General features: G+C 43.5%; 1 protein-coding gene across 3 annotated transcripts; it reads left to right on the forward strand.

The window, feature by feature from the left end:
- Positions 1-31,359: 31,359 nt before the first annotated feature.
- Positions 31,360-192,326, forward strand: LPIN2 (lipin 2). Of its 3 annotated transcripts, none has more exons than XM_040354028.1 (20): positions 31,360-31,547; positions 88,427-88,627; positions 97,758-97,853; positions 101,502-101,788; positions 126,872-126,979; positions 131,635-131,758; positions 134,563-134,881; positions 135,646-135,745; positions 139,826-140,013; positions 141,275-141,368; positions 147,041-147,110; positions 147,206-147,295; positions 147,641-147,720; positions 158,017-158,161; positions 177,447-177,595; positions 179,279-179,365; positions 181,759-181,911; positions 183,366-183,480; positions 188,525-188,628; positions 189,973-192,326. In XM_040354028.1, exons 2-20 carry the CDS (start codon positions 88,436-88,438, stop codon positions 190,115-190,117), a joined length of 2,646 nt encoding a protein of 881 aa, XP_040209962.1. In that variant the 5' UTR covers positions 31,360-31,547; positions 88,427-88,435; the 3' UTR covers positions 190,118-192,326. The 3 variants fall into 3 exon arrangements, with proteins under 3 accessions (XP_040209962.1, XP_040209961.1, XP_040209963.1); XM_040354027.1 differs by lacking the exon at positions 31,360-31,547 and adding an exon at positions 61,761-61,851; XM_040354029.1 differs by lacking the exon at positions 31,360-31,547 and adding an exon at positions 63,599-64,330.
- Positions 192,327-280,249: the final 87,923 nt, after the last annotated feature.

Consider the following 280,249-nt stretch of genomic DNA (forward strand, 5'->3'; position numbering starts at 1 on the left):
GGGAAATTTCATCAGGGAGGTCTGAAAAACCGTGAAAACACACTCCCCTTAATCAAAGAGGAGTGATAGATAAGGTGCAAGTATATAAAGTGACAATCACACATAAATAAATAAGTCCCATATAAGAATGAAAATGTCTCTAAATCACTAGTATGTGATTTCCCAAGTGCAATGGTGCAAACGAAGAAAGAGGACATCCATCATGGTATCACATGGGTGAAAACATCAGATACGAAAGTAGTGATCCCGCCACCATAAAGTAAGGGTCGGTACTCTTACCGTGATTGGTGGACTCACACACTGGTGGGTGGCGAGTCAAAATCGCAAAACGGCAAGAGTATCAGGATCTTCTCTTCCCCAAACGCTGATCAGAGTAGAAAACCAGTGACTGTTGAATCAAACATGCACCCTGCGTGAAAAATTGGAAAGGATCCCACTTCCAGCAACAATCCGCTCCGCAGGGAAAGGGAGATGGTAAATGGATACCTCAGATGAGCAAAAAAAAGGAAGTCTCCACATGGCATAGATCAAAAATGACCAAAGAATTTAATGGTTTAAAAAAGGATAAAATACAAACATCTGGCAAATGAATGTAGCATAAGTGATCACAAAAATGGTTAAAGGCGCAGTAAATAGCAACAGATGTAAAAGCACCCTATGCATTTCGTCCCATAGGACTTCTACAGGTGTGTGTGCTAACCTGTGGCCACTGCGCTTAAAGCGGAGGTTCACCCTAAAACAATTATGAACCATTCCATCCAGCATACTGCCGACATGTACAGTATGCTGTTTTTTTTTTTCCCCACTGTACATATATACGTCGCCTGCAAAGTCAGCTCCTAGTCTGTGCGCAGGCACCGTATAGCGCCGTATAGAGCCGAGTCCCAGTGCGGCTATTTTCGGAAAGCGTGACACGCCTTAGCCGCACGTCTATCATCTACCTCTCTTCATAGGAACGCCTATTCCCCGCGGGAGTCTGAAAAGAAAAAGAACGATTAAACGGTATGTACAGCGAAAAAATATTAAAAAAAACACAGCATACTGTACATGTCGGCAGTATGCTGGATGGAATGGTATATAATTGTTTTAGGGTGAACCTCCGCTTTAAATAATAAAAAGACACGGATGGGTCATTTGTAAAGGAAATTCCTTCCGGGTCAAAGGTCTGGGTATACTCCAAGCCTCACAGTCGCAGGCCAATCACCAGATGGACCTGCACTTCTGGCTTCAGGAGTATTAGCCAATCCGAACGCTGCAACGTAAGGTATACACCCCATCAGTGGAAATAAAACTAAGGACAGAGCCATACGTCTCAGTGAGGCGGAAGAATCAAAAGACTGCGGCCAATCACCGCTCCGGATTGTAAAGCCTGAGGAGGCCAATGATGACGCTGTATACACAGCGTCATCACATGTGACTAAAGGGGCGGGTAAGACAACAGCCAAGCCTCAGCTTAGAATGGAACGCATGCTATGCGTCCCTCTACGTTCAAAATACAAAAGACAGCCAAGCGGAACCGCCGCAGCACCAAAAGGGGCGAAAACACGCTATCGGGAATTGTTATCTTATATAAAATAGGACGCATAACCTACGTTGCGGCGTCGCTATGGAAACTTGGCTGTAGTAAATTAATCTATTTGGTCATCTTAGTCAATACAAGGAGAGATGACAATGCAACATACAGACAGGGAGAGCACAAAGGATACTCCTCCTGTCCAAAGTGCATCATTCTCCTAACTTTTAACAACCAGATTATTGAACAACAAAATCACATGTCATCAATTATGAGCCATAATAATGGAATAAATAAATATAAAAAAATATGTAAAATAGTAACATGTTAAAAAGGGTGATGGGGAGAGAGTATATAGTATATAGAGAGACATCATAAAAAGTTAATAAAGGCATTCACGTCCCATTCGACGTTCATTCCGTGAGGAGTGTATGTTTTTAATTGATAGATCCAAAAAGTTTCAAGCTTAGAGACCCCTCTAATTTTAGACTCACCCCTCCAATGAGGGGTGAATCGATCTATAACCTGAAGCTTTGAGCCAAGCGGATTTTTTTTGTGACATTCTAAATAGTGCCTGGGCACACTGGTTGGTTTTTCCTTTTTTTTTATGGCTGAAATGTGTTAATTTACCCTCACAGAAAAAGTATGAATCGTGAGCCCAATATACTGCCTCTTACATGGACAAGTGATCAAGTAGACAATATATTGTGTGGCGCACGTGGCAAAACATTTCATTTGATATTGTCGTAACGTACTTGTAGATTCAAAGGTCTCCGATTTCCGTCTTCCACAAATATTGTAAACACATACAATACATTTTTTGCAAGGGTAATATCCTTTCAGATGTTCAAAAAATAAGGGTCTAACAGGAGGATCAACCACATTAGGGGCTATAAATCCACCAAGTGGCTGGGCCCCACTGTAGATTACACCTGCTCTTTCAGGGAGTGCGGGGCCCAATACCTTATCATTTTTGAGGACTTTCCAATGTCGGTTGACAATATCTTTAATTTGTTTATGTTGTCTAGAAAATGACGTGATAAAGGACCACTTGAATTTATCGTTCTTAATCCGATGATTCCGAGTCGACAATAGTGAACTTCTATCCAATAATGATACTTTGTTGATTTCTTCATCTACAATCTGTATATCCCAGCTATCAACTGGGATATATCCATTCCTATCGGTAGCATTAAAGAAAGTTTCTGTGACAAGTTGGCAATCCTGAACTATAATTTCTAGGTCTAGGAAATGTATGGAGGTGGCAGGCCCGTCGGAACAAGACAGGCAAAGCAAGCAACTGCTTGGGGCTCCCGAGCTGGCCAGGGGCCCCAGCAGGATGGACCCTTGCCGCGCAGCCGCTTCCTATAAGTGCTGCAGGCTGCTGTAGCGTGGCTGAGCTCCTCCTGTAGTCTGGCCGGGTACCGTAACCGCGTAGTACAGGAGATTCAGTATCCTGTTTCCGTCCGGACTGACAGGAAGTGCACTTCCTTTTAGTCCGGCCGGGAACAACAAACTGAATCTCCTGGCGTGCGGAACGGTAGGGAGGGGGGGTAAAAAAGAACATGGGGGAGGGACGCTTATCAGAAGTAGTACTACCCGACATTCGGCGGCAGCAGCAGCACCCCCCCCCCCCCGCCTATCAAAAGAAGTACTACCTGGTTTATATACACTTATCAAATTCATAATAAAAATGCTTGCACAGCGCCCCTAGGCCCCCCCGCTTATCAACTTGCTTGCAAGCAATGACAGAAGTACATCTCGGTGTTCGGTTGCAGCTGTCCCCCCCCCCGCGCGATCCCCTACTTAAAACTCAGCAACACCCCGTCCCCCACTTCTTGCTTGGGGCCCCCAAATTCCTTCAAACGGCCCTGGGAGGTGGAACTAGCTTCATAGCTCAATTCAATACCTCTATTGTTCTGATTGAGAATAGTCATAAAATCACACAAAGATGCATGATCCCCCTGCCATAGGAGGAGGATGTCGTCTATATTGTGCCCACAGAACCAATTCTGATCTGTTAAGGGCATAGACGACATCCTCCTCCCATTGGGCCATGAAGAGGTTGGCCAAACTGGGGGCAAATTTAGTCCCCACGGCCACACCCTTTGTTGCAAGTAGAAGGTTCCTTTTAAACCAACAATAATTCTGCTTAGTAGCAAAATGTAGTAAATCAATAATAAAATCCTGTTGGATTTTTGGAATCACATGGCTCTCATTAAGATAATTTTTAACAGCAGCTAGTCCCAAATCATGTGGTATACATGTGTATAGGGATGTTACATCCGCTGTTACTAGAAGAAGATTGTCAGTATACTTCACCTGCTGTAAAAGATTTAATGTAGCCTTAGTATCTTTGAGATATGATGGTATAGTCCTAACTAACAGTTGCAGGTGAAAGTCAATGTATTTCCCTATGCGGGATGTAATTGAATTAATCCTGCTAATGATGGGACGGCCTGGAGAATGGGCAGCATCCTTATGTACTTTGGGGAGATAGTACATGATTGAGATGCGGGGAACCGTGGGTATAAGATAGTCACTTTTCACGGTTTTTCAGACCTCCCTGATGCAATTTCCCTTGTAACTTAGATATACATGTTTCAGGGTAATTGATTTACACCACTTTATTTGTTTAATATTATGTTGTCTGGTTTAAAATATAAAGAGGAAATTACCTTTGGAAGCTGGCATAGGACAAAGGACTAATCACAGTATTTCCTGAAGCAGATCTTTGGAAGCTGTAGAATCGCCCTGTTCTAGTTACACAATCCCATTGTTGGTGTTGGGAAGTCTGCATATGTGTTAATCCTTTGAGTCACATGGTTACATTTGTGAATTGTTGTTAAATTGCTGGGTTAGAGGTGTTAAGACATTATATGTGGAGGACAAATGGCGTTGAAGGCCCCTACCTCTGTTAAGGCGTGGTTGTTTCATTTTGACAAAGATTACTTCTTTTAGGCCTCTTGCCAACTAGTTTTCCCTCTTTGTCAAAAATGCAACTAGAACAGGATTGTTCTACAACTTTTATACCTCCCATTCTACTCTTGAACAATCATTATCTACACATTCCATGGTGATTGGATTGAGATGTCTTAAGCCTCATACACACGATAGGACTTCCATCGGACAAATCCGTGGATTTTTGTCTGAAGGGCATTGGCCGTGAACTTGTTCTGCATACAGACGGCAGAACTTTTTCAGTCAACATTCATGAAACAACGTGGGTTTTCTGTTCTTTAGTGCCACCCTTCGGGCAACTTCTGCTAATGTTGTCTTATGGTTAGCATTGGTTCGGAGCATGTGTGTTTCTACTTTGGATTTTAGTCAGACGGATTTGTGTATACACGATCGGATAATCCAACGGAACACATGTGTTGTTGGACAATTTGAGAGCATGACCATCCAACATTTGTTGTCGGAAATTCCGACAACAATTGGCCGATGGAGCATACAGATGGCCGGATTTTCCTTGACAAAACACATGCATCGGACAATTGTTGTCGGAATATCCGATCGTTTGTACAGGCCTTGAAAGCGGAGGTTCACCCTAAAATACAACTTTCTACCATGCCATTCAGCATACTAGCGTGAGCTACAGTATGCCTTTATTTTTATTTTTTTAGCTGTACAGTTTAATCCGTTAGTTTAGTTTCAGACTCCCCGCGGGGAGTAGGCGTTCCTATGAAGAGGGGAACATGATTGACGGCCGGCTATGGCGCGTCACACTTCCCGAAAATAGCCGGAGTAGGACTCGGCTCTTAACGGCGCCTGTGCACAGACTAGGAGCTGACTGCGCAGGCGCCGTGAAGAGCCAAGTCCTATTTCGGCTATTTTCGGGAAGCGTGACGCGCCATTGCCGGCCGTCAATCATGTTCCCCTCTTCATAGGAACGCCTACTCCCCGCGGGAGTCTGAAACTTAACTAACGGATTAAACTGTGAGTACAGCTAAAAAATAAAAAATAAAGGCATACTGTAGCTCACGCTAGTATGCTGGATGGCATGGTAGACAAAAAAAATTTTTTTTTTTAGGGTGAACCCCCGCTTTAAGGTGTGGATATAAGTGGTGTGGATATAAGTGCTGAAACCTTTTCTTGACACTCATTGGAACGGAAGAAGTGACTTGCAAGCCTATTAAAAGGTACATATTACAACTGAATGTGACTAACTACTAATAGCTATACCATGACCTGGAAAAGGAGAACCTACACAGCAGAGCAAAGCAATCTTATGCCAAAACTGTGCATTTTGCTAGCAGATCAATACGTACAATTACAGTACACATATGGTGAATAATGAGATCTGTATCTTCTTCATCCATTTCTGAAGCTATTTACTATAGCAGAGAAGACCGTAAATAAACAGGTACAACTTATGTAGGAGGATTTGTTTAATTTCTGTGTATTCCTATTCGTTAGGAACAGCAAGATTTCTCCTCCTCTAGTCAGTCCCATGAACTCACAGTTAGAACCCACACTGAGGGAACATTTTTAACCCCTTGATCGACCCCTGGTGTTAACCCCTTCCCTGCCAGTGACATTTATACAGTAATCAGTGGCTATTTTTAGCTCTGATTGCCGTATAAATGTCAATGCGCCCAAAAAAGTGTCCTATCTGTCCATCGCAATGTTGTAATCCCTATAAAAATAAAAAAAAACGCTGATCGCCGCCATTACAAGTAAAAATAGATAAATCTTGTGAAGAAGAAAAAATAAAAATAGATAAATAGATAAAAATGCCATACATCTATCCCCTATATTGTAGACGCTATAACTTTTGTGCAAACCAATCAATATACGCTTATTGCAATTTTTTTACCAAAATTGTAGAATATATATCGGCCTAAACTGATGAAGACATTTTTTATTTTTTTTTATTTGGAGAAACTAAAAAATATTGTTTTTGTAGCACTATCCCCGGATGAGCTGCTGGTTTGTTTTGGGTATCTGTACTCTGGCTATCAACCCCTTAAACTGGCTCGAACCCTCCCTTGGCACAACTGGTATCTCTGGGAATTGTGAACCCCAATAGATGGAGGGCACAATGTCCTGTCACACCACAGTAAATTGTGTAAACAAATGGTTACCTTGGGCTGTATTGATCCTGCAGTATGACCGCACACAAATTCAGCTTAACCAATGTAACTCTTTACTAGTCCAAATAAAAGCAAAGAAACAAAAAAGGTAAAACAACAACAGTGGACTTCTTGCAGGGCCCTACAAGAGTCAGAATCAGAAATAACAAATAAGTACACTTTAATTTATAAGGACTATGCAGACCTGTATAAGCACACAGCAAGGGGATTCTGTCATGTACCTGCCCGACCACTAGGTGGCACTAATCGCGCATCAGCGCGCAATCGCGGCAATAGCGCATCAGCGCGCACGGGAGCGCGCGCTCGCGGCACGCACGGGTGCGCGCAATAGCGGCAACGGCGCGCACGGGCAATAGCGGCAGCGGCGCGCGGGCACGTGATGACGCCATTTTGGCGCCAGTTGGGCTATTTAATGGGGCTCATCCCATAGCCTCTTGCTGCTCAGTCAACAGCGTTCCTGTTACCTTACCCGACTTCTGTTACTTGATTGTCTCCTGCACCTGTGAACCCGGCTTACCTTTGGACCCTTCTGATCTCCGCCTGCCCTGACCTCCGGCCTGTCTGACTCCGCTCCTGCCTCCTCCTTCCAACGGTCTGCTGCCCGCCTGTTACCAACCCGGCTTGAATCACGACCCTGCCTCTGCCTCCTCTCTGTACCTGATCCGCCAGCCTGTGTTTGACTCGGCCTGCCTGACTCCGCCAGCACCTGTACTACAGTACACCTCCCACCTGCTGCCTGCTTCCAGCCATCTGCACCAAGCTCCTGTCGTCTGCTGTCTGATCTTCCCAGCATCTCCGCAGTTCCTGCACAGCATCTTCGGGGTCTTCAGGAAACCACCGCAGACCTGCACAGCACCATACCAGGCGCTTGTGCGACTCTGAACTCTTGCGCTCCCTGTCTGCTCTATCAGGGGTTCCGGAGTCAGAGGAGCAAGAGTTGCCACTCCCTGCACGTCAGGCTCTGCTCTGTACCAGGTACGTGACAGATTCCCTCAATAAGGCACCCACACTGAAGTACCTCCTTGCCCAGCCTCACCCAGCTCTCACTACTAGCAATACTCACAGTGTAATAGAACCAATTACTCGATTGAGTATGAAAATTAATATAAACAGTATGCAACAACTAAATAGGTAGTCTTTGAGTAATATAGCTAACTAACGTGTTTTGGTGGGACAGGCCAAACCTCAATATAAATTATCTTAACAGTTCGTGCACGTATGCGTTGGCGCGCAAAGAAAAAAAAACTATTTTTAATCCAAGGAGGAAATAGTAACTGGTGAAAATTTCCTGAACAGTCAAATCACAGTGATGAATATCAACAATCCACCCTCCTGCCATACAGTCAGTAGGTTTGGGCAGGGGCCCGTCTCACCCAACCAGAGCAGGCCTTGTCCTTCCGGAACACTCCGTCTGCGAACTCCCTCCTTCACAGTCCTTCAGGGTGACACTCTCCGGTTCTCTCACAAGTCACCGTTGTGGTGCTGGAACACCGTCTGATCACTCCGTCAGGGATGCTCCCTCTGTCGCTGGATGGTGATCCACTCGGGTATGGGTAGGCCTCAGGCTCCGGCCTACACTCCAGGAGACAAGCCTCACACAGGCCTCCTCCTTGCTTGGAGAGGCGGTCCAGAGGGAGAGAGCCAAGGACGTTCTTTTCCTTAAATTACCTCCCCCAGAAGGCTGTGCGAGGAGTAAAGCCTTCTGGGATTGTACAGTTGCTCTCTGGATAATGTAGTCTGTTTCTCTCTGTTCTCAATGCAAAAGTAAAAAACAGGTGGCTATAACACAACATGACCACTGGAGGGAGCCGAGATCCTTCTTTATCTACAATGATAGCAGTCTTCTATCCATATCAAAGTGGCGCCCCGCTATCTTTTATTGTTTATAGCGCAAACAATAAAAACCGCAGGGGTGATCAAATACCACCAAAACAAAGCTCGATTTGTGGGAAAAAATTAAGTCAATTTTGTTTAGGTACAATTATCAAGGAAAAAATCACACAAATAAAAGTGCAAAAATAAGTGCAGATAAGTCCTTAATAAATACACATATGCAACATCAAAGTCCAAAAACGGTGAAATCCAGGACAAACAACACCCAGTGTGTAGATAATAACGTAAACGTGATCCGCCACCACATGGACTGAGGCTTACCAAAAAGTAACCCAATAACAGCGTTATTTAAGGTCACAACAGGAAACTCCAGAGTATGGGGAACAGCTTTGATATGGACCAGGAATGTAAACAGACCACACTTCATAGGAAATCCTCGGCGGGAAATCCTCGGCGGGATACAAATTGACGTTTTCAATTGAAACCGTCAATTTGTGACGAAACGCGTCTGGGACGGCGTGCAGTGACGTCACCGCGTTCAGGAAGGGCTTCTGCTATATGCCGGCCGGCATCTGTTTTTATGCTCATACTTGCTCAACGCTTGTAAGTAGTTTTTTAATACTTTTAATAAAATTGTTGGTACCTACTACCCTATGTGCGGTCTCCTTCCCTGCATGTCTAATATCGACTGGGCTGTATGAGACGATTCGAGGAGGAGTACTTCACATTAGATTTTGCTGTATCCCGCCGAGGATTTCCTATGAAGTGTGGTCTATTTACATTCCTGGTCCATATCAAAGCTGTTCCCCATACTCTGGAGTTTCCTGTTGTGACCTTAAATAACGCTGTTATTGGGTTACTTTTTGGTAAGCCTCAGTCCATGTGGTGGCGGATCACGTTTACGTTATTATCTACACACTGGGTGTTGTTTGTCCTGGATTTCACCGTTTTTGGACTTTGATGTTGCATATGTGTATTTATTAAGGACTTATCTGCACTTATTTTTGCACTTTTATTTGTGCGATTTTTTCCTTGATAATTTTATTATTTATATGTGGTTACACAAAGGACTTTATTGCACATTACTTGGTTGGCGCAATTTTCTCCCTTTTTCTTTAGTATTTTGTGTTAAGTCACGCTATTGCTGCCTTCATATTTATTCACTTAATTGATTTACCATTTTGTTAGCACAATTTTTTTCTTTTCCATTGTTTAGGTACAATGTTGTACGACTACGCAATTGTCAGTTAAAGTGATGCAGTGCCGTATCGCAAAAAACGGCCTGGTAAGGAAGGGGGCAAATGCTTCTGGGTGTTAAGTGGTTTAAGATCTATTATGGTGGTCAAAAATGGATCAAAATTTGGCCTGCTCAGCAGGAACCAGTCAAATTTTGGTCATTCCTAATTGACAGAAGTCAATCTAACAATCAACTTCTGTGGAATGGAAATGCTGGAAAAAATATTCTCGATCAGCAGGCTGCAGCCAATGTATTCTGACAGCGGAGGGATAGGGTTAACTGTTAGGGTAAAGATGAGAAGTTCCTATTGAAAAATTCAAGTGATATTAAATCCAAAAGGTAAACAAAAATATATGTATTGTAGATGTGGTGGCTGCATTCGTTTTAATCTTTTCAAAAATGTAAGTAGGTTTCAAGAGAATCCTCGCCTTATGGTCTCAGAAACCGGTTTAGTAAAGATTGTGGGCTAAATCAAACTATTGAGAGAAGAAAAATGAAAGTCTTATGTGACTGTGCAAGCCTGGTCAGCTTGGATGGTGGTTAAGGGACAGGAGTCCCCCGCCTGACAGTGAGAGAAAACCCCTTACATAGCACACGCCAGGTGACACGGGTTCCGTGTGACATGGGTCCTGAGGGTTCGGATGGATTGCCCTAACCGGGACCATGGAAAACAAGGGTCTATATGTAGAGGTATTACTGGCAGTAAAGGGTTAACAGGAGTATAGACCTATGTTTTTTTTTTCTTATCGTTTGTTGAATATGTGCAACTTGAAAAATTGCTGACTTGTATACACGCAAAAACAAAGATAAAATATTGTTTCCTAGAGCAGAAAGCTGTATCTGTTTCTGTATCTTAAGGCTGCATTCATAGGGCACATCAGCACTTGTGTGACACGTACATCAGTTCTAAGCGTAATATTAGCTACATGCAGAAGGACGCGTTCCTGAACTCCTGGGGCTAAAACAAGCATATGACTTGGATGCTATTAAATATTCTTCTTCCTGTTACTCTGGCAGGAATCATTACATTCGAGCATAGAAATACAGCATGTCCCCATTATTTACCTGAAAAAAAATTACAAGCTCTTGGGATCCAAAACCTAATGCCGCGCACACACGACCGTTTTTCATGATGTGAAAAATTACATTTTTTTATGTCATTAAAAACGATCGTGTGTGGGCTCCAGAGCATTTTTCATGATGTGAAAAATGGGCATTAAAAATTTAGAACATGCTCTATTTTTGGTCGTGTGTAGGCTTTAACGACGTGAAAAAAACGTGCATGCTCAGAAGTCGTACATGTTGTACGTCACCGCGCTTTGCTAACAATAATCGGGTTGAAAAAAATGTTTTTTTCTAGACCATTAAAAAATGGTCGTGTGTACGCGGCATTAGAGTTAATTTGGGTTCATGTTCAGAAGAGTCATCTCATAGCGACTGTTTAAACCAGGGATGGCCAACTTGAAAATACACAGACCAACACTTCCAGACAGCCACACACTAGCAGCATGTTTTTGTGTTTGGTAGCCCATTGCAAAAATCTTAGTCCTGTCTTTTGCAAGATACAGCAATGAAAACTGAAGAAAAAGTTGGAGTGACCATTGACTAATGGGGACACCAGTGTCCCCATCAGGGCTGTCCCCATCATTGGCGTCCCCATCAGCAATGATGGGGACACCGCTGAAGGGGACGCCATTGATGGGGTTGCTGCTGATGGGGACACCATCATGATGTCCCCATCATTGGTGTGCCCATCAGCGGTGTCCCCATCGGCAATGATGGGGACACTGCTGATGGGGACGCCGGGTCACTTCTGATGGGGACACCACTGATGGGGACATGGGGTCACTGCTGATGGGGACATCGGTGTCCCCATCATGATGTCCCTATCAGCGGCGTCCTCATCAGCGATGATGGGAACACTACCGTTGGGGATTTCGGTGTCCCCATCAGCGGCGTCCCCATCTTTGATGTGCCCATAAGCAATGATGGGGACACTGCTGATGGGAACATGGGGTCACCTCTGATGGGAAACCGCTGATGGGGACACTGCTGATGGGGACACTGCTGATGGGGACACTGCTGATATTTTATACATAACTGGGGTTTTTTCGGCCCCCGAATACTTGTAAAATCTACAATGTGGCCCTCGTGTTGAAACGTTTGGAGACCCCTGCTTTAGATAATAATGATCAGCATTTTCTAACAACTTTCTTGTATGCTTCAGAATTATTGTTCTTTATTTTGTTTTTCATAGATGTCCTTGTGACATTAATATTATGTTATGTACTGTCATGTGACTGTATAATTCCTATACCTCAATAAAAATCGTTGGTAAACAAAAAAATAACCCACAGCATTGGTGTCAGTGACCGCAAAATTTGTTGTACTGCCAGGCAGAGATTACTCCACCTGTCAGTGTCAGTACTGCATATTTCAGTGCCAAGTGCTGAAATGCAGAGAGCCAGGCACCCAACTGCCTCTCTGCAAAATACACGTGTGACCAACAGGTGGTGGACCCGTGCCAGGACATGGTCACGGGATGTGCTGTGTGAAGTAAATCTCAGTTATACAGCAGAACAAGGAAATTAAGTTATATTGCACTTGTGAGACTTTATTTGTCTTTCAAACAAATGTTAAAACCTACAATACATTAAGCACATTACAACCCACCATCATAAAATAATGACAGATTTGTCTAAAATCAATGTATTTTGGTACCCCCACATTCAAACTGTAACACATCAGCGTAGCAAGACAATTCAGAGAGGTTTTATGTATGACTTGTAGTACAGGAATAGAATTATGCCTTTTTGGTCTTAGACATTTGGGGTGCCTAAAAAAGTGTATAACATGCATTTTTTAAGCATTTTTCAGGTGCTCCCATTAAGATCTAGGGGCCAAAAATACTTAAATCTGCTCTATAGAAGCTTGCAGACTTTGAGTTTCACGTCACAGGCGACAAGTGACACAAAACTCTGAAGGGGCCTATTTAGAATAATTTGGGTTCTTCATCTTCAGCGTTGTCGTGCTTTGGGAGTTGTGAGACAAAACGTTCAGGTGTGATTTGGGGCTCGGAGAAGTGGTAGTTCATGAGTGTCACACATGATATAAGTACTGTCTACAAGAAATTATTGAGTCACAAAGACATGATGTGGATATCCCATTGTAGAAATCTTGGGAGGCTACAATAGCAGGGCACATACGTCTCACCCTGTCAACCCAATTAGATTAGCTTATTTGCATTGACAGATTCAGAGTTCAATATTGTTGTGTAAACTGTCGAGTCAGCCATTGTTATCTATGAAATCTAAAGCTGGGCAATGCTCTGGTTCAGCAGGGATTGGATAAATTGCAAACCACCTATAGCCTGGTACACACCAGCTCAGGTTGGAGCCACTGCACTAATGATCCACCATTAGTACAGCAATTTCCCTTTGATGTTCTTTTGTGGTCTGACAGAGGGACGGCTCCCCACCAGGACATGCCTTTGCCTGAGATCGCTGATTGGGAGCCAATCAACTGCTGGTTTTCCAGCATGCTCGTCCAACAGGAAGTTGGCCAAATAGCCAGCTTTTGTCTTACTTGCTGTCATACACATGGGCCGAATGTCGCCCAGTATTGAACCAGCTGATGCAGCACGATTTTCGGTCCTTGTGTACTAGGCTTTAGGCTGTTTCTCTTTTGAAAGGAGTTGACTTAATGATGGGCTTCTCTTGAATGCAGCATCAATCACTGTATTCTGGCAAAGGAGTCATCACTGCTGTCAGAATACAATGACACAGTGGGGAGGATTCCTCTATCCACCTTGAATGTATAGAGGGGGAGAAACTCGTCTATGGCCAGCTCGAGGAGTACATTGCAGCATAGCTCTGTTGCTTGTAATTTGTCTTACCTAAAAATCTACTTTGAGTTTAACTGCCATGTATTTAAATGTATACATACATTATATATACTTCAGACATGTAACTAATTTAGCCTTTCGCTTTCTTGTCGCTTCCAATGGCTTGCAATAAACAGACTTTGATGTGTATTGTAATCAGTGATTTGCCACGTAATTTAACTCCAGAGTATGAGGGGCCCACCAAAACGTAAACTTCCCTCGGTCCTCTGAGGTCTAAATCCAGCCTTGACCAGTGCAGCCAGCAAGAATTCCTATACAGTGGAAATAATGAGGTACATTCCGTTCTGATATGAGCTTCTTTATGAAGAATATACATAAAGTTTATTCCTGTTGTTAACTTCTTGAAGAGTTCCTGCATTCTAGACATGGCCAACTTTGCTGAGTCAGTGTCCCATCCCAGGAAATGCAATGACTTTTAGAGGACCAATAAAAAATAATTAACAGATGATCATGCATGAATCAGACTGGCTTACCTGGCCTGGCCTGCACTGTATACAAATGCATCCTGTAAGTGTTGCTGTTATACAGTATTCATTATTACAATGTCCGATCTAAGTAATAGATGATGAAGAGCTTTGTACCTGGTGAAGCTTTTAACTTGCAATATCACTGATGGAAATATATTTTTATATGGCTTTTAGATACACATTAGAACAGTATTAGGAGTCAACTCCTAAAATTCTTCTGTTTTTCTCATGGGCCCAAGACGTATCCATACAGTACCTCTCAATTTTCTGAGATGGGAATAAAGACACCTATTAGCGAAAGTATATAGGCATAGGACACGCCCCCCTTAATGGAAAGTTGTACAAAAAAAAAAAAAAAGATGGATTAAACCCTCAAGTGCTTTTTTTACCACTACTATTGCTTTATATTTTCTTTTGGATTTTACAAAATGCAGCAATTTTGAATTTTTTCGAAAGATAAATAGTGCATTTTATACAAACTATATAGATCAGACCAAAATGAGGGACAAATAAGGAGGATCAGGCACGGTCCGTCTAAATCAGGGACAATTGGGAGCTATGCGTATCCGCAAACAAGGCGATGGCTACACCCCACTGATAAACCGCAAATGTCTCTGTGGCCTTCTGTTGAAGTGGTGAGCTTGTATTAGCTCTGATTGCCAAAGTATAACTAAATGCAAAACTGGCCGGCTCACGTACATATATGTCATCACTTTAAAGATGAATATTTCGGTAATGGCAGCGGCTGCTGCCACAACCGAGATATCCATCTTTTCCGTGGCCGGTCCTGTAAACGATAATGGTGGTCTCCGCGGTGGATTCGCCGCGAGATCATCGTTATCGACCGTCGGCAGCGGCGGAGGTGATCGGGTCCTTCTCGCTGCTTGCCATGGATACAAGTGAGGGCAAGATGGCCCCCACCTGTCTCCATAGCAGGGCGGAAGCGACGTCAAAACGTCACTTCTGCCCATGCGTCTAATGCCGCATACACACCATCACTTTATGTGATGAAAAAAAACGACATTTTCTGTGAAGTAAAAAATGACGTTTTTGAAACTTCAATTTTCAAAGACGAAGTTGCCTACACACCATCATTTTTTCACAATGTTCTAGCAAAGCGAGGTTACGTTCCACCACGTTTTACCATTGAAGCTCGCTTCATAACTAGCTTCTGGGCATGCGCAGGTGTAAAAACGTTGTTTTAAACGTCGTTTTTTGCTACACACGGTCAATTTCTGTGAAGTAAAATACAACGTTTTGAAAAACGACACATAAAAATTTTTTTCTCGTTTTTCACAAGACATAAAACAAAGTTTTCCCCCACACACGGTCATTTAAAGTGACGTTTTTAAAAACGTCGTTTTTTTTCCCATCACATAAAGTGATGGTGTGTACGCGGCATTAAAGGCACATTTTTTGTTGTAATTTTTTCAAATGACAATTTTTTTTTTATTGCAATTTAGTCTAAATATGAGATGTGAGGTCTTTTTTACCCCAGATCTCATATTTAAGAGGACCTGTCATGCTTTTTTCTATTACAAGAGATGTTTACATTCCTTGTAATAGGAATAAAAGTGACCCATTTTTTTTTTTTAAAACAGTGTAAAAATAAATAAAATCAAGTAAAATAAAAAAGAAAACAAAAAAAAATGTTTTTAAAGCGCCCAGTCCCGACAAAATTGGCGCGCAGAAGCGAACGCATACGTGAGTAGCGCCCGCATATGAAAACAATGTTCAAACCGCACAATCGTTCGAGCAAGAGCAATAATTCTAGCCATAGACCTCCTCTGTAACTCAAAACATGCAACCTATAGAATTTTTTAAACGTAGCCTATGGAGATTTTTAAGGGTAAATGTTTGACACCATTCCACGAGCAGGCGCAATTTTGAAGCGTGACATGTCGGGTATCATTTTACTTGGCGTAACATTATCTTTCACAATATAAAAAAAAAAATGGGCTAACTTTACTGTTGTCTTATTATTTTGATTAAAAAAATTATATTTTTTCCAAAAAAAGTGCGCTTGTAAGACCGCTGCGCAAATACAGTGTAAGCAAAAAGTATTGCAATGACTGCCATTTTATTCTCTAGGGTGTTAGAAAAAAATATATATATAATGTTTGGGGGTTCTAAGTAATTTTCTAGCAAAAAAACCTGTTTTAAACTTGTAAACACTGACCCTGAAAAACAGGCTCGCTCCTTAAAGTGGAGGTTCACCCTAAAACAATTATCTAACATTACATCCAGCCGGCGCCCGCCGTGTAGAGCGGACTGCGCAGGCGCCATATAGAGCCGACTCGCAGGTCGGCTATTTACGGAAAACTGGTGACGCGCCTTGTGCGCCATGGGAAGTTTTTCACCAGACGTCAATCATCTAACCCAGGGGTAGGAACGCCCAGTCCGGCGGGAATCATAACCCGGAAGCCGGGGGGAAAATAACAATATGACGGTATGTACGGCGAAAAAAAATGAAATAACTGCATACTGTACATGTCGTTAGTATGCTGGATGTAATGTTAGATAATTGTTTTAGGGTGAACCTCCACTTTAAGGACCATTTTTTGCAATATGGCACTGCGTCACTTCAACTGACAATTGCGTGGTCGCGCAACATTGTACCCAAACAAAATTTATGTCCTTTTTTTCCCCCACAAATAGAGCTTTCTTTTGGTGGTATTTGATCACCTCTGCGGTTTTTATTTTTTGCGCTATAAACAAAAAAAGAAAGACAATTTTGAAAAAAAAATAAATACATTTTTACTTTTTGCTATAAGTAAAATAAACTAAATTTCTTCATCATTTTAGGACAATTTGTATTCTTCTACATACTTTTGGTAAAAAAAAAAAAAAGAGATAAAAATCGCAATAAGCGTATATTGATTGGTTTGCCAAAAGTTATAGGGCCAGATTCTCAGTGGAGATACGACGGCGTATCTCCAGATACGCCGTCGTATCTCTGAGTTGCGCCGTCGTATCTATGCTCCTGATTCATAGAATCAGTTACGCATAGATTTCCCTTAGATCCAACAGGCGCAAGTCTCTTACGCCGTCGGATCGTAACTGCATATTTACGCTGGCCGCTAGGGGCGTGTACGCTGATTTACGCGTCAAAATATGTAAATGAGCTAAATACCCGAATTCACGAACGTACGCCCGGCCGACGCAGTACAGTTACGCCGTTTACGTTAGGCTTTTCCCGGCGTATAGTTACCCCTGCTATATGGTGGCGTAAATGCGGCGTACCAATGTTAAATATGGCCGTCGTTCCCGCGTCAAAATTTGAAAAAGTTACGTCGTTTGCATAAGTTGTCCGTGAATGGGGCTGGACGTCATTTACGCTCACATCGAAACCAATGATATCCTTGCGGCGTATTAGGAGCAATGCACACTGGGAAATTTCCACGGACGGCGCATGCGCCGTTCGGGAAAAACGTCAATCACGTCGGGTCACAGAACATTAACATAAAACACGCCCCCCTGTCCCACATTTGAATTAGGCGGGCTTACGCCGGCCGATTTACGCTACGCCGCAACTTACGGAGCAAGTGCTTTGAGAATACAGCACTTGCCCGTCTAAGTTGCGGAGGCGTAGCGTAAATCGGATAAGTTACGCCGTCGCAAAGATACGTGGATCTACGTGAATCTACCCCATAGCGTCTACAAAATAGGGGATAGATTTATGTCATTTTTATTACAAGTAATCAGAGGCGTCCCTAGGGGGGGCCAGAGGGGGCCCTGACCCCCCCAACATCATGCTGTCCCCCACAATTTTTGTATTTTGCTCCCCGAGAGGGAGAGCGTCCCCAGTCAGCTCTGCGGGGGATTCCTCCCCCTCCCTGTGCTCGCCGACACTGCATAATGCGAGCGCTCACACAACCAGATATTCTAGCCTGGGCCGTGTTTAAGTGTGTGCACTGCAGACTGCAGTACACTGTAATCACTGAACTACATTATCTCCATCCCTTCTCTCCCCCCCATCTGTCTCCCTCCCCCTCTCCTGTTCTTTCAAAACATTCACAATTTACTTTCACTTTCAGTTAGGCAGGTAATATATGGTGCAAATTTCTTTCCTGCATCCACAGATTGCAGGAAAGAAACTTGCATGATTCCCCCATCAACACAGACACTGCTGACGGGAATATCCCTCCTGCCCAGCAATTATATTCTCCCGACAAACAGTGATTATCACCAGTGACTATACAGCAACCACTAGTGATAATTATAAGAGAATCTGCTCATTAATGGTTCAAATCTCAGCCAGTTTCTGCTGAACCAGCTGAGATTTAAACTGTCTATGGCTGGTCTTAGCTCTTAGGCAGCCCATACATTGATTAGCACTGTGGAGTGTCGGCTTCCTGGCGTGATCGGGCATGTGGGATTTCAAACACACTCAAGCCCATCTCTATTGGTTGTAGACAGTTGAGCTCCCTGCAGGTTGCTTAGCAGCAGTGGACCCTTCTCTGACAAGCTGATCGGGATGCAATCCAGGTGATGCTCTTAGTCAAATCCTAGTCATAAATATCAGTGATTTTATTGATCAAAGCCCACACTTTACAGGCATAGAGCCCACATGGCTGCTGATCATACGGTTGATTATATTTATGTGGTTGTACTCTTGATGCTAATAAATACTGTGTTTATTAGATCTGACTGGGAGCATCACCTGGATCACATGCCGATCAGCATGTCAACAGAGAAGGTTATACAGCATTACTGCTGCTAGGTGACCAGCTGGGGGCTCGGCTCTCTATAACAACCAATAGTGCCAGCCTTCCCCTGCATGCACCCATAATGTCACCAGCACTAGGTCCTAATAGACTGCCGCCGCTGCCAAGGAGACAGACGCCAGACCAGCGCTGTAAATAGCAGGGACAGGACAACTGGGGATCCCCACTGTGGCAGAACACCAGGGCCCGGTGGCAAGACAACCTTTGCAACCCTGATAGTTCGCCAACTGCTTTGGACCCTTATATTTTCTTGGTGTGCTGGTGACATATATCTCTTGTTTTCTGCCACCCTGGGGGGCCCCAGTATAGTAGGAAGGGAGCTCACTGCAGAACATGTGAAAGGGCCCATATATATATATAATTGCATTTTATAGTTGGCCCCCCTACTTTTGTCCCTGTCCCCCCATGTGCCCCCCCTAAATATGAAAGCTGGAGACGCCACTGCAAGTAATGAAGGTGATCAACGATTTCTAGCGGGACTTCCACATTTCGGCAGACAGATCGGACACTTTTGACCCCTTTTTTGGGACCAGTGACATTTCTACAGCGATCAGTGCTATAAAAATGCACGGATTATGGTAAAAAATGGCATTGGCAGGGAAGAGGTTAACACTAGAGGGTGAACAAGGGATTAAATGTGTGTTCCCTGGGAGGTGTTTCTAACTGTGGGGGGAGTGGACTGTTTGTTTACATTGACAGATCCCGTTCTGGCTCTCTGTGCAGCTATTGGGGATGGCTCCGCGGATGCACGCACGCCCACTGTATCTACTGCACGAAGCGTTGTACACCTACGTCGATTTGCGCAACAGAGCCAACCTGCCGCACTATAACTGCGGCGGCTGGTCAGCAAGTGGTTAAAGGGTCGTGATAGGGGGGGGGGGGGTGTCCTAAATCTAGATACGTTTGCTAATAGGTGTCCCTTGTTCACATCTCAAAATGCTGGGAGGTATGCAAAATACTGTTCGCTGATTGTTACGATTTTTAATGTGAGTGTATACTATTTTTATTAAATCGTTTTGATACATACTACACTATGAGGATTCCACCTTTCTTTTACTGAGTGCCATCCATCCTGGGAGCGATCTAGCTGGGACTTGAGAGACCTGCAGCTGGGAGACTGGAACAGGCTGATCTGGAGACACAGATCTGCAGTGGAATCTGCTGGGCTTGCCCTACTAACAGTATTATAGGCATATTTTAGCCTTTCCTAAGGTGAGGGGCTTGTATTAACATACACTGGTGTGTTTTTTCTGCACAGTTACACTGAGTGATCGTGCGGTGGATTGCAGTTATTTATAAAGCACCTTTTGCACTTTGGGAACATTAATTCAAGCACTTCAGTATTGGACTGTTTTTGGAGCACTATACACTTAAAATAATTTGTTGAAGCACCTTTATGCTGATTGAACACTGTCATTCTACATATATTATTTCAGCACGAGTCTGTGCACCGAGACTTTATATTAATATTTATATATTATTTGTTATTTTTACGTATTTATTATTTATACATTTTTATTCACATCTTGCATATCTTTCACTGGACGTTTGGTTCTACCCTTTAAGGGATTTTTTTCATCTCACCGATTTATTTGGATGTTTATTCACCTATTTTTTGGAAGTCATTGATGATTGATATTATTATTAGTCAATCATTTATCGGAATTCATTATTATCACGTTACTCATCTCCCTCATCACTGCTATTGATGTTTGGTGGGGTATAGGAATTAGGAGTGAAACACGGTTTACAACTGGATTCATTGGTCATTTATTCACGATAATGGGGTAGATTCACGTAGCTGCGCTTCCTCTTACGACGGTGCAGCGTATTGTCTTTACGCTACGCCGGCGTAACTTACAGGAGCAAGTGCAGTATTCACAAAGCACTTGCACCGTAAGTTGCGGCGGCGTAGCGTAAATGGGGCCGGCGTAAGCCTGCGTAATTCAAATGTGGAAGGGGGGGGGCGTGTTTTATGTTAATGTGTGATGACCTTACGTGATTGACCTTTTTTTTACGAACGGCGCATGCGCCGTCCGTGTACATTTCCCAGTGTGCATTGCTCCCGAGTACGCCGCAACGACGTATTGGTTTCGACGTGAACGTAAATTACGTCCAGCCCTATCGAAGCGGGAACGACGTCCATACTTAACATTGCGTGCGCCTCATAGAAGCAGGAGCAACGTTATGCTGTAAAAAGCCTTACGCAAACGACGTAAAAAACTACCGCCGGGCGCACGTACGTTTGTGAATCGGCATATCTAGGTAATTTGCATACTCTACGCCGAAAACAACGGGAGCGCTATCTAGCGGCCAGCGTGAGAATGCACCCTAAGATACGACGGCGTAAGAGAATTATGCCAGTCGTATCTTAGGCTAATGTCGGCGTATCTTGCTTTCTAAATTACAGAAAGAAGATAAGCCGGCGCAGATTTGAATTTACGCAGCGTATCTATAGATACGCCGGCGTAAATTCTTTCTGAATCTACCCCATTGTGTGTTTAAATAGAGAACTGGTTAGTTATTGTTTAATTGGCAAGCGCCATTACACCCCCTCTTTTTACTATTATCTTCGGTGTGTGAGCACCATTTAGTTGTGGCTGCTGCCTATTTTAGATTACATTTTAACCCTTATTTTAATGGTTATGATTATTAGTTTTTAGTGCCCTTGGTCAAAGTGGTTTTGCGCATTAGTTCCCCCCGTATACATATATGCAAAAGGGACACTAGTTCTGGTGACCCTGGTGACAACAAGGGATTCCCTCACTTCCTGTTTTGGCTTTGGGACAGCAAGTGAACGGTCACAGATGATAAAAAAATCTGACAGAAGTTATACCCTTGCTTACTCTATCCAAAATGAAAAATAAAAGTTTTGCCTTTAGTTCTAATTTAACATGTTACGCACATCACTGGTCACCTAAAATAGGGTATAGCTATACAAACAGGGATGGACTGGCCATTGGGACTACAGGGAGTTTCCTGGTGGGCCAATGGCTCAGTGGGCCGGCTTCAGTGAAAGCAGGCCGCCGCCGCCCCCTCCGCTCCTGTCTCTCCCTTCCCGCAGCACTCACCTCCTCTCCCTTCCCGCAGCGCTCACCTGGGGGGAACAAAGAAGCAGGGGGAGGACCAGAGGAGCAGGGACAACGACAGAGGAGCATGGGGGAGGGGACAGACAGCTGACTCAACAGCTATGGCCTGAGAGTTTCTCACTTCTGCCTAATCTTGTCCCATAAGGGGGTGCACCGAACTGATTCTTTGCCCCAGGTAAAATGGCTAGCTTCCCTACTGGTACTGCCTATAACAGTACCAGCCGTTCTACTCTAATAAAGTAGAACGGCTAGTGAAGGGGGAGAGGGGGCTTGGTTGGCCGGGCGGGGAGGGGGAAGGAGTTGTACGGCAGCCATGGGAGAGACCTGTCAAAGTGGGCCAGTCTGGATGAAGTCCCAGTCCAGCCCTGTATACAAATGGATGTAATGGGTCCTTTACGGTGAAAAAGTTAAAACAGACCTAAAGTCTAGAGCAGGGATAAGAAATTAGCGGACCTCCAGCTGTTGCCAAACTACAAGTCCCATCATGCCTCTGCCTCTGGGTGTCATGCTTGATGCTGTCAGAGTCTCGCTATGCCTCATGGGACTTGTAGTTTGGCAACATCTGGAGGTCCGCTAATTGCTTATCCCTGGTCTAGAGGTTAAAGTGGTTGTGAAAGGCAGAATTTTTTTTATCTTAATGCATTTTATGCATTAAGATAAGAAGCCTTCTGTGTGCAGCGGAGATGGGGGGCTGACAGAGAGGGGTGCGTTGAAGGAGAGGGGTGGGCTGACGGAGAGGGGTTGGTTTGACGGAGAGGGGTTGGTTTGACGGAGAGGGGTTGGTTTGACGGAGAGGGGTCGGGCTGACGGAGAGGGGTGCGTTGAAGGAGAGGGGTGGGCTGACGGAGAGGGGTTGGTTTGACGGAGAGGGGTCGGGTTGACGGAGAGGGGTCGGGTTGACGGAGAGGGGTCGGGTTGACGGAGAGGGGTTGGGCTGACGGAGAGGGGTTGGGCTGACGGAGAGGGGTTGGGCTGACGGAGAGGGGTTGGGCTGACGGAGAGGGGTGGGATGACGGAGAGGGGGTTGGGTTGACGGAGAGTATTGCATAAAGGACGGAGGGGGGTTGGGTTGACGGAGAGTATTGCATAAAGGACGGAGGGGGGTTGGGTTGACGGAGGGGGGATGGGCTGACGGAGGGGGGATGGGCTGACGGAGGGGGGATGGGCTGACGGAGGGGAGGATGGGCTGACGGAGAAGGGTTGGGTTGACAGAGAGTATTGCATAAAGGATTGTAACTTCACTCACACCTTACTTCAGGCTGGGTGTCTCAGTGCAGAGCCAGGTCCTTGCACCTCTTCGATGATTCGAGAGCCAGGTCCTTGCACCTCTTCAGGGGGGGGGGATGCTGTCTGTCATGTCTTCTCTTCTCCTGAAGCCAGCGCCTGCCCCAACTCAAGAGCTCAGCAAGTCACATGTGACTTTCGTGATGCCGCTCGTCCCCTCCCCTGACGTGCCACATGACCTGCCTCAGTCTGAGACTCCTGGGAGGTGGGAGTTGTAGTTTGCTGCGCTGATAAGCTCCTTATCTTTAGCATGGCTGAACTGCAACTCCCACAATGCAGCTCAGCCTGCACAGGAGCAGCCAATCCAGCTAACCAATCGGCGGCCGCCGCGGTCGACTTCTAGCAGTGTGAAACAATTTTTTTTTTTTACAGACAGCTAGCCCAGCAGCCGTTAAAGATAATGTAGATGCCGGCCTGGGGGGAAATCTACGCCCGTCCCCCCGGCCCAGCCCATGCCTGCCTGAGGTCCTTCTTTGTCCAGCAATGTCCATGAGTGTCTAGGCTGTCCGATATTCTCCTTCCTGATCGGCTGAGGCACAGCAGCAGTGCAATTGACTGCCAATCAGGGGAGAGAAGGGGCGGGCCGGGTCAGGTTCCGTGTCTGAATGGACACAGGGAGCTGTGACTCAGCTCGGTTGCCCCCATAGCAAGCTGCTAGCTTTGAGGGTACTGAACAGGAGGGAGAGGCCAGGATCATCACAGAAGAGGGACCCAAGAAGGAGGATTTGGGCTGCTCTGTGCAAATTCACTGCAACAGAGCAGGTAAGTATAACATGTTTATTATTTTTATAGGAAACAAAAAAAACAAGCCTTTGCAATCACTTTAATGTATGTGTGTCAATGTACATTATGTCCTGTGTTGACGTTTTGACATGCATTAAGACATCAATTGGGTTCCAAATCACCAAAATGTCCTAAAAATCGGACTTGTCACAACATTTTTGCTGCAATGCAACATTATATTGCCTTGTGCAACAGTGCATGTTGGTTGCCTTGGTGTGTTGGGATGCTATTCAAAGTGAAAGGCAATGCAATGCATCAACACATTTTAGATGCGAGTTGCAGTAACACATGAGGTCCCTGCAACGTATAGATCATTAAAGGATAGGCTCACCTTTGGTAACATGTCTAATAACTAACATGTTACCAAGTTGAACCAGCCTGCACCCCCCCCATCCCTCATTGTGACGGGTGGAGGATCTTCTCCCCGCACAAGGTTTCACGATTCAAAAACAGTGCAGCTGTGCGGGGCTCATTCATTCACAGTTTGTTGTGAATGAATGAACTACAAGTACCGTCATCCATTGCGGCTGGTGAGTGTCTTATAGTCCATCGATTCTTCCTGGGCTTCAGCAACTGTCTGCCCATATGGTACAGACAGACAGCTGACAGAGTGTGCAAGATCCTGTAATGCCCCCTCAATCTGCTGATCACAAGTGCAATGCTTTACACGTTGCAGAGTAAAAAAATAATACAGGCACATTTATTTTTACATGCAAAAAGATGTGCCTTTATTTAATTTTTTTTTTTACAAAAGGTGAATCAAGGCTAGCATACATAGGTCGAATTCCGAATGAATTTTCTTTCAAAAATTATAATTTAGAATTTTTGTTGAACTTTGTACTATTAGTGGGTCGCAGCAATGGGAAGTTTTCTTGCGCCCATTGAATTTGAGTGATTGGTCATGTTGGAAATTTTTTAAAAGATGAATGAAGTTCTAATCAATGATGGGAGAATTCTGCGAGAAATACAATTTAAAAAATAAACGCTCATGAGCTGTGATCTGAAAAGAAAAGAAGATTCTCGGCCACAACATTTCTTTTCTGTAGCAACCCGAGGAGAAATTGGAGGCTTGGTTGGTCAAATTTCAAAAACAATGGAGGCATCATCTGGTCACAAAATGCACAAAAGTTCAGGTTTTCCAATGAGAATTAGTTTATAATTCGACCTAAATAATAAATAAAAAAACACAACATGGTGGTTCAAACGTGCTTATGTTATAAATGTTGCACTGATGTTAATCATCTCAACTAATATGACACAAGTGTTCTTGATCTACCAGGGGAATGGAGGTCCATTACTTCTGGTTATTGTTTTTTTTTTTTTAATTAAGGGTGGCGGCATGTGGAGAATCTCTGCAGTCTGCACCTATGGGGGGTCAATTCACTAAGGCCTCGTACACACGATCGGAATTTCCGATGGAAAAAGTCAGACAGACATTTTCCATCGGAAATTCCGACTGTGTGTATGCCCCATCGGAGAAATTCCATCGGAAATTCCGACCGTGTATATGCCCCATCGGAGAAATTCCATCGGAAATTCCGATGAATTCCATTGGAGATTACATAGAGAACATGTTCTCTTTTCCTCTGATAGAATTCCGTCTGAATTTCATTGGACAAAGGTCCGATCAGGGCATCAGAGATAAATACCGCATGAAATTTATAGTTACAAAAACTCACACGCTAGTCATCTAAAAAGTAGTCAATGCATTAAAAACATGCGTTATTTAACAAATGAGCTAAATATTTATGTTTTGCGATATTTAGCACAAAAATTTTGCATTAGTTTTATAGAATGGTGCTTTTAGCTGCGGATTTTCTAGTTTTCTACCGCAGCTAAAAGCACATAATGCTCTCCTATGGTCCCATTCACACACAGCGTTTAGCTGCGATTTCATTACATGCGGTTTGGTGCGAATAGAAAAAATAGAATTGAATGCGTCCAGGTGAGACGTAGCGCAGCTATATGCACATAACCGCAGGTAATCGCAGTCTTTTTTGTCAACTGCGGATAGCAGCGTGAGAAAAAAAAAAAAGCAACAGGAAGCACATTATAATAAAAAAAATAAAAAAGGGTTGCTATGGGAATGACTACCGCAGCTAAACCCGGCCGCATGTAATCGCAATGTACAGATGCAGCTAATCGCAGTGCCTGGAGCCTTGAATTTCACAAAACATTTTACATGCTTTTAACTGCAGCAAAACAGCCACCTGTGTGAAAGGGGCCTAACACTGCACCAGAGGAAGATAGTTCTGTAAAAAAAGAATGCACACAGAAATATTGTGAAACTGAAAACATTCTAGTGTGCTTTCGTTTACAGAACAGTCTCCCTTTGGTGAAATGTTACAATGTATTTTCATTCCTGAGCTCTGGGTAGAACATTTTCACACCGATTGTTTACTTTTAACTTACAGGCCAGTGCAGAGTTCCTCTTATTGTTATTTTGTGCATTACTAAAATACTGGCTGCATACGCCAGATGAGAAATAACAAATTTGTGTTTTTTTGTGTGTATTTACCTCACATTTTTAACAAGTGTGTGATATTTACCTCAGTAGCCTCTAGAGCACAATCCTAACACAGATAGATCAGGCTTCGGGCCTAGGGAGATTTAGATACATGTCTAAATCTACTGTAACAGTTTAATTTGCATTTGTTCACATAGTATTACACATAGAGTTTTGTTGTTTTAGATACAGCACTGTTAAATACACAATCAACAGGAGGGCATTGCACTGTGTATTTAGGTTCTGTATTTTGCATTTTTAGTTCTAAATGGAAAGGCATTTTTAGTTTTCAGTGGTGCGTGGTGACTTCCCGTTCTGCCCCGTCCAGCCGCTTCCTGCAGTGGGTCTGGACACTTGTTCCTCTTGGGTGCACTAAAGCACTGAGAAAGACGCACTGCAACTGAATGGCCCAATGTGTAAGGGGTCCTATAAGAGTGTTTTGTACAGAATATTTGGCTTTCATTAAAGCAGGGTTTTTTTTTTGTTAAAGTCAGCAGCTACAAAAACTGTAGCTGCTGACTTAATAAGGACACTTACCTGTCCTAGGTGCCCGCGATGTCGGCCCCCCTAGGCCAATCCCTCGATTGTTGCAGGTCCCGGTGAACACTCAGGCCTGGTACACACGATAGGATTGATCCGCGGATACGGTCCGCCGGACCGTATCCGCGGATAAATCCTCTGAGGATTTTGATCCGATGGAGTGTACACACCATCGGATCGAAATCCGCGCCGAATTCCCATTGCGGTGACGTGTCGCGCCGTCGCCGCAATGCTGTCATATAAGGATATCCACGCATGCGTCGAATCATTACGATGCATGCGAGAGATGGGTTCGGACGGATCGATCCGGTGAGTCTGTACAGACCACCGGATCGATCCGCTGGAGCCGATTCCAGCAGATAGATTTGTTAGCATGTCTACAAATTTTTATCTGCTGGAAAACGGAAATATCCACGGATTAATATCCGCTGGAACGTACACACCAGGGGATCTATCCGCTGAAACCGATCCGCTGAGATTTTTCAGCGGATGGATCCTCTCGTGTGTACGGGGCCTAAGGGTAACAGGCAGTGGAGCCTTGCGGCTTGAAGCTTCACTGCCCGTTTCCTACTGTGCATGCGCGAGTCTCGCTGCACTGTATGAATTACAGTCTCTGGGTTACACACAGTTCCCAGAAGGCAGCGCGCACCATTCCCAAGAAGACGAGGCAAGGATGAAGACCAGCCACGGACTAGGAAGATCCGCATAGCAACCGCAATTTCTGGTAATTTTTTAGGGTTTACCTCCATACCAATAGCTGCAGTAATTTTGCATTTATTAGATATAGGTGAAACATTACTTTAGATTTTTGGTGGGGCTCTGAGTTTTTAACATTTCTTTTCCAGCCTCATAATATGGCTGAAAAATCGAAGATTAGGAATATCACAGGTGACTGTCTTACAAAGTAAATATACTTACTGAATAAACAGACAGTTTCATGTGGCCTTTCACCCTTTTCTTGCTGAAGAAAAACAACCAACTCGTGACACGAATGCGTTCTCCTGCATTGTGCTGTATACACGGATTACAAGAATGTGCTGTACCAAAAATGACTAATATGGTGGGATTTTGCTAATATGTTCCTCTGATATAATGTATACGAGCCAATTCAAATACAATAGTTACTAGTACTATAACAAAAAGTTAGGGGCCATTTAAAACAGAAAACTGATACCTTGATAGGATGAGAAACTGATCACATCTAACTGATCCTCCTCCAAAAATTATTTTTCCCCTTTTTATGAAATGAAATCCTAGCATCACTTGTTTGGAGTAGAGATGAGCTCAGGTGTCCTCCAAACTCTTCTTTAGGGCCCCTTTCACACTGGGGTGGGAGCAGTGTCGGCGGTAAAGCCCCGCTATTTTTAACATCGCTTTACCGACAATTTTGCTGCGCTATTCTGCCCTTAAGGGGAGGGGGGCGAGAAAGGGTTAAAACGGACGCAATTCATGCGCATGGAGGAGATGATCGCCTTAGACAATGATACCTTCGATAAATTTAAGCTCCTCTGGCTTCTCTGGATAGACTACTCTACTTCTGATTCCCTGAAAACGAGGTTAGAATCTTACAGTCAGCTTTGATGCGTTTCATGAATCCGCTATGTGGGAATATTACATCTCGGTCTGCCCAGCATCCCCCACCTCCCGCCCTCTCCCCTGCAGCTAAATCGGAATACCCTCTTCCACCCTCTCCCCTCTTCTTCCTCCTCCTCTACCTTCCTCTGTACTTTCCTCTGCTCCTGTCTCTCCCTTATTTCTATTTTAAACCCGGATATATTTTTTCCAGGTTCTGATATTTAATGGTGTGAATTGTTCTAACTTCATTGTATACCTTAAGTCAGGGGTGTCAAACTGGCGGCCCTCCAGCTGTTCCGAAACTACAAGTCCCATCATGCCTCTGCCTGTGAGAGTCATGCTTGTAACTGTTAGCCTTGCAATGCCTCATGGGACTTGTAGTTTTGAAACAGCTGGAGGGCCACCAGTTTGACACCCCTGCCTTAAGTGATGATTACCTGCACCCTCCTTGGGATATGGCACTGTTACTTGCGCACCATGTAATCCCTGTTGTTTATTCTATGTAATTGTCCTCCGTGCCTCGTTCATGTCATGGTATTATGTTTTTTCAATATGCTAATAAAAATATATTCGACTCTAAAACGGCCGCAATGCCCCCCCCCCCCCGCAGAGGCGCATTGCTGGCGCGATAGCCACTGCGTCCCATCAGTGTCACAGCTTTGCGGGGCCCTAAGCGGCTTGCATAGTGAGCCTATAGGGCGGATCGGCCCTGCGGGCATGACTAACATATGCGTTTGCTTCTGCGCACGAGGAAAGCGGAAAGAGGCGCTTTAAAAAAAAAAAAAAAAAAATATATATATTTTTTGCACTGTCCCTTAAAAAAACAAAAAAAAATATGTTGGCTCACTTTTATTTATAATTACAAGAAATGCAAAAAAAAACCCCAACAACATGACAGGACCTCATTAATGTGAGATGTGGGGTCAAAAAGACCTCAGATCTCACATTTACACTTAAATGCAATAAAAAAAAAAAAGTAAAGTACCATTGACCCAAGATGTTAAATAAAATGCTGCAGTGGAGGCACGCCTCTCAAAGCAGTGTCATAGAAGGGGGCATGTGACTAAGACCGCTTTCACACTGAGCCGCGTCGGTAAAATGCCGCTATTTTTACCGTCGAAGCTATGGGCGGATTTGCGGCGCATTTCGCCCGGTAGCGGGGCGCATTTAACCCCCGCTAGCGGCCGAGAAAGGATTAAAACCGCCCGCAATGCGCTACTGAAGCACGCTGCGGGCGGTATAGCTGCGCTGTCCCATTGATTTCAATGGGTAGCACTGGTGGAGAAGCGGTATACACACCGCTAAGATGCGGCTAGCAGGACTTTTTTTATCGTCCTACTAGCGCAATGCTCCAGTGTGAAAGCCCCTCGGGCTTTCACACTGGAGACAATAGCGCAGCACTTTTAGGGCGGATTGCAGGCGCTATTTTTAACGCTATAGTGCCTGCAATACGCCCTCAGTGTGAAAGGGGTCTAAAAGACAAATACTTCCTTCCAGCCTAGCTGTCTTACCTGCAAGTAAGGATGAGCTCGGGCGTGTTCGCATAGAACACGTGCAAGGCACGCCAGGAAGTGTGCACGGCGCTGCGCTAATAACAGCCAGGGAGACATTTCACGATCCCTGCAGCCGAGCATCAGGACAATGTCTCCCTGGCTGTGATTATCACAGCGCCGTGCACACTTCCTGGCGGGCTCTGCACGTGTTCTATGCGAACACGCCAGAGCTCATCCTTACCTACAAGGAAAAAGCATGGGTTTATGGGTAGAAGACTTACCCACAATCCCATGTTTTTCTGACACAGGTAAAAGGGAGAATGAGAATTTGCTCAAGCTAAAGCATAATTATTTTATTATTATTATTATTATTATTCTATATGTTCTAAGATAATAATTTATTATTGATCTATTGATCTTACTGTGAAATTACTAGTTTGAAGTTATAACTTTAAACTTCAGCAATGTGTCTGATTGAGTACAGTTTATGAAAATATAGTAAATTACCTTAAAAAATAATATAATAATTATTTGTATATTTCTTATGGTAATTAACCCCTTGCTACCCAGGCCAATTCTGACACTTCTCTCCTTCATGTAAAAATATTTTTTTTTTCTAGAAAATTACTCAGAACCTCCAAACATTATATATATTGTTTTAACAGACACCCTATGGAATAAAACGGCGGCCGTTGCAACTTTTTATGTTACACGGTATTTGTGCAGCAATTTTTCAAACACAGTTTTTTGGAAAGAAATGGTTTCATGAATAAAAAACACACTAAAGTTAGGCCGTTTTTTTGTATACTATGAAAAATGATGTTACACCGAGTAAATAGATACCTAACACGTCACACTTTACCATTGCGCACACTGGTGGAATAGCGTAAAACTTCAGTACTTAAAACCTCCATAGGCAACGCTTTATATTTTTTTACAGGTTACATGTATAGAGTTACAGAGGAGGTCTAGTGTGTAACCTGTGTGTAACCTGTGTGTATCACCAGCCACTGACCTCACCGCACGTCCCAAAGTAGCACCAGTGTTCATTGAACTCCATGAGTAGCAGGTAAAGCACATGGACATTTGTGGTCTCTGCTAGAAGGTACAAATGAAGAACTCCCCCTCATACAGACCATGCCATACGACTCCAATTACACACTGGTTACCCTCAGAATGGTGAACTGTCTGTGACACCTGCTGGGTGACGTCACCCGACACCTTCCCTCCCACTCCGCTCTGCAGTGATGCGGGTGAAGGAGAGAAGGGGCGGGACTGTGTAGTCAGCACTAGTGGGCGGGGACGGTGTGACGCCTGCCGGTAGTCGGGCCCGCCTCCTGTAGCCCTGGGACACGGCTGCTCGGCTCTTCCAGCGGCGAGTTGGCGGCTCGCAGTGAGAAGGAGGAAGGGGGAGAGCCTGGAGAGCCTGCAGCACCTTCCATTCATTCCCTGGCCGTCCGGCAGCCGGCTTCATCTACATCATCGTCTACTGGATAGAAGGTGAGAGGTCACCGCCTCCCTCCGGACTGTGTGTGTGGGCACCGGCACGTCTCTTGCTATGGCAGCTTCTGTGCCCGTGTACTGGATGGTGGAGAGCATGAGTAGTTGGGGGTGGTAACAGCGCCTATTTATAGCGTCATTTTCAGCTTCTGTCTGACCTGTACATAGTGTTTACAGGCTCTAATGTGGGGAGACAGCTTCCAGCAGTGCCAGCAGCTTCATCTATGGGTGTCGTGGGTTCTGATAGCTCATATGTAGGTGCTGTGGGTTCACATAGCCGATCCATGGGTGCCAGGGGTTCTGATGGCTGATCCGTGGGTGCTGATGGCTGATCCGTTGGTGCTGATGGCTGATCCGTGGGTGCTGATGGCTGATCCGTGGGTTCTGATGGCTGATCCGTGGGTGCTGATGGCTGATCCGTGGGTGCTGATGGCTGATCCGTGGGTGCTGATGGCTGATCCGTGGGTGCTGATGGCTGATCCGTGGGTGCTGATGGCTGATCCGTGGGTGCTGATGGCTGATCCGTGGGTGCTGATGGCTGATCCGTGGGTGCTGATGGCTGACCTGTAGGTGCTGTGGGTTCACATAGCTGTTCCATGGGTCCTGGGGGGTGCTGATGGCTGATCCGGGGGTGCCGGTGATGCTAATGGCTGACCTGTAGGTGCTGTGGGTTCACATAGCTGATCCATGGGTGCTGATGGCTGATCCATGGGTGCAGGGGGTGCTGATGGCTGATCTATGGGTGCTGATGGCTGATCCATGGGTGCTGTGGGTCCCCATAGCTGATGTTCTGATGGCTGATCCGTGGGTTCTGATGGCTGATCCGTGGGTTCTGATGGCTGATCCGTGGGTTCTGATGGCTGATCCGTGGGTTCTGATGGCTGATCCGTGGGTTCTGATGGCTGATCCGTGGGTTCTGATGGCTGATCCGTGGGTTCTGATGGCTGATCCGTGGGTTCTGATGGCTGATCCGTGGGTTCTGATGGCTGATCCGTGGGTGCTGATGGCTGATCCGTGGGTGCGGGGGTTGCTGATGGCTGATCCATGGGTGCTGATGGCTGACCTGTAGGTGCTGTGGGTTCACATAGCTGTTCCATGGGTCCTGGGGGGTGCTGATGGCTGATCCGGGGATGCTAATGGCTGACCTGTAGGTGCTGTGGGTTCACATAGCTGATCCATGGGTGCAGGGGGTTCTGATGGCTGATCTATGGGTGCTGATGGCTGATCTATGGGTGCTGATGGCTGATCTATGGGTGCTGATGGCTGATCTATGGGTGCTGATGGCTGATCCATAGCTGATGTTCTGATAGCAGATGTGTGGGTTCTGTTGGCTGATTTATTGGTGGTGTGGGTTCTCATAGCTCTGCCGTCCATGCCTTTCCATAGCTGATCTATGGGTGCCATGCGTTTCCATAGCTGATCTATGGGTGCCATACGTTTCCATAGCTGATCTATGGGTGCCGTGCGTTTCCATAGCTGATCTATGGGTGCCGTGCGTTTCCATAGCTGATCCATGGGTGCCGTGCGTTTCCATAGCTGATCTATGGGTGCCATGCGTTTCCATAGCTGATCTGTAAATTGCTAGGGGTTGTCCTGCTGATCTGTGGGTTGCTAGGGGTTGTCACAGCCAATCTGTGGGTTGCTAGGGGTTGTCGCTGCCGATCTGTGGGTTGCTAGGGGATGTCGCTGCCGATCTGTGGGTTGCTAGGGGATGTCGCTGCCGATCTGTGGGTTGCTAATGGTTCTATCTCTGTTGGTAAATAAGGCCGATACTTGTCTTTGCCTACAGACAATAGAAACCATTGCCAACTTATTTATTTACTACTTGAAAGATTTGTCTTTAGAGGTGTTTGTCCTACTGATGTCTGTTATTCATAAAACATATCGTGTAACTAAAAGCCATCCGTGTCCCATTGGGGAGACTTCCCTTCACTTCTGTCCAGTCAACAGGATGTTCAGGGAAATCTCTCCAAAGTTCCAGCTGTGGTGACAACCTCGGAATGTGGAATTTTCCCCACATTGATCCGGTAATAATTCTTACCATAATGAATAGGATGAATCTTTATAACTGCACAGTGTTTGTCTCTACACAATGCGATTCTTCTTGTATTTGCGGCTCTTTATATTTATACTAATGTAATGATAAAAATACCTAGGATTGGAACCTTGGTTAACAAGTGTTTTGAAAGACGAGCAACTTAAAAAAAATAAAAAATCCTGACTCGATTTGCGAGTGCTGAACAGGGGGCGCCGGTGATACTCAGAACGGTATGGAGCCTTTCGGAAATGCTCGGTTCCCAAGTGTTTCCGAGTTAAGCCGAGCGATCCCCAACTATTTCCAAGGCTCTCCGGCACCCCCCACCTCTTGCCACATGTGGTAGTCAATGCGGAACTAATTATCTTTGTTTCCATTGACTTCTATGGGGAAATTTGCTTTGATATGCAAGTGCTTTGGATTACAAGCATTCTCCTGGAACGGATTATGCTCGGAATCCAAGGTTCCACTGTATTGGCAGGCAACGCATTGCATTTAATCCACTTGTAGTAGTTTAAAGGGTATAAAATAGTACAAAGTAGGGATCGACCGATATCGTTTTTTTCAGTACTGATATTTTGGCCACCTCCCGGGCCGATATTCTGTACATTTTAATTTATTTTTTATTTTTACACTATACTTTTTAACTTTTTTTTTTTTTATCAGTGTTCTTGCTGTCACAAGGAATGTAAACATCCCTAGTGACAGTAATATGCCGTTACAGGTATTTTTATGGGCGGATCGGGGGTCTATAAGACCCCAAACCCCATCTCTGCACTTCAAGGTATTCAAAATGTCATGACATCGCGGGTTACTAGATCCGAGACCAGAACGAAGCATGTCCGCCGGCGGGCTGCCCGGGCCTCCCGGTGGGACAGGGGTGCCCAGGCGAGCGGTGGACGGTGGCAGGAGGAGGGAGGAGACGTCCCCTCCCGTTGCTTGTAATAGCCAATCGGCTGCAAAGCCGCATCATTTGTTATTACAATAAAGCTCTAAAGAACGGTACTGGGGTCATGCATGCACCGCTAAAACCCTTTAAAGCAGTGGTCTCCAAACCGCGGCCTGGGGGCCCTTTGCTTGTTTTTATCTGGCCCTTGGGGCACTATCTCATCCACTGATACCAACAATGGGGTACAATTCCTCCCAATAACACCGACGGGAGTCACTTTGGATGGGGGATTTGTGCAACTCAGCTTAACAATGGGGCACAATTTAGGCCAATGACACAGACGATGGGCACACTTATGCCCACTGAAACAAATGATGGGGCGTTATTTTTCCCACCAACGTCAGGACCTTTTCTATTGCCAATAGGCACAGTCCGGCCCCCCTAAAGTCTGAAGGACAGTAAACTGGCCCTTTGTTTAGAAGGTTTGGAGACCCCTGCTTTAAAGCAATATTGGTAATATCGGGTAAATTTGTGACCGATACTACAAAAAAAGCCAATATTGGCCGCCGATAATCATTCGATCTCTAGTACAAAAGTACTATAAGCTTCTGTGACTTGTAGTCCTACAGCAACAGTGGAGGCACAGGTCTCCTGTGACAACTGTCAAGGTGCCAGTCAGTCATAGGTCTCCTGTGACAACTGTCAAGGTGCCAGTCAGTCATAGGTGTCATGTGACAGCTGACCCAGGAACAAAGTGTTCCTGAAAAACAATCCAAATGTTGGCAGGGAGTGAGTGAGGAATTCTTGGAATAAAGGACAAAGTCCTCCCTGGGCATTTCATCCAGCCACCCTCTCTACTTGGACGCAGCTTGCGCTCTGACAAGGTAATTACAGATCTGACAAGCTTCCATTGGCATGTTACTTTGTTGTAACGTTGGACTTTTCAGCCCATGATTAGGCTTCCCCGTACTCGTCATTGTTTTGGAGCGATCTGTGCATGTGACTAATGTGCGGCTGTACATTTTTGTCCAGTGACTGCCAAGTTTTTGAACTCGCTGTACTGGTTGTTTGGGATAAGTATAGTATCGTTGGCACGTCTGCTGCTATTCTCTGAACAGATACACAGCGCCACTTTTCCATCAGAGGTTTAATACACAACTGTTGAAATATGAAATCCTATTCTTCAGGGGCCCGATTTCTTGTGACTGCCATTATCATTTCTGTGCCAACTTCCATAGTAGGGCCAACCTCTTAACTATCAATTGTTGTGCCCGGGAATGGGATTGCATTCTTGTAGCAATCTTGGCTAATTCATGAGCCTCTTAGAAGAAGGATTAATACATTGTTTTCTGCTAGTAACTCTTTACGTTCTTCTTTTACACGGTGAGGACAGCATTGTGATTTGTTTAGAACAGTGTGGCTGATTGTGGGGTGGACTGGGAAGTGAGTGTTGGATTGTGCCAGTCTACAACAGACACTTTGGGGGAGACGTACTCCGAAACTGGAGCAGCCGTGTATGGTAGCCAATCGGCTTCAGCTTGTTCAATTAAAGAGGAACTGCAGTCTTCTCACATAATTTGTAATAAAAACATCTTTGCCATTCTGAAGCTTCCCTCCAGCCACTTTGCATATTATTTTATATATACTGTGATTCTGTACCTGCCAAATATGCTGCCGAAATCTCCCTCCACTGAGTCTGGCTGCAACCATTTTAATTGTGGGCAGCTGAAGCTACTTCCTGGATTTACACACACACACACACCACCAGCTCTGCAGCTCTCATTGCCCCTCTTATAGGACTCACCCCCCTCCCTTCCTGGCAAACTCTCAGGAGAGAGAGAGAGCTGTGCATGATGTCATAAGCCTAGGCTTTTTACTAGACAAGAAACAGGAAGTGGGCTGTATAAGGTATTTACTGGCCGAATTATAATTTTCTTTTACTATCCAAAGTTAAAACAACAAGGGCAGAAGATTTAATAAATGGAAAGTTGAAAAAAATAACTGAAATTCTACTTTAAGCTTTGGCAATAAAACCTGGAAGCTGATTGGTTCCTTTGCAGAGCTGCACTCTCCAGTTTCAGTAAATAACCCCCTTTGTGTGTCCAGTTTTCATCCTTTTGTATCTGAATTGCTCTTTCATTTGCACTTTTGTATCAAATGCACTTGACCCAGTTTTAATATTGTATACCCAGCCCAGTACAACGCATGGCAGTGTGTTACAGTGCACAGCAACTCGGGAACCTTGTGGAAGTACATTGGAGTACCATTAAAAAAATGTCATTGCACCTAATGTGTGTTGCAGTAATACCACCCTTGGCTTCAATCTACTGAGTGACGCCAATCTTACAGTGAGCCTCTCTAGCTCCTCCATTCAGAAAACTGTCTTGTATTCTTAAAGCAGAACACAAGACTTTTTCTGAATTGATAAGGTGAGGGAGAGGAGGAGACGAATATCCAGATCTCCACCACTCCATCCAGAAGAAGCCTTGCTTTGATAAGAATAACTCTAGGTTCACACCTTTAGCATTTTTGCGGGGTGGCCCACATTTGCGCGGGCACGGCAGCATTTTCATTTCATTAGGCTTCCGTATCTGTTTCCCGCAGGTTTTTAAATTGTGGCCTGCAGGGAAATCAGGTGGTTAATTTGGCCATGCAATTGTCCTTGCAGTTCATGCACACACTGCGCTTTTACATGTGTGGGGGGTGCCATTCAAAAGGATTGGCAGGCCTGTCCGTTTTCTGACAGCAGCGCATTTTCATTGCGTGTGTGGGAATCGCTCTCTCTTTTTTTTTTCTCTCTCTCTCTCTCTCTCTCTCTCTCTCTCTCTCTCTCTCTCTCTCTCTCTCTCTCTCTCTCTCTCTCTCTCTCTCTCTCTCTCTCTCTCTCTCTCTCTCTCTCTCTCTCTCTCTCTCTCTCTCTCTCTCTCTCTCTCTCTCTCTCTCTTTCTTTTTTCTCTCTTTTTTCCTTCTCTCTCTCTCTCTCTCTCTCTTTTTTCTCTCTTTTTTCCTTCTCTCTCTCTCTCTCTCTCTCTCTCTCTCTCTCTCTCTCTCTCTCTCTCTCTTTTTTTTCTCTCTTTTTTCCTTCTCTCTCTCTTTTTTTTTTTTTTCTCTTTTTTTTCTCTCTTCTATATTTATATATATATATATAATTTCTCGTATACACATTTTTTTTTTCTGGCGTTATTTCTCCAAAATACATGTCATAAGAGAAACCTAGGGCTACCATTGCTAGTCTTCTGGAAAAACCTGGCTGCCTTGCTTTGTCTGGTGGTTGACTTTACTTCACAACCCTTTAGGCTGTCCATCACTTAGTAACCACATAGGAGAAGCAGATTATTTTATTCAAATCTCTGCTGTTGTATACAGTGTGCGTTTACGACTGTCTCCCAGACTCATGCCTGCAGTAGTTTGAATGTGCTTTACATGCAAGTCAATGAGAGGCTTCCTCATTCAGATACCTTCATCATACTTGGGAAGCCACATTCCCCAAGGCTTTTACACCTACTCATTTCTAAAATGGCCACTTGCAGATTGAGACCCAAATTACAGCCCTAGTAAAAACGTGTCCCTACAGGTAAGCTTATAATAAGCCTTACCTATAAGTACCGTGAATATCTTGTAAAACCAATCTTCAGCCTCTAATTCATGATCCCTCCTCCGGTCCTCTGTATAAATAGGGCTGTTTTTTTTTCCCCTCTTATTTAAGTTTTTTTATTAAAATGTCCGTCCGCACTAACCTCTGCATTTAGGCGAATGATCTGCTTTATCCTCCCTTTGCCCCCATGGGATATGCAAGTCGCACATGCCAGGAGGCAAAGCCTTTCATTCACTAAAAGATGAGGGTGGGCCTAGCGCCATGTCATCAGGAGGCATGCCAGCCGATCCTGGAACAGCCGACAGCCTGTTAATGACGCCATAGGAAAACATGGTGGTACGGGACAGAGCACTGCCAGGAGAGAGGAGGATCTCGGCTGGATACACTGGGTTTGTATCTGAAATGTGAAGAACTCCCCACCAGGTAGGTAGGGGTTTAAAAAAAGACAGTGAGTGGAGGGGGAATATCCGCTTAAAGGGGTTGTAAACCTGTGTGTTTTTTTTCACCTTAATGCATCCTATGCATTAAGGTGAAAACACACCTTGCTGTGCCTGCCCCCCCCCCCCAGCCCCCATTTTTACTTACCTGAGCCCTGAATTTCCATGGGCAAGATCCGGTTTCGCCTTCCCCTTGTCTTGTCGGCTCTTCATTGGATAGATTGATAGCAGCGCAGCCATTGGCTCCCACTGCTGTCAATCAAATCCAATGACGCGGCCGCTGGGGATGGGGCCGAGTCATACACTCGGCGGTTATGTAAACCGAGTGTATGACACGGGAGCGTGCCTGCAAGGTAACCCCCTTGGGATAGAGCTTCCCAGAGGGTGTTATCTATTGCGGGGAAGAGCCGAGAGAGCTGCCGTGGGACCCCAGTGGAGGTAAGTAGGACATGTTTGTTATTTAAAAAAAAAAATAACTGAACCTTTAGTACAACTTTAGACCTAAAACTGTTTGGCAGATATTCACATCAGTTCCAGCTGAAGACATTGTTGGTGCATGAGCAGTACACTCTACATTCAGGGCATTCATTGCAAAGGGCACCATGCCGCAAAGGTGATTCCTGTGGGCATGGGGGGGGGGGAGTGATGCCATCGTGGCCTGGTCAATGAAATGGGTGGAGAACATGAACTTGAAAGGATAATTAGGCCACCGCACGTCCTGCCCCAGTGTGAAAGGGGCATAAAAGTGATTATATCCTCCTCTCTAAAATTGCTAGATATCTAAGGTGCTGGGCCTGCTGGTGAAAGGTGATCTTAATAAGGGTCTGTTTTAAAAAAAAAAACAAAAAAAACATTTTTTGGGGTCTATAAGGATAAAAATATAACTGATTTTAAACAATTCTACGTTTCAACAGTGAAAACACAGGAAGTACATAATATTGTGGCATAAAAGAGGAACTTCCTGTCCCGTGCTTTTAAAATATTTCCTTTTTCTTGGTCGACATTAAACATACGCTAGTGAATTTGTTGTTGATCTGCTGTGATCCACTGGTCTGAGCATTAGGGCTGCAATTAACGATTCTTTTCATAATCGATTAGTTGGCCGATTATTGTTTAGATTAATCAGTTAATAACGCTAAAAAAATAATAATTTTGCGGTGATTTTCATTTATTTTTTTGGCCAATTTGTTGTTGGGCAGATTAAAAAATACAAATTGCTGCAAAAACACATTACATGCATTTCTGTAGATTCTCCATTGAAGTATATTGTACCAAAAAAACAAAATAGCACCATTTTGCGTTAAAAAAAAGTCCTTGCCCTATTCAAATACGCAGCAGCTGAAAAAAAAATCATGGATGTGAACGTGTCCCATAGGAAACCATGTAAATGAACTGTAGTGTGTTTCTGCAAAAAGCACCAAAAAAAAGAGGTGTGACCTAGGCCTGAGATGTTAAGTAACATAATGGGGTTAAAAAAACTAAAATAAGTACAAAAAGAGCAACTAATTGCTATTGTAAGGGGTTATTTTTTACTGTTGGATAGTGAAAGTAATATTTACAGTAGCGATTTGCTCTTTTTGTACTATTTTTTTTTATTTTTTTAACCCCTATTTTTTTTAACCCCATTATGTTACTGGCTGATCGATTATGAAAATGGTAATCGATTAATTTCATTAGTTGTCGATTAATCGATTAGTTGTTTCGGCCCTACTGAGCATGCATGTCAGGTCCCATGTGCCATCTTCCTCGCTGATGCCAGTTGTCCCTTTGTGGGTCCAGCCAGCCTGCTAATGACATACCGAAAGTCCGTTTTCCTCCAGCTTTGGATCCACCCTCCTCCAGATGCTCTTTGGAAGCTAAAGCCTCCTGGAATATCCCAGGAGGTGCCAGCAACGGGACCACATTATTCTCACCTAGGTGAGAATGAAAGCATGGGGGTGAGCTGCAGTGGAAAGAAAAAAGGGGAGCTTTTTAGATTGCAGAAGGAAAGCTATAATAGTCCAAAAAGTAAAAACTTGCTATGTATGGTATTTAGAGGTGTTCATTGTGCCTTAGCTGTGCCCTGAAAAATAACAGTACACTTCCTGGTATGTAAATGTTCCTAGGCACTGTGCCTACAGCTTTATAGCTGTATATCTTCAGTGCGAAACCTAAGGCACCGTTACCTCTGACTACTAGTCTCAGCAGATTTGGAGTGAGATCTTGTCAAAGTGAGCGTCCATGATCTAAAAAAAAAAGGTACCTGCACACTACTTGCAGTACTCGCCCTTACAGCGGATGCATGCAATGCTAATAAGGCGAATGGTGCTGTCATAGTAGAGGCCAAAACAATGCAAGATCACCAGCATACCATCTTCACAAATGCAGACAGGACATTTATTCATCATCCTCAGAAAATTACATTTTTTGAAGATGCTGAGGCTACGAGGTATGGGCAGACGGCTACACTGACACTCTGCAGAAGCCTGAGATTGCCCCCACGATCTGCTGCTTTACAGGCTTCTAATAAAAAGGATATAATAAATACTTTATTTTTTTTACCTGCAAAAAAATGTGCGTTTTATTTATTTAGAAAGGTGAACTTTTCCTTTTTTAAAGGAGGCATTCTGACCAACACTGTAGGGGTTTCATTCTTCCCTCTTAGCACCAATGTAAGGGGTATTTTCCCCATTGGCCCCCTATGAAATGGACTTTATAGGGGCTTCCCCAGCCGATTTGCTGGCCGCCTACTACGTATGAGTGAAGCGCGCAAAGGAGAAGGAAAAAGTCACCTGGAAGTGGGAGCGGGTACCTGTCAAAACCAGCAAACGAGTGGATTTTACCCTTTTGGGTGGAGCTCCAATTTAAGCTACTGAAAGATCGTTCTTGCTAAGGGCTCATGCAAAGTCTGCATTCGGGATGTACGCGAGTACTGCTTGGTTGTGCATACGTCCATTGCGTATTTCAGCCTGGACAGGCTGCTGGCAGCTGTATGCACCACCTATGACTCCTGGACGCTGATGATGCCTTTTCTTTACATCCTAAATATCTTAAGCCTAGGTTCACATTTGTCATGCGATTTGAAAGATCAAATCGCATGACAAGTCGCAGCCTATTGGAGGCAATGGCACTGTTCCAATCGGTGCGACACCAATTTTGCCGCACCGCAAAAGTAGTTTCTGCACTACTTTGCTGATTTCAGGTGCGACTTCAATAGACATCTGTGCATGAAGCCACACAGATGTCTTTCAAGTAGCACCTGAAATCGCGCTGACCTTGCTACTTTGAAATCGCGCTACTTCAAGTGAAGTAGCGTGATTTCAAAGTAGCAACAATGTGAACACAAGTACAATTGTTTTTTGTGGAACATACCTGTTTTTGTGCTGAGCGGACACCTCTGGCACCAACCTGATCCTGTGGAAACCGTAACACTCATCTGGAAAATCCAGTTTGGACAATTTCAACTCCTCCATCCTGAGACAGGTTTGGGGTATCTGAAGGAACAATCATGCATGTTTTAGGGAAATAATAAATATTTGTTGGATTTTCTGACCATCATCTTTGATCGTGGATGGTTTTATTTGGATGTTCCAGAATATACATTAAAACATTCAATCAAGTAACTGAAACTACAGATCCCGTTGTAGTGAATGTCAATTCTTGTGTTGTGGCAATGCTACCTCTGTGTGTAGGCCTGTGAGTTCGAACTTTCTCTGGTTGTGACAATTGACCTTTTGCCACTGTGGAGACCCTCTTCTGTAGAACTTTCTTACATTGCTAACAAAGGGCTGCTTGTTTTCCTCTGTACAACCAATGTGTACGTTCAGTGTTCAGCAGCTGCTAGCAATGTAAACTGAGAACTTCTACCATAATGACGTCGTGTCTGTACGGAAATTCACTTCATTTGTCCGTGTTAAATGCCACTGGTTCTTTGGAAGCTGGTCTAAACCTTTACTAGTAGAAAATATGGTTTATTGTTTTGTATATGCAAAGTATTTTACCCAGTGCTGCAAAATGCTGGCCGGCAAACATCTTCCGGAGTATCCAAGGTGTGGAGACATCTATGACCCCCCCTGGCAGTAGGAACTGTTACCATTTCTGGGGAAACATGCTTGGCAGACAGAAGTGGTAACCATATGTTTAGGTAGAATTTTGTGAGGCCTGGTACCCGATCACCTGATTGTTGTGATAGCCTCTGACTTCATCAGCTCGCCCATCCCACTCAGCGAATCGGAGAATGCCGCTCAGCCTGACTATTCCATGTGTGAGATGGGAAGTCTGTGTCTTGCAGCCGGTGACTTGTCGTTAAGGTTCCCCTATCGAGATGATTCCTGTAAGGACTGCGCAGGCGCAAGCCTTGCCGACGGAAATCTCCGAACCTAGGCCGGCATCCAGGCTCATTCCTTAACATCCTTGTGGATTGGAGGATGTTAAAAAAAGAGCCAGGAGGCCGACTGGCCACTTTCCTCAAATTCCACGTCGCCCTGGATGCCGGCCGAGGTTCGGAGATTTTCGTCTGCAAGGATTGCGCCTGCGCAGTCTTTACAGGAACCATCTCGATAGCCGGAACCATGTCGTCAGATCACCGGAACCAAGACCTGTGTACTGTATGTAGCTGAAGTTTCATGCAGTACATACCCTGTAGCACGTAGTGAAGGAAATCGTTTGTTTGTACCACCTTGGTCCAAACAAACTATTTAAAGTGACATGAAACATGGACATCAGCTTTAAGTTAGCCAATAAAGGGTATCACTTCTACTCTAGAGCAGGGGTCACCAAACTGTGGCCCATTGGCCAGATGTGGGCCTTTGCTTGCCTTTATTCGGCCCTCTGGGTATTATTTCTTCCACTGATACAATGCACTGTTCCTTCCACTGACACCAAAGACGGGGCATTATGCCTCCCACTGACACGAGCAATGGGGTAATCTTCCTCCCACTGACACCTATGATGTAATTGTTTTACTCTGACTGACCACCAAGCCTATGGCAGTGTTTTACTCCAGATGCCAGGGCATTTTCTACTCCCAAAAGTTTAAAGGGCAGGGGTCTCTACATTTTCAAAAGAAAGGGCCAGTGAACTGTCGTTCAGGCTTTAGGGGGGCCGGACTGTGCCCAGTGGGAGTAAACCATGCTTGATCTTTGGGAGAAATAGTTGGTGTCAGTGGGAGGAATAATGCCCTATTTTTTTGTCAATGGAAGGATTAATGCCCGATTGTTGGTGTCAGTGGAAGGAATAGTACCCATTTGTTGGTGTCAGTGGCAGGAATTCTGCCTGATTGTTGGTGTCGGTGGTAGGTATAGTACCCATTTGTTGGTGTCAGTGGCAGGAATTCTGCCTGATTGTTGGTGTCAGTGGTAGGAATAGTACCCATTTGTTGGTGTCAGTGGCAGGAATTCTGCCTGATTGTTGGTGTCGGTGGTAGGTATAGTACCCATTTGTTGGTGTCAGTGGCAGGAATTCTGCCTGATTGTTGGTGTCAGTGGTAGGAATAGTACCCATTTGTTGGTGTCAGTGGCAGGAATTCTGCCTGATTGTTGGTGTCGGTGGTAGGTATAGTACCCATTTGTTGGTGTCAGTGGCAGGAATTCTGCCTGATTGTTGGTGTCGGTGGAAGGAATAGTACCCATTTGTTGGTGTCAGTGGCAGGAATTCTGCCTGTTTGTTGGTGTCGGTGGAAGAAATAGTACCCATTTGTTGGTGTCAGTGGCAGGAATTCTGCCTGATTGTTGGTGTCGGTGGAAGGAATAGTACCCATTTGTTGGTGTCAATGGCAGGAATTCTGCCTGATTGTTGGTGTCGGTGGAAGGAATAGTACCCATTTGTTGGTGTCAGTGGCAGGAATTCTGCCTGATTGTTGGTGTCGGTGGTAGGAATAGTACCCATTTGTTGGTGTCAGTGGCAGGAATTCTGCCTGATTGTTGGTGTCGGTGGTAGGTATAGTACCCATTTGTTGGTGTCAGTGGCAGGAATTCTGCCTGATTGTTGGTGTCAGTGGTAGGAGAATGCTTCAAGGGCCGCATAAAGGAAACAAAAGGCTGCAGTCTGGAGACCTCTGCTCTAGAGTGTTTCTGCATTGATTAATGGTTATCAATATATTTTCACTCGGCTCTCTTGTCAAAGCAATCCTAGCAGCGAACTAGCCACGCCCCCCCCTCCTGCTGCCGCCATGCGTGACTTTCTCTGGCTCTTCCCACCCAAGACCACCACACAGCGACAACTGACTGGCTTTCGGCTATGGCAACCCAGAAGCAATGACCTGACATCCCTTCCGGTTTACCTGGATGTCAATGGCGCCATTCTCAAAAATCAAAAGAATTCAAAAACGCTGTTCTTGGTGTAAAAGGTAAAAAATCTATTGCGCTATTGCGAGTATTAAATGTGAACCCAGTGTAAATTAATACATACAAAATAATATATATATTAGTACTAAATCTGCTATATCTATAGGTGCACAAAACCGCTGATAAGTAAATGGTGAAAGATGATAAGCGCTAAAGTAAAGGTGAAGTAAATATGTATAATGGCTGAAAGTTCTTGGTGTGATTTTTGAGGGCAGAGGAGGGATTTGGGGTCTTATAAACACCATATCTCTCCATAAAGAGGACATGTCGCATGCCTATTGCTGTCACAAGGATGTTTACATTCCTTGTGACAGCAATAAAAGTGCTAAATAAATGTAAAGCATTATTATACAAATAAGAAAAGATAATGATGGAAAAAAAAAGTACCATTGCGCCCCACCCCCAACCTCCGCACGCATACAGCGATCGTCCCACACGTGTGAGGTATCACCGCACAACGTCAGAACATATGCAGCAATTCTAGCATTAGACCTCCGTCTAAAGTGGTAACCTGTAAAGGCTTTTAAAGCGTCACCGATGGATTGTAAAATTTACGTTGTTTGCCGCTAGTGCACGGGCGAGTGCAATTATAAAGCGTGACATGTTTGGCATCTGTTTACTCCACATTTTTTTGCGTTAGGTATTGTGTGTTTTTTTTTTCTTTGCATTAAAAATAAAAAATTTTTTTCAAAAAAAATTGCATTTGAAAAAACGCTACACAAATACAGTGTGATATAATTTTTTTTAAAACCAACCAATTTATTCTCTACGACCTATGCTTAAAAAAAATATATAATGTTTGGGGGTTTTAATTGATTTTCTAGCAAAAAATAAGTATTGTAACATGTAAACAAAGTGCCAGAACAACTTGGTCTGCGAGTGGTTATTTTGTAGCCTTCTACAGATCCAACAACTATATTCGTCATTTACGGGAAACGTACTCAGTTACTGGAAGTGTGCTGGCCACGACTGATTACTTCTGTGGTAGCACTGCATACATGTTTTGGTCTTAGACATTTTATTTTCAGTTTTGCTTTCCTATGTGCAGATGAGTACAGGAAAGAGGTTGGGTTTCATGTTACAATCCTACAACACAAAATACAAGTGATGACAGCTTCAGATAGAAACAATTTTTGAATTTATGCCTGCTAAACGCACCAGCAACATTACTTGCAGCTTTATTGCAAAGTTCAGTAGCTGGAAGCAGGATGCATCATAGAAGTCTATATGTGAGTACTTTGGTGGATTCTAGAAGCTGAACACTCCAGATCTAAAAGGCCAGGAGGCTTTACTACTTCTACTATACGCTTGCAGCTGTCGAACCCTGCAGGAATCGATAGATTAGATTTCTGCCGCTGGGATTCACTCCTCTATGGGCAGGCGAAAGTCAGTGGAGACGTGCCCGCCTGTCACCTGATCCAAGATCTGCTCAAAACAGACGAATGGCGGTACGTTCGCCACCCGTCCAGCGGATCGGATAAAAACGGACAGGCGGATACATTTTCATCCGATCTTACATAGAGAACAGCGAGTCTCCGATAGGTCCATCCATGCAACGCGAGCAGAGACAGACCTGTCATCCGCTCAGAAGGGATCATCCCGCTGAGCTTGGGGAGTCCATGCAACGGATCCGCCTCGTGTTTAAGGGGCCTATGGCTAATTTCACTTGGAGGTGCTTTACAGACACTATAGTGCTAAAAATAGCACCTGTAAAGTGCCTCTCCTGTCACTCCAGGGCCGAACAGTTCACTGGCAGGATGCAAAAAAATAATTTCTGCAAGCAGCATCTTTGAGGCGCTTTAGGAGAGGTGTATGCACTGCTTCTAAAGTGCCCCTGCCCATTGAGCGGGCACTTTTAACCCTTTTTCAAGTGCTAGTGGGGATTAAAAGTGCCCCGCTAGCGGTCGAAAAGCACTGCAAAAACTACGGTAAAGCGCAGCTAAAAATAGCAGCGCTTTACCTCCATGCCCCAGTGTGAAAGTGCCCTTAGGGTTCTGCGTAGGGAAGATCAGCATCTGAACCCAAAAAAGCTGAAGGGTAATAGACTCGAGGTAAATAAAGGCATTACAATTCAATTTAAAGTATACCAGTAATGTGCAAGATATTAAAGTCTACTGCTTTTAATAGAAAAATATTTATACCCACTTTTTTTTTAAATCATGCTCTCAACGTTTTGATCCTCTTTGAGACCTGTGATCTATTGTGAGACCCGTGATCTATTTTTTTTTTTAAGACCCATGAGACTCGTGATCTATTTTTAGGTCTAGAAATAGATCACAGGTCTAAAAATAGATCGCAGGTCTCAAGGGTCTAAAAATAGATCGCAGGTCTAAAAATAGATCGCAGGTCTAAAAAAAGATCGCAGGTCTAAAAAAAGATCGCAGGTCTAAAAAAAGATCGCAGGTCTAAAAAAAGATCATGGGTCTCACGAGTCTAAAAATAGATCACGGGTCTAAAAATAGATCACGGGTCTCGAGGGTCTAAAAATAGATCACGGGTCTAAAAATAGATCATGGGTCTCGAGGGTCTAAAAATAGATCATGGGTCTCGAGGGTCTAAAAATAGATCACGGGTCTAAAAATAGATCATGGGTCTCGAGGGTCTAAAAATAGATCACGGGTCTAAAAATAGATCACGGGTCTCGAGGGTCTAAAAATAGATCACGGGTCTAAAAATAGATCACGGGTCTCGAGGGTCAAAAAATAGATCACGGGTCTAAAAATAGATCATGGGTCTCGAGGGTCTAAAAATAGATCACGGGTCTCGAGGGTCTAAAAATAGATCACGGGTCTAAAAATAGATCACAGGTCTGTGATCTTTTTTTTAGACCTGTGGTCTATTTTTAGACCTGTGAGACCCTTGGTCTATTTTTAGACCTTCGTCTAAACAATTCAATCTATTTTTAGACTCTTGATTTATTTTAAGATCCAGGTCTAAACCGTTTAATCTATTTTTAGATTCTTGTCTATAAATAGATCACGGGTCTATAAATAGATCACGGGTCTACAAATAGATCACGGGTCTACAAATAGATCACGGGTCTACAAATAGATCACGGGTCTACAAATAGATCACGGGTCTCAAGGGTCTAAAAATGGATCACGGGTCTCAAGGGTCTAAAAATGGATCACTGGTCTAAAAATGGATCACTGGTCTAAAAATGGATCACTGGTCTAAAAATGGATCACTGGTCTAAAAATGGATCACTGGTCTAAAAATGGATCACTGGTCTAAAAATGAATCACTGGCCTAAAAATGAATCACTGGCCTAAAAATGAATCACGGGTCTAAAAATGAATCACGGGTCTAAAAATGAATCACGGGTCTAAAAATGAATCACGGGTCTAAAAATGAATCACGGGTCTAAAAATGAATCACGGGTCTAAAAATGAATCACGGGTCTAAAAATGAATCACGGGTCTAAAAAAAGATCACGGGTCTCAGGGGTCTAAAAATAGATCACAGGTCTAAAAATAGATCACAGGTCTGTGATCTATTTTTAGACCTGTGAGACCCTTGGTCTATTTTTAGACCCTGGTCTAAACAATACGATCTATTTTTAGACCCTTAATTTATTTTAAGATCCTGGTCTAAACAGTTTGATCTATTTTTAGATTATTGTCTCAACTAACTGAATACAACTAATCGGCATAATTGAGAATAAAAATAGTTGTCAGCAACTTTCATTGTTGATTAATTAGCCAGCCGATTTTAGATAGCCTTCATACAGAATGCATTAGTTACTGTATGAACCGAACAGTGTGCTGAGCTGTGTATGTGCTGCACTGTGTATACATGTCAGTATACACAGTGCAGCACACATACAGCTCAACGCATCGTTTACACATGTCAGTATACACAGTGCAGCACACATACAGCTCAACGCATCGTTCACACATGTCAGTATACAGAGTGTAACACACATACAGCTCAGTACACCGTCTGTGCATGTCAGTAAGTGACTGAGAACTCGTAAACATGTGAGAAGCAATGTCTCATGGGACATGCAGTCCTGGGCAGGAGAAGGAAATTATTTAAAGTGATTCTAAAGGCAGAAGGTTTTTTGACTTAAGGCCCTTTTCACACTTGTGGGACTTGTCCTGCGACTTGAGACTGCAACGTTGTAACCCATGATTTCCAATGAGTACAAATCATATCTGTATGACCTAAAGTCGCACCGACTTTAAAGTAGTCTCTGTACTACTTTGGTCCGACTTTGATGCGAGTTGAGGTCTGCAGACCTCAAGTTTACACAGACATTCACTTTCAAGTCACGGCAGTGTGAAAGGGGCCTAAGGGGGTTGTAAAGTCATAAGAAGGCTTTTTATCTATATGCATAGAATGCATAAAGATAAAAAACCTGTGTGCAGCCCCCCCCCCCCCTAACACTTACCTGAGGTCCCTCTCTGTCCAGCGATGTCCACGAGTGTTTCAAACGTCCAAGATTCTCCCTCCTGATTGGCTGAGTCACAGCAGTGGTGCCATTGGCTCCCGCTGCTGTCAATCAAAGTCAGTTAGCCAATCAGGGTAAAGAGGGGCCAGGTTGGGGCTCCATGGACACAGGGAGCTGTGACCCTGCTCGGGTGCCCCCATAGCTGCTTGCACTGACACTTTTTTGGGAACCAGTGACACTAATACAGTGATCATTGCTAAAAATAATATGAACTGTCACTGTATAAATGACACTAGCTGGGAAAGGGTTGACATCAGGGGAAAGGGTTAACTTCCTTGTTTACATTTAGCCAGATTCAGAAAGACTGGCATAACTTTGAGGCGGCGTAGCGTATTGCATATACGCTACGCTGCCATAAGTCAGAGGCAAGTGCTGTATTCACAAAGCACTTGCCTCCTAATTTACGGCGGTGTAGCGTTAATGGGCTGGCCTAAGCGTGCCTAATTCAAATGTGGAACAGGGGGCGTGTTTTATGTTAATGACTGGTGACGTGATTGACGTTTTTAACGAACGGCGCATGCGCCGTCCGTGGACATATCCCAGTGTGCATTGCTCCAAAGTACGCCGCAAGGATGTATTGGTTTCGACGTGGACGTAAATTACGTCCAGCCCCATTCACGGACGACTTGCGCAAACAAAGTAAAATTTTCAAGTTTCGATGCAGGAATGACGGCCATACTTAACATTGGCTAGGCCAGCTATTTGTTCGACTAACTTTACGCCGGAAAAAGCCTTACGTAAACGACGTAAAAAAATGCGCCTGGCGCGCATATGTTTCTGAATCGGCGTATCTAGCTCATTTGCATATTCTACAACGAAATCAACGGAAGCGCCACCTAGCGGCCACTGTAAATATACACCCTAAGATACGACGGTGTAGGAGACTTACGCTGCTCGTATCTTAGCCTAATTTTAGCGTATCTGGTTTCCAGAATATGCTTAAATTTACGACAGCGTAGATTCAGAGTTACGACGGCATATCTACTGATACGCCGGCGTAAACGTCTCTGAATCTAGCTAATTTTGTTTACAGACTGCAGGCCTGTGTGTTCTGTGTGTCTGCCTGACAATCGGTGGGTGCTGGAGTACCCACTGATCAGCTTCTGCTGTGTGTAATCGCAGTGGGAGCGAGCAGGCGGCGCACTATTGTGCCACCTACACGGAAGTGCGGTATCGTGTGTGTGGTGATAATAATAATAAAAATGTATGTTTATTTTTGTGTATGTGATCTAGTGCACAGCTGTCACCCTGTAGCAGTAAAACTACTATAGGGCGGTCGGCAAGTAGTTAATCTTGCAGTTTAGAGCTCCTGTCTGTCGCTGATCTTCAGATGGATTACATGTCCACAGTTATTGACTTTTAAAGCAGAGATCCAGCTAGAAGCCGATGATCAATATAATAAAATGTGTCTAGTTAGATGGAGTGTATGAGAACAAGATGGTTGTCTGTTATCTTCTGTAATCTGATGAGTCAGATAATAATCAGTTTAGTGTCTCCTCAGGTAAGAGGCTCTCAGTCAGAGCAGGTGCATGACCTAAATGGCCCCTAATTACCTCACATAGTCACTAGGAATGCCTATTATCCCTTGATTCATACGGCTCCGTGTATGTTCCAGCTCTGAGGCATATTTTTGAAGTTGGGAAACAATGTAAAGTCATGTGAGATTAAAGTAATTGGTGTGTCACAGCACAGGTCTGCCCTAATTATAATACCATGGTGCTATTAAATAATGTTTCCGGTTCTCTCATCCCAGAACTCTGTTAGTTCCAATAGGAGATTTCAGTGGCTTTGGAAGGCCGTCATCTCCATACCTGCCCTTATACTCCAGTAGCCACCTCCTGCATTTTATGGCATCACATGTCACCGATCGTGTATCTTGTTGCTATGCAGTGACGTTAATGAAGTGACACTGCATATAAAGGTAAGGGGGGGACGACGACGACAGTGTGATGTGCTAAAAGGCGTGATTTTATTTTTTGTTTATTAAACCCTCTATACCAGGGATATGCAATTAGCAGACCTCCAGCTGTTGCAAAACTACAAGTCCCATTATGCCTCTGGGTGTCATGCTTGTGGCTGTCAGAGTCTTGCTATGCCTCATGGGATTTGTAGTTCTGCAACAGCTGGAGGTCCGCTAATTGCATATCCCTGCTCTATACATACCCTTTTTTCAGCAGTCTTCTAGCCAGTTTGTTGACATAACGGGTTCTTTCATGTGGTGGTTTTGGGGTGGCCTTCTGGGTTCACGTAAGCGTCATTCAGTCCTTATATTGGAGGTTCACCCAAAACTTAATTTGTAACCTTAGATTGATGCTCATTTTGTCAAGGGGAATCGGGTGTTTTTTTAAAAAATCAAAGCAGTACTTACCGTTTTAGAGAGCGATCTTCTCCGCCGCTTCCGGGTATGGGCTGCGGGACTGGGCGTTCCTATTTGATTGACAGGCTTCCGACGGTCGCATACAGCGCGTCACGATTTTCCGAAAGTAGCCGAACGTCGGTGCGCAGGCACCGTATAGAGCCGCACCGACGTTCGGCTTTTTTCGGCTACTCGTGACACGATGTATGCCACCGTCGGAAGCCTGTCAATCAAATAGGAACGCCCAGTCCCGAAGACCATACCCGGAAGCGGCGGAGAAGATCTATCTCTAAACCGGTAAGTACTGCTTCCATTTAAAAAAAAACACCCGATTCCCCTTGACAAAAATGAGCATCAATCTAATGTTTAAAATTGTTTTCTGGGTGAACTCCCGCTTTAAGTACTGTGATCCCAGACTGTGTTGACTGGCTGCGCTCAGAGGAAATGGGTAGGATGACGCGTCAGCTTAAAGGGGGTTGTGAAGGTTCGTTTTTTATTTTCTAAATGGGTTACTTTAAGCTAGTGCATTGTTGGTTCACTTACCTTTTCCTTCCACTTTCCTTCTAAATGTTTTTTTACTTTATTTTCTTGGTATGAATTTCTCACTTCCTGTTCCTCCTCAGTAAGGTGTTCAGTAAGCTGTTCTGACTGACTTTCCACCGCTCGGATGATGGTGGAAAGCTTACTGAGGAGAAACAGGAAGTGAGAATTTGAAACAAAGAAAAAAAACATTTAAAAGGGAAATTGAAGGAAAAGGTAAGTGAACCAACAATGCACTAGCTTAAAGGAACCTATTTAGAAAATAAAAGATGAACCTTTACAACCCCTTTAAAGTGGACTAAGGCCTCGTACACACCATCGGATTTGTCTGATGAAAACGGTCCGCGGACCGTTTTCATCAAACATGTCCACTCGGAGATTTCGGTCTGATGGCTGTACACACCATCAAACCGAAATCCCCGCGGACAGACAGCGCGGTGACGTTGACGCCGCCACGTCACCAAACCAGGAAGTAAAATACTTCCACGCATGCGTCTAATCCATTCGACGCATGCGGGAGATATCTGTCCACTGGTTAGGTGTACTAACCAGCGGACATGTCCGCCGGACAGCTTTCCAGCGGACATGTTTCTTAGCATGCTAAGAAACATTTGTCCGCTGGAAATCTGTCCGCTAGCCTGTACACACGATCGGATCTGTCTGCGGACCAGTTTCAGCGGACATGTCCGGTCGTGTGTACGAGGCCTAATGGGGCTGGGACCGCACCAGAGTATTGAGAAGATATGTAGAGCGTGGCTTTTTTTTGTTTTAAATACAGGAGAGGGAGCCAAAAAATAATCGGCTTCCTGCGTCCCTTTTACAGCAGAGCTCAGAGTAGAAGAGGACCATGCAGTGGTCGTTTCTATTATTTTTGGCTGAAATTTTGCTTTTGAAATGTATACAAACCAAACCTTTTTTTTATTTTTGGATAGCGTGGGTAATTAGGTCTTGGATCCCTGTGGGGGGTTTCTATTTTGTTTTCTGTGTCCTCAAGAATTGACAATCTTACCAAACGATAACAATGTTGTTTCATCCACACAGGAATCCTTTGACAATGTGAAGGCACACACGCAATCATTTTATTTTTTGATGCACATTTTAACAAAAAATTATCAACTATTAGGCCCCATGCACACGAGAAGCAAATGCAAACTCATCTAAACACAAGTTTTCAAACGCAAAAACCGGCGTTTAAAACTCCCGTTTTTGCCGCGAATTTCGCGGCGTTTTACCGCGTTTGCGTTTATAAGCATTTGGTTAAGAAACATCATAAGACCCTCCCTAAGCTCAAAAAACAATATTATTTAACCATTTCAGCTATTTTGTGAGACCAGAGCAGCTGAGAGAGCAGCAGTGTACGTGTATTTAGCGTGTCACTTGCTACGTCACCTGGCCACGTCACCTGCCATGTCACCTGGCCACGTCACCTGGCCACGTCACCTGCCACAAGTTGTGGATTGTCCACTGGCCACGTCACCTGGCCACGTCACCTGCCGCAAGTTGTGGATTGTCCACTTGCCATGTCACCTGGCCACGTCACCTGCCACAAGTTGTGGATTGTCCACTTGCCACGTCACCTGCCACATCAACTGGCCACGTCACCTGCCACAAGTTGTGGATTGTCCACTGGCCACGTCACCAAGCCACGTCACCTACCATGTCACCTGGCCACGTTACCTGCCACAAGTTGTGGATTGTCCACTTGCCATGTCACCTGGCTACGTCACCTGCCACGTCACCTGGCCACATCACCTGCCACGTCACCTGGCCACGTCACATACCACAAGTTGTGGGTTGTCCACTTGCCACGTCACCTGGCCATGTCACCTGCCACAAGTTGTGGATTGTCCACTGGCCACGTCACCTGCCACAAGTTGTGGATTGTCCACAATGCAATGCAAGCAATTAAATTTTTTATGTTTTTTTATGGTTTTTCATCATTTGCCATCATTTTTGAGATTTCTAATGTAAAAAAATAGGTCACCTTTAAAAACGCCTATAAACGAAATCGCGGCAAAACGCCGGTACCGCGATTTGCCGCGATTTGCCGCGATTTGCGTCTAAAACGCAAAAGCTGAAAGCTTCTGAACCCAAAATTTTGGGTTTGGAAAAACGGCCCTAAATCCAACTGCTTTGAAACGCCAAAAAACGTGATTGTGTGCATGGACACATAGGATAACATTAAATGTGTTCAGGGGCAGTTGAAAAAAATGCCCAAATGCCTCTGAACTCGAGTTTAGCAGCGTCTCGTGTGCATGGGGCCTTAAAATTCCTTCAGTGGAATGAATTGGTATTGGGGTTACAGTGGTGCCAAAAACAAGATTTAAAGGAGTTGTAAAGGAAAAATATAATTTTTTGCTGAAATGACTGTTTACAGGGTATAGAGACATAATAGTTGACCGATTCCTTTTAAAAATAGATAAAAATCAATCATATAATGTACCTGCAGTTTCGTTTTTGCATGTTGTTTCCTGCTTCTGTGATGTACAGAGCCACAGAGCCAATACAGGACAGTTATGGTTTGGAAAAACGAAACTGATTGGTGCTGTGGGGTTTTAGACACACAGTAATCACACCTCCTTGATTAGTGACCACAGAGAGAAAGCTCCCAGGACTGTGGTTATCAGGAAACAGACAACCAGGAAGTGTCGAGATCAGAGAAGAATTACAGCAACTTGAGAGCAAAAACGAACAATGAGGACATGAAAACAGCACTGCATTAAGGTAAAGGAAGCTATTAAGATAAAAAAAAAATCCTTTACAAACCCTTTGATAATAAATTTAACAAATTTAACAAACTTTATTTGATGCATGGTAAAAACTTGATCATTTTATAAAATGCACATGTCCGAAATATGGTCAACTTGTATATGTTAGACAGAAGTTGGTACTGTAGTGTCTGCTGCCGACATGTTTTGCCAGTGATGACTTCTTCAGGGGACTTTGTACGACACTAATAATTTATTATAACAGAGAAAAAAAAAATGCATAATAATCACTTGAAATTGGCATAATATACTTGAATACAATAATTCATAAATTTTCATTAAAACAATATTTATGCTGTCACAACCATCCCCCCGCTTACCCAGACAATCACCGACATATTCCCACCTGGCCGCCAGCATCAAGGAATGGAGAAGGATTGCCGAAAGACCACAGAAGGCGTATAAAAACCAAGCTAAAGTGAATGAAGTATACAATTAAAATACTCAATAATACATGGGCATAAATAAGTCCATCATAGGGCTTTCACAAGCTCAATATAGTTACTTACTCAATGTGCGCAGAATAGTGGATAAAACGGTTTTATACACTTTTCTGTGCACATTGTAAATTCATTCCACTTTTGCCAATCGGGACGAGGTGCATTTCTATATTCTAGCCCAGGGTTCGACAAAATCCGGGTGCCCGGTCGCAATTGCGAAAATAAATAGCGACCTGCCGCCCGGGGAAGCTTAGGCCTGCAGAAGGCTGCAAAGCCGCGGCCTCAATTACCGTCCGGCGTGGCCCGACGCGATTGCGCGGCGGGGGAGGTTTTGGGGCACATGGAGACGCAGGATACCCTATCCTGTGTCTTCATGCGCCCCCAACTCCCCCTGCCCCGTGATCGCGGCGGGCCTTCTGCAGGCCTAAGCTTCCTTCTGGGATCTGGCGCCATCTTGTGGTGTCTGTTGGCATGACAAGTAAACCAGCAATTCTAATGTGTTTTTTCACTGTGTTTTTTTTCCACTGCCATCCCCTTCCCACTAATTAGAGCCCCCAAACATTATATATATTTTTTATTCTAACACCCTAGAGAATAAAATGGCGGTTGTTGCAATACTTTGTCACACCGAATTTGCACAGCCGGCTTAAAAGCGCACTTTTTGGGGGAAAAAAATAAGACAACAGTAAAGTTAGCCCATTTTTTTATATTGTGAAAGATAATGTTGCGCCGAGTAAATTGATACCCAACGTGTCACACTTTAAAATTGCGTCCGCTCGTGGAATGGCGACAAACTATTACCTTTTAAAATCTCCATAGGCAACGTTTAAAAAATTCTACAGGCTGCATGTTTTGACTTAGAGGAGGTCTAGAGCTAGAATTATTGCTCTTTCTCTACCAATCGCGGTGATAACTCACATGTGTGGTTTGAATACCGTTTACATATGCGGGCGCTACTCACGTATGCGTTCACTTCTGCGCGCAAGCTTGGCGGGACGGGGTGCGTTTTCTGGCTCCTTTTTTAGCTGGCTCCTAGATTCCAAGCAAATTTGTCAAACCCTGTTCTAGCCTTACCGTGGTTTTAAGAAATATTAAAATTCTATTTTTTTTTCTTAACGTATTTAACCTAAAAAAAAAACACAGATCCTGTTCCCTTTAAAGCAGGGGTGTCCAAACTTTTTTCAAAGAGGGCCAGATTTGATTAAGTGAACATGCGTGAGGGCCGACTATTTTGCCTGACATTCTTTGAACCATTAAAATTCTGCCTAAGTGTGTTCGTCTGAGCTCTAATACACGGCCCAACAAGAATTCTCTTGCCTTTGTGGCTGTGTGTGGTGAAGGGATGAGCCCGGGCGTGTTATTTGTATATATTTTATTTGTGGCCCCAACGAATCCCAGAGCGCTGCTTAGGACTAAGGATGAGCTTGGGTGTGTTATTTGGATATACCGTATTTATCGGCGTATAACACGCACAGGCTTACCATTCCCATGAATGCAGCCTCACCATTGCCATGAATGCAGCCTTACCATTGCAACCAATGCAGCCTTACCATTGCAACCTCACCATTGCAGCCTCACATGTGCCATAAATGCAGCCTCACATGTGCCATAAATGCAGCCTTACCATTGCCATCAGTGCAGCCTGAACGATTCCCATCTGCAGCCTCGGAGGGCACAGGGAGGGGGCGGGACGAGTGCCAACAGATTACAAACAGGAGAATGTCTTGTTTACTCTGTGGCCTCTTTAATACAAAGTCCTACCTCCTATGATAGACAGAACAGTCGTCCAATGGCATCCCAGGAGACGGGACTTTCAATAGAGACGCTGCGGAGTAAACAGGAGATTTTCTTCATGTAATCTGAAGGCGCTCGTCCTGCCCCCTCCCTGTCCCCTCCAAGGCAGCGCCAATAAATACAGTATATATCTTTTGTGGCTCTGGGGGCCACTGAAAATAAATATATATATATATATATATCTAAATCCCCAGGGGGCCATATTAAATCAACAGGGGGGCCATATTTGGCCCCCGGGCCTGACTTTGGACATGCCTGCTTTAAAGCATGTTATACAGCACAGTGCTTGTAATGTGTAATTTGGCCAGTATAATAGATTTGCCAATCCATTTGAACAAGTAGACACATGAATAGAATTCTAAACCAGAAATGAACTGGTGGTTGGATAAAGGCTCTGCAAATGTTGTGGAACTTCACAATCCAATAATACTGCCTAGGCTGAGACAGCAGTGAACATTGAAACTGGTCAGCGTTTGTGTTGTGTCTCGAGAGCCGTCACGTCTTCATAAAGTTCTTCCTCTTTCTGTATTGCCCACTACCTCTTTCATAATGTTTCATCCCATTATATATGTGCACAGTATCTCACAAGTGAGTACACCCCTCACATTTTATTTTATTATATCTTTTTATGTGACAACCCTAAAACCCTAGTCCCCCCCCCCCCCCTTTTAAATAACATTAATGCACAATGTAAAGTAGTGAGTGTACAGCTGGTATAACAGTGTACATTTTCTGTCCCCTCAAAATAACTCAACACACAGCCATTAATGTCTAAACCGCTGGCAACAAAAGTGAGTACACTCCTAAGTGAAAATGTCCAAATTGGGCCCAAAGTTTCAATATTTTGTGTGGCCACCATTATTTTCCAGCACTGCCTTAACCCTCTTGGGCATGGTGTCGCCCCCCCCCCCAAGCTTCACAGGTTGCCACTGGAGTTCTCTTCCACTCCTCAAAACAAGATCATGGAGCTGGTTGATGTTAGAGACCTTGCACTCCTCCACCTTCCGTTTGAGGATGCCCCCCAGATGCTCAATAGGGTTTAGGTCTGGAGACATGCTTGTCCAGTCCATCACCTTTACCCTCAGCTTCTTTAGCAAGTCAGTGGTTGTCTTGGAAGTGTGTTTGGAGTCGTTCTCATGTTGGAATACTGCCTTGCAGCCCACTTTCCGAAGGGAGGGGATCATGTTTCAGTATGTCACAGTACATGTTGGCATTCATGGTCCCCTCAATGAACTGTAGCTCCCCAGTTCTGGCAGCACTCATGCTATGACACTCCCACTACCATGCTTGACTGTAGGCAAGACATACTTGTCTTTGTACTCCTCACCTGGTTGAGGCCACACACTTGACACCATCTGAACCAAATAAGTTTATCTTGGTCTCATCAGATCACAGGACATGGTCCCAGTAATCCAATCCCTTTCTCTGCTTGTCTTCAGCAAACTGTTTGCAGGCTTTCTTGTGCATCATCTTTAGAAGAAACTTACTTCTGGGATGACGGCCACGCAGACCAATTTTGGGCAGTGTGTGGCGTATGGTCCTAGCACTGACAGGCTGACCCTCCTACCCCTTCAACCTCTGCAGCAATGCTGGCAGCACTCGTATGTCTATTTTCCCAAAGACAAATTCTGGATGGAGGCACAAGCATACACTTGCCATTCACCCTCCTTTTTTTTTCTCTGGATATGACGTTGAGCATGTGCACTCAACTTCTTTGGTTGATCATGGTGTGGCCTTTTCTGAATGGAACCTCTCCTGTTTAACCGCAGTGCCGACTTCCTGGCGGGCTCTGAATGTGGGCTTTACGAACACGCCGGAGCTCATCCTTACTTGTGATCATCTCTGTCCACTGTGGTGATCGATGTTGGGTGGAGGCATCCTTGAGTGGCTTCATTTTAATTTCCCAATATTAAAGCATCCATTTCATTAACCCCCTGAAGAAGATGAATAAAGCTGCAGCGTGTTGGGATAGAATTCACTTATTAGGGGCTTTGTAGGCCCCTCAAGTGGATTGATGAGTTTGATAATAATCATATGTTTTATTTATTTTTTGTGTATTTTGATGCAATGGGACCTTTTTTTTTTTAGTCTTTTTATTTTTTTTATTTTTTTTTTCATTCTATCATATATATATTTGTGGGGCCTTACAAATCCGACCCATCATTTGGCCTTCATTATACTTTATTTAGGGATGTGCCACCTAAAACAACTAAGTTGCATGGGCTGACTTACTGATGTGGACAATTGTCTGTCCATTAGTAATGCCGCGTACACACCATCACTTTATGTGATGGGGAAAAAAACGACATTTTCTGTGAAGTAAAAAACGACGTTTTTGAAACTTCAATTTTCAAAAACAACGTTGCCTGCACACCATCGTTTTTTCACAATGCTCTAGCAAAGCGAGGTTACGTTCACCACTTGTTTCCAGTGAAGCTTGCTTCATAACTAGCTTCTGGGCATGCGCGGGTTTAAAAACGTTGTTTTAAACGTAGTTTTTTGCTACACACGGTCAATTTTTGTGAAACAAAAAATGACGTTTTGAAAAACGACACATAAAATTGAAGCATGCTTCAATTTTTTTTTTGTCGTTTTTCACAAGACATAAAACAACGTTTTCCCCCACACACGGTCATTTAACTACTTAACCCCCGGACCATATTGCTGCCCAAAGACCAGAGGACTTTTTGCGATTCGGGACTGCGCCGCTTTAACTGACAATTGCGCGGTCGTGCGACGTGGCTCCCAAACAAAATTGGCGTCCTTTTTTTCCCACAAATAGAGCTTTCTTTTGGTGGTATTTGATCACCTCTGCGGTTTTTATTTTTTGCGCTATAAACAAAAATAGAGCGACAATTTAAAAAAAAATTAATATTTTTTACTTTTTGCTGTAATAAATATCCCCCAAAAATATATAAAAAAACATTTTTTTTCCTCAGTTTAGGCCGATACGTATTCGTCTACATATTTTTCGTAAAAAAAAACCGCAATAAGCGTTTATTGATTGGTTTGCGCAAAAGTTATAGCGTTTACAAAATAGGGGGTATTTTTATGATATTTTTATTAATATATTTTTTTTACTAGTAATGGCGGCGATCAGCGATTTTTTTTCGGTACTGTGACATTATGGCGGACACTTCGGACACTTTTGACATATTTTTGGGACCATTGGCATTTTTATAGCGATCCGTGCTATAAAAATGCATTGGATTACTATAAAAATGCCACTGGCAGTGAAGGGGTTAACACTAGGGGGCGGGGAAGGGGTTAAGTATGCCTGGGTGTGTTCTTACTGTGGGGGGGGGTGGCCTCACTGGGGGAAACACTGATCTTCTGTTCATACATTGTATGAACAGAAAATCAGCATTTCCCCCGCTGACAGGAACGAGAGCTGTGTGTTTACACACACAGCTCCCGTTCCCCGCTCTGTAACGAGCGATCGCGTGTGCCCGGCGGCGATCGCGCCCGCCCGGCACACGCACGGGAGTCGGGGGCGAGCGGGGGCGCGCGCGCGCCTCCGGCGGCACGCCCCCTGGTGGCGGCTCAAAGAGAGGACGTATAGCTACGGGCTCTCGCCCAGGAGAGCCGACCTGCCGCCGTATAATGACGGTGCGCGGTCGGCTAGTGGTTAAAGTGACGTTTTTAAAAATGTTTTTTTTTTTTCATCACATAAAGTGATGGTGTGTACGCGGCATTAGGTTTTCGTTGTTCCGAAAGGTCTTGTTGCATCATGATGTGTGATGTCTGCAAGCCTGGGGAGGTGAGAAAGAAAGTTATTTTTCTCATTTGACTGCAAGGACGTATCCTACACATCATGATAAATATTTGTATTTTAAATTCCATTCTCTGCCTCTGGGTTTTCATGTGGAGGTGTCTGGGGCGGTTGTAATGCCAATGTTATGTACAAACCACAAAAACAACATACAGCCCAAGCACATATGGAGAGCAAAGAAAACAAAGAAAAAAAAACCACACCCCTGGCCCAATGCTAATGTTTGATAATAATGCTATGATATCAATGAGAAGCTGCGCCAAGGATTATGGAAAAAATGATTAACTTTACTCTGGTTTTCCTAGAAGTACAAGTACACCGCATGTGACTTGAGTACAAGGCCATGCCCTTTACCTAAGAGTGTGTACAGGTTATTGTCTCCACATAGATAGATGGAGGAGGCTGGCTCTTCAGCACAAGCTATTATCTTCAGCCTCCAGATAATAATGTGCCTTAATAAGAAAGTCATTTCCTTTTACACAAAACCACTGTGAGAACAGAGCTGTGACAGAGTACACAGCAAGTTTATGGTAGACCGAAGGGTGGTGCTTCCCTTTCTATCAATAAGAGAACACTTATACCTGTCACGGACAGTACTGGGGCTCCCGGAGTAATGTGCAATGTTCCATCTAGATAGTGATCACGATTCTGAGGGTTCCGTGGATTCTGAGGGTTCCGTGGATTCTGAGGGTTCCGTGGATTCTGAGGGTTCCGTGGATTCTGAGGGTTCCGTGGATTCTGAGGGTTCCGTGGATTCTGAGGGTTCCGTGGATTCTGAGGGTTCCGAGGATTCTGAGGGTTCCGAGGATTCTGAGGGTTCTGAGGGTTCCGAGGACTCTGACGGTTCCGAGGATTCTGATGATTTGGTGGTTCAGGGCCAGAAGATCACGTCTGGTCTTCTGGTAAGTTCTGTTGTTTTAAGGCATACAGCAAATGCCATCCATCTGTGTCTATACTGTATTTATGTACTACTCTTTTCCCTGTTTGTTTGTTTGTTTTTTGCTTTACAAAGTGAGTAGGATATAGTAATAACTTTCAACACTTCGAAAAGCTGAGGCTAATAATTGCAATGTATTTTAATTTAAAACATTTTTTTTTTTAAGATCTGTTGAATGGTATAGTTTTATGAACACAGTTTTTCTTTGGCTTCGGGCATTTCTTCTCTCGTTATCAATATATTGTGCCTTTAACCACTTTCAGTCCAGGGCAATGCTGACATTTCTCTCATGCATGTAAAAATCGGCATTTGGTTTTTTGAAAATGAATTGGAAAAGTGTGTGTGCAATAAAAAATAATAATAATAATAAAATAAATAAATAAAAAAAATAAAAAAAAATATATGTATTGTTTGTTATATATATATATAATATATTATTTTTTGTATGTGTATATTTTAAGCAGAGGCCCTGGAGATTAAAATTACTGTTGCAATTTTTTAGGTCACATGATATCAAAGCACACATTTTCAGGAAAGAATACACTTTAATGAATTATAGTGTACACAATATAACACAATTTTTGGAAAAAATAGAAAAGATGTTGCGCCAAGTAAATGGATACCCAACGTGTGCCGTTTCAAGAAACCATTAGATAAGCACCTGAACGACCACAACATACAGGGATAGACAATGTAATACTGACATGATCACACGCATGGGTTGGACTTGTGTCTTTTATTTTTATTTTCAACCTCACCTATGATGTAACTATAAAACTGTACACCTGTGCAACGGTGACAAACTACGGTACCTAAAGAATCTCTATAGTTGACACTTTAAAAGCCTTTACAGCAGTGGTCTCAAAGTACCAGCCCGCGGGCCATTTGCGGCCCGCGGACCAGTGGTGAGCCGTTGGTATTACAAGTTATTACCACCAGATGTGAGCTGGCGCCATCTGGTGGTGGCCGTTGGTATTACAAGTTAAGCATTACAAGTTAAACAGCAATTCTAATGTCATTTTACACTATTTTCACTGCCATATTCTTCCCTCTAATTAGAACCCCCAAACATTATATATATATATATATATATTTTTTATCCTAACACCCTAGAGAATAAAATAGCGATCGTTGCAATACTTTCTGTTACGCCGTATTTGCGCAGCGGTCTTACAAGCGCACTTTTTTTGGGAAAAAATTACACTTTTTTTTATTAAAAAATAAGACAACAGTAAAGTTATCCCCATTTTTTTTAATATTATGAAAGATAATGTTACGCCGAGTAAATTCATACCCAACATGTCACGCTTCAAAATTGTGTCCGCTTGTGGAATGCGACAAACTTTTTTACCCTTTAAAATCTTCATAGGCGACGTTTAAAAAAATCTACAGGTTGCATGTTTTAAGTTACAGAGGAGCTAGAATATTTGCTCTCACTCTACCAATCGCGGCGATACCTCACATGTGTGGTTTGAACACCGTTTACATATGCGGGCGCTGCTCATGTATGTGTTCGCTTCTGCGCGCAAGCTCGTCGGGACGGGGTGCGTTTTCTGGCTCCTAACTTTTTTAGCTGGCTCCTAGATTCCAAGCAAATTTGTCAAACCCTGGCTTACACCAGTGCTGGTGGTAATAATGCGCTCGCTGACACCAGTGCTGGGGGTTAATAATGTGTTCGCTGACACCAGTACTGTTGTTATTGAAGTTTGAAAGTTTGCATGCGGCCCCCCATGGCATATGAAAACTTGTCTTGTGGCCCTCAGCTAATTTGAGTTTGTGACCCCTGCTTTACAGGATACCAGTATAGAGTTGCACAGGTCTGTGGCTAGAATTATTGCTCTTACTCTGACATTCGCGATGATGCCTCATGTGTGGTGTGATCACCTTTCACACATGAGTGCGAGACCTTCCATTCCCATTTGCGTGAGTGGTTGGGGGTACTTTAAAATTTTAATTGAACTTTATTGCTAATACAAAGGGTTGCACAATATCTTGTGATGGCATGGACCGCGACAGATACTCTTTATGGTGAGATCTGGGGGTCTATAAGACTCCGTATCTATTCTCTGCCCTCCAAAGCATCCGATCAAACCAAGATTGGTTTGATCGGATGCCTTTACAAGCTGCTAAAGAAACCGAAAGTGACAAAATCCTTGTTGCTTCCGCTTTCTGACATCACAAAGGGGAAGAAACAACATCTGTTTCCTTTACACTGCGTCAAATGCGGCCGGTTGCACATGTTACCAGGCTCCTCAATGGGGTGGGAGAGCCTGGAAAAGCCAGGGGGAGGTTTGCTGGTGTAAAAAAATCTTTCATTGCTGTAGCGATGACCGAGCTATCGCCCTCTCCATCCAAGGACGTAAATATATTTACGGCAGACAGGAAGGACTGATTAACTGTCTTTTGGCATGGCGGGTATCGGGGTGAATTTGATTTAAATTACGGTAAGTCTATTTTAAATCGTGATTTTAACCACTAGTAAAATAGCTTAATTTAAATCATAAGTTTTACAGAGCAACTGTCATCTCTGTCCTCCAGAGGCTCCTCCTCTGACCCGCTGTTGACTCACCGACAGTCCCATTCACTTTAATGGGATGCGGCAGTGACACAACAATGTGAGGGACCTGGCGGCAGCAGGTGAGTGGATCTGAAATGACAGGTGCTCTCTAAATGTAAGGTCTTTTTCTTGCTGGTAGTTAGAATCGTTAATATTTGCAAACAAAATGAAGGTTTCCCATTTAGAATAATAAGCTGTCAGGTTAGTAAAACAGCGATATCGGAACCGATTCAATCGTACAGTTGGCAGTGTACATGGATTTGCAAAACGATGGGATAAAGGAATATTCCTGAACTTTGTTTTATCTCATGACTACTGTGAAATTGTGTGAATGCATCAATGCAGCGCATGTTATCTCAGCTTGCAGAGCTTGGATTCAATAAGAGCCGGTTCACACAGGGGCGGCACGACTTTGGGGGCGACTCGGCCAGGCGACTTGAAGACGACTTCTAAGGCGATTTGCAAAATGACTTCTGTATAGAAGTCAATGCAAATCGCGCCGAGTCGCCCCCGAAGTCGTACAGGAACCTTTTTCTAAGTCGGAGTGACTTGCGTCGCTCCTATTAGAACGGTTCCATTGACTACAATGGGACGCGACTTGTCAGGCGGCTGTGTCGCCTGACGAGTCGCCCCAGTGTGAACCGGCTCTAAATGAGTTGACAAAAATGTAAATATTGCATAATATACAGCCTGATGCTACATAACGAAGCTCCATTTCATGCTGAATAATTTCAATTATTAATGTATCTTACATAGAAAACTATCTTTTAGATCGATTTTACTCCAAAAGCATTTTTATTAATATAAATTTGATAAAAATCGAAAAATACGATTTTAAATCAAAATCAGAATTTTTATTTTTTAAATCTCTATCGCCTCCTGCCTACTTAGTATTGGTCACATTCAACTGGACTTGTTCTGTAATGTTGAAGATGATTCATAGTGTTTGCAAACCACCTCAATTCTAAACTGAACTAAAGTAGTAGTATAGACAAGCTACGAAACAAACATCTTTAACATTGCCTAGAAAGTCCAGTTGATTGTGACTAATTCTAATATGTCACGACCTGGATAAAAAAGAACCTTCATAGACCAATCCACAGTAACCTGCATTGCTGATTCCTTATCCATGAGCAGACAGGTGACATATGCAGCTGTAATGCTGGACTAGGAAATGGAGCAGGCAGTCCTCTTCTCGGCCAGTGGTCTCCAAACTGCAGCCCAGGGGCTGCCTGCATTTATCCGACCCTTGGGATAAAGACAAGCAAGGGGGCACGGTTCACTCCCACGGACACCAAGGATGGGGGCACGGTTCACTCCCACCAAGGATGGGGGCACGGTTCACTCCCACCAAGGATGGGGGCACGGTTCACTCCCACCAAGGATGGGGGCACGGTTCACTCCCACCAAGGATGGGGGCACGGTTCACTCCCACCAAGGATGGGGGCACTGTTCACTCCCACCAAGGATGGGGGCACTGTTCACTCCCACCAAGGATGGGGGCACTGTTCACTCCCACCAAGGATGGGGGCACTGTTCACTCCCACCAAGGATGGGGGCACTGTTCACTCCCACCAAGGATGGGGGCACTGTTCACTCCCACCAAGGATGGGGGCACTGTTCACTCCCACCAAGGATGGGGGCACTGTTCACTCCCACGGACACCAAGGATGGGGGCACTGTTCACTCCCATCGACACCAAGGATGGGGGCACTGTTCACTCCCATCAAGGATGGGGGCACTGTTCACTCCCACGGACACCAAGGATGGGGGCACTGTTCACTCCCACTGGCCAGTCTGGCACTTCTAAAGTCTGAAGAATAGTAATAAGACCCATTGTTTAGAAATGTTGGGGACCCCTGTTGTAGGCCATGGTGTATAGTAGGGGTTTTAAAATCTCAGCGATAACCTAAAGTACACCAGTTATTAAAGATTGCCTTTGCTGGCTCATTTCTGACTCACCCACCCCAAACAGTCATGCAGAAAAAAATAGATGACATTTTTTTAGAATTCTTTATCTCTATATTTTGGTCTGGGCTAGTGATGGGTATGGAAGCCAGAAAATAGGCATAGTTGTCAGGAAGTGTAACTTTTCCAGGAGCGATCGGTAGTGACTGCCACATATTTGTTATGACAGATGTATCTTAAGGGTTACAAATCTTTGAGCAGGAAAGGCTATTCACATATACAGTATGTATTTCTACCTTAGCCGTTTCCTCGCGTTCCTCTCTAAACGGGATTCATCGGTATTCTGGTTGAACGTGTTCATTCTAAAACTAACATGTCTAGCTTTTACTTTCACTTACAAGCAATAGAGAGCTTGTAGTTGTATTTCGCAATGGTGTACAGCACTGTGAACATTTCCAGTTTGGGTACAGTATAGAAGTTCAAGAATTGCACAATGTAACTTTGATTGTTATTGTGAGGTATCTTTAGAACTCAACTGTACTCTGAGGCTAATTGTTTTAGAAGCCAAAGAGTAGATTTTAAAGAAAAGATGGTGCACCCCTGTAATAACTAGTTTTCACAGTTTTTTTTTGTAGAAAGATAAACACTTATTCACTATTACAATAAAAGTACCTGTAACAAAAAAAAAAAAAAAGATGGTGCACCCTTCTCGCACTTTTGGGGGGGAATTCATTATCACTAAAGAACAATATACAGGTGGTTCTCAAAAAATTAGCATATTGTGATAAAGTTCATTATTTTCTGTAATGTACTGATAAACATTAGACTTTCATATATTTTAGATTCATTACACACAACTGAAGTAGTTCAAGCCTTTTTATTGTTTTAATATTGATGATTTTGGCATACAGCTCATGAAAACCCAAAATTCCTATCTCAAAAAAATTAGCATATCATGAAAAGGTTCTCTAAACGAGCTCTTAACCTAATCATCTCAATCAACTAATTAACTCTAAACACCTGCAAAAGATTCCTGAGGCTTTTAAAAACTCCCAGCCTGGTTCATTACTCCAAACCGCAATCATGGGTAAGACTGCCGACCTGACTGCTGTCCAGAAGGCCATCATTGACACCCTCAAGCAAGAGGGTAAGACACAGAAAGACATTTCTGAACGAATAGGCTGTTCCCAGAGTGCTGTATCAAGGCACCTCAGTGGGAAGGAAAACGTGTGGCAGAAAATGCTGCACAGCGAGAAGAGGTGACGGGACCCTGAGGAAGATTGTGGAGAAGGACCGATTCCAGACCTTGGGGGACCTGCGGAAGCAGTGGACTGAGTCTGGAGTAGAAACATCCAGAGCCACCGTGTACAGGTGTGTGCAGGAAATGGGCTACAGGTGACGCATTCCCCAGGTCAAGCCACTTTTGAACCAGAAACAGCGGCAGAAGCGCCTGACCTGGGCTACAGAGAAGCAACACTGGACTGTTGCTCAGTGGTCCAAAGTACTTTTTTCGGATGAAAGCAAATTTTGCATGTCATTCGGTAATCAAGGTGCCAGAGTCTGGAGGAAGACTGGGGAGAGGGAAATGCCAAATGCCTGAAGTCCAGTGTCAAGTACCCACAGTCAGTGATGGTCTGGGGTGCCATGTCAGCTGCTGGTGTTGGTCCACTGTGTTTTATCAAGGGCAGGGTGAATGCAGCTAGCTATCAGGAGATTTTGGAGCACTTCATGCCTCCATCTGCTGAAAAGCTTTATGGAGATGAAGATTTCATTTTTCAGCACGACCTGGCACCTGCTCACAGTGCCAAAACCACTGGTAAATGGTTTACTGACCATGGTATTACTGTGCTCAATTGGCCTGCCAACTCTCCTGACCTGAACCCCATAGAGAATCTGTGGGATATTGGGAAGAGAAAGATGAGAGACGCAAGACCCAACACTCTGGATGAGCTTAAGGCTGCTACCGAAGCATCCTGGGCCTCCATAACACCTCAGCAGTGCCACAGGCTGATTGCCTCCATGCCACGCCGCATTGAAGCAGTCATTTCTGCAAAAGGATTCCCGACCAAGTATTGAGTGCATAACTGAACATAATTATTTGAAGGTTGACTTTTTTTTTATTAAAACACTTTTCTTTTATTGGTCGGATGAAATATGCTCATTTTTGGAGATAGGAATTTGGGGTTTTCATGAGCTGTATGCCAAAATCATCAATATTAAAACAATAAAAGGCTTGAACTACTTCAGTTGTGTGTAATGAATCTAAAATATATGAAAGTCTAATGTTTATCAGTACATTACAGAAAATAATGAACTTAATCACAATATGCTAATTTTTTGAGAACCACCTGTATAACGCTAGCTGAAGAAGCTTCTTCAAAAAATGGCATTGGCAGCTGTAGATTGGCAGAGGAGCATGGAGTGATTTTCAGGAGAACAAAGTAAACTCGGTGGCATGTTTTCTTCTTTGTACCTGTGTGTTTTTTTTTTTTTTTTCACTGTACTGGGTTCCGGTGCATTTTTGATGCGTTCTAGTGCATTATGGTGCGTTTGTGGTGCATTTTACCACATTCCAGTGCAAGAAAAATCCAGGATGTGTGAGTGTAAAGCCTCGTACACACGATCGGATTTTCCGTCGGGAATTGTGTGTTGTCAGCCTGTTGGCGGAAAATCTGACCATCTGTACGCTCCATCGGACAATTGACGGATTTTCGGTGGACAAATGCTGGATGGCAGGCTCAAAAATATTCCGTGGGCAACAGACTGTCGGATTTTCCGATTGTGTGTTCAAAAGCACAAAACGCGCATTGCCCGGAAGCGATGCTCACCAAACAGAGCATTAGCAGAAGGTGCCCAAAGGGTGGCGCTGAAGAGTTTAAAAAGTACGTCGCTACGTTTGTGTTTGTTGGCCAATAACTGTGTGCTGTTTGTATGCAAGACAAAATCCAGGCACAAGCCCTTCGTACAAAAGTCAGACGATTTGTCTGCGGAAAATCCGATCCTGTGTATGAGGCTTTAGTAGAGGTACAGAGGTCAGAGGTACACATGAGTAAGCTGCTATGTGCCCACACAATAGAGAATCGTAGAAAGGTAAAGATGGAGGGGACTTGGTGTTGGGAAGAGTTATCAACAGAGTGGCGCGACAGTGACTATCCAAAGGAGAGTTCATAGGTACAGCAGGGAAGGATCCAGGCCTAATGGGTTGATATGATATAATCCATGGCTGCCAAACCATCAGAAATGCAGTCATCTAGATGTATGGCTTAAAGCGGAGGTTCACCCTAAAAGAATTATATACCATCCCGTCCAGCATACTAGCGTCAGCTACAGTATGGCTTTTTTTTTTTTTTGCTGTTTAATCATTCACGCGGGGAGTAGGCGTTCCTATGAAGAGGGCAACATGATTGACGTCCGGCTATAGCGCATCACGCGTTCTGAAAATAGCCGAAAAGGGACTCGGCTGTATACGGCGCCTGCGCAGTCAGCTCCTAGTCCGTGCGCAGGCACCGTATAGCGCCGTGAAAAGGGCCGAGACTTAGTCCGGCTATTTTCGGAACGCGTGACGTGCCATAGCCGGACGTCAATCATGTTCCCCTCTTCATAGGAACGCCTACTCCCCGCGGGAGTCTGAAAAGAAAGTGAAGGATTAAACGGTAAATACAGCGCAAAAAAACAAAAAAAAAAGGCATACTGTAGCTGACGCTAATATGGGATGGGATGGTACATAGATGTTTTTTAGGGTGAACCTCCGCTTTAAAATGTTGTTCTTTCGCAAAGGAATATGAACTCAAGGAAGATTGCTTTAATGATAACTCTGCCTGTATTATCCCAGCTTGAAACATAAAGTGAAATCACTTTGAATGGGAAGTAGGCTCACAGGGACATAAAATACATCTGCTGACATAATGTTGGCATGCAGCATTATCCTATTTTATAATGATCACCTGTCTGCGCCTTGGTGTGCTTAGTGTCGGTTCACACAGGGGCAACCCGACTTGCAAGGCGATTTGGAGGCGACTTCATCGTGACTTTTGAGCAGCTTACAAGGCGATTTGAAGTTGGCTCCAGGACAGGCGACTTTGGCTGTGGCCAATCACAGAATAATCAGCTCTATGGGAGGGAGGGCTTTGCCTTGGTAAACTATTTTCTCTTCCTGTAAAGTTGCTTCAGTTAAGATGGAGATCCGACTTGGAGGCAATTTCCATTGAAATCTATGGGTACAAGTTGCCTAGAAGTCGCCTTGAAGTAGTACAGGAACCTTTTCTGAAGTCGGAGCAACTTCAGTAGTGTACATTAAGACGGCTCTCATTCGCTTCAATGGAATTTCTTATGTCCAGACAAGGTCTGACAAGTCGGATCCCAAATCGCTGTAGTGTGAACCGGCTCTAAATGTAGCCAGAATGGACTGTTTATTCATCGTACACTGGCTGCCTACACCTTCTTTGTAAATTCAACTCCAGAATGTGAACATTGCCTTCTTGTAGGTCAGAGTTTGATTATATAACTTGCTATTGTAGGAAACGTATGTATCTCCAGGGCAGTAAAAGTGAACTTCAGAAAAATGTTATGCATTTTTAAATCTACAGTGTCAGATTTGTATACGTTGATAGTTTATGAACCTTGCTCTTTTTACGTTGCTGGAATGCCAAGAAGTTTTCCTCCTTATTGCAGTGCATTTAGGACACAGGCATCATTAAAGTGTATGTAAAACAACCTGTTTAGTTCAAAATAGAAATGAAAGACAAAATATATATATATATCTCGCATTAACCGGGGTATAGCGCGCTCCCGCGTATAGCGCGCACCCCTAAACTTGACCCGGATTCCTGTGAAAAAATATTTTTTTTTGTACTTGCAGTTTTGGTGTCTTCCGCGGCGTCCATCGGCGGCCTCGCCGGGTCCGGCGTCCGTCTGCGGCTTCGGGTGTCCTCTTCGTCGGGTGCAGCGTCCTCGCGTCCTCCCCGCTCGTTTCCCGCGCCGAGTTTGAATACTGCGCCAACATATACCGAGCGCAGTACACTCGTGTATCGTCGGGCAGGCTCGGCTACTCTCGTGGTGACGTCCTGTACGTCCAGGACGTCAACACGAGAGACGCCGAAACTGCCCGAAGATACACAAGTGTACTGCGCTCGGTATATGCCGGCGCAGTATTCAAATTCAGCGCGGGTATCGGCGTATACTGCGCACCCACGATTTTGACCTGATTTTCAGGGCAATTTAGTGCGCGGTATACGCCGATAAATACGATATATATATATATATATATATATATATATATATATATATATATATATATATATATATATATATATTACACAGCTGTGCTCATAAGTTTACATACCCTGGCAGAATTTATGATTTCTTGGCCATTTTTCAGAGAATATAAATAACACAAAAAAAATCTTTCACTCAGGCCTTGTACACACGGCCGAACATGTCCGCTGAAACTGGTCCGCGGACATGTCCAACCGTGGGTAGGGCCTAGCGGACAGTTTTCCGGCCTAGCGGACAGGTTTCCAGCGGACAAAAGTTTCTTAGCATGCTAAGAATCTTGTCCGCTGGAACCATGTCCGTCGGACAAGTCCGCTGGTTATGACGTATAACCAGCGGCCCGAAATCCCGCGCATGCGTCGAATTGATTCGACGCATGCGTGGAAGCATTGAACTCGTGTTTTTAGAGAACGTCGGTGTCTTATACGTCACCGTGTTCTCTGTCCGCAGGGATTTTGGTCTGATGGTGTGTACACACATCAGACCAAAAGCTCCCAGCAGACATGTCCGATGAAAACGGTCCGTGGACCGTTTTCATCGGACATGTCTGCTCGTGTGTACAAGGCCTCGTGGTTAGTGTTTGGCTGAAGCCATTTATTTTAAATCAACTGTGTTTACGCTTTTTAATGGCAACAGATACTACCCATATGACTCTGATCAAAAGTTTACATACCCCAGTTCTTAATACCACGTATTGCCCTCTTTAACATCAATGACAGTTTCAAGCCTTTTGTGGTATTTGTGGATGAGGCTCTTTATCTTCTCAGATGGTAAAGCTGAACAGTTCTCTTGTCAAAAAGCCTCAAGTTTCTGTAAATTCTTGGGCATTCTTGCATGAACTGCATGATTGAGATCTCCCCAGAGTGGCTCAATGATATTGAGGTCAGGAGACTGAGATGACCACTCCAGAACCTTCACTTTAATCTGCTGTAGCCAATGACAGGTCGATTTGGCCTTTTTTGGGTCATTGTCATGTTGGAATGTCCAAGTACGTCCCATGCGCAGCTTCCTGGCTGATGAATGCAAATGTTCCTCCAGTATTTTTCATTCATCTTGCCATCAATTTTGACCAAATTTCCTGTGCCTTTTGTAGCTCATACATCCCCCCCAAAACATTGGTGATCCACCTCCGTGTTTCACAGTAGGAATGGTGTAGCTTTCATCATACGCCTTGTTGACACCTCCAAATGTAGCATTTATGGTTCAGACCAAAAAGCTAAATTTTGGTCTCATCACCCCAAATGACTTTGTGCCAGAAGGTTTGAGGCTTGTCTCATTGCTGTTTCTCGTATTTTAAGCGGGATACTTTGTGGCATTTGAGTAGTAATGGCTTTCTTCTGGCAACTCGACAATGCAGCCCATCTTTCTTCAAGTGCCTCCTTATTGTGCATCTTAAAACATGTTTTCAGAGAGTCCTGTATTTTACCTGAAGTTATATGTGAGGTTTCCTTTGCATCCGAAACAATTTTCCTGGCAGTTGTGACTGAAATTTTAGTTGGTCTACCTTACTAAGGAGGCTTCACTTCCTGTTTCCTACGCGCATTCCTGAGTCACGCAGTGCTTTCTGAACAGTCCCGCTGTCTGTTGGGACCTGTGTGGTTCTCCCAGCAGGCAGCAGTGGGAAGGAGGCGGGCTGTAAATGACGTAAGTCGCCGCGTCGCCCTTACACTGAAGTGGGAGTGAGTACCTGTTTTTGACCGGTATCCGCTCCCTCCCCCGAAAGGTTGTCAAATGTGGCACCGGAGGGGTGGGGAGAGAAGCAGATGCGTGGAGCTTCCACTTTTGGGTGGAACGTCGCTTTAAATGGAAAGAGCATTAAAGAAGGGTCTCTTATTTGTAATGTTACACCGATATCGGTTTTTATGCCGATTAGTAAGCATTTGCACAATCTGTCAAAACTCGCTAAAACGCACACTAAACTGATGTCTCTGTACGTGAAATCTGTGCGGTTTTCCCATCCGTTTTCATGCATGTAGGGTGTAATAGAGCCCTAAAAAAATAAAAATAAATCGAGATCAGCTATTAGTATTGGCAAATATTTGAGTAAAAATATTGGTACTTGGTCTTAAACTTGTATCCGTGCATCTCTACTTGTTTGTATGTAAGCCTTATTGGCTAACTTGGTGCTCGGTTAACATCCTTGTAGCTTATGGCAGTTCTGTCTCTGCTTGCGATAACCTATAGCCTTTCTTGTCTCTGCTGGCCTTGCAGTAGATTAGTGCTCTTCGAGGAAACGTGTACTGACATTAATAGACCGTCATTCCTTGTTGAAGTCAGTTTGGCAAGGGACCTCTAGAAAGTTTCATTGCAGCAGTTTGACAAAATATTTTCACAGTTGCAACTTTTCAATTTCCAGCTCTTTCCTCTATTTCCTGATATAAATATTTGATCGGTCTCGGAGCTGTGCTTCGTCTTCATAGTACATCGATCATCTAGTCCTACAGAAGACAGGATGTCGGAGCTTCTCCCTTGAAGTCTTTTTAAATGTTTTATAACAAGCTAATGTTCAGAAGAGATTTGCTTTCCTCCAGCATGTGAGGCTCTCTCAGCACTAGAAGTGGTACATGCCTCAAATGATTGGTTATGTAACAATTTATTTTGAAGTCCTGTCCCCACACAAAAACCAGATAAAACGGCAATCTAGAACTCCCCCCTCCTTCATATCGCAGTTCTATGAAGTACTAGGATTCAAGGTTGCCACTGAGCATTGCATTGAGATAATGATATTAAAAGATCACATTACTTTCTATAAAATGCGCTTTGAATTTTCAGTACTGCTGGAGTTGTAAGTTATTTGCACTATTTGTGACTTTATGCATTCCAGTTAACCTATTATTCTAAATGAAGGGAAAATGGGGACCCCCAAGGAAAGGTTGATATTCGGGCCAAAACAACTAATCGATTAATCGATTATGAAATTAATCGATTACAATTTTCATAATCGATTAATCGGCCAGTAACATAATGGGGTTAAAAAAACAAAAATTAGCCCTTTATAGCACAAAAAAGCAAATCTCTACTGTAAATATTACTTTAACTGTCCCACAGTAAAAAAATTAACCCTTACAGTAGCGATTATTTGCTTTTTTTTGTACTTATTTTTGGTTTTTTTAACCCCATTATGTTACTAAACATCTCAGGCCTGGGTCACACCTCTGTGTTTTTTGGTGCTTTTTGCAGAAACACACTAAAGTTCATTTACATGTTTTCCTATGGGACACGTTCACATCCATGATTTTTTTTCAGCTGCTGCGTATTTGGAAAGGACTTTTTAACGCAAAAGGTGCCATTTTGTGTTTTGGGTTAATATACTTCAATGGAGAAGCTGCAGAAAAGCATATAATGGGCCTGCGTACACTACGCCGCCGTAACTTACTTTTTTTTTTGTATCCTCAAAGATATCCCACCATAAGTTACGGCGGCGTAGTGTAGCTTAGGCAGCGTAAAGGGCGCGCAATTCAAATGTATGTGATGGGGGCGTGTTTTATGTTAATACGCCGTGACCCCTGACGTAAATGACGTTTTTTTTTTTTTAATGGCGCATTCGCCGTCCGTGGGGGTATCCCAGTGCGCATGCTCGAAATTAAACCGGAACAAGCCAATGCTTACGACGGTGACGTCATTCTACGCAAAGCCCTATTCGCGAACGACTTACGCAAACGACGTAACATTTTCAAAATTCGACGCGGGAACGACGGCCATACTTAACATAGGATACGCCTCATATAGCAGGGGTAACTATACGCCGGAAAAAGCCGAACGCAAACGACGTAAAAAAATGCGCCGGACGTACATTCGTGGATCGCCGTATCTAGCTAATTTGCATACTCGACGCGGAATTAGACGAAAACGCCACCTAGCGGCCAGCGTAAATATGCACCTACGATCCGACGGCTTACGAAGACATACGCCTGACGGATCGAGCCCGGATTCCGTTGTATCTTGTTTAAAAACGGAGATACGGCGGGGGAACTTTGAAATTACGCGGCGTATCCACAGATACGCCGGCGTAATTTAATTAGTTTGAGGATCTGGCCCAATTTGCGGCAATTTGTGTTTTGTAATCTGCCCAACAACAAATTGGCCCAAAAAAAAACTTTTTTTTTTTTTTTTTTTAAGGCTATTATCCGATTAATCGAAACAATAATCGGCCAACTAATCGATTATGAAAATAATCGTTAGTTGATATTAAAATTAATGTGATTTGCGTAGCCATACTTTTATTTTAGTTGCGTCAGCAGTTTCAGTTAAAGCGGAGTTCCGCTGATTTTTTTTTTTTTTTTTTTAAAGTCGGCAGCTACAAATACTGCAGCTGCTGACTTTTAAAATATGGACACTTTACTGGTCCAGGGCGCCCACGATGTCGGCACCCAAAGCCAATCTGTCTCTTGGGTGGAGGTGCCGCCATCTTCGATAAGGTAATCGGGAAGTTAAGACTTGCGGCTTCACAGCCTGGTTGCCTACTGTGCATGTGCGAGTTACACTGTGCTTCCTCACTGGTCCCTGCTATCTTCTGGGACCTGTGTGTCTCCCAAAAGACAGAGGAGGGGCCCCTTCCTTTGCGTAGATATCCACGGCTATCTCTGCTCAGGAGTGGGAGTAAATACCTGGCTTTAGGCTCCTTCCACATGAGGTGGACTCCGTCGCTACGGAGTCCGCCAGCTCAGCGGGAGATCAGTCCGTTGATCTCCGCTGAGCTGGCGGATGACAAGCTCCTCTCTGCTCACTGAGTGGGGAGGGGCTTGTCGGGCGCCGCTGTCTCCTATGGAGAGATCGGATTAAAACGGACAGCATGTCCATTTTTATCAGATCTCACCTGATCCAATCCGCCATGGACGGATGGGGACGTATCCCCATACACCTGTTTTTAGCGGATCGGATGTCAGCGCACATGTCTCCGCTGACATCCAACGCTCCATAGAGATGCATTTGTTTTAGAAAGTTTAGAGACTCCTGATTTACAACTCCCATCAATTTCTCAATGTGTCCCAACAATACATAGCCCATCTATAGCAAAAAAATGGGATTGTGCAGAATAAGTATTGTAAATACATGTGCACCCGTCTGTAAACACTAATGCCGCGTACACATGACCGTTTTTCAGGATGTAAAAAATTACGTTTTTTAAATGTCATTAAAAACAATCATGTGTGGGCTCCAGAGCATTTTTCACAACGTAAAAAATGGGCATTAAAGATTTAGAACATGCTCTAAATTTTCACGTCGTTTTTAACGTTGTTGTTTTTAACGTCGTAAAAAATGGTTGTGTGTGGGCTTTAACGATGTGAAAAAACCGTGCATGCTCAGAAGCAAGTTATGAGATGGGCGCGCTCGTTCTGGTAAAACTAGCGTTCGTAATAGAGAGCATTCATCACGCTGTAACAGATTGAAAAGCGCGAATCGTCTCTCGCCAAACTTTTACTAACACGAAATCGGCAAAAGCAGCCCCAAGGGTGGCGCCGTCCGAACGGAACTTCCCCTTTATAGGCCTGTTGTACGTCACCGCGCTTCGCTAGAGCATTTTTTTTCACGATCGTGTGTAGGCAAGGCCGGCTTAACAAGAATCGGTTTGAAAAAAACGTTTTGTTTTTTTCTAGACCATTAAAAATTGTCGTGTGTACGCGGCATCCGACCCCTAAGTCCTCCGTCCTCCGATAGAAGGCTTCATTGGCCAGTAGAAAGGTGCAAGAGCCTTTGAAACACAGGCTAACACAGGTTTTGGGGTTCAACTTACACACTTAGAAAGGTCCCCTTTTTAAAGCAGATGGGCATAGATGCAAAATTATTGTTGGTACCTGCATTAGAAGATAAACTGATTTGCATTTTTTTTTTTTATGCTCTCAAATTTAGACATGGAATTCAGGATTTGGGGATTTTTAAACAGCCCCCTCTATACAGTAACCTCTGCTGGTCTCCCAACTCCCATGCTGTCTGTAGCCTGGCTGCCTGCCAGGCTAAAATCCTAAAAATATTTTATTATTTGCAGAGGCCCTAGAGAATAAAATGGTGGTGGTTGTAATTTTCTATGTCACGCTATATTTGCACAGTGGTTTTTCAAATGCAATTTTTGGGGAAAAAAATATACACACTAATGAATTTTTTAATATATTGCCCAATCTTTTTGGTAACATATAAAAGATGGTGTTATGCTGAATACCTAACATTAACACATCACGCTTTTAAAATTGCCGTTTGCGTTAGAGGAGGCCTAGCGTTAGAATTATTGCTCTTCACTGCATTTTTTTTTTTTTTTATTTACTTTTTTAACACTGTGCCTTTTTTTGTTTTGGATCACTTTTATTCCTATCACAAGAAATGTAAATATCCCTTGTGATAGAAAAAAATGGATACAGCTCCTCTTTATGGATACATTTGGGGTCTGTAAGACCCCAGATCTCTCCTTTTACCCTGGAAAGCAGTAACAATAACATTGACCTCGTGCTTTACAGAAAAAAAGGCAGCGTTTACATCTGCCTAACTGGAAGTGACATCATGATCCCCTCCTGCCTCCTGTAAAAGCAATCCAGAGGCTAAGTGGCCACTAGGATTGCTTTTAGATGGAAACGCATCGCCGGCTGTAAAAAAAAAAAAAACACTCCAGGATAACCATTTGAAGCCAATCACATACACGTATGTGATTTGGTGTCAATTGGTTAGAAAAGGTATTTACGATGCTACTTATTACAAATGGCATGCAGCATTACTAAAGCCAGTGAGTAGACAACATGTAAAGCTTTGTTGGTAAGATGGCCTTTCCTTTTTTTTACGCAAAACCACACAAGGATCTCTGTGAAGATGACTGCTTGGTATTGGATTTATGAGAGTCATTGTTGGTTCAGAATCATAATCTTATTAAGAACACCGACTTTATACACCTTGCTTTACAAATCCGAACTGATGTAAGCTTTGTGATGTTCATTGCGCTTTCTAACACATTGATATTATCTGTAATGAACTCTGGGGGCCTTTCATGCCCTCCTTGTATTGTCTGATCCCTGGGGCCCTTCAGAACTTGTTCCTTTAATTGGCATGTCATCTGCTGAGAAATGGAGAGAAGACTTTCTGCTGTCTAATTAGAGGGACACCATAAGCAATGATAGAGAGGTATAATTATGTGTTCTGGTATAAGTTTGAAGAAACTGAATTGTTATTTTGAAGCATTGCAGATATTCGAGTGCCTTCATTGACATCCATCTATGGTTAGAGCCCTTTTCTTATGTGTACTGAAATTACCTTTCACTTAGCCATTATCTCCTTGCCTGATAAAAGCTTACATTGTAAAAATCCCAACGATTTTCTTTACTGGAACAATGTGTTTTTTTGAACTTTGTACCTTCGTTTTACATTAAGCCAATAACAAGGTTATATAATTTTAAAGTAGAACTAGCATTTTTTATTTTTTTACGTTTTTGGATAGAGGATTAGAACATCTGAAGTGTGTTTTTTTTTTTTTTTTTTCAGTTCTTTATTTAGCAGTTTTGCAAGGCAACAAGATACAATGCTGATGAAAAGGAAACAAAAAAGCCTGCACTCTGAGAGCAGAGTAAAAACAATAAAATAGAGCAGAACGTAAAATCCCTAAGGCCTCGTACACACCACAGGACATGTCCGATGAAAAAGGTCCGTGGACCGTTTTCATCGGACATGTCCGCTCTGAGATTTCGGTCTGATGGCTGTACACACCATCAAACCGAAATCCCCGCGGACAGAGAACGCGTTGACGTAGACGACACAGATGTTCTCTATCGCGCGAGTTCAATGCTTCCACGCATGCGTCGAAACAATTCGAGGGATTTCGGTACGCTGGTTAGACGTACTAACCAGCGGACATGTCCGACGGACAGCTCTCAGCGGACAAGTTTCTTAGCATGCTAAGAAACTTTTGTCCGCTGGAAATCTGTCCGCTAGCCTGTACACACGATCGAATCTGTCCTCTGAAACTGGTCCGCGGACCAGTTTCAGCGGACATGTCCGGTCGTGTGTACGAGGCCTTAGACCCCTTTTCACACTGAGCCGCCCATAGCGTCAGCAGTAAAACGCAGCTATTTTTACAGCTATGGGCGGATTTGTGGCACATTTTGGCCGCTTGCAGGACGCATTTAATCCCCGCTAGTGTCTGAGAAAGGGTAAAACCGCCTGCAATGCACCGTCGAAGCAGCGCATTGCGGGCGGTTAAGCTGCTCTGTCCTATTGATTTCAATGGGCAGCAGCGGTGGAGGAGCGGTATACACACGGTTTCTTCACCACTCCAAAGATGCGGCTAGCAGGACTTTTTTTTACCGTCCTGCTTGCGCAACGCTGGGCTTTCACACTGGAGACGATGGAGCAGCTTTTTAAGGGCGGATTGCAGGCGCTATTTTTAATGCTATAGCGCCTGCAATATGCCCTCAAATCCTGAAAACCTGACCTGTTGGGGGGGCCTGAGGACTGGAATTGAGAAACACTGCCCTAATGGGACACATTATTGGATATGCAGAATATAACTGAAGGTACAGTCCACCCAAAACTAACAATTGAGCTTTTGGTAAAACTGCCAGACAGTGTTTTTAGATCTTAGGTCTGTGTTAGTTTAGATCAGCCTTTCTCAACCCTTTCAACACAGTAACCCTTAAAATAACTGTTTGGTCTTGGGGAACTTCTACTAATAATTATAATATCAACTCATGATACATTATTGTGATGGGCATTGAGAATAATGATCCTTACACTTGTATTCATTGGGAATAATGACCCCTCCTTACAGACATCTAAAAATATCATTGGTGTCAGTGGGAGAGGTAGAAATTACTCATTGCTCAAGGAACCCCTAGCAACCTCTGGAGGAACCCTGTTTTGAATCGATGTACCTTCTTTCCTGGGTGTGTACACTTACCGTTAGGAAGATATATCCCACTGTCTGCTGACATCACAGAGCCGGTCCAGGCTCAGGCAAGATATTGGAATCGGGATCCGCCCACATGCCTGGACCGGCAACCGGCTCAGCCTCTCAGTGAGCTGATGAGAGCCTGAGATGGGTGCTCCTGCCTTCTCCATAGCCCAGCGTTCCAGTAAGCAAGGAGAAGGCAGAGCACAGAGCGGTATGTGATAGTCACCATCTCTCTGCTCAAGGAGCTGTGAGAACGGAGCGATCTGCAGTGTTAAATCGCTTGTTTCTCCGGGTTAGAGTCGGCGGGGGACAGATGCAGCATCGGACTGATGCTGCATCCGCCTAGGCAAGTATAAATCTGCAAAAACTCCATACTTCTCTTTTGAAAGCTGATGTTTAGCTATATAAAAAAAGAAGAAAAAAAGTGTAGCTTTAATTATCGCTAATGAAGTATTTCCCCCATGGTGCAGACAGCTGGATCCTGACATCTCCACTGCAATGATGCTTGTCCTCTGTCTATGAATTTCCAGCACTGCAATAATTATTAATGTGGAAAAAATGCCTCACCAGTGAGTGAGTGAGAAACTTATATAGCGCAACACATGCAAACTGAATCGCCTCTGGGCGCTTGGTATCCATTCCCTGGGCCCTCAGAAGAGATGGGTCTTGAGCCTTCTCCTGAAGGCCAGGTGGTTTACCTCCAATCGGATGCTGGTTGGTAGAGCGTTCCATAGTCTGGATCCTTGGACTGCAAATCCTCGTTCTCCTTTGGACTTGTATCTGGCTTTGGGTATCTGGAGTAGATTTTGGTTGGTGGATCGCAGAATGAGATTGGTGTTGTGAGCTTTTAGTTTCTCGCATAGATATTGGGGGGCATCTCCTTGGACACACTTATGCATTAGACAGAGTGCTTTGAAAGTGATTCTGTCTTTTACGGGCAACCAATGAAGGGATCTCAACGAAAGGTGTGATTGACCGATGACACTGCTTGTAGCACATCTGTGAATGGAAGAGTCTGCTCAGTCTCAGTCACAGGATTCTCTCCTCTATTCAGAGATCGGGTTACAACAACAAGCAGTATATTCGGTGAAAGAACTTTTCTGTACTGCTGTTCTGCCGGAAGACCGGGGTTCTATCAGAAAGTGCAGCCAAGGTGACATTCCGTTGCGGCCATCTTGGTACACTCGCACTCGGCCACACTAAGCCTACAGTCTGAAGTTGTAAAGCGGGCATCCTTTTACACCCGTTTTAGAAGATATTCATTTTACCTACAGGTAAGCCTTATTATAGGATTACCTTTTAATTATAGGCCAGTGTTTCTCAACTCCAGTCGTCAAGGTGCCCCAACAGGTCATGTTTTTTCAGGAAAAGACGCGGACCCGACGCCATACTTAACATGGCATACGTCGGACTAGCGTAAGGTTACCCCTCATATAGCAGGGGTAACCTTACGCAAACGACGGTTACGCGACGCAATTTCGTTCGGGAATCGGCGTATCGGGCTCATTTGCATAAACAAATGAGACCTGAAAGTAAACGCCGCCTAGCGGCCGGCGGCGAATTACATTTAAGATCCGACCGTGTAAGTGACTTATACCTGTCGGATCTACAGTGTATCTATGCGGAATCACTCGCATAGATACGCGGGTCAAAAAACAGAGATACGACGGAGTTTCCTGAGATACTCCGTCGCAACTCTTTTGAGAATATGGCCCAGAGACATGAAGAGGACCAGCATCTCTGCAGTGAATTTCTCCAGAATCCAGATGCAACATCCCTAATTACAGGTACATTACTGGTTGGGGGGGCATTAAAAACATGTGGTTGTGCCATGTTTGTGATGCTCCTCTTTTAAGCTGCAAAGGTAGTGGACAGGGGTTACACCTGCTGTAGGCCAGGTACGATGGTTTGCAAAAATGTTCCCTCTTTCGCTTTTGCCCGCCGAACATGACTTATTTAACTGAATAGAGCCCGCCAAATGTAAAAGATTATTTTTGGAAAGCATCATGCCTGGCCTGCAGCAAGTGCGTAAACCCCTGTCTGTGATGCGCCCCATTAAACTGTAAAGGCAACAAATATGGCACACCTACACGTTTTTACTGCCCCCAACCAGTAATGTAAATGAGGCCTAAAAAGCAAAATGGGCTCAATCAAGAAAAGTCCGGCTGCAGTATATGGTATTTCCTAGATGACTATAGTTAAGCCAAGTTCACTCCTGGAAGTAAACCAATGATTTTTATATTTTTCTTGTATAATCTTGATTAGTAAAATACATTTCTGTTTTTTTTCTTGCTCTTTGGTCTTGGCAAAGTGGGAGCCTAAGATAAACAGGCGAAATGGTGAGTGTCGGCTCACTGAGCGTAAATAACTGGAAATGTCCGATAGCTGGGCGGACACAGGACCTGCTACTGAGTCTGCAGTTTGTAGAGTTTATCTTACAATCCAGAGCAGGGCAGGATGTGGTGTCTCTCTACAAAAATATCCACGTCTTTAACTCAAAGCGGAAATGGATCATTTTTCAATCGCTTCGCTGCAGTTTGATTGTTCACATTTTTTTTTGCTCTGCAAAAGGCATTTATTTTTTTAAACTGAATTTGTAATATATCCTGCTGTGGTAGATTTTATAAATTGGATGTTATGTTTGTCAGCAAAGGAGGAAGAAGTGTCTTCTCTATAAATCAGATGGTTTTCTAATCCGTTTTATCTTTATGTGGTCACTGTATTCATTTTTATCTATTGAGCCTCTGAGGACAGCACCACAAATTGCTTCCTTGTTTCTACAATGAGTATTATCAGTATAGGCTTGGCAGTGAGTAACATCACAAGTGCTTCCTCTTAAGGGCCCTTTCTCACGGGGCGGATCAGTAATGACCCGCCTCCGTGTGTCCGTAAGCTCTGCGGGGTTCGCTCCGTATATCCCTGCTGAGCCAGCGGCTGACAGGGCGGTCCCCGCACACTGTGCAGGGACCGCCCTGTCTTTTCTCCGCTCTCCCCTATGGGGGGATCGGACGAACATGGACCGTGTGTCTGTGTTCATCCGATCCGCAGACGGAAGAAAAAATAGGGTTTTCTTCTGTCTGCAAAATTTGATCTTTGCGGAGGCGGGTGATTACGGGTGTCAGCGGATGTTTATCCGCTGACACCCGCAATCACATAGGGACCAATGTATGGCCCTTTTTCATCCGCAAACGGATGGATGAAAAAGCGGACATACGGTCCGCACGTCTGAAAGGGCACCTTACTGCCAAAAGTCAGGGATGTTATGCAGGTCAGTACCTGTCTAATAGGGTCATGTTTTCAGGCTTTCCGTTATTTTGCACAGGTGATTTGATCAGTTTCACTGCCCTGTAATTACCACAGCTGTTTCATCTGAGGGAAATCCCGAAAACATGACCTGTTGGGGCGCCTTGAAGACTGGGGTTGAGAAACACTGTAATAGGGAGAGTGGAAAGTGCCCATGTGCTGCCACTCGTTGCTTTACGAATACATACAGTTGTGCTCATATGTTTACATACCCTGTCAGAATTGATTATTTCTTGGCCATTTTTTGGAGAATATAAATGATAACACAAACTTTTCTTTCACTCATGGTTAGTGTTTGGCTGAAGCCATTTATTATCAATCAACTGTGTTTACTCGTTTTAAATCATAATGGCAACAGAAATTACCCAAATGACTCTGAACAAAAGTTTACATACCCTGGTGATTTACACAAGTTGACACACAGGGATTTGAATGGCTATTAAAGGTGACTATCCTCACCTGTGATCTGTTTGCTTGTAATTAGTGTGTGTGTCTAAAAGGTCAGTGAGTTTCTGGACTCCTGACAGACCCTTGCATCTTTCATTCAGTGCTGCACTGACGTTTCTGGATTCTGAGTCATGGGGGAAAGAAAAACAATTGTTGGAGGATCTGTGGGAACAGGTAGTTAAACTGTATAACATGGGAAAAGGATATAACAAAAATATCTAAGAAGAATGCCAATCAGCAGTGTTCAAACTCTAATCAAGAAGTGGAAAATTGAGGGTTCTGTTGAAACCAAATCACGGTCAGGTAGACCAACTAAGATTTCAGCCACAACTGCCAGGAAAATTGTTCGGGATGCAAAGAGAAACCCACAAATAACTTCAGGTGAAATACAGGACTCCCTGAAAACATGTGGTTTGGCTGTTTCAAGATGTACAATAAGGAGGCACTTGAAGAAAGATGGGCTGTGTGGTCGAGTCATCAGAAGAAAGCCATTACTACACAAATGCCACTAAGTATCCCGCTTACAATATGCCAAACGGCACAGAAACCAGTCTCAAACCTTTTGGCACAAAGTCATTTGGAGTGATGAGACCAAAATTTTGCTTTTTGACCACAACCATAAACACTACATTTGGAGAAGAGTCAACAAGGCCCATGATGAAAGGTACACCATTCCTACTGTGAAACACGGAGGTGGATTGCTGATGTTTTGGGGATGTGTAAGCTACAAAGGCACGTGCAATTTGGTCAAAATTGATGGCAAGATGAATGCAGTATGTCATCAAAAATACTGGAGGAACATTTGCATTCATCAGCCAGGAAGCTGTGCCTGGGATGTACTTGGACATTCCAACATGACAACGATCCAAAACGCAAGGCCAAATCGACCTGAAGGTTCTGGAGTGGCCATCTCAGTCTCCAGACTTCAGTATCATTGAGCCACTCTGGGGAGATCTCAAAGGTGCAGTTCATACAAGACAGCCCAAGAATATACAGAAACTTGAGGCTTTTTACCAAGAAGAATGGACGGCTTTACCATCTGAGAAGATAAAGAGCCTCGTCCACAAATACCACAAAATACAAAAAGCTGTTATTGATGTTAAAGGGGGCAATATACAGTGGCCCAGATTCAAGAGGCTATTGCGCCCGCGCAACCATAGGTTGCGCGGCGCAATAGCTGTTTTGCTTCCGCGTAGCGAATGCCCCTGATTCAGGAACATCGCTACGCGGACTGCAGCCTAGGATATGACAGGCATAAGCCTCCTTATGCCTTCATATCTCAGGCTGCATTCTTGCGTTGTCCGCTAGGGGGCGCGGCCATTGTGATCGGCGTATAGTATGCAAATTGCATACTACCACCGATTCACAAAAGTTGCGCGGGCCCTGCGCACGCAAGGTACGGAGTTTCCGTACGGCGACTTTAGCGCAAGGTTGCTCCTGCTAATAGCAGGGGCAGCCAATGCTAAAGTATAGCCGCCCTTCCCGCTCGTGAAATTTAAATTTCACGTCGTTTACGTAAGTGATTCGTGAATGGCGCTGGACGCCATTCACGTTCACTTAGAAGCAAATGACGTCCTTGCAACGTCATTTGCCGCAATGCACGTCGGGAAAGTTTCCCGACGGAACATGCGCTGTTCGCTCGGCGCGGGAGCGCGCCTAATTTAAATGATTCCCGCCCCCGGCGGGATCATTTACATTAGACGCCCTTACGCCGGGCTAATTAGCATAGCGCTCGCGCAATTTACGGAGCTACTGCTCCGTGAATCGTGGGCAAATCAAAATATTTGCGTGGGCGCAGAGCAAAAATCGTTGCCCTTTGCCCACGCAAATATTGCGCGGATCTACCTGAATCTGGCCCAGTATTAAGAACTGGGGTATGTAAACTTTTGATCGGGGTCATTTGGGTAGTTTCTGTTGTCGTCATGATTTAAAAAGTAAACACCATTGATTTGATAAATGGCTTCAGCCAAACGCTAACCACAAGTGGAAGAAAAGGTTTTGTTGTTCATATTCTCTGATAAATGGCCAAGAAATCATAAATTCTGCCAGGGTATGTAAACTTATGAGCACAACTGTATAGGGGCCAAAGTAATGTATGAAAGAACATTTCTTGTTGACCATGTCAACCCTTCAGAATCCTTGTTTCATGGTCTACCCTGCTTTAAGTGAAGCTGCTTGGTTGCTAGTATTTGCAACATTAAAACTTGTTGTAGTTATTTATATGTCACATTAAAGCGGAGGTTCACCCTAAAAACATTTTTCTAACATTATGTACAGTATACTGTTTGTTTTTTGTTTTTTTTGCTGTCTTATAGCTATTTTCCACCCGGCTTCCGGGTGCTCACTCGCGCGGGAGTAGGCGTTCCTATGATGAGGCGTAGTGTCATGTGGGACTTCGCCCAGATGATTGAAGTCTTGACAAAACCTTCCCCCGGCGGATAAGGCGCGTCACGAGTTTCCAAAAGAAGCTAAACTGCGAGTCGGTTCTATACGGCGCCTGCGCAGTCAGCTCTACGCGGCTCCTAGTCGGTGCGCAGGCGCTGTATAGAGCCGACTCGCAGTTCGGCTTCTTTCGGAAACTCGTGATGCGCCTTATCCGCCGGGGGGGGAAGGTTTTGTCAAGACGTCAATCATCTGGGCCAAGTCACACACTGAACACATTTTGGCCGATCCAACTGGAATTAATCAAAATTTGACCTGTGTTTTGGACAGCTTAAAGTAGTAGTAAACCCTCCGTGTTATAAAATAAGTTCCAATCATTGGCATATTATACATCGTTTCATTGGTTCAGGTTGGGCCATTTTAACTATATGACATACCTGGTCGATACTACATTCAGTGATATCCATTTGCTTCCAGGTTCCCTGCTGAGCGGCCAGCCTGATGCATTGTGCCACCCAGCACGGGCGCCATTTTAAGAATGATAGTAATTTTCAGAATGATTGCAAAGCGTTCTGATATGATGAGAGCTTGATGTCGCCACACTACCACCTCACCTCATTCAGTCATAGAATGTTTTTTATTCATGCAAAGCATTCTCTGAATGGCGCCCCTACCGAGTGTGCAACCTCCTGTGTTCGGAATACATCAGGCCGGCTGCACAGCTCAGAACCTGGAAACGAGGAGATCACTGAAGGTAGTGGTGTCTACATCGGTGATTTTCAGTGGCATCGACCAGGTATGCCATATACTTGGTTACATTGGTCTAAACTTGATGCTGGTGTCATGACATATTGTTTATAATGTTGAGGGAAACTTTTCCAAATTGGACCAGTTGTATATGGCAGGCAATCTGCTTCTGGCTTTTTATTTTCAAAGCTTAACTGAACAAGCTAAAGATGACTTTGGATTGGTTGCCACGCACATCTGCCACAGATTCCGTCCGTTGAGCACAGGAAATCGTTGGCACTGAAAAGTGTCGTCATTTGTTTTAGAAGAGGTAGAAGGATGGAGAAGCAGGGGAGTGCCATCCTAGGCTACAGGGCTGTGCATTTCTATTGATGCACACAGTGTAGGGAGATGCAACTCTAGTCCCTGCTGCATGCAAGGGTGGCTGCATGGGATGCTGCAAGAGAAAGGAGCCACCCTGAAACGGGAAATGATTTGCTTTTCTTTATTCATGTAAAACCTTTGCCAAAAAAGGAAAAAATATGTTTGTTGTAACTGCTTGTGTACCTTCAGTGTTAGCAGGAGTTTGGCTTCAATTTGTTAGTGTATCTATATCTGCTAGTACATCCAACGCTCCAATTTCCCCAGACTGACAATGCTGATATCTAAAGGTGCCCCTGTTCTCCTTCATCCAGAGTGGGGGGCACTCTAATACACGAGGTGTGTTTACTGGCAAGATCACCAGGTGGAAATAGAAGGGAAAAAAATTAATTAATGTAATAATCAAATGATTTGTAAGCTGCAATATATTACACTTTTGGTTTTAATAATGCTTTAAACTAGAACAAAGGTAAGGATTAAAATGGAAACAAGTTGTAAACTCATTTAGTGAATAAATCCTTTTTTGAACGTGCTTAAATAAAACGGAGTTTAATATCACTAAGTTTGCTTGCTATGCCGCTTCACAAGGGTCACTTGCATAAAATAATCTATCAAATAATCTATCAAATATAAAAGTTCACATTTTCTTGCTTTCTTTGAGTCGTCTTTCCTAATGCAATTCTCTTTTTTTTTTTCTAGTCACAAACCATGAACTATGTTGGGCAACTGGCCGGGCACGTCCTGGTTACTGTGAGGGAACTGTATAAAGGAATCAACCAGGCTACCCTTTCAGGCTGCATCGATGTGATTGTGGTCCAGCAGCAAGATGGCACTTTCCTGTGCTCACCTTTCCATGTCCGCTTTGGGAAGTTGGGAGTTCTTCGGTCCAAGGAAAAAGTGGTAAGTCAGTTCTGCATCGTACAGTCAGTTGAGAAGGCTTTTCACAGAACATTGCATGGCTAGTAGAGCGGATCGCCTGGAGCTTTCCGGTTATTTTATTCTTTCAGCTTTGCTGAGTTGAATGGCAGCACAGCTGGGGCGGCATATTCACATTTGCTTGCCCCATACTTGAAAAATACAACATCGTGTACATGTACGTGATCCGCCGTGGCAGGGCTGCCCTGCAGTATAAGGGCACTTTCACACTGGGGCAAGGGTCCATCTGCGGTAAAATGCCACCATTTTTAGCGACGCTTTATTGTTGTTTTAGCAGCCGCTAGTGGGTGCTTTTAACCCCTGCTAGCAGCTGAAAAAGGGTTAAAAGTCCCTGCAAAGCGCCGCTGCTGAAGCGCTTTGCTGGTGAATCGGCAGCGCTGGCCATTGATTTCAATGGCACGGGCATATCCCACAACACCCCAAGGAAGCTGCTTGCAGGACTTTTTTATTTTTTCCAGCCTGCAAGCGCACCACTCCAGTGTGAAAGCACTCAGGCTTTCACACTGGGGTGGCAGGGGAGGTGTTTTTCAGGCGTTTTTTTTTTTTTTAGCCTTTTAGCGCCTGAAAAACACAGTGTGAAAGTAGCCTAAGTGTGGAGGGTGGTCCTGAAGTGGATATATTGGAGCATTGTTACAGCATGTTGACACGCTTTACGTTAAAGAAGCCCATTCATTTTGCCACCTCATCCAGCTTTTTTTCACAAATGAACAGATTTCTCCATCCACACAAATGTAGATAAGGAATGCCCCCTGATGGGACGTTGTATTCTTACAGCTCAACCTGCCACTGTCAGAAAACGCTGATCTACAGCCAAATTTCGATCTGTGTATGGCTAGCTTTAGAGTGGCATTCTAATCACCATTGCCTTGTCGGCATTCTTCCCTCTGACCGCCAGGGGCATTGTCCCAATAGCTCCTGGTGGACTAATCTTACTGGTGATTCCTGAAAAATATTTTAACCACTTAAGCCCTGGACCAATATGCTGCTAAATGCCCAAAGGCGTTTTTACAATTCGGCACTGCGTCGCTTTAACAGACAATTGCGCGCTCGTGCGACGTGGCTCCCAAACAAAATTGGCGTCCTTTTTTTCCCACAAATAGAGCTTTCTTTTGGTGGTATTTGATCACCTCTGCGGTTTTTATTTTTTGCGTTATAAACAAAAATAGAGCGACAATTTTGAAAAAAATTCAATATTTTTTACTTTTTGCTGTAATACATATACATATCCCCCAAAAACATATATCATTTTTTTTCCCCTCAGTTTAGTCTGATACGTATTCTTCTACATATTTTTGGTAAAAAAAATCGCAATAAGCGTTTATCGATTGGTTTGCGCAAAATTTATAGCGTTTACAAAAACCTACGTTACTTACCGATAACGTTATTTCTATGAACCTTCCAGGACGGCACACGAGAGAGATGATGGCTCCTCCCCACAGGAAACACAATCACTTAACAATTTAAAAGTCCCCACCCTTCCCCTTGATCCCCAGTATGTAATAAAGTAATCCTGAACTGGTTCACAAGGGACCTTGTTCCGTATAGGTACTTGCCACCTAGCGTTTAGCTTATCTTTTCCCTCCACATAGGGCGGGAAGTAGGCCTGCCGTCCTGGAAGGTTCATAGAAATAACGTTATCGGTAAGTAACGTAGGTTTTCTCTTATCACCTTCCAGGACGGCACACGAGAGGATAATCAAGGAACCAAAAAGGCCTACTTTAGGGTGGGACCCTTGCCTGCAAGGTCTTCTGCTAGGTGTCAGAATCTGATTTTATTTCACCACCTCCACTCCCTAGTGTGTGATGAAGGTATCCTAGCTGGATCATGTAAATGACCTGCAGGTCTGCTCCACCTATGCCCTTGTCTCCTCTCTGGATGCAAGGTCTAGGTGGCACGTGCTCTTAAAGAAAAAACATTCTGAGAGCCTGAGTATTTTTTAGGATAGAAAGGTTGGCTGTGCCAATATTCTAGACATCGTGGTCGATAATGTCTGCCACTGCTGCATAGGACCATCTAGACATTTGTTCTGTGAAACAAGGACCTACTTTGATCAACCAAGACAAAACATCTGGTTTTAAGCCACTAGTCTGTTCAGGAGAATGGTTTAGAAAGGAAAAAAAGGTCTCCTGATGGGCAATCCTTGTGGGTCCCCCTTTTTGTTTGCCATAGTCATGGTGAAACAAGGAATAACCCCGCTCAAGGATACTAGGTTTAAGGGAAGTTTATTCCCTTGATTCAAATGGCTGGACAGGTATGTGACTAAACAAGGCGTTTGGTGTGCTCCTGCACTCCCTTCAGTCCACCTGTCCACCTCCATTTATTGGAATGCATGCGACTTCATAGTGAGGACACTTATTGGTCAGTGTCAGGACCACAGGATGCCTTGGCGTGGCTCATTCATGCGCCCGCCAATACGCGTGGACAAAATTCTGTCTCCAACGCACACTGCTAGACCGGTCAAAACGGCTGCACTGCAAGGCGTTTGGCAAGTAGGTCTCATCCTGGTCATTCCCCACTTCTGGGTTTCTTCCCATCTGAATGCTGACATGTCGGCTGTGAAATTGTTCTATATACCCCAGGCTCCTTATAACTCTGCGAGTCAATATATTAAACTGCGCAGAAAAAGAGCCTGTTACTAAATTGCGAGTAACCACTGCATTAATTGGTATATAACAGAAAAGAAACAAAAGTGTCGGGGAAAGAAAAAAACTTTTCACCGCACCCTGCGTATAACACGCAGACACCTTTTACCCTATATTCTCAGGGTAAACCCATGAGTGCCACACGCCAACAGAATACAGTATTCTGTAAATATCCAGTGTTCGAGGTCATGATTCACTCCAAGCACCTATGGAGTGTCAAGTTAAACAGATCCCTACCATAAAGGGACAAATGCTATAGTAGGAGTAAAAGACGAATATTGGTTATTCACATCCAGTTCGTCCAAGGGGGTGACATGAAGAACATATACCGAGCCATAAACCTATCGGATCGGGAGAAACAGTCAGAATATTCTGATGCTGAATTTTTAAGCAAACAGCTCCTAAAAGCGTTACCACTTTCCTACTAAGAAAAAAACCTGATAGGTGATTTTATGACCTCCTTCCAGTGTCCTATAACCCTACTGGGTCCAAGGTCCAGGGAATTCTGGCATGCCTAGAAGTAAAGGCCTGCAATCAGAAATCTTGTTCCTTCCATGTACATGGAAAATGAGGTCTGAAATAAAGTGACCAAAACATCTCTGAAATACAGGTCATAAATCTTGTATTTCCGAAGGGTAGCAAGCTCAGACTTAACATGGAACACAAAGCAGGAAGACACCCCCAGCTTTCACTGCTGTGTTTTCTGATATACAGATAACTGTAGGATAGAGAAGACACAAACCAACCAAGGGATGTTGTGTAATTCTAATATGCAATAAGATACCATATAACCTCAGCCCAGAGAAAGGACAGAAGCTCCAAGTGTGAGTTTCTGATGCTTAATAGGTTATAAGGTCCTGCATCCAACAGAGAGGCCACTAGCCAATATGGTGTTTTTCTGAGTAATTAAACGCGGAGGGCACAGACACCTTCTACTGCTGTGTTTTATCTATTTGCAGCGATCCCAGGTAATAGAGTCCAGACGGGATGACAAGAACAACTTTAGTGTTGTCTATTCCTGACTCTGACCACAGTACGGTCCTCTAAATCAACAGAAAATAACACTAGCACCTATAGTATATTTCTGATGATCATGAATTGCAGCTGCATGCAGACAACAAAGAAGGACAAATGCGGCCTCAACCGTGTATGGCTGGTGCTATACTACCTGCAGTCATAACTAGCAGAGAGCGGTATTAATACATTACAGATAAACAACAGGGTATAGGACAACAAATGTTACAGACAGTAAGATTGTATATTCCTGATTACCGTCACTACACAGTCATATACCCGATAGAAAAAACGCTACTAGCAAAAATCCAATGCTGTGCGTTTCTGGATAGTAATGTTAAACCGTCATTGAACCCACCATACAAAGTTGTGCATGATTTTGATTAGAAAAAAAAAACTTGGACAGTTATATGACCAACAGAATGTTGCCGACAACTCAGTGTGTTACTAAATGCAACCTTGCCGGGTCTTCTAATCAACCGAGATGTCACTAGCAAAAGGAAACCTTGAAGCAGTGCATATCTGAATACATAAATATCATAACCAATAATACAATGTTATGCGTTTTTTGTTTAGCAAAAATTGTACAGTCATATAATCAGCAGAAAAGTCGCTATCAGTAACTCAACGTCATGCGTTTCTGATAAGCAATAGTGTACAGACATGTAACCTCCAGAAATATTTACCAACAGTAAATCAATATGGTATGTATCTGAATAACAATATAACAGAGGTGTCACCGACAATTCAATGTCATACTTTTCTGATGAGCAATAGTATACAGTCCTGTATACGACAGAAATGTCCCCCACAGTAATTCAATGTGGTGCGTTTCTGAATAACAATAGTGTGCCGTTATATAATAGATGTGTCACCGACAAATCAATGTCACACTTTTCTGATGAGCAATAGTATACAGTCCTGTATCCGACAGAAATTTCACCCACAGTAATTCAATGTGGTGCGTTTCTGAATAACAATAGTGTGCCGTTATATAATAGATGTGTCACCGACAAATCAATGTCATACTTTTTTGATGAGCAATAGTATACAGTCATGTATCCGACTGTGCTGATATGTAATAGAGGCATCACCCACCATTCAGTGTTAAGCGTTTGACTAGGAACAGCGTACCGTTACCTAATCAATTTTTGGTGAATCATAGGATATTTATCTATATACTGTATATATATGTATATCAAAATGACACAAGATAAAAGACTCCCCATGTTGTGTATTTCTGATGTGCGGACAGCCAACGACCTATCCTAGGCATAACCTGAATCTCAGATACTGATCCTTCCTCCCAGTGGAGGAGCCTGGTAGTTCCAAATAATGGAAATCTGAGGTGTTTAAATATACCACAGTAGTGGTAGCTGCTAACCTACTATTGCCTAGATCTGAGTAGATGTAGCTGGTCCACACACAGGTGGGAGCGAGTCCTAGTCTCTACGGTCTTAACGAGCACAGACTCAGAAATCAATTAGGTATCTCGTGAAGAGATGACCATAACTTTTAGGCTGGAGGCAATCAGACACCTGTATGGCTGCTTCACTGGTTTGTTGCCTGAGCCACAAGAGATTCAGATTAACCCTTACATACTGATAAGTATAACAGCATTGTAAGGAGAAAGTGATAGGTTGGAACCTGGGAAGATGTTGTAGACAATAAGCAACCCCCACAGGGGTAATATATATATATATATATATATATATATATATATATATATATATATATATATATATATATATATATATATATATATATATATATATATATATATATAAGCTGCCCCCCTTGTCGGGCCTATCCTAAGAGTTTAGGAGGTACGTTTTTTGGGGGCTAAAAAAAAACATCTAACAACACCATTATGAGCTATATGTCAGATTCATGGTAGCTGGCCCTAATCCTTCAGGGATCCCTATAATCTCCTCAGAGGCCTGTATTGCCCACAGGAGTCCATCCAGACCCTCTAGGGTGAAGGGGCGTCCTGTTCAGCTTTGCTTTTCATATCCTCCCTGTCCTTTGCTTCCTCTACCCGGACTAAAGGGAATGAATGGAAGCGGGGGAAGGGCACTAGATACTATTCAGGTGAGGCCTTCCTGGGAGGATATGTTTTCTCTAGGGATAAGCTCCTCTTATGTCAGACCTTAGGTTACTGACTGCCTGGCAGTTTCACGGAAAGTTTTAACCGTTGCCGGTCTTTCCATCTGTATAGATGAGAGATACCCCATTATTGCAGGAGTCCCTTTCTCTGCTAGGTTATCCATGCATTCTTAGCAAAAAAGGATTTTGAGTGGGAGTTTATCTTATGACCCACATATTTATTTTTAGAGGAGCTATACCTTGTAGCGGCAGGAGACCATTTATTTGGGATCTCCTGGGATCCGCTGGGGGGTTTCTGCCAGACAAGAGATATACATATATGCATAATATTACTTTGTCCTCCCCCAGGACTGCAGGTTTGTACTGGGGAGGGGAAAGGGTAAGGTGAGAAAACCAGTCCTGCCTGGCTGGCTCCAGGATCCCAGACCCCTGAAATCCAGGAGCTCTCACTCCCTTCCCTCCTCCTTTTCCAAGGGGGATTTGTACTCACTGCACCCCGACCTGGATCTGCTTGCAGTCACATATGCCTTCATCTCCTCCTGTTCCATGAGGAGGTTTGGCTGGGTCCATGGCTGTCGGTACCTCTTGCAGGGGCTATCCGCAAGCCGACCCTTCCGCCGCCCATGCTGCTCTCTAGGCGTTCCTTCCGGGTTGCGCTGTGAGGCAAAAGCCCACCTTCACTCAGAGAGGCTTGGAGCGCCATGTTTCCAAAAGTAGGAAACAGTACCCGGGAAGAGAGAACTCTTCAAATGGCGGCGTTTCCTCTGCACCCTAGCGATGGCAAGCCTCCCCGCAGCTCAGAGCGCTGGTGCACGCCTGGGGCGACCTGTGAGTTAGACCCGAAGGCCTACAGGTTAGTTCAGCCCTCCCCGGCCTCCCTAAGACCTGTCTCAACAGGGGTACCTTCGACCCTCCCCGGTCTCTAGGTATTCAAACAAAACAAACGTGACGATGTGTTCGGGAGAAACACAATCAATACTGGGGATCAAGGGGAAGGGTGGGGACTTTTAAATTGTTAAGTGATTGTGTTTCCTGTGGGGAGGAGCCATCATCTCTCTCGTGTGCCGTCCTGGAAGGTGATAAGAGAAATAGGGGATAGTTTTATTGCATTTTTATTAATTTTTTGTTTTTTACTACTAATGGCGGCGATCAGCGATTTTTTTCGTGACTGCGACATTACGGCGGACACTTCGGACAATTTTGACACATTTTTGGGACCATTGTCATTTTCACAGCAAAAAATGCATTTAAATTGCATTCTTTATTGTGAAAATGACAGTTGCAGTTTGGGAGTTAACCACAAGGGGGCGCTGAACGTGTTAGGCTTCACCTAGTGTGTGTTTACAACAGTAGGGGGGTGTGGCTGTAGGTCTGACGTCATCGATTGTGTCTCCCCTATAAAGGGGTTGACCCGATCGATGCGCCGCCACAGTGAAGCACGGGGAAGCCGTGTTTACATACGGCTCTCCCCGTTCTTCAGCTCCGGGGAGCGATCGCGACGGAGCGGCTATAAACGAATAGCCGCGCCGTCGTCCTGGATCGCTCCCCGAGGGAATCCGGCCGCCGCGCGTGGGGGGGGGGCGTCGTTAGGACCCCCGGAAAGGCAAGGACGTATATATACGTCCTTCTGCCTGTCCGTGCCATTGTGCGGACGTAAATATCGTGCGGCGGGCGTTAAGGGGTTAAGGATTACTCTGGGGTAAAAATGTTGAGAGGCTGTCTTAATGTCACAAGTCTTCTGGAGTTCCTGAACTCTCAGTGAAGGCCCTCCATTCTTAAACTTTTTTCTGATGATGTTTCTTCTATTGTTTTCCACTACTTTATTGTTGTTCTTCCATGTAGCCCTGTTGTTCTTATGTTTTCAAGATAATGTTGGACCTAATTTTATTATGCTGACTTTCTCTGTTTTTCTTCTGGTGTCTATCATCCTGTCTACGTTGGGCCTTTTACTTTTCTCTTCCATTTACCTTGCAATTAGTCATTTCTGTCATGTTGAAATTTTTCTGACTTCCTGTTGGTAAGCTCATATATAATGTTTTAATTTTCAATATTAAAGGGGTTGTAAAGGTTTGTTTTTTATTTTCTAAATAGGTTCATTTAAACTAGTGCATTGTTGGTTCACTTACCTTTTCCTTCAATTTCCCTTCTAAATTTTTTATTTTTTTTTTTGTCTAAATTTCTCACTTCCTGTTCCTCCTCAGTAAGCTGTTTTGGTTGACTAACCCCCAGCCAGAACGGCTCGGATGATGGGGACAAGCTTACTGAGGAGAAACGGGAAGTGAGAAATTCAGACAAAGGGGAAAAAAAACATTTAGAAGGGAAATCAAAGGAAAAGGTAAGTGAACCAACAATGCACTAGCTTTAAGCTATTTAGAAAATAAAAAACAAACATTTACACCCCATTTTAATGTCCCCAAATTCAGTAAATGCAAAAATTGGGTTGTAAATGGGTAATATTTGAAGGAATGCCATCATAATTATTTTTCTTTCTCTCTTTGATCCAATGATCACCGGTGCAATGCTTTCCAGGCTCCTTGGGGGAAAAATATAAATGCCCCCCCCTTGCAAACATATGTGCATTTATTACTTTTTTGTGTCCAAAAGGTGTACTTATCCTTTCATAATAATCTCCAAGCACTGATATATTGAGAACTTCTTCTTCCTTTTTTTATTTTTTATTTTTTTAAACCACTTGAGTATCAATCTGTATTACCCCTGAATTCCCAGGCCACTTTTCTTTTTTTTCTTTTTTTTTTCCGACACATACTTATACAGATATAACAATGTTCATTCCATCAACAATACAGTACATTTAATTAAGGATGCTAAAAAAAATTGCAGTTAACGTTGTTTTCTGAAAACGGTACCTGGATTGGCCCCTTGTAATATCCTAAGAGCCGGTTCACACTGGGGCGATGCGACGTGACGTGTCGCGTCCCATTGAATGCAGTGGAACCGTTATAATAGGAGCGACGCAAGTCGCTCCGACTTAGAAAAAAGGTTCCTGTAGTATTTCGGGGGCGGTTCGGGGCGACTTGCATTGACAGAAGTCGTTTTGCGAATCGCCTCTGAAGTCGTCCCCAAAGTTGTGCTGCCTATGTGTGAACCGACTCTTACCATCAGCATTTGAAATGTAGCAAAAAAGCAGAAAGCAAAAAGACTGCCTGACAGGGGATTTAAAAGCGCTTTCATTTTCTAACCAAAAAAGTTTTGGCTTGAGAGGCACTTTAATTTTGCTTGTTCTCACTGTGATGCATCTTGACTAAATAATTTGCCTAATGTAGCCATTTGTTTTGTAAAAATCTAAAGCCTCTTTTTCTTTTGTGCGGTAGATTGATATAGAAATCAATGGCGAACCCGTGGATTTGCACATGAAGCTTGGTGATAACGGTGAAGCATTTTTTGTAGAAGAAACTGAAGAAGAAGATGTAAGTGTTGTGGGAAATTATCTTCCCTGTACAACTGTGTATAAGTCTGCTGTATGTACTGGGGGGGGGGGGGGTCACACAAATAAGATAAAGGGGGATTCAAACAAATATTTTAGGCAAATTCATGAAAATTTGAGGGAAAGAGATTGTCAGGTCACCTGTGGCCAGATGACAGATGCACCCTGTTGGAGTCAGGAGTGCACCACAAGGTAGTAAACCCTATGGCAGACTGCTGCGGATGGAACACAGAGTAGATATGGAAGGCAGGTCCACTGGAGCACAAACAGGGATCCCACAGGAAGCTTGAGCCCAAGATTCCCCAGGGAACGGAGTCTAAGATTCATCTGGTATTCACCAGAGCCTCTAGTGGTGAGGATGGCCTTGACTGCAACTGAATCCAGGTTGCAGCCCCCAGAGTCCCCTAGCTCACGCTTCGTAGGGCATAGAGGAGAGAGGGGAAGCAGCCACTCAGGATACAAGCGATAGTGAGGGGTAAGCCAAGGTCAGGGCAACAAGCAGACAAGGATAAACAAAGGACAGGCCAAAGGTCAGGGGCACAAGCAAACAGGAATAGTCGGGGACAAGCCAAGATCGGTACACAGAGATAAACATAGCACACGGCAAGCAGGAACACAATGCTTAACCACTTCAATACCGCACACTGTCATATGACGTCCACAAAGGGGATCTCTTATCCCGGGTGGATGTCATATTACGTCCTGTACTTTGTGAGGTGATATCTGAATGATGCCTGCACCTAAAGGCATCATTCAGATATCATTTTGTTCCGGCGGCGATCGTTCTTATAGGCGGCGGGAGGGGACATCCCCCCCCTCCCGCCGCCATCCGGTGCTTTTCCGGGCTCTCCCGTGCCATCGGGGGCCCGGAGAGATGATCGCCGTGCACCGGATGGGAAGCATAGAGATGACTGGTGACCAGATGGTCACCAGTCATCTCTATGGCCGTCGGAGGCCCGGGCGCGATGTGATGACGTCACGCCCGGGTACCCGTAAGTAAACAAACCGCAATTACGGCTAGTAAGAATGAGATCTGCCAAAAATTTTTTCACAATCTCACGCTTTCCAGCCTGGAGGAGACATGTGGGTTCTTATTGACCCCGCATCTCTCCTTAAGAGGACCTGTCACACACTATTCCTATTACAAGGGATGTTTACATTCCTTGTAATAGGAATAAAAGCAATAAAAAAAAAAAAAATGTAAAAAAAAGTGTCAAAAATAAATAAGTAAAATAAAAATAAAATAAATTAAAACTCCCCTGTCCCCGCGGTAGCTCGCGCTCAAAAGCGAACGCACACGTAAGTCCCGCCCACGTATGTAAACGTCAAAAAATTTCAGAGTCGCCTATGGAGATTTTTAAGTAACGAAGTTTGGCGCCATTCCATGAGTGTGCGCAATTTTAAAGCATGACATGTTGGGTATCTATTTACTCGGCATAACATCATCTTTCATATTTTACAAAAAAATTGGGCTAACTTTACTATTTTTTGTTATTTTTTAACTCCTGAAACCATTTTCTTTCCAAAAAAAAGGCGTTTGAAAAATGATTGAGCAAATACTGTGCAAGATAAAAAGTTGCAATGGCCGCCATTTTATTCCCTAGGGTGTCTGCTAAAAATACATATATAATGTTTGGGGGTTCTGAGTAATTTTCTAGCAAAAGAATTATGATTTGTACATGTAGGAGAGAAGTCCCAGAATAGGCCGGGTATGGAGGTGGGTATTAAAGCCCTGTATTGAAGTGGTTAACAAACAACGTTGATCAGCAAGGCAGACCTGCAGTGCACTGGTTAATATAGAGTTCCTGATATTGCCTGGGGTGGAGCCATACAGGGAGGATAGACGTAGAATCGCGTATCTTTGTGCGGGCGTAACGTATCCTATTTACGTTAAGCCTCCGCAACTTTTACAGGCAAGTGCTGTATTCTCAAACCAAAGTTGCAGCGGCGTAGCGTAAATAGGCCGGCGTAAGCCCGCCTAATTCAAATGTGGTAGATGTGGGCGTGTGTTATGTAAATGTGACCCCACGTAAATTACGCTTTTTACGAACGGCGCATGCGCCGTCCGTGAAAGTATCCCAGTGCGCATGCTCCAAATTAACCTGCAAGAAGCCAATGCTTTCGACGTGAACGTAAATGACGCCCAGCCCTATTCGCGAACGACTTGCGCAAATGACGTAAAATTTTCAAAAATCGACGCGGGAACGACGTCCATACTTAACATTGGTACGCCTCATGTACGCCTCATATAGCAGGGGTAACTTTATGCCGGGAAAAGCCTAACGTAAACGGCGTATCTGTACTGCGTCGGCCGGGCGTACGTTTGTGAATTTGCGTATCTAGCTGATTTACATATTTCTAGGCGTAAATCAGCGTACACGCCCCTAGCGGCCAGTGTAAATATGCAGTTAAGATCCGACGGCGTAAGAGACTTACGCCGGTCGGATCTAATTCAAATCTATGCGTAACTGATTCTAAGAATCAGGCGCATAGATACGACGGCTCGGACTCAGAGTTACGACAGCGTGCGAGAATCCGGGCCATGGAGAGGAAGGTAAGCCAGACATTACTGCATATCCATGACAGAGATATGTGTTTGGTGCATTAAAGTAAACATTTTCTGGTAATGGTAAAATGTGCAAATGTTACCATTTTCCAAATGAAAGTTTGGCAGAAAAGAGGATGCTATAAACTATACAGTTGGGCTAGTTATATGTTTTATTTGTTAAACGTGCAGTTAAATTAGCCTTCTAGACCAAGTTTTTTTCAAGTATTGTATAACCTCATCATTTGTGCATTGTTCTATGTTAATATGGGTATATGATGCACTTTCAATAAAGTTGGTATGTCTCGGGCCCTTTGGCACCCTGGCTACTCACTAGGGAGATCACTGCTTTATATGTGGTTGAATACCTGTCTTTTTTTGTTTAGTTTTTTGTGCTCTTTGGTGCGTTGGGGTGCCATTTAAAGTTAATGGTTCGGCAACATGTGCTTTGGTACAATGCATAGGTGTGAATCTGGAACTGTCATTAGAATAATCCCTTTTGCTAAGAGTGTGGTATATTAAGACACCCCTTATAGCTATTGTGTCATTCACATGCAATCATTGGTCAATTATTAAAGTGGAGGTTCACCCAAAAAATTTATTTTTAACATTACATTCAGCCGAGTTGTCCTTATGACAATCGGCTGTGTGTTTTTTTCCCGTACATACCGTATTTTCACCGCCGCTTCCGGGTATGTCTTCTGCGGGACTGGGCGTTCCTATCTGATTGACACGCATACTACGCGTCACGAGTTGCAGAAAGAAGCCGAACGTCGGTGCGAAGGGCACCGTATAGAGCCGCACCGACGTTCGGCAACTCGTGACGCGTAGTATGCGACGGTCGGAAGCCTGTCAATCAGATAGGAACGCCGAGTCCCGGAGAAGACATACCCGGAAGCGGCGGTGAAATACCGTATGTACGGGGGAAAAAAAAAAAAAAACGCCGATTGTCATTAGGACAACTCGGCTGAATGTAATGTTAATTTATTTTTGGGTGAACCTCCACTTTAAGTAAAATTAAGGCCACAATGCTGGTAAGATGTAGCTTCATCTTGTATCATGTTTATATTCTGTTTTTGCATTTAGGAACTGGTTCCGGCATACCTGGCTACCTCACCTATACCCACAGATGACCATTTTTTTAAGAATGTCCATAGCCACTTGCCAAACTCTGGGGAAGAGGAAAAAACTTCTCCATTGCCTCACACCACAGAGCCTGAGAACATTAGCACAGGGTCCGTGAAAAAGAAGAAGAGGAAAAGAAGAAGAGCGAAGCATGAGAAGAAAGAGGATGTTCCCTCTACCTCAGGAGCTGAGGAAATATTTGAAATCGAAATGAGCTCAGATGAGGAAAGTCCTGTTCATCCACCAAGGTAACATTAAACAGTTGTGTCTGTGAAGGTTATTATTTCTCTGGGTCGTGGTATAGCTAGTAGTAGTCGGTCACATTTGACTGGCTGGACTTGTACTGTTGAAGACGTTCCCTGTAGCATCTTATGCACTGAGCGTCAAAAACATTCTCTAGCATTTAAAGCCACACAGGGTAACTCAGTCACTTTCAAACCAATTAATATTGAATGTATCCAGGCAGATGTTAATTGTTAAATATGAAGGGAGGTCTGAAAGTTTGTGAAACTGCCCAGTTGTATATTCCAATCATTATGGCGCCAGGGACAAGTGAAACGATCTGGGACAGTTGTTAATGTTTTAATTGCATGATCATGAATCGTTAATTTGCTGCATTATACAGTATGTAGGTGACAAATGTCAAAGGTTTCACCTATCATTAGGGACGCTAGCTTTGCGTCATTTGGGAATGGGTAAGTGAAACAATTTATGCAAAAGTCAAAAATCCTCAACCAGAATCCAATGAGGCACTGACACATCCACCCAATAGGAGGACATTGCATTGGCCACGGCCCCTAAAACATCTATCACTATACAAAGGACTTGTATGTGCCATGTGAGCTGGAACCCAGTACTATCTTAGTAAGGCTGCCTCCAGGGTCAAAGTATTAAGTGAGCATTTTTTCAATAATAGAACCCACTCCTTGGGGTCAAAAGGAGTCGCCAAGCTGTGCTCCCAAAGAGACATTTAGGAGGAAGAATATTTAGAGGGACAAACCATGTTCAGAGGAGAGTAAATCGGCAGGATAGTGCTCGAGTCAATGGGGGAGTGCAAACATATGTGCTCAAAGTCTGTTTTCTTTCTCGTACATCACGGGACACAGAGCAGCATATTCATTACTATGTGGGTTATATGGAGTACCTTCAGGTGATGGACACTGGCAATCTCAAACAGGAAGTGCCCCTCCCTATATAACCCCCTCCCATAGGAGGAGTACCTCAGTTTTTTCGCCAGTGTCTTAGGTGTTGGTCATGGAATAGCTTGTCTCCTACATCCTTGGGATCAAGGCAGGCTAACCGGATCTGTCCAAGGTGCCTCAGAGCCAAAGTGGACAGTACCCGGGCCCCAAACCGTGGGGTTTTGCCCATAATGCTTCTCTTTTTAGAGAGCTGGACCCTGGGCCCAGGACTTAGAACCTCTGCGGTACCTAAGGTAACCTGTTTGCCAGGGTGCTATATGGGCCCAGGACAGTGGGTTCCTTTTAGGACCCCAGGGCCTGAAGGTCTAGTACGCCACCCACGGAGATGGGGGAAGATTGGACCGCTTGCTATGCAAAGTCCTGCGGCATGGAGCAGGTAAGAAAGGGGGGGCCTGCGGGACTTGGTTCGTCGGCAGGCTCTCTAGGGAGATCTTTGGGGGATGTGCCTGAGTATGCTCTTGCATTGGCAGTTTTTGGGCCACTATGTCTATCAAAGAGACAGGATGGTCTATGTATGGGCTCCCATGTGTGATCTTCCTAAAGATATGTGTTGCATTGTAAATTGTCTGCTGGGCGCTGGGTTGGGAAAGGAGCTGTGTGTTAGCTATGCTTTCCCAGGACTGGGGGGTCAGTGACTCACCTGAGGCCTTACCTGTCTGGGTGCCGTGCGGTGTCCTCCTCCAGCATGTCAGACGCTTCCGGCGTGGCGCGCGCCCTGTAATGTAGGCGCAGGGTGATGATTCGCGCCGTTGTGGAGAAAGAGGGGCGGGACATCTAGTCTCATAAAAGGAAGGGGCGGCCCTTCCTCTATGCTGTGTAGCTCAGTTGCTTGCTGAGCTTGAAGGAGGAGGACGCAGAGCGGCTGCAGTGCGGCTGAGGGCACCCAGTGGCGCAAGGAAGTATTGCAGTTCTGGTGAACAGAACTAGCTGTGTGGTTACTAGCCTAAAATTCCTTATACAGCAGATGGATACTTGCAATTTTTTGAGGGAAGACAGCATGTTTTCATAGAAAAAAAAAAAAAAAAAAAAAGGTTTTTGAAAAAAAAATAAAAAAAAAATATAGGAAACATACTGGTCTTCCCGTTTTGGTTTTTGGACGTTAATTGTTAATACCGTTCCCTAAAACCGTACTATTTCTTTCTCCTAGCTACAACCATCAAGGGTTGTAAGCAGGGGTACCTCGGTATTGTACCATGGCTTCCAAGGGTTCAGGATCAGGGGGTACAAAAGAAAGGGGCCCCCCCTCAGATTCTGACGGTTCAGATCGGCCTATGCCGGTACTTTCCCCACAGGTTATTACACCATTGGGCACCTTGGTTAAGCCATTAGGGAGATCTGGTGCTGAGGCTACATCAGATCCACCCAACCCTGTGTTTATCACAGAGAGTATGCTAGCCGCCTCCTTGGAGGGGCTAGAGAAAAGATTGGCGGCTATGATAGCCAAATCTACACCGGGTAAAAAGCGGACTAGGTCTCCGTCGCCTGAGTGTGGACCCTCAGATGCTGAGGTTCTCTCCCCGGGGGGATTTGAGTTGCAGGAGGATCATTTGGACCGGGACCAAATTGGTTCAGAGGTTGAGGGTTCGGCTAATGAAGAGCCTTGCTCGGCCTCCCAAGCGGAAAGCTTCTGGGTTCATTCTCTGACAGACATGGTCCACTTGGCGTTTAATTTGCCTTTGCCGGAACCTCAGGGTCCGGCCGTATCATCTTTAGGCTCTTTGAAAACGCCTCGCAGTAGCGCTGTTTTTCCAGTCCATCCTCTTTTAGAGGAAGTAATCTTCCAGGATTGGGCACGACCAGACAGAATCTTTTTACCACCTAAAAAATTTTCCGTCTATCCTATGGAAGAAAAATTTGCCAAAAAGTGGACTCTCCCAGTGGTGGATGCCGCCATCTCCTGTGTAAATAAGTCCTTGACTTGCCCGGTAGAAAACATACAAGTGTTTAAAGAACCGGTTGATAAGCGTTTGGAGACGCTTTTAAAAGCATCCTTTACTACGGCGGGTGCAGTAATACAGCCAGCGGTGGCTGCTATTGGAGTTTGTCAGGCACTAACAGACCAGACAAGACAAATGCTTAAGGTTATTCCGGCCCAACAGGCGGAAGAATTATCTGATATTCCTAGAGCCATGTGCTTCGCGGTGGATGCTATAAGGGATTCCATCCAGCAAGCGTCTCGTCTGTCACTATTTTTAGTACATATGAGAAGGCTCTTATGGTTAAAGAACTGGGAGGCTGAGCCCCCATGCAAAAAGCTCCTGGCAGGGTTTCCCTTCCATGGAGAACGAAGAAATTTGGGAGACCGACATTCCCGACAAGTGGGTCCGGTCTTCCGTGGCCACAGGCTACAAATTAGAATTTCTAAGAATCCCTCCACCTCATTATCAGGAGTCGAGAGTGCCAGTCGAGCCGACAAAGAAGGCCGCCTTAATGGCGGCATTAAATCATTTGCTTTACCAAGGCGTGATAGTAGAGGTACCAGCCCAGGAACAGGGGCTAGGGTTCTACTCCAATCTGTTCATCATCCCAAAGCCCAACGGCGATGTCAGGCCAATCTTGGACTTAAAGGGATTAAATGCGTACTTAAAAGTACGCTCGTTCCGGATGGAATCCGTGCGATCGGCAGCCGCCGCACTTCAGAAAGACGACTTTCTGGCCTCCATAGACATAAAGGATGCTTACCTTCATGTGCCAATTTTTCAGCCACATCAAAGGTTTCTACGCTTCACAGTGGCTCGGCGTCATTTTCAATTTGTGGCACTCCCTTTCGGGTTGGCTACGGCTCCTCGAGTATTCACCAAGGTCCTAGCTCCAATTCTAGCCAACCTAAGAATCCAGGGGATCATTGTCCTAGCATACCTGGACGACCTTCTAATCATAGATCATTCATCTCCTGGCCTGGAGCGAGCAGTGGCTCTCACGGTTCGATACCTAGAGAGGTTCGGTTGGGTCCTAAACCGAGAAAAATCAGCTTTCCAACCCACAAAGAGGTTGGAATATCTCGGCATGTCATTAGACACGGAACAACAAAGGGTGTTCCTGCCTCGAATAAAGGTCGAGGCTATCAAAGAATTGATACATCTGGTTCTAAGCAAGAGAGAACCAACGATTCGCCTATGCATGCGATTACTAGGCAAGCTAGTGGCCACCTTCGAAGCGGTGCCATACGCTCAAAGTCACACTCGTGTCCTGCAGGCAGCCATTCTGTCAGCATGGAGCAAGAGGCCACAGGCCTTGGAATTTCCGTTGCCACTCTCATCAAGAGTCCGGCAGAGTCTGTGTTGGTGGTTAGACCCTCAGAATCTACTGAAGGGAAAATCTTTCAGCCCCGTGACATGGAAGATAGTGACCACAGATGCCAGCCTGAAGGGCTGGGGAGCGATCTTGAATGGGTGCACTCACCAAGGTACGTGGGCACAGGAGGAGAGTCAATTGCCCATCAATATCTTGGAGCTCAGAGCTGCTCGGCTAGCCCTCAGGGCTTGGACCTCCAAATTACAGGGGTTCCCGGTGAGGATACAGTCAGACAATGCCACGGCGGTGGCATATATAAATCACCAAGGGGGAACCAAGAGTCAAGCAGCTCAGAGAGAAGTGAGCTTAATTTTCCTATGGGCAGAGAATCATGTGCCCTGCATATCGGCAATATTCATTCCCGGGGTGGACAACCTGCAGGCGGACTTCTTGAGTCGTCAGACTCTGTCGCCAGGGGAATGGTCTCTGCATCCGCAAATATTTCAGATAATTTGCCAGAAGTGGGGAATGCCGGACGTGGATATCATGGCATCAAGGCTCAACAAGAAACTAGACAGGTTCATGTCCCGGGATCGGGACCCTATGGCCTGCGGGACCGATGCGTTAGTTTACCCTTGGCATCAGTTCAATCTTCTATATGCCTTCCCTCCGCTCCAGTTACTACCCCGCCTGTTGCGCAGGATCAGGGTGGAGCACAAGCCAGTCATTCTGATAGCTCCAGCATGGCCCAGAAGGGCATGGTACTCACTAATCCTAAAGATGTCAGTGGGAGACCCTTGGACGCTTCCTCTACGACCAGACCTACTCTCACAAGGCCCGATCCTCCACCCTGCATTACGGCGTCTAAATTTGACGGCCTGGCGGCTGAATCCCTGATTCTTAGGGGTAGAGGTCTATCTAGACAAGTAATCTCTACCCTGATTAAGGCTAGAAAGCCAGTCTCCAGAGTAATTTATTACAGGGTTTGGAGGGCCTATGTAGGCTGGTGCGAGTCCAAGAAATGGCTTTCCCGCAAATATACCATTGATAGAGTATTAAGTTTTCTCCAGCTAGGAGTGGATAAAGGATTGGCATTAAGCACAATCAAGGGACAGATTTCAGCTTTGTCAGTGTGGTTTCAGAGGCCGCTGGCCACCCACTCGCTGGTTAAGACCTTCATTCAGGGGGTCTTGCGTATTAATCCTCCGGTTAAGTCACCACTTTGTCCGTGGGACTTCAATCTTGTTCTGTCAACTCTACAGAAACAACCCTTTGAGCCGTTGGCTGAAGTTCCTTTGGTTTTACTAACAAGGAAGTTGGTATTTCTGGTCGCCATAGTTTCCGCCAGAAGAGTGTCAGAGTTGGCAGCCTTATCTTGTAAGGAGCCATATCTTATTCTGCATAAGGACAAGGTGGTTCTCCGTCCTCATCCTTCCTTTTTACCAAAGGTTATATCCAGTTTTCACCTGAACCAGGATTTGGTATTACCATCCTTTTTTCCAAAGCCCACTTCCAGAAAGGAAGGGTTGCTGCATACCTTGGATATTGTCAGGGCCATGAAGGCCTATCTTAAAGCTACAGAGAAGATTCGGAAAACAGATGTGTTATTCATTTTGCCAGATGGGCCCAAGAAGGGGCAGGCAGCTGCAAAATCCACCATTTCGAGATGGATTAAACAGTTAATTATTCAGGCCTACGGCTTGAAGAGGTTGCCTCCTCCATTGTCAGTAAAGGCCCATTCTACCAGGGCCATGGGCGCCTCCTGGGCAGCACACCATCAGATCTCTATGGCTCAAGTATGCAAGGCGGCAACCTGGTCTTCAGTCCACACGTTTACAAAATTTTACCAGTTGGACGTAAGAAGGAATACAGATACAGCCTTTGGGCAGGCAGTGCTGCGGGCTGCGATTTAAGACCCTCAGAATCGGGGACACCCTTGAGTTAAAATTTAAGTTTAAATTTAATTTTCTCAACTAAGTTGGATTTATTATTATTTGAGAGTATCTCTGAATTAAATCCTTGTGTCTTGGGAAGATTTCTCCCTCCCCTCAGTAAAGCATTGCTTTAGGACATCCCACATAGTAATGAATATGCTGCTCTGTGTCCCGTGATGTACGAGAAAGAAAAAGGGATTTTTAATACAGCTTACCTGTAAAATCCTTTTCTTGGAGTACATCACGGGACACAGAGCTCCCACCCCTCTTGTGGGGACCATTTTGGGAGGCATACTGCTTGCTACAAAACTGAGGTACTCCTCCTATGGGAGGGGGTTATATAGGGAGGGGCACTTCCTGTTTGAGATTGCCAGTGTCCATCACCTGAAGGTACTCCATATAACCCACATAGTAATGAATATGCTGCTCTGTGTCCCGTGATGTACTCCAAGAAAAGGATTTTACAGGTAAGCTGTATTAAAAATCCCTTTTTTTGGAATGTGGAGGTGCATCATAGTAGGGTCAACCAGTGGCATAGCTGGATGTAATGGAAACATTTCTGAGGACGTGCTTCATAGGTTTCTGAATGGTTGTCCAAAATGGAAAGGAACAAGGATGTGAGGAAGTGGCATACCTGTGTGAAATCATGCGAGGTCCACCAAAAAAACGACCCTGGTTGTTTAAGGCCCAGATGGAAGAGAGAATTATTCAGGAGAGGAAACAAGGGTAGGAAGGGGGGGGGGGACATGAGTTTACCGGAGTCCCAGAGTTTAGACTATCCGACATCAGGGGTCTCAAGAGGAAAGGGCAGGATCTTTGGGGGAGCCATAACAAGGTTGTTACTGAGTTGGGGCACAGTTAGGGAGTTCAAGGAGCTTCCAGGGTGGGACTTCATGTGCTGCATGGAGCATGGTGAGCTTGGAAAACTGGGCTGCCAAGTAATATTTTGCAACTTTGGGGACTCCCAAGAATCCCCATAGCCTATGTGGGAAAAGGGTGGCACCTTCTATTCATGGTAGTTCATAAGCCCAAATGAATGATAAACTTCTATCCCGTAGAAGAAGCAGGAATGTGTATGGGTAGGGTACGAAAGAAATTAAGGATTTTGGGCAAGATCGTCATTTTGTCTACATTTATGTGGCCTATCAAGGAAATTTGTGGGATACTGCCATGATTGCATGGGAGCTGTTGCATTGCATAACAATAGATAATAATTGGCCCTAAAGAGATAGAGGCATAGGAGTTCAGCTTGATGCCCAAAGATGTTGTATGGGAAACGGGTTTCGAGGTGGGTGGAGTGTGATGTTCATGGCAGTCGTCTTATGGGGATTAATCCGGAGGCGAGAAATATTGGATAATTGCAAGTTGGGCAATTTGATAAGAGGCTTAGTCATGGTCAGGAGTGCGTATCCGCTAACAAATATTTTGTGGTGCTTTCCGGTATATTGGACAAAAGTGATGTTGGGGTTGCCTCTGAGTGCTATGGCTAGGTATTCCAAGGCAAAGATGAAGAGAGTCAGGAATAGGAGGCGCCCCTGTCTGGTGCCTTGAAAAGGGTTGGAAATGTGTCCCGCATATTGCGCTACAGCTGACAGGAAATGGGTAAAGGGCCACAATCCATATTAAGAACGAATCGCCAACGCCCCATCTTCCTAAAACATATTGAAGGTAATCCCAGGAAAGGAAGTCAAAAGCCTTATATACAGTGAGGAAAATAAGTATTTGAACACCCTGCTATTTTGCAAGTTCTACCCACTTGGAAATCATGGAGGGGTCTGAAATTGTTATCATAGGTGCATGTCCACTGTGAGAGACATAATAAAAAAAAAAAAATCCAGAAATCACAATGTATGATTTTTTTAACTATTTATTTGTATGATACAGCTGCAAATAAGTATTTGAACACCTGAGAAAAACAATGTTAATATTTGGTACAGTAGCCTTTGTTTGCAATTACAGAGGTCAAACGTTTCTTGTAGTTTTTCACCAGGTTTGCACACACTGGAGGAGGGATTTTGGCCCACTCCTCCACACAGATCTTCTCTAGATCAGTCAGGTTTCTGGGCTGTTGCTGAGAAACACAGAGTTTGAGCTCCCTCCAAAGATTCTCTATTGGGTTTAGGTCTGGAGACTGGCTAGGCCACGCCAGAACCTTGATATGCTTCTTACAGAGCCACTCCTTGGTTATCCTGGCTGTGTGCTTCGGGTCATTGTCATGTTGGAAGACCCAGCCTCGACCCATCTTCAAAGCTCTAACTGAGGGAAGGAGGTTGTTGCCCAAAATCTCGCAATACATGGCCCCGGTCATCCTCTCCTTAATACAGTGCAGTCGCCCTGTCCCATGTGCAGAAAAACACCCCCAAAGCATGATACTACCACCCCCATGCTTCACAGTAGGGATGGTGTCCTTGGGATGGTACTCATCATTCTTCTTCCTCCAAACACAGTTAGTGGAATTATGACCAAAAAGTTCTATTTTGGTCTCATCTGACCACATGACTTTCTCCCATGACTCCTCTGGATCATCCAAATGGTCATTGGCAAACTTAAGACGGGCCTTGACATATGCTGGTTTAGGCAGGGGAACCTTCCGTGCCATGCATGATTTCAAACCATGACGTCTTAGTGTATTACCAACAGTAACCTTGGAAACGGTGGTCCCAGCTCTTTTCAGGTCATTGACCAGCTCCTCCCGTGTAGTCCTGGGCTGATTTCTCACCTTTCTTAGGATCATTGAGACCCCACGAGGTGAGATTTTGCATGGAGCCCCAGTCCGAGGGAGATTGACAGTCATGTTTAGCTTCTTCCATTTTCTAATGATTGCTCCAACAGTGGACCTTTTTTCACCAAGCTGCTTGGCAATTTCCCCGTAGCCCTTTCCAGCCTTGTGGAGGTGTACAATTTTGTCTCTAGTGTCTTTGGACAGCTCTTTGGTCTTGGCCATGTTAGTAGTTGGATTCTTACTGATTGTATGGGGTGGACAGGTGTCTTTATGCAGCTAATGACCTCAAACAGGTGCATCTAATTTAGGATAATAAATGGAGTGGAGGTGGACATTTTAAAGGCAGACTAACAGGTCTTTGAGGGTCAGAATTCTAGCTGATAGACAGGTGTTCAAATACTTATTTGCAGCTGTATCATACAAATAAATAGTTAAAAAATCATAAATTGTGATTTCTGGATTTTTTTTTTTTTATTATGTCTCTCACAGTGGACATGCACCTACGATGACAATTTCAGACCCCTCCATGATTTCCAAGTGGGAGAACTTGCAAAATAGCAGGGTGTTCAAATACTTATTTTCCTCACTGTATGTCAAGCGAGAGGAGGATCTGGGATCTTGCGATTATTCAACAAATGAATTTGGTGGATTACCTTGTGGACATTATGACCCACCTGTCAGCCAGGGACAAAGCCCACTTGGTCCTTGTGGACAATTGTGCGCAGGTGGCATTTGATCCGAACTTAAAACCCTCCCAAGGATTTTAATCTCCTCATTCATAAGAGAGATCATGCCAAAGGGCCTGGGGCTCGGCTGCTTCCTCACTGGTCTTGAGGTTTATGGAAATGTGGGCTTTCAAGGAATTTGAAGAGGACCTACCACCATTTCTAAGACTATTGAAATAAGCCATCAAGTGGGGCACTAGAAGTGACACAAACTTTCTTTAATACAACCCTGAGATGGCGTTGGGTCCCACGCCGTTTGTCTCAGACATCTTTCTGACCCTGTGTCCCTTTTTAGTACAGAGAGATCTGGCCAGAAGTGGCCAAATGGCCATACCTCCAAAGTGGAAACAAGGCTAAGCGACTTAACAATACTCAAAAACATAAGAACTGGGGTGCAGAAAAAATGACAGCAGGTGCTCTGAACTGATGAGTCAAAATTTTAAGTATTAGGATGTAGCAAAAGGGAGATTGTTCGTGAAGGACTGGCGAGGGGTACAATAATGAGGCATGGTGGAGGTTACTTGAACGTTTGGGGATGAATTTCTGCGAATGGAGTTCAAGATTTGGTCAGAAATGGTGTGCTCAATACTGAGACATACAGACAGTTGCTTATCCATCATGCCAAACCATCAGGAAGGTGTGTGATTGACCCCAAATTTTAATCTGCAGCAAGACAATGACCCCAAACATACAGCCAATGTAACTAAGAACTGACTTCAGTGTAAAGAAGAACAAGGAGTTTGGCTCCCACAGAACCTTGATCTCAGCATGTCTGGGAATACATGGATGGACAGACAGACAAGGATATGAGGCAGCCTATATCCACAGAAGATTTGTGGTTAGTTCTCCAAGATGTTTGGAATAACCTACCTGCCGAGGTAATTCAAAAACTGTGTGCAAGCGTATCTAGAAGAATTGATGCCGTTTTGAAGGCAAAGGGTGGTCCCAGCAAATATTGGTTTGATTTGGACTTCTCTTTGGTTCATATACCGTATTTATCTTCATATAGCGCGCCCCGGTCTATAGCGCGCACCCCCAACCTGGAAGGGAAATTTCCTGAAAAAAAGAAAATACTTAATTTGAATGCCCCTCGTTGGTGTCTTGCCCGGCGTCCATCTGCGGCCCTGGTGGTGTCCTCCCCGCTTCTCCCGCGCTGTTTCTGAGTCGATCCCCGCTTCCCGCGCTGTGTTTGAACGCCACCGCCGACATATACCGAGCGCAGTACACTCGGCCACGCTCGGCTCCTTTCGCATAAAGGCTAGGAGCGTGACCGCGAGGAGAGCCGAGCCTGGCCGAGTGTACTGCGCTTGGTATATGACGGTGGCGGCGTTCAAACACAGCGCAGGGATCGGCGTATATCGCGCACCCACGATTTCCCCCTTATTTTAAGGGGAAAAAAGTGCGCGGTATACACCAATAAATACAGTACGTTTTCATTTTGTTAATTGATAAAAATAAACTATTAACACCTCCATTTCTGAAGGCATTCTTAATTTACAGTATTTTTTCACACCTGCCTAAAACTTTTGCACAGTAGTATATATTATTTTGAGGCCCCTAGGAGCTCTTGCCATAATATGCATGTATTGTCAGCATATTTGCACATGACAGCATGCTTACCTTGCCAAGTTTCCTCCTTGAGTGATGAGATGCCTGCGCCCTCTCTCTGTATTGTTAGGGCTTCCTATTTTCTTCTGGTCCAGAGACTGTCTGACATGGAAGTTCTGGCATAAAATGAATTGATGCTTTGGGTTGGTCTATTTGAGTTGTTTGCAATAAATAGTTTATCCACAGGAGAGCGCCCTCAGCACACTTGTTTAGATGAGCTAATTGAAATGATTCCTTATTGACGGTAGTCTACATTAGAAACTGTCCTCCATGACTGTGAAAGGATTTGACAATAGACATGCCTCCTGCAGGGGTTGAATTACTAAAACTGGAGAGTGCAAAATCTGGTGCAGCTGTGCATGGTAGCCAATCAGCTTCTAACTTGACTTGTTAAGCTTTGACCAATAGAACCTGGATGCACCAGATTTTCCAGTTTTAGTAAATCAACCCCACAGTGTTTCTGAATGAAAGGAAACCTGTCATGAGATGAGTATGGAATGTGCCATTGCTGACATCTCCTGAAAATACTTATTGCCTTGCTGTCATCTGACATTTTTTTTTTCTTTAGTACTTTTAGTTACTAAAATACAAGTCTGCAAATAAAGACTTCTGCCTTGTGTCTGACATTCCTGATCTGCATACTTTTTCCAAATCAGTGAATCAGAAAGTACAGAAGCCAGCGGGTTCGTGTAAGAGGCAGGTAATTAACATTTTTACAAGGAGGTCAGCAACAGCAGCCCCCATGGAGCTTTCTTTTTTTTTTTTTTTCAAATAACAATTTTTATTAATCACAACAGCGGATAAATGGACAAGAAGTTGGCACTGTAACACAAACTTTAGCATAACAGCAGTAGAGCCAGTGTATATCAAATAACAGTAAACCATAAAACAGACAGTAGAGCACAGGTGTCAAACACAAGGCCCGAGGGCCGAATCTGGCCCTCTAGGCCATTTTATGTGGCCCTAGTACCTCTCCAGCAGCTGAAGGAGAGCTCCAGCCCTCCTCTGGTCGTCCTCCGGACCCTTACTTTCTGCTTTCAAGCAATGCATCCAGCTGAAAAAAACGAAGTTCAATGCTTCCAAGCATGCGTCGACTTAATTCTGAGCATGCGCAGGTTTTTAACCGATGCTTTTGCATACTAAATGTTGGTTTTGACCTATCAGTTAGGCGCCCATCGGTTCAATTTTAAAAGCAAGTTCTCTTTTTTTTGACCGAAGGGTAAATGACCGTTGGGGCCCACACACCATCGGTTTGGACCGATGAAACGGTCCTTCAGTCCGTTTTCATCGGTTTTGACCGACCGTGTGTACGCGGCCTTATAGTACATTTAAAGGAAGCCCAAGTATGAAACACAAAGAGCAGCAAAGGACTGAGGGGAAGACTCAAAATGTATTCTACGGTCCTTTTCTTCTAAAATTGCCATAACGATTTATGCTGCCGTTCATAGGAATACTGCTTGGCTGAGTTATACTTTGATATTTATCTTAGTTTGTCTAAGAAAGTTATCAGAATATTCATCAAGACTTTGACATATCTTTTATCATACAAGAGTTTTTCCCTCCCTCTGATTTTTGCTTGGCAGGAAAATATATATATATTTTTTTTAATTTAAAAAAATATAAAATGTTTCAGAATGGCCCATTTTTCAGAAATAATTAAACGTGTGATAAATTTGGCATGTTTCCTTTTTCAAGAGTATGGATAAAGAGCTCCGTTATAATCCTTTGCTGAAATAATGAACTGAACGCCCACACTATTTGGAGACAACTTTTTGAAACTGAGAATAAGAGATCAAATAAGACAGAGAAAGAGACCAAGTGCATGTAAATGTGTCAAGAAATAAAGGAGTATACAGCAATAAATACGTGGGGCACATTCACATGAAATGGCAATAGGAACATTTCTGAACAGTAGAAACCAGCTGTCAGAACACAGTTGCGCAGCAGGGGAGATCGCTGTACTAACACTGCCTGTGTTCGTACAGCAAGCTGTCGGATTTTATTTGTTTGGGGTTGAATGAAAAAAAAACGTAGTGTGTACCAGGCTTAACCATTTGCCGACTGCAATACATATACAGTTAGGTCCATATTCGGACACAGGCACGTGTGTCATTCTGGTACAGATTAATCTTGGTTTCATCCGTCCAAAGAATGCTTTTCCAGAACTGGTCTGGCTTTTTTTAGATGTTTGGCAAAGTCTAATCTGGCTTTTCTATTCTTCAGCCTCATGAATGGTTTGCACCTTGTGGTGAACTCTCTGTATTTGCTCTTGTGAAGTCTTCTCTTGTTTGTAGAGTTTTACAATGATAAACCCATCTCCTGGAGAGTGTCTTTCTTTACCATAGGGAGGATCTTGTGATTTATCCACCACTGTCGTTTTACATGGACCTCCAGGCCTTTTTATGTTTCTGAGCTCACCGGTGCATTCTTCTTTCCTCAGAATGTACAAAACTATTGATTTGGCCACTCCTAATGTTGCTGCTAGCTCTCTGATGGATTTGTTTTTAAAGCCTTACAATGGCTTGTTACACTTGCATGGACAGCTCCTTTTTAAATGCATGATGTAGGTTCACAGCAATAGATTCCAAATGCAAATACCACACTTATGCCCCGTACACACCATCCGAATATCGTACGACACATCGTATGACTTTTTTTCGCAGTTTTAGTCGCAAGTAGAAATTAAATGGTTAATAAAGTCACAAAAATTCTCGGGGTTTTAAAGGTCCTTTTTGGCCCCAGATCTCTCTATAAAGAGGATTTGCCCTCCTTTTTCCTATTACAAGGGATGTTTACATTCCTTGTAATTAAAAATAAATATGATAAAATGGCAGCCTACATATTTCTATCAACGCAGGTTTCCTTGAAACCAGACAAAGAATAAGTCCCCCGTTCACACCAGTGCGGCTTTGAAATTGCGCAATTTCAAAGCCACACATCAGTGCGCTTTGCACTGCCAATTTCATTGAGGCTTGCGACTTCATTTAACAATAGTCTATGCAAGTTGCAATGAAATCTGTAAAAAGCAGCGCAGGAAAAGTTTTCTTAATTGCTGAAACATAAGTCGCGAAGATATGAACAGTTCCCTTGCTGGCAATGGGGTGCGACTTGTCATGCGATTTGGAACTGTCAAATTCCGTGACAAGTCGTACGGGTGTGAACGGGTGATCAGTCACGCTTATGTTCAAAACAAAGAGTCGTTAGACTTGATCAGGCTGACTTTTTTTTTTTCTGTAGTTTGTAAACACTTGTGCTGTCATGTGATGTGGTGTTTTTGAGAGGAACTCCCTTCTGTTTCCGCATAATTTTTCTCTCCAAACAGTCACACCTAGTGATAGGTTTGTTTTAGATGGGTGCAGTGCTGTTTATAACCAGTAGATGGAGACAATTGCAAAAAGAAAGCTTTGTTGTAAATGGACTTCAACAGATCAGTTTGGCAGTTGTTGGCTAACTTATTAAAGGCATTGTAAAGTCTCAAAGTTTTTTCACCTTAATGCATTAAGGTAAAAAACTTTCTGTGCTGCAGAGCCCCCCTTTTCCTTACCTGGACTTGATTGTTCCAGCGATGTGCACAGCATCTCCAGCCTCTGTCTGGCTCCCGCTGCTGTCAATCAAATCTAGTGAAACAGGAGTCGAGTCCTGCTGTATGTGTCAATGGACTCAGCAGCAGGACTCTGTAACGCGCCCCCATGGAAAGTGGTTCTCCATGGGGGCACCCGATGAAGAGGAGGTGTCAGGAGCGCCGCCAGGGCACCCCCAGAAAAGGAGGATCTGGGCCGCTTGCACAGAGCAGGTAAGTATAACACGTTTGTAAAGGTTTTTTTTTGTTTTTTAACAATCACTTTAAAATTGCAAGCTTCTGCTATTCAAAAATAGCTCTGAAACCCACATCTTGTATACACAATACAATATTTATAAATGTACAATTTACTGTTAAGTAGCATTGGCAATTGTAAAGGATTGAACTGCCATACATAGAAACCAAACTTTCCTGCAAGTTAATGTATCTCTATTTGGATGCAGCCGATGCACATCTAACAATTTTCTGCCCTGCTACTTTCATTTTCATTTTGAAGGATGTCCTGCAGAAGGATGCCATCGGGGTCACCCATGTCTCAAAATTCACTATGTGTATGACCATCTTCAATCTATAACAGCCTTTTCAACACAGAGGAACCCTTGAAATAACTTTCTGCTAAAACAAACGCTCATGATACATTAGTGCAGGGTTCCCCCGGCAATATACCTGTCAATCGCAAGCTGCTGACAGATCGCTTCCTCACTTCTCACACTCCCCATCACTTCTGCATGTAGAGCAGTGCAGGTAAAGAGAGTGTCTCTGCTCTTCCCTGCTGGCCCCTCCCCTCCTGTGCATCCCAGGTGCTTGTATGTGATAGGATGGACAAGAGAGGAGGGGCTGGCCAGGAACAGCATGCCAGAGCCACGACTACCACAGCCGATCCCCCTATGTACCTCTACACAGAAAAGGAAACTGCTACTGCCCTGCTCCAATGTAAGAATGTGCCCTGCTGCCATGTAATCAATCATGTGCCATGCTTACCCCTCTACTCTACCCTTCTGGCCCCTTGCCCTGCTGCTGCCACCCTGTACACTGCTATTAAGTTGGACCCATAATTGAGAATGGGCCAGATTCTCGTAGAATTGGCGTAGTGTAAGCCATTTACACTACGCCACCGCAACTTACTGGAGCAAGTGCCGTATTCTCCAAGCACTTGCTCCGTAATTTTGCGGCGGCGTAGTGTAAATGGCCCGGCGTATGGCCGCGTAATTCAAAGGGGGCGGCTTGTATTCAAATTAAGCGCGTCCCCGCGCCGATTGAATTGCGCATGCGCCAGGCTGAAAAATAGCCCAGTGCGCATGCTCCAGCTCACGACGGAAAACGTCAATGACGCCGACGTGAGCGTCATTGACGTAAAGTCGTATTCAAGAACGACTTAGGAAAACGACGGAAAAAGACGACGCGGACCCGACGCCATACTTAACATGGCATACGGCGGACTGGCGTAAGGTTACCCCTCATATAGCAGGGGTAACCTTACGCAAACGACGAGTATGCAACGCAAATTCGTTCGGGAATCGGCGTATCAGGCTCATTTGCATAGTCAAATGAGACCTGAACGTAAACGCCACCTAGCGGTCAGCGTTGTATTGCATTTAGGATCCGACGGTGTAAGTGACTTACACCAGTCGGATCCTAGCCTAATTCCCGCGTATCTTGTTTTGCGAATACAAAACAATGATACGCCGGCGGGAATTTCGAATTACGCCGGTGTATCAGTAGATACACCGGCGTAACTCTTTTGAGAATCTGGCCCATAATGTGCAAAAAAAACAAGTACAAGTTTATTAATAGATGGGTACATTTTATTTTTTATTCTATAATTTAATGCTTTTTTTTTTATTTTTATTATTATATCTACAGCTCGCGGATCACACTGATGATCTGTGACCTGTGAAAATTATTTCAGGGGTTCCCAGAGATTTCTAATTTTGCCAAGGGTTCGTCCAAGGTACAAAGGTTGAGAAACGCTGCATTGGTGTCATCGTCAATGGGAAGAACGCCTCTTACACTTGTGTTCGCTGGAAATGGCTAAAAAGATCATTGGTGTCGGTGGGAACTTATCTGAGAGGCAGAAATTGCTCATCGCTCAAGGAACCCCTAGAAGCCTCTGGAAGGGGTTTTTGGGGTAATTGACTCCGAGACCAGAACTCCAGGCACAATCCTCACCTGAAATGTTAATATACCAAGGAAGCAATGAATTACAACTGTTATTGTTATACAGCTATTATTCTTGCCACCCTTGTATAGTAATGGTTATTGTGAGTAATCAGAGCTTAATGGGTTAATTGGCTAGGAGCTATGAATTCTAGGCACACTTGCCACATCAGTGAGAATGGCAGTTCTTTTGAAATCTCCATATATCCCTGGTCAAAGGCTTTTGAAGAAACGGGTTTTATTGGCAGATATTAGAAATTGAATGAAGTCATTAAATTGGCACGTAAAATTAATGTACCTATTAAGACCACTGTCTACACATTTCAATTTCAGCCGTTGTGTGCGATTTTGAAGTTCTCCATCAGTACCGTAATTATTGGACTGCTTATGCTGTGGCCTATGCAAGAACATCTGTTTTGTTGTTGCAAAAAGTATAAAGGGTTATTCGTTGGTGAAAGGTTTGACCAGTACCCAGCTTATTGTCCTGTAGATGCTGTGCATTTTACACACCTACGGATAACGCCAGATCTGAGGATCCTCAGCTTAAAGGGGTTGTAAAGGTTCGTTTTTTTATTTTCTGAATAGGTTCCTATAAAGGGGTTGTAAGGGTAAAAGTTTTTTTACCTTAATGCATCCTATGCATTAAGGTAAAAAAACATCTGACAGCACCGCCCCCTCCCCCCCGAACCCCCGTTTTACTTACCTCACCGTTCGAAAGTCCCGGGCGCGTGCTTGTCATCTTGTTCGGTTCCCAGCCTGGCCGTTGATTGGCTAGGCTGGGCGGATTGATAGCAGCGCAGCCATTGGCTGGCGCTGCTGTCAATCACAGCGAATGACGCGGCGCGCTGGGGGGGGGCGAGTGATACAGTCGGCGGCTATGGCCGCCGCTGTATCACGGGAGCGTGCTCGCAAAAGCTTTCCACCATGCGAGGGAGCTCGCATGAACGTGGAAAGCTTTTGCGAGGAGGAGCCGGGACAGCCGCCGAGGGACCCCAGAAGACAGGATTCGGGGACACTCTGTACAGAACGAACTGCACAGCGGAGGTAAGTATAACAGAATTCTGCCTTTAGTGTTCCTTTTAAGCTAGTGAATTGTTGGTTCACTTATCTTTTCCTTCAATTTCCCTTCTTAAATGTTTTTTTCTCTGTCTGAATTTCTTACTTCCTGTTTCTCCTCGGTAAGCTTGCCCCCCATCATCCGAGCAGAACAGCTTACTGAGGAGGAACAGGAAGTGAGAAATTCAGACACAGAAAACAAAGAAAAAAAACATTTAGAAGGGAAATTGAAGGAAAAGGTAAGTGAACCAACAATGCACTAGAATGGCACGGCTGGGCACAATCACGTACCTGTACGTGATTGTTTAATGCCCGCCCGCGACCCCGTCTGAAGCTCCGCGGACCCGATCGCCGCCGGAGTCCCGCGATCGTTCCCTGGAGCTGAAGACCGGAGAGAGGTGTGTGTAAAAACACCTTGCCCGTTCCCTGATATAGGAAAAGGCGATCAATGACGTCACACGTCCAGCCCCGCCCCCCTACAGTTAGAAACACATATGAGGTCACACTTAACCCCTTCAGCGCCCCCTAGTGGTTAACTCCCAAACTGCAATTGTCATTTTCACAATAAGCAATGTATTTTTATTGCATTTTTTGCTGTGAAAATGACAATGGTCCCAAAAATGTGTCAAAATTGTCCGATGTGTCCGCCATAATGTCGCAGTCATGAAAAAAATCGCTGATCGCCGCCATTAGTAGTAAAAAATATATATATATTAATAAAAATGCAATAAAACTATCCCCTATTTTGGAAACGCTATACATTTTGCGCAAACCAATCGATAAACGCTTTACCAAAATATGTAGAAGAATACGTATCGGCCTAAACCGAGGGGGAAAAAAAGTTTTTTTTTTGTATATTTTTGGGGGGTATTTATTATAGCAAAAAGTAAAAAATATTGATTTGTTTTCAAAATTGTCACTCTATTTTTGTTTATAGCGCCAAAAATAAAAACCGCAGAGGTGATCAAATACCACCAAAAGAAAGCTCTATTTGTGGGAAAAAAAGGACGCCAATTTTGTTTGGGAGCCACCTCGCACGACCGCGCAATTGTCAGTTAAAGCTACGCAGTGCCAAATCGCAAAAAGCGGCCTGGACCTTTACCTGCATATTGGTCCAGGTCTTAAGTGGTTAAAGGAACCTATTTAGAAAATAAAAAACGAACCCTTACAACCCCTTTAATGTGCCATATATTCTGTACTCTTACTGTGATCCCAGTACCGGTTGCTTGTAGATATGTATGCAGGTTTTTTCATCTCTTCTCCATGCAGGGAAATGCTTAGTAATGGGCTTTTTAGGGAACATCTACACTGTCTTGGATAAGTTCTGGAAGAATCTGTTGAAGATTTTTTTGTCTTTGTGCAGTTTGGACAAGTTTAGATATGGTGTCTTTTCTGCCTGTGCTCCATGCATATTCTTGATAAATCTCCCTTGGTGTATTTGGAACACTTCACACTGCTTGCTGACTGTGACTGATTAAGTGGTGATCTTTAGCCATCTGCTAGAATAAGTCAAGTGTTGATATCAATGGTTAGCAGGTGGGTGAAGACAGTGTCACAATAGTTCCACCTGCTTACTCCAGACGTAAAGTGGCTGGGCACAGTAATAAGCTGGCATGTCAGCAAGTGAATGCCCCTTGGTAGAAAGCAGGGCAAGTGAACATAGCTGATCATGGGCACCTGTAACTTGGTTTAAAGTGCCCTTGTGCCATAGAAGTTTGAGATTATAGATAATGGTCAGGCTCTATGAACCTTTCCTCCAAATTAAAATATTTTATACTGAATGAGTTGTAAATTTAGTGCAGGGCTCGACAAATCCCAGGCGCCAGGTCGCCATGGCGACTAGCAATAGGGTCCTGGCGACTTGGGTTTTTGTGAGCTGGCGCCATCTGGTGGTGAGCCGTTGGTATTACAAGTTATTACCACCAGATGTGAGCTGGCGCCATCTGGTGGTGGCCGTTGGTATTACAAGTTAAGCATTACAAGTTAAACAGCAATTCTAATGTTATTTTTCACTGCCATCTTCTTCCCTCTAATTAGAACCCCCAAACATTATATATATATATATATATATATATATATATATATATATATATATATATATATATATATATATATATATATATATATATATATATATATATATATATATATATATATATATATATATATATATATATTTTTTTTATCCTAACACCCTAGAGAATAAAATGGCGATTGTTGCAATACTTTCTGTCACGCCGTATTTGCGCAGCGGTCTTACAAGCGCACTTTTTTTGTGAAAAAATTACACTTTTAATTAAAAAATATAACAACAGTAAAGTTATCCCCATTTTTTTTTTTTATATTATGAAAGATAATGTTCCGCCAAGTAAATTCATACCCAACATGTCACGCTTCAAAATTGCGTCCGCTCGTGGAATGCCGACAAACTTTTACCCTTTAAAATCTTCATAGGCGACGTTTAAAAAAAATCTACAGGTTGCATGTTTTGAGTTACAGAGGAGGTCTAGGGCTAGAATTATTGCTCTCACTCTACCAATCGCGGCGATACCTCACATGTGTGGTTTGAACACCGTTTACATATGCAGGCGCTGCTCACGTATGTGTTCGCTTCTGCGCGCAAGCTCGTCGGGACGGGGCGCGTTTTCTGGCTCCTAACTTTTTTACCTGGCTCCTAGATTCCAAGCAAATTTGTCAACCCCTGATTTAGTGCATCTGTCTTCAGGTTAAATACCATTTCTGAAAACAAGAAGCAGTATCTATTGCCCTGGGCATGTTCCAGTCTTTTATTTGCAGCTTCTTTCACAATAAATTGTTTAGTAATAAAGTGATATAGACAGACTAGATATTGCAAAATAATACGTTGCAACAGTTCCTGTTTTTTTCATATACAAATCCCATGATGAATGTGAAATATTTCAGCTGATCTGTTATACATTATACAATCGTGGGACTTTGACCAGTTAGCATGGGAATTCAGGGAAAGGGGAAGGAATGTGAATTCAAGGGGATGCAAAGACACCGATTTTTCTATCGGTTACCAGCCACGCAGAATGTTGTATATCAAGTTACTCCTAATTTCCCAAAAAATAATCTTCTATAATAAACTGTATGCAAACATCAAAGAAACTCCACCTCTAGAAAACGTATCTTGTCCAATTGGACATATTAACCCCCGGACCATATTGCTGCCCAAAGACAAGAGCACTTTTTGCGATTCGGCACTGCGTCGCTTTAACTGACAATTGCGCAGTCGTGCGACCAGGCTCCCAAACAAAATTGGTGTCCCTTTTTCCCCACAAATAGAGCTTTCTTTTGGTGGTATTTGATAACCTCTGCGGTTTTTAGTTTTTGCGCTGTAAACAAAAATAGAGCGACAATTTTGAAAAAATTTATATTTTTTTTACTTTTTTGCTATAATAAATATCCCCCAAAAATATTTAAAAAAAACATTTTTTGTTCCTCAGTTTACGCCGATACGTATTCTTGTACATATTTTTCGTTAAAAAAAACCGCAATAAGCGTTTGATTGGTTTGCGCAAAAGTTATAGCGTTTACAAAATGGGGGGTAGTTTTATGGCATTATTAATATTTTTGTTTTTACTAGTAATGGCGGCGATCAGTGATTTTTTTTTTTTTTTTTTTTTCGGTACTGCGACATTATGGCGGACACTTTTGACACATTTTTGGGACCATTGGCATTTATATAGCGATCAGTGCTATAAAAATGCATTGGATTACTATAAAAATGCCACTGGCAGTGAAGGGGTTAACACTAGGGGGCGGGGAAGGGGTTAAGTATGTTCCCTGGGTGTGTTCTAACTGTAGGGGGAGTGGACTCACTAGGGGAAATGACTGATCTTCTGTTCATACATTGTATGAACAGAAGATCAGCATTTCTCTCCCTGACAACTCCCGGTCCCCGCTCTGTAACGAGCGATTGCGTGTGCCCAGCGGAGATCGCGCCCGCCGGGCAGGCGAACGGGAGTCGGGGGCGAGCGGGGGGCGGGCGCACCCCTAGTGGCCGCGTCGAGAGCAGACGTATAGCTACGGGCTCTCGCGCAGGGGAGCCGACCTGCCGCCGTAGAACTGCGGCAGCTGGTCAGCAACCAGTTAATGAGTTTTTCACAAACGTTTTTTTACAAACTCACTAGAAGGATTCACTTTAATTCACCAAAGGCTGCACTTGAGCCCCCAGCAGACAGGAATTGTCTCTGCTGTTATGTATGTTATATTATCATTATGAATCTATTCTACCTTTTGAGAACGCTGCTAAGAAAAGTCAGATTCACTTTACGCATTAGTAAATCTGGTCCTGGTTTCAGGAAGTGCTTAGTGGTTCTAAAGGCAGAAGTTTTTTTTTATCTTAATGTATTCTATGGGAGGGAGTTGCAATAGTCAAGGCCAGAGATAACCAGGAGTGATTTAGGAGTTTTGTGGTGTTGTTAAGAAGTGGTGGTTTATAAAAAAAAGTTATGAAGTTGATGGTGGCAAGATTTGAATAGTGAATGGATGCGAGTCCAGAATTGCACCTGCCACCTTAACAAATGGGGAGCTGCAGTTCAAAGCTATACTATACAGGGGTGTACACTGTACTACTAACATATAAGCACACACAGGTTGGACTTGTGTCTTTTTTGGGGGGGGGGGCGAGGGATGGGGAGCGTCGGTACACGACATTCAGAGTTGTCTTGTAGCCTTTCCTTTGTCATCTTTTGAGAGTGCTTAGAGTTGTCCTGTTGGAAAATGAACCTTGAATGAATGAATGAATGAATGAATGAAAACTTATATAGCGCAACACATGCGAACTTAATCGCCTCTGGGTCACTCCAGTCTGAGGTCCAGAGCGCTGGGGAGCAGGTTTTTATCAAGGATGTGTCTCTACATTGCCACATTCATCTTTCCCTCAATCCTGACTAGTCTCCCAGTTCCTGCTGCTGAAAAACATCCCCACAGCATGATGCTGCCACCACCATGCTTCACTGTATTGGCCAGGTGATGATGAGCGGTGCCTGGTTTCTTCCAGACATTACCCTTGCCATTCAGGCCAAATAGTTCAATCTTTGTTTCATCAGACCAGAGAATTTTGTTTCTCATGGTCTGAGTCCTTCAGGTGCCTCTTGGCAAGCTCCAGATGGGCTGTCATGTGCCTGGCCACTCTACCATACAGGCCTGATTGGTGGAGAGCTGCAGAGATAGTTGTTCTTCTGGAAGGATCTCCTCTCTCCACAGAAAAATGCTGGAGCTCTGTCAGCGGGACTTTAGGTTCTTGGTCACCTCACTAAGGCCCTTCTCTCCTGATTGCTCAGTTTGGCTGGGCAGCCCACTCTAGGAAGAGTCCTGGTGGTTCCAAACTTCTTACTTTTACGGGTGATGGAGGCCACTGTGCTCATTGGAACCTTCAATGCTGCAGAAATGTTTCTGTACCCTTCCCCAGATCTGTGCCTCGCTGCAATCCTGTCTCGGAAGTCCACAGACAATTCCATGGACTTCATGGCTTTGTTTTATGCTCTGACATGCATTGTTAACTTTGGGACCTTATATAAACAGGTGTGTGCAGGGGTGTTGTTAGGTGGCAATAAGACCAGGGGCTTCAGCCCGAACGACGGAAACCAGGGGGTGGTGTATGTGACGCAGGCCTTTTGTTTTGGCTGGCTCGTGACCTACCTGACCTACATACACTGATGGTAGTGACCTACATACACTGACCTACATACAGTGATGGTAGTGACCTGCCTACACTGACCTCTACCTGACCTACATACATTGACGGTAGTGACCTACATACACTGATTTACCTGCACTGACCTACATTCACCGACGGTAGTGACCTACATACACTGACCTACATATACTGACCTACATACAGTGACGGTAGTGACCTGCCTACACTGACCTACATACACATTTCTACATACAGTGGCAGTAGTGACCTGCCTACACTGATTTACATTCACTGACGGTAGTGACCTACATACAGTGACGGTAGTGACCTGCCTGCACTGACCTACCTTCACTGACGGTAGTGACCTATATACACTGACCTACCTATACTGACCTACATACACTGGCATTTACATACACGTTACACTGACCTACCTCAGCTCAGCGGTGTCACAGCAGGCAGTCAATCATTCTGTCAGAGGAGCCTGGAGGGTAGGAGAGCCGAGGAGCCTGGAGGGTAGGAGAGCCGAGGAGCCTGGAGGGTAGGAGAGCCGAGGAGCCTGGAGGGTAGGAGAGCCGAGGAGCCAGAGGAGAGCCGGCCGAGCGAGGATGTGGCACGGCGGCCGCATTTGTAATTCCCGCCTTCTGGAGCCTGCAAACTGTGGAAAAAGTGAAGCGCTGTGAATACTTTCCAGATTCACTGTACGTTCTTGTGCTGCATCTTTCCCACAGAGTCCCCTAAATAATCCATTAGGCACAGTACTGCTTTCTGATGAAAGATGCAATGTAAGCTCTAACGAGCAGCCTTTGATTCCTACTCTAATAAAGTATATTGTATTTGTACTGTCTACCCTAAGTTTTAAAGCGCTGCGTAAACTGTTGGCGTTGTACAAATCCTGTATAATAATAATGATGATGATGATGATGATGATGATGATGATGATAATAATGTAAAAGTGTATATTTCTTTTTTTTACAAAATGACATATAAGAATGCAACACTATGCAGTACAATTTAACAACCACAAGGTGATGCTGAGTGAATTCTGTATGCTGCTATTAAAAAGAAAATCGTATTTTATTGTAATATTTGAACATGCGTTCTTGTAGTAGAAAGCGGTAAATATTTTATACAGTGTCAGAAATGTTGATTCTTGTCAATACTGGTCAGTTGAAACCTAGACGTCTGATTTACTTTTACTATTTTTTTTTAATAAATTATCATCCACACTATGAGAAAAGGGTTTCAGCCCAGTAAGAACGTTCTACATATTTGATTATAGAATCTAAATATAAATGCTGTGTTCACTTTTGGTGATGAAATGTAAGTCCGCCTGAACTTATCCATCAATAGTCCCTGAATGTGTGTATTTTTTTTTTTTTTTTCAATGTGTGGGTCATTTATTTGTAACACTAACACATTTTTGTATACTAAATGTCTTCCAACAGATCATCTTCAGGCTCTGCCCCTAAGGAGGAGGAATATAGAGAACAGTTTATCTGCCATTCATCTGATCACTACGCCTTGTCGGACGGAGACTGGTCTCCACAAGACAGGTATAGAGCGCCACAACCTACAACTGCTTTGTATAATGGGCAGCCAGCTCTGTACTCTTGTAATGGATTGTGTTTAAAGTATTCACAAGTTCATCTGTCGTCTTTTGAACACATTGACCTGAATGTCATTAGTTTACCTTATTTTTGGTTATGACTGTGTAATCTACAGTGGATATAAAAAGTCTACACACTCCTGTTAAAATGACACTGATAAATAATTTCAGAACATTTTCTACATTTAATGTGACCATAAACTGTACAACCTGAAATCTTTTAGGGGGGGTTGCATAAGTGTGCAATACCCTCTTATAACTGAGCATGTAGCGGTGTTGGGAATTAAGCAATCACATTCAAACTCAAGTTAAATGGGCGTCATTACACACCTGTCATTTAAAGTGCCTCTGATTTATTCCAAATAAAGTTCAGCTGTTCTAGTAGGTCTTTCCTGACATTTTCTTAGTCGCATCCTACAGCAAAAGCCATGGTCTGCACAGAGCTTCCAAAGCATCAGGGGTATCCCATTGTTAAAAGGTGTTTAGTCAGGAGAAGGGTAGAAAATAATTTCCAAGGCATTAGATATACTTTGGAACACAGTGAAGACAATCATCATCAAGTGGAGAAAATATGGCACAACAGTGACATTACCAAAAACTGGACGTCCCTCCAAAATTGATGAAAAGACGAGAAGAAAACTGGTCAGGGAGGTTGCCAAGAGGCCTACAGCAACATTAAAGGAGCTGCAGGAATATCTGGCAAGTACTGCTGTGTGGTACATATGACAACAATCTCCCGTATTCTTCATATGTCTGGGCTATGGGGTAGAGTGGCAAGACGGAAGCCTTTCCTTACAAAGAAAAACATCCAAGCCCAAAGACGCATATGAAGTCTCCCAAAAGCATGTGGGAAAATGTGTTATGGTCTGATGAAACCAAGGTTGAACGTTTTATCTGTATCTCCAAAAGATATGTTTGGCGCAAAAAACACTGCACATCACCAAAAGAACACCCTACCCACTGTGAAGCACGGTGGTGGCAGCATCATACTTTGGGCTGTTTTTCTTCAGCTGGAACAGGGGCCTTAGTCAAGGTGGAGGGAATTATGAACAGTTCCAAATACCAGTTAATATTGGCACAAAACCTTCAGGCTTCTGCTAGAAAACTGAACATAAAGAGCAACTTCATCTTTCAGCATGATAAAGAAAGCATACATCCAAATCAACAAAGGAATGGCTTCACAGAAGAAGATTAACGTTTTGGAATGGCCCAGCCCAGACCTAAATCCGATTTGAAAATCTGTGAGGTTATCTGAAGAGGGCTGTGCACAGGAGATGCCCTCGCACTCTGACAGATTTGGAGTGTTTTTGCAAAGAAGAGTGGGCAAATATTGCCAAGTCAAGATGCGCCATGCTGATAGACTCGTACCCAAAAAGACTGAGTGTTGTAATAAAATCAAAAGGTGCTTCAACAAAGTATTAGTTTTAAGGGTGTGCACACTTATGCAACCATATATTTATTTATTTATTTTTACAGCCCTCCAGCTAAAAGATTTCAGTTTGTACAGTTTATAGATCACATTAAAGGTGGAAAAAGTTCTGAAATGATTTATCTTTGTCTCATTTTTTTACGTCACAGAAACCTGACATTTCAACAGGGGCGTGTAGACTTTTTATATCCACTGTAGATGCCCAGAAATTGGCCTGTCTGGATTGGTAACGCCTATAATTGGTCAGGAACTGTATGCAAGCAAGTTTCTTTAAAGCGGGAGTTCACCCGAAAAACAATTTTCAACATTAGATTGAGGCTCGTTTTGTGAAGGGGAATCGGATGTTTTTTTAAAAATCTAAGCAGTACTTACCGTTTTAGAGATATATCTTCTCCGCCACTTCCGGGTATGGTCTTCGGGACTGGGCGTTCCTATTTGATTGACAGGCTTCCGACGGTCGCATACATCGCGTCACGAGTAGCTGAAAGAAGCCGAAAGTCGGTGCGGCTCTATACGGCGCCTGCGCACCGATGTTCGGCTACTTTCGGAAAATCGTGACGCGCTGTATGCGACCGTCGGAAGCCTTTCGGAAGTCTGTCAATCAAATAGGAACGCCCAGTCCCGCAGCCCATACCCGGAAGCGGCGGAGAAGATCTATCTCTAAAACGGTAAGTACTGCTTCGATTTAAAAAAAAACACCTGATTCCCCTTCACAAAACGAGCCTCAATCTAATGTTAAAAATTTAGTTTTTGGGTGAACCTCCACTTTAAGCCCTGCCCTCTGATTCCTCCTGTATTGAAATGTATTGTAACTATACTGTCTGCTCTTGTTGTAAAGCGCTGCGCAAACTGTTGGTGCTATATAAATCCTGTATAATAAAAATAAGCCAGACTCTGTGAGAAATAAAAATGCCCCCCTGCAGTGAAACGCCCCTTGTAGTTCAAGGATTAAAATGCTCATTTATGTCAATGGGACTGGTTTAAGGAGTTTTAACTACCTGATCCTCCACTGCTCCAACAGATGGGAGCGCCCCTGTCCCGCTGACATATAGATTGTATGGCTTTTATATATACCCTGTATTGCTTTTCAAGCTAACAGACTCGCAGCAGAACTTTGATCAGATAGCAAAGAAGGCCATACTGCTTGCTGTATACTAGCCTCACTGAATTCTTCATGAAGAGTATATTTCAGTAGTGCCACATCTATTCAAAGTGTTATTCAATCGTATTGGTTTGCTGCAGGCAGATGAAACTAAGGGCCTTTTCACATTGGTGCATTTTTGCAGCGTTTTTTCCGCGTTTTCGCGGTAAAAATAGTGCTATTAAAACGCTCCCCATGCCCCTCTCCATTGAAATGAATTAAAAACGCAGTAAAATCGCGGTGTTTTACCGCGATTTTAACGCTCTGTTTTTACAGCGGTTTTTAGATCATTTCAATGGAGGGGGCATGGGGAGCGTTTTTATGGGCGTTTTAATAGCGCTATTTTTACCGCGAAAACGCGGGAAAACGCACCAGTTTGAAAGGGCCCTTAGTCTAGTGGTTTTCTATGAAACATATGAGTGCACTAATAAGGATTTGAATGATTTTCTAATCTTTCTGTAATGTCTTGCCTCCACTTAGGGCCCCATCACGCCTCCACGGTTTTGTAGCTTGAAGCTCCAAAATGCTGGAGGAGAAAAAAGTCAATTATTCTCTATGGAGATGGTTCACATCTCCACTGCAAGTGGTCTGAAGCTCAGAGTTCTGGAGCTTTTTTTTGTAGCTCGAAGGCAGATTGTTGCGTTTTTGAAGTGTGTTTTGTTCCTCAGAAATGCATGTAAACGCTTGATTCAAGCAGTTGGAAGTGTTTTAGTATGTTTTGTTGCACGTTTTTGAAAGTTTTTATGCTCAAATGCATTAATTAAATAAAAATAAATAATAATAAATACATAAAATAAATATTAAATAAAATAACCCCAACCCTTAACCCTAATATTAACCCCCATCCTAACCCCTAATAAGCTCCAACATTAAATTGAAACCCTAATCCTAAACCCTAACCCCAATATTAACTCCTAACATTTAACCCCTAATCAAATAACGGAAAAAAATAAATATACATTAACCTCTAGCCCTGACCTTTAACCCTTAACCCCTTACAAAAAAATGTTAAATAGGTAAATAATAAATGGGATAAAAAAAATAGCAACAAATAATGAAACGGATGATATTTTTCTCTATTGTCTAACTTGAAAATGCCAAAGCTCAAAAACGCTGTAAAAAAACGCTCACAAAAACTCATACAAATGTTCCAAAGCAATGCTCAGGTGTCAGGTGTGCCGCAAGCTACCCTGCTCCCACTGTGATTGGCCACAGCAGGAGCCAATCAGCGGGTCCAGCGGCCGGGATGGCTGCCGTTTGTTTGAGGGTAAACAAGACAGGCTGCCGTTCTGCGAAGGAGGAGGATGGAGATCTTGTGTTTCTGCTAAGCAGAAACAAGGATCTCTGTCTTCCTCCAGTCACGGCATTCCCCACCACAGTTGGATCGCCCCTGATGTTAACCCCTTCCCCGTCAGTGTCATTAGTACAGTTGCAGTGCATATTATTTATCACTGATCGCTGTATTGTCAGAATGTCTGTTGGGTGTCCGATCTGTCCTTCGCAATGTCACCGTCCCACAAAAAATCACTGATCACCGCGATTGCTAGTAAAAACATAAAAATTCCATAAAAATATCCCCTAGTTTGTAGACGCTATAACTTTTTCACAAATCACGCTTATTGCGATTTTAAATTTTTTTTTTTTACCCAAAATATGTAGCAGAATACATTTTGGCCTAAACTGATGAAACCTGCCGGGCTGATGTGGTTAATGTAGAGTTCAGGAAGCGTCGGCTAGTAATCTATTTTTAAGGTGTTGCAAAAATGGTTTCCATTGACATTTACAGAACAGTGTAAAATGTATGAGCATTTGTTTCTTGCCTACATGGAATACCAGACCTAGTTTAGATGTTTTAAAAACTTTACAGCTAATTTAAATAATTCCACACAAAGCCATATTACAATCTTACTGAAGTAAACAAGCTGAAAAGTGCAACAGGCTTTTAATGAGAATATGCAGAGTTAATTTCTATGATGAAAGTATACTACATGTTCTTGTTTGATTAAGAAACATTTCTTTACTTTGTTCTCAGTGGTTATTCACTGTCTTTTGGTCCAAAGAGTGATTCAGAGCTAGAAGTTAAACCCACGGAGAATATGCTCAGAACAGAACCTCAGATGGAGTGGACGTGGGGAGGCTTCCCAGAGTCTGCCAAGGTACAGCATGTTGTCTTTACAAGCTTCATAGTTGGAGATATGGGCATTGTATGTCTTTAATAATGGACAGATATTGCACATATTGCATGTCTACACTACTGCCAAATGTTTGTTTAGCCTCTCTGTCTCTGGAACTGTAATAAAGACCATTTTGCATTTTGCCATGCACTTTCGTTAAGAATAGTGGGGTAATTCAGAGACCTAATGCAAGCCGTAGACGGACTGAATGTTGGCCGATTCCTGCCGAATCAACCAAAATGCAAGCTGTAGGTGTCCTGTCAGCACTACCTGTTTAAAAAAAAAAATTTTTTAAAAACTGACTGAGCTGGGTGGAAAACGATCAGTCAAAAACAGTGGGCTAGATTCATAAAGGACATACGACGGCATATCTTCAGATATGCCGTTGTATGTCCGAATGAGCGCGGCCGTATCTATGCGATTGATTCATAGAATCAGTTACGCATAGATTTGGCCTAGATACGAGCGGCGTAAGTCTCCTACGCCGTCGTATCTTAGGGTGCATATTTACGCTGGCCGCTAGGGGCGCTTCCGTAGATTTATGCGTAGAATATGCAAATGAGCTAGATACGCCGATTCAGAAACTTACGTCCACCCGGCGCATTGATTTACGTCGTTTACGTAAGGCTTTTTCCGGCGTAAAGTTACCCCTGCTATATGAGGCGTAGCCAATGTTAAGTATGGACGTCGGGACAACGCCAAACTTTTCGTCGTTTGCGTAAGTCGTACACGAATAGGGCTGTGCGTAAGTTACGTTCACGTCGAAAGCATTGACTATTTGCAACATGATTTCGAGCATGCGCACTGGGATACGTTCACGGACGGCGCATGCACCGTTCGTTAGGAGCGTCAATTACGTTGGGTCAAGGCTCATTATAATACAACAAGCTCACTGCCTGGAAAATTTGAATTAGCCGGGCTTGCGCCGGCCCATATACACTACGCCGCCGTAACTTAGGACGCAAGTTCGTTGTGAATATGGTACCTGCCTCACTAAGTTACGGCGGCGTAGTGTATCTGAGATACGCTACGCCCGCCTAAAGATAGGTGATTCTATCTGAATCTAGCCCAGTGACTGCATCCAATCATATACAGTCAGTGTTCGGGTATTCAGACAGCCACAGGTACAGCGGCTATCTGAATACAATATCATCGCATACCTGATGAAGGGGACCTGCGTGGCTCCGCAATGTTGCACTTTCCTTTGTGATGTGATCTCTTTCATTAACTTTTGGACGGAAATTGGTGATCCATGGTGCGCTGGCGAGTATGTACGCTTGTTTGATGTTTCCAGGACCCAACTGGTAATCGCTGCAGCACCCACCATTTTATGAGCCATATCTACCAGGAACATGTGCCATAGGAATATTGATCAGACTGAATACAATATGCATCAGAGGAGATTCTTCCCTCCACGCTTTTTAGCCTGCATGGGAGAATCAAGTGATTTTCTCTAGTTCAACCCACAGGGCTGATAAGAGAAAACCTAAGGGGCAGATCCACGTACAGCGGCGCATCTCATCTAAGATACACTACGCCGCCTTAACTTTTTTTTTTTTTTTGGAATCCTCAAAGAATTTGCGCCATAACTTACGGCGGCGTAGTGTATCTTTGGCGGCGTAATGGCGTGGCATTCAAATCTCTGTGATGGGGGTGTGTTTTATGTAAACACGTCGTGACCCGACGTAAACAAAGTTTTTTTTTTTAAACTGCGCATGCGCCGTCCATGGGGGTATCCCAGTGCGCATGCTCGCAATTAACCCGGAACAAGCCAATGCTCACGACGGTGACATCATTCTACGCAAATCCCTATTCGCGAACGACTTACGCAAACGACGTAAAGAATTCAAAATGCGAGGCAGGAACGACGGCCATACTTAACATTGAGTACGCCACCATATAGTAGGTTTAACTATACGCCGGAAAAAGCCGAACGCAAACGACGTAAAAAAATGCGCCAGCCGGACGTACGTTCGTGGATCGCCGTAACTAGCTAATTTGCATACTCGACGCGGAATTCGACGGAAACGCCACCTAGCGGCCGCCGAAAAATTGCATCTAAGATCCGACGGCGTACTAAGACGTACGCCTGTCGGATCGATCCGAGATGCCGTCGTATCTTGTTTTGTAGATACAAAACAAAGATACGACGCGCAAAATTTGAAATTACGCGGCGTATCAAGAGATACGCCGGCGTAATTCTTTTGTGGATCTGCCCCTATATGTGTAACTTGTCTTTCTGTATGTTAAATGCTTCCTATTTTCTTGGGTTTATTTCATATCCATGGTTGGAGTTTATCACTCAAATGGCTGCATATCGAAGAGTAAAATGAGGAACCTTGGTAAATAGATGCCGAGATAAAACACAGAATGCGCATTAAGATAGAGGAACAACAAGTTAATGTCAATGTGCATCAATGTTAAGTAGAAGACGTGCCCTGCATATGTAATGAGCAGCCACTATCCTTATATCGGAAAGCAAAGGCACTTGTGTAACATTAAACTGGAGGAATGCTGGATGTGTTACTTTTCTGCATTTAAAAAAAAAAAAAATGTAAATCCAGTGTTTGTTTTTCTTTTTTTGGATCCTACTTGGTGATCACCTAGAGAGGCCCCATTTTTTTTCACAACCCCCCTAAAATGTTTTGCTCAATTTGACTGGCTAGAATCAAGCCAATAGAATACTGTAATCTACATAAAAAACTAAATACATACTGTAGCAGACATTTTTAATTTGTTGCAAATCGGGCTGCACTGTTTTTCTAACAAAATCTGCATCTTTTAAGGCTTACAAGAAGGAAAGAACAGAGTACTTGCGGAGAGCAACAATTACTCCTTCTGAGAAAACGCACTTTAGGGTGATCAGCTCTGAGGCCTTGTCGGGCACAACTGAGGATTCATCCACCGAGGACTCTGTTTGCACAGTCCTTAAACCAGAACCGCGTCCTCACTCCATCAGTATTCAGATGGATCCAGATCTGTTATCAACTGCTGAAACCACACCAAGCTCTCCTTGTGAGCCAGACGATATCCTCCTCCAGGAGACTGCTGATATGTCCGATATGAAGCTTTCCTTAAAACCAGACTCTCCAAGCAAGAAGAAAGGTACATATTGAACCACACCAGATCAGACATTGCTCAAAGTTAGTGATGCCTATGGCTTTTTGTTACGGATACGAGATTTTTTTTTGTGCTGAAAATGCCCCCCTCGGCTTATACTCGAGTCACCTTTTTGCGCCTGATCTCCCAGACTTTGGGGACCCAGTGCTGGCCGTAGGTCCCCTGCACCCCAAACTTTGCACACATATAACTCTTCCTCTACAAGTGTGCAAAGTTTGTTGTCCGGGGCAACTACGGCCGGGGAGCACCGATTTTCCAAAGTCGGGCACCCCTTCCTTAGACTCCCATGTTAAACGGTCATTTCTCTCTTAACTTTGGGGACGCGGTACCGGCCGGCTGTAGGTCCCCTGGACCCGAAACTTGGCACACATGTAGCCCCTCTACAAGTATGCAAAGGTTGCTGTCTGGGGGACCTACGGCCGGGGAGCACCGATATTTCAAAGCTGGGCGCCCCTTCTATATACTCCCATGTTAAACGTAAGTCTAGTCATAGACACAGTGAGGCATGCACATGGACAAAGTGAGGCATGCAGATGGACACCCTAGGCTTATACTCGAGTCAATATGTTTTCCCAGTTTTTTTTGTGGTAAAATTAGGTGCCTCGGCTTATATTTGGGTCGGCTTATACTCGAGTATATTTAAAAAAAACATGATCCAAGTTGCTTGGCTCAGCTGATTTTTCATCCTGCCGTGATACTGGGAACTAATTGAAAGCGTTCTCTTATTTTATTTTGTTTTTTCCGCAAAGGGGTGAAGAAGAGAAGCCAGCATCAGGGCCCGGGTGATATTTATCTTGACGACTTGAATGTTTTGGAGCCTGAAGTGGCAGCACTTTATTTTCCTAAAAGGTATAAAGTTATGTTTCTGTACAAAATTCATCAATATAAGCACCATTAAATTAGTATGAGGGGAGGGGATGTATGGGAAATGTTTGCCAAGTTATTCAAAAATATGGTTTGTATTATTTACACGTTAACTTTTTTTTTTTTTTTTTGGGGGGGGGGGGGTTAATTTAGCATTATATGTGCCATTTTATCACCCCCTTTGCATGCTGCTTTATAAATGAAGTGCAAGTGTCAAGTATTAATGCCGTCCTGGCTTCCATCATTTCCACATGCATGACAGCAGAAATAGTTTCCCAGCCATTTAATAACAGAACAAACTTATTAGTATGTAACGTACTGTCAAAACAAAAATGTATGAAAGACGAATGTGTTCTCACACTTTTACAAAATGGCCTGTAGGATGATGCAATTTACACAGATTTAAATAATGTATACACTAAGGACGCCTCCATCTAGGTGTAGCATTTTAAAAAGTATCAAAGAAAATATAAAAATGCACTCACTAGTTAAAAGTACTTCCATCAAGAACTCTGCTTCAACGAGCCACATGCCTGTAAAGCTCTGCAGCTTCATGGAGATCCTATGGAGGTCTCAATGGATTTATGACTAGCCTTGATTCACTTTTAACTAGTGAGTGCATTTTTATTGTCTTTTTATACTTTTTTTTTTTAATAAACTGCTACACTGTCCAAATCCTGCCTGTGATCATTCTTTCCACTCACTCACAGGGAGATGGGTGAGTGATGTCAAAGCCTTCCCCTGTAAATCGCGCCCACCTGTTTAAAAATGAAATGCGCTACTCGGTTTCATGAGCGCAATAAATTCTTTATGAAGGGTTCTGTAAATACAGTTCAACCAGGGGTTGCACAGCATGGTTTGGACATGTACTTTGCTGAGAGCATTGTAAACATGCTTACTGTATGCCCTTACCTGGCAGTCCAAGATGTGGATGGGAAGAGGGGAGTGAATGATACCATGGGGAGGTTTGGTGTCACTGAAAACGCACTGTGGCGTCACAGGCTGATATTGGAGGAACTACAGTGCAGAAGAAGTTGGAACTTGGAGTAGTTCATTTAGACAGGTACAAGGATTACTTTGTCGTTTAAAGTGGTTGTAAACCCTGTTTCATCACTTTTACCTACAGGTAAGCCTATAATAAGGCTTACGTGTTGGTACAGTGAATATCTCAGTTTAGGAGATATTCACTGTATCCGCATGTGCCAACCTCATCGGCACATGGGCACTGAAATACCGGCCCGTTCGTGCTATTTCTTCAGGAGCCGTGCCGTGACTGCCGCCCCCCGCGTGCATGTGTGGGAGTGACATAATCGCTACACCGTAGCCGGCAAACCCGGAAATAACTCCGGGAGACATGTCGCCAGTCACAGCGGTGTACACAGGGCCGCTGACAGCCGTTTAACCGCCCCCCAAAAGCACTGTCTACAGCACAATATGGCATCTGGGGAGGGACCGGGGGCGGAGCTAGGGTGGGGCTGAAGGGTGCCCCGTCAGGTAGGCTGTACGGGGCCCCATGATTTCTATCAGCGGCCCTGGGTGTACGGGGACCACTGCAGGGGGCTTCGATCTAAGGCAAGTATTTCAAAATGCATGCGATGCATACTAAATAGCTCGTTATGCCTTTTGTCTTGCAGGTTTTTGAGTTTACAACCACTTTAACCACTTAAGGACCGCCTAACGCCGATATACGTCGGCAGAATGGCACAGCTGAGCACAGGCACGTCACCTTTAAGAGCCCAGCCGGTGGTCGCTCGCGCGCGACCCGGTCCGAAGCTGCGTGACCTGCGGACCCGATCGCCGCCGGTGTCCTGCGATCAGTCACAGGAGCTGAAGAACGGGGAGAGGTGTGTGTAAACACACCTTCCCCGTTCTTCACTGTGGCAATGTCCATGATCGTCTGTTCCCTGATATAGGGAACGACAATCACTGACGTTACACGTCCAGCCCCGCCCCCCTACAGTTGGAAACACACAAGGTCACACATAACCCCTTCAGCACCCCCTAGTGGTTAACTCCTAAACTGCAATTGTCATTTTCACAGTATCCGTGCATTTTTATAGCACTTTTCGCTGCGAAAATGACAATAGTCCCAAAAATGTGTAAAAATTGTCCGATGTGTCCGCCATAATGTCGCAGTCACGAAAAAAATCGTTGATCGCCGCCATTAGTAGTAAAAAAATAGTAGTAAAAAAATAAATTATTAATAAAAATTACATAAAACTATCCCCTATTTTGTAAACGCTATAAATTTGCAAACCAATTGATAAACGCTTATTGCGTTTTTTTTTTTTTTTTTTAAATAGGTAGAAGAATATGTATCGGCCTAAACTGAGGAAAAAAAAACATGTTTTTTATATCTTTTTTGGGGATATTTATTATAGCAAAAAGTAAAAAATATTGAATTTTTTTCAAAATTGTCGCTCTATTTTTGTTTATAGCGCAAAAAATAAAAACCGCAGAGGTGATCAAATACCACCAAAAGAAAGCTCTATTTGTGGGGGGGGGGGGGAAGACGCACATTCTGTTTGGGAGCCACATCGCAGCGCAATTGTCAGTTAAAGCGGCGCAGTGCCGAATCGCAAAAACTGGCCCGGTCCTTTACCTGCATAATGGTCCGGGTCTTAAGTGGTTAAAGCTCATTTAACAATTCCAAGGTGAATTTCCAGTATTAAAGTGGTTGTAAACCCCCCCAAAAAAAACCTGCACGACAAAGGCATAATGTGCTAGTATGACTAGCATACTAGCTCATTATGAATGACTTACCTTAGATCAAAGCCGTCCTCGTGTCCCCCTCTGGCCGCAGCCATCTCTCCTGGAGGCTACTTCCGGGTATCGCCGCTGCGGTGCTGTGATTGGCCCGGAGCGGCGATGACGTCTCTCAAAGTTGGCATTATCCATTCTAAAAACCGGCATTCTCAGTGCGCCTGTCTACGGTGCGAATGCGCCGTACACATTGGTGCATTTTTCTTTTTAAAATCTCTCCTTAACCGTGTAGATATTTCTTGAACCTACAGGTAAGCCTTAATCTAGGCTTACCTGTAGGTGCAATTGATCAGAGAGGGTTTACAACCACTTTAAGAGCATTTATCCTTTTAGGGGCTTGTAGGGACACCAGCATTGGTACATTTAATGTTCTTATCTTCAACAATGACTATAGTATTTTAAAGCGGTGGTAAACCGCTGAAAAAAATAAAAAGATAGCATAATGTACTAGTATGCATAGCAAAGCACATTATGAAATACTTTCTGTAGAATGAAGCCCTTCCAGCGGTGACTGCTCACCACTAAGAAGGCTGACTTCCTCTGGTGTTTATTCAGGCTCCGGCGCTGTGAGTGGCCTGAGCCGCGATGGCGTGACTTTGGTAGCTGCTGTTTCCGGCGTAGGCTCTGAATGTTCGACACTGTAAGCCAGACCTTCAGAGGGCATGTGCTGATGATGTCATCGGCTGCGTGCACTCTGAATATTTCCTAAACTGTGCAAGTTTAGGAGCTATTCACAGTAATGCCTCGTACACATGACCGTTTTTTCCAATGGGAGAACTGCTATGAGAGCTTTTCGGCGGGAAAACTGCCGGACAAAAAAAGAGATCGGGATCTTTTTTTTTCTGTCAGGCCAAAAATCTGAGCGGGAAATCCGTTCGTCTGTACTAGCGTTCGGAATGGGGATGGCACATTCGTTGCGTTGCAAATTATTGCATCGTTTAATGCAGAGCATGAAAAGCGCGAATCGTCTCTTACCAAACTTTTACTAACACAAGGATCAGCAAAAGCAGCCCAAAGGGTGGCGCCATTGTAATGGAACTTCCCCTTTATAGTGCCGTCGTACCTGTTGTACGTCACCGCGCTTTGGACGGGCGGACTTTTGGTCTGAGTGTGTGTATGCAAGGCAGCCTGAGAGGAATTTTGGCGGGAAAACTGCACGTGTGTACTAGGCATATGACTTATTATAGGCTGTAGGTACAACAGAGTTTACAATCATTTTAATTTTAAAATGTAAAAAGTTTACATTGATGAGAAGCGTAAAGCTATTTGTATTAACACTGAGATAATCTGCTTGTATTACAGCGAATCGGATCCAGGATCCAGGCAGTGGATGGAATCGGACATGCTCTCAGGCTCGCAGTCCCCCCAGTCTGTGGGTAGCGCTGCTGCGGATAGTGGTACAGAATGCCTCTCTGATTCAGCCATGGACTTGCCTGACGTAACGCTCTCTCTCTGTGGAGGCCTAAGTGAGAATGGAGAGATATCCAAAGGTGAATTGTACTGGCACTTTCCCCCAGTACAGGCGTTTATTCATTAGTGTTTTCAGTGTGGCAGATAAACGTCTTTCATTTGCTTCCTGGAAGCTGTTTTCCTGTATGCAGTGTTACTGATTAGCAGATGCTGCCTGTTAGTGGAACAGACACCTCACAGGGACTAGATGACATCATAGGATTTTGCTAACTGAAAGTATGCTGTTTGCAGCAGTTTAGCTAATCTGAAAAGAGGAAATTCTATAATAAGCCGTCTCCAGCTGTGCAAAGATTTGGGCCTCAGTCCATCATGTAGACTCTCCCGGCTGCACAGGGGTTGTGTCTTAAAGTGTTGGTTTTACTGCTCCAGCAGCTTTCCCTTTTAAAGGGGTTGTAAAGGTACAATTTCCTTTTTCTTAAATGGCTTCCTTTACCTTAGTGCAGTCCTCCTTCACTTACCTCATCCTTCCATTTTGCTTTTAAATGTCCTTATTTCTTCTGTGAAATCCTCACTTCCTGTTCTTCTGTCTGTAACTCCACAGTAATGCGAGGCTTTCTCCCTGGTGTGGAGTGTCGTGCTCGCCCCCTTCCTTGGACTACAGGAGAGTCAGGACGCTCACTAACACACAGCTCCTTTCTCTATCTGCAATGTAGAGAGCGTCCTGACTCTCCTGTAGTCCAAGGGAGGGAGCAAGCACAACACTCCACACCAGGGAGAAAGCCTTGCATTACTATGTGGAGTTACAGACAGAAGAATGGGAAGTGAGGATTTCTCAGAAGATATAAGGACATTTAAAAGCAAAATGGAAGGATGAGGTAAGTGAAGAACTGCACTAATGTAAAGGAAGCTATTTAGGGGAAAAAAATTGTACCTTTATAACTCTTATAACTTTATATGTTGTATGATTTACTTAAAAAGAAAAAAAAAAAGTGCAAGAAGTAGTGAGCAAAGCGCAGAATGCGGTAACTCGTGGCAATCAGGTTATGTATACCTGTAAAAAACGCTGTTAAAAAAATCCTTATTGGTTATTGTTTTTTTGTTTGTTTTTTTTTGTTCTTTGTGCTTTCTTGTCTTTTTGCTAACCATACCCTCAATTTATTGTATGGGTAATATGGGGGGGGGAAGTGAGGGACAATCTTCCAAATTAAATATAAAAATATGACAGCGCTATCCCACTCTATCCAAAATTTAAAAAAAATAGTTGGAGTTGGACCTTAAATATGATGTTTCTTAGTCCTGTTTGATAGAAATGTAAATCTTCTTTTTTTTTTTTTTTTCTAGAGAAATTCAAGGAACACATTATCACATATCAACAGTTTTCCGAAAACCCAGGAATAATCGACAATCCTAATCTAGTTGTGAGGATCTATAACAGGTATTGCACAGTAAACCACCAAAGCCCTGGCTGTTCTTGTCTGGCTCCTGTTGTGGTTGCGTGTCTAGTTGATTATTAACCACTTTAGCCCAGAAGGATTTACCCTCTTAATGACCAGGCCATTTTTCTGATAGGGCACTGCGTTACTTTAACTGACAATTGCACAGTCGTGTGACGCGGTACGAAAATAAAATTGATGTCCTTTTTTTTTTTTTTTTTTTAACACAATTAGAGCTTTTTTTTGGTGGTATTTGATCGCCAGGAACACACGATCTCTATCTTCATTCCTTTCAGAACGACGATCTGCCTTGTTTACATAGGCAGATCACCGTTCTTCCTCTCTGGGGAACGATCGCAGGTGACTGGACCTACTGGTTGGCATCCCCTATGTCCAATCGGCGCGCGATCGCACCTCCGGCAGCACACACATGCCACAGATACGTGATTTTGCACAATAGAGCCGACCCGCTGCTGTAAACAAGTGGTCGGCAAGTGGTTAACCATTGCCTGTTCAGTCAGTTGCTTCCTTGGGTTTCATTTTTTTATTTTTATTTTTTAAAGTGTATCTTGTGCGTTTACTCGAGAGAGGAGCCGGACTGCAGGAGTTGGCCCAGAGGCAATCTGCCACCTTTCTCCATGCCCCGGGTGGCAATGGCGGGTGTGTGAGGGGGTCCTCCCACACAGCCCGCCCTACCTGCTCCGCTTTGAAGCCCAACGGGGCAGAGGGACTCCCTATAAGGGAGTGAGAGGATTTGCCCGCTCAACCAGCCCTGTTAGTCCTTCGCCTCTCTTTTTTAGAGACCGCGTGGTCAAAGTGCGTGCATGTTAACCCAATTTCGAGTGCGTGTAAGTGTGGTGGTTTTTGTGGGAGGGGGGTGGGCGTACTAAGCGCAGGCTTACCTCACATAGCACACCCACCGGGAGCCGGGCTGAGACCACCTGGGTTTCATTTGGGCACACATTGCACTCTGAGATTTTGTTCCTCTGTGGGGCAAATCAACAGACAAAAAGCAATGGTTAAAGATTAGACACTTTACCATGTGTTAAAGGGGTTGTAAAGGTTTGTTTTTTATTTTCTAAATGGGTTCCTTTAAGCTAGTGCATTGTTCACTTACCTTTTGCTTCGATTTCCCTTCTAAATGTTTTTTTTCCTTTGTCTGAATTTCTCACCTCCTGTTCCTCCTCAGTAAGCTCTTCTGGCTGACTAACCTCCAGCCGGAACGGCTCGGATGATGGGGGCAAGCTTACCGAGGAGAAACAAAGTGAGAATTTCAGACAAAGAAAAAAAACATTTAGAAGGGAAATTAAAGAAAAAGGTAAGTGAACCAACAATGCACTAGCTTAAAGGAACCTATTTAGAAAATAAAAAACAAACCTTTACAACCCCTTTAAGCCTTGTACACATGATGAGTATACCAAATGAATGATCGTCCGTTTGTTTTGCAGGCTAGTCTCCTCACATCAAAAACCAATAGGTTACTAAAGTTACGAAAATTCTCATACGACAGAATACAACTTCGGAAGTAGTCTCGGTCTTTCGATTATTTTTTTTTTTTTCTTTCAGACGAATACTGTACTGATTAAGCGAAAATCATTTGCTCTGTTATTGTACCAGACATTTTTTCGTGTTTGTCCCGTCTGATAATTTCGCATGAACTGTTGTGATTGGCTCTGCAAAGCTGTGTACGAACGATCAGATTATCATATGAATGCTTCAAAAGTGATATTTTTCGTCCGATTTGCTGAGCGTGTGTATTGGGAATAACTATGTGCCTATCAGCACTCTTCCTTGTACAGACGATGTACGGTATACTTTGAAGCCACATGGGCTGTAAATGTTATTTTAAAGCAGAGTTCCACCCAATAGTGGAACTTCCGCTTAATTGCTTCCTCTCCCTCTCTGGTGTCACATTTGGCACCTTTCAGGGGGGAGGGGGGGAACGGGGACCCGTTTTTGACAGGCCCCCTTTCACACTTTTGGGAGACTGGGCGGCGGCCCGGGCGTGAAGCCGTAAGGCTTCAGTTGCCGGGTTCCCTTACCTGGAATGGCGGCTGCACCCGACAGTCGATCTGAAGATTGTCTGGGGTGCCGACATCGCAGGCTCCCTGGACAGGCAAGTGTCCATATAGTATTAGTCAGCAGCTACAGTATTTGTAGCTGCTGACTTTTAATGTTTTTTCCCCAAGGCGGAACTCCACTTTAAATTAATGGTAATTTTTACTGGATAAACAAGCTGTACAGTGGTGGGGGGTTTCAGGACAAAGTGTGATCATTGGAGAAGAGTAGGCTGAGTTCCCAACATAGCTAGAGAACTGACCAGGATGTGTTCTCCTGCTTAGTGTGGTCTGTTTTTAATAGGAAAGCAGGAGGACTGTCAGGAACACACCAGACATTTCACACAAAGTAAGCAATACAAAGAACATAATACTGTTTGATACAAGTAAATGTTACAGCAGGCACATATCGGGAGTATGAAATGTTGGGTTTACATATTCTTTAGGCATGCTCCTGTGTGAGGGCCGTGTTTTGCCTGTGCTGTGTTCACAGGTTTTCCATGCATCCGAACGTAGACATTTCCATTCCTGTCAGGTTTGGACGTAGTGGCTGCTTCCAATTTGATATCCATGTGGATGCGGGTTCATGTCACCGAACACCCACTGTGTGCGTTTGGGAACCCACATTGATGTCAGGTTGGGAGCACAAGCTGCGTCCCATTGTAATTGGACTGCCCGTGTGCAGATGCATGGAACACATGTGAATACTGCACTGCAAAACACAGCTCTCACACTGGTGTACACCCAACTACACCCATGTGAACAAGGCCTACTTTTTTCAAAGAATAGATAAATGGATTTAGTGGCATTTTTTATGTATGGTCGGAATTTAGCTTTTGAATGATGTCACAATTGGAAATGTAAAGAGAAGCTGTCATAATGTCTCTCAGAAGCCTGAAGTGGAACCAAATTATTTACGGGCCATTTTTTATTTGTTGGTGCTTCTATTAACGCCTGATATTCTGCTGGATGTTCGTCAAAATTTATTTGTTTCTGTGTGTGTATATATGTATGTATATGTGTGTGTGTGTGTGTGTGTGTGTATATGTGTGTGTGTGTGTGTGTGTGTGCAGTGGCGTAACTAGAGACTTCAGGGCCCCGGTGCAAGAAATCGTGAAGGCCCCCCCCCCCCCCCCCCTGAAAAGCCTGATTTTGATACTTAATTTTTTCACACTGTACAACAAAGTAAACAACACTGTTTCTGATTTCACTTGGGGGGGGGGGGGGGGGGTGTCTGCGGCGACAGTGATGGTGCCATCCTCTCCCACCACCACCTTTGCCTCTTACTGATCTCATCCCTACCTCTGTTGTAGAAGTAAAAGGGGGATAGGGATGAGATCAGTGGTGGGATGAGATCAGTAAGAGGCACGGGTGGTGGTGAGAGAGGATGGAACCACCACTGCCACCCCTTCTCAAGTACCACCGCTGCCACCTCCCTCAAGTATCAGACCTTTCACCCCCCCCTCAAGTACCAGCGGTGGTACTTGAGGGGGGGGGGGGTGGCTGCGGCGGCAGTGTTGGTGCCATCCTCTCCCACCACCACCCGTGCCTCTTAGGGGTCCCATCCCCCCCACCACTGATCTCATTCCTATCACCCCTATTACCTCTGTTGTTGAAGTAATAGGGGGATAGGGATAAGATCAGTGGTGGGGGGATGGGATCAGTAAGAGGCACAGGTGGTGGTGGGAGAGGATGGCACCACCACTGCCAACCCCCCTCAAGTACCACCACTACCAACTCCCTCAAGTATCACGGTGGCTGCGGTGCTACTTGAGGGGGGGGTGGCTGCGGTGGCGGTGCCATCCTCTCCCACCACCACCTATGCCTCTTACTGATCCCAGGCATCCCCCCATCACTGATCTCATCCCTATACCCCCCATCACCTCTGTTGTAGAAGTAATGCGGGGATAGGGATGAGATCAGTGGTGGGGGGATGCCTGGGATCAGTAAGAGGCACAGGTGGTGAAGGTTGGCATCGATTGCTGAGCTCTGCCTCTGTCACTTAATTGACTTACCGTTAGTCAAAGAATTAATCGATGCCCCGCGAATTCCTATTGACTTCTGTTCTGTCACGGGTCTGACCTTCACCGTGCCTTCTTCTCCCGCCAGGATGCCTTGCCTCACATGGGAGCCGGGTAAGTACTCCAACTAAACACGAAGCCGCAGAGGGGAAAGCTCCTCCCCCGCCATCTCTCATTTGTTGTCAGGGTCTGCCCCGCCTTGCCTACCTACATCTCTGTGTGCTGCCTCAGCTGCATTCTCCCTTCTGTATAAGCCAACAGAACACACTGACAGTCAGGCAGATGTCTCACACGGACGGGTGGCTGGCCCCCCAGACTTGGTGAAATGACAGGGTCCAGTCGCAACTGCGACTGTCACGACCCTGATAATTCCGCCACAGTGACTGTGCCATCAAACGCAGCCAGGGGGTGGCTGGGGAGAGGGGACGCACCGCTACTAACACATACATGCACACACACACATTCATACACACATGGCATGCACACTCACTTACACACATATGCACAGGCACATGAACACACACACATGAACACACACACACACATGAACACACACACACACATGAACACACACACACACATGAACACACACACACACACATGAACACACACACACACACAAACACACACACACACATGAACACACACACACACAAACACACACACACACAAACACACACACATGAGCACACACACACACATGAGCACACACACATGAGCACACACACATGAACACACACACATGAACACATAAACATGAACACACACACATGAACACACACACATGAACACATAAACATGAGCACACACACATGAACACATAAACATGAGCACACACACATGAACACACACACATGAACACATAAACATGAACACACACACATGAACACATAAACATGAGCACACACACATGAACACATAAACATGAACACACACACATGAACACATAAACATGAGCACACACACATGAACACATAAACATGAGCACACACACATGAACACATAAACATGAACACACACACATGAACACATAAACATGAACACACACACATGAACACATAAACATGAGCACACACACATGAACACATAAACATGAGCACACACACATGAACACATAAACATGAGCACACACACACATGAGCACATAGATACACATGCAAACACACACAGTAGATAAAAAACGGCAGTCTTTTACCTTAGCAGCTCTTCCTGCCGGGTACTGCACTGTAGGGGGAGACAAAGAGCACACACGTTCGCTTTCACTTTGTAATGAATGTGATGAGCTCCCCGCACAGTGCAGATTACAGCTCGGCTTGGGATCGGGGAGCTCATTTTCGCTCCTCCAAAGCACTGTAGTATACAGGGGGCCCTCGAAGGCCCCCTGCAGCAAGGGGCCCGGTCGCAATGGCGACCTCAGCGACCCCTATAATTCCGCCATTGTGTGTGTGTGTGTGTATGTATGTATGTGTGTGTATATATATATATATATATATATATATATATATATATATATATATATATATATATATATAAATTGTGTGTGTGTACTTACTAATATGTGTTCTGTAATAAGCTTACAAAGCATTTGTATTGCAGGTACTATAACTGGGTACTGGCAGCACCTATGATCCTGAGTTTGCAAGTATTTCAAAAAAACTTACCCAAGGTTAATATCACGTTGTTACATTTTGCTATGTGCGACATTGCTATTACTGCACCTTTTTTGTCTCCAACATTACATATTCATTTTGTTGTTTTTAGAATACCATTGAGTCCTGGATGAAAGAAAAGATGCCAAAGAAATCTGGAAGATGGTGGTTCTGGCGAAAAAAAGATAGTTTGGTTAAACAGGTAAGACAATATTGTGTTCTGAGCCAAATAATGTATTCAAATAATTACAACCATGTTTGTGAAACATGAGAACTTCTGAAGAAAAAAATATATAATTCTCAATTAGGCTTTTACTTAAAGAGCATGTTTACCAGTTAATGTGTAACATCATTTTTGTTGAGGAAAAAATCCCCTCTAACAACTCTGAATTCTGAACTTGCCATCTGTTTTGGTGATATTGGTCTTCCTTTTCCCTAATACAAAGTAAAAAAAAAAAACACTTACAGTACACTCTAAAATGAGATGGATTGATTGTCATTGTTCAGTTTTATATGATTTGTTCTGCCTTTTATTTATTTTTTACAGCCAGACGCAAAGGACGAGAAACTGGACACAGAAATGGCTGGTGAGCAAGTATCCGAAAACAAGGACACTTCTGCTATCCGGTAAATGTGCTACTTGTTAGATGTAATAATAGGAAATAATGTGTAAAAATGTGAATAGAAATTGCGCAGGTGAAATACTAAATAATCAAAACAGCAGCTGGCAATTACACAGAACATTCGTGCGTAAAAAATATATAACCCAAAACTGCCGCGCTAAAATAGCAAGTGAAAAAAACCAAAATGCTAATTATATAGACAGTGATAAGTCCTCCATTAAATCTAAAATTATTATTCAAATCCGTAAGGAAATCCAACATAAATAAAGTTGTTAAATATTCATGTCTCGGTGAAGATAAATGATTGAACACCAAAGTGCACCTACCACTGTGAAAAAGAAGGGCCCTGCCCCTACCAGTTGACTAGACTACACGTTATAGGAGCCTAGTAATGCGTAAATGAGTGTAATACATACGATCCGTCCTTTGGATCTAAGCAGGATGATGGAAGTATGAACACATGTGGCTTCTCTCTGTTTCTCGCTCCCAAGTACAATAAGAGAAAGGAAAGGAACAACATCAACATAGCATAAAACCGTGATGGTTTATTGAGGTAGCAGAAGTCCAAACATAACCCACTTGTCAAGATTTAAGGAGCTGTGTCCGTCCATGGACGATAAGAGAAAAGTAGATTGGATTTATGGCACACTGTACTTAAAACTCACCATAGTAACACGTAAACCAATTGTGAACACCCTTGACACTTGCAATAATGGATAAACATTGTCTGTAAAGCATCGGCAGTGCTTTCAGTATTCCATCAATATTCACAGATATAAAATCATATAAAGTAACGTAAAACTTTTTTTTTATTATTATAAAATCGTTATAACTTTTTCTAAATACCCATCTCAGGAAAATAAGAGTGTGCGTGTGTATGTGATTTTTTATAATATATAGCGAGAGAGATCTATATTATACTCCCCTCATATTTTTGTAAAAAAAATTATTATATATATTTTTTCATGTGACAACACTGAAGAAATGACACTTTGCTACAATGTAAAGTAGTGAGTGTACAGCTTGTATAACAGTGTAAATTTGCTGTCCCCTCAAAATAACTCAACACACATTAATGCCATTAACCACCTCAATACCGGGCACTTTCACCCCCTTCCTGCCCAAGCTATTTTTCACACTTTGAATGACAATTGCACAGTCATGCAACACTGTACCCTTATAATTTTTTCCCCCACAAATAGAGCTTTCTATTGGTGGTATTTGATCACCTCTGTGGTTTTTATTTTTTGCGTTATAAACAAAAGAAGAGGGACACGTTTGAAAACAATTCAATATATTTACTTTCTGCTACAATAAATATCCCCCCAAAAATATATATAAAAAAAAGTTTCCTCAGTTTAGGCCGATATGTATTCTTCATATTTTTGGTAAAAAAAATCGCAGTAAGCGTATATTGATTGGTTTGCACAAAAGTTGTAGCGTCTACAAAATAGGGGATAGATTTATAGCATTTTTATTATTATATATTTTTTTTACTAGTAATGGCGGCGATCTGCGATTTTTATCGTGACTGCGATTTTGCGGCAGACATATCAAACACTTTTGACACATTTTTTGTGACCATTCACATTTATACAGCGATTAAGTGCTATAAAAATGCATTCATTACTGTGTAAATGTGACTGGCAGGGAAGGGGTTAACACGAGGGGGTGATCGAGGGGTTAATGTGTTTCCTAGGGAGTGATTCTTACTGTGGGGGGAGGGGACTGGCTGGGGGAGGTGACCGATCGGTGTCCCTATGTACAAGGGACACACCATCGGTCTCCTCTCCCTGACAGGACATGGATCTATGTGTTTACACACACAGATCCATGGTCCTCCTCAGTCACTGGGCAATCGCGGGTGCCCAGCGGGTCCCCTTAGACGCGGCGGGCGCATGCCCCCTAATGGCCTGGGAAGGAGAAGACCTCACATGACATCTTCGCAGAATTAAAGCCTTATCGTCCCACTGTCGTGGTAGGCAAGTAGTTAATGTCTAAACCACTGGCAACAAAAGTGAGTACACCCCCAAGTGAAAATGTCCAAATTAGGCCCAAAGTGTCAATATTTTGTGTGGCCACCATTTTTTCCCAGCACTGTCTTAACCCTCTTGGGCATGGAGTTCATCAGAGCGTCACAGGTTGTCACTGGAGTCCTCTTCTACTCCTCCATGACGACATCACGGGGCTGGTGAATGTTAGAGACCTTGCGCTCCTCCACCTTCCGATTGAGGATGCCTCACAGATGCTCAATAGGGTTTAGGTTGGAGATATGCTTGGCCAGTCCATCACCTTTTACATATGCAAATTTTAGTTAATTATACAATTCTTCTTTCCACCCATCGTGTCTTTATTAAAAAAAAAAACTACAAAATACAATTTTTATTAAAAAAAGAACTGTTCTTTTTTTTAAAACTGGAAATCTGATCCACCCCTGTGCTGATGAATGGCTGAAAATTAATATTTTGCATCTGATTGGTTGCTAGGGAGGAGTACAGTTGGCTGTTGTATCTTGAAGCATGCAAACTATTGTCTCTCTCCGCTTTTTATAATGAATTACATCATTCATGTTCGCCTTGGTAATTTCCATCATCCAATCTTTTCAGCACAGTAATAAATCTGTAAAAATAGCGTGATATTGTTGTTTTTTTTTAGAAGCCAAGTCATCATGACTTATTCAATAGATATTTAGTTATGACAGAAAAAGCAAACAGAACTGGGAAGCTGCTTTTCCTCATTGCCCTGTTTGGAGTGATTAAGCTAACACTGTCGCATAAAAGCGCCTGTAATTGGCTTTTACTTTCCATTGGCTCCCATTCAGACTCATGCCTGGAGGCCTTCCATGCACCTGAGACAAGGCACTTGTTACAGGAATAAAACAGTAACCCAATGTTGGCGCATGCTGTTTACACCTGTTTTGTGTTACACTTGGGATTTGTCTTTTTAAGTACCATATAGGGTCAGTAGGTGCCCCCATGTCAGCTTGTAACCATACATGACTGCTACTAAAATAACTAATGCAAATTGGAAGGGATTCAACTTTCATTATTGTGGATGAAATAATGTGACTCTCCAAATGAGACAGTGTTTAGCCCCGATCTGCCCACATGTGCCTATAGATCAGTTAATTCACATCTATTCCTATATCCCTGTCCTCTGAGCTTCTGCACGTCTGTCTTGGCAATATATATATATAATATATCTATACATATATTATAGATATACACATGGATGGTTCACAGCTGGGGACAATCGGTGCGGCGGGAGGGACGGCTGCAAGCACTGATCTCCCTGTATAGTTTTCAGCTGACAGCCTTGCTGCTTCATTGATAAGTCATGCAGGGAGATCGGTGCTCACAGTTGTTCCTCCTGCCGCATCGATTATCCCCGGTTGTTCCCTGTGTCCTCCTCCTTGCACCTTGTGCTCCTCCTCTGGCCCCCCTCGTCCCGCAGCTAGATTCTCTTTTTCCCGCCGGCAAGTGCAGGGGATGTGTCAGGATGGAGAGTGGAGGAAGGGGCCGGTAAATATGTCATTTACCGGCCCCTTCCTTTTCTGAATTTGACAGAGTGAGCGATCGCTGCCGATAGGTCCTGTAATAACTAAGCAGAGTAACCTGTAATTACACTGCTATGGTTTATAAAGGGACAGGAGCCGCTGACTCCTGTTCATTCATTTGCAATGCTAAGAATGGGACTGGGGAATCTCTGTCAGTCACTTTCTCTGTCTTAAAGGGGAGATGTCAGAGGTCTGTTTAGACCCCTAAAGCCCCCCAACAGGGCCGATTAAAAAAAAATTGCAATATACATAAAAAAAATGTAATTTAAAAAAAAAATTATAACATTTTTAAATTACACAAAATAATAAAAACTCCTGACACCACTTCCTCCCCGCCCTATCGACACTGTCCAAAAAATGAAAAACAAATAAAAAAATCAATACATAAAAAAAAACTACTGACGCCGTCCTCTGCCCTACTGACGCCGTCCTCTGCCCTACTGACGCCGTCCTCTGCCCTACTGACGCCGTCCTCTGCCCTACTGACGCCGTCCTCTGCCCTACTGACGCCGTCCTCTGCCCTACTGACGCCGTCCTCTGCCCTACTGACGCCGTCCTCTGCCCTACTGACGCCGTCCTCTGCCCTACTGACGCCGTCCTCTGCCCTACTGACGCCGTCCTCTGCCCTACTGACGCCGTCCTCTGCCCTACTGACGCCGTCCTCTGCCCTACTGACGCCGTCCTCTGCCCTACTGACGCCGTCCTCTGCCCTACTGACGCCGTCCTCTGCCCTACTGACGCCGTCCTCTGCCCTACTGACGCCGTCCTCTGCCCTCTGCCCTACTGACGCCGTCCTCTGCCCTCTGCCCTACTGACGCCGTCCTCTGCCCTCTGCCCTACTGACGCCGTCCTCTGCCCTCTGCCCTACTGACGCCGTCCTCTGTCCTCTGCCCTACTGACGCCGTCCTCTGTCCTCTGCCCTACTGACGCCGTCCTCTGTCCTCTGCCCTACTGACGCCGTCCTCTGTCCTCTGCCCTACTGACGCCGTCCTCTGTCCTCTGCCCTACTGACGCCGTCCTCTGTCCTCTGCCCTACTGACGCCGTCCTCTGTCCTCTGCCCTACTGACGCCGTCCTCTGTCCTCTGCCCTACTGACGCCGTCCTCTGTCCTCTGCCCTACTGACGCCGTCCTCTGTCCTCTGCCCTACTGACGCCGTCCTCTGTCCTCTGCCCTACTGACGCCGTCCTCTGTCCTCTGCCCTACTGACGCCGTCCTCTGTCCTCTGCCCTACTGACGCCGTCCTCTGTCCTCTGCCCTACTGACGCCGTCCTCTGTCCTCTGCCCTACTGACGCCGTCCTCTGTCCTCTGCCCTACTGACGCCGTCCTCTGTCCTCTGCCCTACTGACGCCGTCCTCTGTCCTCTGCCCTACTGACGCCGTCCTCTGTCCTCTGCCCTACTGACGCCGTCCTCTGTCCTCTGCCCTACTGACGCCGTCCTCTGTCCTCTGCCCTACTGACGCCGTCCTCTGTCCTCTGCCCTACTGACGCCGTCCTCTGTCCTCTGCCCTACTGACGCCGTCCTCTGTCCTCTGCCCTACTGACGCCGTCCTCTGTCCTCTGCCCTACTGACGCCGTCCTCTGCCCTACTGACGCCGTCCTCTGTCCTCTGCCCTACTGACGCCGTCCTCTGTCCTCTGCCCTACTGACGCCGTCCTCTGTCCTCTGCCCTACTGACGCCGTCCTCTGTCCTCTGCCCTACTGACGCCGTCCTCTGTCCTCTGCCCTACTGACGCCGTCCTCTGTCCTCTGCCCTACTGACGCCGTCCTCTGTCCTCTGCCCTACTGACGCCGTCCTCTGTCCTCTGTCCTCTGCCCTACTGACGCCGTCCTCTGTCCTCTGCCCTACTGACGCCGTCCTCTGTCCTCTGCCCTACTGACGCCGTCCTCTGTCCTCTGCCCTACTGACGCCGTCCTCTGTCCTCTGCCCTACTGACGCCGTCCTCTGTCCTCTGCCCTACTGACGCCGTCCTCTGTCCTCTGCCCTACTGACGCCGTCCTCTGTCCTCTGCCCTACTGACGCCGTCCTCTGCCCTACTGACGCCGTCCTCTGTCCTCTGCCCTACTGACGCCGTCCTCTGTCCTCTGCCCTACTGACGCCGTCCTCTGTCCTCTGCCCTACTGACGCCGTCCTCTGTCCTCTGCCCTACTGACGCCGTCCTCTGTCCTCTGCCCTACTGACGCCGTCCTCTGTCCTCTGCCCTACTGACGCCGTCCTCTGTCCTCTGCCCTACTGACGCCGTCCTCTGTCCTCTGCCCTACTGACGCCGTCCTCTGTCCTCTGCCCTACTGACGCCGTCCTCTGTCCTGTCCTCTGCCCTACTGACGCCGTCCTCTGTCCTCTGCCCTACTGACGCCGTCCTCTGCCCTACTGACGCCGTCCTCTGGGGCTGAAACACCGAATCGATTAATCGACTATGAAATTAATCGATTACAATTGTCATAAACGATTAATCAGGCAGTAACATAATGGGCTTAAAAAAAACTAAAATTAGCCCTTTATAGTACAAAAAAGCAAATCGCTACTGTAAATATTACTTTCACTGTCCCACAGTAAAAAAAAAAAAATGAACCCCTTTATTGGATTATTTGCTCTTTTTGTACTTATTTTTGTTTTTTTAACCCCATTATGTTACTTAACATCTCAGGCCTGGGTCACACACTACAGTTCATTTACATGTTTTCCTATGGAACACGTTCACATCCATGATTTTTTTTTCAGCGGCTGCGTATTTGGAAAGGGCAAGGACTTTTTAACGCAAAACGGTGCTATTTTGTTTTTTTTGGTTCAATATACTTCAATGGAGAAGCTGCAGAAAAGCATGTAATGTGTTTTTGCGGCAATTTGTGTTTTGTAATCTGCCCAACAACAAATTGGCCCAAAAATTTTTTACAAATTCTATTTTTTTTTATTTTTTTTTAAGGCTATTATCCGATTAATCAAAACAATAATCGGCCAACTAATCGATTATGAAAATAATCGTTAGTTTCAGCCCTACTGTCCACTGCCCTACCAACACCGTCCACGTACACTTCGCACTCCTCTCCTGCACATCCCACCTTTATACAATCCGCACTCCTCTCCTACACATACTACCCACCTCCATACACGTTCTGTGGGGATCAACTGTAGCAGAAAATTCTTTCAACTGGGCTCCCTAGTAAATATTTCGTAAATCGGTAGCTGGTCTTATACAGACTCGAAATGGCAAAGCCAAGTCTATGGAGTTTTGTTTTTGGGAGATCCCTTTTAAGAAAGAAGGGTATTTCAGCCTCAGCTTTTTCTTCCAACTTATTCCCAAAACTTAGACCACCATTCCATCTCCCTGACTACTTGCAATGTAACCATCAATAAACGTGTCATTTGTAGCTGCTAACAGCTTTGACCTCTCAGCTTCTCAGGAACAGCCTGTGGTGATCCAGGCTTTTCTGTTTAGTTTCTGCTGCTACATTGCCCACTTGAACTTTTGTGTTTGCTTACTTAATCTATGCTACGTGCGACTTTTGTGACATTCAGATTCTAGTTACCATCTGTGACACATAGTTCTAAAGGAAATAAACATTGAAATGAGGGATATTTCAAGTCTTGGGTTATGCTCCCTCTCTTACGTTTTTCTGGCATATTTTTAACAAGTATCCATAAATAAGCAGAAGTGTTTGACTACAATGCGGTGATGGGCTGAGCTGTTCACCTCTATCATAAATCAAGAATACAAAATACATTCTATGGAGCACATCCGCTAGTAATTGTACACGTCTCAAGGCAACAGAGGTGCATACAGATTGTTAAATCTGTCTCCTTGCATTTTCATGTACATGTTTTTTGTACCTTTTTTAAATTGCTTTGACATCTACCATACAGAGCCATTGCTTTAATTTATCGAGGAATTATAGTTTTTAAGCATGCAGTCCAAGTTGCCTCCTGGTATCTGTACTTTAAAACCAATTTTAGGAGGGTGGTATAGTAGAACTATAGGCAAAAGGTTTTTTTTTTCTTTATGTTGGATAGAGAAAGGGGAGTGTTATAACCCCCGTCAGATTTTTTTTTTCATCATCTGTGTCCCATTGCGAAGATTACCCTTCACTTCCTGCCTCATGGCCAAACAGGAAGTGAGGGTAAATCCCTGCAAATGAAAGAAATTCCTTCCTTGGGGACTCTCCATGTCAACAGAAGTAGCGTTCCCTTTTGGAAGATTTCCCTTCTATTACTTTTTCAGGCACAGCCCAAAATGTAGGATTTCCTTTAACTTTCATCTTTAATGGTAAACAGGACAAATAGAGAGGGTGAATCTCCCTAATGGGGGTACAAGCAGCAATAAGAATTGACAAGCGTTCCTCTCCACTCCGATCCAAAACTTTAAAGTATAACAAGAGGCAATTTTTTTTTTTTTTTTAACCTTACCAGTGATCAGGTGCACAATCTTTTAATCACAAGAATTGCCAAATATATAAGCTTGACTTCTCTGACTACATCATATCTCCTAGGGATAAACCTTACCACCTCCTTCCCAGTCGAAAGATAACACTCCATTGGACAAGGGGCAATTGGAGGATTGAGCTTAGTAAGGATGCGCTCAGGCGTGTTCGCAATCGGCACGTGCAGAGTCCACCAGGAAGTCAGCACTGCGGAGCGCTAATCACAGGCAGTGAGACATTGTCCCCACAATCAGGAGATCAGGAAATGTCTGACTGCTTGTGATTAGCGCAGTGCTGACTTCCTGAGGGGCTCTGCTCGTGCCAATTGTGAACACGCCTGAGCTCATCCTTAGAGCTTAGCTCTGTTAGGAAGGTTAAACCTCAGAGACAAAGAGAAAAGAAGATTAGAAAGTTACATGGGAAAGGCTTTTAAAGCTTTCTTACACAAGGGTTGCCCTTTCACTGCAACTGATTGGTCTAGGGCAGCAGTCTCCAAATTGCAGCCCAGGGATGGATGGGGCCCTTTGTTTACTTTTTGTCTGGCCCCTGGGGTACTATTCCTCCCACTGACCCCAACGGTGGGGGCCGCGAACTCTCCCACTTACCCCCAGCGGTGGGGGCCGCGAACTCTCCCACTTACCCCCAGCGGTGGGGGCCACAAACTCTCCCACTGACCCCAGCGGTGGGGGCCGCAAACTCTCCCACTGACCCCAGCGGTGGGGGCCGCAAACTCTCCCACTGACCCTAAAAATGGTGTACCCACACTGAAATGCCGGGACATTTTCTACTGCCACTGGCCACAGTCCGGCCCCCCTAAAGTCTGACAGACCTTTGTTTAGAAAGTTTGAGTACTTCTATTTTTACATGATTCTCTGACTCCCTTGGCAAACGACATTGCCCTCTGCTGTGAGAGTGGACTGTCCCACAGTGTCCTTATGTCCAGTGCAGGACTACAGTCCTGCATCAGTCTTTGACATCAGTGGACTTTAGACTGCTGAGGTGCTGAAGGGAGCAGATAAGTAAAACTGATTTTCTCAGGCCCCCAACAAAGCAATTAACCCTTGCATTGCAGGAGCAGCTCCCCTGCAAAGGAGGGCTTTTATTTTTTCCCCGAGTTCAGCTTAAAAGAAGACCTCCAATCTAATAAATACAGTGGAAAGTAAATCGATTATTTAAATGGTCACCGGTGTGGTGATGGTTCCCTAATCTGCTGGTAGAAAATACCCGTGTAAATAATTTTTTTGATCTGCAGCAAGCGCCTTTGTCACTCCAGTTATCAGAGACTTTCCAATAGGTTTATATAGAGAGACACCTATTACTGAGAAGGCAAATGCTAAGTGTATGTATAGGAAAAACCTTTCTTTTTTTGATAGTGGGCAATAGTTTGATCCTCTGCCAGATTTATATTGCTGTATGTGTCCCCATTTGGGGAGATTCACCCCTCTTTTTGTCTTGGGACCATTGTCATCAAGACAGAGTGTAACTGAAGATCCCAAATTTTAGAAGGCGGAAGTGGAGAACTTCCAAAGGTGACATATATTCCTTGGACAACTATCTAAAATGGAATTTCCTTAATACTGGGGAGAGAATGGAATCTTTCCAGCAGGAGACGCCATAAAATACAGTATAACCTGATAGGGTTTTAAATCTTTCCTACTCTAATCTAAAACTTAAAAAATTGGCTATGCGTACTCTTTAGTCTTATGTCCTGATATGGACAAGTAGCCAAAGGACCAGGACAATGCAAGTGTATGTTGATACCTGTCAGTGATGGTAAGATCTCAACTCAGGACTGCTGTGTTGCAAGGTATCCTTGCTACCAGAACAAAATTAAAATCCCGCAGAATCCTGTGGGCTCTACTTCCAGTGTTCTGCAGTTTTCATAAGCCTGTGGTTTGGTCTTCCTTTTAATAATTATATCTACACTAGCTATGACTTGTTTTTTCAAGTTTTTTAAATGTTTAATAATGCGAAAGAGAGGATTTGTGGGGATTGGGTGTATAGAGCTGCCAACATCCTAAAGGTATGAATAAAGAAAACATGCAACGAGTGCATAGAGGGGTGCCACCTCCTTGGACTAGAGGGCGGCACCCTCTATGCACTTGTTGCATATTTTCTTTATTCATGTTTAATAAAGCACATGGAATAGATGTCTGTTTACACTCCATGTAGCATGTAACAGCTGAAGGGCATATGTGACAGAATGTTGTGTGGCCACCAGTTTTACTTGGAGTAATTGATTTAAAGCATGAGTTTACACCTTGCTCAATTCCAGTAGAATGGATGTATTGTGGATGTATTGTGACTCTTATGTTTTAAATTTTTGTAGACCGTCTGCTCAGGACAATTCTTCAAGTGATGAAGATTCAATGGAGCTGAAGCAGATAAAAATGGAGCCTGCTCCTCTGGAGCTACCAAGTCATGGATGTACTATGTCTTATCGCAAGAGCCTGCGCTTGTCATCAGAACAAATAGTATGTACCCCTTTCTTCACACTTTGTAGCAATGATTTTGTTTGTAATCTCTTTCTATGAACATCTAGTTCTTAACCCTTTTAAGACTGGAGGTTTTTGATGCTTGAATGCCCATGCCAATTTAGCAGTGTTGGTATGCATTAGTTAACTTACATCGTTGGTCGGGTTGAATAAAGACACCAGTCCATCCAGTTTAACCGGTGTGAGTGTGTACGTATTTGTCACTACCACTTCCCTTATCCCTGTATATTATGTTCACTAAAATGCCCAAAGTTTTTTTGAAATTATCAATCCTTTTTTCTGATACCACCGATTGTAGAAGAGCCTTTCACATCCATACTGCTATAACCGTAAAGAACCCTCTACGCAGTCTCAAGCCCCATACACACTATCAGTTTTACTGCGACCCGAGTCTGAATAGTTTTCTCCCTATGCCAGAATGACCATTTATGTATTTGTGTATTGCGAATCATGTCTTCTCTCAAGTGTCTCTTCTCCAGGGAAAATAAGTTTAATGTGTGTAGCTGTTCCCTTATAACTGAGATTCTCCAGCTCCTTCATTCTATCTCCAGTTCCCGTAAATCCTCAGTTTTTTGCTAGTTTTCGAAGGCAATGGACCTCTTCTTCATTGAGAAGTTGCTCTTGGCTTAATTACTTTATTTTTCCTTATTTTATTTTCAAAAGTGTTAATAATTCCTTCCTGATCGGCGCAACCTCGGTAAACCTTGTGAGCCATATTTAGACCCCTTGCTGCAGGTATAGCCTGTGATGTTGCATCGGGCACTGGATCCTCAATGGGCGCTTACCTTTGCACTTTGTGCAACATATGTATTTAGTAGCAGGTTGAAATAACGTTCCAGGACTCTGGTCCTATACTATTGAATCTAGTCCCTGTGGGTATGGCCACCGTGCACCACGCCCTTTTGCCATGAAGATCCGCTAAAGAATGGTCTACACCCAGGTTGCTGCGTTTCTTCTGGATACTCTTATATTCTGCACCCTTCAGGAGAATAGCTTCAAGGGTAGATATAGCACAGACCAGGTCAAAGGGAGGCATTGCAAAACTGCAGGTGAACATTCACTCTGCTAAAGACCTGCACAACACTCAATCTCAGTGTGACAATTTGCTCTTTGCAGCCATCTCCAACACCGATTATTGCTTCTGATTCTAGCTGTATTTGAAGCACACAACAAACTCCCTACTTGACAGAAGCAGAATTTATGGCATCTACAGTGCATCCAGAAAGTATTCACAGCATTTCCACATTTTGTTATGTTACAGCCTTATTCCAATAGTGATTCACTTCGCTACTTTCCTCAAAATTCTACAAACAATAAACCATAATGACAACATGAAAGAAGTTTGTTTGAAATCTTTGACAATGGATTTAAAAAAAAAAAAAAAAAAATCACATGTACATACAGTAAGTATTCACAGTCTTTGCCAAGACACTCAAAATAGATCTCAGGTGCATCCCATTTCCACTGATCATCCTTGAGATGTTTCTACAACTTGATTGGTGTCCACCTGCGGTAAATTCAATTGATTGGACATGATATGGAAAGGTACACACCTGTCTAATATAAGGTCCCACAGGTAACAGTTCATGTCGGAGCATAAACCAAGCCATGAAGTCCAAGGACATGTCTGTAGACCTCCGAGACAGGATTGTTTTGAAGCAAAGATCAGGGGAAGTGTACAGTAAAATTTCTGCTGCGTTGAAGGTCCCAATGAGCACAGTGGCCTCCATCATCTGTACATGGAAGTTTTTTTAACCACCAGGACTCTTCCTAGAGCGGGCCGCCCGGCCAAACTGAGCTATTGGGGGAGAAGGGCCTTAGTCGGGCAGGGGACCAAGAACCCGATGATCACTCTGACAGAGCTCCAGAATTTCTCTGTGGAGAGAGGAGAGCCTTACAGAAGGACAACCATACCTGCAGCACTCCACTAATCAGGCCTGTATGGTATAGTTGCCAGGCGGAAGCCACTCAGTAAAACGCACATGACAGCCCGTATAGTACCAAAAGGTACCTGAAGGACTCTCAGACCATGAGAAACAAAATTCTCTGATCAGATGAAACAAATATTGAACTCTTTGGCCTGAATGACAAGTATCATGTCTGGAGGAAACCAGGCACCACTCATCTCCTGGTCAATACAATTCCTACAGTGAAGCATGGTGGTGGCAGCATCATGCTGTGGGGATGTTTTTCAGCAGCATAAACTGGGACACTAGTTAAGATCGAGGGAAAGATGAATGCAGCAATGTACAGAGGCGTCCTTGATGAAAACATGCTCTAGACCTCATACTGGGGTGAAGGTTCATCTTCCAACAGGACAACGAACCTAAGCACACCACCATGATAACAAATGAGTGGCTATGGGACAATCTGTGAATGTCCTTGAGTGGCCCAGACTGGAACCTGACAACATCTCTGGAGAGATCTGAAAATGGCTGTGCACCATTGCTCCCCATCCAACCTGATGGAGCCTGAGAGGAACTGCTCTAAAATAGGTGTGCCAAGCTTCTAGCATCATACTCAAAAATACTTGAGGATGTAATTGGTGCCAAAGGTGCTTCAATTAAGCAGAGGCTGTGAATACCTAATGTACGTGTGATTTTTATTTATTTATTTATGAAAACAACCTTTTTTTTTTAACTGTCTGCTCCCAAATTTACTCGCAGAAACTTTCTTTGGACACGTTAAGATTCACCAAGTAGCAGTGGTTGTTTAAACGCTAGTATTGTATTCTGATAACTGGCTTTAAAGTTGAACCAAAGGGTTAACCAAAAAATTGTGTACAGGCAAGCTCTTTATTGCTATGTCTTTTTCAGTAAAATTAAAGTTATTTACATGTAAGTACCGCCCTGGGTGCCACCCATAGGAAGGGTGTCAGGCCAGCGGCCCCGCCTCTCCTGGCCCTGGGACAGCACTGCCATATTTTAATAACTGTACAAAACATTACTGCCAGCCCTTTCTCGTAAAACTCTCCCCCTCTAATTCCTCAAGTAAGGACGCTCGTTCTGGCCGTTCTCCTCCTCCCGCTCCGCTTTCGCCTCGAGTGTAGCTTTTGATTGGAGGAGGAGGAGAGCAGTCATGTGACCATCAATAAAACAGCAAAAGAGAGTGACCGTGTTCACGAGAGAACGGACTTAATTGAGGTATATAGAAGCTTTTATTTTCAATGAGAGTGACACAGGAGTGGTGTTGAAGGGGTTGACAGCAATGTTTTCTATACTAGTATGCTGGCAATCCTGTTCTAGGGGACTGGGGTGCTCCTGGGAGTGCAGAGGAGTAGGGGGGGGTGCTTTATAATGAAAGGGGGCTGTGTACTGTGCAGGGAAAGGGGTCTGTGTGCTGTGCTGTGCTGTGCAGGGGGTCCGGAAAGTTTTTTTTCCTGAAACTTCTCTCTTAAAATGATTGCGTGTTATACGCCAATAAATACGGTAGTTCTCTTTTTACATCGCTTCATTGGAGCCCAAGGTAAGCTTTTGCTAAGTTTTGGTCCAGTTTCATATCTATAATGATGTTTTTTCAGGAACTTTTTATTTATTTTTATTCCACATGCCTTTATATTTTTTTTCAACCTTTCCATACAAGTGAGGCTGTCAAAGAAAAGTGACAGTTGGTACTATCTATTAGTTATACAGTGCTAAAAATTGTCAGTTTGTATTCATATGTTTTACATTTTTTTTCCAAAAGAAATATTTGAATGACTGATCTTTTTATTTTAAACATGTGCTTTAGCTGTAGTGATTTCAGGCAAAAAAAAAAGCTTGGATGACAAGTTGAGTTTTAAACATACATAAATGAATCTACCATTAATAAATGTATGGCCTACAGATGCTGTGCCACATGAAAAAAGATTTGTCTGTGTTAAGAGGTCAGGACGGCATGAGATATAGATCTGTCTTTCAAGTAATGCATATGGAACCTAACTTTCAGCAATATCTTTTAAGAACGGGAGTAGATATGTCTTAATCTTTCCATTTAGGTTAGGAGAAGAAAATCACTCGGTCTATGGGCGGCTTTAGATCTGATAATGGGTCGTGTAGAAGTGCACTAGAGGGCAATAATGAGCGCTTCCCGGTAATTCCGATGCACAGAGCTTTTAAACGTAACTCTGTGATTGGATGCCTATGATCCAAGGGAATGAAGATTATGCATCATTAGTTAGGGAGAAGCCTGGGGCAAGTCTCGCCACACCATTGATTATAGGATGTCTTGTTGATATTGCGTTGAAACCCAAGAGTAGAAATTTCACGTATTGCAGTACCAGGCCTTAGATGTGGTGGCTGCATTACTTTTCTATGAAACAATATATAAATACCTTTAACTTTTTAAGGCAATTTGAGAAGAGAAAAACCTATATATTAAAGTTAAAGCGGGAGTTCACCCATTTAAAAAAAAAAAAAAAATCTCCCCTTAGCTTCCTGCTCGTTCGGTCTAGGGGAATCGGCTATTTATATTAAAATATGTGCAGTACTTACCCGTTTTCGAGCTGCATCTTCTTCCGTCGCTTCCGGGTATGGGTCTTCGGGAGCGGGCGTTCCTTCTTGATTGACATTCTTCCGAGAGGCTTCCGACGGTCGCATCCATCGCGTCACTCGTAGCCGAAAAGAAGCCGAACGTCGGTGCGGCTCTATACTGCGCCTGCGCACCGACGTTCGGCTTCTTTCGGAAAATCGTGACGCGATGGATGCGACCGTCGGAAGCCTCTCGGAAACCTGTCAATCAAGAAGGAACGCCCATTCCCGAAGCCCATACCCGGAAGCGACGGAGAGGATGCGTCTCGTAAACGGGTAAGTACTGCACATATTTTAAAATAAATAGCCGATTCCCCTAGTAATAACGAGCAGGAATCTAAGGGGGAAAAGTGCCCTCTAAGGGTGAACCCCCGCTTTAATGACTAAACATGATTAAAATTCCCATTTTTTTTTAAAAACCGCACAAAAAGACTTATGCCACATACACACGATCATTTTTCGGCATTAAAAACGACGTTTTTAAAAACGTCATTTAAAATGATCGTGTGTGGGCTTCACATCGTTTTTCGGCTTCTGAAAAACGACCCAAAAAAATTTCAAACATGCTGCATTTTTTCACATATTTTTTTTAAATGTTGTTTTTCGTGTTAAAAATGATTGTGTGTGGGCAAAAACGATGTTTTAAACCCGCGCATGCCCAGAAGCAAGTTATGAGACGGGAGTGCTCGTTCAGGTAAAACTACCATTCATAATGGAGTAAGCACATTCATCACGCTGTAACAGACAAAAAAGCGCGAATCGTCTTTTACTAACAAGGAATCGGCTAAAAACAGCCCAAAGGCGAATAGAACTTCCCCTTTGTTCATCATTTTTCAAAAACGATGGTGTGTGGGCAACATCGTTTAGAATGATGAAGTTGGAAAAACTTTGTTTTTTTTCATGTCGAAAAACGACCGGGTGTACGCGGCATTATAGTGTATCATGATATTGCACAAATAATCATCCTGAAGTGATATTTTCCAACTAATTGCGGGTGCACCATCCATGCATGTTGCAGATGGCGATGGGTAGTAGGGCCATTACTTTTTTTTTACCTGTTAATTTTGCCATTAACACACTTGCTGTCCTACGGTGACAAAGCTCGATCACTGTATCCATAGTGGAGCAGCCTTGTCACCCTGTACAGGACATGTGCTAGAAATAAAGGACAACCGCTCCAATATGGGGGAGGTGTTCTATGTTCCAGAGTTAACAATATTAAAGTGATACTATAGATTTGAGTTTTATTTTTTTTTAAATAACAAACATCATACTTACCTCCACTACTGTGCAGATCATTTTGCACAGAGTGACCTCGAACTGCGTTTCCTGGGGTCCCCCAGCGTCTCTCTCGGCTCCTCCCCTCCTCAGATAACCCCCTCTAGGAAGTGCTCTCCCAAGGTGGTTACCTTGCAGGCGCGCTCCCGATTCCTGCATTCGGCGTCCATAGCCACAGAGTGCAGGACTTGACCCCCCAGGCCCGCGTCATTGGATTTGATTGACAGCAGCGGGAGCCAATGAAGAGCCAAGAACCCCGGGCAAAGATCCTTCGCATCGCAGGCCTTTTCAGGGCTCCGGTAAATAAAAGGGGGGGGGGCTGGGGGGGGTGGTACTCTTCAGATGTTTTTTCACCTTCATGCATAGGATGCATGAAGGTGAACAAACAGAAACCTTTACAACCCCTTTAATTTATAAGGCCTCTTGCACATGATACTCCTGAAAAAGTAGATGCTCAAATAGACTTTTTTTTTTTGTATGTATTTGCACATATTTCTGCACATTTTCACATATATACATTTGCGTATTTTCATTCCGTACAATATGTAAATGGTCCTTTGCACGCAAATTAACAAGTCAGCACAGAGTGTGGTGTCTGGGCATACAGCCAAGTAGGCTAACATTGCTGATTGAAGGAAAGGCACACACCCCTCTCATAATAGGCAGAGACTCTCAGAGCTGTTTTGTAATAGGAGCTGCTCTCTGCTAATCTATTTTAGCAACCTTCTTTTGACAAAAGATTCAGGCTGCTTTTGTCTAAAAAGTCCAAAAATATGTCTGGAGTTCTCCGTTCAGAAGAGAGCTATAAGACTTGGCTCATTAAAAATAGATAACAAAATACTGCAGATATATGTGCCCAGCTCAAATTTCATGAATCGCGTTTACATCCACTTTTAATGCATTACCTGTAACCTGTAAAAGCCATCCACTAGCTGCCCACCCCCTCCCTAAATACTTACCTGAGTCCTGTATTGACCCAGAGCTGTGCCTGTCTGCAACAGCGGTTGTGTCTCTCAGGACACAGAGGCAGCAGGAGCCATTAAGGAGGTGGCGGGGCTGAACCACGCTGTGTGTGTTTGTGGGCACACACAGCCCAGCTATGGAGCATGCCCGCATGTGGGTTTGCTAAGGGGACACATGGAAAAGAGGAGGAGCAGAGAGCTCTGGTGGGGGACCACAGTGTTCTTGCACAGAGCAGGTAAGTATATTATTTTAGGTGTAAAAAAAAAAAATCCATGAGACATGTCACTTTAAATCCAATGATAGCCTAAGGACTATGTCTAAGCATGTAACCCGGACCGTTTTCCGCCTTTTAGTAATGTGTATCAATGTTCTGCGTGAGTAAGCGTCTGTTGTGGTAATGAGATGACTGAGGAATGTCTGATAACCCAAGCAGCTGTTCAGGGTCTGTATGATTTGCTCATCGGTTAAGAATAGTGTACAGCGGTATATGTGACTTGTAAAACCATAACCAGCTGCTCGCTTCCACATTACTCAGGTGTGTGTCTGCACAATGGGAGGAACAAAGTCGCTGTGCAAGGTCTCTATGGGGGAAAAGAATTGATGGGAGGTCATGTCCTTGTACAGCTACAACGTTTAGTGAGTCACAGCACTACCGACACAAATATTTATTGGAGATTACATCAAATCTTATTCTAGGCTGTCTGGTAACCATCAAAATGCAGACGTTTGGAAGAATGTGTATTTTTAATGCATATTTCTTCCTGTTGTCTAATTGGCAAAAAAATCAACAAAGATGTAGCGCACCGAAATAGCGGTAATTATTTACATGCTAACAAGGCAACCTGGAGATACAAAAACATTTTGGCCCATATTCTCTCTAAAAATCCGTGGGCTGCGCTTAAGGCACTTACACTCGGCTGTCCCAACTTACAGGAGCAAGTGTTGTATTCCCCAAACACTTGCTCCGTAAGTTGGGACGGCGGAGTGTAAATGCTCCGGCGTAGCCTGGCGGATCTCCAAGGGGGCGGCTTGTATTCAAATTAAGCGCGCCCCCGATTCTAATGAACTGCGCATGCGCCGGGCTTCAAAAAGCCCAGTGCGCATGCTCCAGTTCTCGGCGGAAAACGGCAATGACGCCAACGTGTGCGTCATTGACGTAAAGTCGTATTCAAGAACGACTTACGGAAACGACGTACCCGACGAAAAAACACGACGCGGACCCGACGCCATCCGTAACATGGCCTACGTGGGACTTGCGGAAACTTACTCCTCATATAGCAGGAGTAAGTTTCCGCTTACGCAAACGACGTTAGCGACAGTTACGCGACGCAAACTCGTTCGGGAATCGGCGTAGAAGGATCATTTGCATACGCAAATGAGTCCTTCACGTAAATGCCATCTAGCGGCGGCCGGCGTCATTACATTTAAGATCCGCCAGTGTAAGTGACTTACAGATGGCGGATCTTAAGTGTATCTATGCAAAAATGATTCTAAGAATCAGTCGCATAGATACACGGGCCAAAAAAGAGAGATACGATGGAGTATCCTGAGATACTCCATCGTAACTTCTATGAGAATATGGCCCTTTATTTTTTTCCTCCAATGAACCCTCGAAATGCTTTTATTTGCTTTGTATGAACATAAATCTTTGTGTACGTTTCTGTAGTATGATGTATGTATCTGTCACATTGTATACTGTAAATCAAAGACCATAACATTTATTACAGCAGTCCATAGGACGGACCTTCAGAGCGTCTAAGGTCTTTGCGGTCACTTTTGACAATGTAGAAATAAAATGAAGTCACTGCTGTCTGCCCTTCCACAGATAAATCCAAATCCCCTCTGGGTGTATGTTGCTGCTTTCTGTGTCCACAGTGCATTCTCATGTATTAGTACCCCCTGGTGTGCTGTACCTTTCTAACATTACTACTGATGAGGAATAACGGAAGGGAGATGTGGGAGACAGCTGCTTCAAATTTGGCTTCACTATGTTCTACTACTTGTTATATAAGTAACTGCTGCTGTTACTGGGCCCCATTCACACTTGCCATTACCAATTACATGTGGGAGACCCAGCAGGGGTTCCTGCCAATTAGCTGTGGGAGGCAATAAGATCCTGACAGCTCCCGCAGATAACCACAACCGCTCATATGTACTTGACCATGGAACGTTTACCTGCAAGTGATTGGGCCTGGTTGTAGGCAGTCTGCGTCCTTGGCCGAGATGACTCAAGTTACACGGTAATTCCACTTTCATGGGGAAAAAATGGCAAATAAATAATGATAATATAGCGTATACAATTGAGACACACATCATATTGTAATTGAATGTTAACCACTTAAGACCCGGACCTTTAGGCAGCTAAAGGCCCAGGCCAGTTTTTGAGATTCGGCACTGCGTCGCTTTAACTGAAAATTCAGTCGTGCGATGTGGCTCCCAAACAAAATTGGCGTCCTTTTTTTCCCCCCACAAATAGAGCTTTCTTTTGGTGGTATTTGATCACCTCTGCGGTTTTTATTTTTTGCGCTATAAACAAAAATAGAGCGACAATTTTTTGAAAAAATTCAATATTTTTTACTTTTTGCTATAATAAATATCCCCCAAAAATATATAAAAAAAAAATTTTTTTTCCTCAGTTGAGGCCGATACATATTCTTCTACCTATTTTTGGTAAATAAGCATTTATCGATTGGTTTGCGCAAAATGTATAGCGTTTACAAAATAGGGGATAGTTTTATTGCATTTTTATTATTTTTTTTTTTTTTTTACTACTACTAATGGCGGCGATCAGCGATTTTTTTTCGTGACTGCGACATTATGGCGGACACTTCGGACAATTTTCACACATTTTTGGGACCATTGTCATTTTCACAGCAAAAAATGCATTAAAAATGCATTGTTTACTGTGAAAATTACAATTGCAGTTTGGGAGTTAACCACAAGGGGGCGCTGAAAGGGTTAAGTGTGACCTCATATGTGTTTCTATTTATAGGGGGGTGTGGCTGTAGGTTTGACGTCATTGATTGTGCTTCCCTATATCAGGGAACACACGATCAATGACGGCGCCACAGTGAAGAACGGTGAAGCTGTGTTTACACACAGCTCTCCCCGTTCTTCAGCTCCGGGGACCGATCGTGGGACTCCAGCGGCGATCGGGTCTGCGGCCACGGAGCTTCGGACCAGGTCGCGTGCACGCGACCCCACGTCTGGACTTAAAGGGCCATGTACAGGTACGCGGATGTGCCCAGCCGTGCCATTCTGCCGACGTATATCGGCGTAAAGGGGTCCTTAAGTGGTTAATAAAAATTGCCTTTCCTTTTCAATTTGCAGCTCTGTAGTTTTCTGTAAAGTGCAATGCAGTATGGCTACCTGGAGGTGTTGGTTACACGAAATGTGTACAGAACGCCCCCCAGAAACATCATTTCCTGCTTGTATGATTGGCTCACCCATTTTCCCAGAAGTCAGTCCTAAGATACAAGTCAGATATCTGGCATCCCCTGCAATAAAAATGACATTTTTGGCGAGATACTTTTGATGGGAAATCTTGTCTAAAGAGATGCAGGCCCTGCAACTTTCCTCATTAGAGGCCTGCAGGTGCAGCAGCTAATTGATAATTATGAAACCACTCCCATTTGTCTTCCTCAGCACATGAGCACATAGGGACAAACAGTGATTTCTTCAAAATAAAAGGTAGGAATCTGCAACAAAGTTTGTTAAAATCCTTGTAACGTACATTGATCACCCAGAGGGGAATGTTTTTTTCTCAACAAACGTAGAGTTTTGGTACAGAAGGATGCAGGCTGTGTGCTGTACTGGACCTTTGTAGTATTACAGCAGCACTTTTCCATTTGCAGTATGGGTGACTTCCCATCTAAAGAGTCAGGCTGAGTGCTTCTCCACTATTCAGGAGAATTCTTGTAGTTTCACAATAAATACTTGATTTTCTAAATAACCCACTATCAAACAGTTACCGTATTTGCCGGTGTATAGAAGACTGGGCGTATAAGACGACCCCCTAATTTCCCAGGAAAAATTTTGGTTTTGGGATATACTCGCCATATAAGACTACCCCCTTCCTACCCCCTTCCTACTAGTCTTTCTGGAAGCTGAGGGGTAGCCGGAACCGCTGACGAGCAGGCTTTTTTCAAATCTCACTGTGCCATTACATGCCTTACTGTGCCATTACATTACATGCCCCCACTGTGCCATCACTTGCCCCCCACTGTGCCACCACTTGCCCCCCACTGTGCCACCACTTGCCCCCCACTGTGCCAACAGTGCCATCACTCACGTTTTGCTGATTCTGACTTCCAGGCCGGTGACAGTCTCCGTGCTGCGAGCGTCCATGATTTGAAAGCCACGCCTTCTCAGAGTGTCCTGTGATAGGCGGAACACAAATTTTCCCAGCAGGGCCTCTGTTCAGTGTTCTGCCTATCACGGACGTCCTCTCGTCTGAGGATGAGAAGGCATCTGTGATAGGAGGAACACAGAACAGAGGCGCTGCTGGGAAGATTTGTGTTCCGCCTATCACAGGACACTCTGAGGAGAAGGAGCAGCTTTTAAATCATGGACGCTCGCAGCAGACGGAGACTGTCACCGGCGTATAAGACGACCCCCGACTTTGGATGCATTTTTTTGCATCCAAAAAGTCGTCTTATACGCCGGAAAATACGGTATTTAAAGCAGAGCTACTCTGCATCTTGGCACCACTAACCAAAAATGCTATTTAATTCATTTTTAATATTCAAAGCAAACTCCCCCATCCATCCATCCATGTCTCCATGCTTTATTTTGCTCAGAAACTTCAAAAAACACCCCTAGCATTTCTGTCTGTGGCCATTCTTGAATCAGGGCATATGATTTATGTAGGATTTACTTCATGGAATCCATCTGTCCTTAGCGCAGGAATGCAAGCAGGAGGTTGTGCTTAAATGAGAAAACCCCCTTATCCCCTCCTGAAGACTCCTGGGATGTATGACATCATTTTCCCTAGCACAGAAACTAGGAACTAAAAAAAAAATTAAAACAAGTAAATGCGATGCGCTTCCCTATCTATTTTCTAATGCTAGAATTATAAGGATTTAAAATAGTCAATGTTGATTGAGAGAGTGAAGTTTGTCTTTGACTTATCTTGACTTGGCACCACTATTTCTTCTGCGCCTGCATTTCCCTCTCACATTTGGCTTTGTTGTGCACACTGAATATCTCTCTGTGTTTGATGCCAGCACCTCCATGATGCATTGTGCACAATTGTCAAATGTGCATGCGTTGGTCAAGGGCAGCTGCTTACCTTTCTGCCAACATAGTCAGAGACACGTGCATAGAATTGGGTAGACCTTAAATGCACAGAACTGCTGCATGTCAATTAGTAGTTAGCGATCTACACTTTATTGCAATTGGTTTAATAATCTCAGGATTAAAGTGTTAACAAGCAGATTAATATCAGAAATCAACTGCTGCATTGAAATCTGCTTGTTTTAGTTGGTGACCATCAGTGGCGGCCTCCCCATTAGGGGCGCCTGGGTGCCACCCCTTATATGCAGCAAATAGATTTATAGCATGAGTCTATCCATAGCCGTCCCCTATTCATGTGTCCGCCCCCTTTCAGGGCACAGGGCACATGAATGACAGCGGTCAGTGTTTTTTTTTTTTTTAAGCACCGCACCAGATTAGAGCCAGATGCTATAATAGGCTTCAAAATAGGGTGGGCTCGGGTTGCAGAGGATGCGTACAGAGCCCACCCAGGTATGTTGCAACAGCGAAAGAATATTCGCTGTTGCAACACTGATCCTCCTCCCGCCCGGCAAATCGGGAAGCGGGTATAAAACGCGTTTCCCGATTGGCCAAAATGTCAAGCAATCCTTTTGAACGCCTAGTGCTGAGAGGAGATGCATCGTGGAAGTTGCTCCAGGAGAGGACACCGGAGCAGATTTCCCCGTGCCTACCACGCTGGAAGATAGATGGCGGTATCGGCTCCGACCGCTGCTCTCGCCGCCCGCATTCCAGGGTAAGGACTGCTGTGGGGGGGGGGGGGGGGTGTCAGTTGTGCTAGTGCCACTCCAGTTAATAACTGGGCAACGTGGTTTTGACCGCACTTACAATTTTGTTTGCCTATCAATTTTGGAACTAATGTAATTTCCCAAAATAAACCTCACATACACTGTTAAAATATCTATCCTGTTCCTTGGAATTTTCTTGGTAGTGTGGTCAAAAATGAACGTTGATTCGACCCCACTAATGATTAGAAACTGAATTTGGAACAGAATTCCTCTGTATGCAGTATGTACCTAATTCCAAGTAGTGTATAGCCAGCTTAGGCATGTGGTTTCTAGCAAATGAATTCACATTTAAATTCACTTTTGCTGTTTTAGAAGAGCATTCCAATGCCTAATCACTCTTAACGAGGGTCAACTTCTGGTGTTTAAATGATTATTTCCAAGTCTAAGTGGATGTTTCCTTGTCATCTGAACCTGGGGTAGATTAAAGCTCAGTAGACCGTAGGTTAGACGCCATACTCTGATTGGGAAGGAATAGACCTTGGACGTAATATGTGACTTGTTTGATAATTGTGTTTTTTGAAGATGACCAGCTGTAGGATGTGTGAGGACAGTAGATAACCTTGGAGCACTTCTTCTTCTTTTTTTTTTTTTTTTTTTTAGCTCCTTTCGAAGCTTGTTTTTATTAGACGTTTTTGCTTTATGGAAAGCTGGAACACAACACGAATATTTGTATAATTTTGACCATGATTTAAATGCCTGTATTGGTTCAAGGTCCTTAAATTGTGTGGTTTAAACCATTATTTTATACACTTCTGGTGTGCTTTCAGAAAGAACAGCAGTGTCTGTAAACTAAGTTCTTATGCTGTGTCCATTTTACACTTTTATGTGAGTTTTAGTGCATGCATAGAAAACTGAGACTACAGCATACTGTGTGCTAGCTGGGCCTTACCCCGGGGATAACTGGAAAAACACGGCTCTTATTTCTCTGTTAGATTACTTGGCTTTATCATAGTATAACACTCTCAAGGGAAGCTGTGCTCTCACTGATAGGACTGCTTCTTAAACACTGAGAAACAATTTCTGTGCTGGTGCCAGCTGGGAAAGACAAGTTTCTCACTTGCGTATTGGAAGAAGTGCCGATAAATGATTTCACAAGGGAAATCTTTTTTTTCCCCCTAGATGAAAATAAATGTTTGTGCTTTGTTCCGTGACTTCTACCCCTGTAACTGCAGACATGCAACTACTCTAATTTTGAGTTTAGTGTCCGTTGAATTCTCCCCTTTACTCATCCTTCATGCAGACGGATAAATTTGATTGTTGTGTAAAGCTGGTCGTAGATTAAAATTCAGCCGGGTTCATTGGAGACTGGCCAAATGTCGATCCGTGTGTGGCCCTCCCCATTCAACAGACGTTGAACCCTAGTCTTCTTGACAATCAATGACTGCAATCCCGCTGGGTGGGATTCCCTCCATCCACCTTGTTTGTGTTGATGGAGGAATATGTTTTTTTTTTTGTTTATTTGGCTCGCTGGCTGAATGAAAAAAAGTAGGGCTGTTACTGATTGCAATTTTTGTTAATTTCGATTAATTATAATTTTAATTTTGATTAATTATAACGCACATAAATTTTTCGGATCACCACCATATATACTGTAGTCCCCACTGTAATATCCACAGACATCTCCCCCACTGTAATATCCACAGACCTCTCCCCCACTGTAATATCCACAGACCTCTCCCCCACTGTAATATCCACAGACCTCTCCCCCACTGTAATATCCACAGACCTCTCCCCCACTGTAATATCCACAGACCTCTCCCCCACTGTAATATCCACAGACCTCTCGCCCACTGTAATATCCACAGACCTCTCCCCCAGTCTTACCAGAGACGCCGTCCAAACACGAGCAGTTGAGGCCGGGTGATGACGTCAGCGTGCCGCTCTAGGCTCACCAAGACCAAGATGGCCACCGTACCGGGAGCTAGGCTGAAGCCCGAGGCCTTTCCTATGGCCGAGGCAGCGGAGCTCCGCGGATCACGCGGTGTGCCGACTCGCATATGGTGACCCGTTCGGATCACGGATCATTTACGATCCATTGCACCACTAGTGACGATCAAAAGAATTTTGATCGATCAAAAAACTTTACGAATAATCGAAGAATTAATCTTTAATTTCCACAGCCCTAAAAAAAAAGAAATGAACAATCTATGACAAGCCTAAAATCCTGGTACACACTAGTATACCCAGTATATAGTATACTATTCCAGCATATCCAGTGGGTTGAATGAAAATAAAATGACCGCTCTGGTCGGAGCCACTGTACAAACGATCCAACGTTAGTACAGCGATCTCCCCCACTGAGCTGTTGTGTTCTAACAGGGGGGTTGCCCCCTGCTAGAACACTCCGGTTAGCGCTCTCATCCATTGACGTACACACAGGCCAAATGTTGCCCGTTTTTTATTGAACCGGCTGATGTCTCCCGACATTCAGCCCATGTGTACTGGGTTTAACAATGAGGTCTATCTTGAGACAAATTTTCACCCTCTGATCTGATGTGGTGTGAACATGATTCAGAATTTGCACATCACTGGCGCTTGTGGACTCTCCATTTGCATACATTGGGTGAGTGGAGGGGAAATAATTTAGGTGGTGTTTTGTCTAAACTATGGCTCTCGCCACCAGATGAATGAAGGCTGGCAGAGATGTGGCACACTGTTCCTGCTGCTCTGCTTTTAAGGTTTAAAGCCAGATAAAGTACCAGTTATTTAACTTTTATGTGTTCATTAATTAATTAATTGCATGTTTTAAAGTGAAAATACTTTGTCCATAGTCCTGCGCAGGGGGTATGCGAGTTGTCTTTGGGCACACCCTAATCACTCTGTGTGGTGCAAATTTCCACTACTGCCTGGGCCTCCCCCCCTATGCTGTGCCCCCCACCGCAGTGCTGCTGGCTTCCCTCCTCTCCCCCCCCGGCTTCTGCGGGGGATGTTTCAGGATGGAGAGTGGGGGAAGGGGCTAAATAATATGTAATTCACCTGCCCCTTCATTTTATAAGTGAACACACTCACTATGTTCATTCATAACTAAAGCATAGTAAATGAACAAGAAGCCACTCAGCACAGAGCACTTCCCATTTATTCACTGTCCATTGCAGATGAGCCTGCAGAAAAAGACATGAATGTTGAGCTTTGGGGGTGCATACCCTAATGCAATGGACTCTGCACACCTATGAATTTGGCCTCTCTTGATATTGGCCTTCCTAACTCCATGCACAGTAAAACTGTGAAGATAGTTGGAATCACTCAGAGCCAGTTAGCTTTTCTACATGCCTGTGTCCAGGTATTGAACATACATTTATTTATTAAAATTCTTAAACTACGCAGTCTTACCCAAAGGCCTCGATGCACAAAATTAAAGACATTGACATTAAAAGACCTTAGAAAAACCAACACACCAGAATGACAACACAGAGTAAAAACCTGGGGGTCTGTCCGTCACACTCCATTAAAATTAGGTGACTCCAAAAGCTTGTACAAAAAGTATGGTTTTCAATTCCTTTCGGAATTTCAAAAAGTCATTCTCAAGTCTCCGTTTCAGAGGCAAGGAGTTCCAAAATTCAGCTCCTTGTACTTCACTCGTTCTCCATCCACATTTTTTCTTTTTGAATTTTGGGATCTTCAATTTGGCCAGATTCGCCGATCTCAAGGATCGGGTAGGCGCATACTTAATGAATTTTCCTTCAGGTACTTTGGGCCACATCCATGCAATGCCTTTTTAACAGAACCCGTTCTTTCACGGGCAGCCAAAGAAATGGAGTGATGTGGTCATGACCACCAACACCCGTCAGTAACCTCGCTGCGGCATTCTGAATTAACTGGAGCTTGTAGATGGTACAAGCAGGCAAACCCAGGTACAGAGCATTGCAGTAGTCCAATCGACTGCTGATAATTGCATTGACCATGGCGATCTTATTAGAGTCTGTGATAGAGCGAAAAGTCGACCTCAGGATACAGACAGAAGGAGACAGGAAAGTAGTCTTCTACTAATCTTTTTTTTTTTTGGTCATAGGTTGGGGCAGAAAGTGTACAAAAAACAGAGGTCATATATAAGTATTGAAAATCTAAGGTGGGTCAGTCGTTTCTCCAGAGGAAGTAAGAGGAGGGCGTACCATACCCCTGAATTATAAATACATATCTCTCGATCTCTTGCGCTTTCTCTCTCTCTCTCTCTCTCTCTCTCTCTCTCTCTCTCTCTCTCTCTCTCTTTTATTTTTTTAGTGTAAAATACAATAAAAGCAGCAGCATTAAAAATACAAAAGTTCAAAGTAGTCTGTCTCCACTTAATCATTAAAGGATTTCCCACACTAAATTGTACTGAACCAAAGCATAGGATGAAATGGTTTGTCAGATAACTATAACAGGAGTTCACGGATATCCTACATTTTCCATCTATTCCTGATGAATTAATATGTCTGGGCAGTCTTTGTTTTCATTATGCACTTCTTTCCTCGCTCCTGAGCAAGCAGTGATATCTATGAAACATGTTGATGACCTATTGGATTCCCGTTTGTAGTTGTATGACAGAGTGTTTCATCTTATGACTCTGTATCCGGTGATACAGGTTGGTGTAGGAATAAAATCTTGAACTTTTTATTTTAAAGGGAGTTGTATGCCCCCAAAATTTCTGCCAGTCACCAGCCCCATAGCCCACCCCCCATTTTACTTACCTGAGCCGTGGAATTTACTTGGCGGTGACACGCTCTCCCTCTCTCCACGGGGTCTTGATTGGATAGATTGATAGAAGCACAGCCATTGGCTCCCGCTGCTGTCAATCAAATCCAATGACCAGGGAGCAGGGCCAAGTCATATATTTGGCGGCTATGGACGCAGAATGAATGACTGGGGAGCACACCCGCAAGGTAACCCCCCGGGAGAGCGCTTCTCCTAGGGGGTTATCTGATGTGGGGAGGAGCCACGAGAGCCGCCGAGGGACCCCAGAAGTTGTGAACTGCACAGTGAAGGCAAGTATGACATGTTTGTTGTTTAACCACTTCCCGCCCAAGGACGTCCTGGACTTTCAGTGGGGATATCTGAAAGATGCCTGCAGCTACAGGTATCATTCAGATATCCATCTCTTCAGCCAGCGATCCTGTGCACCATAGGAATGATCATAGTGGCAGTTCCGCCGCTTGATCGTTTTTATAGGCGGCGGGAGGGGAAGTCCCCCCCTCCCGCCGCCATCCGGTGCTTCTCCAGGCTCTCCCTTGCCATCGGAGACCCGGGGGAAACGATCTGCCAGATGGTCACCAGTCATCTCTATAATCGTCGGAGGCCCAGGCGCGATTTTATGGCGTCACGCCCGGGTACCGGAATGTAAACACAGCCGCAATCGCGGCTGAAAGCATTAGATCTGCAAAAAAAATTCCACGATCTAATGCTTTCCAGCCTGGAGGAGAGATGTGGGGTCTTATTGACCTCGTATTTCTCCATAAAGAGTACCTGTCATGAACCATTCCTATTACAAGGGATGTTTACATTCCTTGTAATAGGAATAAAAGTGATAAAAAAAAAAATGTAAAAATAAATTAAGTAAAATAAAAATATATATATATAAAAAAATGTTTTTAAACGCCCCTATCCCCGGTCGCGCTCAGAAGCGAACACACACGCAAGACCCGCCCACATATGTAAACGCCGTTCAAACCACACATGTGAGGTATCGCTGCGTGCGTTAGAGCGCCAGCAACAATTCTAGCACTAGACCTCCTCTGTAACTCTAGATTAGTAACTTGTAAAAAAAACCTATGGAGATTTTTAAGTACTGAAGTTTGGCGCCATTCCATGAGTGTGCTCAATTTTAAAACGTGACATTTTAGGTATCTATTTACTCGGCGTAACTTCATCTTTCACATTATACAAAAAAATTGGGCTCACTTTACTGTTTTGTTGTTTTTTAATTCATGAAAAATTATTGCGCAAATACCGTGCAAGATAAAAAGTTGCAATGATTGCCATTTTATTCCCTAGGGTGTCTGCTAAAAAAACATATATATAGTGTTTGGGGGTTCTGAGTAATTTTCTAGCAAAAAAATAAATGATTTTTGCATGTAGGAGAGAAGTGCCAAAATAGGCCCGGTATGGAAGTGGTTAAAAAAAAAGCTTTACAATCACTTTAACTTTCTTTGTGGTAACTATAATTCCATTAGCATTTTTCTCATCACATACAAGTATTTTAACTGTATTTAATCTGTTTGCCCAGAGGATAGCCCTTATTCTACCCAGAATTTTTAAATTAAGGTTGCTGTGGATTTTTTGTGATACGTGTGGCTTATTGTCATCTACTCGTGTTGCCTGAGGAAATCTTGACTATTGCTTTCCCTCTGTTTTATCTTTCCTGCTGTGGTGCGAACAGTCTCATTTTATGATACAACTGCTGCTTAGTTTGTAGAAGATTTGCATACTTTCTTACGCAATATGTTTAGAATACTCATGACCTTACTGTATATTCTCTTGCAGGAAAAGTTAAAGCTTCGAGATGGCCCAAATGACATTGTCTTTAGTATTACGACCCAGTATCAGGGCACGTGTCGTTGTGAAGGCACAATTTATCTGTGGAGCTGGAACGATAAGATCATTATTTCCGACATTGATGGAACAATTACTAAGTAAGTTTAGCCCACTTTTAATTTGTTGTTGGCTGTGTCTCATGAGCTGTATATAGTTTAGAAATGGGTGCACGTATAATCTGTGAACGTGGCCTTCTCGGTTCTTGGTTTCTGAGGTGTCGAGTCATCACTTCCCACACACCAATTATTCACTGTGGGAACATTTTCCAGTACATACACTTAAATAAAAGCATGTGGGTTAGGCCAGAGGGATACAGAAATTCGTTTTATGTTCCTCTATATTCATTCTTTATGTTTGAGTAAAGCCCAGTATAAGAAAGTCAAACGAATGATCGTCTGGTTTTCCTCGATGTTTCACAGCTGGTACTAATTATTTGAAAATTCCAGTTAAAAGTGGGTTTCTGATAGCTGATGAATGAATGGGCACAGTAAAAGAATAATTTTTATTTGCATCAATGGAAGAAATGGTTTTGTTGAAGGCCTGGCACGCTGTATGTATGAATTCAATATTTAGGCGGGAAGATTCCTCTGTCCATACTGCTCAGCTGGATGGAGGAATCGATTTACTTCTTCATTTAGCCTACAATCTGTGTGTGTGTTTGGCTAATTGTAGGCAATGCTGACAACCAGCCGCATATTGCTAGCAGAATTTTTCTTGAAAAATGTTTGGGATGATTAAATTTGATATTGCATTTGAATTTTTCATACTTTTTTTTTTATATACTGATGGAAGACATCTATTTTGCCTTTTTGAAATACACAAAATACTTGCTGAATTGGTTGAAGAGCAAAAAAATATTTGTTGCGTCCACTGAAGCTTAAAAAAAAATGCAAATTTTTTTTTCTTTTCTAGACTTTATTTTAGTTTGACATTAGCCCCCCTGTTTAATATCTGTTAATGGAAACCTATTTGTGATTGTAAGTTTTTCAATAAACAAATTGTAATACAGCAGATAATTAAGGGTGCTAGGCAAGTGTTCTGCCAATTTTTACATAAATAACATACCCATTGTACAAATTACCTTCTACGATGTGTTTTAGTCAGTACACATGGTGGATTATTATGTTTACTTTGAAGTATTATTGTGTGTTGCATATTTTTAAATGCTTGCTGTACCTAATTTCCATTACTGCATTACGTATGTATTTATATGGACTTCTCTTGCACCTGATACTATAGTCACTGCAACCCTGATAAACATCCTCTGAGGCTGGGTTCACATATGAGCATGGAGCGGCTCACAGCAGGAGTCTGCTGCGTCCTGATTTCACAGTTTCAGGTCTGCTTTCAGCCCAAATGTTTTGCTGAATTCAGACCTGAAACAGACCAAAAGATGCACAGGGCTCCAGTGCAAATCGCACCAAAGCCACTGCAGAGATATGTGAACCAGCTCCATAGAGAACCAGTCACAATCTCCTGTGCGAATTGGATGTAGAGAAAACCGCATCCAATTCGCACTAGTGTGAACCCAGCCTAAAACAAAATCGGCCAAAGAAATAGTCCATTGTTTTCAGTTTGTCAGAATGCATTGATTAACAATAAGACTTGTATTATATTATACTGCCCACATGAAAGGTCTTTGTAATACACACTATCACAGCAATATTTTATTTTACATTTAATGCTTTGCTAGTTATGCATGCAAAGGTGAAGAACAGACTGTAAGCTTTAAGAGCAGATGTTAAACCAGGTTACTTTTTGATGCATTTTTATCATTTTAGGTCAGATGCTTTGGGACAAATTCTTCCTCAACTTGGGAAAGACTGGACGCACCAAGGCATTGCCAAACTATACCACTCTATACATGAGTATGTTCTACGATATTACAATTTGGAGTGTGTGTGTTGCATGTTTTTAACCACTTGTCAAAATGCAGTCACTTCTATGTAAAATGACATTTGCAGATGGTCTGCAAGTGTCATTGAGTAAATACAATCTAACATTGTCTAGAGGAAAAAGGATTTCATCTCCAAATACGTAAAGGTTTCTATACAGTAAAGCCCTGTACATACAACCGGGAATCCCGTCGGGGGGGGGGGTTGTTGGGTTTTCCTGAGGAGATTCCTGGCAGGGTTGCCCTGAAAAGCTGTGTATACACACAGCCACACACAAACACGCCGTTCTTTTGAATGGCAAGAACGCAGTGACGTCATCGAATAACGACGAGCCGGTGTCTCGTCACATTTGATTCCGCTGCTGCCATCTTGCTACAGACCAACGTTGTATGCTACCGCGCATACGTCAAAGTGTTATCGAGCATATGCGTTTTTTTCTACCCTGCAGGTAAGCATATAGACTACCGGTTTTCTCGGCAGGAAACACTCTGCCGGGAATCCCGACAGGGAAATAGAGAGCAGGCTATCTCGTCGGGATCCCCAGCTGTTTTCCTGACGGGAAAACTGCTAGGGAGCATACACACGGCTGGGATTTCCGGCCAAATGCTCTCCTGCCAGTTTTCCTGCCGGGAAAAACGGTCGTGTGTACGAGGCTTTAGAGCTGTGAAAATGTGGAATAGACTCCCTCCAGAGGTGGTTCTGTCCAGCTCAGTAGATTGCTTTAAGAAAGGCCTGGATTATTTCCTAAATGTACATAATATAACTGGGTAATAACATTTATAGGTAAAGTTGATCCGGGGCAACATCCGTTTGCCTCTCGGGGGATCAGGAAGGAATTTTTTCCCCTGCTGTAGCAAATTGGATCATGCTCTGCTGTTATTTTTTTTTGCCTTCCTCTGGATCAACTGTGGGTAGAGAATTGTGTATATGGGATTGTATGTTTTTTTTTTATTTTTATTTTTTATTTTTTTTATGGTTGAACTGGATGGACTTGTGTCTTTTTTCAACCTGACTAACTATGTAACTATTGTATTGTTTCATTGTAGTTACTATTCATTTGTAGATCATTTTATTATTTTGTTTTAATTTATTTTATGTTACTTTTTTTCCCAGTGTTTCATAACAAGAAAATGCCAATAACTCTCATACTTTGTGCTAAAAACATAATTTAGTGTCCTTTTTTAATTGTGGCAAATCGGGTTGTTTAGTAACGAGAGCTGAAGTGGTTAAAAAAAATTGAGGATGTGAGCACTGCCATAGAGATTGAGCCGTTTAACTCCTTTTAGGTATACTAGTGAGCTGGAGAACGGTCATATACTATAACTATATATATATATATATATATATATATATATATATATATATATATATATATATATATATATATATATATATATATATATATATATATATATATATATATATATATATATATATATATATTTTTATAGGCTCTGTCATCAAACTACATTAGTCACTGCTTGTGCAAAATGACTTGATGAATCATATTGGATCAGATTGTTGAGCAGTGTGAAATCATACCACTAGATATTCTTTCCTCCTTGCTTTCTATTAAACAAATCACTGCCAATACATTTACAGAAGATGATGCCATGCTAAAGCGTTTCCATCATGGATCTCTGCATGTATCTGAGCTTTATAGACTCATTCTCTCTCCCTGTGTGTACATGATTCCACCAAATTTCACATTGTGGGCATGGATAATAAAATCGCTCATTCTCACAGTCCCAGAGGCACAGAAAGCGACACTTCATATTTAAACAAGCTCTAAATCTCCATATGGAGCAAGATATGCATACAAGTGCATGATGTCTTTTTGTATATGCATTTTCAAAGCTCATTACAAGTGAAGTAACATAATTGGAAATTACATATAAATAGAAGTTGGTAATAGGTGGAACCAAAGTCCCGCTTTTGAAAACTGCGAGCAGGCAGGCTCTTTATTGCAGAATAGACATGTAATAAAAGAAGCCTACCTGCCTGCTCTGTCTTCTGTGGAATGTACAAGCGCAGCTCAAACTCTGGCACAGCGCCTGTGATGCACATGCACAGAACTGCCGTCAGCCTGCACCGGCCAATGAGAAGAGCCGCAGCCTGGCACCCAGAAGAAGCTGGGTAAAAGATGTTAGACAGTAAACGGAGTTAAGTATTAGAGTTTTTCGCTCCACTTACCATGCATTTTTGAATGCATACTATGTGAATGAGTCCTATGATTAGGTTTGATAATGTGATTATATTGCATTACATTGTGCAGCATTGAACAACTATCATTGTCATTAGCTATGTACTGAATGTTTGTGTCCTTGTATGTTCAACAACTTCATATTTTTTTTCTTCTATTTCAGGAATGGGTACAAATTTCTGTATTGTTCAGCCCGTGCTATCGGCATGGCAGATATGACTAGAGGCTATTTACACTGGGTAAATGATAAAGGCACTATCCTACCTAGAGGACCACTTATGCTGTCTCCTAGCAGTCTGTTCTCTGCATTCCACAGGTATACACAATTGTACACTACTTACTGATTTCTTTCTTTTACAGTTCATTGTCTCCTCTGTACCTATTGTAGTGTAATGCTGGACACAAGGGTAGTTATATCTGTGTTTTTTTGCGGGGATTTTGTTTTTAAATTTTAAGATTAAAGACACACTTCGACAACTGATTTTCTTTAATGATCGATATCATCTGATAAAAGTTAATTGATCTATAGTCGATAACCCATTTGATCGATATGCCACAGGAAAGTGGATTTCGAACAATAAGTAAAGCAGATCTTTAGCCTATGAAAAAAAAAATCAACAGTTACAAATACATAACTGCTGACTTAAAAAAAAAAAATACTCGATTGACCAGGGGTCCAGTCCTGTGTTCATCCGAACCGCTTCCTAGCCAGTCATCGGGTCCCTGGCACTGGCATTTTTACTGTTGGCATTCAGCACTGATTCCTTGCGACTTCACACCTGGCTGCTCACTGCGCATGTGTAATCTGCGCTGTGCCTGCCTTGTGAATGGTGCCGCAATCTTCTGGGACCTGTAACATGTCCCAGAAGGTTGTGAGGGGTGGGGATGAGAACGTCTGGTGGTTTACTGCAGAGATGCAGCCAGAAATGAAAGCAGGTACCTGGTTTTGTCCAAAAGTACCAAAAATAGAAGAAGAGGGGGGAGGAGAACATAAGGTGGAACTTCCCTTTATGCTGGCCATACACTATACGAAAATTCGTCCGACATTCGGTCGTTAAGAAAGATATTTCGTTTTTCGGCCAGTTAATGGGCACAAAATCGATAATCGTTTGGACGTTTTTGAGCCAAAAAAACGAAGGACAAGTTTGGAAATTTTCTGCCGAACGAACGATAAATCGGAAAGGTTAATATGTTTCCCGTCCGAACTTTCTGCACTAGGTACCGGTATATGTAAAAAAAAAAAACACTTTTTTTTTAATGTCCACTGAACGATTTATCGATCATTACATGATGGCACTTTCGTTTGCGCTCACGAACGAACTTTCGTTTTTCGAAAGTTCTTTCGGACAATTTTTCGTGGAGTGTATGGCCAGCATTAGTGTGAAGCTCCGCTTTTAGTAAAAGTACACTATATAGCTATACTTTGGAATACATTAGATGGAGTATCACGCATTTTTACATGAACCCCTGGAATTTTACAAATCTCTTTATTCTGCATTGCCAGGTTGAAGCTGACATGTAGAATACAATATATTTCAGAGTTTGTTAAATGGTGGAAAACTAAAACCACTTGACAGTTTTTCTGTTGACTGCATTCGATTGAAGCAACAGGACTAAGTAGAATTGTTAAAAATCCTCCATCAAAAAACATTGGGTTGAGTGTTTGAGAGTTTGTTTAACATGGCCGCGATGTCCTGTTGTAATTTTTTATTTTTTTATGTCGCAGTCGCAATGTAACATTTCTTTTTACAATACTGGTTGTAATTTTAGGGAAGTCATTGAAAAGAAGCCTGAGAAGTTCAAGATAGCGTGCCTAAATGACATTAAAAATTTGTTTGGCTCAAATCAACAACCATTTTATGCTGCTTTTGGAAACCGACCCAATGTAAGTATGTCTTTTCCTGTTCCAGCATGAGGTGGGGGGGATTGTGCACCCTCCTCTTACGGGGAGAACGGTCCTACTAATGTTCTATTAGTGCTGAAACAATAAGCCTTTCTTTCCCCAAACCAAATAAATAAGATGTTAATGTAAAAACCCGTTATGGCTGTGCCAGTGAAATATTCACACTTGGAATAGTCACAGGTATTTATTTAAATGGAACTGTAGTAGGGGACAGTTGAGACAAAAAAATCTTTCGTGCCAGGATATGCAATCTGAGTTGTCATACTGCCACGTTAGAATGCCAGGCATTATTCATGTAGCAATTGCCTTAAAGTTGTTGGTTGTAAAGGCAAAAGGGTCTTTACCTTGCTGCATTCTATGATGTAAGGCAAAAAAAAACTTCTGCATGCAGCTTCCTTCACTGATGAGACGGAACCGAGGGGCATGATAAGCAGGCAGTGATGGGCGACCGTGATGAGCGCTGACTGGCAACGGTGATAGGAGAAACACCGCGCTGCACTCCCCAGGGGCGGGCACGAGCAGCCTGTTCTGAAGGACGTTCTATGACGTCCAGTCAAAATGGTAAACCCCCAGCCCAACCGTCATTCTGCTATAGGCCGGGAAGGAAGATGCTAAAGCTGAAGTTTAGCTAAAAAATAACCCGCAGCTTTATGCGCTTTACTTACAGTGATTGTAAATGCAGAACGTTTTTTATCCTAATGCATTCTATGCGTTAACCTCTTCAGCCCCAAAAGATTTTACCTCCTTCCTGACCAGAGCACTTTTTACAATTTGGCACTGCATCAATTTAACTGACCATTGTGCAGTCATGCAAAGCTGTACTCAAACAAAATTTGCATCCTTTAATTTCCCACAAATAGCGCTTTATTTTGGTATTCGAACACCTCTGCAGTTACTTTTTGCGCTATTAACAAAAAAGACTGACAATTTTGAAAATAATCTATTTTTTGCAATAATATCTTGCATATTATTATCTATATAATTTTTTAAAAACGCATTTCTTCATCAGTTTAGGCCAATACATATTTTTGGTATCATTTTGGTGTGGTCAGTTTTTGGTATAAAAAACTGACCACTCTAGGTTTGAAAGAATCGCGTGGTCAGTTCTCCAGCTGTGCTGGGAACCAAGCCTGCTCTCCTCCAATGATCAGACTTGTCCTGCCTCACATACACTCTTACTGGGAAGGGTAGGAAAATACACCCTGTAGCCGCACATTGACGCTCTCCCTAAGATAAAAGTGAGTAAGTGGCAACCTCAGTCTGGACTCCAGCCATGCCACGCCCCAACACGTTTCTCTCCGCCTCTCTGACCTTAGTCACGTGAACTATGAAGGGCGGAGCAAAACATTGTGGGTGTGGCCTGTACGGTTGACACTTCAAGTCAGGAATCTGGGCGGATTCTGACATTATTGTCAAGATCCCTGCAGAGCCTGGACTGACTCTGTGACAGCCAACAGTGGACAAAAGTGCGCTCCTGTGACCCACAAGTGACCGAAGAGCCTTGGCCATACTTCTCCTTTAAACATAACATCTGCACAGATGGTTACTTATAATTGTTTGTGTTGTACGCTGGATGCTGTTTATTGTTGTGCTATGGAGAAATTGCAGTTTTGATGGAAGCAACCATTGAATACCTTTCACCGCACATCCTGCTTTTTCCTCCCTCCAGATTTTTCATATACTTAAAAGGACAAAAAGTGCAGGCAGAATATTTGTTTTTTCCATATCTCAAACAAAAGTGGATCAATGCCAGAGGTCATGAAACAAAGGGATCCCCCTGGAAGTTTGTGTGCTGTCTTCCAGCATCTTTAGGCAAGCCACATTTCCCCGTGACTCAGTGTTTCCTGAGGCCCACAGCATGGGGATGGAGCTCATGTCTCTGGCTCACTGCTCGGCTTCTGTGTTGAAATGTTTAGAAATGAATCCTTTTAAAAATTCCTTCCTTCAGCTCAGTCTGCACATTAACTGTTGTCCTACCAAGTTTCATCAGAAAATAAAAAAGAATAACGCTTGCCTATTTTCCTTCCTCAATTCATGTTACACATTGAACACAAATTAAAACCTCACTTAAATCGGGTCATTTTCATTTTGTTGGAGGGCCATTAGAATAGCTGGATCATAAAACTTTATTTTAACCTGTGACAATACATAGCATGAAATTGCAGTTTCCTTCATGTGCCACTCCCACTGCTTTGCATGTGAAAGGCAAAACATTTGTGTGTGTATATATAGATATCTTTTTATATATATATATATATATTTTTTTTATTAACCACTTAAGCCCCGGACCATTTTGCAGCTAAATGCCCAGGCCAGGTTTTGCGATTCGGCACTGCGTCGCTTTAACAGACAATTGCGTGGTCGTGCGACGTTTCTCCCAAACAAAATGGGCGTCCTTTTTTTCCCCACAAATAGAGCTTTCTTTTGGTGGTATTTGATCACCTCTGCGGTTTTTATTTTTTGCGCTATAAACAAAAATAGAGCGACAATTTTGAAAAAAATGCAATATTTTTTTGTTTTTGCTATAATAAATATCCCCCAAAAACATATATATAAAAAAAAAATTCCCCTCAGTTTAGGCCGATACGTATTCTTCTACCTATTTTTGGTAAAAAAAATCGCAATAAGCGTTTATCGGTTGGTTTGCGCAAAATTTATAGCATTTACAAAATAGGGGATAGTTTTATTGCATTTTTTTTTTTTTTACTACTAATGGCGGCGATCAGCGATTTTTTTCGTGACTGCGACATTATTGCGGACACTTCGGACAATTTTGACACATTTTTGGGACCATTGTCATTTTCACAGCAAAAAATGCATTTAAATTGCATTGTTTATTGTGAAAATGACAGTTGCAGTTTGGAAGTTAACCACAGGGGGCGCTGTAGGAGTTAGGGTTCACCTAGTGTGTGTTTACAACTGTAGGTGGGTGTGGCTGTAGGTCTGACGTCATCGATCGAGTCTCCCTATAAAAAGGATCACTCGATCGATGCAGCCGCCACAGTGAAGCACGGGGAAGCCGTGTTTACATACGGCTCTCCCCGTTCTTCAGCTCCGATGAGCGATCGTTTCTAGCCGCGCCCTCGTCCCGAATCGCTCCCCGCGGGTTTCCGACCGCCGCATGTACTGGGGGGGGTCCCAATCGGACCCCCGACCCGCGGAAAGGCGTGGACGTACATGTACGCCCATATGCCTGTATGTGCCATTCTGTGGACGTATATGTACATGCGGCGGGCGTTAACCAGTTAAACAAGTGGTCACATATTGTCTGTTCTCAGCTGCATAATGGGCTTAGAGAGGTGGGGTGAAGAAACTGCAGTAAACTGATCTTCCCAGTGAATGTGTGCAGGGGGGGGGCGTGTCAGCTCAAGTCTTGGCCATTGGAGGACAGGCTGACTGCTCCCAGCACAGCCAGAAAACTTACCACACTGGGTAGGATGTGTTTTCAAGCTCAGCATGGTCAGTTTGAAATAGGAAAGCAGAAGGCCTGGCAGGATCACTAGGTATTTCAGATAAAGAAACCAATACAGAGAGAACGGGATACTTTTTAGCACAAGTACATGCTACAACAGGCACATATCAGGCATATGAAATGTTGGGGGTAATAATATTCTTAAATGTTAGTACTTTACAGTGCCCTGTATATAAGTATTCACTCAATGTGGATCTTACCACATTGTTTATTGTTACAACCAGGAATACACCTGAATTGAGTTTGAGGTTTTACTGTGATTAAGAAATAAATAAAGGAGATGTGTAGAAATAAAAAATCATACTTGCCTATATGGCTGCATCATCGCTGTCCACCACCGGCTCTAAGCCTGAGAACTGAGTGGTCACATGACCTCTGATCGCTCAATTCTCAGTCCACTCTGAGCCAGCTTTTCTTTTCTTTCTTTTTTTTTTTTTGTATTGTTTCTTCTAGCGTGGATCTTTGCAACTTCCTAAGATTTACAGCTTGTTGTTTTGGCGCTTCTGACAAATGCCTTTACCTAGTCACTCAGCTTTTCCAGATTGTGCAATGTTCCTTATGGGTGGAATTACTGTGATATCATGTGGTAATTCTAAAAACCTGCAGATTGTTTGTTTGATTATTGTTGTGACTTCTGAAGGCAATAAGTTGTTTTCGTAATTTCAGAATGTTTATAGGCATATTTGTTCCATTTGAGCATTTTGGAAGGCTTCTTTAATTCTAAACTATAACACTGGGGGCAGAATCAGGGCCTAAGGCCCCATTCACACCTAGGCGTTTTTACGCCTGAAGCGCACTGCTCACAAACGCCAGAGGGGAGAATTAACATTATTCCCTATGGTGACTGTTCACACCTGAACGCCTGAACGCCCAAACGCCTGTCGCACGAAGCTCAAACAAGTCCCGGACCTTTTTTTGTCGCGCGAAGCGCGCGACAGCGGCGTTTGAGCGTTTTTTTTTTTCCCATAGAAAGTAATGGGAAACGCGCGTATTGAGCGTATCGCGCGACAACAGGCGTTTGCTATGGGCGTTTCGTCGCTTTAATCAATAGAACTTGTCGCCCATGCAGAAGATTAAAAAAAATCTACCAACATAGCAACAAGTGATGAAAAGATGATAATTTTTCCTATTGGCTAAAATAAGAAACGCCGAAGTACAAAAACGTCGCACGACGCTGTATGCAAACGCGCAAATAAGCATGAATACGCGCGAAAAAAAACGCCCGAAAAAACGACCGAACGCCCTACGCTCAGGTGTGAATGCAGCCTAACATGAACCTGACAGAGCCTACACGTTACCCACACCTAGATCTTTCCCCAGCCTAGACCAGCTGAGTGACTAAAAACAAAAAAAGTTTGGCCCTACTTCTCCTTTAAGTTGTCTTTAGCTAGGTAAGGTTCACTTTAATTGTGTGGGACACCATGGATATGAGCAGGAGGGATATCAGGTTGGTAAAACTACACATGCCAGTTGTTTTATAGATGATATTTTCTTCATCATCATCATATTTACCATTTAAAGTGTATAAATAATTATATTTTCACTTATGTTTAGGATGTGTTTGCCTATATGAAAGTTGGAATACAAGATTTTCGAATTTTTACTGTCAACCCAAAAGGTGAATTGATACAGGAGAGGACAAAAGGGAATAAGACATCGTAAGTTTAATTTTGTTTAATCAGTTTTAATACTATAACTCTTCTGTATGTAATCAAATGAGTTTTGGGTATATTTGCTCTAATTTTGTAAGTTCTAAACCTAAATGAGGCTGAATGATGACAAGGAAATAACAAGGGATCTTTGAAACTTGAAGAGGGAAATTGATGAGATTGTCTATAGCAGGGGTCTGAAACTGGCGGCCCTCCAGCTGTTGTGAAACTACAAGTCCCATCATGCCTCTGCCTGTGGGAGTCATGCTTGTAACGGTCAGCCTTGCAATGCCTTATGAGACTTGTCGTTTCGAAACAGCTGAAGGGCCGCCAGTTTGAGGTTCCTGGTCTATAGCAAGCAAGTAGATATCTATTTTTTTCGGGGTATTACTTTTATTGACTCCAGGCACCTGGATGCTTATTGTTTGCATAAACATGCTTGCTTCTTCAGAAATATGGTTGCTTTTTGGTTAGCACCTTGACCTGCATGGAAACTATGGCCGGGATTCAGAAAGATTGTCTTCTCTTTAGTGCGGCGTAGCGCATCTGATATGCGCTACGCCGACGTAACTTAGAGTGGCTCGTACTGTATTCAGAAAGGACTTGCTCCCTTTCTTACGCCGGTGTAACGTAAAATGGCGTAAGCCCGCCTAATTCAAAGTAGCAAGGCCGTGGGCGTGTTGTATTTAAATTATCCGTGACCCCATGTAAATGCATTAGCCGATCGAACGGCGCATGCTCAGAATCACGTCGCAAATACTCCCTAAGATACGTCGGCTCAATGCTTTAGACGTGAACGTAACTTACGCCCAGCCCTATTCACATACGACTTACGCAAACAACGTAAAATACGACGCTGTTCTGACGTCCATACCTTAACATGACTTACCCCTGCTTTGAGGGGTAAACTTACGCCGGACGTAAGCCTTACATAAACGGCGTAGCTAAATCCGACGGGCGCAAGTACGTTTGTGAATCGGCGTATCTAGGTCATTTGCATATTTGATGCATAAATCTACGGAAGCGCCCCTTGCGGCCAGCGTAAATATGCACCCAAGATACGACGGCGTAAGAGACTTACGTCGGTCATATCTTGGCCAAATTCAGGCGTAACTGAATAAGCGCATAGATATGACGGTGCTCATTTGGACTTACGACGGCGTATCTGGAGATACGCCGTTGTAAGTCCTTTCTGAATCCGGGCCATAATCTTCTAATTTTTCCATAGATTTCAGCTAGGTTTCTGCTCCTTGCATACATATATGTGCATGGGTGTAGCTTGGGGTGGTTGAGGGACACAAAACGTGTTTGTTTTTCCGGTTGATGAACTCTGTTTTGTTTGTTTCCCTTTAGGTATAGCAGACTTAGTGAGCTGGTAGAACACGCCTTTCCTTTGATTGATAAAGAACAGAACTCCGCTTTCACTTGCCCAGAGTACAGCTCATTTTCCTTTTGGAGAGATCCCTTGCCAGAACTAAACATGGCAGACTTGACGTAAATCACTCCATCACAACATCTTGGGACTATTTGCAGAGATGTAATCACATGTGGGCAGTGACTGATTACCTGGAGTATTACTGCTGTTGGGAGCCTGCTATTCTGTCCAATGTCTCCAATGCCTTTCTCCCGTAAAATATTTACAGTCCATAATTTGCAGCCAGTAAAGATATCGTATACGATCGATATATTCAGGGAAAATGTAAAAAAATGTGATTTTTATTTTACTACAATATCTTAAGGCATTGTAGCAAGTTTTCTGGAAAAAAACATACTACACGTTTTATTTTGTTTTCAACAAACATCCCATGGTTCAGAATGTTTAATTTCTTTCTCTTATCTTGTTGTGCCTCTTTAAATGTAGCTCTTCGGAGCCATTGGGATGCAGCTTCTATTGCAGGGCAATAAACTGCAGCCCAAACTAGCAATGAAGGCCTTTAAGTTCAAGCAGAGACTGACTATTGTCTTGTTTCCTATTGGTGACAATTTCTGAGTCAAAAGAAATTCCTGTGCAATTATTTATTGTGCTCGCGTTTCTGCATTTCAAGCCGCTGAGACAAAAAAGGGGGAACTAATGGAAGCTGATGTGTTGGAGGTTGTGGAAAATGGACAACATAGCTTTTTTTAAACATAACTATATAAACAAAAGTTATTTGCCCAAAACTGAATAATTCGTTCTTTGTTTGGAGGGTGATTTGGTGACCTGGTGTGTAGTTCGTCGTTCAATCTGTATAAATGTGCCTAGAAGTATTTTACTGTCTATATGACCAATCATGGATAGCTGTTATTTTAGAACAGTTAATTAAGCCCTTCACCCCCCCCCCAACATCTTACATTTAAGTGTCATTGACCCTCCTAGATTTTCACTGGGGGACGCACAGACAACTCATGAAAAGCTTCCCGGCTTGGCCGACCACCGTGTCGTAGAGTAGAGTCCTCATTCATTTCTATGGAAGGGCCATTCACCGTTACTGAATGATGAATGGACCTTTCTATAAACTTCAGTGGTGACCGTATTGGGCACTGCACAATCCCAATGGGGTCACCACTGAAGTTTATAGAAGCAGCATAGTTCATGTCTATGAGGCGTTGGTACAAGTAAGGGTAAGATTTAGAGGGACGCTTGGTTAAAGAATAAGTGTAGTAAAAATACAGTTCTCCTTTTAATGCACATACAATGCAAGGCATGCTATTGGGCAGATCTGTAGACATTTACATGTATTGCTGCTATGACCTTCTTATTTTGTATATTAACCCGGGTTTACTTTTAATGGTACTGAGACAGGAAGACACATCTATAAAATTGTTATTTAGCCTGTATGCCAAGGGCAATACTACTCTTGGGAGCCTTCATATAATGATCTGCCACCACTACTTTAAATGCGAAATGCCCCAGCAAGCTCTGTGGGTGCTGTGCCTGCCCAATCTAAATTGAGTTGGGCTGACACACAATTAACGTGGTAGTAGTCGTTTTTCTTTTGGACTTCTACCTACAGGTAAGCCTATAAAAAGGCTTACATAGTTAAGTTACAAAAAAGACAAGTCCATCTAGTTCAACCAATAAACCTTACCTGTAGGCACATTGAATATCTCCTAAACTTGCGATGTTTAGGAGATTTTCACAATAGATGTGCCATACCGTGCCGGATTTTCAGAGCTCCTTGGCGCAGCCGACGAATTCCGTGCGCATGTGCCGGAGTTGCGTCATCGCGGCTCCAGCCACTCATACAGCTGGAGCCTGCGAACTCGGAAGGTAGACTGGGTGAAGATGAAAGCCCTGTCAGTGGTGACAGCTCTCCCCGCTAGAGGGCTTTGTTCTAAGGTAAGCATTTGATAATGTTCTAGTATACTAGCACATTATGCAATTGACTTTGCAGGGGTTTACTAACGCTTTAAGATGAACAGACACTGAAATATTCAAGGCAGAGGAAATTGGTAGTGGTATCTTACAAAAGTAAATACCATCTTCGCTTCAATATAAAGAATCCTTCACACACCAGATACCCTAATCATTCTCCACCTAAAGCCAAAGTCCTCGCTTTAAAAAGGTTTTCATAAACTTTCCACTTATGTTTAAGGCATTTTTTGTGTTTTAAGATTTGTTTATTTAAGGCTGTCATGAGTGATGTTTGACATAAATGCTGATTTTTATTTTAATTTGTCAATGTTAAAGCAATGCTTTAAATGTTCGTTTCAGGTTTCCCTTGGTTTAAAAAAAAATCCACTTTTACTAAGTGCAGAAGGCCGAATCACTCTGCCACTATTGTGCATATGCCATTTTCTTAGACGTTCTGTGATGACAGACAGTAGATTTCATGGGGTTCTCTCCAGCTCTGTAAGTTTAACTGGAACTAACTTTGGCAGAGCAGCTTCTCTGTCTTGCCAAATACAGAGTGTTATCTATGACTAAGTTCCTGTGTGCACAGGCTTTACAGCAAACCTGTGCGTAAAAGAAAAGGACAAAGCTAATGGCACATAACTGACAGTGTAAAGTTCAGAACACACAATTTCCCCTCCTGGTCAGCTTGTATAAATGCCCTTTTGTTATCCCCCTTCTAAATCAGAGGCTCACAAAGTGTGAGGGCTATAACGACCTTATTCCTCACTCCTCTGGCTGCTATGGCTCTTTCACTGCTGCAGTGTGGACACTAGGGCTGCATGATTCTGGTCAAAATGAGAATCACGATTCTTTTGCTTAGACTAAAGATCACGATTCTCAAAAAATGTATGCCAGAACACCCCCCCCCCCAAAAAAAATTAATAATAAATAAATAAATAAACCTGTGATTTATCTGAAAAATATGAATATATAAAAAAAGAGACCAGTGATATGTCTATAATGTTAAAGATCATATAACTCCTATGAAAAAAGCAGAATCAAACTTTGATTCTGCTTTTTTCATAGGAGCTATATGGTCTTTAACATTATAGACATATTACTGGTCTCTTTTTTTATAGATCAGAAGCAGTACTGCCAGCAACCATTGGGTGGCGCATGGATACACACAGTTGTACAGAACTGTGAGAAGGATGAATACATCACAAGCGGTACCGCCGGCAACCACTGGGTGGCGCATGGATACAAACTACTGCAGGCTGCTGACGTCGGTTTTGATATCGGCGGCTTTTGCGTTCCACGCTGGTTACGTGGAACCAGCGGTGAAAACAGAAGAATCGCGATTCTCTCTGTGATTAATCGTGCAGCTCTAGTGGACAGGCTAGGCTCTCAACATCCTCACATCCAGTTACTGGTCCTGCTTTATACTTGACGTTAAAATGGTGGTTTGCATGACCAGCAAAGAGCGTCTTAATGGGACAGGTTGTTTAGCAGGAAGCATGCCTGTGGGAACAAAGAATAAGTCATAGGCCTTTCTGGACAGTGAATGACAGGCTTTGTGAAGCCACATAGTTACATAGCCGATCTGGCTGGAAAAAAAAGATATGTCTATCCAGTTGAACCAAATGAATGGGAAGTGCTCTGTGCTGAGCAGCTGACTGTTGGTTTACAAACTGAAGCATAATAAACAAAGTTTACTATGCTTCAGTTGTGAATGAACACAGCGATTTTGTTCACTGTATTCATTTAAAAAAGGGAGGGGCCAGTAAATAACGTGTATTTATCAGCGTATAACACGCGCTCAACTTTAACCACTTAACCCCCGGACCATATTGCTGGTCGAAGACCAGAGCACTTTTTGCGATTCGACACTGCATCGCTTTAACTGACAGTTGCGCGGTCGTGCGACGTGGCTCCCAAACAAAATTGGCGTCCTTTTTTCCCCACAAATATAGCTTTCTTTTGGTGGTATTTGATAACCTGTACGGTTTTTAGTTTTTGCACTATAAACAAAAATGGAGCTACAATTTTGAAAGAAAATAATATTTTTTACGTTTTGCTGTAATAAATATCCCCCAAAAATATATAAAAAAAAAAATTTCTTCAGTTTAGGCAGATACATATTCTTCTACATATTTTTCGTTAAAAAAAATCGCAATAAGCGTTTGATTGGTTTGCGCAAAAGTTATAGCGTTTACAAAATAGGGGGTAGTTTTATGGCATTTTTATAAAAAAAAATTTTTACTAGTAATGGCGGCGATCAGCGATTTTTTTACTGCGACATTATGGCGGACACTTCGGACACTTTTGGCCCATTTTTGGGACCATTGGCATTTTCATAGCGATCAGTGCTATAAAAATGCATTGGATTACTATAAAAATGCCACCGACAGTGAAGGGGTTAACACTAGGGGGCGGGTAAGGGGTTAAGTATGTTCCCTGGGTGTGTTCTAACTGTAGGGGGTGTGGCCTCACTAGGGGAAATGACTGATCTTCTGTTCATACATTGTATGAACAGAAGATCAGCATTTACACACAGCTCCCGGTCCCCGCTCTGTAACGAGCGAACGCGTGTGCCCGGGAGTCGGGGGCGCCCGCGCCCCTAGTGGTCTGCGCGAGAGCCGACTTAGAGCTACGGGCTCTCGCGCAGGGGAGCCGACCTGCCGCCGTAAAATGACGGCGGCTGGTCGGCAAGTAGTTAAGAGGGAAGTTTCAGGAAAAACTTTCCACAGCCCCTTGCGTATAACACGCAGGTACAGTTTACCCTCTATTTTCAGGGTAAAAAAGTGAGTGTTATACGCCAATAAATACAGTATATATTAACTAGCACCTTCCTGTCCATCCTGGGAGGATGGGGGGAGCGGAGAGAAGGGAAGCCAGCAGTACTGCAGAGGGGGGGGGGGGGGTGCGCCATGAGGGGGAAGCTCAGGCAGTAGGGGGAATCGGCACTGCGCAGCTTGATTAGAGTGTGAAAACCTATGGAGTAAGGCTAGTATGTTTCTCAGTTCTATCCCCATAGGCTTAACACACTTATTAGGACTTTACTATAGGAGGAGAATGCTACAAAGGGTCATTTTTACAAGCTGATTGGCATTCACCTAAACACCAGCAAAGCTGACCTGCAAGGAGAATCATTTCTAAAAATCCTTTCTACTATTTTCCCAGCAGTGCCATAATCTTCCAGTACTGTGGCTATCCAGGCAAAGTACACACAGCTGGAAATGGCTTCTACAGGAGCCTCTGAGGTGCAAATCTTAACAATGGCGTGTCACATATCAGATAGGATTGTATATGTTCTTTACATAATAATTGTCTTTGTAAGCTATTGGATACAATTGTCTATTTTTCTCTTTCCCAGCCTAGAGGAACATGCATTTTTTAACAACTTTTGAAGACAGGTTACATACCTTATAGTATTACAATACTACAGTACTGATAGTGCATATGTCAATATTATGTTCTACAATCTGTGCAATCTACAATGCTCCATCAAGCTATGGCAGCTCATGCATCCAGTCTTGTTGAAGTATCCGAAAATGCCAAATGCTTGATGTAGATCGATGTAGGAGGTGTTTCCAAAGCTGCATTTTCTAGTTACAGGGTTATAAGCCAACATTGCCTGACTACCCTACACTTAGGATGTGGTGCTGGCTGCAGGTTGCTTTATTAATGTCAGCCACTCCCTCCATGTGTTGCTACTAGAAGTCATTGTGCATTTCTGTTTTCTACATGAATGTCCTACCTCTTATAGCACAGGAGCACTGGGCTATGGATGGTATGAATATCCTTCTCAGAATACAGATATTTAGGGACCGTGAACACATTTTTATTGTGGTAGGTATGATATTCAAATCTATTCAAATAAAGTGTTCAAATGTTTTATACAATTCATGTGTGTTTTTTTTATTCTTTATTAATACAAGAAATAAATATGCTATGCCGCCTCTTGTATCCATACAATCAAATGTACATATATTGTTAAAAAACGTTGCGCTACAAACAAATCCATAAATTCTGTTCTCCACGTTCCCAAAATATCTCATACATTTGCACATAAATGTGCCCAATATAAAGTTTGATGTTTTAAAAATTGCCAAATGTAGAAATGTTCTCAACAAATAAATGTACCGTATTTATCGGCGTATACCGCGCACTTTTTTCCTCTTAAAAAATAAACAATTTTACTGGCATTGCGGGTCCACATTAGGGGTGCGCGCTATACGCCGGAGCGCGCAATAACCCGATAAATACGGTATATGCCGTTCTATAGATCCTTCACACAGTGCTCAATCTATCCTAACGCAAAGTGTTTGATGAATCTCGCCACCGTTGTGCCAACACGCTCACCTCTACAGATGGAGCTTTATAAATGCAGTGGAGGCTGGTACTATATATTTATTTTTTCCCAGAGCGTCTTTCAGGACAGCACCTCGAGATAGTGGCTCCTCCCTCTCCAACAGGAAACACCTTCACTTCAAACTTTAAAGGGAGGCTCCTCCCAGCACACTTCAGTTTTTGTGTTTCCTCCGACCCGGAGGGAACATCTTCTAGGGAGGTCCAGGGAAGCCCTGGATTACTCCCGTTTTTTTTTTCATACCTTTTACAGGCTAGACGCCTGGGAGACTCCGCTCCCCGAGCTACCCGTTCGGCGACGGTAGTAGCCGGGCTCCCCCTTCCATACATCCGGGGTTCCGGGGGCTACAGGCGGGCGAGGTGTGCTCAGTGGGGCCACAAGCAGCAGGAGGTGGCGGCCGCGCGCGCGATTCGCGCCATTCTGTTTACAGCGCGGGCGCCGGCCGATGCGTCATTTCCGGCGCGCCGGCCAGGAAGGGGCGGAGCGGGAGCTGGTGCCGATTTCCGCTTCCGGTCCGGCGCAACGGCGCTATAGGTCTCCGGAAGCCGGTCAGTGAAGCCACGAGTGAAGCGCTGGTATTCTGCGATGGAGACAGCAGAGAATCCAGCGGTGGGGACAGGCACAGGCACCAGCAAGACCTCGGCGGGAAGCAGCGCAGTGAGTGTTTTTCTTCCCTATGAGTCTGCCTTTTTTTCCAATTTTTTTCTGTCAGGTGGATGGTCAGTCTCAAAATCTTTTTTCTCCCCCCCCAGTGGCTTGGGGGCCTGTCTGGGCACTGGTTGATCTTTATTTTTCCTAGTGCACCTATTATGGGGGTCCATAAGTGTGAACAGGGTTCCTCACTAAGGTCTCCCTGCCTTCTCTTCCCTGTTTTTTTCCTTGCAGGCTAAGTCTGACACTAGAAGGAGATGTCCATCATGTAAAACTAAGATGAGTGACAGCTGGAAGAAGGCACTTTGTAAACCATGCATTGATTCTTTGATACAGGAGGAGTCAGCCGCTATGCGGGATGAACTGATCTCAGCAAAGAAAGAACTACTGTCCACATTTCAGTCCTTACGTGAGTCATTAGTTCCGCCTCCCACCCCTCTAGCCTCCACTTCCCAATCCTCTCAGGATTCAGTGTCAGTACCGGAACTGATTTTGGGAACAGTTGACGCAGGTCCCAGGGAAGGGGGCTCTCAGGTACCAGACAGCGAGGACTCAGAGGAGTCAGAAGGGGTCCCGGTCAAAAGGAAAAGGCAGCCCCCTAGACGTTTTTTTCGTCAGCAAAGGGCACAAGATAAGGGCAACAAACCCCAAGGGGACAGGAGAGGTTGGGTACAGAAAGCCAAAGAAAAAAAGGGAATCCTTTTCAAACCTCCTGCACAGCCCCAAAAAACGCAATGACTCGGCGTCCTGGGTTGGCGGAAGATTACAAAAATTTCTTCCGCGATGGTCAGAGATAACCACCAATCAGTACATTCTGACCACCCTGTCCCGGGGTTACGAGATAGAGTTTTCAGAAACCCCACCCCAAAGATTTCTGGTGACAAATTTCCCAAAGGATCCAGCAAAATCCCTGGCCATGAAATCCTCTTTAAGGGAGTTGAGGCAGCAGGGGGTAATAATAGAGGTACCTCAGGCAGAGCAAGGCCTGGGTTTCTACTCCCATATTTTCCTGGTAAGGAAACCGACAGGAAAATTCAGGATGATCCTAAACCTGAAACCCTTAAACAGGTCAGTCAGGTACAGGAGGTTCAAAATGGACTCTATTTTCTCGGTCCGGAATCTATTGACGCCAGGTTGCTTCATGGCGTCAATAGATTTGAGGGATGCCTACCTGCACATCCCGATCTCTCCGCGATCCCAAAGATACCTCAGGTTTGCGGTAAGGAGAGGGGGGATAGTTCAGCACCTGCAGTACAGGGCTCTGCCTTTCGGGCTCTCATCCTCACCCCGGGTGTTTACCAAGGTGATGGCGGAAGCCTTGGCCCCGCTGCGGCTGCAGGGAGTAGCAGTGGTCCCATATCTAGACGACCTGCTATTTTTTGCCCCGTCAAGGGAAAAATTACTGATAGACTTGGCCACGGCTCAAACTCACCTGGAGTCCTTGGGGTGGATCCTGAACCTTCAGAAATCCTCATTGGTACCTGCTCAGGATATTCTGTTTCTAGGATTTCAGGTGAACTCTCTAAGCCAAAGTATATTTCTACCCCAAGAAAAAAAGATCAAGGTCCACGAGACAATCTCTCGACTTCAGTCCAATCAACCCATATCCATAAGGCCAATAATGGCAGCGTTAGGACTATTATCCTCAACCATGCCTGCAATCCAGTGGGCAAGGCTGCACTTTCGGTGCCTACAGAGTTTTCTGTTAAGGTCATGGGATCACAACCTCAATTCCCTGGACAATCTAGTAAAGATTCCATCTCGGGTAAAGAGATCCCTATATTGGTGGAAGGACCAGAGGGTTCTCTCGAGAGGTCTGGAGTGGTCCTTTCCGGTGGGGGAAAGGATAACGACAGATGCCAGTGCCTGGGGATGGGGACCCCACTTGGGAAAGAACTTCGTTCAGGGCCGATGGTCAAAGGAGGAGTCAGCTCGATCCTCGAACTGGAGGGAGTTGAGAGCAGTCTCTTTAGCTTTAGAGAGGTTTGCTCCGGATCTACTAGACCACCATGTTCAGGTGCTGACGGACAACGCTACGGCCGTAGCGTATCTAAACAAGCAGGGGGGCACCAGAAGCAAGCCCCTGCTGATGTTGGCCGAAAGCACTCTGTTATGGGCAGAAAAGAATCTGCGATCCCTCTCAGCGGTACACCTGAGGGGATCCCTGAATGGGGTGGCAGATTTTCTGAGCAGGCGTCGGGTTCGGGAATCGGAGTGGTCTCTAAACCCCGAAGTCTTCGCAGAAATCGTCAGCAAGTGGGGTCAACCAGAGGTGGACCTATTTGCTTCGAGAGAAAACTCCCAGGTACCTCTATTTTTTTCTCTAAACAGACTGGAGGGCTCCCTAGGGGTAGATGCCCTGGCGCATCCCTGGGGATTTCGCCTCTGCTTCGCTTTCCCCCCGTTCCAACTGATTCCACTAGTCCTGAGAAAGATTCAGAAGGAGGGAGTCCCAGTAATCCTGATTGCCCCGTATTGGCCCAAGAAACCATGGTTCTCAACTCTCCTAGGCATGGCTTCAAGACCATGTTGGCACCTACCTTGCAGGTCAGATCTTCTGAGTCAGGGTCCAGTGTGTCATCCGGACGTATCCAGGCTCTCCCTTTCAGCTTGGTTTCTGAAAGAAAGATCCTAGAGGATAAGGGGTTTTCAGATCGGTTAGTGTCTACCCTATTAAATAGCAGGAAGAAGGTCACAAGAGCCATCTACGCTAAGGTTTGGAGAGTATTTACGTCCTGGTGTCACACTGCTAACATGGAACCTAGCAGCCTGAAGGCCATCCTAGAATTTTTGGCAAAACGGAGCAGATATGGGGTTAGCGGTCAGCACTCTAAAAGTGCAAGTATCCGCCTTAGCAGTCTTCCTAGAAAGATCAATAGCCTCCGAACCGTTGGTATCAAGGTTCTTTAGAGCCCTCTCGAGGGCTAGGCCGCCACAGGTCAAGGGTTTCCCGAAATGGGATTTGTCAATTGTTTTGAAAGCTTTAGCTGAAAAGCCTTTTGAACCTTTGTGTGATGCTTCTCTTAGAGATGCTACCTTGAAGGTTCTTTTCCTGGTCGCTATCACCTCAGCTCGTAGGGTGAGCGAACTACAGGCCCTGTCAATAAGGGAACCGTATTTTTCTTTATTTTCGGATAGGGTTGTGCTTAGAACTAGGGTTGTCCCGATACCGATACTAGTATCGGTATCGGCAGGGCCGGACTGGGAATGAAAACCAGCCCTGGAAATAATTTCATACCAGCCCCACAGCATAACGTCATTATTTTCTTGTTCATAAAAACGAAAAAACATTTTAAAGCACATTTGAAGAGTGTATTATGTATTATGAATAGCTTCCTGTGCGTCTGTATCCACTATGGGCGCCGGGAGCATTACTATTGTTGTTACAGACGAAAACCGAAAGTGAAGTCACGTGGGAAAGCCCTGTCGTTTACCCTGCCCCAGCGGAGCTGGGAAGGTAAGCCATGCCATTGCGGCATGGCCTCATCCCATTGCCTCTTTAAATCGACTCAAAATCAGCAGTGGACTGCCTGATCCCCCCACCCATCCACCTCGGAGGCTGTAATTTTAGTAAGACTGCTGGGACTTGTAGTTCTCCATCTTCTCCTGGGGCTACAAGTCCCAGCAGGTTATACATACAGTAAGGCTCTGAGGTGAATGGGTGTGGATTGCATGCACCTGAGCCCAGGAGAAGATGGAGAACTACAAGTCCCAGCAGGTTATAATATAAGGCTCCGAGGTGGATGGATGTCCGGACACCCATCCACCTCGGAGCCTTATAGTATAACCTGCTGGGACTTGTAGTTCCCCATCTTCTCCTGGGGCTCAGGTGCATGCAATCCACACCCATTCACCTCAGAGCCTTACTGTATGTATAACCTGATGGGACTTGTAGTTCTCCATCGTCTCCTGGGGCTCAGGTGCATGCAATCCACCATCTATGGGACTACAAGTCCCAGCAGTGAGAAAAACTGAACAAAGATGGTGGATTGCATGCCCCTGAGCCCCAGGAGACGATGGAGAACTACAAGTCCCAGCAGGTTATAATATAAAGCTCCGAGGTGGATGGATGTCTGGACAGTGACACAGTGGGGACAATTGGCACAGCGGCATAAATGGGCACAGTGGCGACAATTAAAGGGCACAGTGGCTGTGTTTGATGGCATGGCACAGTGGCTGTGTTTGATGGCATGGCACAGTGGTGACAATTGATGGCACAGTGGCTGCGTTTGATGGCATGGCACAGTGGTGACAATTGATGGCACAGTGGCTGCGTTTGATGGCATGGCACAGTGGTGACAATTGATGGCACAGTGGCTGTGTTTGATGGCATGGCACAGTGGCTGCATTTTATGGCATGGCACAGTGGCTGCATTTGATGGCATGGCACAGTGGTGACAATTAATGGCACAGTGGTTGCGTTTGATGGCATGGCAGTGGCTGCGTTTGATGGCATGGCACAGTGGCTGCGTTTGATGGCATGGCAGTGGCTGCGTTTGATGGCATGGCACAGTGACTGCGTTTGATGGCATGGCACAGTGGCTGCGTTTGATGGCATGGCACAGTGGCTGCATTTTATGGCATGGCACAGTGGTGACAATTGATGGCACAGTGGTTGCATTTGATGGCATGGCAGTGGCTGCGTTTGATGGCATGGCACAGTGGCTGCGTTTGATGGCATGGCAGTGGCTGCGTTTGATGGCATGGCACAGTGGCTGCGTTTGATGGCATGGCAGTGGCTGCGTTTGATGGCATGGCACAGTGGCTGCGTTTGATGGCATGGCAGTGGCTGCGTTTGATGGCATGGCACAGTGGCTGCATTTTATGGCATGGCACAGTGGCTGCATTTTATGGCATGGCACAGTGGCTGCATTTTATGGCACAGTGGTTGCGTTTGATGGCATGGCAGTGGCTGCGTTTGATGGCATGGCAGTGGCTGCGTTTGATGGCATGGCACAGTGACTGCATTTGATGGCATGGCACAGTGGCTGCGTTTGATGGCATGGCAGTCGCTGCGTTTGATGGCATGGCACAGTGGCTTCGTTTGATGGCATGGCAGTGGCTGCGTTTGATGGCATGGCACAGTGGCTGCGTTTGATGGCATGGCACAGTGGTGCGAATTGATGGCACAGTGGCTGCATTTGATGGGCACAGTGAGGCTGCGATTTTTTTTTTTTTCGTTCCCCCCCCCCCCCCCCCCCCCCCAAAAAAATATTTGAGCACCAGCCGCCACTGGTTTCCAGGGGGGGCAGCAGCCCAATTCATGGTCCTAAGCGCAGGCAGATTATTGTGGGTTTTTTTTGCATTTAAAAGGTAGGTGCAGAGAGGGGGGGGGGTTGACCATGCAATGGTGAGAGGGATTGTACAGTCCAGATTACAAATTGCAGGGGCAGCAAAGGTGACAGAGAAAGGGGGGTGCACCATACAACCCCCCTCTCTCTCTGTCACCTCTGCTGCCCCTGCAAATTGTAATCTGGACTGTACAATCTCTCTCACCATTGCATGGTCAACCCCCCCCCCCCCTCTCTGCACCTACCTTTTCTGCTACTGAAAATTGTATAATCTTTCTCACACCACCATAGCACGGTGCACTCCTCCCCCCCCCCCCTCTCTCTGAGATTATTATACAGACAGACAGTTTACAATTTCCAGGGGCAGCAAAGGTAGGTGAGAGGGGGAGGGGGGGGGGGGCCGGGGGGGGGGGGGGGTGCAGCGTTATATGGTAAAAAAAAATAGAGAATACAGACAGTATACAGGAGGATTTCACCTTGTGCTCCAAGGGTGGCCGGGCGTTCACTTCTCCTCTGCGGGCAGCTCTGCCTTCACACGCGCCGCACGGGACGATGGAACAAGATCTGTTCTCCTGCTCGGCTCCTCCCCTCCCTCACGTGACACGTGACATGATCGCTCCAGTCAGCGCGGGAAGGAAGGAAAGTGCAGCGGCGAGCATGGCGGCCGCAACCCGCCGGCGGCCGGCCCGCCGCTGCTTTTTTTCTGTCTCTCTGTGACATGATGTGATCTAGACGGGCATTAACATGACACTGGACGGGCAGGCGTATAATTGAAAAGTGCGACTGCGGCCGCAATGGCGGCCGCCGCCATGGCCCACAGGCAGCTGAGCTGACTCATTTTTGACCTACAGCAGGCGGCCCACCGGGAATTTTCCCGGTCTCCCGGTAGGCCAGTCCGGCCCTGGGTATCGGGACCGATACCAAGCATTTGCCCGAGTACTTGTACTCGGGCAAATGCTCCGATGCCTCACCCGATACCTGGACAGTCAGGGTGATCAGTGCGGTGGGGGAGTTAGAAGCACCGATCACCGCTGACTGTCCTTGTGTCCTCCTCCATTCCCCCTCTGTGCTGTGTCCCTCCTCCTTGCTGCCGCTGTCATGCCCCCCTCCGTCCTGCTGCCGTGTCCCCCCATTCTGCCGTCATGTCACCCTTCGTCCTGCCGCCGTGTGTCCCCCCTCTGTGCTCCGTGTAATCTGGATGATGCCTGTAGCTACAGGCATCATTCCGATATCTCCGCTTAAAGTCTCCAACGTCATATGACATCAACCGGGGGAAGTGGTTAATGATAAAAGGTTGAGCTTTTTTGAGAATGATACTGTTACAACGTTTTGTGACATATCAGGAATTTGAAAGGTTCACTTTAAGTACTTCCATGTTTAAAACATTGTAATAAGCCCAGTAGATACCTTTTGTCCTAGGTGAGTGGTATTCATTATTAAGGGCAATGGGTCATGGGCTTCTTGATGAAAGTACTAAATTTCCATTGTATCATACTTGATTCACAGCATCTGCACACCATACCATACTGGTCTCGTGTAAAGTCAAATCTTCAAAGGAAAAGGATTATTGGTATAAAATAAAAGTGCATCCTGAAGCATAATGTAAGATTGTCTTTTTTTAATTTACCAATTTTATCTTTTGAGAACTGAATTAAATTTGTGTTGATAATAACTTAGAACACATGAAATTGTGATAAAACTCACTTACTAAAATAAAAAACTTGCAGGACATTTGTTGTCATTTGTCACTACATCATTACAACTACTTGGCAACCACATCATTTTTTTTTTCTTAATTGCATCAAGGGACTAAAAATCTTCACTTTAGTACATCCTCAAATCCTTTTTTTGGACATGTTATTGTTACACTATTTTATAATGTGGTGAGGAAACTTGTATTATCTACTTTGATGTTTTAACAGTGCTTTAAATACTCCACTCCTACTTCCCAATCTTTATGGCAGAAAGGAAAATGAGTAATGTAATGCTAAGAAAATTGTGATAAATTTGGGATCTTTCCAAAAATGATTTAATTTAGTTCCAGTATTGGAACATTCAGTAGGTGATAACCTCAGATGCACTCTTATTATCACTAATTATAAAATCTGAAGCAAAGGAAAAATTATTTCCTTTAACAACCAAATAGCTTTCATGTTTTAGTTTCTTTTTTTTTTACATTGGGAGATTGTTACATGGAGGATGATCAGGCCCCTCTATTGTATCGCTTACTTAAAGTGGATGTAAACCCACATTTTGTATTTTTTGTCACACTGTACAGTACAAGGTTTCCTATCACCTGTGCCCAGTCTTGCCACACAGTTAATCCAGCTCTGAGCAATCCTCTTTTATTGTTCAGTGAAATAAAACGGACTTACAGAGAAAAACCTTGGTCCGTTCCACCCCCTTGCTGTGAGTAAAAAGAGACCGCTGCTCCAGACAAATGCAATAAGCAATCAATTTCCTCCTCAAAGACCGTGGGTGCTGGCAATGCACAAGGCAAAAATCAATGAAAAGAATTCATGGACAGCGGCACACCAAAATAAACCTAAAAAGGTAGCCTTTATTGGTGTAAAAAGGATAAAAAGCACAGCACAGCAAGCAGTGGGGTAAAAAATCTGACGCATTTCGCACAAACAATCAGTGCTTAGTCATAGCTATGACTAAGCACTGATTGTTTGTGCAAAACGCATCAGCTTTTTTTACCCCACTGCTTGCTGTGCTGTGCTTTGTAGTGCTTTTTATCCTTTTTACACCAATAAAGGCTACCTTATTAGGTTTATTTTGGTGTGTGGCTGTCCATGAATTCTTTTCATTGATTTTTCCCTTGCTTTGAGTGACAGGTTATTTACATATCTCATGCACTAGCTTCAGACAGGCATTATTTTTTTAATTCCTACCCCTACTCCTTTTCTGAAGTCATGTGGTTACTTTTCTGGATTTCTACTGGATATTAGTGATCATAGCAGAATTCAGTGTAAGAAATGCATAGGAAGAAATGCATGTTGACAAGGGGGGTGTAGAGGTGGGCGGAGAGCCTACTGACATCACAACTCCACCCACAGAGCTCCATACAACCGATCCACCCACATAATCTTCAGTTGTTTAGATCTCATAACAGACAGAGGGGAGACATTTGACAGGTAAGGATACATGCAGGAAGCATGTATATCCTTATAGATCAGCAATATGGCAGTAGTTTAGAAAGGATGAGAGTGGGTTTACATCCACTTTAATCATAAAACGTTATGAATCATAAGCATATTCTGGATTTTAACCAAAAAATATCAAGCACTTGCACATTATTAATAAAATTGTCCAAATGTATAGCCAATTTTGAACTGGTAAAGGAAGTATTAGATCTCCTATAAAGTTTTATTGCTGTCTATTCTTCCTCTTATTTACCCTTTTTATTTGTCCAGGTGATCATTGACATACAGTAGTCCACAAAATAAAGAAACTGTCAGGGGTTTTAATCTTTCCCTACTTAAAAACTCCAAAAAAAGGTTTTGGCTGTACACACAGTATGTAAACGGAAACCTTCAGATGAATGCTTATGGAGAAAATATGATTGTCAGCAGAACATAAAAGATTTTAATATTATACGCCACAGCTGTATTTCAACCTTTTTAACTACTTGCCTATTGTGGTACATACATGATAATATCAACATTTTTATTTTGCTAGTAAATTACTTATAACCCCAAAACTTGATATATTTTCCAAAAACTGAGGCCCTGGAGAATAACATGAGGGATGTTGCATTTTTTTTCCTGGCTCATGATATTTGCTCAGTTGTTTTATCAAATGCAAATTTTGAGGAAAAATGCACGTATATTGTGTTTGTGTGCAGTAAAAAAAAAAAAAAATGTAATACCCAGTTTCATGGTCAATTGTAAAATATGATGTTGCGTCAAGAAGATAATCAAACATGTCACTAATTAAAATTGCGCACTCCTTTGAAATTGTGACAAATGTCCATAGGCAATGCTTTAAAAGCCTTTACGGGTTATCAGTTTAGGGTTAAAATGTGAGCTAGGGTGTTTGAGTTATTGCTCAATACGGTACCTCACGTGTGGTGCAATCACCATTTACCTATGCATGCTGAGCCTACCTGCTCATTTGCATACGAGCACAGTGGGGGTGGGGGTGCTTTTAAATTTTACTTTAATTTTCTTGCCATCACAATGGGTGAGCAAGCCCTTGTGATAGCTTTGGATACTCTTTACTGAGACATTTGGAGTCTATTAGGTACCCAATATCTCCCTTGCCCTTCAAAGCATCTGATCAAACACAAACCTGTTTGATCTGATGTTTCCCTGGCTGTAAAGACCAGGGAATAATGACACTTAAACCGGAAATTGACAAAGTCCTCATCTCGTCAGACTTCTTTAGTAACAGAGGAGATGGGGGAATGGATGTTCCTCCATCTCCTCTGTGGGCAGCCAAGTGTAGTAAAAGGCTCTGGGGGGCCAAGTGCCATAAAAGTGATCGGGCAGCTGTAAAACCACTTAGATCCTTTTTACTGGAAAGCTGATCTTCGGCTCTAAAAAAATAAAATTAAAGAAAAAGTACAGGGCAACTGCAGCCATGCCCCTTTTATAACACGTGCCGCAGAGGCCGTAGATATAAAGTGGAGTTTCCATGCAAATGAGATGTCTGCTTTTCTGCAAGTCACCCACCACCCAATCAAAATTGGCTATGAAAAACCTTAATCATAAAGATTTCACAAAGACATTTTTTTTTTGCTAAATTATATTGCCAAAATTTCACCAAAAAAGTAATGTATGGACTGTAATTACTTATTTTTCTTACATTCTGACAGCATTCTCACTGAATAAACAGGCCCATTATGGAATTGTAAAAAATACTCTGGTTCCTGAAGGGTATCAAGTACAAGTGCTGAAGTGGTTAAACATGCTTGATGTTTTCTATCTATGTATTGCTACACTGGTGCTAGCCTTTATACAATGTATCATTATAGTAATATGTTTAGTCACATGTTTTAACTTCATGTACACTAAATGAATTCCACTTTTCAGGTGTTTACTTTGTGTAATGGATTTGTCCCATGTGTTCTTAAATGAACTACGTCAGTAGTCCCAGATGAAGAGGGGCGATAAATGTACAAGTGGGTGGATTGTTGTTTTAATGTTCTTGGAAAAGACCTGTGTATCCTCAAAATCGCTGATTCAGACTTTTGTTTTCAGTCTGCACTGAAGAAATTGGCTGTACAGAGGTTTTTCTTTCAATGATGTAAATTGAACTTTATTTGCATACAGAATACTATTTAAGGCAAAGTATGTACTATCTTGGCAGGGAACTGTTCGTAAACAATCAAATTATAATCGAGAAACATTTTGTGTAATTCAACCATAATCAGACTTTTTTTTTTGAACATTTAAATATGGAATTAGAAACATGAACTGCTTGTGAGAATTGTAAATAGATCTAGCATGAACCGTAGATGTGGATCCAGCTCTGTTTATAGAAATAGCAAATTAAAGATAACTATATTTTACATTGCAGTGCCTGGTCTTTATATGGATGTTATTATTCATTTGATTGTAGTTGCAATCCTCAAAACCTGTGCAGATACTTAGTTTGGAAAATCAAGCCGCAAACACGGTAAATAAGGAGAGCTATCGGGGTCGTCATAGGCAAATTTCACAAAGGGGATAGGCCAGGAAGGTACCCCCTAAACCAGATAAAAAAATTGCCACCAGGGCAAGCCAAAAAGTTTTAACTGGATTACCACCAATCTGATGGGTTGTGCAAAAACCAGGGAGAAGACCTTTGGTCTACCACCATTCTCCCCTTTTAAACCCGGAAAACATGGAAACTCCTATTTGGGTAGGTGGGAGCTGGCGGTTTCACGCCCTGGTACCTTGGAATGCACATGTTGTATCTGTGTGTCTTATGATGTCATCCGTGCCATCTGTCCTCTAGGATCTGTCTCCTAGATTCTAGTCCATCCATAAATTACTCAACTGCAAACCAGAGAATTGTTACTTTGATGCAAAGTTCCCCCATCAGTCACAGCTCCAGGCCTGCACAAAGATCGAGGAAGCATCAACACAAAGACTAAAATGGAACACTATACAACCAAAATATATCAAATTAAGAAAAATAACAACAAAAACGAAGGCATCAAGAAGGAAATAGAACAAGCAGAACTAAATATAAATATATATATATATATATATATATATATATATATATATATATATATATATATATAAATCTAAGAACAATAGCATTTTTTTTTTTAATGTAACAATGTTTAGTGATAGGTTCTCCTTAGGGAAGAGCTTGCTGTTCGTTAGGTTTGATGGCAGCAGAGTGCCTCGTGATTTTACAGAGAATTAGTACCAGATGTAAAATACAGATTCTTGGAACATCAGAGCTTTTTGTATTCCACTCACTGAAAGTGAGTTCTTAGAAAATAGTGCACAAGCTTAATAGAAGCTGGTTTATGGAAAAATGCCCCCACAAAGAGGGAAAAAGTCATACTGAAAAGTCTAAACATAATTTAAATGAATGATCTATGCCTTACATTGGTGGGTGGGTCATGTACTGTAGCTAACAAGGCACCTGGTCAGCAGCACACCACAGCACACATGCGTTGGGGGGCACTGCAAAACAAAAATGGTGCTAATTATTATTTTTTTCCCATTTGCATTAACAAACATGAAGTAATGCAATGTAGCAGAAACATGTAAAGACACTCTGAATGTTTTTCTGTAAAAAAAAAAATTGCTTCCCTTTCCCATCCCCAGAATACATTCTGCTATGCTGGTGTCCCTATACAGGCTCATCAGCATCATGTTGTCTTTTGTTTGTTTTTTTGAAGAAGGGGCCAGTTGACTTTTAAAGGTTAATCCAGTTTTCCCATCCATTCTGTATCAAGGTGGAACAAATGGCTTAAAGTTTGTCGAGTACATTCTACAGGTCAAGACTTCTACACTTCAAGGAAAAAGGATGTTTTCAAGCACAATGAGGTGTACATTTTGGGCAGAGAGGGAAACTGGTTTCTCAAAAGACACTACAGAGGCCAGCTAAAGCATGGTTGCAGGAAAGAAAATAGCTTGATTCACCCATCAACACAGTCAGTGTTGATGGGGAAATCCCTCCCATGAAGCTATTGTAATCTCCCGGCGGGGGAGTCATCACGGCCTGTGATTATGAAATATCTGATAGGGTGGTTGTACCCATACATGATTTAAATCTTGACTAGTCCCTGCTGAAGCAGCCAAGATTCCAACTGCTTAATTAAAACTGGGACAGGATTCAGGGCCTTCAACACAATCTCTTTTCCACATATAATGCTGTTTAATGTCCCTACCCCAAACATTTGATAACAGGAGGAGTAACATGTATGCAGACTTCCTGACAACAAGGATGGGATTATGCAATTAGAATAGGACAGGTCCACAATTTTCACACCTCTTAAACCCCGTACCCACTATCCGAATATCGTCTTAAAAATATCACTTTAGAAGCGATTGTACGATAATCTGATCGTTGGTACACAGCTTTAATCCAAAATTTCCCGAAAGGACAAACATTTTTCATCGTACGATGCCAGTTTGTACGATTTTTATTTAATCAGTACAGTTTTCATCCAAAAATAGAAAACAAATACATTACATCACTTTTGAATTTTTATTGTGTCGTACGGCAATTTTCGTGCTTTAGTAACCTATTCATTTTCGATATGAGACTAGCATGCAAAAAAAATTAAAAATATGATTGCTCTGAACTTTGCTAACACAGACATAGAAGTGGGTCTGGCAAACTGTCCAAAGAGCATATTTTTTTTATATAAACTCATTTCAGCACATTCACACTTTCCAGACTAATAAACTTCAAACTGTGGCTGAGAAGTCATGCAAATTCTTGTCGGATTTAGAGGTTTATATTCTGCAAATTGTATGATTAATTTATTTTAGGTGAATTTATGTCTGCTATTCCTATCAGATGTTAAGTATTGTTTTGAGAAAGTGATACAACCCTTAACAATGTACTGTATATAAAACTCATGATAATAATCTAGATAACAATCCTGGCACCAGATGCACATCTGCATAATTGTATTTCTAACTGTAATAAATCTGCCATTAGTACTATATTCTTGTCTATATTCTTCATTCTGTTCCAGGACAAACATATGATAGAAAATGTTAGAGGACTGGACAACACTCTCCTGTGTTGTGATTGTCTGAGCCTTAAGCCCTGTACACATGACCGGGATTCCCGGCGGTAAAAAGTCCACCGGGAATCCCAGGGGGGAAAACCGAGAACCTGTTTGCTATCATTCCCCCTGAACACACCAGAGGTTTTCCCTGCGGGAAAACTGCAGTAAGAGCTTTGGCTGGCCATGTGTATGCTCCACCGCAGTGTTTCCTATAGGGGAACTGCCGGGAAAAAGACCGCCGGGAATCGCAGCAGGAAAAAAGAACATATTAAAATTTTTCCTGCCAGGATTCCCGGCGGTTTGGTGTCTTCACTGTCGCTACTCTGCCTTTTGGCTAGGACTAGGTGTGGTATCTGTCCTTATCAGTTGTCAGCGAAGCGTTGAAGCACCTCCTACATGGGGATTAGACATTCTTATAATATGTCAAAAAAAGTTAGATTTTATTTCCATCATTTACACTTTCAAAATTACAGAAAACAAAAAAATGGCGTCTGCAAACGTTTGGGCACCCTGCAGAGTTAATATCTTGTACTGCCCCCTTTGGCAAGTATCACAGCTTGTAAACGCTTTTTTTTGTAGCCAGCCAAGAGTCTTTCAATTCTTGTTTGAGGTGTCTTTGCCCATTCTTCCTTACAAAAGTCTTCCAGTTCTTTGAGATCTCTGGGCTGTCTGTCACGCACTGCTCTTTTAAGGTCTATCCATAGATTTTTAATTATGTTGAGGTCAGGAGATTGTAAAGGCCATGGCAAAACCTTCAGTTTACGCCTCTTGATGTAATCCCCCGTGGATTTTGAGGTGTGTTTAGGATCATTATCCATTTGTAGAAGCCATCCTCTCTTTAACTTCAGCTTTTTCACAGATGGCATCAAGGTACCATCCAAAATTTGCTGAAATTGTATTGAATCCATTTTTCCTTCTACTCGTGAAATGTTCCCTGTGCCACTGGCTGCAATACAACCCCAAAGCATGATTGATCCACCCCAATGCTTAACAGTTGGACAGAGATTATTTTCATTCAATTCTGTGCCTTTTCTTCTCCAAATGTACCTTTGCTCATTCCGGCCAAAAAGTTATGTTTTAACCTCATCGGTCCACAGAACTTGTTTCCAAAATGCATCAGGCTTGTCTTTATGTTCATTTGCAAAGTTCAAACGCTGATTTTTGTGGTGAGGACATAGACAAGGTTTTCTTCTGATGACTCTTCCATGAAGACCATATTTGTACAAGTATCTCTTTATACTGGAATAGTGTACCACAACTCCAGTGTCTGCCAGATCTTTCTGGAGGGATCGTGCAGTCAAACGTGGGTTTTGAGTTGCTTTTCTCACAATCCTGCGAGCTGTTCTGTCTGATATTTTTCTTGGTCTTCCAGATCTTGCTTTAACTTCCATTGTTCCTGATGACTGCCATTTCTTAATTACATTCCGAACAGAGGATATTGACATCTGAAAACGTGTTGCTATCTTCTTATAGCCTTCTCCAGCTTTGTGAGCGTCAACTATTTTCAGTTTCAGTTTTCTAGACAACTGCTTAGAAGAACCCATGGTGCTGATTGTTGGGGCAAGGTCAGATGAGTCTGGGCATTTAAAATTCTTTGAGATTGACATCACCTGGTCTTCCCAGACGATGATTGAGAACAATCCATGACACTGGCAGGCCTCAGCTTTGCAAAGGGGGCAGTGCATGCTATAAATTCTGCAGGGTGCCCAAACTTTTGCAGATGCCATTTTTTTGTTTTCTGTAATTTTGAAAGTGTAAATGATGGAAATAAAATCTAACTTTTTTTGACATATTATAAGAATGTCTAATCTGTAATTTGATTCCTTTTGGAGATTTTTCCATCTTTCCTTGGCTTCGTTATGCACATTAATACAAATTTTTACCTGGGGTGCCCAAACTTTGGATCCCCACTGTACCTTTGCTTCCTGTCCCATAGCCAAGACAGGAAGTGAGAGGAAATCCCAGCAAATTAAGGGAATCTCTTGGTCCGCAGCTATTTACATATTAATGCTGCCTCTATTTACATATCAATGCAGGTTATTTACATGTAAACACAGGGTCTGCAGGTGTGTCATCTGTACAAGGCAATAGGGCAGAGCTGGGCAGCATTGGTAACAGAACTTCAGACTGAGATATAGGCACACAGCACAGGACTAAAACTTCAAGGGGTATGGGAATTTAAATTGGCATAGTTGGCAAGTATTTGGCAGCTGCTTTGGGCCCCACAACAATGATGGGGCCCGGGGCAGCTTCCCCTTTTGTCCTGCCTTAAAGATGGCCCTGCCAATGGGACATAAATGACAAAAAACTGACATGGGTTTAACGCTCCTCTCCTACTCTATTCAAAATGAAAAAAAAAAAGGTTTTATCTTTAGATTTAAATAATTGCAACTTAAAATTTAACAAAAAATTAAACACACAGGTATACCTTAACCACTTAACAACCGCCCTATAGACGAAATACGTCTACAAGGCGGTTGCTTAACTCTGGGAGGGCGTCAATGTACGTCCTCCCAGAATCGCGCTCCCGCGCACCCTATGGGGCGCGCACACGGGAATCTCCGTGACCGCCGGGTCCTCCGGACCCGGCTGATCACGGATCACGGTAAATCGCCGCTGATGGCGGCGGTTTACCACGTGATCGCTCTGTCCAATGACGGAGCGATCACTAGTAAACAAACCGGCGTCATCACATGACGCCGGTTCCTCCCTCTCCTCTCTGTACCGAACGGTACAGTGTGAGAGGGGAGAGAGCGGAAGCAGCAGCAGCTGCTGCTGCGAGCTGGATCTGTGACACATGCAGTCACAGATCCAGCCATCCATCCATCCCTGTGCAGTACTCTGCAATGCCCCCATACTCTGCAATGCCCCCATACTCTGCAATGCCCCCATACTCTGCAATGCCCCCATACTCTGCAATACCCCAAAATACTCTGCAATACCCCAAAATACTCTGCAATACCCCAAAATACTCTGCAATGCCCCCATACTCCGCAATACCCCGCAATACTCCGCAATGCCCCGCAATACTCCGCAATACCCCACAATACTCCGCAATACCCCACAATACTCTGCAATACCCCACAATACTCCGCAATACTCCGCAATACCCCACAATACCCTGCAACGTCGTCTATGGGGATTTTTAAGTAGCGGAGTTTGGCGCCATTCCACGAGCGTGTGCAATTTTGAAGGGTGACATGTTGGGTATCTATTTACTCGGTGTAACTTCATCTTTCACATTTATGCAAAAGAATGAAGAAAAAATACTAAATTTGCCAAATTTTATAACAGAAACAAAGCTCTCTCTTATAGCGCAAACAAATAAAAAACCCAACGGTGATTAAATACCACCAAAAGGAAGCTCTATTTGTGTGAAAAAAGGACGAAAATTTCATTTGGGTACAATGTTGTATGACTGAGTAATTGTCATTCAAATTGTGAGAGAACCGAAAGCTGAAAATTGGTCTGGTTATTAAGTGGGTTTACGTGCCCAGTGGTCAAGTGGTTAATGGGCATTCGCAGGATAATGCGACAAAATTCCTATAGCTGATCCTTTAACAACCTAGTGAAATATAAAGTGTATATGTATGTGTATGTGTGTGTGTGTGTGTGTGTGTGTGTGTGTGTGTGTGTGTGTGTGTGTGTGTGTGTGTGTATGTGTGTATATATATATATATATATATATATATATATTACTAATTAAAGTTTACTGAACAATCAATCTACAACTAATATTTAATTATCAGTAAATTATTCATTTTCAGACTGGAACAGCCCTACCCTATACATGCGATTAGTTTACCTAGTTAGAAATTACAACTTTGTTTCCCAAAAAATACACCTTTTAGTTGGCATGAAGGCAAAACTGTAAAATTTACTTGGAATTCTAGAGGTAAAATTTTTTCAGTCTTTTGGGACAAGCAGCCATATTATGGTAAAAAATAAGTATGTTTTCCAGTGCGGAAAAAGCATTATCCATGGAAGACCACTTTTATGTGACACTTTGCTTGACTAAATTGTGTTCCAATCACAGAACATCTACGCAGTTAGAAACACTGCATACTGTGAAAGCTTTTTTTTTTTTTCTTCATGAATAAGGCTGTTTAGTTACTAACTGTGACTACAGAGTTTATACATTTGTAAAAAAAAATATTTCATCCCAAAATTCTCATTAGCTGTCTAAATGGGTTACAGCTCTATTGAAATAAAATGCAAAAGATTAAATAAACTTTGACAAAAAAAAGAAAGCTGATTGGTTCTTATGCAGAGCTGCACCAGATCTTGCACTCTCCAGTTTTAGTAAATCAAGCCTAGTCCTCCACGTAAGACTTTCCTCCCACTAATCCACCACCACAAGCAGTCCGCACCCTCTGGAAGGAAATAAGTAAGGATTTCTGTAAACTGGAGAGTTCAATAATGTTGAACATGGGTTTTAATGGCGGGCTGCTTTCCTATCTCCATGTGAGCCTACCAGTGGCGTAACCAGAGTTATGGGCGCCCGGGGCAGAATTTTTTTTTCCGCCCCCCCCCCCCTTATATAAACATCCACTCTGGTTATAAATACTGAACAATTCTCAGCAATGCATTATACAGCAATGTGTAATTATGACTTCCCATGCTCCCCCTCCTCCAGGCATCAGACCCCCCTACATTTCTCCTAGATCCCCTCCATACACCCTCTCTAGGTATCAGATCTGTTTCATTTCCATATAGGCAGTAGATCCCCTCTCTATAGGCTGGGGTACCAATGCCTACCTTCAAATATATTGAAGACAACGTGAGCCTTCTTCTTTAGCTTCTGCAACCTCTGGCTCCTCTCACCTGTATGTCTCAGCAAGCCCCCTCTACAGGCACCACGAAGTGCAGCTGGTTCCTAAGAAGGCTGTGAAAAAAAAATAGTAGTAGTTTCCCAGGTGAGATGTGGGGGTGTATAGGGACAATAAGGGCATGCTGGGTCTTGTAGTTCCCTGGGAGATATGGGGGGGGGGTGGACAACACAGAGCAGACAGACCCCGTTCTGAAACCGCCCGTTCTGAAACCGCCGGCACCCCTCCTTAGCTCAGCGCCCGGGGCAGACACACCGGCGCCCCCCCCGGTTGTTACGCCACTGGAGCCTACCACCCTATTGTGTACCGTCTATTTCTTGGTGGAAAAACACAAATTTCTATTTAAGAACAGATAATAATACTTCTGTGTAATAATCACGTTCAGCAATACCCAGATTAAGATACTGGTGTATTGAATCACTGGCAGGTCTATTACATAAAGCTTGTTGTCAGAGAAGTTTACCATTGATGAAAGACTCTGCTTTGGTCTCCATTTAAATAATTCAGTCCCACTGCAGAGCATGCTTACATAGGCTGTTCTACATAATATTTGCCAGAAAACAGTGCTGTGTGTGTGGGCTTATCTGTTACAGGTGACACTGCCAAAGTGCTCTTCAGATGTACAGGGTGGTCTTGAAACACTATAGAGCAGGAACTTGACATGGCCAGAACATTGCATACCTAACCAGATAGCACTTATAAGGTCTATGATGTATTATGGGAGGGTGATTTTTACCCTATTAGCCTGAGTGGCCCCTAAAATGTAATGCCCAATGGATCCTGACAGGTGACTGGAGGTCACACAGATGGCAGGCAGCAGAAGTGTGTGCATTCTACCAACTAGTGAACTGGTAAATTATCATGCAGCCCACTTTTTACAAGCTCACTTCTAAATTGGTCACAGCAAATATCCATCTAGGTGAAAGTATAATGGGCCACTCTGCCGACTCACCAGAATAATGGATTTCTCAAAAATACACAAAAACTCTAATATACAAAGCTTTCAAAAAGATGCACACCTAACTTTTACTTTGGAAATACAAAATAAAAGTGTGTCTGCAGTTCACTTAAACTGCAGTTGGATATGTGTATACAGCCTGTGTTGTTTCTGGTTAAATGTTTGGTTTTATAAGCTGCCACTTTACCATTTCTTGCATTACATGTTATTTTCTGTATTTCCTTTTCCATTCTTGTGAGATAATTTCCTCTTCCTTTTGTGTGAGTTTTATATTTCCTTTCTTACAAGACACACACTGGGGCTACTGTAGGAAATCCAATACTTATTTTTGCCTGCCTAAAACCCTTCCATATCAAGTCTACGTCATCATATTGTATTGCCTCAGTGTTCTGAATGCGATAAAGACCCTCCTGGATTTCAAATGTTTGGTTATTTCAGCTGATGAAGATTGTCTGTAGTGAGACTCTGCTATATTCAAGCCGGGCATGGAAGTCTCAGGAAGGGATAGTCACAATTACAATAATTTAAGTAAAAATATAGGCATCAGAGCAACATAAATAAACACTCTTCTTGTTTAAGCAGCAGTGGACCCCTCTAGATGGAAATAGACCCGACCACGCCCATAACCACACCCTCGTAAATTATCTCATGAAATGACACTTAAATGTTTTATGCAGAATTACATTACATTACAAAAATAAATATTAACAACAACTTTATCAGTTCCCCTCAATGCAGGCTCACCTGTGCCCATCAATGCAACGTGACCTGTGCCCATCATTTCAGCCTGACCTGTGCCCATCATTTCAGCGTGATCTGTGCCCATCATTTCAGCATGACCTGTGCCCACCATTGCAGAGTGACCTGTGCCCACCATTGCAGCCTCACTGTGCCCCACATTGTAGCCTCACTGTGCCCCACATTGCAGCCTAATTGTGCCCCAAATTGCAGCCTCAATGAGCCCCAAATTGCAGCCCCACTGTGCCCCAAAATCCAGCCTCACTGTTCCCCAAAATCCAGCTTTACTGTGCTCCAAAATCTAGCCTTACTGTACCCCAAAATCCAGCTTCACTGTGCCCCAAGTTGCAGCCTCACTGTGCCCCAAGTTGCAGCCTCACCGTGCCCCAAAATCCAGCCTCAATACTCCCCAAAATCCAGCCTCACTGTGCCCCAAAATCCAGCCTCACTGTGCCCCAAAATCCAGCCTCACTGTTCCCCAAAATATAGCCTCACTGTTCCCCAAAATATAGCCTCACTGTGTCCCAAAATCCAGCCTCACTGTGCCCCAAAATCCAGCCTCACTGTGCCCCAAATATATGGTGGCCAGGACATGACTGGAGAAAGATTAGAGCCATGGGAGATGTTCTCCCAGCGCGATCGCCCCTGTGGAAGAGAGCATATAGGAAAAGGAAAGCCGCAGGATCGCAGAGCGGTAAAACACACTATAACAGCTGACATTGTCTCCGCTTTGCTCACTCTCACACAGTCCCGCCTCGTCCTGACGGGCTTGTAATAGACAGAAAGCGGGTCCAATGCTGGGATGTATTCTGTCTCACAGGCGCGGGATCAGGAGGAGGCGGGGCTGTGTGAGAGTGAGCAGAGCGGAGACAATGTCAGCTGTTATAGCGTGTTTTACCCCTCTGCGATCCCGCGGCCTTACTCTTCCTATACACTCTCTTCCACATTGAGCTGAAATAACATCTTCTGATCAACCCCGCCCGCCGGCAGTGCTCGTCCCCCCTCTCAATGGCAGACCAGCTCCTCGCCAGCCCTCATTTTCCACTCGCAAAATGCGAGTAGGCGAGTGGAAAATTTGAGGGCTGCTCTAAAGTACTTACATATAGGCAGATTCACAAAGACTTACGACGGCGTATCAGTAGATACGCCATCGTAAGTCCGAATCAGTGCCGTTGTATTTTTAAGCGTATGCTCAAATTGAGATACGCTTCTCTGTTGCTAAGATACGATCGGCGTAAGTCTCCGACGCCGTCGTATCTTAGCTGCATATTTACGCTGGCCGCTAGGGGCGTGTATGTCGATTTACGCCGAGAATATGTAAATGAGCAAGATACGCCTATTCACGAACGTACATACGCCTGTCGCAGTAAGCTACGCCGTTTACGTAAGGCGTTTTACAGGCGTAAAGATAAACCACCAAAAAGATGGCGCAGCCAATGTTAAGTATTGACGTCGGAACAGCCGTCGAATTTCACGTTGTTTACATCGTTTGCGTAAGCCGATTCAGAATGGGGCTGGGCGTAGGTTACGTTCACGTCGAAAGCATTTACTATTTGCGACGTGATTTTGAGCATGCGCACTGGAATACGTCCACGGACGGCGCATACGCTGTTCTTTAGGCGCGTCATTTACTTGGGGTCACGATTCATTACCATACAACACGCCTATTACAGCCTACTTTGAATTACGCACGCTTACGCTGGCCCATTTACACTACGCCGCCGTAACTTAGGACGCAAGTTCTTTGTGAATACTGTACTTGCCTCTCTAACTTACGGCGGCGTAGCGTATATGAGATGCGTTGCGCCCGCCTAAAGTTAGGCACAACTACCTGAATCTGGCTAATAATGTATAAACTACACAATGGAAATGTGGCACCATGAATCAGAGATCCCCCGGTAGCTGAGGAATTGTGGACGGCCTAGGACCCAACAAAGATGATGAACTGTATTGAATATTTATGCCTACTCATAATTACCATCTTGTAACATATAACGGATTTGAACTTTTGCAACCTGCGTGCTTCATCTAAAGTCCCAATACTCTGTCCCTTTTATCTCGTCATCAAAATCTTTTTTTTGTTCTGTCATTCTGTCCATCCCATGTGGGCTTAGCTCTTCATCACACAGGCTGGGTTCACACATCATAACGTGTGCACTGCACAGTCCTGAAAAATGCCCACCTCACCATCTCTGCCGAAAGAAGGGCAAGAAGTCAGAGATGACTTCACAGGACGAGCAAAAGGGCATTAAGAGAAAAAGAGAAAAATGAGAATGCTGGAGTTTCACTTTAACAAGGAAAATCATTGCATGGCTGAAATTCGGGAACGTCAAAAATGCGGTGACGTACAACACGTACAGGGAGCCGAGATCAATGAAGTTCAATAGGCAGTTTGGCTCTTCTGCTTGATTCTGAACATGCGCGTTTTTTTGCGCGTCGTAATTGCATACAGACGAACGCGATTTGCGATAGGAATTTTCCCTGTCACGAAAATTGAGATCCTGCTCTCAATCTTTTCTTTGCAGGAAAACAGCTTTTAAACCCGCTAGCAGCCAAAGAAAGGGTTAAATGTGCCCGAAAAGCACCACTGCTGAAGTGCTTAGCAGGCGCTTCAGCAGCGGTGCCCATTCATTTCAATGGGCAGAGGCGGTGGAGGAGCGGTGTATACACTCAGGCTTTCACACTGGGGCTGCAGGGAAATAAATCGTTTTTTCTGAGCTTTACAGGCAATATTTTTAGCCCTTTAGCGCCTGAAAAACGCCTTCAGTGTGAAAGGGGTCAAAGAAGCACTACTTATTTGATTAAAACCCCAACCAAATGTAACAGACATGTAGCAAATGGAAAAGAAGATGTATGGGCTACATTATGTATAGTTCCAGAATCGTGACATGTTTATTAGGTTAAAAACAGTGTATAAGCTGCAGTTCTCCTCACAAAGGTGTATAATATACTGTATATGTGTGGGGATATGTTATGTAAAAGCAAACCTATATGAGGGACCATGCAAATCGGGGGTTCACTGCACTTAAAGAACAAAGAGGAGGTCAGATATCTTAAAAATATAAAGTAAAGATGGGAATTCCTTAGCTCATACGGAATCTCAAAATTCTACAAGGAAGAGTGTGTCACGTGGGTAGTTTTTGGAAAGTATTTACTAGTGTTGATGGAGATAGAAAAGTGGTGGTGATGCTAATAATAATTCTTCTGTCCCACTTCTGCTTTTCCCAGGGTTGGTGACTAAAGATATCTATTAGAAAAGAGTGATGGAAAGAAAACAGCTGATTCCAAGGCCACATGTAACCTGAAAGCAGAAATTAGAAGACTCCAAACAAAGCACCAGGCATAGAACTTAATAAAGACTCAACCAACCTATGTGTACTGTATGTATGAATGTGAGGTAGGGACCTCAGCTTGTAAGCTCCGTGAGGGCAGGGACTGATGTGAATGTACAATGTATATGTGTAAAGTGTTGCGTAAATTGACGGCGCTGTATAAGTACCTTTAATAAATAATTAAATTAACCTGTGAGTTGGTTCTGTTAATGGCACTGCAAGTTATTATTGAATTCTGAAGTTTGAAGCAAATCTACCGAAGTTTAATAAACACGTTTGCTGAATTCTAGCAAATGAATGTGCCAAAGCAATAAGATGATAGATAGAAACTGCAAGGAAACTCACCTCACCCCACCAGGCTCTGCTGTCAGTAAACTCCTTTTAAAAACTTTTTTGATCACTTAATTCATAGAAATAGATGTTAGCCATTTCTGCCTTTTTTTTTTTTTTTTTGTCGTTTTGTTGCCCTAGCTTGTAGAATAATTGTCATACCTGGGAACTTACCGTATTTGACCCGGCAATACCACAATGTAGCTTCACTTGCCGGCTCATTACTAGAATCATTACATCACTGGAATTTCTAATATATTGGATATGCGTGTGTATACAGTGTGTTTGTACATAGGTGGTACTACTTTCCTACTGGTATGTATAAGAAGGTAGTGGTAAAAGGATTCACATGGTGTGCTTCCCACCTAGCTGTATGAACGTCTAACTCTTAAACTATGCATGTTACAGACATACACCTGACCCCTGCACTCTGTGCATTACCCACTCCTGGCCCCCACACTTTGTACATTACACCTCTGCATTATATTTTTTACCTACCCCAAACCCCTGCAATATGTGCATTGCATTCTGAGTCTTTACATAGGCTCAAGTGTTAAGTCCCTCTGACTGTTATGCCCTGTACACACGATCAGAGTTTCCCGTTGGAGTTTATTACGACATAATTCCATTCAAGCTGTCTTGCATACACACAGACTCACCAAATTCCGATCGTCAAAAACGTGGTGACGTACAACACTACGACGAGCCTAGAAAAATGAAGTTCAATGCGTCAAATTGTTTCCGAGCATGCAGACGAACGGAATTTCCGTCGGAAAAAAAGAGAATATGTTCTCTTTCTAACTCTGTCGGAATTTCCGACTGAAAAAGTCTGATGGGGCATACACATGGTCGGAATATCCAATGAAAAAATTCCGTCTGACTTTTTCCATCGGAAATTCCGTTTGTGTGTACAAGGCATAAGTGCAGTTTTGCCACACCCACCATTTGCCACACCGCGTTTAGGGCGTAGCTTTTGGCCCCACCCACCTCCTACTGTGCCCTCACTTTCAGGAATTCATCATTTTCTACAATTCTCAGGTATGATACGTTCTCTATACTGGTGTTTGGCCTTTAACACCCAAAAGCTTGCATTATAGCTTACAGTTACATTTAACACACTTGACACTGGGTTGGGTTACCTAATTTGTTGCTAGAAAACAATAATAACGCTGCAACCAACCTCAGCTACCATCAAGATAACTTCTATTTTGACTCTGTATGTCAGAAATGAGCCATGTAGCATGTATTCCCTCCTCCATCTTATCTACACGCTTGAGGTAGCGTAGACTTTGCATGATCTTTTTCGGATGCTACACATATGAGCTGAAATTCTGCAAGGTGTTTATTTGACACCAAAACTTCCTGACATATTTTGGAAAGAGGGTCTGTTGGCTGAGTATTCCAGAATAATAACAGTGAAGTCAGCATTGCCTGTTCTGTAAATATGTGTTTTTTTTCTTTGTAGGTCGTCAGTTTAAAAAAAGTCATTTGGCAGCCAGAACATATTCTAAAGCTGCCAGACATGGCCATTTTTGGCTTTCTAGCTCTGCAGCAAGAACCTCACCATAGCATTGACTTAGTAGGATATGAGTCAGTCTGACATTACATGGGAACTGATTGGAAATTTTGCAGGCTGAAGTTTTGCATATGTATCATATCAAAGCTGTTATGTTACAGGAAAACTGTACTGTGAAAATGTTAATGTCGTTGCTGATCTCCTTCTATGAATTCTAGTGTCCTGGCTGCCTATAGCTTATATATATTTTTGTGTCACAGACTTGGAACAAGTATGCAGATTAGAAAGTCACTTATGAAGCCAGCACTTTTAACCTGCATGTAGGTGGGGGGCAGCGTATGCGGCGGCAGCAATTTACACAGACAGGTGCAATGAAAAACTATTGAAGTAATGCAACAACAGTTCACAACATCCCGGAGGGATGCCTGCCCAACCGGGTACACTCACAGTTTCCAACAATGTAAAGATAGAAACAGTTGACCACCCAGATAGACAGTTGCCACCATCCCTAGTATAGAAGTAGGAAAAATTGTAAGTACCCCCCGGTACTAATGGGACTTTGAAGGCAACTTAATGAAAACACAGATATATGAAAAGTATCACATTTTATTTATACAAACATATAAAATGTGTATACATCACCAATAAAATCATGGATTGTCTCAACACATATAATGACTGTTGTAGCATGCGTGTCTTCTACACACCCAACGCATTTCAATGTCAAGATAAGCCCTTTCATCAGGGGAACGTGTGTATAGAAGGTCATAAAAGATATTGCATTCAGCCAGAGATTGCAGAGCAGAGATTGGCTGTGTTCTGAATCTAAAATGTTGCTGTGCCTAATATGCAAGAACTCATGGTTCCCACAGGGGGAGGGAAAAGAGTGGTCGATGTGTTATGCTTCAGTGGTCAGCAGTTAAACAGCCTTGAACGGAAGCATAGTAGGACAGTCCCAAGTTGCTTCCGGGATCTCGGGATGGGCTGTCCTCAAATGCTTCCATTCAAGACTGTTCAAGACTGTGTAACTGCCGACCACTGAAGCATATCACATCAGCCTTCAAAAGGATATTCCTGACTTAAGATGACTGCCAGAGTCACATAGGGCAGCAGCATCAAATTGGGTGCTTCCCCAGTGACCCAGAAAACCATAGAGGAACTGTGTTCTTCTTGACTTCCTCTCCAGCTGTGGTGCCGCTGTAGAAGAGTGCCACCTGCAGTGGAGAAAGTAGACTGCACCCTACCTACATGCAGACTATATCTGGGTCTCAGAAAGCCATTAGAACAACATGATAGCCAGGTAAGTAAAATATAGGTCAGCAATGGTAGCTTCAATATTCTCCCAGTACAGCTTTCCTTGAAAGACATTGTGTCCCTTTGCCCATTTATTGCACTCCCCTTTGTACATTGGGAGACCATGTGACCTCCGTCCATCATGCACTCTGGTTAGACCACATCTGTGGTCACCAGTAATCAAAGGGATGTGCTGGAACTGGAGAGAGTCCAAAAAAGGGCAACAAAACTAATAAGAGGACTGGAGAATCTCAATTACAAAGAACGACTGCAAGCACTAAATTTATTCTCGCTGGAAAAACTACGCTTGAGAGGAGATATGATAGCAATTTATAAATACCCCAATGGTGATCCCAGCATAGGAAAAAAACTAATTAGTCTCAGGGAGTGTAAGATGACAAGGGGCCACAAAATGAGATTGGAGGAGAAGCGGTTTAACCTTAAACTGTGCAGGGGGTTTTCACTGTCAGGGCAATAAGGATGTGGAATTCTCTTCCACAATTGGTGGTGGCAGCGGGGAGTATGGATATTTTTAAGAGACTCTTGCATGTGCAACTTAAAGAATGCAACATACAGGGATATGGAAAATAATTATAGACACTGACACACATGCACCTACACAGGTTGAACTGAATGAACTATTGTATTTATTCAACCTTACCTACTATGTAACTATGTAACTATGCAGTATATTGTAACATGAGGGAGGGGGTGACATAATCGACCTTGAGTATTTGCAGATATCAAGCTTACCCAGGATTTGACTCCTGAAGGTGTGGGTCAGTAGGAAAGAATTGGGAAGCTAATTATAAGTTGACTGGGAGGTAGGTAGGTTAATAAGAGTTTTTGTAACCTTGCCCTGCATAGTGGACCACACTCACACCATTTTATTGCAGTGGCAAAATACGCTACATGCGTTAAAACAATTTGGTGTGAGCGTGAGCCCAACCGCGGGTCTCACAGAGAGATAGAACGGGGGGATGTTAGTGTAAACACAAAATCTCCCCGTTCTGCCTAGTTCCCTGTCATCGGGAACAACGATCAGTAACGTGTCACATCAAGTCATGTCCCATGACAGTAATAATCACTCCCTACGTTACACTTAACCCCTACAGCGCCACTTAGTGGTTAACTCCTTCACTGCCAATGTCATTTTCACAGTAATCAGTGCATTTTTATAGCACTGTTCGCTGTTACAATTACAATGGTCGCAAAAATGTGTCAAAAGTGTCCGATGTGTCCGCCAAAATGTCGCAGTCACGATAAAAATCGCTGATCGCTGCCATTACTAGTAAAAAAAATATTTATAAAAATGCTATAAAACTATCCCCTATTTTGTAGATGCTATGACTTTTGCACAGACCAATCAAACGCTTATTGCATTTTTTTTTACCAAATTACGAGGTGATCAAATACCACCAAAAGAAAGCTCTATTTGTGGGGAAAAAAAAGGACATCAATTTTGTTTGGGAGCCACGTCGCACGACCGCGCAATTGTCAGTTAAAGCGACGAAATGCCGAATTGCAAAAATTGGCCTGGTCATTTAGCAACACAATGGTCCGGGGCTGATGGTGAGAAGTCTTAAAATGTTATACCACTTGAGCACTATGGGCCAGATTCACAGAAAAAGTACGCCGGAGTATCTGCTGATACTCCGGCATACTTTCAAATTTGCCGCGTCGTATCTTGATTTGGAATCCTCAAACCAAGATACGACGGCTTTTGGCTAAGATCCGACAGGCGTACGGCTTTGTACGCCTTCGGATCCTAGGTGTAATTCTCCGGCGGCCGAATGGGTGAGTTGGCGTCGTTTTCCAGCGTTGGGTATGCAAATTAGCTGATTACGGCGATCCACGAAGGTACACGCGTTTTTATCGCATTCTCTTACGTCGTCGCTAGTCGGCTTTTCCCGTCGTAAAGTTACGAGTCCTATTTAGATGGTGTAACATTAGACCATCCATGTTAAAGTATGGCCGTCGTTCCCGCGTCGAATTTCAATATTTTTTTTTGCGTAAGACGTCGGGGAATACGAAAGTACGTTACGCACGTCGCCATTCAAAAAACACATCGGGGCGCCGTAATTTCGCGCAAAGCACGGCGGGAAATGTCCTAACGGAGCATGCGCAGAACGTTCGGCGCAGGAACGCACATAATTTAAATGGTACACACCCCATTTGAATTAGGCGGGCTTGCGCCGGACGGCTTTACGCTACGCCGCCGCAAGTTTACAGGCAAGTGCTTTGTGAATCACGCACTTACGCCGAAAACTTGCGGCAGCGTAACGTAAAGGGGATACGTTACGCCGCCGGAATTATTCCTGAATCTGGCCCTATGTTCCAAGTGCTGGAGCATGCTAGGAGTAAACATGAATTCTTGTATTTGCACATTTCCAGTGCCTTCCTCTTGTTTAGGGGTTTCTTCAATGCTTTCTTAGTATTGAAGTAAGTGAAAGCAAATAATAGTATAATTAGGCCTCTTGCACACAGGATGTTTTGCAAGCTCTCCTAGAAACCTTTCCTCCTGGCAGCAGCATTTTGGCCGAAAAAAAGCCGAATGCTTGTAAAAGTATCCAAAGCTTTTACAAGCCTTTAGGTACATTTACTGGCTTTAAGAGCTTAAAGGAGTTGTAAAGGAAAAAATTGTTTGCCGAAAATTAATGTCTGCAAGGTAGACAGACAGAATAGTGTAATGATTATGTTAAAAAACGAGTAAATACCTATTAAATTCCTTCATCTATATCACCTCCGGCATTCTAGCTTCTGTTCTCTCATTCACTTCCTGGTTTGCATCGCTCGTTCATGTAAGAACTACATTTCCCAGTATGAATTGCGGCACGCCCAGTTATTCACACCTCCTTGAGGTCTCTAACACGTACAGAGCGTCCTGCCACACAGATGTAGTTCCCAGGAGGGGGTGAGCACGTTACTGACCACCGCAGTAAATCCTCCCATCACGGTGGTCAGTAAAATCAGACAAGCAGGAAGTGAACAGAACAGAGAAGAAATAGAGCAACTTCTGAGCAAAAACGAACAATGAGGAAGTGAAAAGAGGAATGTCTGCAGGTAAAGGATGCTTATTATGAAAAAAATTTTTTCCTTTACAACCCCTTTAAGAGTAAATTAATTTAATTAAAATTATTATTTTGGCCATTGAAATGCATTAACACTCAAGCGCTAAATGCACCTAGCGTATAAATTAGACACGTTTAGCAGCGTGAAGCATTTTTTCTGCCTAAATGGTGATGCATGAACGCATAGGCTTACATGCAGTGGAGTTTTAAAAAAAACGCCTGATGCGCCTAGAAGCAGCTGCAAAATTCCAGTGTGCTTGAAGCATTCAGCAGCAGATTCAACAGCTTGCCAATCGCCTCACGTAGGAGAGCGGCAGCAGAGCATATCTCCTGTGCCTGGATTAAATATCTAGTATGTGATCCATCGCTTTCAAGCACGTCGGCTGTGCCGCGATTAGTCACAGCACAAGCTGATCAGTGGGTTCCGTCCAATGATTGACCGCCGGCACCTGCACATACACTAGTAAAAACAGCTCACAGTACACACATAAACACTGGTTAGGCACACATTTAACCCTTTGATTGACTTTGATGTTAACCATTCCCAGCTAGTGTCATTAGTGCAGTGACAGTGCATATTTTAAGGATCACTGTGTTATGCTGGCCATACACAGGTTTAATCTTGAAAGAATTTTCTTACGAAAATCTTATCTAAGAATGTTTGTTCATATTTTTGTTCATTGGGCTGCAGCAACAGCGGGTTTTCGTGCGGCCATCAAATTTTAATAATCGGACATGTTGGATATTTTTTTGAAAACACAAACGATTTTCTAATCAATGATGGGAGAGTCGTACAAGAAACATAATCGAAAAAGAAATGCAAGAAAAGAAAATTCCCGGAAAGAAAAGAAGATTCCCAGACACGAAAATTCTTTTCTGTAGGAACATGAGGTGAAATTGAAGGTTTGGTTGGATGAATTTCAAAATCAATGGTGGCACCATCGGATCACAAAACGCACACATTTTCTGATTTTCAAAAGAAAATTCTTTCGAAATTTGATCCGTGTATGGCCAGCATTAGTGTCACTGGTTTCCACAAAGTATCAAAAGTGTCAGTTAGTGTCAGATTTCCCACCATACTATTGTAGTCCCGCATAAGTTGCTGATCACCGCGATTACTAGTAGTTTTAAATGACTTTTTTTCCTTTAGAAATTACATTTTGTGCACGGGAAACACGCGCTACTTTACAGGCATACTATAGACACCCCCCAGGTACAAAATGTAAAGGAATATTTTCACTTTTATTGTTTCACTTTAAGCATTATTAAAATTACTGCTCCCGAAAAAACGTGAGTTTTTAAAACTTTTTTTGCATTAATACATGTCCCCTGGGGCAGGACCCAGGTCCTCAAACACTTTTTTATGACTGTAACTTGCATATTAAACTTTAAAATTAGCACTTTTGATTTTTCATGTTTTTGTCCCATAGACTTTAAGGCTTCATCTCCACTGGCGTTTTTACAGCCACTTTTCTGAGCGTTTTTTACAGCTTAAAAACGCCTGTCAATGTTATTCTATGGCAGGGGTCTCCAAACTTTCTAAGCAAAGGGCCAGTTTACTGTCCTTCAGAGTTTACGCGGGCCGGAAAGTGGTCAGTTGGAGTCGAAAAAAGGTCCTGACATCAGTTGGATAAATGAATGCATTGAGGAATGAGGAATTGTGTCCCATCGTTGGGGTCATTAAGCCCCTTTGTTGGTGTCATTGGGCCCCTTTGTTGGTATCAGTGGATGAAATAGTGCCCCAAGGGCCGGATAAAAGCAAGCAAAGGGCCGCATCTGGCCCCCGGGCTGCAGTTTGGAGACCACTGTTCTATGGCATCATGCCCACATAGACGTTTTTGAGCTGCAAATGGCATAGGCGTTTTTGAGCTGTAAAAAAAACGCAGGACCAGGGCGTTCTGAAGCTCCAGAGTAGAGCTGTAAAAACGCCAGATGTTAAAAAACGCTCAAAAACGCGCAAAAACGCTCAAAAACGCTCAAAAACATTTTTTACAAAATAAACATAGACATGCGTTTTTAAGCTGTAAAAAAGCCTAACAACAGTGGCTGTAAAAACGCCAGTGGAAATGAAGCCTAACTGTGTTCATCCCTACCCAGCACAGTCCTCCCCATCCATAAAGCCGGGTACACCCTACAGTTGTTTTTTTTCCGTGCAAGTTGCAACCCAGCAGGTCGTGTGCAAAAAAACTGACAGCTCTTGTCAGAACCGCTGTACTAACCACGCAAGATGAGTTCAGCAATCTCTCCGCTGAGCTGTTGTGTTCTGACAGGACACTCTGATCAGCGCTCTCTGTTATTGGCTGAGAATGCTAATTGGGAGTCGGTCAGCTGCTGGTTTTCCAGCATGAGCGGCCGGCTTCTGTCAGACAGACCGACATACACACGGACCGAATGTCGGACGTTTTTTTTAACTGCCTGTTGTCTCCAGGCATTCAGACCATGTGTACGGGTCTTCAGTAGATATCATGAAGACTGCTTTCACACTGGGGCAGTTTTCAGGCACTTTAGCGCTAGAAATAGCCTCTGCTAAGCACCTGAAAACCGCCTCTCATTCATTCCAGTGTGCCTTTTCACACTGGGGCGGTGTGCTTGTGGGACGGGAAAAAAAGTCCTACAAGCAGCATCTTTGGGGCGTCTAGGGAGTGCTGTATACAGCGCTCCTAAACCGCCCCGGTCCATAGGAATGAATGGGCAGCACTTTCAAATCGCCTTAAAAGCGGTTTGAAAGCGCAGCAAAATGGGAGTTTAAACCCCTTTTTTGGGGTTAATATGCCCTGCAAAAGCACTGCTCAAACCAGCTGCGTAAAATAAGTGCTGCTTTAGCGATAACGCGGCTGCGGCCCTGGCCCCTAGTGTGAAAGGGGTCTAAAGCTCCTTTGCTCACATAAATTCCTTTTGAAGTTGACACGAGAATACATTTCAGTTTGGCTGATATAACTGTCTATAATCTACCAAGCTGAAATCAGGCTGTTTAAATAATTTCAGGATCCAAATAGCTCATGGTGGAAGTCATCAACCGAGAGGCTGCATGAATTTGTTTTAAATCTCATGTATTTTTGAAATTTTCTGTAAATGTATTTCATGTAACAACACTGTAGCTAAATGATTGTCTCCTGTGTCTGATGCCATAAATACCATCTTCAAGTCAGCCGACACACAGTATGCAAACTTTTCAACACTCTCTGAAAGACCGTCTCTTCTAGCTCATATATTTAGCAACCAAATCCAGAACAGCTGGGAGCTAGGCAGAGATGACTTTTGTCAGGAGGAGAAATTATCTTCGGGTTTGTAATAGCTAGGAATCAAAATGGAATGGAAGGCAAATAATAAAAACAAAACACTTTTAGTTACCGGTATGTATTAATTTAACCCCTACAAGGCTTACTATAGCGCTTTTGGTGCATTGCATTAAACACATGTTATGTTGCGGCTTCACTCACTGCGTTAGGGCTGTCCATTTATTTGAATGGGCAGCCAATACACCAGAATGCAAAACAATTATTGCTGGAGATAGTGCAGTGGGGGCCATTCAGATGAATTTTCTGTCTCACTGCCACATGTAAATCTCAATACAAAGGATCATTAACCACTTCATCCCCGGAGGATTTGTCTGCCCAATGACCGGGCCATTTTTTGCCATAAGGCACTGCGTCGCTTTAGCTGACAATTGATGTTGCACCCAAATAAAATTTAATGTTCTTTTTTCCCCACAAATAGAGCATTCTTTTGGTGGTATTTGATCATCTCTGCAGTTTTTATTTTTTGCGCTATAAACAAAAAAAGAGCGACAATTTTGAAACAAAAGCAATATTTTTAACTTTTTGCTATAATATATAGCCCTAAGAAAATATATAAAAAAAATGTTTTCTCAGTTTGGGCTGATATGTATTCTACATATTTTTGGTAAAAAAATCGCACTAAGCGTATATTGATTGGTTTGCGCAATAGTTATAGCATCTACAAAATAGGGGATCAATCTGCGAATTGTGTCCTGAATACCTATTTCCTGAATACCGATATGGTGTGGTACTATACTAATGCTTAAGTCACACAAGTATGAGCAGCCTTCAATCAGGTGTGTCAGTGGGACCAAGCGGTTTAAGGAGTCGTGGCAAAACAGGGGACCCATCAAGCCAGGCGGCTACTCTTGGAGTAAACGATACCATAACAACTTACAATGATATGTAGCGTCCCCTTTACTTTCAAAAGGGCACTATGCTAAAGTTAGTGGGAGAATGAGAGAGATAAGTTGCCTCATTCTTAATTTTGTTTTAAATTTGGCTGTGGCCAAATTCTGGATTGTTTTGTGGGTCAGTCTGCGTTCCAGGGATGCGGTACCATCCCTGGGCAGAAGATGGAGCCAGAGAGGTACAGGCGGGAGCCGCTTCCTTCCACAGCAATTGGAGGAGTTTTTCCTCGTGGGGCATGCTGGGAGGGGGTTATTTCTGTGGCGGAGGCCGTTGTTCTGGGTTCTTCGCGGGTTCCTGGTTCGGGTGCGGCACCCACCTTTGGGGTGTGCGCACAATCGCGGGCCCCCACCACTATGGCCTACCTGGCTGGGGTCGCGCGCTACGCGGAGTTCCTGACTCTGGGCCCTCATGGCCTGGAGCAACTGATGCCGCAAAAGGGCCCCAGTGACTTACTGGGTCCCCACTTCTACTGAGGAGATCCCAGGCTGTATGCCGTTCGGTGGGGGATCGGCTTGAGGACAACCCGGAGGCAGGTTATCCAAAAGGGCTTGAACGAACCATCGGGGATCTGGTGACCGGACATTGACATGTACATTTGCACTGTCAACCGGTGACCTCAACATGACATATTGGAAGGATTCGCTCTGCTGTTCACATTGTCAGCATTGAGCCTGTGGCAGAGGTTTTATCTGGCATCTTAATGTAATCAGAGCCAAGTCGGTGACAGAGACTTGTTCCTCCCAGCAACCTAAAGTGACACCCTGACTGCCAGGCCTGTGGCAGAGGTCTGTCCAGGGGCACTTCACCCACTCTGGCTAGAGTGGCGACGTATTGTTACAGCTGTAGAAAAGCAGGACTGCTTTTCCTTATCCAAGGCCTGATACTGCAAAGTTACTTTATTTCATCAACCTTTCCTGTCTACCTCAAGTTGATGTTGGTCATGTTGGGCCAAGAAAATAAAGCATTCAGAAAACTTCAACTACAGATTGGACACTCGGTTATTGCTCTGCTCACTACCTTCACCCCTAGACGTCACATAGAGGTAACTTAATACGCCGATCCCAAATCAATCAGCGGCTCCTGAGGGGGTAGCGCTACAGATACATCTAAATAAGTCGATCAACATCATTTAGCAGTCCCCCTAACCATTCTCTTTCCCCTAATTATAGCTCAGCACACTCTTCTACATGTTGGAGCAAATAAATCATGGACATTGTCCTTGCTCTACCTCACAAATATCCAATGAAATCTTAGAAAAGCCCCCCAGTAAGAAATTCTACAATCTAAGGGGTCTAAACCAAAGCCAATGCACATACTAAAAAAAATGCCTATCACTAAGAATTTGAAGTTAACAAAAGGTAATTGTGTTTTGTGGTTTATTACAAGGATGTAATTTACTGACAGTCATCTGTTTTCCTTAGAACATGGACATATTGAGCAAGGATCGGAAAGGATTGCAGGGATAATTCAATTGCTCAGATGCCAGTTGCATGTAATCCATGGCCAGAGGTTTTCTTAAAAGTATGCAAGATATGACATGGCAACATCTGGTTATGCTAGGAAGAATTATTAAAATTTCTCCATATCTCCAGAACTAAAATCAAGAAAATGTTCTTGTAATGCCCACAGAAATAAGTCAATTAGATTTTAAATGGTATTGGGTGATCATCAATTAGGATGTATATCTTTGATGAATTATTGGTTTGGATTCATATACAACAGAAAGTCACCTTTTTATAAGAACATAACAAAGATCTTGTGCAGCTTGTCATGTACATGGATATAAGAACTTAACTGGACATGCTGAAGAAAGGAGTTTGTGAACTACGGTCAAAGCCTACCATGGGCAAATGTGAAATTCCAGCCTTATTTTGGGTCTCACCCAGTTGTACAGCCTCCTCTCCTATACCGAAAATGCTCTTACTGATTTCACTGCACATTGTGAGCTTTTTAACGGTGTACATTAGAAGCTGCAGTGAATCCATTGGACCCTGCCTTATTTACAGTTTAGAGTACTTCCAGCATCATCTAGCTCCTTCCTCTTCAGCCTAACAGTCTCTGGCCTTGACCTGCCCCTTTCAATTATTGGAAGTCAATTTTTATAATAATGGAGTCTCAGCATCAGATGTGGGTTTTACCTAGAGGAGTATGCAAGTGTAGTCTACCCACTCCTCCAGACTGACATCCACCCATCAAGGTGTTTTGATACTTGCATAACACCTCCCAAAAGCCTGTCTCCTGGCTGCTTGCATTAGGGTTGAAGGTGCTTGAGAGGAGTACTGAGGCAGGGACTTGTGTTGTTTTCAGGGAGCTATGTGCAGCTCTCTGATCGCTTTCCACCAGCTATGACCTAGAGACCCAGTAATGACATCACAGCTCTTGAAATATTTTGTGCTGGAAGCGTACTTAGTCGCACTCAGCCCCCAGCCAGCACTATGACTAAGCTGTCACTCACAGTTCCTAGTCTGTTCCATTTTGGAGCCAGGCAGCAAGACAGGCTCTCCAAATGCACTAAAGTCATGCGTTTGCATTATAGCACTGCTTCAACACAACACATGTTAATACATAACAAAAAGTGTGTTAAAGTGGAAGTAAATGCTTGTTTGGCACTTGTACCTACAGGTAAGCCTATAATAAGGCTTACCTGTAGGTACAGTGAATATCTCCTAAACCTGTACAGTTTAGGAGATATTTACATTGCATGCAGCCGGTGACATCATAGGCACATGCGCTCTGAAGGGAGTGATGTCATCGGGGCATGGCAAATCAGGCGGCTGGAAGACGCTAATCCGGAAGGGAGACCGGGTGAAGATGGAAGCGCCTGCCAGCAGTGACAGTGACTGGAGGGCTTTGTTCTAAGGTAAGTATTTCATAATGTGCTAGTATGATATGCATACTAGCACATTATGCCTTTACTTTAAAAAAAAATGGTGTGGTTTACTACTGCATTAACATGCTGCAATTATGTACATTTTTGTGAATTTGTTGCTTGCATTTGGGGTGTTTTGGCAACCCATTCAAACTGAATGGGCTTATGTGATGCAAACTGTAGTAACACATCACAACACACTGCAAAAATGGTGTGCATGGTGGTGGGGGTGTGTATATACAGTATAGTGCTGTATTACGTGCTGCTCATACTTACCCAGTCATTTTGGAATTTGTATTCTGTATTCTGAAAAAAAGCTGCTTGATCTTGCTGCTCTCTATCTCCACCTTTTGTTCATGTCCCCAATTCAGTTAGGGATTTTGTAGCTGTGGTGCCAATTCTGCACATGCTCAGTTATCAGTGAGTTTCAGTGCTGAACATTTCCTCCCTATCACATCTGAACAGCCCATTAGGGTCACACATGTGGGTGTATGCACAGTGCTAAATGACAGCCCACTCCCTCCCTCCTCCTCCATGCCCACTTACTAACTAAACACAATGGGGGTGGGATATTACATGTAGATTAACTGCTTCCTGACTGTGCCAGATCACAAACCTAGTCCTTGATCTGGCACTTCCAGTTCTGGGGCGTGCGCACGTGCCACCGGTGGCCCATTTCTACTGTGCTCACACACAGCAGAACAGCAGCGGGTACCGCAGACTCAATCTCCGCTGGCATCCTCAGATTGTAAAGTACACCCTCAGAGCGGTGATCTGCCAATGTAGACAAGGCAGATTGCCATTCTGTCAGTAGGGAAGGTATTGATCCTGTGTTTCTGCAGGAACATGGATCTCTTCCGTCACATAGTAAAAGTACCTCCCCCACAGTGATTAAGCACAGGTTAGGCACACAGTTAACCTTTTGATCACCCCTGATGTTAACCCCTTCCCAGCCAGTGTCATTAGTACAGTGACTCCAAGCATACTTAATCCAAACGCACACGTTCCTGCAGCAATGGCTGTGCAAAAAGATGGGTGCTGCAGCGACCAACAGCTGGAACCGTCAAAAGTATAAGGCCCCGTACACACGACCGAGGAACTCGACGTGCCAAACACATCGAGTTCCTCGTCGAGTTCAGTGTTGAAGCCGCCGAGGATCTCGGCGGGCCGACTTTTCCCATTGACTAACGAGAAAATAGAGAACATGTTCTCTTTTCGGCCCGACGAGTTCCTCGACGGGTTCCTCGCTGAAAAGTGTACACACGACCGGGTTTCTCGGCAGAATCCGGCTCCGACCGAGTTTCTCGCTGAATTCTGTCGAGAAACTCGGTCGTGTGTACGGGGCCTAACTGAAGAAATGTCACCAGCATACGAGGATCTTCAAGAAATGTGTCCAAAGCTTTATTAAAAATCACATAGTCACAGCAGTGTAACTTTGAAAGGTCACCTGGGCTCCTAATGAGTGGATCTGAGATCCGATAGAGCGCTTTCTGACCCCCCAGGGTGGTCTCTGGTCCTCTGTGTGGTGGGTGTTACGCTGGTGATTCTTTGGCTCATATCCTCAGCACGGAATTATGGACTTTTTTATGGATGTTTGATCAATATTTACTTGATCACATGAACTTTATTGTACATCATTTGCACATCATTTGCACTTTATTTACATTATCTCACAAAAGTGAGTACACCCCTCACATTTTTGTAAATATTTTATTCTATCTTTTCATGTGACAACACTGAAGAAATTACAATTTAAAACATGTAAAGTAGTGAGTGTACAGCTTGAATAAGGCCCGGTTCACACTGCTGCGAATTCAATTGCAAATTTGATCCGTTGCGATTGCTTAAATTCGCAAGTCATTTTAATAACATCGTTTTCCATGAGTGCCATTCACATCAATGCGTTGCGAATCTAAGCTGTGTTATAAAAGGGTCCTGTGCAAGTTTGATCCATGTGCGATGCAAATTCAGCTCTATAGACTGGCATTCCTTGAAATCGTGCCCGCTAATTGTGGCAAAATCGTGGTAAAATCACGCGATTTTGAAGACGCAGCAGTGTGAACAGGGCCTAACAGTGTAAATTTGCTGTCCCCTTAAAATAACTCAACACACATTAATGTCTAAACTGCTGGCAACAAAAGTGAGTACACCCCTAAGTGAAAATGTCCAAATTGGGCCCAATTAGCCATTTTCACTCCATGGTGTCATGTGACTCACTAGTGTTACAAAGTCTTAGTTGTGAATGGGAGGCAGGTGTGCAAATTTGGTGTTATCGCTCTCACTCTCTCATACTGATCACTGGAAGTTCAACATGGCACCTCATGGCAAAGAACTCCCTGGGGAGCTGAAAAAAATAATTGTTGCTCTACATAAAGATGGCCTAGGCTATAAGAAGATTGCTAAGTCCCTGAAACTGAGCTGCATCATGGTGGCCAAGACCATACAGCGGTTTAACAGAACAGGGTCCACTCAGAACAGGCCTTGCCATGGTCAACCAAAGAAGTTGAGCGAACAAGCTCAGCATCATATCCAGAGGTTGTCCTTGGGAAATAGATGTATGAGTGCTGGCAGCATTGCTGCAAAGGTTGAAAGAGGGGGGGTCAGCCTGTCAGTGCTCAGACCATACGTCGCACACTGCATCAAATTGGTCTGCATGGCTGTCGTCCCAGAAGGAAGCCTCTTCTAAAGATGGTGCACAAGAAAGCTCGCAATTTTCTGAAGACAAGCAGACTAAGGACATGGATTACCGGAACCATGTTCTGTGGTCTGATGAGACCAAGATAAACTTATTTTGTTCAGATGGTGTCAAGCGTGTGTGGCGGCAACCAGGTGAGGAGTACAAAGTGTGTCTTGCCTACAGTCAAGCATGGTGGTGGGAGTGTCATGGTCTGGAGCTGCATGAGTGCTGCCGTCACTGGGGAGCTACAGTTCATTGAGGGAACCATGAATGCCAACATGTACTGTGACATACTAAAGCAGAGCATGATCCCCTACCTTCAGAGACTGGGCCGCAGGGCAGTATTCCAACATGATAACGACCCCAAACATGCCTCCAAGATGACCACTGCCTTGTGGAAGGGGACTCCAGTGGCAACCTGTGAAGCTCTGGTGAAATCCATGCCCAAGAGGGTTAAGGCAGTGCTGGAAAATAATGGTGACCACACAAAATATTGACACTTTGGGCCCAATTTGGACATTTCCCCAAATTTTGTTGCCAGTGGTTTAGACATTAATGGCTATTTGTTGAGTTATTTTGAGGGGACAGCAAATGTACACTGTTATATAAGCTGTACACTCACTACTTTACATTGTAGCAAAGTGTAATTTCTTCAGTGTTGTCACATGAAAAGGTATAATAAAATATTTACAAAAATGTGACGGGTGTACTCACTCATGAGATACTGTATATGTATTCACACATGTTTAGCGCTGTACTTATATATATATAAAAAAAATGTGTGTGTGTGTGAATATAATGAATTAAAGAAGAGGTTCACCTGAAAAAAAAATGTTTAAAAGCCAGCAGCTACAAATACAGCAGCTGCTGACTTTAAAAAAATGGACACTTACCTGTCCAGGTCGCCCGAGACGTCGGCAGCCGAAGCCAAGCTACCGCCCGGCTCTCGGCTTCCCCCGCCACCATCCTCGGTGAGGGAATCGAGAATTGAAACGCTGCGGCTTCACTGCCCGGTTCCCTACTGCGCATGCGCGAGTCACGATGCGCCGTTCTCACTGGTCCCTGTTGTGTTCTGGGAGCCGTGAGTTTCCCAGAACACAATGGGGGGGGGGGGGGTTACGCGGAGGGAGTCTATACCAGGGAGTAGTGCAAATACCTGTTTTATACAGGTATCTGAACCCCCTCCCCCCTGAAAGGTGTCAAATGTGACACTGGGGGGGAGGGTTCCCGAAAAGCGGAGGTTCACTTTTGGGTGAACCTCCGCTTTAAAGTGATTGCCAGGTTGTTAGTTGCCAATCATATTCATTCATATAATAACAGCAAAAATGACAGCACTATAAATGAAGTCTACCCCAAAAAGTATATAGCAAGTATAATCCAATCTATAATTCATATACCTACCTCTAAATATAAAGTGTATACAATACAAAGTGCAGATCAGTACATAACCTCCAGCCAAAAAAAGGTAATATACAGTATATCTTCTTTTGCGAAGAAAAAATAATTTCAGAAACCCATTCCATAAATCAATGGCAAACAATATAGTGTAAAATATCCAAATTCTTCAAGAAATATATGCAACAAAAGCATATACAGTACAAAATATTTCAACCACAATGGGTTCAGCAATGTGCTCTCCACAGCCATATGCTTGTGCAATCCACTTTATTCTTTCTGGGCACCCCGATTGGTAATCCACGTACCTTATAAACTTGACCACTTAAAAGGATTGTAAATGATCATCTTGTAAAGCAAGTATTTGAGTTTAAAATAAGAATGAAAGGCAAAACATTTGGAAAAAGATATAAAAAAACATTATAAATACCTTTTTTTACTTATTATAAGTGATCAGCTACCCTCTGTTCTCAGCTGCATAAGAGCTGGGGGGGGGGGGGGGGGGGGGGAAGCAACAGTACACTGAGCTTAACAGTGAATGGTTGTGCGGGGGGAATAGGATACTTTTTCATACAAGTACATGGTACAGCAGGCACATATCAAGAATGTATAATGTTGGGTTTACATATTATGTAACTGAATAAGATGGTTATTCAAAGCTCCACACACCTCTCTTCATCAGACCGTTATAAGGAAGAAAAGGATGCAAGCATTCATAGCGCAACATATATTTTATTTAAAACCATTAAAAACTCACTTTCATTATATAGTGCTACCTCCCAACACTAAAGATATACTGTATTTATTGGCGTATAACACTCACTTTTTTACCCTGAAAATAGAGGGTAAACGGTGCCTGCGTGTTATATGCAGGGGGCTATGGAAAGTTTGTTTCCTGAAACGTCCCTCTTAAAGTTAGGGTGCGTGTTATACGCCAATAAATACGGTAATTACCCAAACTTTTTAGAGAGGACCGCTCCATAAATTTTACAGCTCCGAAACTGCCTTGGGTGTAAGGATTACTAAACTGGCCAGCTGTAAGCATTTTTGTCCTAACATAATCCCTACATCAGGGGTCTCAAACTCAAATTACCTGAGGGCCACAAGACAAGTTTTCATATGCCATGGGGGGCCGCATGCAAACTTTCAAACTTCAAAAACAACAGTACTGGTGTCAGCGAACACATTATTAACCCCCAGCACTGGTGTCAGCGAGCGCATTATTACCACCAGCACTGGTGTAAGACAGGGTTTGACAAATTTGCTTGGAATCTAGGAGCCAGCTAAAAAAGTTAGGAGCCAGAAAACGCACCCCGTCCCGACGAGCTTGCGCGCAGAAGCGAACACATACGTGAGCCACGCCCGCATATGTAAACGGTGTTCAAACCACACATGTGAGGTATCGTCGCGATTGGTAGAGTGAGAGCAATAATTCTAGCTCCTCTGTAACTTAAAACATGCAACATGTAGATTTTTTTAAACGTCGCCTATGAAGATTTTAAAGGGTAAAAAAGTTTGTCGGCATTCCACAAGCGGACACAATTTTGAAGCGTGACATGTTGGGTATGAATTTACTCGGCGTAACATTATCTTTCATAATATTAAAAAAAATGGGGATAACTTTACTGTTGTCTTATTTTTTAATTAAAAAAAGTGTAATTTTTTCCCAAAAAAGTGCGCTTGTAAGACCGCTGCGCAAATACGGCGTAACAGAAAGTATTGCAATGATCGCTATTTTATTCTCTAGGGTGTTAGGATAAAAAATATATATAATGTTTGGGGGTTCTAATTAGAGGGAAGAATATGGCAGTGAAAATAGTGTAAAATGACATTAGAATTGCTGTTTAACTTGTAATGCTTAACTTGTAATACCAACGGCCACCACCAGATGGCGCCAGCTCACATCTGGTGGTAATAACTTGTAATACCAACGGCTCACCACCAGATGGCACCAGCTCAAAAAAAAAAAAAAATAGTTTTTTTTTTTTTTTTGCTCCCCTCACTTCCACCCTGCCTGAGGGCCATTTATAACTGGTCCGCGGGCCGCAAATGGCCCACGGGCCGGTACTTTGAGACCACTGCCCTACATCAATGGTAGTAAAAAGGTTAATCCTCAGCTTTAAAGTACTAAAACAGGAATCTGGGAACTGCCCTTGCTTACTTGTATTTGAAGGTGCAGGCTCCTGGGTTATCATCCTTGTCTTTTCTTCACTGACACCTGATATACTCTTTATGTAGTGCTGCACTCTCCACCTCTATTATCCTTCCTCTGGCAGCCACCCAGTCACTTTCAGCCTTAAAGTGTATTGACTATAATCTTGTTCAAAGGACCTCAATGTCCTCCACCACCCTTTTGATTAACACTCAATGGGGCCTTATGACCACAGGTCGTATCATGTCTGAGTCTTTTCCCTGTGTTATCACAAAGCCACAGTGTGCTACCTCTCTCAATGTCTTGTCCAGTCTTGCAATACTTCAGACTCCTTGAAGCTTCCCACTTCTAAAAAAGTTATTTAAAGGATCACTAAAGGAAAAAAATGTTTTTGCTGAAATGACTGTTTACAGGGTATAGAGACATAAAAGTTAACTGATTCCTTTTAAAAATGATTAAAAATAGAATAAATTCTATCATATAATGTGCCTCTAGTTTCACTTTCGGTTTTAAACTGGTTTCATGTTTATGTGAAGTAAAGAGACCCACAGAACAAAAACAAACAAATCCAGGGCAGTGTTTTGTTTTTAAAATGAATCTGATTGGTTCTGTTAAGTTTTAGACACACAGTAATGACAGCTTAGACCTACAGTGAAAAGCTCCCAGTACGATGGTTGTAAGGAAAAAGACAAGCAGGAAGTGTGAAGATCAGAGCAGAATTACATCCACTTCAAAGCAAAAACGAACAATGAGGACATGAAACCAGTACTGCAGTAAGGTAAAGGAAGCTATTTAGCTAAAAAAAAAAATTCCATTAGTGATCCATTAAGAAGTATATGTAGTTGGTCATGCTGGCATATATGCAAAATTGTTTTAAATGATTGTTTTAAATCTATTGTAAATGTACTGCACAAACAAGCTCTGCCCCTAAAATTTCCTCTACGTGGCTGAGATATAGTTGCTAAGGGACTGCAATCTGTGGGAAGCACAATATAACCTACCATGGTCATAGACACCAATGTTAAATGTTACGGGAGCAGTGCCATGCCAAGCTAACCAAGAATTTCCTTAGACGCCAATGTAAAATGTTACTGGAGCCATGCCATGCCAAGCTGACCAAGATCTCCAAGGAGCCAATGCAAAACCGGAAATGACATAGTAGATATAGGTATAAATCAGGTAAGTGAACAGAAAAATAAATTGCCAATTCATTTTAAGGAGGCACATTAGTACTTTCAAGGGTCACTAAAGGAATTTTTTTTTAAATAACAAACATTTTATACTTGCATCCACTGTGCAGTTCGTTTTGCATAGAGTGCCCCCGATCCCCGTCTTCTGGGGTCCCTCAGCGGCTGTCTCAGGTCCTCCCCGCAATTAGTAACCACAGTCATGCGAGAGCTTGCATGGTGGTCACTAATTGCGGGCGCGCTCCCATGATACAGCGAGCGGCCATAGCCGCTCACTGTATCACTCGGTCCCGCCCCTCGGCGTGCCGCGTCACTGGATGTGATTGACAGCAGTGCCAGCCAATGGCTGCGCTGCTCTCAATCCATCCTTTCTAGCCAATCAGTGGCTAGGCTGAGCGGCGAAGAGGATATCGGGACCGCACGGGACTTTTGAGGGGTCAGGTAAGTATAACAGGGGCTCGGGGGGGCGGGGGGGGCGGTTGCAGCATCTATCTATGCATTAAGGTGAAACATTTTTTTCCTTTACAACTCCTTTAATGGCATTCTTGGTCACTGCATAAGCACTAAATCCTCATGTAAGTGAAAACAATGTCATTCAATTTTTTTGCAATCACTAATGTGTAAAAAAGCCATCATGAAGTTCATTTGTGCCGTCGTCAACCTGACTTGTTCTTATCCTAAAGTTTTGCTAACAGTTTATGCAAACATTTTTTGCCCTGCATTTGTCACAATGTTGTTTCGAAAGGGGACTAAGCCCACATTCACAGTGAATGCAGCTTTGAAATTGCGCTACTTCAGCGCAAATTTAAACCTGCTGGTCAGTGTGATTTAATTTGCAGCTTGCCGACATCTGTGCAGGAAACTTTTGTAAAGCGGGGATTCACCCCCAAAATTTTTTTTAACATTACATTCAGCCAAGTTGTTAGAATGACTATCGGCTGTTTTTTTTAATCTCCTTGCCGTACATACTGTTTCATATATATATATATATATATATATGTTCACCGCGGCTTCCGGGTATAATCTGCGGAACTGGGCGTTCCTAATTGATTGACAGGCTTCCGACCGGCGCATACAGCGCGTCACGAGTTGCCGAAAGAAGCCGGACTCCGAGTCGGCTCTATACGGCGCCTGCGCACCGACGTTCGGCTTCTTTCGGCAACTCGTGACACGCTATATGTGCCGGTCGGAAGCCTGTCAATCAATTAGGAACGCCCAGCACTAAATCCTCATGTAAGTGAAAACAATGTCATTCAATTTTTTTGCAATCACTAATGTGTAAAAAAGCCATCATGAAGTTCATTTGTGCCGTCGTCAACCTGACTTGTTCTTATCCTAAAGTTTTGCTAACAGTTTATGCAAACATTTTTTGCCCTGCATTTGTCACAATGTTGTTTCGAAAGGGGACTAAGCCCACATTCACAGTGAATGCAGCTTTGAAATTGCGCTACTTCAGCGCAAATTTAAACCTGCTGGTCAGTGTGATTTAATTTGCAGCTTGCCGACATCTGTGCAGGAAACTTTTGTAAAGCGGGGGTTCACCCCCAAATCCTTTAGTTTGGTTTTATATGGACTAACTTTAGTAGACCATGCAAAACCATACCTTTTTTTCGATCGCCGCATTTTTTTTTTAAATTTGATTTTTTTTTCCCATCGCGTAACTTTTTTTTTTCCCGTCGCAACTTTACGAACCCGTCGCTATCCACAAAGCCCGACGTAAACTACGTATGCGTGATGCACGTCGGGAAAAATGACGTCACACGCATGCGCAGTCTGTCCGGCGCGGGAGCGCGCCCTAATTTAAATGGGAATCGCCCATTTTAATTAGGGATCGCTTAAGATGCAAGGAGATCAGCTACACTGGCGCAATTTTAGAGGTAAGTGCTCTGTGGATCGCTACCTAAAATACTAAAATTGCACCAGTGTAACTTTTCTGCCTAAAACTAAGATCCGCAATTTCTTTGTGGATTTGGCCCGCGGATCTTAGTTTTAGGCAGAAAAGTTACACTGGCGCAATTTTAGTATTTTAGGTAGCGATCCACAGAGCACTTACCTCTGCGTATCTCTTTTGTGGATTTGGCCCCTTATTTCCAAGAGTGACAACACTGAAGTCAGCTGAGGCAATGTCACCCTGCGTGCTCCCAAGTTGGGCTAGGACAGCTGTTACTGGAGCCTTCAGGAAGTTCTTACAAAGAGTTTGAATGATGTGCAGACCTCTGGGAGAAATGAAAATGATAACGTAAGAGGAAAACTGTATCTTATTAACCAGTGATCAACAAAACGATGTATTCTTTGTGAGAGTTTTCATCTACTTAAAGCCTTACCATATTACAGGATGCAGTGTAATGCTGAGCGCACATTTTCCATGACATTATTTGTTCAGTTGTTTTCAATATTGCAGCATTCATGACTTGTCTGATCAGACTTAAAATATTGAACAATAACCCCACATGCTATTAAAGCGCTATCACTTAATACATGTAGTGATTCCTAATCATACTAGCACATTATATAATGAAACTAGACAAAACAGGTCCTTTTTCGCATCAAAAATGCCTATTTACAAAAAAACATTCATTTAAATCTATTCCTCAATAGCAACACAGAACAAAACAGCTACATTGTGTGTGTATGCAAACAAGGCAATCCCCGTTCTGACAGGGGAGAACATGGAGATCGTCTGTTCCTAGTATCCAGGAACAGCAATCTCTGTGTTCTTCCTGTCAGTACTTCCCCCACACAGTTAGAAATGAAATAGATTGATTCCTGATACAACCTCAGGGCTAACCCCATTTCTGCCATTGACCCAAATCATAATAGTGGAACATGTAGACCAGAGCAAAAATCTACAGCCTCACCTTTCATCGTCCAACCTCAAGAGAAGGCCAAACCCACTTTATTGGTCCTTTTAAAAACAACATGACATCACACACACAAGCACATTTGATTGGTTTACTCTATACATTTCACTCCCATTTTACACGCCCCCATGTGACGTCTGTTCTTGGCATCGTGACACATGTTTCAAAGTCTTTTGGGGCCATCTTTGTTTCTTCAGTGGATGGGGCTTTGGAGTGAAGAGGGATGACAGCTGTTTAGGAGGGTGTTTGAAGACATATGTTTTCACTCTTAAATCCTGGCCAAGATTTTAACCCTATAATGTCTTTTAAGGAAACTAACAGCATTGTAACATATTTTCACACATACATATGTAACATTTGAGTAGCTCAGGAGAAAAGTAATCATAACACAAAATATTCATTTTAGTACTTCCATCACAGAAACACACTGAGGGAACATATATAACTCTTTGATCGCCCCTGTAGTTAACCCTTTCCCTGACAGTGGCATTAATACAGTGATCAGTGCATTTTTTTTAGCACTGATCGCTGTGTTGGTGTCACTGGTCACCAAAAAGTGTCACTTAGGGTGAGATTTGTCTGCCACAATGTCACAGTCCCGCTAAAAATTACTGATCGCCGCCATTACCAGTAAAAACTATTTAAAAAGTCCATAAATCTATCCCGTAGTTTGTAGACGCTATAACTTTTGTGCAAACCAATCAATATACGTTAATTGGGATTTTTTTACCTAAAATATGTAGCAAAATACATATTGGCCTATATTGATGAAGAAATGTGTTTCTTTACATTTTTGGGATGTGTATTATAGCAGAAAGTAAAAAATATTGTTTTCTTTTCAAAATTGTCAGTTTTATTTTGTTTATATTAAAAACTGCAGAGGTGATCAAATACCACCAAAAGAAAGCTATATTTGTGGGGAAAAAAATTGGGTACAATTGTCAGTTAAAATAATGCAGTGCTCTGATAAAAAAAAAAAAATAAAAAAAAATAATGCAGTGCTATATCGCAAAAAATTACCTGCTCATTAGCCCTTCCAGGGTTTAAGTGGTTAATAGGTGGCATGGCAATTTTTTTTTTAAAGTTTACATTTTTTTGAAAATAAAGAAATTACATAAAATGTGTTTTTTTTTTTTTTTTTTAACAATTTCTCTTTTTTACATACTGTCACCAGTGCAGTACAGCAAAATCATATAACTGGTATGGTGGTAATCAGGGATATTGACGGGTTACAGTATGTTAAAAAAAGATAATAATAATTTTTTAACATTCTTTTTTGTTTTCATTTTTTACATTTATTTTACATACTTTCATCCAAGTAGTTTAGTGTCACCATAGTGATACTGTACTACTCTGGGGTGGGGGGGCTGATCAGGGATTTTCTATTATTACACTTTGCTGTTACAGTGATCATCACTGTAACAGCAATGTTTTGAACTGTCATGGATGAGTTACATTTATAACAGCTGTGATTACTATTGTGTGCTGTGATTGGCCCACAGCTATTCCATGGTACAGGGTGCTGTGATTGGCCCAGGTACCACCTGATAGCTGTGTGCTAATCACAGCATTACTATAGGAATCACTACTGATGAATTAAATGCATTTATAACAGCCTTGCTGGCATTGTGATCACATAGCAATTAAATGACCCCCTGCCGCTGGACACAGCAGTCACGGGAGCAGCACCCTGCAGGCGCATAAGGTGGGTGTAAGTAAAAAGATGATCCGCACTCCGGTCGTTGCTCTTAAATAATAAACGTATTTATTGACAACAAAAAAAGGAAGGTACAGCGCTGATGTAAATGAAATAAATTATGAATAAACCAAATAAATTATGAAAAATACTCAGTGGCTTGATGAACAAAACAAATTAATAATGTGATGAAAAATTCAATTCAATGTCCAAAAGTGAAAAGGTAAATGTGTTGATCCTCCACCAACCGATAATGAAAAATAATTGATAAAAAATAACAAAATGAATCAGTGAAAAAGAAAGTCCAAATGGTAAAAGCAAACGAAAATCTTAATCTTCCACCAAGAGAAAACACCCGTGTGATGGTATTCCAATCTGCTTACCAGATTCACTGACCGTGATTGCGGTCAGATAGAGCCCAGAGATCTTTTAAAGTCCTCTCAAGTGGACTAAATGGCAGCAGGTTACACAGATTAAATCGTCTACTGCTCCAAAGCTCCAGATGAAATGAGGATGTGCTCATATGTTCAGAGAAAAAAAACGAAAAATAGCTCCATAGTGAAATACTGTATGTAAGGGTAGTTTATTAAGAAAATAACTGCACTTACAATTCAGTAGATATAAACAGATTGGTCCATCCCCGACGACGTCTTACGACGAAACGTACGTAAGAGTGGCCTAAAGCGTAACTTGTCATCGCTCGTACGGAGAGCTATACACACTGAACACAGCCACCAGGACTCGATTGCCAGTACGCGCTGCATGCGCTGGGATCCATAACAAGCCTGTTTATATCTACTGAATTGTAAGTGCAGTTATTTTCTTAATAAACTACCCTTACATACAGTATTTCACTATGGAGCTATTTTTCGTTTTTTTTCTCTGAACATATGAGCACATCCTCATTTCATCTGGAGCTTTGGAGCAGTAGACGATTTAATCTGTGTAACCTGCTGCCATTTAGTCCACTTGAGAGGACTTTAAAAGATCTCTGGGCTCTATCTGACCGCAATCACGGTCAGTGAATCTGGTAAGCAGATTGGAATACCATCACACGTGTGTTTTCTCTTGGTGGAAGATTAAGATTTTCGTTTGCTTTTACCATTTGGACTTTCTTTTTCACTGATTCATTTTGTTATTTTTTATCAATTATTTTTCATTATCGGTTGGTGGAGGATCAACACATTTACCTTTTCACTTTTGGACATTGAATTGAATTTTTCATCACATTATTAATTTGTTTTGTTCATCAAGCCACTGAGTATTTTTCATAATTTATTTGGTTTATTCATAATTTATTTCATTTACATCAGCGCTGTACCTTCCTTTTTTTGTTGTATGTTTTTTGCTTTGGGTATTTAGAGCAATAGGTACCAGCTGCTTTTGTCATTTATCACTATTTTTATTTTCATCAAGTAATAGCGCAGTGTTTTCCTTTGGTTTTTCCTTAGGATTTTTTACATTTGTATTTATTGACAAGCCACAGTAGACAAACGCAATAGGAAAGGTTGACGCGTTTCAGCCTATAAGGCCTTAGTCATGTGATGTATGGGTAGTAGGACTGACTTTTTTGTTTATATAAGGTGTGTGTATCCTGCTGACTACACCAAGAATGTGGGCGGGGTCAACTTCACCCTGCATGCAGAGACATTTTTCTCGCAGAGTGTGCTCATCAATGCCCAGGTTCTTTTTTATATTACAGGAGAGCTGGCTATAATCCAAAAGCCAGAGAACAGAGCTTTCACAAGTTAACCCCTTTGCCCTGGCCACTAACTCACTAGAGCTAAATACAGTTAAACCTGCCTATACCTATACTTGTCAGGAAGAATAATAAATTCAGATAAGAAAAACAGACGCAGCGGCATGATGCCAGCACATAGGCCCCATTCCAAATAGTTTCATGCGCGAGCACATCCTCAGGGGACACACTGGAAATGCACTGAAAACACATGAAATATCTGACTGATGTGCTGACTCACAGAGTAGGGGAAACCTTTCATGCATTTTATCAAAGGTGGGCTGGCTAGGATCCAAAAGCCTGGGAACAGAGATTTCATAGTTAACCCCTTCCCTTGGCCTGGGCCTGCCGCTAACTCACTAGAACTAAACACAGTGCAACCTGCCTATACACGTACTTACCTGTCGGAAAGAATAATAAATTGAGATAAGAAAAGCTGTTCTGAGTGAAGCATAAAAGCTGCCATTGCTGACCTCTCCTGAAAATACTGGTTGTAAGAGGGATCCCTTTGCTTTGAGTCACTAATAAATAAGCACTTACTAGTTTCTATGACTTCTAATCCTCATACCTGTTCCAAGAGAGGGACTGAAAAAAATAACAGTCAGTCAGCACATGAGCCAGATATTTAGAATTTTCTTAAAGCATTCAGCAATTGCAGCACTTGGTTGTCTTTCTTGACAGTTATAAGATAATATAAGAACAGAGGGCCAGATTCATGTACAATTGCGCCCGTGTAACGTAAGCCGTTTACGTTACACCGCCGCAAGTTTTCAGTTTTAGTGCCCGATCCACAAGGCACTTACCTGGAAACTTGCGGCGGTGTATCGTAAACACGTCCGGCGCAAGGCGGTCCAAATCTAATGGGGCGGGTACCATTTAAATTAGGCGCGCTCCCGCTCCGGACCTACTGCGCATGCTCCGTTTCGAAATTCCCGCCGTGCTTTGCGCGAACTGACGTCATTTTTTCGATCGGCGACGTGCGTAGCGTACTTCCGTATTCCCGGACGCCTTACGCAAACGACGTGAAATTTCGACGCGGGAACGACGGCCATACTTTATACAGCAATACGATTGCTGTGTAAAGTTAGGGCAGGTAAAATAACGACTAACTTTGCGACGGGAAACTAGACTAGCGGCGACGTAGCGAACGCGAAAATCCGTCGTGGATCGCCGTAACTCCTAATTTGCATACCCAACTCTGGTTTGCGACGCGAACTCCCCCAAGCGGCGGCCGCGGTACTGCATCCTAAGATCCGACAGTGTAAAACAATTAAACCTGTCTGATCTTAGGGATATCTATGCGTAACTGATTCTATGAATCGGTCGCATAGATACTCTGAGAGATACGACGGAGTATCTGAGATACTCCGTCGTATCTCCGCTGTGAATCTGGCCCAGAATTTCTTATGAATATGTTGGCTTAAATGTACCACATTGCATTTACATGATGTATTTATGAATCATAGTTTATAAATATAAATGAGATTCTGCAGGCCTTAGTTTAATACTTGGGTACAGCTTGAGTGCATCAATAATTTTGGGCCAGGCTAATTAGAATATAGGACACCAGCTGTATACATCTGAGCAAAGAGAAAGCAAACATAGCATGAGTAAGTGATCTCAAGAGGGGGAATTTACTAAAAGAGTAGGCTCAAGGCTTAGTAAAGTTAATCTTACATTTTACTTAACTTAGTGAATGTGGTGAAGTTCCGCTGACCTCCATCATCCAATCATTTGAAAGTAAAGATCTATCTTTTTTTCATAATGTTCCTAATGTGAATGGGTATTCTTTGAAAATCAAATTTTCACTACATATAATAAACTAAGTGAAAATTCTCATAAAAATGGATATTCAGTTTGCAAAGAGAAAATTCACTCTGCAGGCTGAACATGCTCTAGTAATTTTAATATATCAACCCCAAGTAAGCATATAAAAAACCTCTGTAAAATCCATTAAATCAAACCTGTGGCCAGGCTATTGACATTCAAGAATTTAAATATTCTGAGCATGTAGTAAATTAGCTTTAACAAAATCCCTCACTGACCTCTGTAGCCTCAGGCACTGTGAAGCAATGCATTAAAGTTTATATTAAAAACACTGATTAAGCACTGAAGTCATGTTCTACTAGTTCTTAGCAACCAATTAGTTTTTATATTAACCACTTGCTGTCCAAGCCAGTTCTGACACTTCTCACATACATCTAAAAAGCTGCATTTTTTTTATTTTTTACTAGATAAGTACTTAAAAGCCCCAACATGATATACTGTATTTTCTGAAAGCAAAAGCCCTGGAGAAATAAATATAGTTTTTTTTTTATTTATTTTTTTAAAATATACTTTTTTTATTGTATTTCAAGAAAAACAAAACAGCAGTACACATGTACAGATGTAGTAAACAGACAAAAGTAGAAATAATAATATGAACGTGCCTAATGTATACATAGTGCAGGTGGGGGAAGGGAAACCGACCTCCAATGTTCGGCATTACACATTCTAGCAGCAATAGCAATTTCTCAGATAAACTATGTAGTTTGCAGTACTCTGATACTGATATCTTACATATGAAATAACCAAAAATAAACGAGAAAGAGAGAAAATAATGAAAAGAAAGGGGAGAAAGGGAAGGGGAAACCAGATAGTATAGGACACAAGGTACCTTGATGACTCTGTCGCCAGCTCATGACAGGTCCTCCCGAGAATGCCCCCACTCCCAGACACCGTTGTGTTCGTCCAGTCTGTCCCGTAACCTGGCCGTCATTTTTTCGATTAACTCAACATCTTTGACTCTGGCGTAAAGGGCCTCGTGAGATGGGGGCACTGTTTTTTCTTCCAGTGAAGGGCTATTTAGCACCTTGCTGCTGTAAGAACATGCCGGAGTAGTTTTTTATAGGGTTTAGCTATTTTTGGTTGAGAGAGACCTAGGAGGAAGTGTTTCGGGGTCAGGGGTATTGGTGTCTCAAAGAGGCGGGTCCAGAACAGTATTATCAAGGGGCAAGTCCAATAGATATGGAAAAGAGTGCCCTTGGCTTGCTGGCAACGCCAACAGAGATCGGAAGTGGAGGGGTAAACTCTGTGGAGTACATCCGGAGCCAGGTACCAAAAGAAGAGAATCCTATAAGCATTTTCTTTGTAGAGGGTACACAAGGAGCTCTTAGCAGCCTGACTCCAGATCGCCCTCCAAGCGATACAATACGTTCAAACGGGGATGGTGAAGAAAATGGTTTGCGCAAAAGTTATAGCGCCTACAAAATAGGGGACAGAATTATGTTTTTTTTTTATTATTTTTTTTTACTAGTAATGGCGGCGATCTGCGATTTTTATTGGGACTGCGACATTATTGCTGACACATCGGACATTTTTGACACATTTTTGGGACCATTCACATTACTGTATAAATGTGACTGGCAGGGAAGGGGTTAACACTAGGGGGCGAGGAAGGGATTAAATGTGTGCCCTGCATAGTGTTTCTAACTGTGGGGGAAGGGGACTGACTGTGGGAGGTGACAGATCTGTGTCCCTATGTACAAGGGACACAGCATCGGTCTCCTCTCCCTGACAGGATGTGGATCTGTGTGTTTACACGTCCACGTCCTTGTCTGTGTAACGGCCGATCGTGGGTGCCTGTTGGACATCACGGCCACCAGGCATGCGCATCGGCACTGCAGTGATGTTTGCGCGCCCCCCAGTTGCCGGAGAAGCTGAGGACGTCTATAGACATCCTCCCGGCAATTGAGAGCCACCTTGTGGCCGTCTTTTGCCTATAGGCAGGATACCAAGTGGTTAATGAATTTTAGTGCACAGAAACACAATACATTATCTAATTGTTTGATAACATATTAAAGATGATGTTACGCCCAGTAAATAGATACATAACACGACACACTTTAGAATTGTGCAAGCCCATGGAATGGCGACAAACACTTTAAAAGCCTGTATAGATTACCATTTTAGATTTACACAAGAGGTCTGGTGCTATAATTATTGCTTGGGTGTGTGTTACAATTTCTTATTTTATAGTTTATTTTATTTACATTTTGTGACTGAAAAATGTGATCAACTTTATTGCTATCACAAGGAAAGAGCAACATCCCTTGTGATAACATGGGCACCGACAGGTATTCTTTACTAAGAGATCTGTGGGCTTTTAGACCCCAGGTCTTTCCTTTAAATTTCAAAAGCATCGGTAAACATAGTTACATAGTCGTTGAGGTTGAATAAAGATATTGGTCCATCCAGCTCTACATGTTTGGGTGTATGTATGCATTTATGTCTTTAGCACTTCCCATATCCCTGTATATTGGTTACAGTAAGATGCCTATCTAAGATTTTTTTTTAAATCGTTAACACTTCCTGCTGACACCACCGATTATGGAAGGGAGTTCCACATCTTTACTTTTCCAACCGTAAAAAAACCTCTTACACAGTTTAACGTTTACCTTTTTAAAAAAAATTATAATAATGATAAATGCACATCTTTTTCAATTGTGCATTTATAATTTTTTTATTTGCAGTCTGTAAAGCATTGCATGCTCAGGCTAAGCTCAGGCTCCTGCAGACTGTCAGTATAGATGTCTTCCCGTACCTCACATGGGCAGGCAGTTACTGAATGACAGGAAGATTCAAAGATTCAAAGCGCTCATCAGCTCCCTGGTAATTTATTGAGAGCAACAAGCTATTAGCGGCAATGGGTAGGTCTCCCTTTTACAGAACTTGTAGGTCTCCCATTTACAGAACTCTTTTTTCAGTTGTGAAAGCAGGTGCAGAAAGAAAATACCAGTCTTGCTGTCACAATGGGGGAACGGAGGGTGCGAGGCTGGTAGTTTTGTAACATGTTACATATTACACCTTACATATTGGTGTAACATGTAACATGTTACAAAAGCTGAACTTATGCTTTAAAGCGGAGTTCCACCAAAAAGTGGAACTACCGCTCATCTGCTTCCTTTCCCCCTCCGGTGCCACAATTGGCACCCTTTGGGGGGAGAGGGGACAGGATACCTGTCTTTGACAGGTATCCTTTCCCACTTCCTGGAGTCCAGGCCGTGGCCCGTGATGTCACCGCAGGGCTCCCTCCTCCTCCCCCGGCCACCGGGCCAGTAGAAGAGAGGAGCAGGGCCTCATGCATGCACATTAGGGTTCACTGCGTGAGGCCGAAAGGCTACACTGCCGGGTTCCGTTACCCGCAATGGCGGTGGCAGCACCTGACAGCTGATGGAAACATCAGCTGCGGGTGCCGACATCGCTGGACTCTAGGCCAGGTAAGCTTACTATTATTAAAAGCCAGCAGCTGCAGTATGTGTAGCTGCTGGCTTTTAATTATTTATTTTTTTTCGTTTCTTAATGTGTGTTGACTTTTCTCATAACTGAGGTTCTCCAGCCCCCTTATTAGCTTTGTTGCCCTTCTCTGGACTCTCTTGTTTTCCAGCATATCATTTCCTGAGGATTGGTGACCAGAACTGGATGGCATACCCAAGATGTGTCCTGGACCAAAGTTTTGTAAAGTGGTAGAATTATAGATTTATCTCTTGAGTAAATACCCTTTTAAATTAATGCTAATAAACTGCTGGCCTAGCTTGCTGCAGTTTTGCATGGCATGCTATTGCTGAGTCTTTCATTAACTAGAATCCCCAGAACCTTTTCCATCCTTTTATCCCCCAGGGGTTCTCCCCTAGCGTGTATTTTGCATTCATAGTTTTAGCCCCCAAGGGAAATACTTTTTATTTATCAATATTAAACCTCATTTGCCATGTTGTTGCCCACCCCTCTATTTTATTGAGGTCTGCTTGTAAAGTTTCAATATCATGGTGTACGGTTATTTGCCTACATAGCATCGTATCTTCAGTAAATACTGGGAGTAAACTATTTATACCAACCTCCATATTGTTTATGAACACGATAAACAGAGTTGGGCAAAGCCCTGGGGCACTCCACTCAGAACTCCAGACTATTCAGAAGATACAGTATTTATCAAGACCCTTTGAACGTGCCCCTATAACCTATCAAGGTACATACATATCATTAATGCCAACAGACCTCTATTTGTAAATCAGCCATTTATGGGCTATGGGCTAGATATACTACATCCACAGGCTTTCCTTTATCCAGATTTCAGCTCATTTCCTCATAGAATGTTAACAAAATGGTCTGGCAAGAATGATCTTTCATAAACCCATGCTGGTTACTACTAATGTGAAAAGGGGAAAAATACTGCGCTAATCTAGAAATATAAAGTGAGCAGCTACACAAGCAATATGACAAAAATTTAAATAGAAACAGTGAAAAAATATGCAGCGCTAAAAATTCTTTTACAAAAATGCAAATTATGCGTCAATGTGATGAGAACACAGTGACCTGTGAATGAGTGTCCATTTGAAAACAACAAACACAAAGGAAAACACAGAGACAAAAAGTCCATCAATAGGGGGTGTATGACCACATCCTCATCATTGGAAAAACTTTCTGCACGATAAAATCAGGAGTAGATGGAATACTCTTACCAGATGACGTGGATCTGCTTGTCAGCGACAACAGATCGTAAACGCATGGAAGGACTCCACTCGACTCTGCTCGGCTGGACGATGGCACAATGGTAGACTCACCACGGGGTATCCTGATGGATGGCTGTGAGCCTGGACTGGAACCTCACCGTAGGTGTACTTGCTCCAACTCCAATTCGTGAACAGGAACAGAGGGTCAGCTTGTTTAAACGCCAACTGGTGATGTGAACAGTGGTGTCCACTGATGCAAGGTGCACACAGACATGGAGTTTGAAAAAACTTTGTATCCAAGCAAGTCATGCAGGGAAAAGAAAGAAAACAATGCTCCGGATGGTGCAGGTAAAAGAGGATAGGTTTTATTGTAATAAAACCAAAAACATAAAAGTGATCACTTCAGTATAAAAAAAGAGTAAAAGCAATATGGGGTGCAGGTATAGCAAGCCCAATTTTTTTTTTTTTTTATGCAGGTAAAAGAGGATAGGTTTTATTGTAATAAAACCAAAAACATAAAAGTGATCACTTCAGTATAAAAAAAGAGTAAAAGCAATATGGGGTGCAGGTATAGCAAGCCCGACGCGTTTCGTCCAAGTGGACTTCAACTGGGGCATCTACCTTCACCCCCATATTGCCACATATATATAATAAAAGTGCTTGGTCAAACTGAGTGGGCGGACCAATCAGGCAAGCTCAGTGATTAGCCAATCGGATCGGGCAGTACTCCTGACCCAAATGGTTACCAATCATCAATCAATTTTTAAAGACAGGAAATGGATCAACAAAACCTTATCACAAAACATAGCAATAAAAGAAAAGAAACAGATATTCCACCATTCCTAGTATATAACCTATATTATACTCATATTAATAGATTAATAGATTAATAGATTGCTTTAAACATAAACCGGAGGGAAGGGGGGTGGAGAGTGGGAAGGGGTATTGACCACCTGCATCAAGACTGTCCTCAATACTCGCCACCTTTTTGTTAAATCCACCTATAGTGGATCTTCATTTAAAGCCAGGCTGGCCTACAGCGATGCAGGAAGCATCCAAAAGTGTACTGTCTGGGGACACAAGCCAGAGCGCCGCTCAATCCTCCATGCAGCGCAAACCTGGCGTCCCCAGACGTCCAGGGACCACCCTGGAACGCAACGCCCTTGTGCAAGTCACGCCGCGCATGACGTCATCGCGCGACGCGAAAGCACATGACGCTTGATGGCCAATAGGAGCGCGGCATGTCCGGCGTACGGATCTGACTCTAAGACACCGCACGTCCGCGCTCATCGAGGCCAAGTCATGTCTCGATGTACTGGCAATACTGCCAGGCAATCTGCAGACAGGACGGAGGGATAAAATTAAAAAAGGGAAGTTTGGTTTATATGTATGGCCAGTGGAATAGCCACCCCTGTGTGCTCCTGACATGAAGCACACAAGGGGAGTCAAAAGGGGAATGTCGCCCTCAAGGGGGGAAAAAGGGCAACACAACACCAAGACACATTAAACATAAACGAAAGATATCTTTCAATACAAAAAAATATACATAAATCTATGGGCTGAAAATGTATAGCCGAAAAAAAACTCTAAAGGCAGAACATGGTTCCTGGATCCATTTAGGGTCCCAGTTGAGTTGGAAAAAGTATATCTGTAGTTTACATAACGGGGGAAAAAATAAAATCAAAAATATCTCAAACACTAATTACATTAGGCCTTGTTAATGAATGAATTTATATCCCATTCTACGTTCATACCAAATGGTTGGTATGTGCGTAGTTCATGTATCCAGTATGTTTCCAACTGTGATACACCCCGTATACGGGATTCGCCTCTCCAATGGGGTACAAAACGATCAATCACCAAAAACTGGGTCCCATGGGGGTTTTTATTGTGATATTGTAAATAGTGTCGTGGAACGCTATGATTAGTTTTGCCCAACAGGATGTTAGCTATGTGCTCGTTCACTCGAACTGTAAAGGTTCTGATGGTCCTTCCGATATATTGTTTCTTGCAAGGGCAAGTTAAAAGGTAAACAACATATCGGGTGGCACATGTGGTGAAATGTTTCATCTGATATATTTTTGAGGTGGTCATAGACTGGAAAGTTTCACTTTTGCGTCTGCCGCTCGTGTTATGCAAACACACATTACACCTGCGGCAGGGGAAGAAAGCTTTACAGTCCTGAAAAAAGGTGACCTGTTTCGGGGGATCGATAACATTCGGGGCTATTTGTCCTTGAATGGATCTAGCACCCCCTAAAAATGACACCCGCCTTGTCTGGTAGGGCTGGACCCAAAATTTTATCGTTTCTTAGAACACCCCAATGTTTGGCTAGAATCTCTTTGATTTGCCTAGACTGAACAGAATATGTAGTAAAGAAAGACCACCGGAACTTATCGTCCGTAGCCTTCTTTGGGCGAACCTCCAGAAGCGAACTGCGATCCAAATGTAAAGTTCGTTCAATTTCAGCTTCTAGTTCACCCACCTCATATCCCTTCTCTACGAATCTGTCTTTCAGGACCATAGATTGGGCAATGAAGTCCTCAGTTTTAGTACAATTCCGTCTCAGTCGCAAAAACTGGCTCCGAGGAACGGATTTTAACCACTGCGGATGGTGGCAGCTGTCCAGCGGGATATAACCGTTACGGTCGGTCGGTTTGAAATATGTACTAAATTCAAGATGTTGTTCAACTACTTTAATCTCCAAGTCTAAAAAATGCACAGAGGTGGAACTAGCCTCGTGGCTCAGTCGGATACCTCTGTCATTGTTGTTCAATATCAACATGAAATCGTTAAGCGATTCTTGGTCGCCTTTCCATAGGAGGAGGATGTCGTCTATATATCGAGCCCAGAGAACCAATTCTGGTCTCTTCAGGGCATAGACGACATCCTCCTCCCATTTAGCCATATAGAGATTGGCCAAACTGGGGGCAAATTTGGCCCCCATGGCCACACCCCTGGTTTGCAAATAAAAAGTGTTTTGAAACCAGAAATAATTATGTTGAGCTGCAAAAATGAGGAGCTGCATAATAAAATTACGTTGTATCACCGATAGGGTAGTGCTTAGGGACAGATAGTACTCCACTGCATCAAAACCCAATTGATGGGGAATACACGTATATAGTGCAGTCACATCTGCAGTGGCCAGAATCATACCATCACTAAAGGAAACTGATTCCAATAACCTAATAGTGTCACCCGTATCCTTAAGGTAGGACGGCATGAGTCTGACCAATGGTTGCAGATGGAAGTCCACATATTTGCCTATCCTGGATGTGACCGAATCAATCCCGCTGACTATCGGGCGGCCAGGGGGATTGATTGGGTCTTTGTGGACTTTGGGGAGGTAATATATAGCTGGAATCCTGGGTACAACTGGTATCAGGAAATCGCGCTCTTTTTTGTTCAAAATCCCCAGGGAGAAACCCTCATTGACCAACTCAATGAGGCACTTCTTATATTGGGAAGTAGGATTGGTATGGATCCGAGAATATGTCTCGGAATCCCCCAATATTTTGTCCATTTCTTTGACATAATCAGCCTTGTCCAGCACGACTAAGGCTCCCCCCTTGTCGGCTGGACGGATGATTAAGTCTTTTTGTTCACAGAGCTTTTTTAGGCCTCTCTTAATTTTTGGATCAGTGTGTATTTTTTTATTTTGAAGTTTGTCCAGGTCTTTCAACACCAAACTCCGGAAGACATTAATTGCTGGAGCAATGTTTCCCGGGGGGTTGAATAGGGAAGGGTTAGCTAACCCCGTATGAATATGGGCATCCGGGGGCTTGGGAACAGTAGGAGCAGTGATAAACGGAGGGGATAGAAAATGTCTCTGAATGCTCAGCTTGCGGGTAAATTTTTGTACGTCTATGAATGTGGAGAATTTATTAAGTGTCCGTGGAGGGACATACTTTAGACCTTTGTCTAGAATAAATTTCTCTTCATCTGTTAGAACCACTGAGCTGAGATTAAAGACACCCGCCCCACTCACACCTTTCTTTTTTTTGCTCTGGACCCTGTGACCCCCTCGGGTGCCTCTTCTCCCCCTGGGCTTCCTGGGTAATCTTGCATCACCCTGTGAAAACCCTCATTATAGGAGGGCCCTGAATGGCCCTGATTGTAATTATATGGAGACCGGGATGTCCAATCGTCATCTCTGTTCTGGTGATGGCTATAGTATTCCCCGTTTCCATAGTCCTCTCTTATAGGGAGGAATCTATTATGAACCTGAGTAGGTGTTCTATATTGGTATTCACGATTGTCTCGATTATCTCGATGATAATCCCCACGACCATCTCGGTAATCAGAAGATCTCCTGGGACTCTCGTAATATTGAATGTCACCTGACTGTGCCCGAAAAGAACCTCCATCCCTTCCTCTGAAGCTCCCACCCCTGGTGGGGGGAGGGCGTACAGGGTAGGGTTTGGGTTTAAAGGGTTTATTCTGTTGTCCAGAGGGCTTGGGGGGTCTATTTTTGGGTAAAAGAGAGCCATTAGATGCCCGATTGGGGCCATCCTTGGCCAAAGGGGCAAAGGTGAGGGTTCTCTCTATGTTCTGACTTGCAGATGCAGTGACTTCCATTCCTGATATTTCAGCGTCAGAAATCAGGGATTGAGAAATCTTTTTCTGCCAAGTAAAAACTGAGCTAGATCTATAGTCGGTCACATCCCTATTATATTTTTTCTGTTTTTTTAGTCTTTGGTCTTTCTCCTCTTTCTCCAAGTGACTTTTAAGGCTTGTAGAAAGGGAGATATATTCCGCAGAATGTTTATATGGAGTCAATTTTTCTTTTAAGTCTTTGATCTCTTTGTCAATGAGTGTCAGTCTAGTACGTTTCTTGTCAGTTAGAAAGCCTAGTAATTTGATACCCACTTCATTAAAATATTGATACCATGACTCAATATCAGAATCACCTTGTTGGGGGGACACATCCCAGCGTAGGCCCCTTGGAACCATGTGTTCTTTCACATATTGTTCCAAAAAGGCCATATCCCACTGTAAGTGGACCTCTGTAGTCATCAGATTTTTTAACCTGATGAAAAGACCACTGATCTCAGTGTCTGGTCCAATGGTGACAAATACACCATCTACACTAAAAGTTTTTGAGAGTTTGAAGTCACAAACACATCCATATTAATGAAAAAATTGGATAATAAAGATAGCAGCAATAAAAAATGTGTCAAAATGTGAAAATGTGAAAAGGGGAAAAATACTGCGCTAATCTAGAAATATAAAGTGAGCAGCTACACAAGCAATATGACAAAAATTTAAATAGAAACAGTGAAAAAATATGCAGCGCTAGAAATTCTTTTACAAAAATGCAAATTATGCGTCAATGTGATGAGAACACAGTGACCTGTGAATGAGTGTCCATTTGAAAACAACAAACACAAAGGAAAACACAGAGACAAAAAGTCCATCAATAGGGGGTGTATGACCACATCCTCATCATTGGAAAAACTTTCTGCACGATAAAATCAGGAGTAGATGGAATACTCTTACCAGATGACGTGGATCTGCTTGTCAGCGACAACAGATCGTAAACGCATGGAAGGACTCCACTCGACTCTGCTCGGCTGGACGATGGCACAATGGTAGACTCACCACGGGGTATCCTGATGGATGGCTGTGAGCCTGGACTGGAACCTCACCGTAGGTGTACTTGCTCCAACTCCAATTCGTGAACAGGAACAGAGGGGCAGAAAAAGATTTCTCAATCCCTGATTTCTGACGCTGAAATATCAGGAATGGAAGTCACTGCATCTGCAAGTCAGAACATAGAGAGAACCCTCACCTTTGCCCCTTTGGCCAAGGATGGCCCCAATCGGGCATCTAATGGCTCTCTTTTACCCAAAAATAGACCCCCCAAGCCCTCTGGACAACAGAATAAACCCTTTAAACCCAAACCCTACCCTGTACGCCCTCCCCCCACCAGGGGTGGGAGCTTCAGAGGAAGGGATGGAGGTTCTTTTCGGGGACAGTCAGGTGACATTCAATATTACGAGAGTCCCAGGAGATCTTCTGATTACCGAGATGGTCGTGGGGATTATCATCGAGATAATCGAGACAATCGTGAATACCAATATAGAACACCTACTCAGGTTCATAATAGATTCCTCCCTATAAGAGAGGACTATGGAAACGGGGAATACTATAGCCATCACCAGAACAGAGATGACGATTGGACATCCCGGTCTCCATATAATTACAATCAGGGCCATTCAGGGCCCCCCTATAATGAGGGTTTTCACAGGGTGATGCAAGATTACCCAGGAAGCCCAGGGGGAGAAGAGGCACCCGAGGGGGTCACAGGGTCCAGAGCAAAAAAAAGAAAGGTGTGAGTGGGGCGGGTGTCTTTAATCTCAGCTCAGTGGTTCTAACAGATGAAGAGAAATTTATTCTAGACAAAGGTCTAAAGTATGTCCCTCCACGGACACTTAATAAATTCTCCACATTCATAGACGTACAAAAATTTACCCGCAAGCTGAGCATTCAGAGACATTTTCTATCCCCTCCGTTTATCACTGCTCCTACTGTTCCCAAGCCCCCGGATGCCCATATTCATACGGGGTTAGCTAACCCTTCCCTATTCAACCCCCCGGGAAACATTGCTCCAGCAATTAATGTCTTCCGGAGTTAGGTGTTGGAAGACCTGGACAAACTTCAAAATAAAAAAATACACACTGATCCAAAAATTAAGAGAGGCCTAAAAAAGCTCTGTGAACAAAAAGACTTAATCATCCGTCCAGCCGACAAGGGGGGAGCCTTAGTCATGCTGGACAAGGCTGATTATGTCAAAGAAATGGACAAAATATTGGGGGATTCCGAGACATATTCTCGGATCCATACCAATCCTACTTCCCAATATAAGAAGTGCCTCATTGAGTTGGTCAATGAGGGTTTCTCCCTGGGGATTTTGAACAAAAAAGAGCGCGATTTCCTGATACCAGTTGTACCCAGGATTCCAGCTATATATTACCTCCCCAAAGTCCACAAAGACCCAATCAATCCCCCTGGCCGCCCGATAGTCAGCGGGATTGATTCGGTCACATCCAGGATAGGCAAATATGTGGACTTCCATCTGCAACCATTGGTCAGACTCATGCCGTCCTACCTTAAGGATACGGGTGACACTATTAGGTTATTGGAATCAGTTTCCTTTAGTGATGGTATGATTCTGGCCACTGCAGATGTGACTGCACTATATACGTGTATTCCCCATCAATTGGGTTTTGATGCAGTGGAGTACTATCTGTCCCTAAGCACTACCCTATCGGTGATACAACGTAATTTTATTATGCAGCTCCTCATTTTTGCAGCTCAACATAATTATTTCTGGTTTCAAAACACTTTTTATTTGCAAACCAGGGGTGTGGCCATGGGGGCCAAATTTGCCCCCAGTTTGGCCAATCTCTATATGGCTAAATGGGAGGAGGATGTCGTCTATGCCCTGAAGAGACCAGAATTGGTTCTCTGGGCTCGATATATAGACGACATCCTCCTCCTATGGAAAGGCGACCAAGAATCGCTTAACGATTTCATGTTGATATTGAACAACAATGACAGAGGTATCCGACTGAGCCACGAGGCTAGTTCCACCTCTGTGCATTTTTTAGACTTGCAGATTAAAGTAGTTGAACAACATCTTGAATTTAGTACATATTTCAAACCGACCGACCGTAACGGTTATATCCCGCTGGACAGCTGCCACCATCCGCAGTGGTTAAAATCCGTTCCTCGGAGCCAGTTTTTGCGACTGAGACGGAATTGTACTAAAACTGAGGACTTTATTGCCCAATCTATGGTCCTGAAAGACAGATTCGTAGAGAAGGGATATGAGGTGGGTGAACTAGAAGCTGAAATTGAGCGAACTTTACATTTGGATCGCAGTTCGCTTCTGGAGGTTCGCCCAAAGAAGGCCACGGACGATAAGTTCCGGTGGTCTTTCTTTACTACATATTCTGTTCAGTCTAGGCAAATCAAAGAGATTCTAGCCAAACATTGGGGTGTTCTAAGAAACGATAAAATTTTGGGTCCAGCCCTACCAGACAAGGCGGGTGTCATTTTTAGGGGTGCTAGATCCATTCAAGGACAAATAGCCCCGAATGTTATCGATCCCCCGAAACAGGTCACCTTTTTTCAGGACTGTAAAGCTTTCTTCCCCTGCCGCAGGTGTAATGTGTGTTTGCATAACACGAGCGGCAGACGCAAAAGTGAAACTTTCCAGTCTATGACCACCTCAAAAATATATCAGATGAAACATTTCACCACATGTGCCACCCGATATGTTGTTTACCTTTTAACTTGCCCTTGCAAGAAACAATATATCGGAAGGACCATCAGAACCTTTACAGTTCGAGTGAACGAGCACATAGCTAACATCCTGTTGGGCAAAACTAATCATAGCGTTCCACGACACTATTTACAATATCACAATAAAAACCCCCATGGGACCCAGTTTTTGGTGATTGATCGTTTTGTACCCCATTGGAGAGGCGAATCCCGTATACGGGGTGTATCACAGTTGGAAACATACTGGATACATGAACTACGCACATACCAACCATTTGGTATGAACGTAGAATGGGATATAAATTCATTCATTAACAAGGCCTAATGTAATTAGTGTTTGAGATATTTTTGATTTTATTTTTTCCCCCGTTATGTAAACTACAGATATACTTTTTCCAACTCAACTGGGACCCTAAATGGATCCAGGAACCATGTTCTGCCTTTAGTGTTTTTTGGGCTATACATTTTCAGCCCATAGATTTATGTATATTTTTTTGTATTGAAAGATACCTTTCGTTTATGTTTAATGTGTCTTGGTGTTGTGTTGCCCTTTTTCCCCCCTTGAGGGCGACATTCCCCTTTTGACTCCCCTTGTGTGCTTCATGTCAGGAGCACACAGGGGTGGCTATTCCACTGGCCATACATATAAACCAAACTTCCCTTTTTTAATTTTATCCCTCCGTCCTGTCTGCAGATTGCCTGGCAGTATTGCCAGTACATCGAGACATGACTTGGCCTCGATGAGCGCGGACGTGCGGTGTCTTAGAGTCAGATCCGTACGCCGGACATGCCGCGCTCCTATTGGCCATCAAGCGTCATGTGCTTTCGCGTCGCGCGATGACGTCATGCGCGGCGTGACTTGCACAAGGGTGTTGCGTTCCAGGGTGGTCCCTGGACGTCTGGGGACGCCAGGTTTGCACTGCATGGAGGATTGAGTGGCGCTCTGGCTTGTGTCCCCAGACAGTACACTTTTGGATGCTTCCTGCATCGCTGTAGGCCAGCCTGGCTTTAAATGAAGATCCACTATAGGTGGATTTAACAAAAAGGTGGCGAGTATTGAGGACAGTCTTGATGCAGGTGGTCAATACCCCTTCCCACTCTCCACCCCCCTTCCCTCCGGTTTATGTTTAAACGATCTATTAATCTATTAATCTATTAATATGAGTATAATATAGGTTATATACTAGGAATGGTGGAATATCTGTTTCTTTTCTTTTATTACTATGTTTTGTGATAAGGTTTTGTTGATCCATTTCCTGTCTTTAAAAATTGATTGATGATTGGTAACCATTTGGGTCAGGAGTACTGCCCGATCCGATTGGCTAATCACTGAGCTTGCCTGATTGGTCCGCCCACTCAGTTTGACCAAGCACTTTTATTATATATATGTGGCAATATGGGGGTGAAGGTAGATGCCCCAGTTGAAGTCCACTTGGACGAAACGCGTCGGGCTTGCTATACCTGCACCCCATATTGCTTTTACTCTTGTTTTATACTGAAGTGATCACTTTTATGTTTTTGGTTTTATTACAATAAAACCTATCCTCTTTTACCTGCATAAAAAAAAAAAAAAAAAAAAAAAAAAGGGCTTGCTATACCTGCACCCCATATTGCTTTTACTCTTTTTTTATACTGAAGTGATCACTTTTATGTTTTTGGTTTTATTACAATAAAACCTATCCTCTTTTACCTGCACCATCCGGAGCATTGTTTTCTTTCTTTTCCCTGCATGACTTGCTTGGATACAAAGTTTTTTCAAACTCCATGTCTGTGTGCACCTTGCATCAGTGGACACCACTGTTCACATCACCAGTTGGCGTTTAAACAAGCTGACCCTCTGTTCCTGTTCACGAATTGGAGTTGGAGCAAGTACACCTACGGTGAGGTTCCAGTCCAGGCTCACAGCCATCCATCAGGATACCCCGTGGTGAGTCTACTATTGTGCCATCGTCCAGCCGAGCAGAGTCGAGTGGAGTCCTTCCATGCGTTTACGATCTGTTGTCGCTGACAAGCAGATCCACGTCATCTGGTAAGAGTATTCCATCTACTCCTGATTTTATCGTGCAGAAAGTTTTTCCAATGATGAGGATGTGGTCATACACCCCCTATTGATGGACTTTTTGTCTCTGTGTTTTCCTTTGTGTTTGTTGTTTTCAAATGGACACTCATTCACAGGTCACTGTGTTCTCATCACATGGACGCATAATTTGCATTTTTGTAAAAGAATTTCTAGCGCTGCATATTTTTTCACTGGTTACTACTAATGATTATATTTTCATTAGAAAATTCTTGGATATGGTCCCTTATCATCCCTTACAATAGTTTACAAACTATTGATGTAAGACTGACTGGCCTGTAGTTTCCTGGTATATATCTCGGCCCCTTTTTTGAATATTGGTACCACATTAGCTTTTTGCCAGTCCGCTGGTACTGCTCCCGCTAGTAAACTGTCCTTAAAGATTAGAAATAATGATCTAGCTATGACCTGGCTATGTTCTTTGAAGACTCTTGGGTGCAAGCCCTCTGGCCCTGGTGATTTGTTTACATTAAGTTTTTCAAGTTAAGAACACTAGCTTCTGTTGGCCACTTGTAACCTGCATCCCCTAACTATCGTTTTGATTTTGCCTTTAAAAAACCTTGAGATTCTTTTTTACTGTGTCTCTTGTGGTCTATTTTCGCAGCCCTGATCGTGCTCTTACATTTTTTTCATTCTTTGTAGTGCTGGAATGTTGACGGTTTTCTATTTAATATGCCTTTTTATGCTCAAATGTAGCCACCCAGGTTTACCCTTAGTTATTTTATATTTATTCTTTTATTGGAATCTCTGGCTAATGCCCATTATTAAAATGTTCCTAAAACACTCACACTTTTCCTCCATGATTTTTGCTCCTAGATTATCTTCTTATTTAATGTCATGAAGTATGGAGCGCCTTTTAGTAAAGTTGGCTCTCTTTAAATTTTATGGAATTCCTCCCCTCGTGTCTGCATTTCCTATGATTTACAGTGAATGTAATTGCCCTGTGATCGCTGTTTCCTAAGTTATCTCTTACTTCCAAATCTGCTATCAGCAGAGGTGTATTTAGGTTTTGTGCTGCCCTAGGCCTGACTAAACTTGACACGCAATTAAAATCAAAGAAGTTGTCAGGGTCAGGTTTCATTCTGAGACAGAGTAAAATCTGATGCTGACCATTTAATTGCACATCATTGTAGCACTGCGACTTCAGAGCAGCAGGGTTAGGAATTTATGAATAAAACTGATTTGAATTAATAAATGTCCTCCAATGTATTTAATAGCTTAAAATTAGACTGACACATATTATGCATTGCCTCGTTATGCTGATGAGCATTTTTATCATATAAATCATATCGAGCAGGATATACTATACCGCACCATGCATATTGTTTTCCTTTTTAGAGATTATCAGGATTCAGCTGTGCTTAATGCTATTCCCTGCAAAAGGAAATCTCTTACTGCTAATTAAATGTGTTTATTTCCACTTAACCCCCTCCAGTAAATGATATAACGTATATCCTGCTGCCCATCCATAGTTTAAACATGCAACTATGTCCTTCCTTACAGGAAAGCCTGTACATGATTAACTTTTAAATCAGTCAACAGTTGTGTAAAATTGGAGGAAATTTATGAAAGCTGGAATATGTTAAAGTCAACAAATGTTGTGAATGAGACCAAGGTATCTTGATAAAAGTGATGTAGTTCTACAGACCTCTCTTCATGTTGAACATTTTAGCAGAACATCATTTAATGTAGTAATGTATTCAATAAAACATATTAAATGTACTAATGCAACTAGTGTAAGTACTTAAACTTGTCTTGCACTGTGACTAAATGAGGACAAGACAGTACCAGGAACCAGTCAGGCTCTCCTGTGGGTACATATGCTGACAGTGAACATGTTGACAGGAGGAAAAAGAGTAATAATTCATTATTGTTTTATTGTTCCTTCTTTGTCCAGTCAGCAGGTTGGGCCTTTGTTATTGAAAACTTTTTTTTTTTGCTACTGTGCATATCAAGGACAAGGCAGTGCTTGTTTACTCATTATACTGGCTTCACCAAGTTTCAAATCCTCCACATGTATATTCTTTACTGCACATGTAATAAAAGCAGCCTTGCATCCACTGTCCCTTGGGGTAGTCACTCCATACAGTGGTTTTTGTAAAGGCAGAAAAATGAACACAACAGTGGAGAGGGGGTTTCAGGTGTGGTGCTGAGTGATACCTTCACCTTGTCGCTGTCAACTGTAGTTCCAGATGCTGGCAGCAGCAATCTGAGCCAGCAGGGCTGCTTCCAGCATTCAGTGGGGTTGGTGGAGTTGCCACGCCAGAGATTACAGTGCCCGTGTGAGCCACAGCAGAACCTGGAGGGTTAGGAGGTGGTGTGAGCTAATAACCAGAAATTTGAAGGACACGTCCCGACTCCCAATACCAAACAATGTCACCTCCTGCATGGACTGTTTTGTATGTGCTTCCCACTGTATATGGCTGTTATAGATGGAGCTGGTCTACAATTAAGTGTCAATGCTATTGCACGTGTGTGGTAGTGTCTTTAGCATAAGCTAAAATGGGAGCTATGCTGGGAGATGATTCCTAGTAGGTGAAGGAATCACTGTAGGTCAGAGGAGATCAGCAGTACCGTCACAAAATGTTGGGTTTGGGTTCCGCTGGCAGTACATCCACAGCAGAACCCTATAGGCTTCTATGGCAATGAGAGATGGATCAGTTCTCTTAGGTCCTCATAGTCCACACACATCACATGGCCAGTAGTGCAGAGAAAACTGTTAAGGCCTCCTTCACAATATATAGGGAGGGAAATTAGCACTTTAATGGCACCACACTCAAAGTAAGTTTATAAAAAGATATATATTTTATTGAAAATTAACAAATAGTTAAAAACAAGAATTGCGAATACACAGTACCATGTTTAATTTATGTTAATATAAAAAAATAAAACATTTTACTTTGAGTGTGATGCCATTAAAGTCCTAATTTCCCTCTCTCTATGCTATATCTTGATTCAGGGACGAGGCACAGTATATACCCCTCCATGTCCACAGTACCACTCTGTGGTTACATGACTTTCTGTAATTACCCCTTCACAATATGTCTTGCCAATGTGATGTGTGAGGCCCCGTACACACGTCCAAGGAACTCGACGTGCCAAACACATCGAGTTCCTCGTCGAGTTCAGTGTTGAAGCCGCCGAGGATCTCGGCGGGCCGACTTTCCTCATTGAACAACGAGGAAATAGAGAACATGTTCTCTATTCGGCCCGACGAGTTCCTCGTCGGCTTCCTCACTGAAAAGTGTACACACAACCGAGTTTCTCGGCAGAATCCAGCTCCGATCGAGTTTCTGGCTGAATTCTGTCGAGAAACTCGGTCGTGTGTACGGGGCCTGACTGTTCACTGAGGGAATGTCCAGTAAAACAAACATTACCACAGTGCATAGGTGTGAAGGGGGCCCTAAAGACTAACTATAAATTCCAAAAATGTAATTCTAATCACTTTCTCCCAATGCTAACTAAACCCCATAGCACTTACCTTAGATCAGAGGGCGATGTGGTCCAGGAGCCTACACCATATTCAGTGAAGCTCAGTCCAGTTAGAGAAGCCTCCCTGTAGGTTTACAAGTAGATGCTTTTATGTTTTGGCCTGGGAAGAAATTACCCCTGATACTCAGCACCCTGACATTGCACCACATTGTCACCCAGCACTAGGGTTACCACATCATTCCTTTAATCCAGGACACCTATTAATTACACAGGTTATGAGGCTGATTTAATGCAGATAAGGCACCAAGTGAGTTTAATTACCACCTTAATCAGCCACAGAACCTGTGTAATTAATAGGTGTCCTGGATTAAAGGGATGATGTGGCAACCCTACCCAGCACCCCCCTGCACCACTGAATCTGGACCTTCCTGACTCACAACACCCCTGACACTGCACCATTCTGCCAGCCATCACCCCCCTGCCATCCAGCAACTCAGCCACTGCCTCGCTGTCCCTGTTTTTTGTCACCTATGCAGGGATATCCAGAGAGGCAGCTATGCTCTATGGTCGGTCAATCTCAGTCAGTCTTCCGGCCTCTGGGGGTGCTGTTTCCATGGGAAGGGAACAGAGGTGCACACTTCTGAGCAAAGAGAAATAGGAAGCCAAGCATTGAGATGTTATTATAAACTCGCCCACCTCCTCTATTACTATGGAACCTGACCAATGCGTTAAACATCATGTATAACATTCAACATTTAACCTTCTACTGTATAAATCAGGCTGATACTAAGGGGGCAAGTAAAATTTTCCATATTCTTAATTTACAAAAAAAGTATTGGGTAACCACAACAACAGCAGCATAATTAGGCCAGCTTCTCAGCAAATATTGCATTCAACATATATTTTCAGTTGACCTGACTTTGGCATGCAGGCTCACAAGCAAGCACAGTTACCAACATGGAATATGCTTGTTTTTACCATGTCCTTTCACTAGGGAGGTCATTTGGCAGCTGAATAATTTGTCATTTGACTTCCAGAAGTAGGTAGTTGAACTCAACCATGCTGTACAATAATGTCACCCACCCACTAGGGATTCACTTAATCCCAAACATTTCATTACAATTAGATTATATTGAAACATATTAAAACACTAAGTTTGAGGTTGTGTAGGGACAACGGAAATGTTTAACTATTGAAAGCTAACAGGCGCACATGGTGATATTCCTCAAAAATGGAAATTATCTGTGACACATAAATGACAAGAGTATGCTTAAAATGTTTATAACAATTTTTTTATTAAAATAACAAACATCTTATACTTACTTGCTCTGTGCAATGGTTTTGCACAGAGTGGCCCCAAACCTCCTCTTCTTGGGTCCCCGCTAACACTCTGGACGCCTCTTCTTTTTTGTGTGCCTCCATAGCAAACCCCTTGCTATATGGGCAGATATGTGGGATCCTTCTCAAATTGGGCTGTGCGCATCTATTGACATACATAGCATTTCTCCCTACTTCTCTGCTCAAAGGAGTTTGTTGACAGCACCCCTGACACTGCACCATTCTGCCAACCATCAACCCCCCCCCCCCCACCTCTAAGCAACTCTGCCACTGTCTCGTTGTCCCTGTTCTTTCCTTGTCAATGGCTCCCACCGCTGCCTCTGTGAGCAGAGAGAGAGAGCAGATGGGCACAGTGCTGGATTGAGATCAGGGTCAGGTAAGTGGGGTGAAAGGGAAATACAAACACTGGGAGATACAAACACTGGGACAATATAACACTAGTATATTAATGTACAAAAAATGTAAAGGCTTTACAACCACTTTAAGGCTCGGTTCACACTAGTGCAGACCGTGCGTTCCCCTTTTGCTCGGGTACGGCTGGTACTGCGGCTGCTGTGCCGCGTGAACCACACAAAAAAGGTGTATGCACCTTTTCAAAAATGCAGCCACAGGGAAACCGCATGGTTATTTAGACCATGCAGTTTTCCTGCGGTTTCCATATCCGCGATTGCGTGGGGGTGCCATCCAGAAGGTATTTGCCTTTGGTAAATGTCTCAAAGGGTAGTGTCCAGACCCCCTTGACATCTGTTTGATAATCCCTTTGCCTATTGGCCTAGAAAATGGCCATTACTGTTTTTTACATTCAGCTTTTTTTAACTTCAATGGTGTTCGCACTTAGCTTCAGTAAAGTTCGCTGCACCCCTGCCTTGAATTGAACCCAGGTATATTCAATCCATCCCTACTTCTAATCACATTTAGGAGTGACCAATATTGGTAAACGCATATTAATTTCGTTTTGTGAGTTCTAATTGAAGTTGTAAACAATTGAATCATGCCTCAAATTATTGTAAGAAAGTGAACTCATATCTACAGCTTTACTTGATCTGAAATATTGTCTTATGAAGTAAGAAGCACATTTTAAGAATTCTTCCTCTTCATGTATTGCTCAATGTAACAATTCAATTTTTCCTGCAAGAACATATGTACGGTTTTGGTTAACAAATGAAAAGTGTCATATTTCTAGAAGCAACCATGAACACTTACATGAGATTCTGCTAACATTCTTTAGAGATTGAAACCATGAGGGATCGAAGCCTTGGCAGTCCAGCTAATGAACAATGTGCAGTCAGCCAGGATTCTTGGTTTAGGTTTGTGGGGAAGTATAATGTAGATGTGTCTTTTCTAGCAAACATTCTGACAAATGAAATATTTTTTTGCACTGGGATAAATTGTACTTGTTTCCAAATTATAATTGAAAGCATGAGTCAAGCATATTTACATAACTAAGTAGATGATATATCATGAACATACTTAAATCCAGGGCATTTGAGGTTCCAGATTTCTATGTGGGCATGTGAAAGACATGTTTGCAGCTAAATGACTCTTTGCTATAATGAAAACCCCAAAAACAGCTATAAATACAATATTTTGGTCAGTTGTTATCATACTGTACATTATCAAATAGTTTGCAAACACAATTCCAGGCAGTTTATAAGGCTCCTCCTCTCACAGTTTTAGGATGACTTTAATTAAACTAAGTGGATGAATTTAATTTCATTCAAGTGACGATGATATAATTTAGACTTGAGGCGGCATACTTTTTCAGTCGTAGTTGCTGAGACCTTGTACTTCTGAGTAGACAAAGCTTTATTGTACTAAGCAATTGGATCATTGTGGTTGCATGTAATGGCCATCAACAGAAATGTGAACACTGTAAACTATAATACATTCACAGCTTTTTGGTTGTGAGGCATGAGGGAATTAAGACTGTGTGTGTATCAGGAAAGGGAATGAAGATTCAAACGCCTAAACAGTTACCTGTTTGGTAGGAACCAAATTTCATGTATAATAACGGTGCTACGTTTGTCATTGACATTAAAGCTTCCCAGGCCCTTCAGGTCAGGGCCGGTGATACCACTAGGCAAACTAGGAAGCTGCCTAGGGCACCCGGCCTACTCTCTTCTCTCTGCAGCAAGCAACTAATTCACTGCCGCCGCTCCTTTCTCACATAGTGTCAGAGGCGCAGTGGTGGCAGAGGACGGTGTCTGTGACCCGACTCTTGAATGAATGCAAGAAAGCAAATATTCATTGATAGGCACTGGTAGGCTGCATTCATGGGCACTGGTAGGCTGCTTCAGTTCCTGATCATTGGAACCGGGCCCGAGGCTCTCAGTGAGACCCCAGTGACTGTGCTGGGAGCATGCCATGCAGCACACTCTCAGCTCATAGGGGGGTGCGCAAATATGCGGCCCCGCGGCAAAAAGCCCAGTGCAGTAGGGCCGCATATTTGTGTTACATCAAGGCCAAGGGATTAAACCAATTGTGAAGCTGTACATAAGGACATACAGTAAGTGGTGGTACAGCAGAGGCTCTGTAGCCACAGATATTGTAGAACAACAACTAATAAACAGTAAAGTACATAAACAGCTATTTGCGTTTAGCTTCTGCAACAGTATTTTTCACAGTGACGTTTCAGGCTGTTCTGGGTTGATCAGGCAAACAGCTGGAAGGATCTCACCCCAGACAAGTGGCTGGATGAGTCCCAGGTTTGGTACCACAGGTGGGAGGCAGGAGAAACAGGGTTATCCCACTTGAAGTATTATGGTAGATATTGGAGAAGTGCTCTCTGAAGTGACTGGGTCTTCCATAGAATCCATAGAATCTGCATGCTACTGGACTCCTGTCTGGCTGCAGAGAGGAACCATAAAGTCAGAAAACAGGGATACTTATTCCCCTGTGTGTAGCTAGGAACCCAGGAGATTGTGCGAAAAGGAGTTAGAGAAGCCAGCACCTGCATCTCAGCATGGTAAATAAAGGGACAGCAAAAAAAGCTGAACATCTAAAGCCTCAAGTACTCCGGACATTTTTCTAACTCGTTTTGGCAGAGAGAAAAATGATTGATGCCTCCAATGCGTTTAGGTACATTAAGTGCTTCTTGGGTAGTAACTAATTTAATTAGCTAGAATAATCATTTATTCTAGCCATTAAAATGAATTAATGCGGAAGCGCTAAACGCGGCCAGCATCAACACGCATTTCCACATGCCAAGTGCTTTTGTGCCAAAACAATGCTGCTCATGGATGCACCTGCTGTGGGTTTTTTCTGCCCCTAAATTCCTCAAAGTGCTTATCTTTCATGCATACATAGGCTAACATGCAAGGCCGTTTAGTGGTAGAAAACCAGTCAACCTGTGACAGCTGAGGGCTGCTCTAGGATAGACTAGTAAAAGCATGCCTATTGTTGAATGGTAGAAATAAGGAGAATGTTTTAAAGTGTTTGAAGAAAGAAAAAAATTCTTTCCATGCCAATGAGATAAATATGTTTCCCACAAGGCCTGAAGCCCTTTGAAATTCTCTAGTAATGGAAGTAGATTTATAGCATTTTTTTTTTATCTGATTAACTCTTTATCAAATGTATCACTGTAGGATTGGCCCATCTGCAATCTCTAAAGTGTGGAGGGAGAAAGAAAATGTACATTGCCAGATGTATATAGCACCGAAGGTAAACTTAACACAAATAAATCACCAGGACCACATGGCTTACACCCAAGAGTCCTCAGAGAACTCAGTCAGGTTATAGCCAGGCCATTGTTCATAATCTTTGGGGACAGCATAATGACAGAATTGGTATCAGCTGATTGGAGAAAAGCCAATGTGGTACCAATATTCAAAAAAGGGCAGAGACATATTCCTGGGAATTATAGGCCAGTCAGCTTAACATCAATAGTGGGTAAAATATTAGAGGGGATGATTATGGACTATATTCAAAGATTTACAGTCCATTTACTAGTCCATTAGTGGTAATCAGCATGGGTTTACAAAAGGTCGTTCCTGCCAGACCAATCTGCTAACATTCTACGAGGAAGTGAGCTTCCATCTAGATAGTGGGGGGGGGGGGGGCTTTGGACTTGGTGCATCTGGATTTTGCAAAAGCATTTGATACAGTCCTCCATAAACATATAGGGCTAGAATCACGTAGATCGGCGCATCTTTAGAGTGGCATAGCGCATCTCATATGCGCTACGCCGACGTAACATAGAGAGGCAAGAACAGTATTCACAAAGCACTTGCTCCCTTTGTTGCGCCGGCGTAACGTAAATTGGCCAGCATAAACCCGTCTAATTCAAAGTAGGAAGGAAGTGGGCATGATCTATTAAAATGAAGCGTGACTCCATGCAAATGAAGGGCCGAACGAACGGCGCATGCGGGCGCATGCTCAGAATCACGTCGCATATACTCCCTAAGATACGATGGCTCAATGCCTACGACGTGAACGTAACCTAAGCCCAGCCCCATTCACGTACGACTTACGTAAACGACGTAAAATATGACGGCTGTTCCCTGGTCCATACCCCAACATGACTTACACCTGCTTTATGTGTAACTTTACGCTGGACGTACGCCTTTACGAAAACGGCGTAGATTACAGCGACGGGCGCAAGTACGTTCGTGAATCGGCGTATCTCCGTCATTTGCATATTCGACGCCCCTTGCGGCCAGCGTAAATATGCGCCCAGGCTCCGACGGCATAGGAAACTTACGTCGGTCGGATGAAGCCACGATTCAGCCGTATCTAGCTTTAGGAATCAGGCGCATAGATACGACGGCGCATCAGTGCACTTACGCAGCATATATAAAGATACGTCAGCGTAAGTGCTTTAAGAATCCGGGCCATAATATACAAGCTGAGATCTGCAAGTATGGACCATAAGGTTTGTGTTCGGGTAAAAAACTGGTTACAGGGACGTGTCCAAAGGGTGTTGATTAATAACACATACTCAGACTGGTCTGGAGTGGTGAGTGGAGTACCTCAAGGTTCTGTGTTGGGACCAGATCTATTAAATTTATTTATAAATGACATAAAGAACAGGATAAATAACTCAGTCTCAGTTTTTGCGGATGACACAAAAATAAGTAGAGCAAAAAACTCACATCGGGACATAGAAATTTTGCAGAATGACCTGAATAAAATAATGGAGTGGGCAGACAAATGGCAAATGATGTTTAATGTGGAGAAATGTAAAGTAATGCACTTGGAGGCAAAAAAAAAACATAAATGCAAATTATTCACTTGGTGGAAACAGGGTTGCCAACTTTCAGTAAATTTACGAACAGTTTGTAAAATCTGTACTTTTTGCATCTGTCCTTAAATGTCCATTATGGACATGTAGGCTGCATGTCTGTAACTGACATTCATGAACAGATGCAACAATTATAGATTTTACAAACTGTTTGTAAATTTTCTGAAAGTTGGCAACACTGGTGGAAAACTTCTTGGAAAATCAAGGCTGGAGAAGGATCTAGGGATCCGAATAGATGACAGATTGAGTAATAGCATGCAATGTCAAGCATTTTGCCAATTTATAAAACCCTGGTAAGGCCACATGTAGAGTATTCTGTCAAGTTCTGGTCACCGCTCCTCAAAAGGGATGTGCTGGACCTGGAGAGAGTCCAAAGAAGGGCAACACAATTAATAAGAGGACCGGAGGACCTTAATTATGAGGACCGGCTGCAAACATTACATTCATTCTCGCTGGAGATACAACGCTTGAGAGGGGACATGATAGCGATCTACAAATAACTCAATGGGGATTCAAGCATAGGAAAAATACTATTCAGTCCCAGGGAGTGTATGAGGACATGGGGCCACACATTGAGACTGGAGGAGAAGCGGCTTAACCTTAAACTACGCAGGGGGTTCTAAACTGTCAGGGCAATAATGATGTGGAACTCTCTCCCACAAGTGGTGGTGGCTGTGGGAAGTATGTACATTTTAAAGAGACTCTTGGATGTAGATCTTAAAAAACACAACATACAGGGATATGGGAAATTATTACGTACACCCACACAGGTTGCCCTTGATGGACTAATGTCTTTTTTCAGCCTTACCTATTATGTAACATGGTTGTAAACCTCTGAAATGAAAAATTAAAGTATATTCTCATACAAAACGTGAACTTGCCTTAGCAAGTGAGAATCCTGACAGCTCTCTCCTTCCTCTGTTCCCTACATGAGTCACTTCTGACAGTTTTTCCTGACACAACAGTCCATGGTGATGGCCCGTCCCCTTTCCAGCTCACAGCAGGTGACTGACAGGTGTGTCTAGTAACTATACTCAGGTGCCAGATTACACTTAGCTCTCTGCCCTTTGCAGCGTGCCATATCAGATCCCTGCGCCTCCCGAAGTTGAAAAATACCATCTGATCTGGGTACTTTAGAAGGCTGTGGAGAGGAGGGGGTGGGAGATAAACGGGCGCAACTTTCATGGGAGGATTTTGTTCATCGCTGTGTACCAACTAAGGCTAGTCACTTCACTGGGTTTATTAATCGCTTTAAATATGGTTTATCAGACCTCCAGCTATTTATTCTCCAAAAACCTTTCCACATTTTTAAAATGTTCCATAGTTTGCAAGTCATAAATGATGTAATTAACGCATCAGTCTGGGTAACCTAATACACAGAGAAAATACTTAACGATGCACAACAAATTATTCGCCAACTCATTTTCAGAATAATTAATTTAATAACATATCCCAAATTTTTAAAAACAAATGTCATCATTCATTTTCAAAGCCAAATGACCAACATCTTGTAAAATAAAGTCAACTTTTAAAAATATCAAGCTCATACACAGGACAAAGTGACTGTCCAAGTTACAGTAATGATTGATATCTGTTTACAGTAAATGCTTAACATTAAAGAGCAAGTTTTACATAATGGTCACATATTTTGTAGGAGGGATTAAGAAATGTCACATCCATGTGAAATTAATGATACAGACAACATAGTTTCAAATGTATGTCCCATTACAGTTAATTAACTCATAAAAATTGTAAGAGTGAATTACTCAAAATTAGAGCAAATGATAGGCCTTAGTTGTGGAACAGATAAAATAAGTGTGTTTTTCCTACAATGATGACTAATAATGTAAATAACTAACTTAATTAAATAACAAGTTAAATGCTCATATTTTTACATCAAACCTCCGAAAATAATTTCTCTCTAACATATGTGAAAAACCAGTTGAAGTCTTATGGAATTAAAACTAAAAAGTGCAAAATACTTCTCTGTGCAGTAACCCATAGCAACCAGTTAAAAATGTACTCTACTCTGACCTCTACAAGATCACTTCTAATTTCCTGCTGTGTGTTACTGTCCTAAAAGGAGATCTCCAAGAAATCTCTGGAAGGGACAATGGGAGGAATGTGTAATATGTTTATTACACTTATCCCCATGCTGTTGAAATGCGGCTCTGTAAAAACAGTGCCAGGAGCTCAGCGGTTCTGTTTGCTTCCTGTCGATGCACTTGTTGATTTCCATCTCTAGTATATGAATGGAATTAGCCACTACAAATGGCAGTCTCTTAAACTTGCATTGCTACATCTAATTCCAATCAGAAAATTGCAGGTACAGCTAAGGCTGCGTACACACAGTCGGTTTGGACCGATGAAACTGAACTTCGGTCCATTCTCATCGGTATGGACCGACCGTGTGTACGTGGCCTAATGCTATCACTGCACTACCAGTCCAGGTTTTTGGGACCCTGTATCTGGGAAAGCAAGGTATGTACAGAGGTAAGTGATTAAATTAAAGATACCATCTGCTGCCCTTTCCATAGATCATTTTCTTTTAGGAATAAGTACTTTGCTTCTTGCACTTCGTATTGAGTAAGGCTGATGGTGACCAGCAGGATTCAGCTTCTAAGCTGGTGTCAGACTGGCCATTAAACCAGCAAGCAGGTCTGCTTTAATAACCTTTTAGGCCTGATTCACACTTATGTAGGTTGCAGTTTTCATATTGCAGGTGCATTTCGCGTTTTTCATTACACGCTTTTGATCCATTGAAGCCTATGGAACCAAAAACCAGAAAAAAAGTCCCTGGCCCTTTCCATAAAATGCACAGATGTGAACTACATCCATAGGAAACCATGTTAAAATGGTCCGCAGTGTGTTTCTGCAAAACTGAAAGCGCACAAAAAAATGCATAGGTGTGAACCAGGCCTACAATGTTGGCGGTTCCTACATAACAGGGTCTACATGTTCAAATCTACTTGTAATTAGTTATTTGTAGTTGATATTTTATTGAAGAAAAAGTGGAAAAATGTATAACGAATTCGCATTGATATTGAAAAATCTGTATTTTACTTATTAAACTGTTTGTGACCTGGCACAATGCTTAAACTGTACATCCAAGTACAAAGAATGCAGACAGTTATCAAGGCTGCTGATTTAAAGATTGCAGCTTAACAACTCATTAGGAGCAAGTGGTATCAGACCTGGTTTGCATACATCTGGTTATGGGTAGAAAATCCATGCATATATGACCTGTATGTATTTCAATGATATTGTTAAAACTTAAAGAAGGTACAGTGCCTTACTCTCAAAAATGTTCCAGTGGCACTTTTAATATTCTTATATAATTGTTTACATTAATGTACATACAAATCTATTTTCACAGCACCTTTTTATATGTTTAATGTGTGGTCATGTGACCATAAACAATCTGTTTCTGTCCCTGCACAGATGACAGGGTTTCTTTATTGGAATAGCAGATAGACAGTGTCGTCGATTGGACACCGGCACGGACTTGCTTAAATGGGGAACTGGCAGGATCAACAGGTAATTGTTTAATATTAGCAAATGACTTATAACTTAAAGAGAACATCAATGTGATTTTTAGGGACAATGCATGTATTGTTAATTATATTTCACTGCAGTTTAAAAATAAATTATGTGGTTCTAAGCACCACTTCTTTGCAGATCATGCACTTTCTGAAGTGGGTCACTGAAATTAACAGCACAACATGTGAAAAGCTCAAAAACTAGCTTAATACAAGGTTATTATTATAATATTTTTTTTATAATATGTTACAGGGCAGAGATTGGAAACACATGCCATACGTCTGCAATGTCACCAGTCTTTTGAGAGTTGGATAGTCCAACCCACAACATGGAACCTACACTACTCTTTCACAGAGTGAATCTGTTTAAAGTATTCTACTGCGCACCTCACATTATAAATATTATATTTAACTGTCTGGCCGTGCAAGTCTAATGGATTCAAATATTTAAGGCACTAATCTAGAACATCTATGTAGATCAGGTGCAGGGTTGCCAACTTTCAGTAAATTTACGAACAGTTTATAAAATCTGTACTTTTTGCATCTGTCCTTGAATGTCCATTGTGGACATATAGGCTGCATGTCTGTAACTGACATTCATGGACAAATGCAATAAAAAAGGATTTTGCAAACTGTTTGTAAATTTACTGAAAGTTGGCAACCCTGATCAGGTGTTCCTTTCTCATTGCAACCCATGCTTCCATCAAGTCTGTGATTCAAAGTCAGAGACCTCTAGGTCAGGCATCACTAATTGGTGGATCACGGTCCAAATCTGGACCGAGTAATTGTCCCATCTGGACCGCCTCAGTCATGCCACTTAGGAGCGGTTTCTCCCCCCCCCCCGCCATCATCAGTGTTATCCTCACAGCAGAGCAGACAGCACGAGGCAGGACAGTTCTGGACAGGGCGGGAGCTTCCCAAGTTGACTTGTCAAGTGTCAAACACCTGGTTGCTAGGATGCAGGGTAGTCTTAGCAACCAATCACCAGTCTGTTAACATGAAAAGCCTCCACCCAGATCAGCTGTGCCTCCTGCTCTCCGCCTGTGTATCTGTGTCAAGTAGGACAGTAAAGGGGCTTAGAAAATTGCTGTGAAAGGGGGAGGGGCACTGTAAAGGGGGGCTGAGACTAGTGTGAAGGATGGTGGTGGATGTGGAGGGAAGCCAAGAACACTACAGTGAAAGGGGTGATGTTAAGAAGGGGGCAAAGGACAGTAATGTGAAGGGGGAGGAGTTAAAACGACTGTGGTGGGGTGATGTGAAGGGGTGGCTGAGAACACTACTGGAGCAAGATGTGATGGGGGATAGAGGACACTGCAGTAAAGGTGGTGTGTGACGTGAAAAGGGCCATACGACACTACCATGGGGGGGCATTGGTGTGAAGAGGAACACTGCTGTAAAGGAAAGGGGCGTAGTGTGATGTGAAGGTAGGAAGAGAGCACTATTGTGGGGGAGAGAGGTGATAGGCACAGTGGTGTAGTGGTTAGCACTTTCACCTAGCAGCAAAAGGGTCACTGGTTCGAATCCTGACCATAACACCATCTGCCTGGAGTTTGCATGCTGTCCCTGTGTCTGCGTGGGTTTCCTCCAGGTAGTCTGGTTTCCTCCCACACTCCAAAGACATGCTGGTAGGTTTATTGGATTTGTCCAAATTGGCCCAATGACTGCACCAGCCAGCAAGACACTGGCTGCAAAAAGCGCCTTGAGGCGATTCATTTTGCATCTGTGGCTGAGAACCCTACTATATGAAGATGGGAAGGAGGCTGAGGACACTGCAGTGAAGGGGGTGTGTGACGTGAAAAGAGGCATAGGACACTACCGTTGGGGAAGGGGGGGGGTAGATGATATGAAGAGGGGTTGAGAACACTGCTGTGAAGGAAAGTGGTGGAGTGTGATGTGAAGGTAGGAAGAGAAGATCACTACTGTGAAGGGAGGTGAGCACACTGTGGTGAAGGGGGTTGTGATGTGAAGGGGGTCCGACGACACTATTGTGAAAAGGGACTGTGATGTAAAGAGGGGATCTTGACGTGAATTTGGTGTGCAGGGGGTACCAAGGACTGTGATATAAGAGGAAAGGGGGGGCTGTGATGTGAAGGATCCAAGTCATTGCACACAAATTTCACTGACCTCTGAATTTTCTCTGAATTCAGTAGCCCGCTCTCGGTAATTAACAATTTCAGCAATGAAAACTTACATATTTTTCTCCTTTACAGGGAATTGGAGAGGCAGCACTAGCAGCAAATTAGGAGTCCTGCAGTGAACATGTACTGACAGGAACACGTCAACAGGAGGAGAGAGCAAGGTGAGCAGAGGATATGAGCTTATCAGTGTGCTACTGCTGCCATGGCCAATCACAGGCTGCGGGCAGGGATGTGAACAAGCTGTACTGCTCTAACAGAGAAAAAGTCAGGTCACCAATCTGACTGTGTTGTCTGGCACACTGTCTAAATCCCAGAAATGGATAGACAGAAATACAAATTCTTTGGCAGATAAAAACAGCAGCCATATATATCCATCTGTGAATTTAGCCATTTGCCTGGAGTTCAGCTTTAATGTACAGATTCAATTGAACAGT

This window comes from Rana temporaria, chromosome 5 (assembly GCF_905171775.1).
Source record: "Rana temporaria chromosome 5, aRanTem1.1, whole genome shotgun sequence".
Taxonomy (NCBI): Eukaryota; Metazoa; Chordata; class Amphibia; order Anura; family Ranidae; genus Rana; species Rana temporaria.

What these genes read in the sequence shown, in the direction of transcription:
- LPIN2 (XM_040354028.1), top strand. Translation starts at nt 88,436, where the DNA reads ATGAACTATGTTGGGCAACTGGCCGGGCACGTCCTGGTTACTGTGAGG. An exon ending in GCTTGTCATCAGAACAAATA is followed by an intron (nt 158,162 to 177,446) that starts GTATGTACCCCT and finishes ATTCTCTTGCAG; the next exon opens with GAAAAGTTAAAGCTTCGAGA. An exon ending in ATTGATGGAACAATTACTAA is followed by an intron (nt 177,596 to 179,278) that starts GTAAGTTTAGCC and finishes TTATCATTTTAG; the next exon opens with GTCAGATGCTTTGGGACAAA.